The sequence below is a fragment of the Paralichthys olivaceus genome, chromosome 24 (genome assembly GCF_024713975.1).
Source record: "Paralichthys olivaceus isolate ysfri-2021 chromosome 24, ASM2471397v2, whole genome shotgun sequence".
NCBI classification, from domain to species: Eukaryota; Metazoa; Chordata; class Actinopteri; order Pleuronectiformes; family Paralichthyidae; genus Paralichthys; species Paralichthys olivaceus.
Genome location: NC_091116.1, coordinates 2,678,523 through 2,965,147, shown reverse-complemented (window position 1 = coordinate 2,965,147; position 286,625 = coordinate 2,678,523). Strand labels below are relative to the sequence as shown.

The 286,625-nt window shown below is 41.2% G+C and overlaps 3 protein-coding genes and 4 long non-coding RNA genes across 14 annotated transcripts in view; 6 read left to right on the top strand and 1 right to left on the bottom strand.

Annotated features, from left to right (window-relative positions):
• Window positions 1-1,912, bottom strand: part of LOC138407064 (uncharacterized) — a 2,543-nt gene extending 631 nt beyond the window's left edge. Inside the window, exons 1-3 of the long non-coding RNA XR_011240497.1 lie at window positions 1,625-1,912; window positions 792-1,000; window positions 302-490 (exon numbers count right to left, since the gene is read on the bottom strand). This is a non-coding gene — a long non-coding RNA (uncharacterized lncRNA). The remainder of the gene's footprint in view (window positions 1-301; window positions 491-791; window positions 1,001-1,624) is intronic.
• Window positions 1,913-5,148: 3,236 nt separating this feature from the next.
• LOC138407087 (uncharacterized) lies at window positions 5,149-9,211 on the top strand. Its single transcript, XR_011240517.1, has 3 exons — window positions 5,149-6,313; window positions 7,130-7,331; window positions 7,444-9,211. It is a non-coding gene; the product is annotated as an uncharacterized lncRNA (long non-coding RNA).
• A 36,537-nt stretch (window positions 9,212-45,748) lies between these two features.
• On the top strand, window positions 45,749-167,842 carry LOC138407077 (golgin subfamily A member 6-like protein 25). Of its 5 annotated transcripts, XM_069521417.1 has the most exons (6): window positions 45,749-46,966; window positions 47,052-47,327; window positions 129,887-130,012; window positions 135,627-135,752; window positions 166,249-166,374; window positions 166,501-167,842. In XM_069521417.1, the coding sequence occupies exons 1-6, from the start codon at window positions 46,955-46,957 to the stop codon at window positions 167,239-167,241; spliced, it is 1,407 nt and encodes a 468-aa protein (XP_069377518.1). In that variant the 5' UTR covers window positions 45,749-46,954; the 3' UTR covers window positions 167,242-167,842. The 5 variants fall into 5 exon arrangements, with proteins under 5 accessions (XP_069377518.1, XP_069377520.1, XP_069377521.1 ...); XM_069521419.1 differs by lacking the exons at window positions 166,249-166,374; window positions 166,501-167,842 and adding an exon at window positions 136,095-136,571 and having other exon boundaries at window positions 135,627-135,977; XM_069521420.1 differs by lacking the exons at window positions 135,627-135,752; window positions 166,249-166,374; window positions 166,501-167,842 and adding an exon at window positions 130,130-131,257 and having other exon boundaries at window positions 45,752-46,966.
• Window positions 91,408-92,607, top strand: LOC138407033 (golgin subfamily A member 6-like protein 25). The gene is made up of 2 exons (XM_069521360.1): window positions 91,408-91,553; window positions 91,639-92,607. The coding sequence occupies exons 1-2, from the start codon at window positions 91,542-91,544 to the stop codon at window positions 92,410-92,412; spliced, it is 786 nt and encodes a 261-aa protein (XP_069377461.1). The 5' UTR covers window positions 91,408-91,541; the 3' UTR covers window positions 92,413-92,607.
• On the top strand, window positions 138,350-140,439 carry LOC138407007 (uncharacterized). The gene is made up of 2 exons (XR_011240408.1): window positions 138,350-139,037; window positions 139,150-140,439. It is a non-coding gene; the product is annotated as an uncharacterized lncRNA (long non-coding RNA).
• Window positions 167,843-201,187: 33,345 nt separating the features above from the next.
• Window positions 201,188-209,285, top strand: LOC138407091 (golgin subfamily A member 6-like protein 22). 4 transcript variants are annotated; one of them, XM_069521456.1, is made up of 4 exons: window positions 201,278-201,326; window positions 201,412-201,687; window positions 201,805-202,029; window positions 202,147-202,974. In XM_069521456.1, exons 1-4 carry the CDS (start codon window positions 201,315-201,317, stop codon window positions 202,426-202,428), a joined length of 795 nt encoding a protein of 264 aa, XP_069377557.1. In that variant the 5' UTR covers window positions 201,278-201,314; the 3' UTR covers window positions 202,429-202,974. The 4 variants fall into 4 exon arrangements, with proteins under 4 accessions (XP_069377554.1, XP_069377557.1, XP_069377555.1 ...); XM_069521453.1 differs by lacking the exons at window positions 201,805-202,029; window positions 202,147-202,974 and adding an exon at window positions 207,951-209,285 and having other exon boundaries at window positions 201,188-201,326; XM_069521454.1 differs by having other exon boundaries at window positions 201,289-201,326; window positions 201,805-202,970.
• A 32,904-nt stretch (window positions 209,286-242,189) lies between these two features.
• Window positions 242,190-244,878, top strand: LOC138407001 (uncharacterized). Its single transcript, XR_011240400.1, has 3 exons — window positions 242,190-242,392; window positions 243,209-243,410; window positions 243,523-244,878. It is a non-coding gene; the product is annotated as an uncharacterized lncRNA (long non-coding RNA).
• The last annotated feature ends 41,747 nt before the right edge of the window (window positions 244,879-286,625 follow it).

Below are 286,625 nucleotides of genomic sequence, written 5' to 3'. Positions count from 1 at the left end.
AGTATATAAGATATTAGGTATGGTAAGTAAAGATAATTTTTGCATTAATATGGAACACTATCACATTAATTGAATAAAAAATGAAAATGTCTTTTTATGATAATGACCCCTGTGTCTCATAATTATGAGAGAATGATCTAAAACTATTTATGAGAAACAAAACATTCATGATCCAGGATTACAAGAATTCGTATCATCTGGCGTCGCTTGTCAGGAGCAGGTCTCTTGCTGTTGGCAATGGCTGACTGCACTTCCTCTGGCATTTTATCCCATGGGACGTCAAAGGTTTTATGCAACTTACTGGATATGTTGGCTGATTGTCTTAGGCTGTGCGAAGTACATGGTGTTGAAGGTTCTGAAGAGCTTGACAGAGATGAAATGCTGGACAGTGAAGATGAAGAGCAAGGCAATGGACTAGAGAGCGAAGTCAGACTTGTATGTGTTGAGTCATCGGGCAAGACTTGTAGATCAAGTGTGACTGTAGTAGATTCTACAACACATGGAAATAAAATATATTATTATTATCACTATTTCACAATATTTGCCACATATGCATGCAAACTCATATCATAAACACTGGAGATTGTGAATTTGTATGGCAATTCCATTTATTTTTTTGAATAGACGTTAAGCTAGAGTAAAATAATAAAAACTGTATAGTCTGTGGCCAGCCCAAATCACTACTTCATTCTGCGTTCATTCCATATGTCAGCTGAGTGTAAACTTTCTTGTTTTTGACCAAGTACTGCAGCTTTAACTGGACATGAAAACACTATATTGATAATACTTACCTATTTTGAATGCCTCCAGAAGTTTCCTTTGCTGGATAACAGGCAAGAGATCTTTGAGGTCATCCTGCTGCACGTATTTGAGGTCCTCTGTTGATTCCACACCCGAGATTTCAAGTGCTGTGATGATCTGTTTTTGAGTATCCTCAGACAAATTGGGCAAAGTCTTATGGATGATGACCTTTATTTCATCACCAATGGATGACATGAATCTAAAATGTTGGGACAGAATGATGAAGAGTTAGCAAAGACATACCCCAAACTGATACTCAGGCGGTGGGTAGTGATCAAGGAGCTCTGCTTGACTGACACAGTAGTGGGCATATATATATTAAGAAACAACTATGAGTTTGCATGTGCCTGACATGTGCAAATGTATTCCTGCAGGTTTTACCACATATGTTGCAAATAATCATGTTTTAACTACAGGCCTTCACAGCAAAAAAATCTTTAACTAGTCAACTAACCTTTAGCTGCTGTATATCACATTAGTGCATATTTGAAGCTACTTTTTAGCTTTTTGCATCAACCTGCATAACAAGCTTCTCCCTATAAACTTGAAAAAGTAAAACAACAAATTGTAAAATAGAACCTTGTAGCCCACCTTAATTAGATCTGACTACAAATCAAATGCCCAAGCCAACTAATGCTAAGTTAAGCAATGTGCTTCAACAGAAAGCTAAACTTTTGTCCACATAGTTGCTAAATGAGTTACGTATGCTAGGGTGTGGCACGTACTTTTGACCCAATCTTTTCGGTAAAAAACAGTCAATAAAATGTTAATCCAACACAAAATCACATCAGCATTATGCTGACATTTGCAAGATCATATTTACCTTCTTAAGAAAGCCACGGAGACAGGATGGATGAGGGTGCTCTGCGCAGTTGACGAGAGAACGGTGTGGAAAACAGCAGGTGATGCCTCTTGTGCTCCATCCAGTTTGGTGCTTTCAGTATAAGAGTCCGGATGAAAAGTAATTTTTCATCTTCTTGTTATTGTGTCCTCAATCTCAAATAAACAGACTGATGTGTAGGCCTATTTTTAATTTCATTTAATGTTTTATTTTGCTCAGATGAACTATTAAACGGACCGAAGATCAAGTCTGATTTAAAGTGAAACTGAAAAATAAATAAATACTGTACTATACTGTAGGATTACAGGTAGTTTTCTGTAAAAAATAAATAAATACTGCTTTTTACTGTAAGATTTTACAGTAGCTTGCTGTTAATATTTTGTTCCTCAAAAACATCAGAATTTACAGTATTCAACTGTATTAATGGAAAACAGTACACTACTGTGCAAAATATCCAGTATTTTTACAGTAATTTGTTACAGTGTACCTGTAGAGGGCTCCGATATGGATGATACTTCATCCTGTTGCCCCTCCATAGGTGTTTCTTTAGTTGTCTGGAGATATTAATGACAGATATCAGACTGATGAAATCAAGTAAAAATAAATGTTCTAATATAGTCAATATCTTTCATGTGTGCATGTGGCAGTGTAGATGTATTTCACTAAATCTAAATGAATTTGAATTACTGTATTTAATGCAGTATAAATTATGTTAACGACAAAGCAAGATGGACTATATGTTTATGTATGTGAATTTTTGTATGGTAAGAGCATGTCCTTTATGAGAACTATCAGTTATACAAAGAATCATTTTGACCACCTTGCATTTCCACGGCCAGTCTGATTCACCATAATTATAGGTGATCTCCTCTCCTGGACTTATGTCACGTTTTGCAAACAAACACAGATGGGGCTTCCCTTCCACTGTCAAGTACTTCATCTTGGCATTGGGATTCATATGGTTGTCATTTACGAGCCTTCCAAGTGACCCATCCTCTTTTGCTGCATCAACACTACAAAAGCAAAGATAACACATTATTACAAATTGTAATTTGGCAATATAAATTTGCCTGACTTAGAAGCCTTCCCTCAACAATATAGTCTGAAAACTGGCTTACTGCCATTCCAACTGGCACGTGCATGGTCAATTGCAATCACCGATGTCTCAGCGTGCAAGAGAGCAGCATTAGGCCATGTCACAATAACTTGAGCTGAGTCTTGCAGCATATAACGAAATTCTCCCCAAACAAGGAAGAGGGAAACACAGAAATAACTTAACCTATTACATGTAAGAATTAAAAGTAGTTTGTAAAGAATTGTTTTGCTGTATTGAGAGCCCTGTCTGACATTAACAGATAATTTATTCAAGCTGAGAAGTGCACCACCAGTGATGATGATTCCCAGACTGAGTGAGGTTGTGACGATGTGTAATTACTTGCCAAAAAGTCCTTTTTTATGAAGTTACAACTAATCAAACACATTCCTGCACATGCCTAAACATGTTTAAACACATTAGCAGCAGTGTTCAAACATTGTAAGTGAAAGAAGTTTGACTTCTGACCCAGCTCCGAAAGCTGCCTGAAATGGACCACACTAAATGTCTGATTACTAGCAGCCAGTTTGTGCTAGGGTGGAAAGCTTATATCTGTTGGGAAGAGGAGAGTCTAATCTTTATTTTGGTGTACAAAGGCAAAATTAAGCAAAATGTTTCTAGCTGTCAGCACTGGTGTACCAGGCGATGTACAAGTTCTTACCCCTTTTGCAAAATAACTTCCACAAAATTCCACCCCCCCAACCGAACTCCACTCCTCGCCCGCTCTCCGCTTCCCCAACGGGCGCTGACCTTCGGGGACGTGTGCATTTATCAGACCCGTGGTGCCCCGGCTGCTTTGGTGACACTAGATGACCTCGAACTGATCACTGGCCCTCGTGGTGGCGACGTCTCATTCGAATGTCTGCCCTATCAACTTTCAATGGTACTTTTTGTGCCTACAATGACCACAGGTAACGGGGATTCAGGGTTCGATTCCGGAGAGGGAGTCTGAGATAAATTATTATTAAATTATTGATGACCATATACAACAAAGAATGACATAATGTGCCACACTCACGGCTGATGAAGGGCTGGATGCTGAGGGTCAATGAATTGTGTGAGATGTGTCAAATCTATTGGTTATTATTTTTGTTCATTATCATATGTAAACAAATGGAGGCAAGATTTTTAAAATATATTTTGCATTGAAGAAATAATTGTCTGCATTCAGATTGAGCTCTATATCATCAAATCAGTAATGATTGGATGACTAATGTGAATAACAAAGACATAAATATTACATAAACAAATCCTTTTAGCCCAGTATTAAGTGGAACATAGTAAATTAAGTTAAATGGAAACAGTCAAACACATATGCAGAAGCATTGACAATTGTATTGATTTAATATACACACATACAAATATTAATAATATGCATTTTCATTAATATTTTATGCCAGTGACAGTATTCGACCAACACTCACAAAGCACTGCTCAATAGCCATGAATCTATGAATGAAATTAAAATATAAAACCTTTATTTGCAGTGTCAAATCACATTGAACACATGAACAACACACAACAATACAATGCTTAATCACAGAATGTCAGTGCCTGTGTTGTGCATCAATAGCTCTCACACACTAAAATCACATAGATCAACATGTAAATATACATCCTCTCAATTATTTTGCATCAGTTTTAGAAACCAGCCAGCATCAAGGTCCACACTTTCCTGACACACAAACACACACACACATTTTTTACAAACACGAATCCAATCATGCTACAGAAATGCACAATTCCCCATGCTGTCAGTGACACACAATGCAAAAATTAGTTTGCAAAAATGTACCCACTTTCCGGTGATGGTAAAGTAGTTGACTACAGCTGCTCTACAGTGTTTTCCATTTTCATTATTTTATTTTCATCCTACTACATTTATTTTATAATGCTTGTGCTGTTAAGATTTCACACTATGTACTTACTGACACATAGACTTATATTTTGTTGATGCTTATGTACATATCTACATACTTAATTTAACACTTCATAGCATATTTCATTTATTCCCTCAAGCATATCACACATTATCTAATGGATGTGAAATCCTTGATTGATTTTCTTCATTTGGTCTAGAGACTAACCTCAGTCTCAGACAGGGATCACTGTAGCTATCAGTGCAACATGTGTATAGTAGCCGCCTAGCTCAGGATTTGTGTATGCTCCGCAGTGATGTGCATCATATAGAAGTCAACCTGATAAACCCCCAGGGGCCGCCATGTTGTGCAGTTATAAAAATTGCCATGGAAACGGTTGCTTCTTAAAATCTTCTTTGATGATTGATGTGGGGGCAACAATCAAAGGGATTGCTGGCCTGCAAATCCTTATCAAATCCAATCAAAGAACCAAAAACTCTAGACATTAAAGGATATTTCTTTGGTCCTCTGAACTACCAAACATAAATAACAAGTTCCCTTGCTTCAAGTTATTAGCTTGTGAAAATAACAGACCGTCAACTGAGAAGACCACAGTCCTCATTAGTGAAGACAACAATCCTGCCTACGGAGACAACCGCTGATTTGTTCAGTAAAAATTCATCAAGAAGACACTGCTCTCATAACTACAAATCCCCCTTTACCAAAATGGACATCCTATTTATAATTTATGTTATAATCACTCCTCAGTTTGCAGTGCAGATTAAAGGTACATAGTGACATTCATATGTGACACAGTGTAATGAACAGAAATTTTACTACACGGACATGTCACATTATTGATGCCATCATGGAAGCACTTGCTGCCGGCTCTGCTGCTTACGTTCATGCTCCAGTAGCAGATGACGAGCATCTCGACTAAAGTGGCGAACTTGGTGAACTCCGTGGTGGTGATGAAGATAACGTTACACCGGCCGTATTTTCAAGAAATATTTTCGTACGTTGGAGTGAAAGATTCTTCCTACCAGATTAAGTGCCTGTTATGCCTACAGAGAGTGACTGAAATATTGGCATTCAAAAACTCCCCGTCCAACCTGAAGAAGCACATCGAGATAGGTTAAATACATTTTCATTCAATGAAGCCATAATGTCATGTTGGGACCTGGTATCTGTGAACCATAGTTGGGCCTACATGTGTAGTCAAAAGCCTGACCGCATGTCTCCTTTGCTCTGGAGACAAAGGAGAGCTTCCAGAACTCAGTCTCCCAGGGTTCTTCATCTTCACATATAGGTGGTAAAACTGCTCCTGAAGACAACTCTCAACCACTATTGGTCACTGTGTGCCCCATGACCCATGAGGTCACAAGGCCAATATAAGCCGAGTTTCCTAGCTCTCTTCTCTGTTCTGCCTCTTCCCCTGCTGACCGCTCCTGGTGGAGTAGGTTCTGGCCCTGCTCTCCCAGCCAGGGAGACTTCCTCCCTACACAAGCTCCTCAACTTCCAGCAGGCCTGCCTGGAGCAGACTGCTAAAACCTTCCAAAGGCAGTGACGTGAGAGCCTGCCTAAGAACTTCAGCACAATTGGCCACGACACAAGGTCTGACCAGCAGATGCACAACAGGAGCCACAAACCAACAAGACCACTTCACTCGACTTCAAACAGCACATCCAAAAAGGAACTTTCCCTCTTTTTCATGGACGGGTAACGCAACTGGGCTCTATTATTACGCTAGGCTAAGCAAAGGACTGTTTAGTCCTATTTCTATTTCATGTGATGTTTATAAGTTTGAATTGTGTTGTTGTGATATTTGGTACTATGTTATTCGAAAGTTAATGTTAGTTCTGTTATACTGATCAGTTTCTTTGCATGCATCTAACTACTTTCTTTAACCTGGCACCAACACCTCACAAACTCATTTCCACAAACTTAACACATACATGTGATCTCAGCCACATGGTCTCAAAACTCCATCTTCATTAATGTTGCATAAGTGTGAATTTTGCCAACCTCTACACTGTCAAGAATTCCATATCCTTCAACTTTGCTAGCTATTGATGTGGTAATTTTGGTTATAGTTATTTATTTAATTATTAATCAGAGTTCCAAATTTGTAGTGAGTAAGTCTTATTTCTTAAATTGGCTATCTTTTCCCTTCCTTTGAAGGGTGGTGCCCCGATTTATCCTTTATCAGTTTAATATTAATATTTTTAATATTAATATTTAATATTTCTCTGATAGCCACATTTATTGAATGCCCAAAAGCACACCATTTAATGGTGCCCCGCATGAAGGAAAGTACATAATCGTACCCCGCGCAAGGGAAAGTACATAATCACAACATTTTTGGTGCTCTGTGTGAGGCAAAGTCATGAATAATAACATTATTTTGACTCCTCGTGGAGCACAGCACAACAGTCAACGTTATTTAAGTGATCGCTACTGATGACGGGCTCTCCATCTCCTCTTTAGTCGCATCCATTTTTTTCGCCTAAATATTGATTTATCCTCACCCAAAAGGCAGAGCATATTCTCCAGTCCCTGCAAAGGCTTTGTTCTCACATGTGAACTGGTCCACGCACCTCTCCAGCCAGCCACGTCAGATGAAGCTTCAGAGAGACTGCATGGAGAGGACACTGTGATGGGAGAATCTCCAAGAGTAGTCACACCACTGGGGCTGTGAGGTGGCCACTTTTCCTCCTGTGGATGACTGCTCTTCAGGGTAGGACAATTTCTCTTCCAGGAGTCTTTGGAGCTATTATATATGGATTGTTGGACAGAGCTGGAATTAATGATACTGCGGCTTAATTGTTAATTTCTTCTTTGTTCCACAGGCACAGCAGCAGTGCAGCACGGCTAATCTCCAATTGGGACATGATGTTGCAACTTATCACCTAACTAATACTATTTCCAATAATGTGACTATGCCACGGAAATAATTCAGAGAAGAAAGGAGTACGCGGGAATTAAGAAAGTTTTAAAAGAGAGAGGAATCCGTTTCTAGACACCTATGGCCAGAATGAGGATACACTGGGACACCGGCCCATGGCCATGGCAACAGGTAGGAAACAAAGAGGACACCGAAACACGAGCAAAACATAAACTACAGAAATACCGAGGAATGGACAAATAAAGTATGTAAGTGCATCTAAATGAATAAGTAAGTGAAAGATAACACATGTTAGACACTGAAGACAAATAGTCTAAGAGATTGTATATAGGTCTTCAGTCTTCACTGTTAGGACTGATCGGACGCTGTATGTGTGAGCTATAATGATTACTTCGTTCCCAAAACACAGGCTCTCTAGTGGTTCCAAGAGTCTGTAAGAGTAGAGCAGGAGGTAGAACTTTTAGCTATCAGGCTCCTCTCCTATGGAACCAGCTCCCAATCTGGGTTCGGAAGGCAGACACTGTCCCAGCATTTAAAGTAAAACTAAAAACCTTCCTCTTTGACAAAGCCTATAGTTAGGGCTGGATCAGGTGAGTCCTGAACCATCCCTTAGTTGTGCTGCTATAGGTTTAGACTGCTGGGGGAACTCCCATTATGCACTGAGCACTTCATCACTTCCCTCTGTCTCTCTGTCTCTCTGCCCCCCCACACCTGTTTATTTATTTATTTATTTATTTTAACATGTCATCATGTCAAAGTGTCACTTTGTCCTCCCATAGTCCCTCTGGCTCTTCTCTCTATATCGTTTCAGATAACTCCGGCACCGGGACTGCAGGACAACAACGACTACCATCACCATTGTCATCATTTATTACAATAACTCAGTAATTGATTAATATATATAATCCTGTTGTAGATCACTACATTGTTATTTTTATAGTCAGCCTTGATACTGATGGTGCCAAATTGTTCCCGGTCTCTCTCTCTCCACCTCATCTCTCTCTTCTCTCCCCCGCTTTCCACCCATCTCTCCTTTCCTCCCCCCTTACTTTTCTTTCCTCACCCCAACTGGTCGAGGCAGATGACCGCCCACATTGAGCTTGGTTCTGCCAGAGGTTTCTCCCTGTTAATGAGGGAGTTTTTCCTCCCCACAGTGCTTGCTCATTGTGGGAACTGTTGGGTTTCTCTACGTTAATATTGTTTTAAGGTCTTGACTTTTAAATGTAAAGTGCCTTGAGATAATGTAAAATATGAATTGGCGCTATATAAAAAAAATTGAATTGAATTGAATTGAATTAATGAGACAGATGCTCAAGAGAATCTGGATAACAAGAATGGACCTCACTAAGGAGGGGCCCCCATATTTCATCTGAATTTCACCTCAACCCACGGGGGAAACGTGGGGGGCAAGTGCCTACTGTTGTTTTCTTAGTTCGATTTTTTTTTTATTGCTGAGTTGCTCAATGTTCTTTGGGCTATTGTTTGTTCTCATGGTATATAATATATATATATATATATATATATATCATGGAGTATAATGCCATTTTCCAAAGCTATAAATGAACAGCATATCGTGAGTGTCGTTAAATGTTAATGGGTTAAATAATCCAAAAAAGGACTAAGATAATTTTGAAAATGAGAAAACTTAAGGCTCAAGTTATCTTCATGCAGGAAACACACCTTTCCCAGGAAGAGCATGAAAAGCTGAAGAAATTTGGTTTTAAAAACACCTATTACAGTACTTGTAAACAAAGCAACAAAAGAGGTGTGGCAATACTTATACAAAACTCAACTAAATTTGAATGTCTAAAAGAAATCAAGGATACAGAAGGACAATATATTATAGTGAAGGGGAAACTAGAGGAAGAGATGGTTACGTTAATTAATGTATATGCCCCTCCAGAGAGTACTAAACAATTCTTTAAATCATTATTCCCAGTCATGGCCTTAAAATCTGAAGGTATATTGATATGTGCTGGTGATTTTAATATGATAATGAATCATAGGGTAGACACAACAAGTATAAAAAGAAATAAGACACATATATCTAAATTTGTAAACATGTCGTTGAAGGAACATGGACTGTTTGATGTATGGCGTGAACTGCATCCGAAGGAAAAAGACTATACACATTACTCTACTTTATATAACACCCCTCGCCCGGGGAGTAACTCAATGTAGAACCGCCACTGCCCTTAAGAAAGGTAGATTGCCACCCTCATGTAATGAAGCAATCATATCTATAATCCCCAAGGAGGGTAAAGACGCAGAATATTGTAACAATTACAGACCCATTTCTATGCTCAATGTAGATTACAACATATACACATCCATTATAGCAAGGAGATATCAGAATTTCATGACAGAATTAATTGACGAGGACCAAACTGGATTTACTACAGGACGACAAACATTAGATAACATAAGAAGGACCCTGCAAATAGTAAACTCGATACAAATGAAGGAAACTAAGGCTATATTGCTGAGTCTTGATGGCGAAAAGGCTTTTGATGGCGTAAATTGGATATTTGTATATTTAACATTAGAATGTTTTGGATTTAACAAAGAAGCCATTAAATGCATCAATACAATATACCAGAATGCTATAGCTAGAATAAAAATGAATGGTAGTCTAACAAAAAGCATAAAGCTACAGAGGGGAACACGCCAAGGATGTTGCCTGTCCCCTCTCCTCTTTGACTTATACATTGAACCTCTGGCGCAGGCTATAAGACAGTGTGAGGAAATAAAGGGAATACATATTAAAAAACCAAAACATGTAATAAGTCTGTTTGCAGACAATGTAATAATATATTTAGAAAGACCTGATACAAACCTAACACATTTAAGTATATAAGTATATACGGAGACCACTCATTATATAAAACAAATGTGAATAAAACACAGATTCTGGCTTTTAATTATACCCCTTCCCAAGAAATTACAAATGCTTATAAATGGAAATGGAACTCAGAAAGCATAAAATATCTTGGGGTAACCCTAACAAAACAGATAAGCCATCTTCAGAAGATAAATCCAGCCATGTTTTCATTGTGATCAGATTCATATACAAATTAAGAGGATATTGAGAGATGGTCAACCATATCACTGGAGGTCAGTTCAAAGATTGACATTATTAAAATGAACATTTTCCTGATGCTGTTGTATTTCTTCCAATCCCTTACTGTCAAGATACAGTTAGAAAGATTTAAAACCTGGGACAAAATGATATCGAGGTTCATTTGGAGTGGTAAAAAACCAAGAATAAAATATAGCACGCTACAACTGGCTAAGAATCGGGGGGGATTCCCATGGCACTCCCAAATTTAAAGGATTATTATGAGGCAGCACAACTTGGTCAAGTGGTGTGACAAGCATTATAACTCCAAATGGAAAGAGATTGAGATGAGGGTGGCTAGCAAACCAGTGCAATCCCTTTTGGGCAACATTACATTGCTAAAAACTACTAAAAGGTTCAATAGATCCAATAACCTCCCACACACTGACTATCTGGGCTGATTTCAATAAAAGGCATAGATTGGAAAAGAAAGTGAGATTGTTGAGCTGGATTGCATATGATGAAAGATTCAAGCCAAACTTGAGTGACCTGAAATACAGAAACTGGGAGAGGAAGGGAATCACTGCCATGTGTACAATACTAAAGAATGGAAACATAATGTCTTTTCAGGACCTTAGAGAAATGTATGGATTAAAAAATTAGGATTTTTTTTAGATAACTACAGCTAAGGGATTATATTATAAGGGAAATAGGGAGCGCAAAAATATTAAACGGAGTGATAGATGTACTAATGCGAGTATATAATGGGTCAAAAATCAAGGTGGTATCTGTGTTATATCAAAACCTCAAAGACTGTACGAGTGCTTCAACTGATTACATTAGGGCTAGATGGGAGACAGAGCTGGTCCTGCAGTCAGGCCCCGTGTTCAGCCAGGCAGGGCCTCACAACCAGACACAGGTTAGGTACTAACTATAGGTTAGAGAGCGATTCAGAGGAACTTTATCAATACCTGTATCAAGAAAGATACTTATTAATGGAGGAGGTCGTAATTCATGATTACTCAGAGTAGTGAACCTGACTGAGTATAGAGACTTATTATAATGGCCCAGTAAAGTATATGAGTTGCTTATGGACGAGGCAGTTATGTGATCCTGTAAGATAACTATAGAATAGATTTTTTTATTTGTATCTGAAAGAACATAGTTCCAAAGAAATCAGGTGTAATCATGACAGTGGATGTATAGTATATAGTATATAGAAGCATAGGAAGTGTCCATATCTCCATTTAGCTCAAAATCACAGTGAAAAAATATCACAACAAAACAGCTTCTAAATAAAAGTATTAGATTCTTGTGTAACCCAGGTTAAAAACCTGTATTAAAAACAATAAATTAGTTGATTGAATGAAGAAAAGTGAAATTCATGGTGGAAAAATCAATTCATTAATACTACGTTTTGGTTAATAATAAAAAACAGATGTTTATCTAAAAGGAGAGATAGAACCATAATAAAATGTATTTAGAGAGTTTATAGAGATTTATTTATAGAGAGTTTTAGTTTGAAGGAGACGGGTTGGAGACGGTCTGTCACCCAATCAGAAAAGAAGCCCCGCCCATTGAGCTGATCGGAGCAGGTTCACTTCCTCTGAAGTTGCCGGGAAGAGAGAGAGCAAGGCGCATTAAACAGACACTCACCATAGGAAGATAAAACAAGAAAAGTGGATCAGACTCGGAAAAGCTGCCGAAGAAATCTCCCGGGACGACCAGGACCTGTGTGAGCACAGTCGGAGGAACCTCTCGGGAAGAGAAACGCATCGGTGAGCGGCCGTCTTGATGTGCTTAAGGCTAATAGCTAATGCAACGAGTTAAACCGTTAGCATAGGAGCTAACATCAGAGCACTAGCTCCGGTGCTGATTGGCGCGAGAGAGACACACTACGACACACCACACATTAATGCTGAAGCCCTGATCCGACATTTTAAAGGTGCATTGTGAGACATTTGTTTGCTCCTTTGTTGCACATAGAGCTGTATTATGTGTGTGTTTAGCACCTTATTTATGCATTCTAAGCTCATCCAGCCATATTTTATTAGCTGTGCACATTACATATTTTTCTTTCTAGATGATTGATATTGTTTTATGTGCTAATTACGATGTAAAGAGCACAGGATATTTTGATACTGTTGATTTGGAGTGAGGAAGATTATTTCAATAACATAATGTGATATTTCGAGTGTTGCTTATTTTATTACTGAACATTGTGATAGCATGTTGCAACAGTAATTGAGTAAAATTGTTATTCTCTATTAGGCCTGGGACGATAACAAATTTTGCTGGACGATATATTGTCCCACGAATTATTGCCGATAAACGATATTATTGCCAACATGATAATATATCATAATAATGCACACCCTTTCAAATACAATAAACTTTTATTTTTCAGTAATTTTTTACCATCGTAATTTCAGGAACGTTGAAATATCCTAAATAAATAAAACAAACAAAGAATAAAATGGACTCTCAGTCTCTGTTAGCAAAAACAGCACTCAAATATAAAACCACACACAACCAAGACAATAAATAAAATGGCTTATCAAGTCTCGATTAACAAAATTGCACTTCAATAAATATTGAACATTTAGGCCGTTTGTGACATGTATTTTCTTGCAGGCAATTCGTTTTGTCTGTCTGTCAAACGTTTGCAGCATCTCTCTCAATGCTGGCTTTTCAACTGTACTAAAGGGCAGCATTTTTTTTGCGATGCAGCGAACTACAGTTTCTTTGAGCGCACACCATTTTTGCTCCATTTATATTTACTTTGTCGACCAAACGCCTCAGTGAGTGTTGACTTTCGGGACGAAGGCTCTGCATCTTGAGGTGCACTTTTTTTTCCCCAGCTGGGAACACTGGGTTGGGTGGTTGTGCTTTAGGTGGGCATGCAACTTTGTTGTGATGCTTTTTTTTGTTGCCACCACTGGCTCGTCCGTGTTGATGGGCTCACCTTGCTCATTTGGTTATTACAGATGTGGTAGAAAGACATTTTTTTGTACAATGTTTATTTTTTTTAGTACATCAGTTTGGCTGAAATCTGTGGTGCTTCCACCTGCTGAACACAGAATAAACTATAAGTACCAGTCTTGGCTGCTTAACACAGCTCATATTACATGTGTAAAAATTATTGTAGGCTATTGTATTGTACAGTATCTGTAAATAATCGTGTTTCTCCTCTGTTCCTTAATATCTACAGATATGACAATGATTTCAGCATAAAACATCCTTTAACGTGACTTTTTTCATTTCATTACATGAAGCACTGCAACACCTGATGTCCTCTGAATCCACTGTGGCAGCAGCAACAAGGTGGAGATCGGCAGCTTCAGGCTGGTCAACATGATAATATTGAGTCAATTTCTGTATCCATTATGGTTGGTAAAATGAACACTGTTATCACAACAATGTTCATCTTTTACTTTCTAATTTGATAAACTTTAGATAAAAAGTCTTTTCTTTTTTGTCATAAGAGACAGAACACGGTCAGCACAGCTGTGTCCCTCAGGTTCGTCCGTCCCTAATAAAATGACAGGAAACATAAAAGTATGGCATTATTGCCGAGATAAGTGTTACTTTCAAACAAAGTCTATGTCCTTATATTCTGTGGATATTCAACTATGTATTTGAATATGGTTTGGGATTAAACAGTGTACTACAATGAATGTGCAGTATGGAGTTCTTTCACATTAAAAGTATTGCATTTATAATGTAATGCATCATGTGCAATCATTTGCTTTAATTGTTAGTAAGTTATGAAAACAGGTCTATACCTGGTAGGTAAACTGTTCATTCATAAATAAAGTCCAGCTCAACAAGTTTCACACTGCAGCAGCTGCACTAACGTTATTTCTGAACCAATAATCTAATAAAACATTATTACTGAAGTTACCCACAGTAACATAGTCAAGCCAATAGGTTGGGGAGCTGAACAACTTTACATAACGTTAAATATCTAACTTGGTGGAGCTCATTCACTAAACACACAGTCGCCTTCAGTTTAAAAGATTTATCACCATAAACTCTAACGCTCCTCTCTCCGCTGTGTGAACCGCTTCATGTCATGCCGCTCCCGTTAGCATTGCCATTACTGCTGGTATGTTGCCTGGAGGTTAGCGGAGCTAAGCTAACCAGCCAGGTACAGAGACAATGATACCTGCTCATCACTACTGACATGTAAATAAAAGGCAGTACTTTACACACCACAGACACTTCTCCGTCAGGACAATCAGCCGAACAACAAACGATAATATTCACATGTGAGTGAAAACTCCTCCCCAGACCCGGTCGCGTTCGGTGACGGTGATTAGCCTGTTAGCTCAGGTGAAGCCGAGCAGACCACAGGCTAACAGCCAGAGTGACGAGCTAACGGTGACGTCACGTGTCAATCAAGTGATAATTATTCACAATTTCAAACCTCTGTATTATCTAAACAGATAACACATAGTTGTCATGAAGGAAGAACTTACTGATTGAGTCTAAAACCGTATTTTGAACCAGGCTGTAAACAGGTTTAATTCTGCTCTAAAGTCTGGTGTTTTAACATGGGAGTCAATTCCCATTGACTCCCTCTTGGAGCCAGCCTCAAGTGGCCACCCAGTGAACTGCAGTTTTTTGCCTCAGCGCTCAGCCCGGGATGTTGCTGCTTGGTGTGGAGCCAATGCTAGCGGCCCTGCCTCCCCCCACAGACACAAAGAGACTGGATGACTGACAAGAGGGTTCACTCTGTTCATTCCGCTATGGAACAAACGCCCCCAGGTGCTGAGACCGAGCTCAGAGTGAACCCTCTTGTCATCCAGCCTGCTTGGAGGCGAGAGAAGAGGAAAACAAACGCGCATGCACATGGCAATAAATCGAGGCCGGAAAAATTATCGAGTTCATTTTAATTTATCGTGCGATTAATTGATTTATTGATTATCGGCCCAGGCCTATTCTCTATTGATAAAGAGTTTATGTAGATTTAACATGATTAATGTTCTATAATTCATTTTTTGAGATTTGAGAAAATTAAGATGAATGCTCTGATCCAACTTATCGTAGGTCAGGTTTTTTGATGGACCCATTGAGAGTTTGACCTACCTGGATGTTGGAGCCAGTCAAAGTTTGATGGCGAGCCAGACCCCGGAGGATACTTAGAGATACTACGCCGTGGAACCTGAATCCTTTTACACTTCACATACACACACACACACACACCATCCACGCAACAGTGCGGTGGGACTGATTTTCCACCTTCACGGTGTTGACTGAACAGTGACTGAAAACAGGTGAACTGAACTTTAGAAAAAACGCAGCTGCAAAACTTTATTTTATTTTTTATTTTCTATACTTACCCGGGTAAGAGTTGTGATAATTTGTGTGATTGATGTTTTTATTCATCCTTCCCATCCTGTAATAAATAGGGAAGCGTATACTCCTGCGTCATCGTTTGATCAATCCTGGGCTCCATAGTCGATCTTAGAACTTCTGATTTCACTGGTTATTGAACCTAGTTACTATTTTTCAGTACTATTCTCTTTTCCTCTCAGAAGGGTTACACTTGTTTAGTTTTATTTCATAATACATGATAATATTGGATCATTCATTTGTATTTATCAGCATGTAAGCTTGTTGCAGTGTCTCAAACCCAGTTTCTCATCAATGTCACAGAAGAACAACAATGAAATGGACGGCTACACACCAGAATTGTATGGACCTGAGGGCAGAAAGTGACCTTACTTTGGAGGAGATGGACGACAAAGAGTTGTTGGACATGGTCTGGGCAGTGGTCAACAAATTGTCAGAGGGCACAAATAACCATCCACTTCCTCAAGATGTCCCTGCTCAGGAATGGCATGACTTGTTCAACTGGACTGGTTCTGATGAGGACCCCCCCCCCCCCCCCCCAATAGCATCACCTCTCAGCTTGGAGCAGCATCCTCCTGAAACCCAATGGTGAACTGGCTGCTGCCATAAACCACCAGCAAGTGTCCTGCAGTCAGGCCCCGTGTTCAGCCAGGCAGGGCCTCACATCCAGACACAGGTAAGGTACTAACTATAGGTTAGAGAGCGATTCAGAGGAACTTTATCAATACCTGTATCAAGAAAGATACTTATTAATGGAGGAGGGGGTAATTCATGAGTACTCAGAGTAGTGAACCTGACCGAGTATAGAAACGTTTACATTGGTAGAAACCTCCCGTTTGGCACAAAGAAATTCTTCTTTCATTAAATTGTAAAAACTGTGCATGATTGATTTCTTCTGTGGTTGATTAAAGAATCAGTGGTGTCAGTGATAGTGCTGTGCTTTAGAGTTCTGGGAAACACCACAGAGCAGGTTAACAGGTTACAGATATTATTCATCTTTGGTTCATCATGTTCAGGAGGACAATATTAAGATCAGGACAGAGATTATACAAGGCTGGGTTAGGTATAAATGTGTGTGGTGGTGGTTTTAACTATCTGACACCAAGGGGACAGATGACACAGAGGATGCAGGTTGTCTTATCTCTTATTTTGTGTCTGTTCTTGTCTCCAGTTCAACAATGTGCCATCAGGGAAGCTGACCAAACACCTGGAGGTGAGGCTGGCTCCTGTTGGATTATTGCAAGTATCGCACACATTAATGCAAACACACACAAACACACCTCTGAGCTACTGTTTCTATTTGTCTTCTTATGTGTCTGATTGTGTTTATGTAGCAAAGGAAAGGGGGTTTACGGGTCTCCAGGAGACAGACTTCCTTTTCCCGTGAACAACCGCCACTCACAGTAAGTCTGCCTGACTAGTTCACAGTCACCTTTTCTGTCATGAATTTATATTTCTTTGATTGAGATGCTTTCATGTTCTTTTCTTTCCTCACAGTTTTAAACATTGGTAATTCATGCTTTCTGTGTTTTTTCTGTTTTTCCACAGAAAGAGAAAATGTGAGAGCTAGCAGGATGATGACATGCCGTATGTCAAGCTTTCGAAGACGGAACAGACACTAAACGCTGTTGCTGAGCTCGAAACTCCTGACTGTGCAGTCGTTGAGCCCAACGTTGAAAAGAGAGTATGTGTCTTTGCTTTGTAGGTTTGAGACTCTGTGTCACACAAACCTCATCCAGCTGTGTCTATGACCACACTTCTAAAACTGTTCTCTAACTATAATTCTTGACATCATGACACATCTATATATCCAGATTTAACTTGTGCAAAACAAGAAAGACACCAGTTCATTGTTGATATGCATTATGATACATACCAAATAGATATTAGAAATATAATAAAACAAATGATTTACCAAAATAAAATTAAAATCGCATTTATAAAAATACTATATATATATATATATATATATATATATACATACATACATACATATACATACATACATATACATACATACAAATATACATGCAGATATACATGCATTTATACTTCTGACCAAATGTATTTATGCAAATATTTTAATGACCTATTTTTCTTATAGTAGAGTAGGTTTTAATAATGTGACTTTACTTTTACTTTTGTTAATATAAAGTATTCTGTTACATTTCATTACTGGATGTATAAGAAGTATTTCAGTGGGCAGAGAAGAGACGGGTACTTTGATACTAATTATAAAGGCTCAGTATAGTGTATGACTTGCTTATGGATGAGGCACTGATACAATCCTGAAAACTATTATAACTAACAGGTTGTGGTTTTAACTCTCTGACACCAAGGGGACAGATGACACAGAGGATGCAGGTTGTCTTATCTCTTATTTTGTGTCTGTTCTTGTCTCCAGTTCAACAATGTGCCAGCAGTGAAGCTGACCAAACACCTGGAGGTGAGGCTGGCTCCTGTTGGATTATTGTAAGTATCACACACATTAATGCAAACACACACACACACACCTACCTCTGAGCCTCCGTTTGTATCTGTCTTCTAATGTGTCTGATTGTGTTCATGTAGCAAAGGAAAGGTGATTTACGGGGCTTCAGGAGACAGAGTTCCTTCTCCCTGTCCAGACACAGGAGGCTCTGGAAGAGATGGCAGCTGACATTGTCGCTGCTGTCCAGACACAGGAGGCTCTGGAAGAGATGGCAGCTGACACTGTCGCTGCTGTCCAGACACAGGAGGCTCTGGAAGAGATGGCAGCTGCCGTTGCTGTCGAGGCACAGGGGGCTCAGGAGAAGATGGCAATGGAATTGAATGCTGCAAGAAAAAGCTCTCTGTCAGCTCTCCTGTTTTCTACTATGGATTATCCAATGCATCTAGTTGAGGACAATCTTCTTCTCCAAAATTCAGTTAAAATTTTAAAAAAAAGATTACAATGGTACTTCAAGCTCCTGAAGTTTGTTACATTCTCCTATTTGTTTTAACCTGTAATGGAAATTACATTTAATTGCATGAGCGGACAATGGTTGACCAAATTGTTAATCTAAAAAGGGTAACCTTAAGGTTTATGATGGTGGCTTAAGAGACACAGAAATTGCCACCACAATATCCAACCAGATGTTTTTTCATTTATCCGACCACCTCTGGTTTATTCGACCGGACGTCGTTGCTCCGGTCAGGTTTCTCATTTGTGGTTTCTCCTCAGAAACAGATCTCTGTCTGCTCGACAAGCTTTAAAATGATGGAGTACATGACAGTGGTTGTCCGATGGTGCCGTGTGCCACAGCCTCACATCAATTAACCCACATCAGGTCTTGGTGGTACATGAGCAGGTGGAACTGTACAGAAAATGAGACCCAGCATTTGAGAGTTATTTGCGCTCACCTATCCAGCACTGGTGTTTGGAGCTATATAGCCAAACTGTTCTCTACAATGAAGAAGCTATGGTCAGACCCGACGTTTAATCTATTGGGCTCTGGAGCTTTTGAGTTATTGTTGACAGATAAACAACCATTGACTGAAATTGTCAACCAATATAGTGTCACATACACTGAGATTCAGCCAGGAGTTAGCTTCTACGAAAATGTCATGAAGACAGTAGCATTGGTGAAAGCGTGCAGTCGGACCCTAAGAAAAGAGCTGACCGTTGCAGACCATAGGATGATGTTTAAGCTGTCCTGCAGACATGTAAGTACTGAGCACATCCTCTCTTAAACTTTTTGACTTCTCAAAAAAAAAAAAGAAATGTTTATATACTCCTTTTCCACAAATTGTTTGTTTGTTTCATGTCACCCTGACAGGAACCCCACAGCCTGGTAGTGTTGCCACCTGGGTCTGCCACCAACATGATCACAGTGCGATGCACTGAGCCCCAGACGATATATGACCTTATGCTGAAGCATGGCTTACATTGCTCCTGTAATGGAAATTTTTACATTTGTGTATGTTTAATTGCATGAGCAGACATGTATGTGAATGACTGACCAAAGAGTTGACCAAATTGTTAATCTAAAAGGGTAACCTTAAGGTTTATGATGGTGGCTTAAGAGACTTGAGTTTTATGGCCTCGAGAAACCACAACTTTATGGTATCTCTTGGTATCTCTTGGTATCTCTGATTGGGATCTCACACCTGGGGTCTCACAGGGGGGTCATCCACAGAACATGTAAACAAATGGACAGGATATCTCCTCCACTGAGAGAAACTACAGGAGGGTAATAAATACCTTTGCATGCTTAGTGGGAGGGGGCTGCGAGTTATAGGAACACTGATTCTCCTATGTTCTTTTCTCATTTGTGCATGCCATTCAGGTGATGTGTACTGATGAGTCCATCTGCAGATGCTGAATTAAACTTTCAGAAAGAAGTGTTTGACTTTGTGCTTGTTTCACAGAAATTGCCACCACAATTTTGGTGTTGTCGGCAGGATCACTCTTGTGAGAAGACACTCTGGATCTCAGGGCTGAAAGGTAAAACTGCGCAGGGAGTCTGGGACTCTGACCTCAACCTCCCTGACAAAAGAAGGTAGAGACGTGAGGGCCTGATGCCTGAGAACCAAAGAGTGCTCTCACTGCTGTGATCCAGCGGACCAATTAGCACAAAGACACTGTCTTTCTGGGAAGACAAATTCAGAAGGGAAACGGTTCTCTCACAGGGTGAGTGACAGACGTGTCTGCATGGCAAGGTTTGGAACCAATGTAGAATCAAGGAAGCTTCGGGTGTTCTTGGAGATCACGGGTGGTCTTGTAGACCACAGAGTTAATATAGAATAAGCCTGTTGGTGATCTTAGAGAAGGTCACATAGTTAATTGGGAACTAATGAGTATGGTATTAGAATAAGCAGGTTGGTGATCTGAGAGGAGGTCACAGAGTTAAGGAGTATGGATATATACAAGATGTAATAATAGGGATTGAAGGTAGGGATTGAACTAATCTCCAAGTCTCAGTGTGTCCGACTAGACCCTGATCTGGACTCAGCTCCACCGAGAGGACAACTACAGCCAGCAGCGGTGCAGTGTGATGACCAGCAGGACACTCAGCTGCTACCGGTGCAGAGGGTGCAGGCGGCAGCTCCAGCTGTCCCTAACCTCCATCCAGACCTCGACCTTGTTGCAGCAGAGGAGGTGGATAGGCCTCCATCATGCACCACTCACATACTCCACGGCGAACTGGGAAGGAGGCAATTTATGATTTGAATGCAACCCTGCAAGCACCGATGGTGGAGGTGGCTGCAGGAGATGGAAACACTCAGCTGATCTCCAGACCATGGACATTCACCAATATGAAAGAACCTACCATTTCATCTCTCCCACAAGTGTTAAGTGGGGGAGCGGTATGCAGTGCAACTGGAACCAGCACTGAACAGCAGAGACTGCTGATGACTGAGATGGGGACTCAGTATTCGAAAGTGGCAAGATCTGTCTCTGCACAGGAGCGGTGAATGGTGAATCCAGCATGGGGTCATGCTGATTATGCAGGAAAACTCTTGAACAGCAAGACAAAGAAAAAGGACAGCTGGCAGCATATCAAAACCAAGTCTGCGGGCACAAGAAAGGTCATGGACGGAGAGGAAGGGGACGTGGAAGAACTGACGCTTGTTTCAAATGTGGCAAAATTGGACATTAGATCAGGGATTGTCCTGAGAACCAATACACATAGTGTGATTGAGTAGCGTTGGAGCTGGGGACAGTATATAGAGAGATACACTGTACCATTGTTTTGTTAAAATGAGGTTAAGGAAATTTTAAACGTTAATTTTTGTTGTCACCACGCTGGCTGATAGATTTTATTGGTAGAGATTTGATGTGTTCATTGAGTAATATGCTAATTTTAACATCACAAGGCGTAGATGTAACTAGAGGATTTGATACATGCATATCAATGGAAGATTCTGAACTCTTCCCTCACCTCTGTAAGTAACACTTTTCTTGTGTGTTCAATCACTGTGTTGTCTCAGTAGCTTAGATTGATTCACTGGAAAGGTATCAAATTCTGATCTCCATGTTCTATTAGGCAAAGGAGAACAAAAACAATTAGTATTGAAAGTTTTGGAACTTTGGACCAAAAGGGGTTATGGGAAGGGAAAAAACATCTGATCCCAATAATAATAATAATTTGATCAGAGGTTTAGAGGTAAATCACAAAAGATTTCTGCAGTGATAAATGCAATTATCTTAAAACAGTTCTTAAAACAGATCAGATCATTATAGCAGGTGATTTCAATATTCATGTAGATGTTGCCAATGACAGCCTTAGTTCAGCATTTAAATCAATAATAGACTCGATTGGTTTCACTCAACATGTGAATCAACCGACCCACTGCCTGAATCACACTCTTGATCTTGCCCTGACATATGGCATTGACATAGAAAATATAACTATTCCAACAGAACCCTCTTCTGTATGACCATTTTTTACTTACATTTGAATTCAGAATTGTTAATTACGTCAATTCTGGACGGAAATTCTACTATAGTCGGTGTCTATCCGACAAAACTGTTCACAAATTTAAAGAACTGCTCCCCTCTTCCCTTCCCTCTCAGCCATGTGTCAGTACTATACAAGAAGATTATCAAGACCTTACTCCCACACTAGTTGATAACTTTGTAAATAGTACTGCAGCCTCACTAAAAACAGCACTTGAAGCTGTCGCCCCATTAAAAAAGAAGAAAGTAAGTCAGAGGAGATTAGCTCCATGGTATAATTCCCAAACGCGTGTTCTAAAACAGACATCGCGGAAGCTAGAAAGGAAGTGGCGTTCCACCAATCACCAAGACTTCCACCTAGCCTGGAAGAATAGCCTTATAAATTACAAAAAAGCACTTAGAAATGCCCGAACCTCTTATTATTCATTATTAATAGATGAAAATAGGAACAACCCCAGGTTCCTCTTCAGCACTGTAGCCAGGCTGACAGAAAGTCACACCTCTACTGACCCATCTATTCCTCTAGATCTGAGAAGCAATGACTTCATGAGCTTCTTCACTAATAAAATTACAACCATCAGGGATAAGATCCACCACCTCCTCCCAGTGAATAACACTGATACATTGTCTGGTCCTGAAACCATAGCACCAGATTTATGTCTAAACAAATTTTACTCTATTGATCTTCCTGAACTGACCTTGTTAGTTTCATCATCTAAACCAACTACTTGTCAGCTGTTCCAACTAGACTTTTTAAAGAAGTCCTCCCCCTAATTGACCGTTCCATTTTAAATCAGATTAATATGTCTTTGCTAACCGGCTACGTACCACAGGCTTTTAAGGTAGCCGTTATTAAACCTCTGCTTAAAAAGCCCACGCTTGATCCAGAGGTTTTAGATAACTATAGACCCATATCCAACCTGCTCTTCATTTCCACAATCCGAGAAAAAGCCATTGCTAACCAGCTTTGTGGTTACTTAGATAGTAACGGTTTATTTAAAATTTCAGTCAGGATTTAGAACCCATCACAGCACAGAAACAGCACTATTGAAAGTCACCAATGACCTTCTTATGGCATCAGATGATGGACTTGTCTCTGTCCTCGTCTTGTTGGACCTTAGTGCAGCCTTTGACACAATAGATCATAAGATTCTGCTACAGAGATTAGAACAACATATAGGAATTAAAGGAACAGCACTACACCGGTTTAAATCATATTTATCAGATAGATTCCAATTTGTTAACGTTAACAATGACTCCTCCATGCACATGCAAGTTAATCATGGAGTTCCACAAGGTTCTGTCCTTGGACCAATACTCTTCACCTTATATATGCTCCCTTTAGGCAACATTATTAGACAGCACCACAGCAGACAGCTGGGGGAACTCCCATCATGCACTGAGCACTTCATCACTTCCCTCTGTCTCTCTGCCCCCCCACACCTGTTTATTTATTTATTTATTTATTTTAACATGTCATCATGTCAAAGTGTCACTTTGTCCTCCCATAGTCCCTCTGGCTCTTCTCTCTCTCTCGTTTCAGATAACTCTGGCACCGGGACTGCAGGACAACAACGACTACCATCACCATTGTTATCATTAATTACAATAACTCAGTAATTCATTAATATATGTAATCCTGTTGTAGATCACTACATTGTTATTGTTATAGTCAGCCCTGATACTGATGGTGCCCAATTGTTCCAGGTCTCTCTCTCTCCACCTCATCTCTCTCTTCTCTCCCCAGCTTTCCACCCATCTCTCCTTTCCTCCCCCTTCCTTTTCTTTCCTCACCCCAACCGGTCGAGGCAGATGACCGCCCACATTGAGCCTGGTTCTGCCAGAGGTTTCTCCCTGTTAATGAGGGAGTTTTTCCTCTCCACAGTCGCCTGTGCTTGCTCATTGTGGGAACTGTTGGGTTTCTCTACGTTAATATTGTTTTAAGGCCTTGACCTTTAAATGTAAAGTGCCTTGAGATAATGTAAATTATGAATTGGCGCTATATAAATAAAATTGAATTGAATTGAATTCATGTCCCACGGAAATAACATTAACTGTATAACCTTACAGTAAAGTTTTTTCGCGGTGTTGCTAAGTTAAGCTTACGCTACTTTATACTGTATATGCAGTAGGAACAGAAAAACAAAGATATCCATGTTATTCTATATAAAATGCAAAGACTTTCCCTAACACAACGTGACATACATACAGTATCTGTCAATTATGTTACTATGCTTCCCTGCAGACTCTTCACTTCGTGGCCCTTAGCGAGACCTGGATCACTCCAGAAAACACTGCCACTCCAGCTGCCCTCTCATCTGCCTACTCCTTTTCACACTCCCCGAGACAAACAGGTCGAGAAGGAGGAACTGGTCTCCTCCTCTCCCCCATGTGGTCCTACCAGGTCCTTCCCCTGGACAACCGTTCCCAGATCTGCTTTTGAATTCCAGGCTGTCTCTGTCACACTTCCTTTCAAACTCAACATTGGTCACCATCACACGGTTACCACCCGCTGCAATCTGAAATCCCTCTCTCCCTCTGCTCTCTCCTCTACTGTTCTTTCCTCACTACCATCTACAGACCAATTTTCACTAATGTCTACTGAGGAAGCCTCCTCCACTCTGCTATCCTCCCTCTTGTCCTCTTTAGATGCTCTATATCCTCTCACCTACCTACTCCGATCAACTCCTCCCTCACTTCAGGCATTATTCCAGCTCCTTTCAAGACAGCCATGGTAAAGCCACTCCTAAAGAAACCCACCCTAGACTCAGCTGACATCTGAAACTACAGACCTGTATCTCTTCTTTCATTCCTCTCTATAACACTGGAACATGCAGTCTAAGACCAACTGTCCTCCTATCTTTCAGAAAATGACTTCCTTTACCCTAATCAGTCAGGCTTCAGGACTGGTCACTCCACTGAGACGGCCCTCCTCATAGTGACTGAGTTTCTCGGTGCCACCAGAGCCTCGTCCGACTCGTCAGTCCTCATTCTCCTTGACTTATCCTCTGCGTTTGACTCAGTCAACTACCAAATCCTCCTCTCCACTCTGGCTGAACTTGGCATTGCTGACTCTGCTCTGACCTGGTTCACATCATACCTGACAAATCGCACCTTTCAAGTCACATGGAATGGCTCCTTGTCCAATCCCTGCCTTCTGGAAACTGGTGTCCCTCAAAGCTCAGTATTAGGACCACTTCTGTTTTCACTATACACTAGATCGCTAGGCTCTGCAATCACATCGCATGGATTCTCTTACCACTGTTATGCTGACGACAACCCAACTGTTCCTCTCTCTTCCCACATCCTCCTCCAGCACCCACGTTGTGACGTGCATCTCGGAATGTCTGGCAGACATCTCCGCTTGGACAGCTACGCATCACCTCAACCTTAGAAAACTGAACTGTTCTTCATCGCGGGGAAATACTGCCCTCATATGGACCTGTAAGTCACTGTCGAGGATGTCACGGTACCATCTTCGTCGACGGCAAGGAACCTGGGCGTAATCCTAGACGACGGACTGTCCTGCGCCCCCCAACATCACTGCTGTGGCCCGATCCTGCAGGTCTTCCCTCTACAATATCCGCAGAATCCGGTCTTTCTTCACAAAAGACGCAACGCAACTCCTGGTCCAAGCGCTGGTCATCTCCTGCCTGGACTACTGCAACTCCCTCTTGGCTGGACTCCCAGCCTCTGCAGCTAAACCGTTGCAGCGTATCCAGAACGCTGCAGCGCGCCTTGTTTACAATCTTCCCAAATTCTCCCATGTGACCCCCCTCCTCCGTGACCTCCACTGGCTTCCTGTTGGGGCCAGCATCCGATTCAAGATGATGGTGCTGGCCTTTAAGGCCGTCAATGCAACTGCACCTGTCTACCTCCAAACACTAGTCAGACCACATGCCCCAGCGAGAGCACTTTGCTCATCTACCTCAGCTGGCCGACTGGTACCCCCATCACTGAGAGCAAACAAAGCCCGCTCAGCGAAGTTGCGACTCTTCTCTGTTTTAGCACATCAGTGGTGGAACAAACTCCCGACCAATGTCAGGACAGCGGAATCACATTCCATCTTCCGCAAAAGACTCAAGACTCATTTGTTCAGACTTCACCTCGACCCTGCATAGCATGACTCCCGAGAACCGGAGATGAAGCTGAAAATTTTCAGTGGCCGGGAGGGGCATTACGTCTATAGTAGTTCAGAATTCAGAATCAGAATCAGAATCAGAGCCAAGTATGTTTGCACATATAGGAAATTGCCTTGGTGTCATTGGTGCACTACTTATGTACATAAAACAACAATATGTAAGAAATTGAATAAAATAAAATAGAATAAAATAAAATAAAGAATATACATATATACATTAACAGATTAACAGGGTTATGGGCACGTGCTGTGCGAAGGTGCAGAGATTGGTGATAGTGCCAGTAGTATATAAGTAATAAATTATAAATTATGTGCAGGGGGTGGGGTGTGGTGGGGTAGAGTCAGTGCGGTGCAGAGTCAGTGTGATGCAGGGGGCTTGTTTGTGAGCCCCACTGCCACGGGGAAAAAACTGTTCAGATGGCGAGAGGTTTTAGTCCTGATGGCCCGAAACCTTTTTCCGGAGGGAAGTCTCTGGAACAGGTGGTGACCGGGATGTGAAGGATCAGCAATGATCTTGCCTGCTCTCCTACTGGTCCTGGAGTGGAACAGGTCTAGGAGGGCCGGCAGGTCACAGCCGATGACCTTCTCAGCTGACCTTATGATCCGCTGCAGTCTGCCCTTGTCCTTGGCAGTGGAGGCAGTGAACCAGACGGTGATTGATGAGGTGAGGATGGACTCAATGATGGCTGTGTAGAATTCAACCATCACTTTCTGCGGCATGTTGAATTTCCTCAGTTGCCGCAGGAAGAACATCCTCTGCTGGGCCTTCTTGGTGATGGAGGTGATGTTCTCCGCCCACCTCAAGTCCTGTGCAATGATGGTCCCCAGGAATCTGAAGGACTCCACTGTTTTAACTGGGGAGTTGCACAGGCTGAGGGGGGCAGTTTGGGCTGGGCTCCTCCTGAAGTCTGCCACCATCTCTACAGTTTTCAAAGCGTTCAGCTCCAGGTGGTTCTGGCTGCACCAGGAAGCCAGGCTGTTAACTTCCTCTCTGTAGGCGGCTTCGTCCCCATTGGTGATTAATCCGATGAGGGTCGTGTCGTCTGCAAACTTCAGGAGTTTGACAGAGGGATGGCTGGAGGTGCAGTTGTTGGTTTAGCACTACCATAGACAATGAATGGGAATGTGTTTAGGGCCGTTTAGCTAAACAATCCACGGCTGCTGCGTGGGAGACCGAGGTCGATTCCCAGATGGAGAGGAACATATTTTTTACATAAAATGTCGAGAATTTCCTGTGAAAGTGAAAAAAATAAAAAAAACTGAATCCACACCTGCATCCACATTAAATGGGTTCCTCCCCTTCCATTCATCAAGTTTGGTAGAAAAAGGTTAATTAATTTTTTTAGTAATCTGGCAAACAAATAAACCAATAAACAAACAGAGGTAATAAATGGATCTTTCCAGTTATCTTCATCTGGTGAAACACCTTCTGTCACCACCAGTTCAACCAGCGAAACACAGTTTAAGACTGGTCGATGTTTTCAGCAGAGGATCTAGAAAAGAGGGATTGTAGAGGAGGAAAAGATGTTCTCCATCTCATACATTATTATCTATTTGCTCAGGGTACTTTGTAAAAGACGAATAGAAGAAATATCATCTGAAAGAGGACAACAGTTTTGCTCTACTTCCACTGAATGTTGCTTGGTCAGAACCACTTCTTCCAACTGTCTGATTAAAGTTTTCATGACTTGTTCAGCATAATTTATATAAATCATATATAGATATAGATATATAAATTGTATAGATAATATCAATATACCTCTAGTAGCTGGGTTGAAGAAGACTGTGACTGTGTTGCTCCTCTTCATTGGAGGGATGAACACAAGAACAGCGAGATACTGTAGGACGAGGACGCTGAGCCAGTGAGGCACGGCACTGTACTGACTGGCCCTGAACTGGATGTTAGTGATGTGCACCGTCTCCAACAGACTGGCCACCATCAGGATGAGACTGATGCAGAAGAAAACGTCTGCAGGACACAACATACGACAGTTCAGTCAACTTTTCAATAACATCATGTATCTTAGCTATGATCTTGTGTTGGAAATGATGTTTACAATAAAACTCGAGGAACCTGTTGTTCATAATAAATTAAACAAATTAATAATTTCTTTTAAAGTCACACTGTCCCGTTGACCAAATAATTGACACACTTTTCAGTGGAACTACTTTCTACCAAGAAATGTTCCCTTTCCAGCATCACAGGGGTCGGACACTCACTGATGAGAGGCGTCCCCCTGGTGATGGGCAGCAGGTTGTTCATGATGAGCAGGATGAGGGTCATCTTGAAGGAGGAGCGGTTTGGGGCCCAATAATACTCAAGATTAGCCGTATGAAACATCTTACTGTGTTGTTGTTCACGTATATGAGGGGCAGAGGAGATCTCAGCATGTAGATTCCTGAAAAGATCAATGGTTCAGTTACAACCAGTATACTACTGTTTACTTCCTCTATTTACTTTGTATTCTATTTACATGCTGAAAAACCCATATGGGTCACAGTGTAGAAATTGTTAAATAAAACTTGACTGTCCTTTCACTTTGCTGGGGACAGTGGAGGGGGCTGAGGCCTTAAGACAACAAGACAACAATAGACTTTATTTGTACACATTCACATTAATAGATATAATCTTTTTTTCTTTTTTAGAGTTTATTAGTCTAAGCCAAGAAATATATCCTATATATCATCAAAAATCATGTACAAATACAGTAACAGAAAATCACAGAGATGGATGTAATTTAATATAAAAAACAAAGAGACACTGTGACACATACATCTGCCCGTCATTTATCTGGTGTTTAGTCAAACAGTCTCTTACCTTTGCTGAATAAAACACCTCACATGTGTAAAGTAGTTGTAGAGCAACATCTGCTGTAGTTTGTTGTTCTTCAGTCACGGAAGTTGAAGGAAAAGTCGAGGAAGAGAGACAGAGATGAAGCTGAAACAGCGCCATAATGTTCAGTCGCCGGGAGGGGCATTACGTGCATAGTGATTTAACACTACCATAGAGAATGAATGGGAACGTGTTAGGGACGTTTAGCGCAGAAGGCCTGTGTTTGATTCCCAGCAATAGACTATATTTAGCCAATTTTTTGTATTTCGAAAATTGAGCAGATGTAATGTCAACATGTACTTCTGGAATTGGTTTATTTGTGTAACAGACAATGCAAACCATTTGAAACTTTTTTCTTTTTTAATAATAAGATAGTTAAGTGGGCCTTTTCAAGTTTTAAAAAATTTTGTGGCAATGACATTGACTTGAAATTGAGAGCAGGCATTGCAAGTCAGAACTGTTCATCAATAGGAAACACAAGCAAAGCATTCTATTTACACGGTATATTTTAGAAGCTCATAGAATCAAGACTGTTCCCTTCAAGTCTAAATCACTTTTGTATTGGGTCTGTTGTTTGCATTAGGGGGCAGCTGGGCTTTTAGCACCACTCTGCCCGAAGTGTGAGTTGTTGGGCCATGAAGAGGTATATTGGTATCGTGGTAAAATGCTCAAAGTTAACTAGAAAGTGATTCTGAGATTTACACACTTCCAGCACTACCAGTAAATCTTTCAAAATGACTTTACAAGCGTGGATACGTCATGAGCCATAGTCATCCATAGTTATGCTGCTATAGGCCTAGACGGTGGGGGGATCACCCATCAGGCACCAGAAACCAGCACCTTCTCTCTTCTCTCTCTGCCTTGTTTATTTTATTGTATCTTATTACATGTCTCTAATTCCTTGGGTCTTCTCCTCCCCTCCTTGGTCCATGCTGTGCGGCTCGCCGGAACCCATCCTGGCCCGGGTCCTGATGAGGGATGGACCTAGTGAGGTCACCGGTTTGTCGCAGGGCTAACGTGGAGGGTCATGCAACCACCAGCACTCTCACCTGAGGACCTCTTACCTTGGAGCCATGTTCACTACTACTACTGCACATGTTGGACCATGAGGGAGGTAGGAGTGCCCGGAGGGACCAACGCGCCCTTGGAAGACCATGCCAACATCCAGGTGGTGATTCCCGGGCTGGATTCAAGCCCATGACCAGAGACTGTGACTCCACCCCCCCTTTATTTCCTTTTTTCCCCTATATATATTTTTTTTCTCCACTCACCCCAACCAGTCCTGGCAGAGGCCGTTGATAGATACATGTAGGGAAAGTAGATTTAGTTCTCATGGCCAATGTGTTTGATGTGCAAGTGCTGCCAAATATATACAGAATATATCCTTGCTGGCCCATCCACTGCAGACAGAGAGGGGAAAGCTGACAGGAGCTCCGGGATCCCCTCCGTCTCCTGTTTATAATGCATGAAAATCCAACTTAACTGATTAAAGCTTTTGACAAGACCAGTTGATGCAGTCGTATTTTTTATTATATATAAAAATATATTTTTATTTCTCGCCGGAGTAGTCCTGGTTTGGGGAGATTATTACAGCTGGAGGTGCAGCGTGCAGGGAGAAGAGGCATGATAACCTGTGTTATGTTATTGCTCATAGTTGTTTTAGCTTTATGGTGTATTTAGTGTTAGTCGTTCAGTTTTGATTGCTTTTTTGTCATAGGGTTAAATATTAAAAACCTATGTTGGAGCTAGTGAAATAGGAAGTATATTCTGGGGATGTATAGTACGAGACCTGAGGAGGTCTTTCTGAGCTTGCTCCACAGAGCGCTGTGTGAGCTTGGGGTTCAGGGGTTTTTTTGTTTTTCCCCTGCGGAACTACTCACTCTATTCTTGTGTTCTAAATGAAAGGTAATTGTAACTTCATTAGCTGGAATGTTAAGGGGTTAAATCACCCAGTCTTCTCACACCTAAAGAAGCTCAGGGCTGGGGTAGCCTTTCTTCAGGAAACCCACTTGCATGATTCTGACCAATGGCGATTAGGTAAATGCTGGGCAGGACAGTTTTTCCATTCTAACTTTAAAGGAAAGCCAGGGGTGTGGCCATCCTTGTTGATAGAAACATTCCTTTTGAGCCCTGCAACATTACAGCAGATAAATTTGGACATATTACCCATGTTTCAGGCAAGCTTTACAATAAGCCAGTGGTCTTGGCCAATGTGCATGCGCCTAATGTTGATGACGTACAGTTTTTCAATAGATTTTTCTCTGAACTCCCTGATCTAAATTCTAAATTTTTAATTCTCGGGGGAGATTTCAATTGTTATTTGGATGCAGTATTAGACCGCTCCTCACCTAAACCTACCACTCTCAGCAAATCCGCCAGTTACATTAAAGCATTTCTTGATGATTTTAGCCTTTCTGATCCCTGGCGGTTCTTGTATCCTACAGGAAGAGAATATTCCTTCTTTTCCCATGTCCACCACACTTACACTCGAATTGATTATTTTTTTATAGATAATAAATTCATCTCAAACCTTAAGTCATGTAAATACGAAAGTATTGTTATTTCTGATCACGCTCCCCTGGTTCTGGTACTAGCTTTTCCAGATGCTGACTATACAAGGAGACACTGGAGACTAAATCCATTGTTACTCTCCGACGAGAGCTTTCTCTCACACATCTCTACACATATTAAAACTTTTTTAAGCATCAATAGAACACCTGATGTGTCTAATAAACCAATTTGGGAAGCTATGAAAGCGTACTTAAGAGGAGAAATTATATTATTCTCAGCATATAAAAACAAGCAGACTGACATTGCTAATCAGATTTTAAACATAGATAAACAACATGTAAATTCACCTTCACCTGATCTGTACAAGAAGCGCTTGAAACTTCAGGCCGAATTTAACGTTCTTTCCTCTCATGAAGTCGAAAGTCTCTTACTTCGGAGTAAAAGTAACTATTATGAGCACGGTGGAAAAACTGGCAAACTCCTGGCTACTCAGCTGCGTGGGTTGAGAATGAACCAATTTATTGCTGGAGTACAGACTGATACTGGATGTATAACATCTGACCAGAAAGAGATTAATGACAAGTTTAGAACTTTCTACTCAAATTTATACTCTTCAGATTGTACAGCAGACTTTAATATTATGGAAAACTTCTTTAATAACCTTGACTCACCGTCCCTTTCTCAAGACCTGAGAAATAACCTGGATGCGCCCATCACCCAGGAGGAAATTTCAGCAGCTATATCTTCTATGCAATCAGGTAAATCCCCTGGCCCAGATGGGCTTCCATCAAATTTCTTTAAAAAAAATTCTGCTGATCTAGTCCCCATCCTGTGCTCAGTGTTCTCTGATTCCTTAAACTCAGGTGCACTCCCTCCCTCGTTCAATCAGGCCTGTATCTCCTTGTTGCTGAAAAAAGGCAAAGACCCACTAGATTGTGCTTCATACAGACCGATTTCATTGCTAAACACGGATGTAAAGTTTTGGCCCACAGACTGGAGGATATCCTTCCTTCTGTAATATCACCAGATCAAACTGGTTTTATTAAAAGACGCCATTCGTTTTACAATATTCGTCGGCTATTTAATATTCTGTACTCCCCCAAACATGTGGATTCAGAGTGCCTTGCCTCTATGGATGCTGAGAAGGCATTTGATATAGTAGAGTGGAACTATCTTTTTTTTACACTTGGAAAATTTGGTTTCGGTTCTGTCTTTTTGTCCTGGATCAAAACATTGTATAAATGTCCTTCAGCCTCTGTTTTGACCAATAGTCATTACTCTGAATACTTTGATTTACACCGTGGGACCCGGCAGGGTTGCCCACTAAGCCCACTCCTTTTCGGAATTGCCATTGAGCCTCTTGCAATTGCCTTACGTAGCAATGGGCGGGTACAGGGAATATGGAGGGGAGGAGTCGAACATAAAGTCTCGCTGTATGCAGGCGACCTACTTCTGTTTGTTTCAAAACCAACCACTTCTCTACCAGAAGCCCTCACGATCTTAGATAATTTCAGTCAATTTAAATAAAAGCGAACCATTCCCAATTAATAAGGAAGCTCTTAAACTTAACTATACCCATCTCCCATTGAAGGTGGTCAAAGATCAATTTAATTACCTCGGAATTTGTGTCACCAGAGAATTCAAAAACTTGTTTCAATCAAATTTTCTCACTTTATTTGATCAGGCAAAACAGATTTTGTCTCTGTCCCTTATTGGAAGAATAAACTCGATTAAAATGACATTGCTTCCAAAGTTCCTCTACTTGTTTCAATGTCTTCCTGTTCTCATCCCCAAATAATTTTTTAGAGCCCTTGACTCATTATTGATATTTTACATTTGGAATGGTAAACACCCTCGGCTGCGGAAAGCATTTCTCCAAAGATCCAAGCAGGCAGGGGGAATGGCTCTGCCTAATTTCCAGTACTACTACTGGGCAGTGAATATTGGGTGTTTGTTATTTTGGAGACATTTCCATCTCGAACCCACTTCCCCGGCCTGGGTTACAATGGAGGTCTGTGCCAGTAACCCTGTTTCCTTACCTGCCCTCTTAGGTGCCGCACTTCCACTTGCTTCGGATATTCCCAAGAGCAACCCAGTAGTTAAACACTCCCTGTTAATCTGGGGCCAATTTAGGAAAAGTTTTGGACTACAGCTTTTTTCACTTAAAAGCCCAATTGCTGCTAACCATCTATTTGCTCCTTCAATGGCTGATGGCGCATTCAATATTTGGCACAGAAAAGGTTTGAAATGCTTTGAAGATCTATACATTTGTGACTCCCTCCCAAGCACAGTCAGACAGCAAATGTTTCCTCTACGGGTCTTTATTGAAGTCTTTTTCTCCATTTGACCGTGAAAACTGGGTTACACAAAGACATACACCATTGGTTGACAAACACAGTATTAATAGAAACAAAGTAAATAACAAACAGACAAACATACCTCGTTGGCTGCATGCTATGAAAAGGAATCTTATCTTCAGGTGCGTAACTACTTCTCTTCGACTCTCTGTGCGCAACTACCTGTGCTTGCTCCGTGTCTCTCACACACACAAGCAGCTCCGCCTCCAACAACACAGCTCAGCGGGGTCGTCAAAATAAAAGTCTTATTTATAATAACAAAATAAAGCTATATACAAAATACAAAATATACATTTGAAACCTTTACAAATATTAAGGTGATGCAGTGGCAACAGTTACACTCCCACCAAATCACAAACCTTACTCTGAGATTTCCTCATACTGACTGTTGCAGTTAAAGTCTTTGACCTTAAAACATTACACATCTGTCATTAACCATTATGCATGAAATGCAAAGATAAACATTAAACTTCTTCCATAGAATGAACATAAACATTAGACATGTTATACTGGGTCTGCTTCAAGCAGAGTAACCAACTTATGCACAGGTCTCTCCAAGAGAACTGTCTTAGTAATGGATTTACCCTTTTCATTAAATGTGGTGTCACTAACCAACAATCTGACCTTTCTCACCCTATCATCTGACCCTGGATAAACTGCTGTTATTCTGGCCAGCTTCCATTCATTACGTGGGGCTTGATCATCCTTTAAAAGCACAATGTCGTTTACTTTTAGGTTTCTTCTGTTCTTTTGCCACTTTTGTCTTGGTTGTAAACTCAAAAGATATTCCTTTTTCCATCGAATCCAAAATTCATTGGCTAGATATTGAACTCGACGCCACCTTTTCTGAAGATAAAGATCTTCCTTGATAAACTGTCCAGGTGGGGGAAGAATGATGGTGGACTTCATTGTAAGAATATGATTTGGAGTCAAAGGTTCAGGTGAGGATGGGTCATTCAAGTGTTCAACGGTAAGTGGTCTGCTGTTAATGATCGCCATCACTTCATATAGAAAAGTTCTGAGAGATGAGCTATCAAGTCTTTGTGCTGACTGGTCAAGAATGGCAGTGAGAACACTTCTTATAGTTCTAATTTGCCTCTCCCAGACACCACCCATATGACTTGCCGCTGGAGGATTCATCAGAAATTCACATCCTAGAGCCTTTACTCTGTCTTCGTCCATTCCTTTCATGAGTTCTGCAAACTCTCTTCTTGCACCAATGAAATTGGTTCCTTGGTCACTTCGAAGTTGACGAACATTTCCTCTTATAGCAATGAATGCTCTTAAGGCATTTATGAACGCATCAGTCGTCATGTCATCAAGCGTCTCTATATGTATAGCTCTTGAACATAGACAGGTAAGTAAAAGTCCATACCTTTTAATGTTCTTTCTTCCTTCTTTAACATGGATTGGACCAAAGCAGTCGATGCCAGTGTAGGTGAACGGAGGACTTCTTTCCATTCTATCTTCAGGTAAGTTACCCATTTTCTGTTCTTCAGTACATCTTCTGTACTTTCGACACTTGACACATTTGAAGATGTGTGACGACACTGCACTGCTGCATCCCAGGATCCACAATCCATTAGCTCGCAGTTCGTTAACAGTCATTCCACGTCCCTGATGATGAACTCTTTCATGGAAGTGCTTGATAATTAAGTCTGATATGTGACTGTTTCTTGGAAGTATTGCTGGATGCTTCACATATGGGTGTAACATAGCTTGACTTAAACGTCCTCCCACTCTTAGGATCCCTTCTTCATCCAAAAATGGACATAACTTATACAGCTTGCTGTGCTTTGTCTTACAGATCACTTTCTTCACTTTCAAGCTCTTTATCTCATCTGGGAACTCTTCTTCTTGAACTAACTTAATGATAGCAATTTCTGCTTCTTTCCTTTCTTCCAGGCTTGTACTTTCATTGGTTCTTTGCTTGTTAGCTTTGTGTTCTTTAACTCGTCGTTTCAATCTGGCAACTGCTTGCACTACCCTTGACCAGTCAGAAAACTTCTCAAGGCGGTCTAACAATGATCTGGTTTCCCTTGCTTTAGTACTCAACACAAGAGCCTTGCGGAGCTCAGGATCATCTTCCTTAACTTCTTCCACCTTGCGCACTCTGTCAGGTAGGTCCTTTTGCCAAAGAAACTTTGGTCCGCTAAACCAATTGGAGGTCTTGAGTTGCTCTGCAGTCAATCCTCGGGATGCATGGTCAGCCGGATTATCCTCAGATGCAACGTGGAACCATTGTTCAGGCTTCGTACTTGACTTGATTCTTTGAATGCGGTTAGCTACAAACACTTGAAATCTTCTTGCATCGTTGTTTATGTAGCCGAGGACGACTGTAGAGTCCGTCCAAAAGTATTCTTGGAGGTCTTGAATTTCCAATTCATTGCGGAGCATTTCACTGGTGCGGACTGCAACTACTGCTGCACTGAGCTCCAGTCTTGGTATTGTTGTCACTTTGGTTGGTGAGACTCTTGATTTTCCCATTAATAGAGAACAATGGACATCGTTGGACTCATTGATGACTCGCAGGTAGGTACACTCACCATATCCAGAGGTGCTTGCATCGGAAAAATTATGAAGTTCATAACTCTTAATGTTGCCAAAACTTGAAGGTAAGTAGCATCTTTTGATTTCCATTTCAGCTAGATTGGGTAGGTCTCTGATCCAGGACTCCCACTGGGACTTTAGGTTTACTGGAATTTCATCATCCCAGCCGATCTTTTCTCTGCACATTTGCTGAAGAATTTGTTTCCCAATAAGGACAAAAGGTGCCATGAATCCCAATGGATCATACACCGAGGCTACTGTAGAGAGTACACCTCTTCTGGTCAGTGGATTGGACTTTACTTGAACTCTGAATCTGAATGAATCAGAAGTGATGCACCATTCAACTCCAAGCACTCTCTCCATTTGAGGTAAGCTCAAGGCCATGTCTTGCTCTTTAATTGTGGCACGTTCTTCTTCTGGGATGGATGCCATCACATTCTCGTTATTGGAGACAAACTTGTGGAGTCTTAGCTTGCCAGCGGAGCAAAGTTCTCTTGATTCCTTGACGAGCTGGATGGCTTCCCTCTCTGTATGAACACTTGCCAGCCCATCGTCTACATAGAAATTTCTTTGTATGAAGTGGATCGTGTCTTCACTGTACAGACCCTGCCCTTGTGCCGCCAGATGTTTCAGGCCAAAGTTGGCACAGCCGGGAGACGAAGCCGCTCCAAACAGATGGACTTTCATTCTGTAGGTTGAGGGTGTGGTTTCCAGATTGCCAGACTCCCACCATAGGAATCGTAAGTAATCCTGGTCTTCCTTTTTCACATGAAACTGATGGAACATCCTTTCAACGTCACACATCACTGCGATGGGGCCTTTACGGAATCTACACAGGACACCTACTAACATGTTTGTCAGGTCAGGTCCGGTGAGTAGATGATCATTAAGAGATGTTTCTTGAAATTTGGCAGAACAGTCAAATACCACACGAATTTTCCCTGGTTTTTGCTGATGATAAACTCCATGGTGTGGAATATACCAAGCCGGGCTGTAGTCAATTTCCTCTTCAGGGACTTTCTCTGCATCGCCACATGAAATTATGTCGTTCATGAAGTTCACGTAATCTTTGTAGTATGCTTCATTCTTCTTTAGCCTCTTTTGAAGACAATTAAGACGATGTGTTGCACATATCTTGTTGTTCGGTAGTTTTGGTCTTTCCTGTTTGAACGGTAATGGCATTTCATAGTGCCCATCATCCTTTTGTGTGATGTTTTCTCTTATCTTTGACAGGAACTTGAGATCATCTTGAGACACAGGATCCTCTTCTCCAGCTCTTTCTGAGAAGTCTGATTCAAGGACCTTAAGGATGTCTGAGGGGGTGATTTCTTTGACTTTGGTTCTATTCACATAGTGTACTTCAGTTTTCAAACTGACTGAGGGGTTAACTCCTGGTGTCACTTGCCTCACTACTATGCGATGGCTGATTCCGATGGCATCTCCATAATCTATACAGGCATTCCCATGGCCGACAATGCTCCACCCAAGGTCTGTGCGCTGTGCATAGGGTTCATTTTCTTCGCCAGACACAACTTCTCGTGGGAGTAAGGCTTGCGAGCAGTTGTATCCAATGAGTAGACCTACTTCACAATCTTGTAAAGGTGCCACATTATCTTGGAGGTGTTCTAGATGAGACCAAGCTTTGGCAATTTTATCTGTTGGAATGTGAGTTCTGTTGGCAGGAATAAAGTCACGTGTGTAGGTTGGTGGTAAATAGACTTTCTTGTTGGAGTAAAAGCCACGGACTTGAAGGTTGTTTACTCTCTGAGAACTTACTAGTGTTGTTCTTGAAGTCATAGTGGAGAGTTTTAACTTGACTTGCTCTTTGTCGACCTCCAAAGCATTAGTTACTTCACTGAGAACAAAGGTTGTGTCGCTTTGTGAATCTAAAAGAGCATATGTAAGTACTTCTTTTGATGGTTGAGCGGCAGATGACAGCCAGACAGGAACTATTGCAGATGTTTGTTTATAAGTATTCTCAAGGATTACTCTATTTGAAGTAGCTACTGCAATTGTTTCACGCTGTGTTCCTTGGGGCCTTTCCCTACTCCATTCCTGCCTTGTAGTTGACCTGCCTTGACTTGGACTTTGTATGACTTGTGGTGCTCTTTGTTGGCCTTTGTCTCTCTCTTCATGCAGACAAGTAGGATGGCGCCTGTTGCATGTGTCGCAAATGCTCCTTTTGTTGCAACTCTTTGAGAAGTGACCGGGCCTAAGGCAACCGAAGCACAGCCTTTCAGCTTGGACAAACTTGACTCTATCTGAGACGGCCTTTTCCTCAAACTTCCTGCATTTGAGCAAAGTGTGCCCAGTTTTCTTACAGAACCTGCAGGTTTTCACACTGTCTTCATTGGAGCTTGTAGTCAGTGTCTTTGCGTTAACACTTTGATATCTTTGTTGTTTTGGCTTTTCATTTTCACGTTGTTTCAGTGACTGCAATGATGTAACTGGATTACAAGCAATTTTCACTTCTCTTATCAGAAATTTGACGAACTGACTAAAGGAGGGGAACTCGCTGGTTTTCTCCTCAGCTTCTATGACCATCCGATTCCATCTTGCAGTCAGCCAGTCAGGTAACTTTAACAGTATTTTTCTGTTTTCATTGCAGTCGTTTAAAATCTCCAATGCTTTGATGTGGACCATTGCTGCCTCGCAACTTCTGAGAAAATCAACAAACTCTCTGAGCTCAAAGCTCTCCTTAGTGCCGATCCTGGGCCATGCTTGGAGTTTGTCTCTGTATGCCTTTGCAACTGTAAATGGGTTTCCATATCTTTCCTCCAAAATCTCCCATGCAGACACATAGGCAGATTCAGTCCCAAGTAGGAAATAGCCACCCAGTGCACTCTTGGCTGGTCCACTTACATATCTACGGAGGTAATATATCTTCTCCTTTTCTTGAATATTCTTCTGATCTATCAGAATTTGGAAAGAAAGCTTCCAGTCACTGTATTTCAATGCCAGAGGGAGAAGAACAAGATTGGCCAGATGCAAGCTCTCTTTGGAACTCAAGCACGACGGAATCAAGAAGCTGCTCCTCTATCTCAAAGGGCGCCTCAGAGCATTCAACCAGGTCTTCTGTGAAACTTCAGGAAGCTGCCGCCGACGCTGCTGCAAGCCAAGCTGTTCTGGAAGTGTTGCAAGAACAAGAAAGAGAACAATTGGAAATACAGCGCCTGGAAACAGAGGTTAAAAAGAAGAGTGCTGCTCAAGAGGCTGCCGCTTTAAAGCGTCGATTAGAGCAAGAAGCAGAAGAGGTGCAGAGAAGAATAAAGAGAGAAGACGAGGACGCTAAAATGAAAGCTGAACTGGAAGAAGAGCACACAGCTATGCAAAGAACTCTTGAGGAAAGACGGAGAAGAATACAGCATTTGGAGGCCATGAAGGAGATCAGTGCAACACAGGCAGGGGCAGGTGTCTTGTGGGGCCCCACAGCTGGTTATCTGCAACCAACCCATGGCCTAGGATGTCTTTTGGTTCTTCTTTGTACACCTGCATTCTTGCTCGTGCTGCACTGATCTCCTTCATGGCCTCCAAATGCTGTATTCTTCTCCGTCTTTCCTCAAGAGTTCTTTGCATAGCTGTGTGCTCTTCTTCCAGTTCAGCTTTCATTTTAGCGTCCTCGTCTTCTCTCTTTATTCTTCTCTGCACCTCTTCTGCTTCTTGCTCTAATCGACGCTTTAAAGCGGCAGCCTCTTGAGCAGCACTCTTCTTTTTAACCTCTGTTTCCAGGCGCTGTATTTCCAATTGTTCTCTTTCTTGTTCTTGCAACACTTCCAGAACAGCTTGGCTTGCAGCAGCGTCGGCGGCAGCTTCCTGAAGTTTCACAGAAGACCTGGTTGAATGCTCTGAGGCGCCCTTTGAGATAGAGGAGCAGCTTCTTGATTCCGTCGTGCTTGAGTTCCAAAGAGAGCTTGCATCTGGCCAATCTTGTTCTTCTCCCTCTGGCATCTTCCCACTCAGACGACTCGAGGCTTTGGACACGATGAAGTTGGAAATCTCTACACACCGATCCACTCTTCGACGCATGTCATGGTCTGGTGTTGTGATTCCGCGCCGCTCTTCATAAACACGCTGGACGTCTGCACAAAGGCCTCTGGTGTCGCCAATGATATCATGAAGCAGACTGTCTGCTAATGGCTCTGATGATTGTGATAATGGCTGATAAGCGGATTTAACTTGTATTCTCCATTTTTGGTAAATGTAGTTAAATCTTTGTTGCAGTGGTTTAATTTGCTTGTCTTGCATTTCTTTGCCTTTCTTTGTTAGATAACGGATCCGTTCCCTGCGTCTTGGCTGAGGCACTTCCTCTGGTTGGGTTTCAGTGTCTCTAACTTGATCTTCAGCCAGCTCATTTTCACTATCCCTTACATCATCCCTTACCTGGGTAGAAGACTGACTACGCTCTGCCATTATCAAAGGGTCTTGAATAGCTTACGTGTAAATTGTAAATAAACGAACTCTGGAGTATAATAAATGTCTGGATGAATTACTAAAGCTTACTCAAATCTGTATTAAATGTGTGTATCTGCAGTGTTTTAATATTTAAACTGAAAATATGATCATAAGCTATGATTATCAACAGCAGTAAATGCACTTAGAATATTTAAACTGAAAATATGATCATAAGCTATGATTATCAATAGCAGTAAATGCACATAGAAGATGTATAAATTAAATATCGGTTCCCTTGGAACACTTATTGAGAAATTAAACATCAAATGGCAAATAGCCTTCACTTAGTATAACAACAAAACACACTTTAAATTAATATATAAGAAATTCAAAACGAAAAGGTAAGTAGCCTACAACTTTAAGCCTTTAGCTTCTTAACTGGCTGTACAGTAAATGGCAAGATTCAGTTATACTTGCATAACCAGCAAATAAGTTACATACATCACACACAACAGTACTTCACTTTTAGCATACACATAAACCTTTAAGCAAACTTTAGCAAAGCCCTCTTCTTAGCCCACTCTTATTAGTGCCCAAGTCCTTATGAATTTGCTTTCAAACAATTGCTCCATCGGCGTGTGTGTGTGCATCTTCAACTGTGTGAGAGTGCGTGATCTCGACTCATCTGCATGAACGTTCCAAGCACCGTAGCCACCACATGTAGATTAGCTCGCCTGGCTTGAGACTTGTTGCTGGTCCGTCCACTTGCGTCGACGAACAGTCCGAGTTTTCACTGTGACTCCCTCCCAAGCACAGTCAGACAGCAAATGTTTCCTCTACGGGTCTTTATTGAAGTCTTTTTCTCCATTTGACCGTGAAAACTGGGTTACACAAAGACATACACCATTGGTTGACAAACACAGTATTAATAGAAACAAAGTAAATAACAAACAGACAAACATACCTCGTTGGCTGCATGCTATGAAAAGGAATCTTATCTTCAGGTGCGTAACTACTTCTCTTCGACTCTCTGTGCGCAACTACCTGTGCTTGCTCCGTGTCTCTCACACACACAAGCAGCTCCGCCTCCAACAACACAGCTCAGCGGGGTCGTCAAAATAAAAGTCTTATTTATAATAACAAAATAAAGCTATATACAAAATACAAAATATACATTTGAAACCTTTACAAATATTAAGGTGATGCAGTGGCAACAGTTACAACATTGATAATTGTTTTGCGAGCTTTTCTCAACTAACAGAAACTTTTTGGCATTGCCAAAACCCACTTTTTTAGATTTTTACAAATTAGGACTTTTATACAGCGCTTAACGACCCAATTTCCTTATAAACCCCCAGTTACCCCTGTTGATATATTTCTTTCTGTTAACCCCACCTCTAAAGGTATCATGTCCAATCTATATAACCTTATTTCCAAACTGCACTGCTCTTCAGTGGCAACTATAAGAACTGCTTGGGAGCAAGACCTAAATTACACCTTTACAGAGGACACATGGGACTCGGTGCTTGATCGGATACACTCCTCTTCTATGTGTTCTTGACATGCACTTTTACAATTTAAAGTAGTGCATCGAATCCACATATCAAAAACCAAATTAGCGCGAATGTATCCTGATGTCGACCCTACATGTGATAAATGTAAAGGCGCACCTGCCTCACTCTACCACATGTATTGGACATGTCCCTCTTTAGGTAACTTTTGGACATTGGTTATCCATGCGTTATCAGATATCCTCCATCATCGAATTGAGCCAAATCCCTTGACTGGTATTTTTGGCATTGCTCCAGATTTGAACTTACATAAAGCTATGCTCAACTTTCTTGCTTTTGCCTCTTTACTAGCCCGACGAGCTATTTCACTTAAGTGGAAGGACCCAGCTCCTCCTTGCTGTTCACATTGGCTCAGAGACATGATATCCTGCATGAATCTAGAGAAGATTAGATACACTATTCGGGGGATCAGAAAACAAATTCTACAGAATATGGCGCCCCTTCTTGGTATTTTATGAAAAACCTTCAACAATAATTTTTGAGTAGCCCCCTCCCCCCCCTTTTATTTTTTTAATTTTTTAATTTTTTAAATTTTTATTATCTATTTTATTTATGTATCTATTTTTTATGTATTTCACCTGTTTTTGGTGGTGTCTGTGCTGTGCTTTTTTCAGTTATTAAATCTTATTAATCTTTTATCTTTCCAAGCGTGGTTGTAATTTTTTTATTTTTTATTATTATTATTATTATTCTGTCTATTTACATTTTTTTGTCAGTAGATGTTTAAGTATGTCCATGTCCGGATGTTTTGATAAGGGATTGTTTTGTGTTATGGATGTTGTACGAAAAATCAAAAAAACTTTTTTCCTGTGCATTGATTGTCTTATATGTATTTTATCATTAATAAAAAGACCATTGAAAGAAAAGTAGTTTGTAAAGAATTGTTTTGCTGTATTGAGAGACCTGCCTGAGATTAACTGATAATTTACTCAAGCTGAAAAGTGCACCACCAGTGATGATGATTCTCAGACTGAGTGAGGTTGTGACGATATGTAATTACTTGCCAAAAAGTCCTTTTTTATGAAGTTACAACTAATTAAACACATTCCTGCACATGCCTAAACATGTTTAAACACATTAGCAGCAGTGTTCAAACATTGTAAGTGAAAGAAGTTTGACTTCTGACCCAGCTCCGAAAGCTGCCTGAAATGGACCACACTAAATGTCTGATTACTAGCAGCCAGTTTGTGCTAGGGTGGAAAGCTGATATTGTTGGGAAGAGGAGAGTCTAATCTTTAATTTGGTGTATAAAGGCAAAATTAAGCAAAATGTTTCTACTTGTCAGCGCCAGTGTACCAGGCGATGTATGAGTTCTTACCCCTTTTGCAAAATAACTTCCGCAAAATCCCACCCCCCCAACTGAACTCCACTCCCCGCCCGCTCTCCGCTACCCCAACGGGCGCTGACCTTCGGGGACGTGTGCATTTATCAGACCCGTGGTGCCCCGGCTGCTTTGGTGACACTAGATGACCTCGAACTGATCGCTGGCCCTCGTGGTGGCGACGTCTCATTCGAATGTCTGCCCTATCAACTTTCAATGGTACTTTTTGTGCCTACAATGACCACAGGTAACGGGGATTCAGGGTTCGATTCCAGAGAGGGAGCCTGAGATCAATTATTATTAAATTATTGATGACCATATACGACAAAGAATGACATAATGTGCCACACTCACGGCTGATGAAGGGCTGGATGCTGAGGGTCAATGAATTGTGTGAGATGTGTCAAATCTGTTGGTTATTATTTTTGTTCATTATCATATGTAAACAAATGTAGGCAAGATTTTTAAAATATATTTTGCATTGAAGATATAATTGTCTGCATTCAGATTGAGCTCTATATCATCAAATCAGTAATGATTGGATGACTAATGTGAATAACAAAGACATAAATATTACATAAACCAATCCTTTTAGCCCAGTATTAAGTGGAACATAGTAAATTAAATTAAATGGAAACAGTCAAACACATCTGCAGAAGCATTGACAATTGTATTGATTTAATATACACACATACAAATATTAATAATATGCATTTTCATTAATATCTTATGCCACTGACAGTATTCGACCAACACTCACAAAGCACTGCTCAATAGCCATGAATCTATGAATGAAATTAAAATATGAAACCTTTATCTGCAGTGTAAAATCACATTGAACACATGAACAACACACAACAATACAATACTTAATCACAGAATGTCAGTGCCTGTGTTGTGCATCAATAGCTCTCACACACTAAAATCACATAGATAAACATGTAAATAAACATCCTCTCAATTATTTCGCATTAGTTTTAGAAACCAGCCAGCATCAAGGTCCACACTTTCCTGACACACACATACACACACATTTTTTACAAACACGAATCCAAACATGCTGCAGAAATGCACAATTCCCCATGCTCTCAGTGACACACAATGCAACAATTAGTTTGCAAAAATGTACCCACTTCCCGGTGATGGTAAAGTAGTTGACTACAGCTGCTCTACAGTGTTTTCAATCTTCATTATTTTATTTTCATCCTACTACATTTATTTTATAATGCTTGTGCTGTTAAGATTTCACACTATGTACCTACTGACACATAGACTTATATTTTGTTGATGCTTATGTACATATCTACATACTTAATTTAACACTTCATAGCATATTTCATTAATTCCCTCAAGCATATCACACATTATCTAATGGATCTGAAATCCTTGATTGATTTTCTTCATTTGGTCAAGAGACTAACCTCCGTCTCAGACAGGGATCACTTAGCTATCAGTGCAACATGTGTATAGTAGCCGCCTAGCTCAGGATTTGTGTATGCTCCGCAATGATGTGCATCATATAGAAGTCAACCTGATAAACCCCCAGGGGCCGCCATGTTGTGCAGTTATAAAAATTGCCATGGAAACGGTTGCTTCTTAAAAATCTTCTTTGATGATTGATGTGGGGGCAACCATCAAAGGGATTGCTGGCCTGCAAATCCTTATCAAATCCAATCAAAGAACCAAAAACTCTAGACATTAAAGGATATTTATTTGGTCCTCTGACCTACATCAAAATCAAGGCTAACCATAACAATAACAATGTATAGATCTACAACATGACTAGATATATTAATGAATTGCTGAGTTCTTGTAATAAATGCAGACAATGGTGATGGTGGTCGTTGTGGTCCTGTAGTCCCGGTGCCGGAGTTATCTGAAACGAGATAGAGAGAAGAGCCAGAGGGACTATGGGAGGACAAAGTGACACTTTGACATGATGACATGTTAAAACTAATAAATAAATAAATAAAGAGGTGTGGGGGGGCAGAGAGACAGAGAGACAGAGGGAAGTGAAGAAGTGCTCAGTGCATGATGGGCGTTCCCCCAGCAGTCTAAACCTATAGCAGCACAACTAAGGGATGGTTCAGGACTCACCTGATCCAGCCCTAACTATAGGCTTTGTCAAAGAGGAAGGTTTTTAGTTTTACTTTAAATGCTGAGACAGTGTCTACCTCCCGAACCCAGAGTGGGAGCTGGTTCCACAGGAGAGGAGCCTGATAGCTAAATGTTCTACCTCCTGCTCTACTCTTACAGACTCTTGGAACCACTAGAGAGCCTGTGTTTTGGGAACGAAGTGATCTACTTGGATAATAAGGTGTTATCAGCTCTTTGATATATGAGGGGATGTGATTGTTGAGGGCTTTAAAAGTGAGGAGCAGGATCTTAAATTCTATTCTAACTTTTACCAGGAGCCAATGTAAGGAAGCTAAGACAGGAGTGATATGATCTCTCCTTCTAGTTCCTGTCAGCACTCGTGCTGCAGCATTTTGGACCAACTGGAGACTTTTAACAGTCTTCATGGAGCATCCTACTAATAGAGAGTTGCAGTAATCTAATCTAGAGGTTACAAACGCGTGGACTAGTTTTTCAGCATCCTGCTTAGACAGGATGTTTCTAATTTTGTTAATATTGCGCAGATGGAAGAAAGCCGTCCTAGACACTAGTTTAATATGGGCTTCAAATGACATGTCTTGGTCGAACAACACTCCAAGGTTCCTCACAGTGGAGCTGGAAGCCAGACTGACACCATCCAAAGTGACTATCTGGTCAGACAGTGTTTCAAGTTATTAGCTTGTGAAAATAACAGACCGTCAACTGAGAAGACCACAGTCCTCATTAGTGAAGACAACAATGCTGCCTACGGAGACAACCGCTGATTTGTTCAGTAAAAATTCATTAAGAAGACACTGCTCTCATAACTACAAATCCCCTTTACCAAAATGGACATCCTGGTAAGAATTTTTTTTTTTTAGAAATGTATGTTCAGGTTGTGTTGAGTGGACTTTTAATAATGAATTCCATGTTTCTATTTTTCAGACATGTGGAACAATGCAGTCTGAGATTAAGGCTCTGAAAGAGAAGCTCAAACTGAATGATGAGCTTCTGATAAGGGAGCAGGAGAAAATGACAGCTCGCTCTAAAGCCCACATTGGTGTCCTGGCTGAACTAGCTGTACAGAGCAACAAGGTGAAGGCTCTGGAAGAGAAGCTCAAACAGAACGATGAGCTTCTGATGAGGGAGAAGGAGAAAATGACAGCTCACTCTAAAGCCCACAATGGCAAACTGGCTGAACTGGCTGTACAGAGCAACAAGGTGAAGGCTCTGGAAGAGAAGCTCAAACATAACGATGAGCTTCTGATGAGGGAGAAGGAGAAAATGACAGCTCACTCTAAAGCCCACAATGGTAAACTGGCAGTACAAAGCAACAAGGTGAAGGCTCTGGAAGAGGACAATGTTGGCCCTTTTGAAAAGGGATTTGAGCAGGCTTGAGCTTGTGGTGACAGAGATGGAGGAAAGGCAAGCTCAGAGCCAAAAGATTGACTCCATGGACAAGGAGACTCAAACCAGCGATCTGCTTCAGGCTGAGAATAATGCTCTTCAAGAAGAGCTGATGAAGCTCAGAGCTTCTTATCATGAGGTCTGTCTGAATCAGACTACCAACCAGGAAAAGTTCAACACTGAGCTCCAGGAGAAGAAGGTTCTCCAAGAAGAGCTGATGAAGCTCAAAGCTTCTTACAATGTGGTCTGCCACTGTCATGAAGCTGATGTTTCCAGTCGGGAGCTCAATGGAGAGAGTAAGGATGATGTCACTGAGGAGAAGTCTCTCTCCAGTGTTCTCCCTGAGAAACCAAAGAAGACTTCACTCTGGAAGAGAATCCGCCACGCTCTGGGGTTGAGAAAACCACAGTGTTGGAAGTAGTCAGCAGCGCCCATCCAACAGCACCTGAGCTGACCTTACCCAGAGTTGTAATGTAACGAAGTACAAATACTTCTTTACATTTCTACTTAAGTAGAAATTTCACATATCTGTGCTTTACTTTGTTATTTTTATTTCTGACAACTTTCACTTTTACTCCACTATATTTCCTAAGTAAAATGTGTACTTTTACTCCAATACATTTCTCCTAACCATCTTCTTTACTCATTACTACAAATTAAAATCAGAAGAAATTTGAGTTGGTGACGTAATGCCGTAAACTTTTTGTGGTATATACGTGTGCCTGCAATATATATTATGCCAGTGGGTGGCAGTGTCACTCGATGTACCCCATGAAGAAAAGAGTGACTGTGACTGGCACCTGAATAAGAAAGAGTGAAGTTTGTTCCGCTGAATTAGCTTGCCTGTTAACGTCTTTTTTCATTTACACTACACAACACATTCGTTGTCATGTCAACCGCCAAGCACGAAGAAGAAGAAGTCCCGCTTGTCTGGGTGTTGTGGTGAAAAACTAAGTTCCACTCGTGGTCCAAAAGTCCAAAAATTCAGTTAAAAAAAAAATTAGTAGAACTCAACTTAAAAGCAGCAGAGTTTTATTGTCGACAACAAAACCTGAGAGCATTCAGCAGCGAGCCGGAGCTGCACCAGAAGAACTCTGACTAACAGTGGTGTTGCTCCGCTTTATCTATCCTTAAGGGCCACACCTGTTACGACCTTCCCCCTGGAAAATCTCCAAGCACCGGGGTTACTTTGATACGTTGGACTTGAGTTTACCCCTGGAAAGCCTCCAAACACCTGGGTTGCTTTGGCCTTGGAGCTGGGACTTTCCCTCTGGAGAGCCCCTACCGTACCATGATGAGTCTCTTTTTCTTTTACACAGTTTTTCTTACTCTTGACACCATTATATCTGTCCAAACCATTTACTATTTTTTAAAAGATATTTCTCTCTGATTTTACACCATTATATTTCATTCTTGTCAGACTGCCTTTAAAAAAACAAAAAGATTATGATTTCTTCACACAAGTTATACATACACTACATACTGATTGTTACACATAGAGTATATTGTTTGATTCGTTTGATGATTCGTAATATCTGTCTTAAAATTATTGTAATCATTAGCAATTTATGTTATAATCACTCCTCAGTTTGCAGTGCAGATTAAAGGTACATAGTGACATTCATATGTGACACAGTGTAATGAACAGAAATTTTACTACACGGGCATGTCACATTATTGATGCCATCATGGAAGCACTTGCTGCCGGCTCTGCTGCCAACGTTAATGCTCCGGTAGCAGATGACGAGCATCTCAACTAAAGTGGCGAAATTGGTGAACTCCGTGGTGGTGATGAAGATAACGTTACACCGGCCGTATTGTCAAGAAATCAAGTCAAGTGTACTTTATTGTCAAAAATCAATGTAACAGGGTTAGCACAGAAGTTTGAAATTGCGTTTGACCAGTCTCCAATGTGCAAGTTTAAAACATTTAAGTAAGACATTGACAAAATCTCTCTCTCACACACACACACACAAACATTTAAATAGACATTGGCAATAATCACTCTCTCAACCACACTGTCACTCTCTCAAACAATCTCTCACTCTCTCACACACTCTCTCACACACACACACACACACACACACACACACACACACACATAGCAGCAGAAGTACAATCAGTGGTCACAAGGTGCAACAGTAAAGTAAAGTGCCAGTGGCATGGTGAAGTGACTATGGAATGTTCATGTGGTTTTCTTCAGTGTGTTGATGAGTCTGATGGCTTGTGGAAAAAAGCTGTTACTCAGTCTGCTTGTGCGGGCCCGCAGGTTGCGGTACCGCTTCCCTGATGGTAGAAGGGAGAACAGACTGTGTGCTGGATGAGTTGTGTCTTTGATGATGTTCATTGCCCGCTTGGAACAGTGTGAAGTGTACAGTTCCTGAATGGCTGGTAGGGATGACCTGATGATCTTTTCTGCTGTCCTCACCACCCTCTGCAGTGCCTTCTTGTCTGCAGCTAGACAGCTGCCGTACCAGACAGAGACGTTGCTGGTCAGGATGCTCTCAATAGCACCTCTGAAGAAGATGGTGAGGGCAGAAGTGGGGAGATCAGCTCTTCTCATCCTTCTCAGGAAGTGGAGTCGTGTCTGCGCTTTCTTGACCAGTGCGGTGGTGTTGGTAGTCCATGAGAGGTCATTCGTGATGTGCACTCCCAGGAACTTTGTGCTTTTCACAGACTCTACTGCACTGCCGTTGATGATGAGTGGGATGTGTATTGGTTGTTTCTTTCTGAAGTCCACAGTAATTTCTTTAGTTTTGTCGATGTTGAGAAGCAGATTGTTCCTCTCACACCAGTTGATGAGTAGCTGTACCTCCTCTCTGTATGCTGAGTCATCGTTGTCTTTGATGAGGCCCACCACTGTAGTGTCATCTGCAAATTTGATGAAGTGATTTGTTTCAAATTTGGCACAGCAGTCGTGGGTCATCAGCGTGAACAGCAGGGGGGATAGCACACATCCTTGCGGCACCCCCGTGTTTATGATGGTGGTCGCTGAGGAGTTGTTTCCAACTCTGACTGTCTGCGGTCTGTTTGTAAGAAAGTCCAGCAGCCAGTTGCACAGTGAAGTGCTGATCCCTATTTTACTCAGCTTGTCCACCAGATGTTGGGGGATGACGGTGTTGAACGCAGAGCTGAAGTCAATGAACAGCATCGGCGCGTGACTGTTTTTGTTCTCCAGATGAGCCAGGCAGAGGTGGGGGGGGATGGTTTGTAGTCTGTGACTGACTGGATGCCTTGCCACAGGCGTCTTGGGTCCTTTGTGTCAGTGAAGTGTGAGTTTATTTTTTGTCCATATGCACGCTTGGCTGCTCTCACGCCCCGGTGCAAGTTGGCCCTGGCAGACTTGAGGGCCTCCTTGTCCCCAGACTTGAAAGCAACATTTCGTGCCCTCAGGAGCTCACGTACCTCCCTGGTGAACCAGGGTTTTTCGTTTGCTCTCACTGTAATGTCCTTGATGACGGTTACATCCTCCATGCATTTTGTTATGTATCCAGTTACAGAGTCTGTGTATTCGGTGAGGTTGACGTCCTGGTTGGTGGTGGCTGCCTCCCTGAAAACCGACCAGTCTGTGCATTCAAAACAGTCCTGTAGAGCTGATGTGGAGCCCTCTGGCCAGGTCCTGATCTGTTTCACAGCTGGCTTGCTTCTCGTCAACAGAGGTCTGTAGGCTGGGATTAGCATAACAGAGAGATGGTCTGATGAACCCAGGTGGGGGTGGGGAACAGCTTTGAAGGCCTGTCTGATGTTGGTGTAGACCTGGTCAAGTGTGTTCTCTCCCCTTGTTGCAAAGTTCACACACTTGTGATAGTGTGGCATTACTGTTTTCAATTTGGCCTGATTAAAATCGCCAGCGATTATGCAGACTGAGTCCGGGTGTGTGTTTTGTAGTGTACTCACAGAATTGTACAGAGTGGAGAGTGCCTCCTTTGTGTTGGCGCTGGGGGGAAGGTAAACAGCTGTGATGTTGACGGTATTGAATTCACGTGGCAGGTAGAATGGACGGCAGTTGAGGGTTAAAAACTCAATGTTCTCTGAGCAGTGACTTGTAATGACTGCAGCGTTTGTACACCAGTTGTTATTTATATAAATGCACACACCACCTCCTCGAGATTTACCCGTGCTGGCGTGGTTTCTGTCAGCGCGGAATGTTGTAAACCCATCCAGTTTAATTGCGCTGTCCGGAACGTTGTTGTGAAGCCACGTCTCGGTTAGGATGATAGCGTTGCATTCTCTCACGTTTCTTTGTGTGGTTAAATCCAGCTTGAGATAGTCCATTTTATTTTCTAACGAGCGGACGTTCGATAGGAGAATAGATGGTAGTGCTGTTTTGTGAGGGTTTCTTTTCAAGCGGTGTGTGATGCCGGCTCGGCAACCTCGCCTTATCCTCCACTGCCGCTTCTCGGAGGGTCCGTTGTCTCGGGACATTATTCCTAGACCGAGAAGAGTTTCTCGATCCGTGGCGAAGTTAACTCCGGACATATCCTTAATGCTGTTGTTGTTTCTAAGTCCCAGTAGTGTACTCCTGTTGTACGCGATTCTTGAAGACGATTTTGACGGTACATTTAACATAAAACACACATTGTTATCGGGAGCCGGCTTGGCCGCAGCCTCACTGGGCGCCGCCATCTTGATGAAAATCAAGATGTATTTTCGTAGGGGGTCACGTGATGCAGGGGGTCACGTGATGCAGCGAAGCTAGGTAGACGCAGACCCACAGGCTCTTCAAACAAATCCATTTTAAATTATTTTAAAACACCCAAACTCAGTCCGAACCTGGTCGGTTAGCTTTATTATGGACCGGAGAACCAGAAACAAGCAACTGAACTCAGCTGGTGAGCAAAACTCGACATCTATTGATAAAACAACTCCCGGCTACGGCGAGGAAGAAGTTCATGTAATGGCGGCGGCCGCGGCACAAGGCCACCTGGAAGGTGTGAAAGACTCCCTCATTCTTCAAGAGATACGAAACGGAAATCAAGCTCTCTCCGGTAAAATCGACGCTAAAACGGCAGAAATTAACCAATCTATCTCTGGCCTAAAAGCAATGCTGGATATATTGAACACCCGCACAACCGAGGCGGAATGCCGCATCAGCACAGCGGAGGACCAGCTGGTGAGCCTGGATTCTTGCGTCCAAAAGCTGAGTAAAGAAAATGAGTTTTTATTGGAGAAAGTCGACCAGCTGGAAAACTACAGTCGACGCAACAATATACGGGTCGTTAACCTGAAGGAAAACTGCGAGGGTGGGGACCTTGTGAACTTTCTTGCTAATTGGATCCCAGCCACTCTCGGACGAGAGCATTTCACTGAGCCGCTGATCATAGAGCGAGCGCACCGAGCTTTTACGCACCGTCCACCTGCAGACCAGAGACCGAGACATGTGTTGATACGCCTGCTTAAATGCCAAGACCGGGACAAAATCCAAGAACAACGGTCCCATCATGTACGAGGAAAAGCCTGTACTGTTCTTTCCTGACCTGAGTGCCAGCTTGATGAAACGCAGAAAGGAGTTCGACCAAGTGAAGAGGGAGCTTCGATCCAAGGACATCCCGTTTGCCCTGCTTCATCCTGCAACATTGAGGATCACGCTTCCCGATGGAGGAAGGAAATTCTTCAAAACACCAAAAGAAGCGGCGGCATTCCTGCGCGACTCCCCGGAACGAGCATGACGGACCAGGCGGACAGAACCAACAGGTGGATGAAACCCAGCGGCAGCTCCGGAGCTGTCTCTCATTAACACTGCCGTCAATGTTGTTATGCTAAAGGTGCTGAGATATAAAGTAAGTGATGGCAGCAATTCAAGTTTAAGTTTACTTCAGATGGATTGGTTTCATGTTATCCCACCCTGTTTGCATTCTAACAATTTCAGAAAAGGGTGTTTTCAGCGTTTTTTTTCATATAAATTCTTGTTACACCGAAATGGATACTATGCATATTGTAAAAATCTTTCTTAGATAGAGCCTTGGGCTGGTTTATTTGTTTCTGAACCATGCCAGACATGTCATACTTGACAAGTGCGAAGTGCACAACCCAGTTCGAGAGGGAAGATAGTGTCAAACGTTCAGGATTAGGCACTTGGGGGGAAGAGGGGTGGGTTAAGGGGTTTGTTTTCTTGTTGAATGTTGGTGCTTTGGTTTATCTTTTTTTCTTTCATCACGGGGGATACACTGGCTCTTGCACAGTGCATTTACAAGGAGGCTATGGTACTCTGATGTACACAGTTAGTATTAAGGAATAGGGTAGTTAAGTTTGTTAGCTTTAATGTGAATGGGCTAAATGGACCAGTTAAGAGGAAGAGAGTTTTGACACAACTTAAAAAACTGCACATTGATATCGCTTTTTTACAAGAGACCCATCTTACCACACAGGAGCATAAAAAGCTGAGAAGAGAATGGGTGGGACATGTGTTATCATCCTCATTTAACTCTAAAGCCAGGGGGGTTGCTATTTTAATAAATAAAAATATTCCAGTTACAATTGGAGAAACTATGATTGATCCAGCAGGCCGCTATGTCCTAGTTAATTGCCAAATCTACTCAGAACCCTGGACACTGTTAAACTTATACGCACCCAACTATGATGATGAATCCTTTGTTCGGGATATTTTTATGAAAGTATCGGGGGGACAACAAAACATACTTGTAGGAGGCGACTTTAATTTTTGCTAAGATCCTATATTAGATAAGTCAGCTACGACAATATCCAAAACAAAAGCAGCCAAGACTACCTTATCATTTATGAAAGATCTAAACCTGACTGATGTGTGGCGACAGATGCACCCTCAGACTAGAGACTATTCCTTTTACTCTTGCCCACACAAATCTCACACCAGGATCGACCTTTTCTTATTGTCAACACAGTTGATTCATAGAACACTGGAATCTGACTATTTATCTAGGACGCTGTCTGATCATTCACCTTTGACCCTATCTATTTTGATGCCAGAAAAACCAGCAAACCAATATAGATGGCGTCTGAACCCTACTCTCCTTCATAGACCAGACTTTTGCCAGTTTATTAGGGACCAGATAAAATTGTTCTGTGAGATAAACTGCCCCTCCTCCCCCGGTAGTTTCATATTATGGGACACGCTGAAAGCTTATCTAAGAGGGCAAATAATATCTTATACAAAGGGTATCAAAAAGAAATATATGGCAGAGATAAATGAACTAGACGCAGATATTCTGAAATTGGAAAAGGAGTTTCAACAATCTGGGTCTAAAGAACTTTACCAACGGTTGGTTAACAAAAAACTAAAATACAATACTTTACATACCTATAAGGTTGAAAAAATAATTTTAAGAACCAAACAAAAATATTATGAGCTGGGAGAGAAAGCTCACAAAATCCTGTCCTGGCAATTGAGAACAGAGGAAAGCTCAAGGACAATTAATGCAATTCAAACTGAAACTGGTGCAATCTCACACAACCCAACAGAAATTAATGATGCATTTAAACAGTTTTATACAAATCTATATACATCAGAATCGCCAGAGGATCTATCTAAGATTGATGAATTCCTGTCCACTATTGAATTGCCGAAACTCAGCCATGAAGACCAAAAGAATCTTGATTTGCCCTTCACTAAGAAAGAAATCGAAAAGGCCTTATGCTCACTACAACCCAATAAATCACCAGGAGAGGATGGCTTCCCCCCTGAATTCTACAGAGAATTTAAGGACTTATTAACCCCCCTTATAATGGATGTGATTAATTTGGCATCTCAAACTCAAACCCTTCCTGAATCATTCTCCACTGCCATAATCACAGTGATTCACAAAAAAAATAGAGATCCATTAAAGTGTTCCTCTTTTCGACCCATTTCATTATTGAATTCAGATTATAAATTGATTTCCAAAGCCCTGGCAAACAGGCTTGGCCAACATTTGCCAAAATTAATAAACCCAGACCAGAGTGGCTTTATTCTAAAACGCTCATCAGCCAATAATCTGTGCAGACTCTTTAATATTATCCATCTAACGAAATCTAAACCTGAACCTAGTGTAGCTGTAGCATTAGATGCTGAAAAGGCCTTTGATAGGCTTGAGTGGCCGTATTTATTCAAAGTTTTGGACAAGTTTGGATTTGGCCATTTGTTTATCAATTGGGTGAAAACACTTTACCATAAACCCAGAGCCAAAATGACCACAAACGGACAGACTTCGACAGCATTTCCCTTGAGTAGATCGAGTCGACAGGGCTGCCCTCTGTCTCCAGGACTCTTTGTCCTGGCTATTGAACCACTTGCTGAAGCAATTAGACGAGATCCAGAAATAAAGGGGTTCAGAGTGGACCAAATAAATCATAAAATCAATCTCCTGGCAGATGATGTAATTCTGTATCTAACAGACCCGGTTAACTCTCTCACGAAATTACAGACGCTGCTAAACACATATGGTGCTATTTCAGGATACAAGGTCAATTTGGAAAAGAGTGAAATTATTCCGCTCACGAACTTTGATCTCACCGAATACCAACAAACAACCCCATTTAAGTGACTCCAGAATATTAAATATTTAGGAATAATTATAGACAATGATCTTAAAAATTTGTACAAACTTAATTACCTCCCATTGCTGAGTAAAATCGAGGAGGACCTCAACAGATGGAGGAACCTACCCATAACTCTTATTGGTCGAATAAACTGTGTGAAAATGAATATTCTCCCGAGGTTGCAGTATCTTTTCCAGTCCTTACCCGTTCCATTACCTGAAACCTTTTTTAAAACACTCAACAATCACGTTAGACAGTTTTTGTGGAACGGTAAAATCTCAAGGGTGTCAATGGAAAAACTAACATGGGATTATAGCCTGGGAGGTTTCCGATTGCCCAATTTTAAAAAATATTATTTAGCGGCCCAAATGCGATATATTTCGTCACTTTTCGACGGCGATGTTGCCCCCTCTTGGATACAAATTGGACTTCATCCTCTGAAAGAAGGAGCTTCCAGTGATTTCATTTATAAATGGAACTCCAAAACCATATCCAAAAGGACAGATAACCCTATTCTGAAACATTTTATTAAAATATGGTATGAAGTTCAAAAAAATCTTGGGCTGGATTTGAGACTGTCCCCAAAAACACCTCTAAGACAAAATGAACTTGTACCCATGACTCTAAATAATAAAATTCTGGAGACTTGGCATGATAGGGGAATCCAGCATCTGGAAGATTGCTTTGATAAAGGACGTCTCATGTCTTTTGAAGAACTGAAGAGGAAGTATGACTTGTCCAGTAGAACTTTCTTTTGTTACCTCCAGTTAAGAGCTTTTTTGAGAACTAACCTGGGCCCTGAAATGATTCTACCTGTGTTAACTAATCTGGAAAGAATGCTTCATGAGGGACATGTATGCAAATTTATTTCTAAAATGTACTCCATGTTTGTGAATGAGTGCCCAAAACCAGGATTACACAGATCCAGCATGAGATGGGAATCAGACTTGAATATAGCAATTGATGAACAACTCTGGTCAGATTTGTGCCAGAACAGTCTGTCAGCAACGGTTAATGCCCGGTACAGACTTGTGCATTATAATTTTCTTCATCAACTGTACCTCACCCCACAGAAGCTACATAAATCCAAACCTGAATTGTCAGAAATGTGTTTCAGATGTGGTATAGAGGTTGGCTCCTTCCTACACTGTACCTGGCTTTGCACAAAGGTGAGGTCCTTTTGGTATGACTTTTGTAATGTCTTAACTGAGATCACGGGAGTTACCTTTCCATTGGATCCTGAGCTATGTTTACTGGGAAACTTCACAACTTTCAACGGGTCTTTGACGAAGCTCCAAATTAAATTTGCAGAAATTGCATTATGTGTGGCCAGGAAATGTATAGCAATGACTTGGAAGTCTGATTCCCCGACTCTCATAGACAGATGGTCTGTGGAAATGAACAGTTGTATTACTCTTGAAAAAATTACATATAGTCTCAGAAAGAAATATAAGTTATTTTTGAAAATCTGGCAGCCTTATTTGGAGTACATGGATACACCACCAACGGTACCGTAGGACTAAATATTTGGAGCTCTGAACTACTGAATTACATTATGTACTGTGTCATTGCTGTATTTCTCTGTGATGTGTCATCCTATGCACCAACTCTTTTTTACTTTTAATTTCTCTTTGGGTGGGGGGGATTATTTATTTATTTACCTTACTTGTTTAATTTGTTTTATTTCATCTGTGTGAATTTTTTTTATTTTGTTATGTAATTTTCTGTAATGTTTAATGTAGTATGTTCTGCAAGTTTTCATGCATCGTGAAAATATTTGAAAAATAAGATATTCCAAAAAAAAAGAAATATTTTCGTACGTTGGAGTGAAAGATTCTTCCTACTGGATTAAGTGCCTGTTATGCCTACAGAGAGTGACTGAAATATTGGCATTCAAAAACTCCCCGTCCAACCTAAAGAAGCACATCGAGATAGGTTAAATACATTTTCATTCAATGAAGCCATAATGTCATGTTGGGACCTGGTATCTGTGAACCATAGTTGGGCCTACATGTGTAGTCAAAAGCCTGACCGCATGTCTCCTTTGCTCTGGAGACAAAGGAGAGCTTCCAGAACTCAGTCTCCCAGGGTGCTTCCTCTTCACATATAGGTGGTAAAACTGCTCCAGAAGACAACTCTCAACCACTATTGGTCACTGTGTCCCCCATGACCCATGAGGTCACAAGGCCAATATAAGCCGAGTTTCCTAGCTCTCTTCTCTCTTCTGCCTCTTCCCCTGCTGACCGCTCCTGGTGGAGTAGGTTCTGGCCCTGCTCTCCCAGCCAGGGAGACTTCCTCCCTACACAAGCTCCTCAACTTCCAGCAGGCCTGCCTGGAGCAGACTGCTAAAACCTTCCAAAGGCAGCGACGCGAGAGCCTGCCTAAGAACTTCAGCACAATTGGCCACGACACAAGGTCTGACCAGCAGATGCACAACAGGAGCCACAAACCAACAAGACCACTTCACTCGACTTCAAACAGCACATCCAAAAAGGAACTTTCCCTCTTTTTCATGGACTACCTGTCAACTGGGCTCTATTATTACGCTAGGCTAAGCAAAGGACTGTCCTATTTCTATTTCATGTGATGTTTATAAGATTGAATTGTGTTGTTGTGAAAGTTAATGTTAGTTCTGTTATACTGATCAGTTTCTTTGCATGCATCTAACTACTTTCTTTAACCTGGCACCAACACCTCACACACTCATTTCCACAAACTTAACACATACATGTGATCTCAGCCACATGGTCTCAAAACTCCATCTTCATTAATGTTGCATAAGTGTGAATTTTGCCAACCTCTACACTGTCAAGAACTCCATATCCTTCAACTTTGCTAGCTATTGATGTGGTAATTTTGGTTATAGTTATTTATTTAATTATTAATCAGAGTTCCAAATTTGTAGTCAGTAAGACTTATTTCTTAAATTGGCTATCTTTTCCCTTCCTTTGAAGGGTGGTGCCCCAATTTATCCTTTATCAGTTTAATATTAATATTTTTAATATTAATATTTAATATTTCTCTGATAGCCACATTTATTGAATGCCCAAAAGCACACCATTTAATGGTGCCCTGCATGAAGGAAAGTACATAATCATACCCAGGGCCGCTGACAGGTTTGGCTGGGCCCGGGACAAAATTCTCTCAATGGGCCCCCCCCCCCCAAAAAAAACCCACACACACCTCTACTTTCTCAGTCCCTACCCTACCCTTAAATGACGGAAATTCGAAAAAATACTCATTACTCAACAAACAATTTATTTGAACATTTTAACATTAACTTTGTGTGCAACTATTTAGGTGCGAAATGCCATGCGCCGGATTTTTGTGGTGGCAAAGTCATCAATGAGGTCATTGAAGTCCAGCTTCTTTGCAAGCTTGTGTTCTATGGAAAGCATTGCCAGCCCATTGAGCCTCTCCTGTGACATCTTTGAGCGCAAGTAGTTTTTTATAAGCTTCAATTTGCTGAAAGCTCGCTCACCTCCAGCCACAGTCACAGGCATGGACAGGAAGATCCTGAGCAAAATGCAGAGGTCCCCATAAATGCTCCTGAATCACTGTTTCTTTCTCTCTCTCTCCCTTCACTCTCCTCCCCTTCTCTCTCACTGGTAGCCTGTTCTTCCTCTATCTCACTGGTAGCCTGTTCTTCCTCTCTCTCATCCTCTTTGGTAGCCTGTTCTTCCTCTCTCTCATACTGTTTGGTAGCCTGTTCTTCTTCTCTCTCATCCTCTCTAGCCTCTCCTATAAAGGTGAAAATATTTCGATAAAAAGGGCTATATCTAAATTAACAGGGGTCAAAATGAACCATTTAAAAAATAACAAATTGAAAACCCCTTAATTTGACGATTTAACACAGAAAAGAATAGACTGATCAACTTGGCTAACTCTATCCCAAAGACTAGAAAAGTTTAAAAATCTAAGGGTTTTTTTTTTGTTCCCAAAATTGTCAAACGCCGAAACACAACCACAGAATTCGCTTGTGCAGCTCCCAAACACATGACGTCGGGATGACAAGCCCATTTATTACGGATAAACCAAAAGGATTATTTACAACTTTAATTGGATAGGCTATGGATATGGACTGAGTGAAGTTATGGCTTTCAGAATCATACCACAATAAATCTCACGCTATTGTATTCACTTAGAGTTCATTAACTGCACATTTCATCAACCATTTTTCACTTGACCAAGGGGAATCATGTCAAGGGTACTTTTATTTATCACCAGACCCGCGTGTATGTCCGCTGAACTTCCAGAGAATGTTTGGGGAACAAGGCGGAGCCCATTCATCTGGCGAGTTTCAAGTTAACGGCAATCAGAAACTAAGTTACAGGCTACCCCAAAACGTCACGTTTATAACCCATTCGTTACATCCAACTCTATCTAAATGGCAATTCCACATGTTGCCATGCCACTGGCTTATTTTAAACCATGAGCCGCGTTACACTGGCTGTAATTCAGCTGACTGGGAATTATTCTCAAATCAATTCAGCCTGATTGGAGTGCGCAGCGCGTGCCTGCCTGAAACATTTGATTTGGACATGGGCGTATTTGTGGGGTAATGTGCATATTCTAAGATTCAATTATATATAGGCGTATGAAACACAGTGTAATAAAGCCGTTGTGGTTATCAAATTATTCAATGCCCCCTGTCTGTCTGATATTGATCTCCGTGTGACTTTCTCATGTGGTGCTGCGCTAATATGTTTGACACGCCGCCTGTGCCTGTGTTACTTGACGACGGGGCTGGAAAAAGTTGGCCGTGTCTTACTGGCTGTGCTGCACAGCTGCCTTTACTGGTACCTGCAGCATCACCTGAGTCTTTTCTGAAATATTTATACAGAGATCCCCTCAGGCTTTCGGCTTCTTCCTCTCTTTTTCGGCTTTCTTTTTTTTTTTTGGGCATCTGACTTGTGCATGTTGAATCGACTTGCGCAGCGCGCACTAACCACTAATGGAGTGATGTCGTCTTTTTTCTTCTCCAAAGACCAAACCATTTGGGCATAGGGGTGATAGGGGGTTATTGGCCATTTTTTCAAGGGCAATGAAGGCAAACAATCTAGGAGTCATTAATTGAATGCAAATAAAGCACTTTTCTTCTCTAAATCAACACATTTTGAAGTATACATACAATAATTAATCCCAACTTCATGGGGAAGTCCAGGGCCCGGGACAACGTACCCGTTTGTCCCCCCCTGTCGGCGGGCCTGATCATACCCCGCGCAAGGGAAAGTACATAATTACAACATTTTTGGTGCTCTGTATGAGGCAAAGTCATTAATACTAACATTATTTTGACTCCACGTGGAGCAGAGCACAACAGTCAACGTTATTTAAGTGATCGCTGCTGATGAGGGGCTCTCCATCTCCTCTTTAGTCGCATCCATTTTTTTCGCCTAAATATGGATTTATCCTCACCCAAAAGGCAGAGCATATTCTCCAGTCCCTGCAAAGGCTTTGTTCTCACATGTGAACTGGTCCACGCACCCCTCCAGCCAGCCACGTCAAATGAAGATTCAGAGAGACTGCATGGAGAAGGCACTGTGATGGGAGAATCTCCAAGAGTAGTCACACCACTGGGGCTGTGAGATGGCCACCTTTTGTGTTTGCCTCCTGTGGATGACTGCTCTTCAGGGTAGGACAGTGTCTCTTCCAGGAGTCTTTGGAGCTATTATATATGGATTGTTGGACAGAGCTGGAATTAGTGATACTGTGGCTTAATTGTTCATTTCTTCTTTGTTCCACAGGCACAGCAGCAGTGCAGCATGGCTAATCTCCAATTGGGACATGATGTTGCAACTTATCACCTAACTAATACTATTTCCAATAATGTGACTATGCCACGGAAATAATTCAGAAAAGAAAGGAGTACGCAGGAATTAAAAAAGTTTTAAAAGAGAGAGGAATCCATTTCCAGACACCCATGGCCAGAATGAGGATACACTGGGACACCGGCCCGTGGCCATGGCAACAGGTAGGAAACAAAGAGGACACCGCAACACAAGCAAAACATAAACTACAGAAATACCGAGGAATGGACAAATAAAGTATGTAAGTGCATCTAAATGAATAAGTAAGTGAAAGATAACACATGTTAGACACTGAAGACAAATAATCTAAGAGATTGTATATAGGTCTTCAGTCTTCACTGTTAGGACTGATCGGACACTGTATGTGTGAGCTATAATGATCACTTCGTTCCCAAAACACAGGCTCTCTAGTGGTTCCAAGAGTCTGTAAGAGTAGAGCAGGAGGTAGAACATTTAGCTATCAGACTCCTCTCCTATGGAACCAGCTCCCACTCTGGGTTCGGGAGGCAGACACTGTCCCAGCATTTAAAGTCAAACTAAAAACCTCCCTCTTTGACAAAGCTTATAGTTAGGGCTGGATCAGGTGAGTCCTGAACCATCCCTTAGTTGTGCTGCTATAGGTTTAGACTGCTGGGGGAACTCCCATTATGCAGTGAGCACTTCATCACTTCCCTCTGTCTCTCTGTCTCTCTGCCCCCCCACACTTGTTTATTTATTTATTTAGTTATTTTAACATGTCATCATGTCAAAGTGTCACTTTGTCCTCCCATAGTCCCTCTGGCTCTTCTCTCTCTCTCGTTTCAGATAACTCTGGAACCGGGACTGCAGGATAACAACGACTACCATCACCATTGTTATCATTAATTACAATGACTCAGTAATTCATTAATATATATAATCCTGTTGTAGATCACTACATTGTTATTGTTATGGTCAGCCCAATTATTCCTGGTCTCTCTCTCTCCACCTCATCTCTCTCTTCTCTCCCCCCGCTTTCCACCCATCTCTCCTTTCCTCCCCCCTTTCTTTTCTTTCCTCACCCCAACCGGCCGAGGCAGATGACCGCCCACATTGAGCTTGGTTCTGCCAGAGGTTTCTCCCTGTTAATGAGGGAGTTTTTCCTCTTTACAGTCGCCTGTGCTTGCTCATTGTGGGAACTGTTGGGTTTCTTTATGTTAATATTGTTTTAAGGTCTTGACCTTTAAATGTAAAGTGCCTTGAGATAATGTAAATTATGAATTGGCGCTATATAAATAAAATTGAATTGAATTGAATTAATGAGACAGATGCTCAAGAGAATCTGGATAACAAGAATGGACCTCACTAAGGAGGGGCCCCCATATTTCATCTGAATTTCCCCTCAACCCACGGGGGAAACGTGGGGGGCAAGTGCCTACTGTTGTATTCTTAGTTAGATTTTTTTTTTTATTGCTGAGTTGCTGAATGTTCTTTGGGCTATTGTTTGTTCTCATGGTATATAATATATATATATATATATATATATATATATATCATGGAGTATAATGCCATTTTCCAAAGCTATAAATGAACAGCATATCATTAGTGTCGTTAAATGTTAATGGGTTAAATAATCCAATTAAAAGGACTAAGATCATTTTGAAAATGAGAAAACTTCAGGCTCAAGTTATCTTCATGCAGGAAACACACCTTTCCCAGGAAGAGCATGAAAAGCTGAAGAAATTTGGTTTTAGAAACACCTATTACAGTACTTGTAAACAAAGGAACAAAAGAGGTGTGGCAATACTTATACAAAACTCAACTAAATTTGAATGTCTAAAAGAAATCAAGGATACAGAATGACGATATATTATAGTGAAGGGGAAACTACAGGAAGAGATGGTTACGTTAATTAATGTATATGCCCCTCCAGAGAGTACTAAACAATTCTTTAAATCATTATTCCCAGTCATGGCCTTAGAATCTGAAGGTATAGTGATATGTGCTGGTGATTTTAATATGATGATGGATCATAGGGTAGACACAACAAGTATAAAAAGAAATAAGACACATATATCTAAATTTGTAAACATGTCGTTGAAGGAACATGGACTGGTTGATGTATGGCGTGAACTGCATCCGAAGGAAAAAGACTATACACATAACTCTACTTTATATAACACCCCTCGCCCGGGGAGTAACTCAATGTAGAACCGCCACTGCCCTTAAGGAAGGTAGATTGCCACCCTCATGTAATGAAGCAATCATATCTGTAATCCCCAAGAGGGTAAAGACGCAGAATATTGTAACAATTACAGACCCATTTCTATGCTCAATGTAGATTACAACATATACACATCCATTATAGCAAGGAGAGATCAGAATTTCATGAAAGAATTAATTGACGAGGACCAAACTGGATTTACTACGGGACGACAAACATTAGCGAACATAAGAAGGACCCTGCAAATAGTAAACTCGATACAAATGAAGGAAACTAAGGCTATATTGCTGAGTCTTGATGGCGAAAAGGCTTTCGCCATTAAATGCAGCAATACAATAAACCAGAATGCTATAGCTAGAATAAAAATGAATGGTAGTCTAACAAAAAGCATAAAGCTACAGAGGGGAACACGCCAAGGATGTTGCCTGTCCCCTCTCCTCTTTGACTTATACATTGAACCTCTGGCGCAGGCTATAAGACAGTGTGAGGCAATAAAGGGAATACATATTAAAAAACAAAAACATGTAATAAGTCTGTTTGCAGATGATGTAATAATATATTTAGAAAGACCTGATACAAGCCTAACACATTTAAGTATATAAGGATATACAGAGACCACTCATTATATAAAACAAATGTGAATAAAACACAGATTCTGGCTTTTAATTATACCCCTTCCCAAGAAATTACAAATGCTTATAAATGGAAATGGAAGTCAGAAAGCATAAAATATCTTGGGGTAACCCTAACAAAACAGATAAGCCATCTTCAGAAGATAATTCCAGCCATGTTTTCATTGTGATCAGATTCATATACAAATTAAGAGGATATTGAGAAATGGTCAACCATATCACTGGAGTTCAGTTCAAAGATTGACATTATTAAAATGAACATTTTCCTGAGGCTATTGTATTTCTTCCAATCCCTTACTGTCAAGATACAGTTAGAAAGATTTAAAACCTGGGACAAATTGATATCGAGGTTCATTTGGAGTGGTAAAAAACCAAGAATAAAATATAGCACGCTACAACTGGCTAAGAATCGGGGGGGTATGGCACTCCCAAATTTAAAGGATTATTATGAGGCAGCACAACTTGGTCAAGTGGTGTGACAAGCATTATAACTCCAAATGGAAAGAGATTGAGATGAGGGTGGCTAGCAAACCAGTGCAATCCCTTTTGGGCAACATTACATTGATAAAAACTACTCAAAGGTTCAATAGATCCAATAACCTCCCACACACTGACTATCTGGGCTGATTTCAATAAAAGGCATAGATTGGAAAAGAAAGTGAGATTGTTGAGCTGGATTGCATATGATGAAAGATTCAAGCCAGACTTGAGTGACCTGACATACAGGAACTGGGAGAGGAAGGGAATCACTGCCATGTGTACAATACTAAAGAATGGAAACAACATGTCTTTTCAGGACCTTAGAGAAATGTATGGATTAAAAAATTAGGATATTTTTTTAGATAACTACAGCTAAGGGATTATATCATAAGGGAAATAGGGAGTGCAAAAATATTAAACGGAGTGATAGATGTACTAATGCGAGTATATAATGGGTCAAAAATCAAGGTGGTATCTGTGTTATATCAAAACCTCAGAGACTGTACGAGTGCTTCAACTGATTACATTAGGGCTAGATGGGAGACGGAGCTGGTCCTGCAGTCAGGCCCCGTGTTCAGCCAGGCAGGGCCTCACAACCAGACACAGGTAAGGTACTAACTATAGGTTAGAGAGCGATTCAGAGGAACTTTATCAATACCTGTATCAAGAAAGATACTTATTAATGGAGGAGGTCGTAATTCATGATTACTCAGAGTAGTGAACCTGACTGAGTATAGAGACGTTTACATTGGTAGAAACCTCCCGTTTGGCACGAAGAAATTCTTCTTTCATTAAATTGTAAAAACTGTGCATGATTGATTTCTTCTGTGGTTGTTTAAAGAATCAGTGGTGTCAGTGATAGTGCTGTGCTTTAGAGTTCTGGGAAACACCACAGAGCAACTACAGGTTACAGATATTATTCATCTTTGGTTCATCATGTTCAGGAGGACAATATTAAGATCAGGACAGAGATTATACAAGGCTGGGTTAGGTATAAATGTGTGTGGTAAAGTATATGAGTTGCTTATGGACGAGGCAGTTATGTGATCCTGTAAGATAACTATAGAATAGATTTTTTTATTTGTATCTGAAAGAACATAGTTCCAAAGAAATCAGGTGTAATCATGACAGTGGATGTATAGTATATAGTATATAGAAGCATAGGAAGTGTCCATATCTCCATTTAGCTCAAAATCACAGTGAAAAAATATCACAACAAAACAGCTTCTAAATAAAAGTATTAGATTCTTGTGTAACCCAGGTTAAAAATCTGTATTAAAAACAATAAATTAGTGGTGAAATTCATGGTGGATAAATCAATTCATTAAATACTACGTTTTGGTTAATAATAAAAAACAGATGTTTATCTAAAAGGAGAGATAGAACCATAATAAAATAATTTATAGAGAGTTTTAGTTTGAAGGAGACGGGTTGGAGACGGTCTGTCACCCAATCAGAAAAGAAGCCCCGCCCATTGAGCTGATCGGAGCAGGTTCACTTCCTCTGAAGTTGCCGGGAAGAGAGAGAGCAAGGCGCATTAAACAGACACTCACCATAGGAAGATAAAACAAGAAAAGTGGATCAGACTCGGAAAAGCTGCCGAAGAAATCTCCCGGGACGACCAGGACCTGTGTGAGCACAGTCGGAGGAACCTCTCGGGAAGAGAAACGCATCGGTGAGCGGCCGTCTTGATGTGCTAAAGGCTAATAGCTAATGCAACGAGTTAAACCGTTAGCATAGGAGCTAACATCAGAGCACTAGCTCCGGTGCTGATTGGCGCGAGAGAGACACACTACGACACACCACACATTAATGCTGAAGCCCTGATCCGACATTTTAAAGGTGCATTGTGAGACATTTGTTTGCTCCTTTGTTGCACATAGAGCTGTATTATGTGTGTGTTTAGCACCTTATTTGTGCATTCTAAGCTCATCCAGCCATATTTTATTAGCTGTGCACATTACATGTTTTTCTTTCTAGATGATTGATATTGTTTTATGTGCTAATTACGATGTAAAGAGCACAGGATATTTTGATACTGTTGATTTGGAGTGAGGAAGATTATTTCAATAACATCATGTGATATTTCGAGTGTTGCTTATTTTATTACTGAACATTGTGATAGCATGTTGCAACAGTAATTGAGTAAAATTGTTATTCTCTATTAGGCCTGGGACGATAACAAATTTTGCTGGACGATATATTGTCCCACGAATTATTGCCGATAAATGATATTATTGTCAACATGATAATATATCATAATAATGCACACCCTTTCAAATACAATAAACTTTTATTTTCAGTGATTTTTACCATTGTAATTGTAATTTCAGGAACATTGAAATATCCTAAATAAATAATAAATAAAATGGCTTATCAAGTCTCGATTAACAAAATTGCACTTCAATAAATATTGAACATTTAGGCCGTTTGTGACATGTATTTTCTCGCAGGCAATTCGTTCTGTCTGTCAAACGTTTGCAGCATCTCTCTCAATGCTGGCTTTTCAACTGTACTAAAGGGCAGCATTTCTTTTGCGATGCAGCGAACTACCATTTTTGCTCCATTTATATTAACTTTGTCGACCAAACGCCTCAGTGAGTGTTGACTTTCGGGACGAAGGCTCTGCATCTTGAGGTGCACTTTTTTTTCCCCAGCTGGGAACACTGGGTCGGGTGGTTGTGCTTTAGGTGGGCATGCGAGTTTGTTGTGTTGCTTTTTTTTGTTGCCACCACTTTTGAACTGGCTCGTCCGTGTTGATGGGCTCACCTTGCTCATTCGGTGAGCAGATGTGGTAGAAAGAAATTTTTTTGTACAATGTTTATTTTTTTTAGTACATCAGTTTGGCTGAAATCTGTGGTGCTTCCACCTGCTGAACACAGAATAAACTATAAGTACCAGTCTTGGCTGCTTAACACAGCTCATATTACATGTGTAAAAATTATTGTAGGCTATTGTATTGTACAGTATCTGTAAATAATCGTGTTTCTCCTCTGTTCCTTAATATCTACAGATATGACAATGATTTCAGCATAAAACATCCTTTAACGTGACTTTTTTCATTTCATTACATGGAGCACTGCAACACCTGATGTCCTCTGAATCCACTGTGGCAGCAGCAACAAGGTGGAGATCGGCAGCTTCAGGCTGGTCAACATGATAATATTGAGTCAATTTCTGTGTCCATTATGGTTGGTAAAATGAACACTGTTATCACAACAATGTTCATCTTTTACTTTCTAATTTGATAAACTTTAGATAAAAAGTCTTTTCTTTTTTGCCATAAGAGACAGAACACGGTCAGCACAGCTGTGTCCCTCAGGTTCGTCCGTCCCTAATAAAATGACAGGAAACATAAAAGTATGGCATTATTGCCGAGATAAGTGTTACTTTCAAACAAAGTCTATGTCCTTATATTCTGTGGATATTCAACTATGTATTTGAATATGGTTTGGGATTAAACAGTGTACTACAATGAATGTGCAGTATGGAGTTCTTTCACATTAAAAGTATTGCATTTATAATGTAATGCATCATGTGCAATCATTTGCTTTAATTGTTAGTAAGTTATGAAAACAGGTCTATACCTGGTAGGTAAACTGTTCATTCATAAATAAAGTCCAGCTCAACAAGTTTCACACTGCAGCAGCTGCACTAACGTTATTTCTGAACCGATAATCTAATAAAACATTATTACTGAAGTTACCCACAGTAACATAGTCAAGCCAAATAGGTTGGGGAGCTGAACAACTTTACATAACGTTAAATATCTAACTTGGTGGAGCTCATTCACTAAACACACAGTCGCCTTCAGTTTAAAAGATTTATCACCATAAACTCTAACGCTCCTCTCTCCGCTGTGTGAACCGCTTCATGTCATGCCGCTCCCGTTAGCATTGCCATTACTGCTGGTATGTTGCCTGGAGGTTAGCGGAGCTAAGCTAACCAGCCAGGTACAGAGACAATGATACCTGCTCATCACTACTGACATGTAAATAAAAGGCAGTACTTTACACACCACAGACACTTCTCCGTCAGGACAATCAGCCGAACAACAAACGATAATATTCACATGTGAGTGAAAACTCCTCCCCAGACCCGGTCGCGTTCGGTGACGGTGATTAGCCTGTTAGCTCAGGTGAAGCCGAGCAGACCACAGGCTAACAGCCAGAGTGACGAGCTAACGGTGACGTCACGTGTCAATCAAGTGATAATTATTCACAATTTCAAACCTCTGTATTATCTAAACAGATAACACATAGTTGTCATGAAGGAAGAACTTACTGATTGAGTCTAAAACCGTATTTTGAACCAGGCTGTAAACAGGTTTAATTCTGCTCTAAAGTCTGGTGTTTTAACATGGGAGTCAATTCCCATTGACTCCCTCTTGGAGCCAGCCTCAAGTGGCCACCCAGTGAACTGCAGTTTTTTGCCTCAGCGCTCAGCCCGGGATGTTGCTGCTTGGTGTGGAGCCAATGCTAGCGGCCCTGCCTCCCCCACAGACACAAAGAGACTGGATGACTGACAAGAGGGTTCACTCTGTTCATTCCGCTATGGAACAAACGCCCCCAGGTGCTGAGACCGAGCTCAGAGTGAACCCTCTTGTCATCCAGCCTGCTTGGAGGCGAGAGAAGAGGAAAACAAACGCGCATGCACATGGCAATAAATCGAGGCCGGAAAAATTATCGAGTTCATTTTAATTTATCGTGCGATTAATTGATTTATTAATTATCGGCCCAGGCCTATTCTCTATTGATAAAGAGTTTATGTAGATTTAACATGATTAATGTTCTATAATTCATTTTTTGAGATTTGAGAAAATTAAGATGAATGCTCTGATCCAACTTATCGTAGGTCAGGTTTTTTGATGGACCCATTGAGAGTTTGACCTACCTGGATGTTGGAGCCAGTCAAAGTTTGATGGCGAGCCAGACCCCGGAGGATACTTAGAGATACTACGCCGTGGAACCTGAATCCTTTTACACTTCACATACACACACACACCATCCACGCAACAGTGCGGTGGGACTGATTTTCCACCTTCACGGTGTTGACTGAACAGTGACTGAAAACAGGTGAGCTGAACTTTAGAAAAAACGCAGCTGCAAAACTTTATTTTATTTTTTATTTTCTATATATAAGAGTTGTGATAATTTGTGTGATTGATGTTTTTATTCATCCTTCCCATCCTGTAATAAATAGGGAAGCGTATACTCCTGCGTCATCGTTTGATCAATCCTGGGCTCCATAGTCGATCTTAGAACTTCTGATTTCACTGGTTATTGAACCTAGTTACTATTTTTCAGTACTATTCTCTTTTCCTCTCAGAAGGGTTACACTTGTTTAGTTTTATTTCATAATACATGATAATATTGGATCATTCATTTGTATTTATCAGCATGTAAGCTTGTTGCAGTGTCTCAAACCCAGTTTCTCATCAATGTCACAGAAGAACATCAATGAAATGGACGGCTACACACCAGAATTGTATGGACCTGAGGGCAGAAAGTGACCTTACTTTGGAGGAGATGGACAACAAAGAGTTGTTGGACATGGTCTGGGCAGTGGTCAACAAATTGTCAGAGGGCACAAATAACCATCCACTTCCTCAAGATGTCCCTGCTCAGGAATGGCATGACTTGTTCAACTGGAATGGTTCTGATGAGGACCCCCCCCCCAATAGCATCACCTCTCAGCTTGGAGCAGCATCCTCCTGAAACCCAATGGTGAACTGGCTGCTGCCATAAACCACCAGCAAGTGTCCTGCAGTCAGGCCCCGTGTTCAGCCAGGCAGGGCCTCACATCCAGACACAGGTAAGGTACTAACTATAGGTTAGAGAGCGATTCAGAGGAACTTTATCAATACCTGTATCAAGAAAGATACTTATTAATGGAGGAGGGGGTAATTCATGAGTACTCAGAGTAGTGAACCTGACCGAGTATAGAAACGTTTACATTGGTAGAAACCTCCCGTTTGGCACAAAGAAATTCTTCTTTCATTAAATTGTAAAAACTGTGCATGATTGATTTCTTCTGTGGTTGATTAAAGAATCAGTGGTGTCAGTGATAGTGCTGTGCTTTAGAGTTCTGGGAAACACCACAGAGCAACTACAAGTTACAGATATTATTCATCTTTGGTTCATCATGTTCAGGAGGACAATATTAAGATCAGGACAGAGATTATACAAGGCTGGGTTAGGTATAAATGTGTGTGGTGGTGGTTTTAACTATCTGACACCAAGGGGACAGATGACACAGAGGATGCAGGTTGTCTTATCTCTTATTTTGTGTCTGTTCTTGTCTCCAGTTCAACAATGTGCCATCAGGGAAGCTGACCAAACACCTGGAGGTGAGGCTGGCTCCTGTTGGATTATTGTAAGTATCGCACACATTAATGCAAACACACACAAACACACCTCTGAGCTACTGTTTCTATTTGTCTTCTTATGTGTCTGATTGTGTTTATGTAGCAAAGGAAAGGGGGTTTACGGGGCTCCAGGAGACAGACTTCCTTTTCCCGTGAACAACCGCCACTCACAGTAAGTCTGCCTGACTAGTTCACAGTCACCTTTTCTGTCATGAATTTATATTTCTTTGATTGAGATGCTTTCATGTTCTTTTCTTTCCTCACAGTTTTAAACATTGGTAATTCATGCTTTCTGTGTTTTTTCTGTTTTTCCACAGAAAGAGAAAATGTGAGAGCTAGCAGGATGATGACATGCCGTATGTCAAGCTTTCGAAGACGGAACAGACACTAAACGCTGTTGCTGAGCTCGAAACTCCTGACTGTGCAGTCGTTGAGCCCAACGTTGAAAAGAGAGTATGTGTCTTTGCTTTGTAGGTTTGAGACTCTGTGTCACACAAACCTCATCCAGCTGTGTCTATGACCACACTTCTAAAACTGTTCTCTAACTATAATTCTTGACATCATGACACATCTATATATCCAGATTTAACTTGTGCAAAACAAGAAAGACACCAGTTCATTGTTGATATGCATTATGATACATACCAAATAGATATTTGAAATATAATAAAACAAATGATTTACCAAAATAAAATTAAAATCGCATTTATAAAAATACTATATATATATATATATATATATATATATATATATATATATATATATATACATACATACATATACATACATACAAATATACATGCAGATATACATGCATTTATATTTCTGACCAAATGTATTTATGCAAATATTTTAATGACCTATTTTTCTTATAGTAGAGTAGGTTTTAATAATGTGACTTTACTTTTACTTTTGTTAATATAAAGTATTCTGTTACATTTCATGACTGGATGTATAAGAAGTATTTCAGTGGGCAGAGAAGAGACGGGTACTTTGATACTAATTATAAAGGCTCAGTATAGTGTATGACTTGCTTATGGATGAGGCACTGATACAATCCTGAAAACTATTATAACTAACAGGTTGTGGTTTTAACTCTCTGACACCAAGGGGACAGATGACACAGAGGATGCAGGTTGTCTTATCTCTTATTTTGTGTCTGTTCTTGTCTCCAGTTCAACAATGTGCCAGCAGTGAAGCTGACCAAACACCTGGAGGTGAGGCTGGCTCCTGTTGGATTATTGTAAGTATCACACACATTAATGCAAACACACACACACACCTACCTCTGAGCCTCCGTTTGTATCTGTCTTCTAATGTGTCTGATTGTGTTCATGTAGCAAAGGAAAGGTGATTTACGGGGCTTCAGGAGACAGAGTTCCTTCTCCCTGTCCAGACACAGGAGGCTCTGGAAGAGATGGCAGCTGACATTGTCGCTGCTGTCCAGACACAGGAGGCTCTGGAAGAGATGGCAGCTGACACTGTCGCTGCTGTCCAGACACAGGAGGCTCTGGAAGAGATGGCAGCTGCCGTTGCTGTCGAGGCACAGGGGGCTCAGGAGAAGATGGCAATGGAATTGAATGCTGCAAGAAAAAGCTCTCTGTCAGCTCTCCTGTTTTCTACTATGGATTATCCAATGCATCTAGTTGAGGACAATCTTCTTCTCCAAAATTCAGTTAAAATTTAAAAAAAAAGATTACAATGGTACTTCAAGCTCCTGAAGTTTGTTACATTCTCCTATTTGTTTTAACCTGTAATGGAAATTACATTTAATTGCATGAGCGGACAATGGTTGACCAAATTGTTAATCTAAAAAGGGTAACCTTAAGGTTTATGATGGTGGCTTAAGAGACACAGAAATTGCCACCACAATATCCAACCAGATGTTTTTTCATTTATCCGACCACCTCTGGTTTATTCGACCGGACGTCGTTGCTCCGGTCAGGTTTCTCATTTGTGGTTTCTCCTCAGAAACAGATCTCTGTCTGCTCGACAAGCTTTAAAATGATGGAGTACATGACAGTGGTTGTCCGATGGTGCCGTGTGCCACAGCCTCACATCAATTAACCCACATCAGGTCTTGGTGGTACATGAGCAGGTGGAACTGTACAGAAAATGAGACCCAGCATTTGAGAGTTATTTGCGCTCACCTATCCAGCACTGGTGTTTGGAGCTATATAGCCAAACTGTTCTCTACAATGAAGAAGCTATGGTCAGACCCGACGTTTAATCTATTGGGCTCTGGAGCTTTTGAGTTATTGTTGACAGATAAACAACCATTGACTGAAATTGTCAACCAATATAGTGTCACATACACTGAGATTCAGCCAGGAGTTAGCTTCTACGAAAATGTCATGAAGACAGTAGCATTGGTGAAAGCGTGCAGTCGGACCCTAAGAAAAGAGCTGACCGTTGCAGACCATAGGATGATGTTTAAGCTGTCCTGCAGACATGTAAGTACTGAGCACATCCTCTCTTAAACTTTTTGACTTCTCAAAAAAAAAAAAGAAATGTTTATATACTCCTTTTCCACAAATTGTTTGTTTGTTTCATGTCACCCTGACAGGAACCCCACAGCCTGGTAGTGTTGCCACCTGGGTCTGCCACCAACATGATCACAGTGCGATGCACTGAGCCCCAGACGATATATGACCTTATGCTGAAGCATGGCTTACATTGCTCCTGTAATGGAAATTTTTACATTTGTGTATGTTTAATTGCATGAGCAGACATGTATGTGAATGACTGACCAAAGAGTTGACCAAATTGTTAATCTAAAAGGGTAACCTTAAGGTTTATGATGGTGGCTTAAGAGACTTGAGTTTTATGGCCTCGAGAAACCACAACTTTATGGTATCTCTTGGTATCTCTTGGTATCTCTGATTGGGATCTCACACCTGGGGTCTCACAGGGGGGTCATCCACAGAACATGTAAACAAATGGACAGGATATCTCCTCCACTGAGAGAAACTACAGGAGGGTAATAAATACCTTTGCATGCTTAGTGGGAGGGGGCTGCGAGTTATAGGAACACTGATTCTCCTATGTTCTTTTCTCATTTGTGCATGCCATTCAGGTGATGTGTACTGATGAGTCCATCTGCAGATGCTGAATTAAACTTTCAGAAAGAAGTGTTTGACTTTGTGCTTGTTTCACAGAAATTGCCACCACAATTTTGGTGTTGTCGGCAGGATCACTCTTGTGAGAAGACACTCTGGATCTCAGGGCTGAAAGGTAAAACTGCGCAGGGAGTCTGGGACTCTGACCTCAACCTCCCTGACAAAAGAAGGTAGAGACGTGAGGGCCTGATGCCTGAGAACCAAAGAGTGCTCTCACTGCTGTGATCCAGCGGACCAATTAGCACAAAGACACTGTCTTTCTGGGAAGACAAATTCAGAAGGGAAACGGTTCTCTCACAGGGTGAGTGACAGACGTGTCTGCATGGCAAGGTTTGGAACCAATGTAGAATCAAGGAAGCTTCGGGTGTTCTTGGAGATCACGGGTGGTCTTGTAGACCACAGAGTTAATATAGAATAAGCCTGTTGGTGATCTTAGAGAAGGTCACATAGTTAATTGGGAACTAATGAGTATGGTATTAGAATAAGCAGGTTGGTGATCTGAGAGGAGGTCACAGAGTTAAGGAGTAAGGATATATACAAGATGTAATAATAGGGATTGAAGGTAGGGATTGAACTAATCTCCAAGTCTCAGTGTGTCCGACTAGACCCTGATCTGGACTCAGCTCCACCGAGAGGACAACTACAGCCAGCAGCGGTGCAGTGTGATGACCAGCAGGACACTCAGCTGCTACCGGTGCAGAGGGTGCAGGCGGCAGCTCCAGCTGTCCCTAACCTCCATCCAGACCTCGACCTTGTTGCAGCAGAGGAGGTGGATAGGCCTCCATCATGCACCACTCACATACTCCACGGCGAACTGGGAAGGAGGCAATTTATGATTTGAATGCAACCCTGCAAGCACCGATGGTGGAGGTGGCTGCAGGAGATGGAAACACTCAGCTGATCTCCAGACCATGGACATTCACCAATATGAAAGAACCTACCATTTCATCTCTCCCACAAGTGTTAAGTGGGGGAGCGGTATGCAGTGCAACTGGAACCAGCACTGAACAGCAGAGACTGCTGATGACTGAGATGGGGACTCAGTATTCGAAAGTGGCAAGATCTGTCTCTGCACAGGAGCGGTGAATGGTGAATCCAGCATGGGGTCATGCTGATTATGCAGGAAAACTCTTGAACAGCAAGACAAAGAAAAAGGACAGCTGGCAGCATATCAAAACCAAGTCTGCGGGCACAAGAAAGGTCATGGACGGAGAGGAAGGGGACGTGGAAGAACTGACGCTTGTTTCAAATGTGGCAAAATTGGACATTAGATCAGGGATTGTCCTGAGAACCAATACACATAGTGTGATTGAGTAGCGTTGGAGCTGGGGACAGTATATAGAGAGATACACTGTACCATTGTTTTGTTAAAATGAGGTTAAGGAAATTTTAAACGTTAATTTTTGTTGTCACCACGCTGGCTGATAGATTTTATTGGTAGAGATTTGATGTGTTCATTGAGTAATATGCTAATTTTAACATCACAAGGCGTAGATGTAACTAGAGGATTTGATACATGCATATCAATGGAAGATTCTGAACTCTTCCCTCACCTCTGTAAGTAACACTTTTCTTGTGTGTTCAATCACTGTGTTGTCTCAGTAGCTTAGATTGATTCACTGGAAAGGTATCAAATTCTGATCTCCATGTTCTATTAGGCAAAGGAGAACAAAAACAATTAGTATTGAAAGTTTTGGAACTTTGGACCAAAAGGGGTTATGGGAAGGGAAAAAACATCTGATCCCAATAATAATAATAATTTGATCAGAGGTTTAGAGGTAAATCACAAAAGATTTCTGCAGTGATAAATGCAATTATCTTAAAACAGTTCTTAAAACAGATCAGATCATTATAGCAGGTGATTTCAATATTCATGTAGATGTTGCCAATGACAGCCTTAGTTCAGCATTTAAATCAATAATAGACTCGATTGGTTTCACTCAACATGTGAATCAACCGACCCACTGCCTGAATCACACTCTTGATCTTGCCCTGACATATGGCATTGACATAGAAAATATAACTATTCCAACAGAACCCTCTTCTGTCTGACCATTTTTTACTTACATTTGAATTCAGAATTGTTAATTACGTCAATTCTGGACGGAAATTCTATTATAGTCGATGTCTATCCGACAAAACTGTTCACAAATTTAAAGAACTGCTCCCCTCTTCCCTTCCCTCTCAGCCATGTGTCAGTACTATACAAGAAGATTATCAAGACCTTACTCCCACACTAGTTGATAACTTTGTAAATAGTACTGCAGCCTCACTAAAAACAGCACTTGAAGCTGTCGCCCCATTAAAAAAGAAGAAAGTAAGTCAGAGGAGATTAGCTCCATGGTATAATTCCCAAACGCGTGTTCTAAAACAGACATCGCGGAAGCTAGAAAGGAAGTGGCGTTCCACCAATCACCAAGACTTCCACCTAGCCTGGAAGAATAGCCTTATAAATTACAAAAAAGCACTTAGAAATGCCCGAACCTCTTATTATTCATTATTAATAGATGAAAATAGGAACAACCCCAGGTTCCTCTTCAGCACTGTAGCCAGGCTGACAGAAAGTCACACCTCTACTGACCCATCTATTCCTCTAGATCTGAGAAGCAATGACTTCATGAGCTTCTTCACTAATAAAATTACAACCATCAGGGATAAGATCCACCACCTCCTCCCAGTGAATAACACTGATACATTGTCTGGTCCTGAAACCATAGCACCAGATTTATGTCTAAACAAATTTTACTCTATTGATCTTCCTGAACTGACCTTGTTAGTTTCATCATCTAAACCAACTACTTGTCAGCTGTTCCAACTAGACTTTTTAAAGAAGTCCTCCCCCTAATTGACCGTTCCATTTTAAATCAGATTAATATGTCTTTGCTAACCGGCTACGTACCACAGGCTTTTAAGGTAGCCGTTATTAAACCTCTGCTTAAAAAGCCCACGCTTGATCCAGAGGTTTTAGCTAACTATAGACCCATATCCAACCTGCTCTTCATTTCCACAATCCGAGAAAAAGCCATTGCTAACCAGCTTTGTGGTTACTTAGATAGTAACGGTTTATTGGAAAAATTTCAGTCAGGATTTAGAACCCATCACAGCACAGAAACAGCACTATTGAAAGTCACCAATGACCTTCTTATGGCATCAGATGATGGACTTGTCTCTGTCCTTGTCTTGTTGGACCTTAGTGCAGCCTTTGACACAATAGATCATAAGATTCTGCTACAGAGATTAGAACAACATATAGGAATTAAAGGAACAGCACTACACTGGTTTAAATCATATTTATCAGATAGATTCCAATTTGTTAACGTTAACAATGACTCCTCCATGCACATGCAAGTTAATCATGGAGTTCCACAAGGTTCTGTCCTTGGACCAATACTCTTCACCTTATATATGCTCCCTTTAGGCAACATTATTAGACAGCACCACAGCAGACAGCTGGGGGAACTCCCATCATGCACTGAGCACTTCATCACTTCCCTCTGTCTCTCTGCCCCCCCACACCTGTTTATTTATTTATTTATTTATTTTAACATGTCATCATGTCAAAGTGTCACTTTGTCCCCCCATAGTCCCTCTGGCTCTTCTCTCTCTCTCGTTTCAGATAACTCTGGCACCGGGACTGCAGGACAACAACGACTACCATCACCATTGTTATCATTAATTACAATAACTCAGTAATTCATTAATATATGTAATCCTGTTGTAGATCACTACATTGTTATTGTTATAGTCAGCCCTGATACTGATGGTGCCCAGTTGTTCCAGGTCTCTCTCTCTCCACCTCATCTCTCTCTTCTCTCCCCAGCTTTCCACCCATCTCTCCTTTCCTCCCCCTTCCTTTTCTTTCCTCACCCCAACCGGTCGAGGCAGATGACCGCCCACATTGAGCCTGGTTCTGCCAGAGGTTTCTCCCTGTTAATGAGGGAGTTTTTCCTCTCCACAGTCGCCTGTGCTTGCTCATTGTGGGAACTGTTGGGTTTCTCTACGTTAATATTGTTTTAAGGCCTTGACCTTTAAATGTAAAGTGCCTTGAGATAATGTAAATTATGAATTGGCGCAATATAAATAAAATTGAATTGAATTGAATTGAATTCATGTCCCACGGAAATAACATTAACTGTATAACCTTACAGTAAAGTTTTTTCGCGGTGTTGCTAAGTTAAGCTCACGCTACTTTATACTGTATATGCAGTAGGAACAGAAAAACAAAGATATCCATGTTATTCTATATAAAATGCAAAGACTTTCCCTAACACAACGTGACATACATACAGTATCTGTCAATTATGTTACTATGCTTCCCTGCAGACTCTTCACTTCGTGGCCCTTAGCGAGACCTGGATCACTCCAGAAAACACTGCCACTCCAGCTGCCCTCTCATCTGCCTACTCCTTTTCACACTCCCCGAGACAAACAGGTCGAGAAGGAGGAACTGGTCTCCTCCTCTCCCCCATGTGGTCCTACCAGGTCCTTCCCCTGGACAACCGTTCCCAGATCTGCTTTTGAATTCCAGGCTGTCTCTGTCACACTTCCTTTCAAACTCAACATTGGTCACCATCACACGGTTACCACCCGCTGCAATCTGAAATCCCTCTCTCCCTCTGCTCTCTCCTCTACTGTTCTTTCCTCACTACCATCTACAGACCAATTTTCACTAATGTCTACTGAGGAAGCCTCCTCCACTCTGCTATCCTCCCTCTTGTCCTCTTTAGATGCTCTATATCCTCTCACCTACCTACTCCGATCAACTCCTCCCTCACTTCAGGCATTATTCCAGCTCCTTTCAAGACAGCCATGGTAAAGCCACTCCTAAAGAAACCCACCCTAGACTCAGCTGACATCTGAAACTACAGACCTGTATCTCTTCTTTCATTCCTCTCTATAACACTGGAACATGCAGTCTAAGACCAACTGTCCTCCTATCTTTCAGAAAATGACTTCCTTTACCCTAATCAGTCAGGCTTCAGGACTGGTCACTCCACTGAGACGGCCCTCCTCACAGTGACTGAGTTTCTCGGTGCCACCAGAGCCTCGTCCAACTCGTCAGTCCTCATTCTCCTTGACTTATCCTCTGCGTTTGACTCAGTCAACTACCAAATCCTCCTCTCCACTCTGGCTGATCTTGGCATTGCTGACTCTGCTCTGACCTGGTTCACATCATACCTGACAAATCGCACCTTTCAGGTCACATGGAATGGCTCCTTGTCCAATCCCTGCCTTCTGGAAACTGGTGTCCCTCAAAGCTCAGTATTAGGACCACTTCTGTTTTCACTATACACTAGATCGCTAGGCTCTGCAATCACATCGCATGGATTCTCTTACCACTGTTATGCTGACGACAACCCAACTGTTCCTCTCTCTTCCCACATCCTCCTCCAGCACCCACGTTGTGACGTGCATCTCGGAATGTCTGGCAGACATCTCCGCTTGGACAGCTACGCATCACCTCAACCTTAGAAAACTGAACTGTTCTTCATCGCGGGGAAATACTGCCCTCATATGGACCTGTAAGTCACTGTCGAGGATGTCACGGTACCATCTTCGTCGACGGCAAGGAACCTGGGCGTAATCCTAGACGACGGACTGTCCTGCGCCCCCCAACATCACTGCTGTGGCCCGATCCTGCAGGTCTTCCCTCTACAATATCCGCAGAATCCGGTCTTTCTTCACAAAAGACGCAACGCAACTCCTGGTCCAAGCGCTGGTCATCTCCTGCCTGGACTACTGCAACTCCCTCTTGGCTGGACTCCCAGCCTCTGCAGCTAAACCGTTGCAGCGTATCCAGAACGCTGCAGCGCGCCTTGTTTACAATCTTCCCAAATTCTCCCATGTGACCCCCCTCCTCCGTGACCTCCACTGGCTTCCTGTTGGGGCCAGCATCCGATTCAAGATGATGGTGCTGGCCTTTAAGGCCGTCAATGCAACTGCACCTGTCTACCTCCAAACACTAGTCAGACCACATGCCCCAGCGAGAACACTTTGCTCATCTACATCAGCTGGCCGACTGGTACCCCCATCACTGAGAGCAAACAAAGCCCGCTCAGCGAAGTTGCGACTCTTCTCTGTTTTAGCACATCAGTGGTGGAACAAACTCCCGACCAATGTCAGGACAGCGGAATCACATTCCATCTTCCGCAAAAGACTCAAGACTCATTTGTTCAGACTTCACCTCGACCCTGCATAGCATGACTCCCGAGAACCGGAGATGAAGCTGAAAATTTTCAGTGGCCGGGAGGGGCATTACGTCTATAGTAGTTCAGAATTCAGAATCAGAATCAGAATTCTTTTATTTGCCAAGTATGTTTGCACATATAGGAAATTGCCTTGGTGTCATTGGTGCACTACTTATGTACATAAAACAACAATATGTAAGAAATTGAATAAAATAAAATAGAATAAAATAAAATAAAATAAAATAAAGAATATACATATATACATTAACAGATTAACAGGGTTATGGGCACGTGCTGTGCGAAGGTGCAGAGATTGGTGATAGTGCCAGTAGTATATAAGTAATAAATTATAAATTATGTGCAGGGGGTGGGGTGTGGTGGGGTAGAGTCAGTGCGGTGCAGAGTCAGTGTGATGCAGGGGGCTTGTTTGTGAGCCCCACTGCCACGGGGAAAAAACTGTTCAGATGGCGAGAGGTTTTAGTCCTGATGGCCCGAAACCTTTTTCCGGAGGGAAGTCTCTGGAACAGGTGGTGACCGGGATGTGAAGGATCAGCAATGATCTTGCCTGCTCTCCTACTGGTCCTGGAGTGGAACAGGTCTAGGAGGGCCGGCAGGTCACAGCCGATGACCTTCTCAGCTGACCTTATGATCCGCTGCAGTCTGCCCTTGTCCTTGGCAGTGGAGGCAGCGAACCAGACGGTGATTGATGAGGTGAGGATGGACTCAATGATGGCTGTGTAGAATTCAACCATCACTTTCTGGGGCATGTTGAATTTCCTCAGTTGCCGCAGGAAGAACATCCTCTGCTGGGCCTTCTTGGTGATGGAGGTGATGTTCTCCGCCCACCTCAAGTCCTGTGCAATGATGGTCCCCAGGAATCTGAAGGACTCCACTGTTTTAACTGGGGAGTTGCACAGGCTGAGGGGGGCAGTTTGGGCTGGGCTCCTCCTGAAGTCTGCCACCATCTCTACAGTTTTCAAAGCGTTCAGCTCCAGGTGGTTCTGGCTGCACCAGGAAGCCAGGCTGTTAACTTCCTCTCTGTAGGCGGCTTCGTCCCCATTGGTGATTAATCCGATGAGGGTCGTGTCGTCTGCAAACTTCAGGAGTTTGACAGAGGGATGGCTGGAGGTGCAGTTGTTGGTTTAGCACTACCATAGACAATGAATGGGAATGTGTTTAGGGCCGTTTAGCTAAACAATCCACGGCTGCTGCGTGGGAGACCGAGGTCGATTCCCAGATGGAGAGGAACATACTTTTTACATAAAATGTCGAGAATTTCCTGTGAAAGTGAAAAAAATAAAAAAAACTGAATCCACACCTGCATCCACATTAAATGGGTTCCTCCCCTTCCATTCATCAAGTTTGGTAGAAAAAGGTTAATTAATTTTTTTAGTAATCTGGCAAACAAATAAACCAATAAACAAACAAGAGGTAATAAATGGATCTTTCCAGTTATCTTCATCTGGTGAAACACCTTCTGTCACCACCAGTTCAACCAGCGAAACACAGTTTAAGACTGGTCGATGTTTTCAGCAGAGGATCTAGAAAAGAGGGATTGTAGAGGAGGAAAAGATGTTCTCCATCTCATATATTATTATCTATTTGCTCAGGGTACTTTGTAAAAGACGAATAGAAGAAATATCATCTGAAAGAGGACAACAGTTTTGCTCTACTTCCACTGAATGTTGCTTGGTCAGAACCACTTCTTCCAACTGTCTGATTAAAGTTTTCATGACTTGTTCAGCATAATTTATATAAATCATATATAGATATAGATATATAAATTGTATAGATAATATCAATATACCTCTAGTAGCTGGGTTGAAGAAGACTGTGACTGTGTTGCTCCTCTTCATTGGAGGGATGAACACAAGAACAGCGAGATACTGTAGGACGAGGACGCTGAGCCAGTGAGGCACGGCACTGTACTGACTGGCCCTGAACTGGATGTTAGTGATGTGCACCGTCTCCAACAGACTGGCCACCATCAGGATGAGACTGATGCAGAAGAAAACGTCTGCAGGACACAACATACGACAGTTCAGTCAACTTTTCAATAACATCATGTATCTTAGCTATGATCTTGTGTTGGAAATGATGTTTACAATAAAACTCGAGGAACCTGTTGTTCATAATAAATTAAACAAATTAATAATTTCTTTTAAAGTCACACTGTCCCGTTGACCAAATAATTGACACACTTTTCAGTGGAACTACTTTCTACCAAGAAATGTTCCCTTTCCAGCATCACAGGGGTCGGACACTCACTGATGAGAGGCGTCCCCCTGGTGATGGGCAGCAGGTTGTTCATGATGAGCAGGATGAGGGTCATCTTGAAGGAGGAGCGGTTTGGGGCCCAATAATACTCAAGATTAGCCGTATGAAACATCTTACTGTGTGGTTGTTCACGTATATGAGGGGCAGAGGAGATCTCAGCATGTAGATTCCTGAAAAGATCAATGGTTCAGTTACAACCAGTATACTACTGTTTACTTCCTCTATTTACTTTGTATTCTATTTACATGCTGAAAAACACATATGGGTCACAGTGTAGAAATTGTTAAATAAAACTTGACTGTCCTTTCACTTTGCTGGGGACAGTGGAGGGGGCTGAGGCCTTAAGACAACAAGACAACAATAGACTTTATTTGTACACATTCACATTAATAGATATAATCTTTTTTTCTTTTTTAGAGTTTATTAGTCTAAGCCAAGAAATATATCCTATATATCATCAAAAATCATGTACAAATACAGTAACAGAAAATCACAGAGATGGATGTAATTTAATATAAAAAACAAAGAGACACTGTGACACATACATCTGCCCGTCATTTATCTGGTCTTTAGTCAAACAGTCTCTTACCTTTGCTGAATAAAACACCTCACATGTGTAAAGTAGTTGTAGAGCAACATCTGCTGTAGTTTGTTGTTCTTCAGTCACGGAAGTTGAAGGAAAAGTCGAGGAAGAGAGACAGAGATGAAGCTGAAACAGCGCCATAATGTTCAGTCGCCGGGAGGGGCATTACGTGCATAGTGATTTAACACTACCATAGAGAATGAATGGGAACGTGTAAGGGACGTTTAGCGCAGAAGGCCTGTGTTCGATACCCGGCAATAGACTATTATTAGCCAATTTTTTGTATTTCGAAAGTTGAGCAGATGTAATGTCAACATGTACTTCTGGAATTGGTTTATTTGTGTAACAGACAATGCAAACCATTTGAAACTTTTTTCTTGAAATATCACTTTTGTAATAATAAGATAGTTAAGTGGGCCTTTTCATGTTTTGAAAAATTTGTGGCAATGACATTGACTTGAAATTGAGAGCAGGCATTGCAAGTCAGAACTGTTCATCAATAGGAAACACAAGCAAAGCATTCTATTTACACGGTATATTTTAGAAGCTCATAGAATCAAGACTGTTCCCTTCAAGTCTAAATCACTTTTGTATTGGGTCTGTTGTTTGCATTAGGGGGCAGCTGGGCAGCTGGGCTTTTAGCACCACTCTGCCCGAAGTGTGAGTTGTTGGGCCATGAAGAGGTATATTGGTATCGTGGTAAAATGCTCAAAGTTAACTAGAAAGTGATTCTGAGATTTACACACTTCCAGCACTACCAGTAAATCTTTCAAAATGACTTTACAAGCGTGGATATGTCATGAGCCATAGTCATCCATAGTTATGCTGCTATAGGCCTAGACGGCGGGGGGATCACCCATCAGGCACCAGAAACCAGCACCTTCTCTCTTCTCTCTCTGCCTTGTTTATTTTATTGTATCTTATTACATGTCTCTAATTCCTTGGGTCTTCTCCTCCCCTCCTTGGTCCATGCTGTGCGGCTCTCCGGAACCCATCCTGGCCCGGGTCCTGATGAGGGATGGACCTAGTGAGGTCACCGGTTTGTCGCAGGGCTAACGTGGAGGGTCATGCAACCACCAGCACTCTCACCTGAGGACCTCTCACCTTTGGAGCCATGTTCACTACTACTACTGCACATGTTGGACCATGAGGGAGGTAGGAGTGCCCGGAGGGACCAACGCGCCCTTGGAAGACCATGCCAACATCCAGATGGTGATTCCCGGGCTGGATTCAAGCCCATGACCAGAGACTGTGACTCCACCCCCCCTTTATTTCCTTTTTTCTCCTATATATATTTTTTTTCTCCACTCACCCCAACCAGTCCTGGCAGAGGCCGTTGATAGATACATGTAGGGAAAGTAGATTTAGTTCTCATGGCCAATGTGTTTGATGTGCAAGTGCTGCCAAATATATACAGAATATATCCTTGCTGGTCCATCCACTGCAGACAGAGAGGGGAAAGCTGACAGGAGCTCCGGGATCCCCTCCGTCTCCTGTTTATAATGCATGAAAATCCAACTTAACTGATTAAAGCTTTTGACAAGACCAGTTGATGCAGTCGTATTTTTTATTATATATAAAAATATATTTTTATTTCTCGCCGGAGTAGTCCTGGTTTGGGGAGATTATTACAGCTGGAGGTGCAGCGTGCAGGGAGAAGAGGCATGATAACCTGTGTTATGTTATTGCTCATAGTTGTTTTAGCTTTATTGTGTATTGAGTGTTAGTCGTTCAGTTTTGATTGCTTTTTTGTCATAGGGTTAAATATTAAAAACCTATGTTGGAGCTAGTGAAATAGGAAGTATATTCTGGGGATGTATAGTACGAGACCTGAAGAGGTCTTTCTGAGCTTGCTCCACAGAGCGCTTTGTGAACTTGGGGTTCAGGGGTTTTTTTTTTTTTTTTTTTTGTCATCAAGAAATTAAAGCATTTCTTGATGATTTTAGCCTTTCTGATCCCTGGCGGTTCTTGTATCCTACAGGAAGAGAATATTCCTTCTTTTCCCATTTCCACCACACTTACACTCGAATTGATTATTTTTTTATAGATAATAAATTCATCTCAAACCTTAAGTCATGTAAATACGAAAGTATTGTTATTTCTGATCATGCTCCCCTGGTTCTGGTACTAGCTTTTCCAGATGCTGACTATACAAGGAGACACTGGAGACTAAATCCATTGTTACTCTCCGACGAGAGCTTTCTCTCACACATCTCTACACATATTAAAACTTTTTTAAGCATCAATAGAACACCTGATGTGTCTAATAAACCAATTTGGGAAGCTATGAAAGCGTACTTAAGAGGAGAAATTATATCATTCTCAGCATATAAAAACAAGTGCTCAAAGCAGAAACAGACTGACATTGCTAATCAGATTTTAAACATAGATAAACAACATGTAAATTCACCTTCACCTGATCTGTACAAGGAGCGCTTGAAACTTCAGGCCGAATTTAACGTTCTTTCCTCTCATGAAGTCGAAAGTCTCTTACTTCGGAGTAAAAGTAACTATTATGAGCACGGTGGAAAAACTGGCAAACTCCTGGCTACTCAGCTGCGTGGGTGGAGAATGAACCAACTTATTGCTGGAGTACAGACTGATAATGGATGTATAACATCTGACCAGAAAGAGATTAATGACAAGTTTAGAACTTTCTACTCAAATTTATACTCTTCAGATTGTACAGCAGACTTTAATATTATGGAAAACTTCTTTAATAACCTTGACTCACCGTCCCTTTCTCAAGACCTGAGAAATAACCTGGATGCGCCCATCACCCAGGAGGACATTTCAGCAGCTATATCTTCTATGCAATCAGGTTAATCCCCTGGCCCAGATGGGCTTCCATCAAATTTCTTTTAAAAAAATTCTGCTGATCTAGCCCCCGTCCTGTGCTCAGTGTTCTCTGATTCCTTAAACTCAGGTGCACTCCCTCCCTCGTTCAATCAGGCCTGTATCTCCTTGTTGCTGAAAAAAGGCAAAGACCCACTAGATTGTGCTTCATACAGACCAATTTCATTGCTAAACACGGATGTAAAGATCCTCGCCAAAGTTTTGGCCCACAGACTGGAGGATATCCTTCCTTCTGTAATATCGCCAGATCAAACTGGTTTTATTAAAGGACGCCATTCGTTTTACAATATTCGTCGGCTATTTAATATTCTGTACTCCCCCAAACGTGGATTCAGAGTGCCTTGCCTCTATGGATGCTGAGAAGGCATTTGATATAGTAGAGTGGAACTATCTTTTTTTTTACACTTGGAAAATTTGGTTTCGGTTCTGTCTTTTTGTCCTGGATCAAAACATTGTATAAATGTCCTTCAGCCACTGTTTTGACCAATAGTCATTACTCTGAATACTTTGATTTACACCGTGGGACCCGGCAGGGTCGCCCACTAAGCCCACTTCTTTTCGCAATTGCCATTGAGCCTCTTGCAATTGCCTTACGTAGCAATGGGCGGGTACAGGGAATATGGAGGGGAGGAGTCGAACATAAAGTCTTGCTGTATGCAGGCGACCTACTTCTGTTTGTTTCAAAACCAACCACTTCTCTACCAGAAGCCCTCACGATCTTAGATAATTTCAGTCAATTTAAATAAAAGCGAACCATTCCCAATTAATAAAGAAGCTCTTAAACTTAACTATACCCATCTCCCATTAAGGTGGTGAAAGATCAATTTAATTACCTCGGAATTTGTGTCACCAGAGAATTCAAAAACTTGTTTAAATCAAATTTTCTCACTTTATTTGATCAGGCAAAACAGATTTTGTCTCTGTCCCTTATTGGAAGAATAAACTCGATTAAAATGACATTGCTTCCAAAGTTCCTCTACTTGTTTCAATGTCTTCCCGTTCTCATCCCCAAATAATTTTTTAGAGCCCTTGACTCATTATTGATATTTTACATTTGGAATGGTAAACACCCTCGGCTGCGGAAAGCATTTCTCCAAAGATCCAAGCAGGCAGGGGGAATGGCTCTGCCTAATTTCCAGTACTACTACTGGGCAGTGAATATTGGGTGTTTGTTATTTTGGAGACATTTCCATCTCGAACCCACTTCCCCGGCCTGGGTTACAATGGAGGTCTGTGCCAGTAACCCTGTTTCCTTACCTGCCCTCTTAGGTGCCGCACTTCCACTTGCTTCAGATATTCCCAAGAGCAACCCAGTAGTTAAACACTCCCTGTTAATCTGGGGCCAATTTAGGAAAAGTTTTGGACTACAGCTTTTTTCACTTAAAAGCCCAATTGCTGCTAACCATCTATTTGCTCCTTCAATGGCTGATGGCGCATTCAATATTTGGCACAGAAAAGGTTTGAAATGCTTTGAAGATCTATACATTGAGAATTGTTTTGCGAGCTTTTCTCAACTAACAGAAACTTTTTGGCATTGCCAAAACCCACTTTTTTAGATTTTTACAAATTAGGACTTTTATACAGCGCTTAACGACCCAATTTCCTTATAAACCCCCAGTTACCCCTGTTGATATATTTCTTTCTGTTAACCCCACCTCTAAAGGTATCTTGTCCAATCTATATAACCTTATTTCCAAACTGCACTGCTCTTCAGTGGCAACTATAAGAACTGCTTGGGAGCAAGACCTAAATTACACCTTTACAGAGGACACATGGGACTCGGTGCTTGATCGGATACACTCCTCTTCTATGTGTTCTTGACATGCACTTTTACAATTTAAAGTAGTGCATCGAATCCACATATCAAAAACCAAATTAGCGCGAATGTATCCTGATGTCGACCCTACATGTGATAAATGTAAAGGCGCACCTGCCTCACTCTACCACATGTATTAGACATGTCCCTCTTTAGGTAACTTTTGGACATTGGTTTTCCATGCGTTATCAGATATCCTCCATCATCGAATTGAGCCCAATCCCTTGACTGGTATTTTTGGCATTGCTCCAGATTTGAACTTACATAAAGCTATGCTCAACTTTCTTGCTTTTGCCTCTTTACTAGCCCGACGAGCTATTTCACTTAAGTGGAAGGACCCAGCTCCTCCTTGCTGTTCACATTGGCTCAGAGACCTGATATCCTGCATGAATCTAGAGAAGATTAGATACACTATTCGGGGATCAGAAAACAAATTCTACAGAATATGGCGCCCCTTCTTGGTATTTTATGAAAAACCTTCAACAATAATTTTTGAGTAGCCCCCCACCCCCCTTTTATTTTTTTTATTTTTTAAATTTTTATTATCTATTTTATTTATGTATCTATTTTTCATGTATTTCACCTTTTTTTGGTGGTGTCTGTGCTGTGCTTTTTTCAGTTATTAAATCTTATTAATCTTTTATCTTTCCAAGCGTGGTTGTAATTTTTTTATTTTTTATTATTATTATTATTATTCTGTCTATTTACATTTGTTTGTCAGTAGATGTTTAAGTATGTCCATGTCCGGATGTTTTGACAAGGGATTGTTTTGTGTTATGGAAACTTTTTTCCTGTGCATTGATTGTCTTATATGTATTTTATCATTAATAAAAAGACCATTGAAAGAAAAGTAGTTTGTAAAGAATTGTTTTGCTGTATTGAGAGACCTGCCTGAGATTAACAGATAATTTCCTCAAGCTGAAAAGTGCACCACCAGTGATGATGATTCTCAGACTGAGTGAGGTTGTGACGATATGTAATTACTTGCCAAAAAGCCCTTTTTTATGAAGTTACAACTAATTAAACACATTCCTGCACATGCCTAAACATGTTTAAACACATTAGCAGCAGTGTTCAAACATTGTAAGTGAAAGAAGTTTGACTTCTGACCCAGCTCTGAAAGCTGCCTGAAATGGACCACACTAAATGTCTGATTACTAGCAGCCAGTTTGTGCTAGGGTGGAAAGCTGATATTGTTGGGAAGAGGAGAGTCTAATCTTTAATTTGGTGTATGAAGGCAAAATTAAGCACATTTTTTCTACTTGTCAGCGCCAGTGTACCAGGCGATGTATGAGTTCTTACCCCTTTTGCAAAATAACTTCCGCAAAATCCCACCCCCCCAACCGAACTCCACTCCCCGCCCGCTCTCCGCTTCCCCAACGGACGCTGACCTTCGGGGACGTGTGCATTTATCAGACCCGTGGTGCCCCGGCTGCTTTGGTGACACTAGATGACCTCGAACTGATCGCTGGCCCTCGTGGTGGCGACGTCTCATTTGAATGTCTGCCCTATCAACTTTCAATGGTACTTTTTGTGCCTACAATGACCACAGGTAACGGGGATTCAGGGTTCGATTCCAGAGAGGGAGCCTGAGATCAATTATTATTAAATTATTGATGACCATATACGACAAAGAATGACATAATGTGCCACACTCACGGCTGATGAAGGGCTGGATGCTGAGGGTCAATGAATTGTGTGAGATGTGTCAAATCTGTTGGTTATTATTTTTGTTCATTATCATATGTAAACAAATGGAGGCAAGATTTTTAAAATATATTTTGCATTGAAGAAATAATTGTCTGCATTCAGATTGAGCTCTATATCATCAAATCAGTAATGATTGGATGACTAATGTGCATAACAAAGACATAAATATTACATAAACCAATCCTTTTAGCCCATTATTAAGTGGAACATAGTAAATTAAATTAAATGGAAACAGTCAAACACATCTGCAGAAGCATTGACAATTGTATTGATTTAATATACACACATACAAATATTAATAATATGCATTTTCATTAATATCTTATGCCACTGACAGTATTCGACCAACACTCACAAAGCACTGCTCAATAGCCATGAATCTATGAATGAAATTAAAATATGAAACCTTTATTTGCAGTGTAAAATCACATTGAACACATGAACAACACACAACAATACAATACTTGATCACAGAATGTCAGTGCCTGTGTTGTGCATCAATAGCTCTCACACACTAAAATCACATAGATCAACATGTAAATATACATCCTCTCAATTATTTCGCATCAGTTTTAGAAACCAGCCAGCATCAAGGTCCACACTTTCCTGACACACACACACACACACATTTTTTTACAAACACGAATCCAAACATGCTGCAGAAATGCACAATTCCCCATGCTCTCAGTGACACACAATGCAAAAATTAGTTTGCAAAAATGTACCCACTTCCCGGTGATGGTAAAGTAGTTGACTACAGCTGCTCTACAGTGTTTTCCATTTTCATTATTTTATTTTCATCCTACTACATTTATTTTATAATGCTTGTGCTGTTAAGATTTCACACTATGTACTTACTGACACATAGACTTATATTTTGTTGATGCTTATGTACATATCTACATACTTAATTTAACACTTCATAGCATATTTCATTAATTCCCTCAAGCATATCACACATTATCTAATGGATCTGAAATCCTTGATTGATTTTCTTCATTTGGTCAAGAGACTAACCTCAGTCTCAGACAGGGATCACTTAGCTATCAGTGCAACATGTGTATAGTAGCCGCCTAGCTCAGGATTTGTGTATGCTCCGCAGTGATGTGCATCATATAGAAGTCAACCTGATAAACCCCCAGGGGCCGCCATGTTGTGCAGTTATCAAAATTGCCATGGAAACGGTTGCTTCTTAAAAATCTTCTTTGATGATTGATGTGGCGGCAACCATCAAAGGGATTGCTGGCCTGCAAATCCTTATCAAATCCAATCAAAGAACCAAAAACTCTAGACATTAAAGGATATTTCTTTGGTCCTCTGAACTACCAAACATAAATAACAAGTTCCCTTGCTTCAAGTTATTAGCTTGTGAAAATAATAGACCGTCAACTGAGAAGACCACAGTCCTCATTAGTGAAGACAACAATCCTGCCTACGGAGACAACCGCTGATTTGTTCATTAAATATTCATCAAGAAGACACTGCTCTCATAACTACAAATCCCCCTTTACCAAAATGGACATCCTGGTAAGGATTATTTTTTTTTAGAAATGTATGTTCAGGTTGTGTTGAGAGGACTTTTAATAATGAATTCCATGTTTCTATTTTTCAGGCATGTGAAACAATGCAGTCTGAGATTAAGGCTCTGAAAGAGAAGCTCAAACTGAATGATGAGCTTCTGATAAGGGAGCAGGAGAAAATGACAGCTCGCTCTAAAGCCCACATTGGTGTCCTGGCTGAACTAGCTGTACAGAGCAACAAGGTGAAGGCTCTGGAAGAGAAGCTCAAACAGAACGATGAGCTTCTGATTAGGGAGAAGGAGAAAATGACAGCTCACTCTAAAGCCCACAATGGCAAACTGGCAGTACAAAGCAACAAGGTGAAGGCTCTGGAAGAGGACAATGTGGCTCTGAAGGAGAAGGTGGCCCTTTTGAAAAGGGATTTGAGCAGGCTTGAGCTTGTGGTGACAGAGATGGAGGAAAGGCAAGCTCACAGCCAAAAGATTGACTCCATGGACAAGGAGACTCAAACCAGCGATCTGCTTCAGGATGAGAATAATGCTCTTCAAGAAGAGCTGATGAAGCTCAGAGCTTCTTATCATGAGGTCTGTCTGAATCAGACTACCAACCAGGAGAAGTTCAACACTGAGCTCCAGGAGAAGAAGGTTCTCCAAGAAGAGCTGATGAAGCTCAAAGCTTCTTACAATGTGGTCTGCCACTATCATGAAGCTGAAGTTTCCAGTCGGGAGCTCAATGGAGAGAATAAGGATGATGTCACTGAGGAGAAGTCTCTCTACAGTGTTCTCCCTGAGAAACCAAAGAAGACTTCACTCTGGAAGAGAATCCGCCACGCTCTGGGGTTGAGAAAACCACAGTGTTGGAAGTAGTCAGCAGCGCCCATCCAACAGCACCTGAGCTGACCTTACCCAGTGTTGTAATGTAACGAAGTACAAATACTTCTTTACATTTCTACTTAAGTAGAAATTTCACATATCTGTCCTTTACTTTGTTATTTTTATTTCTGACAACTTTCACTTTTACTCCACTATATTTCCTAAGTAAAATGTGTACTTTTACTCCAATACATTTCTCCTAACCATCTTCGTTACTCATTACTACAAATTAAAATCAGAAGAAATTTGAGTTGGTGACGTAATGCCGTAAACTTTTTGTGGTATATACGTGTGCCTGCAATATATATTATGCCAGTGGGTGGCAGTGTCACTCGATGTACCCCATGAAGAAGAGAGTGACTGTGACTGGTACCTGAATAAGAAAGAGTAAAGTTTGTTCCTCTGAATTAGCTTGCCTGTTAGCTTCTTTTTTCATATACACTAAACAACACATTCGTTGTCATGTCAACCGCCAAGCACGAAGAAGAAGAAGTCCCGCTTGTCTGGGTGTTGTGGTGAAAAACTAAGTTCCACTCGTGGTCCAAAAATTCCAAAAATTCAGTCAAATAAAAAAGCAGTAGAAGTCAACTTAAAAGCCGCAGAGTTGTATTGTCGACAACAAAACCTGAGAGCATTCAGTAGCGAGCCGGAGCTGCACCAGAAGAACTCTGACTAACAGTGGTGTTGCTCCGCTTTATCTATCCTTAAGGGCCACACCTGTTACGACCTTCCCCCTGGAAAGTCTCCAAGCACCGGGGTTACTTTGATACGTTGGACTTGAGTTTACCCCTGGAAAGCCTCCAAACACCTGGGTTGCTTTGGCCTTGGAGCTGGGACTTTCCCTCTGGAGAGCCCCTACCGTACCATGATGAGTCTCTTTTTCTTTTACACAGTTTTTCTTACTCTTGACACCATTATATCTGTCCAAACCATTTACTATTTTTTAAAAGATATTTGTCTCTGATTTTAAACCATTATATTTCATTCTTGTCAGACTGCCTTTAAAAAAAAAAAAGATTATCATTTCTTCACACAAGTTATACATACACTACATACTGATTGTTACACATAGAGTATATTGTTTGATTTGTTTGATGATTCGTAATATATGTCTTAAACTTATTGTAATCATTAGCAATTTATGTTATAATCACTCCTCAGTTTGCAGTGCAGATTAAAGGTACATAGTGACATTCATATGTGACACAGTGTAATGAACAGAAATTTTACTACACGGGCATGTCACATTATTGATGCCATCATGGAAGCACTTGCTGCCGGCTCTGCTGCTAACGTTAATGCTCCGGTAGCAGATGACAAGCATCTCGACTAAAGTGGTGAAACTTGGTGAACTCCGTGGTGGTGATGAAGATAACGTTACACCGGCCGTATTTTCAAGAAATATTTTCGTAAATTGGAGTGAAAGATTCTTCCTACCGGATTAAGTGCCTGTTATGCCTACAGAGAGTGACTGAAATATTGGCATTCAAAAACTCCCCGTCCAACCTAAAGAAGCACATCGAGATAGGTTAAATACATTTTCATTCAATGAAGCCATAATGTCATGTTGGGACCTGGTATCTGTGAACCATAGTTGGGCCTACATGTGTAGTCAAAAGCCTGACCGCATGTCTCCTTTGCTCTGGAGACAAAGGAGAGCTTCCAGAACTCAGTCTCCCAGGGTGCTTCCTCTTCACATATAGGTGGTAAAACTGCTCCAGAAGACAACTCTCAACCACTATTGGTCACTGTGTCCCCCATGACCCATGAGGTCACAAGGCCAATATAAGCCGAGTTTCCTAGCTCTCTTCTCTCTTCTGCCTCTTCCCCTGCTGACCGCTCCTGGTGGAGTAGGTTCTGGCCCTGCTCTCCCAGCCAGGGAGACTTCCTCCTTACACAAGCTCCTCAACTTCCAGCAGGACTGCCTGGAGCAGACTGCTAAAACCTTCCAAAGGCAGCGACACGAGAGCCTGCCTAAGAACTTCATCTCCAATTGGGACATGATGTTGCAACTTATCACCTAACTAATACTATTTCCAATAATGTGACTATGCCACGGAAATAATTCAGAAAAGAAAGGAGTACGCGGGAATTAAGAAAGTTTTAAAAGAGAGAGGAATCCGTTTCTAGACACCTATGGCCAGAATGAGGATACACTGGGACACTGGCCCATGGCAATGGCAACAGGTAGGAAACAAAGAGGACACCGCAACACGAGCAAAACATAAACTACAGAAATACCGAGGAATGGACAAATAAAGTATGTAAGTGCATCTAAATGAATAAGTAAGTGAAAGATAACACATGTTAGACACTGAAGACAAATAGTCTAAGAGATTGTATATAGGTCTTCAGTCTTCACTGTTAGGACTGATCGGACGCTGTATGTGTGAGCTATAATGATCACTTCATTCCCAAAACACAGGCTCTCTAGTGGTTCCAAGAGTCTGTAAGAGTAGAGCAGGAGGTAGAACATTTAGCTATCAGGCTCCTCTCCTATGGAACCAGCTCCCACTCTGGGTTCGGGAGGCAGACACTGTCCCAGCATTTAAAGTAAAACTAAAAACCTTCCTCTTTGACAAAGCCTATAGTTAGGGCTGGATCAGGTGAGTCCTGAACCATCCCTTAGTTGTGCTGCTATAGGTTTAGACTGCTGGGGGAACTCCCATTATGCACTGAGCACTTCATCACTTCCCTCTGTCTCTCTGTCTCTCTGCCCCCCCACACCTGTTTATTTATTTATTTATTTATTTTAACATGTCATCATGTCAAAGTGTCACTTTGTCCTCCCATAGTCCCTCTGGCTCTTCTCTCTCTCTCTCGTTTCAGATAACTCTGGCACCGGGACTGCAGGATAACAACGACTACCATCACCATTGTTATCATTAATCCACCCATCTCTCCTTTCCTCCCCCCTTACTTTTCTTTTCTCACCCCAACCAGTCGAGGCAGATGACCGCCCACATTGAGCTTGGTTCTGCCAGAGGTTTCTCCCTGTTAATGAGGGAGTTTTTCCTCCCCACAGTGCTTGCTCATTGTGGGAACTGTTGGGTTTCTCTACGTTAATATTGTTTTAAGGTCTTGACTTTTAAATGTAAAGTGCCTTGAGATAATGTAAAATATGAATTGGCGCTATATAAAAAAAATTGAATTGAATTGAATTGAATTAATGAGACAGATGCTCAAGAGAATCTGGATAACAAGAATGGACCTCACTAAGGAGGGGCCCCCATATTTCATCTGAATTTCACCTCAACCCACGGGGGAAACGTGGGGGGCAAGTGCCTACTGTTGTTTTCTTAGTTTGATTTTTTTTTTATTGCTGAGTTGCTCAATGTTCTTTGGGCTATTGTTTGTTCTCATGGTATATAATATATATATATATATATATATCATGGAGTATAATGCCATTTTCCAAAGCTATAAATGAACAGCATATCGTGAGTGTCGTTAAATGTTAATGGGTTAAATAATCCAAAAAAGGACTAAGATAATTTTGAAAATGAGAAAACTTAAGGCTCAAGTTATCTTCATGCAGGAAACACACCTTTCCCAGGAAGAGCATGAAAAGCTGAAGAAATTTGGTTTTAGAAACACCTATTACAGTACTTGTAAACAAAGGAACAAAAGAGGTGTGGCAATACTTATACAAAACTCAACTAAATTTGAATGTCTAAAAGAAATCAAGGATACAGAAGGACAATATATTATAGTGAAGGGGAAACTAGAGGAAGAGATGGTTACGTTAATTAATGTATATGCCCCTCCAGAGAGTACTAAACAATTCTTTAAATCATTATTCCCAGTCATGGCCTTAAAATCTGAAGGTATAGTGATATGTGCTGGTGATTTTAATATGATAATGGATCATAGGGCAGACACAACAAGTATAAAAAGAAATAAGACACATATATCTAAATTTGTAAACATGTCGTTGAAGGAACATGGACTGGTTGATGTATGGCGTGAACTGCATCCGAAGGAAAAAGACTATACACATTACTCTACTTTATATAACACCCCTCGCCCGGGGAGTAACTCCATGTAGAACCGCCACTGCCCTTAAGGAAGGTAGATTGCCACCCTCATGTAATGAAGCAATCATATCTGTAATCCCCAAGGAGGGTAAAGACGCAGAATATTGTAACAATTACAGACCCATTTCTATGCTCAATGTAGATTACAACATATACACATCCATTATAGCAAGGAGAGATCAGAATTTCATGAAAGAATTAATTGACGAGGACCAAACTGGATTTACTACAGGACGACAAACATTAGATAACATAAGAAGGACCCTGCAAATAGTAAACTCGATACAAATGAAGGAAACTAAGGCTATATTGCTGAGTCTTGATGGCGAAAAGGCTTTCGCCATTAAATGCAGCAATACAATAAACCAGAATCCTATAGCTAGAATAAAAATGAATGGTAGTCTAACAAAAAGCATAAAGCTACAGAGGGGAACACGCCAAGGATGTTGCCTGTCCCCTCTCCTCTTTGACTTATACATTGAACCTCTGGCGCAGGCTATAAGACAGTGTGAGGAAATAAAGGGAATACATATTAAAAAACAAAAACATGTAATAAGTCTGTTTGCAGACGATGTAATAATATATTTAGAAAGACCTGATACAAGCCTAACACATTTAAGTATATAAGTATATACGGAGACCACTCATTATATAAAACAAATGTGAATAAAACACAGATTCTGGCTTTTAATTATACCCCTTCCCAAGAAATGACAAATGCTTATAAATGGAAATGGAACTCAGAAAGCATAAAATATCTTGGGGTAACCCTAACAAAACAGATAAGCCATCTTCAGAAGATAATTCCAGCCATGTTTTCATTGTGATCAGATTCATATACAAATTAAGAGGATATTGAGAGATGGTCGACCATATCACTGGAGTTCAGTTCAAAGATCGACATTATTAAAATGAACATTTTCCTGAGGCTATTGTATTTCTTCCAATCCCTTACTGTCAAGATACAGTTAGAAAGATTTAAAACCTGGGACAAAATGATATCGCGGTTCATTTGGAGTGGTAAAAAACCAAGAATAAAATATAGCACGCTACAACTGGCTAAGAATCGGGGGGGTATGGCACTCCCAAATTTAAAGGATTATTATGAGGCAGCACAACTTGGTCAAGTGGTGTGACAAGCATTATAACTCCAAATGGAAAGAGATTGAGATGAGGGTGGCTAGCAAACCAGTGCAATCCCTTTTGGGCAACATTACATTGCTAAAAACTACTAAAAGGTTCAATAGATCCAATAACCTCCCACACACTGACTATCTGGGCTGATTTCAATAAAAGGCATAGATTGGAAAAGAAAGTGAGATTGTTGAGCTGGATTGCATATGATGAAAGATTCAAGCCAAACTTGAGTGACCTGACATACAGGAACTGGGAGAGGAAGGGAATCACTGCCATGTGTACAATACTAAAGAATGGAAACAACATGTCTTTTCAGGACCTTAGAGAAATGTATGGATTAAAAAATTAGGATTTTTTTTTAGATAACTACAGCTAAGGGATTATATTATAAGGGAAATAGGGAGCGCAAAAATATTAAACGGAGTGATAGATGTACTAATGCGAGTATATAATGGGTCAAAAATCAAGGTGGTATCTGTGTTATATCAAAACCTCAGAGACTGTACGAGTGCTTCAACTGATTACATTAGGGCTAGATGGGAGACGGAGCTGGTCCTGCAGTCAGACCCCAAGTTTAGCCAGGCAGGGCCTCACAACCAGACACAGGTAAGGTACTAACTATAGGTTAGAGAGCGATTCAGAGGAACTTTATCAATACCTGTATCAAGAAAGATACTTATTAATGGAGGAGGTCGTAATTCATGATTACTCAGAGTAGTGAACCTGACTGAGTATAGAGACTTATTATAATGGCCCAGTAAAGTATATGAGTTGCTTATGGACGAGGCAGTTATGTGATCCTGTAAGATAACTATAGAATAGATTTTTTTATTTGTATCTGAAAGAACATAGTTCCAAAGAAATCAGGTGTAATCATGACAGTGGATGTATAGTATATAGTATATAGAAGCATAGGAAGTGTCCATATCTCCATTTAGCTCAAAATCACAGTGAAAAAATATCACAACAAAACAGCTTCTAAATAAAAGTATTAGATTCTTGTGTAACCCAGGTTAAAAATCTGTATTAAAAACAATAAATTAGTTGATTGAATGAAGAAAAGTGAAATTCATGGTGGAAAAATCAATTCATTTAATACTACCTTTTGGTTAATAATAAAAAACAGATGTTTATCTAAAAGGAGAGATAGAACCATAATAAAATAATTTATAGAGAGTTTTAGTTTGAAGGAGACGGGTTGGAGACGGTCTGTCACCCAATCAGAAAAGAAGCCCCGCCCATTGAGCTGATCGGAGCAGGTTCACTTCCTCTGAAGTTGCCGGGAAGAGAGAGAGCAAGGCGCATTAAACAGACACTCACCATAGGAAGATAAAACAAGAAAAGTGGACCAGACTCGGAAAAGCTGCCGAAGAAATCTCCCGGGACGACCAGGACCTGTGTGAGCACAGTCGGAGGAACCTCTCGGGAAGAGAAACGCATCGGTGAGCGGCCGTCTTGATGTGCTAAAGGCTAATAGCTAATGCAACGAGTTAAACCGTTAGCATAGGAGCTAACATCAGAGCACTAGCTCCGGTGCTGATTGGCGCGAGAGAGACACACTACGACACACCACACATTAATGCTGAAGCCCTGATCCGACATTTTAAAGGTGCATTGTGAGACATTTGTTTGCTCCTTTGTTGCACATAGAGCTGTATTATGTGTGTGTTTAGCACCTTATTTGTGAATTCTAAGCTCATCCAGCCATATTTTATTAGCTGTGCACATTACATGTTTTTCTTTCTAGATGATTGATATTGTTTTATGTGCTAATTACGATGTAAAGAGCACAGGATATTTTGATACTGTTGATTTGGAGTGAGGAAGATTATTTCAATAACATAATGTGATATTTTGAGTGTTGCTTATTTTATTACTGAACATGGTGATAGCATGTTGCAACAGTAATTGAGTAAAATTGTTATTCTCTATTAGGCCTGGGACGATAACAAATTTTGCTGGACGATATATTGTCCCACGAATTATTGCCGATAAATGATATGATTGTCAACATGATAATATATCATAATAATGCACACCCTTTCAAATACAATAAACTTTTATTTTTCAGTGATTTTTTTACCATCGTAATTGTAATTTCAGGAATGTTGAAATATCCTAAATAAATAAAACAAACAAAGAATAAAATGGACTCTCAGTCTCTGTTAGCAAAAACAGCACTCAAATATAAAACCACACACAACCAAGACAATAAATAAAATGGCTTATCAAGTCTCGATTTACAAAATTGCACTTCAATAAATACTGAACATTTAGGCCGTTTGTGACATGTATTTTCTCGCAGGCAATTCGTTTTGTCTGTCTGTCAAACGTTTGCAGCATCTCTCTCAATGCTGGCTTTTCAACTGTACTAAAGGGCAGCATTTCTTTTGCGATGCAGCGAACTACCATTTTTGCTCCATTTATATTAACTTTGTCGACCAAACGCCTCAGTGAGTCTTGACTTTCGGGACGAAGGCTCTGCATCTTGAGGTGCACTTTTTTTTCCCCAGCTGGGAACACTGGGTCGGGTGGTTGTGCTTTAGGTGGGCATGCGAGTTTGTTGTGTTGCTTTTTTTTGTTGCCACCACTTTTGAACTGGCTCGTCCGTGTTGATGGGCTCACCTTGCTCATTCGGTTATTACAGATGTGGTAGAAAGTAGGGCTGGGGCGACGCGTCGACGTCATCGATTACGTCGACGCAAAAAATAAGTCGACGCAAAAACTGTACGTCGATGCGTCGTCCGACCAAAACAAAAAATGGCGGCAGCGAGTAGCGGCAGCAGCAACGCCAGTGAGTCAGCTGAAGCTGAACTCAGCAAAAAAAAGAACACGTATTTCGAAGGTATGGGACTATTTTACAGTGAAAGGGAGCGACTCTGTTGTTTGTCGTCTTTGTAAAATGGAAATGGCCTATCATAAAAGCACGACGGCTATGCACCAGCACCTCAAAAGGCGGCATCCAGGAGCAGCTTGTGCAGATGAAAAAACACAGTAAGTTTTAAGTAACTTTTTTTTCTTTTCTTGTTTGTTTTGTTGTACATATTATATTACGCAATGAGTCGTCACATTTTAATACCGTATTATAACATTAAACATCATAACGTACCCTGTCATTCATCCAAACACCCCCACGTACACATGCACGCACACCCACTCACTCACATACACACCCTCCTCAAACTCAAAACTGATATAAGCTGCTCTTTGTTTTGTTGGTTTTTATTTCTGAATTTTGTTTGTTTAGTTTTTTTTTTTTTTGTCTGCCTGCTTTGTTTTGCACTTAAGTCCTGTACTACATACATTGTTGTTTTGTAATTTCTTTTTTGTAATATTAATTTTGTAATTGGTCACTGTCATGCCGTGACAGCTCAACTACACACATAGGATTTGATTACTTGCTGATTTAAACGATGGTAATAGACAGTATGATTAGGATATATTAAAATCCTACTATTATTATTATTATTTGTATTATTTATATATAATTAATATTTTTTTAAATTATTTTTATTAATCTGTGCGCTGTGTGTGTGATTTACAGTGGTATGAAAAGGTTTGGGCACCCCTGATCATTTTCAAGATTTTCCTTTATGTATCGTTGGTTGTTCGGAACAGCAATTTCAATTAAATATATCATATAGCAGACAAACATAGTGATATTTTAGAAGTGAAATGAAGTTTATAGGATTTACAGAAAGTGTGCAATAATTACTTAAACAAAAGTAGGCAGGTGCATAAATTTGGGCACCCCAACAGAAAAATTACATCAATATTTAGTAGATCCTCCTTGTGCAGAAATAACAGCCTCTAAACGCTTCCTATAGCTTCCAATGAGGGTCTGGATTCTGGTTGAAGGTATTTTTGACCATTCTTCTTTACAAAACATCTCCAGTTCAGTCAGGTTTGATGGTTTCCGAGCATGGACAGCCTGCTTTAAAACAGACCACAGATTTTCAATGATATTCAGGTCTGGGGACTGAGATGACCATTCCAGAACGTTGTACTTGTTCCTCTGCATGAATGCTTTGGTAGAATTTGAGCAGTATTTAGGGTCGTTGTCTTGTTGAAGTATCCAGCCCCGGCGCAACTTCAACTTTGTCACTGATTCTTGAACATTGTTCGCAAGAATTTGCTGATACTGACTGGAATCCATGCGACCTTCAACTTTAACAAGATTGCCAGTACCTGCACTGGCCACACAGCCCCACAGCATGATGGAACCACCACCAAATTTAACTGTGGGTAGCAAGTGTTTGTCTTGGAATGCTGTGTTCTTCTTCCGCCATGCATACCGCCCCTTGTTATGTCCAAATAACTCAATTTTAGTTTCATCAGTCCACAGCACCTTATTCCAAAATGAAGCTGGCTTGTCCAAATGTGCTTTAGCATACCTCAAGCGACTCTTTTTGTGGCATGGGCGCAGAAAAGGCTTCTGCCGCATTACTCTCCCATACAGCATCTCCTTGTGCAAAGTGCTCTGAATAGTTGAACGATGCACAGTGACACCATCTGCAGCAAGATCATGTTGTAGGTCTTTGGAGCTGGTCTGTGGGTTGAGTTTGACTGTTCTCACCATCCTTCGCCTCTGCTTATCTGAGATTTTTCTTGGCCTGCCACTACGGGCCTTAACTAGAACTGTGCCTGTGGTCTTCCATTTCCTCACTATGTTCCTCACAGTGGAAACTGACAGCTGAAATCTCTGAGCTAGCTTTTTGTATCCTTCCCCTAAACCATGATGTTGAACAATCTTTGTTTTCAGGTCATTTGACAGTTGTTTTGAGGCTCCCATGTTGCCAGTCTTCAGAGAAGATGCAAAGGGGAGAACAACTTGCAACTGGCCACCTTAAATTCCCTTTCTCATGATTGGCTTCACCTGTGTATGTAGGTCAAGGGTCAATGAGCTTACCAAACACATTTAGTGTTCCAATAATTAGTGCTAAAGGTATTCAAATCAATAAAACAACAAGGGTGCCCAAATTTATGCACCTGCCTACTTTTGTTTAAGTAATTATTGCACACTTTCTGTAAATCCTATAAACTTCATTTCACTTCTTAAATATCACTGTGTTTGTCTGCTATATGATATATTTAATTGAAATTGCTGTCCAACGATACATAAAGGAAAATCTTGAAAATGATCAGGGGTGCCCAAACTTTTTCATACCACTGTATGTTTTCAGGTATAAGCAGAAAATTGTGGAGGACTACTTTCAGAAGAAAAAAACAACACCCTGCACCCCCCAGGAGGCTGCTGTACTGACTGAGAGTGTCCTAATCTATGATTGTGAAAGACATGAGGCCACTTGCTATGGTGGTATCAGATTGCACTACTGTATTCATTACTTGAATTTTATTTTGGAATTTGTAATTAAGAGCAATAAAAATGTATTGGAATGAAGAAATTTGTGTTTTTTCATTGAGATACATAAATTAGCATATGTAAATTGCTATATAGGTCAAATTATGGGAAAATAATCGCTAATCGAATGGAATCGAAATTGAATCGAATTTAAAAATTAATCGTTAGATTAATCGATGCATCGAAAAAATATTTGCTAGATTAATCGATTAGAAAAATAATCGTTTTGCCCAGCCCTAGTAGAAAGACATTTTTTTGTACAATGTTTACTTTTTTTAGTACATCAGTTTGGCTGAAATCTGTTGTGCTTCCACCTGCTGAACACAGAATAAACTATAAGTACCAGTCTTGGCTGCTTAACACAGCTCATATTACATGTGTAAAAATTATTGTAGGCTATTGTATTGTACAGTATCTGTAAATAATCGTGTTTCTCCTCTGTTCCTTAATATCTACAGATATGACAATGATTTCAGCATAAAACATCCTTTAACGTGACTTTTTTCATTTCATTACATGAAGCACTGCAACACCTGATGTCCTCTGAATCCACTGTGGCAGCAGCAACAAGGTGGAGATCGGCAGCTTCAGGCTGGTCAACATGATAATATTGAGTCAATTTCTATATCCATTATGGTTGGTAAAATGAACACTGTTATCACAACAATGTTCATCTTTTACTTTCTGATTTGATAAACTTTAGATAAAAAGTCTTTTCTTTTTTGTCATAAGAGACAGAACACGGTCAGCACAGCTGTGTCCCTCAGGTTCGTCCGTCCCTAATAAAATGACAGGAAACATAAAGTATGGCATTATTGCCGAGATAAGTGTTACTTTCAAACAAAGTCTATGTCCTTATATTCTGTGGATATTCAACTATGTATTTGAATATGGTTTGGGATTAAACAGTGTACTACAATGAATGTGCAGTATGGAGTTCTTTCACATTAAAAGTATTGCATTTATAATGTAATGCATCATGTGCAATCATTTGCTTTAATTGTTAGTAAGTTATGAAAACAGGTCTATACCTGGTAGGTAAACTGTTCATTCATAAATAAAGTCCAGCTCAACAAGTTTCACACTGCAGCAGCTGCACTAACGTTATTTCTGAACCAATAATCTAATAAAACATTATTACTGAAGTTACCCACAGTAACATAGTCAAGCCAAATAGGTTGGGGAGCTGAACAACTTTACATAACGTTAAATATCTAACTTGGTGGAGCTCATTCACTAAACACACAGTCGCCTTCAGTTTAAAAGATTTATCACCATAAACTCTAACGCTCCTCTCTCCGCTGTGTGAACCGCTTCATGTCATGCCGCTCCCGTTAGCATTGCCATTACTGCTGGTATGTTGCCTGGAGGTTAGCGGAGCTAAGCTAACCAGCCAGGTACAGAGACAATGATACCTGCTCATCACTACTGACACGTAAATAAAAGGCAGTACTTTACACACCACAGACACTTCTCCGTCAGGACAATCAGCCGAACAACAAACGATAATATTCACATGTGAGTGAAAACTCCTCCCCAGACCCGGTCGCGTTCGGTGACGGTGATTAGCCTGTTAGCTCAGGTGAAGCCGAGCAGACCACAGGCTAACAGCCAGAGTGACGAGCTAACGGTGACGTCACGTGTCAATCAAGTGATAATTATTCACAATTTCAAACCTCTGTATTATCTAAACAGATAACACATAGTTGTCATGAAGGAAGAACTTACTGATTGAGTCTAAAACCGTATTTTGAACCAGGCTGTAAACAGGTTTAATTCTGCTCTAAAGTCTGGCGTTTTAACATGGGAGTCAATTCCCATTGACTCCCTCTTGGAGCCAGCCTCAAGTGGCCACCCAGTGAACTGCAGTTTTTTGCCTCAGCGCTCAGCCCGGGATGTTGCTGCTTGGTGTGGAGCCAATGCTAGCGGCCCTGCCTCCCCCCACAGACACAAAGAGACTGGATGACTGACAAGAGGGTTCACTCTGTTCATTCCGCTATGGAACAAACGCCCCCAGGTGCTGAGACCGAGCTCAGAGTGAACCCTCTTGTCATCCAGCCTGCTTGGAGGCGAGAGAAGAGGAAAACAAACGCGCATGCACATGGCAATAAATCGAGGCCGGAAAAATTATCGAGTTCATTTTAATTTATCGTGCGATTAATTGATTTATTGATTATCGGCCCAGGCCTATTCTCTATTGATAAAGAGTTTATGTAGATTTAACATGATTAATGTTCTATAATTCATTTTTTGAGATTTGAGAAAATTAAGATGAATGCTCTGATCCAACTTATCGTAGGTCAGGTTTTTTGATGGACCCATTGAGAGTTTGACCTACCTGGATGTTGGAGCCAGTCAAAGTTTGATGGCGAGCCAGACCCCGGAGGATACTTAGAGATACTACGCCGTGGAACCTGAATCCTTTTACACTTCACATACACACACACACACACACCATCCACGCAACAGTGCGGTGGGACTGATTTTCCACCTTCACGGTGTTGACTGAACAGTGACTGAAAACAGGTGAACTGAACTTTAGAAAAAACGCAGCTGCAAAACTTTATTTTATTTTTTATTTTCTATACTTACCCGGGTAAGAGTTGTGATAATTTGTGTGATTGATGTTTTTATTCATCCTTCCCATCCTGTAATAAATAGGGAAGCGTATACTCCTGCGTCATCGTTTGATCAATCCTGGGCTCCATAGTCGATCTTAGAACTTCTGATTTCACTGGTTATTGAACCTAGTTACTATTCTCTTTTCCTCTCAGAAGGGTTACACTTGTTTAGTTTTATTTCATAATACATGATAATATTGGATCATTCATTTGTATTTATCAGCATGTAAGCTTGTTGCAGTGTCTCAAACCCAGTTTCTCATCAATGTCACAGAAGAACAACAATGAAATGGACGGCTACACACCAGAATTGTATGGACCTGAGGGCAGAAAGTGACCTTACTTTGGAGGAGATGGACGACAAAGAGTTGTTGGACATGGTCTGGGCAGTGGTCAACAAATTGTCAGAGGGCACAAATAACCATCCACTTCCTCAAGATGTCCCTGCTCAGGAATGGCATGACTTGTTCAACTGGACTGGTTCTGATGAGGACACCCCCCCCCCCCCCCCCCCCCCCAATAGCATCACCTCTCAGCTTGGAGCAGCATCCTCCTGAAACCCAATGGTGAACTGTCTGCTGCCATAAACCACCAGCAGCTAAGTGTCCTGCAGTCAGGCCCCGTGTTCAGCCAGGCAGGGCCTCACATCCAGACACAGGTAAGGTACTAACTATAGGTTAGAGAGCGATTCAGAGGAACTTTATCAATACCTGTATCAAGAAAGATACTTATTAATGGAGGAGGGGGTAATTCATGAGTACTCAGAGTAGTGAACCTGACCGAGTATAGAAACGTTTACATTGGTAGAAACCTCCCGTTTGGCACAAAGAAATTCTTCTTTCATTAAATTGTAAAAACTGTGCATGATTGATTTCTTCTGTGGTTGATTAAAGAATCAGTGGTGTCAGTGATAGTGCTGTGCTTTAGAGTTCTGGGAAACACCACAGAGCAACTACAGGTTACAGATATTATTCATCTTTGGTTCATCATGTTCAGGAGGACAATATTAAGATCAGGACAGAGATTATACAAGGCTGGGTTAGGTATAAATGTGTGTGGTGGTGGTTTTAACTATCTGACACCAAGGGGACAGATGACACAGAGGATGCAGGTTGTCTTATCTCTTATTTTGTGTCTGTTCTTGTCTCCAGTTCAACAATGTGCCATCAGGGAAGCTGACCAAACACCTGGAGGTGAGGCTGGCTCCTGTTGGATTATTGTAAGTATCGCACACATTAATGCACACAAACACACCTCTGAGCTACTGTTTCTATTTGTCTTCTTATGTGTCTGATTGTGTTTATGTAGCAAAGGAAAGGGGGTTTACGGGTCTCCAGGAGACAGACTTCCTTTTCCCGTGAACAACCGCCACTCACAGTAAGTCTGCCTGACTAGTTCACAGTCACCTTTTCTGTCATGAATTTATATTTCTTTGATTGAGATGCTTTCATGTTCTTTTCTTTCCTCACAGTTTTAAACATTGGTAATTCATGCTTTCTGTGTTTTTTCTGTTTTTCCACAGAAAGAGAAAATGTGAGAGCTAGCAGGATGATGACATGCCGTATGTCAAGCTTTCGAAGACGGAACAGACACTAAACGCTGTTGCTGAGCTCGAAACTCCTGACTGTGCAGTCGTTGACCCCAACGTTGAAAAGAGAGTATGTGTCTTTGCTTTGTAGGTTTGAGACTCTGTGTCACACAAACCTCATCCAGCTGTGTCTATGACCACACTTCTAAAACTGTTCTCTAACTATAATTCTTGACATCATGACACATCTATATATCCAGATTTAACTTGTGCAAAACAAGAAAGACACCAGTTCATTGTTGATATGCATTATGATACATACCAAATAGATATTAGAAATATAATAAAACAAATGATTTACCAAAATAAAATTAAAATCGCATTTATAAAAATACTATATATATATATATATATATATATATATATATATATATACATACATACAAATATACATGCAGATATACATGCATTTATACTTCTGACCAAATGTATTTATGCAAATATTTTAATGACCTATTTTTCTTATAGTAGAGTAGGTTTTAATAATGTGACTTTACTTTTACTTTTGTTAATATAAAGTATTCTGTTACATTTCATTACTGGATGTATAAGAAGTATTTCAGTGGGCAGAGAAGAGACGGGTACTTTGATACTAATTATAAAGGCTCAGTATAGTGTATGACTTGCTTATGGATGAGGCACTGATACAATCCTGAAAACTATTATAACTAACAGGTTGTGGTTTTAACTCTCTGACACCAAGGGGACAGATGACACAGATGATGCAGGTTGTCTTATCTCTTATTTTGTGTCTGTTCTTGTCTCCAGTTCAACAATGTGCCAGCAGTGAAGCTGACCAAACACCTGGAGGTGAGGCTGGCTCCTGTTGGATTATTGTAAGTATCGCACACATTAATGCAAACACACACACACACACACACCTACCTCTGAGCCTCCGTTTGTATCTGTCTTCTAATGTGTCTGATTGTGTTCATGTAGCAAAGGAAAGGTGATTTACGGGGCTTCAGGAGACAGAGTTCCTTCTCCCTGTCCAGACACAGGAGGCTCTGGAAGAGATGGCAGCTGCCGTTGCTGTCGAGGCACAGGGGGCTCAGGAGAAGATGGCAATGGAATTGAATGCTGCAAGAAAAAGCTCTCTGTCAGCTCTCCTGTTTTCTACTATGGATTATCCAATGCATCTAGTTGAGGACAATCTTCTTCTCCAAAATTCAGTTAAAATAAAAATAAAAAGATAACAATGGTACTTCAAGCTCCTGAAGTTTGTTACATTCTCCTATTTGTTTTAACCTGTAATGGAAATTACATTTAATTGCATGAGCGGACAATGGTTGACCAAATTGTTAATCTAAAAAGGGTAACCTTAAGGTTTATGATGGTGGCTTAAGAGACACAGAAATTGCCACCACAATATCCAACCAGATGTTTTTTCATTTATCCGACCACCTCTCGTTTATTCGACCGGACGTCGTTGCTCCGGTCAGGTTTCTCATTTATCCAATCACATGTTGTATATCCAGCCAGATATTTTGTCATTTATCTGACCACCTCTCCTTTATCCAACCGGACATTGTTGCTCCGACCAGGTTTCTCATTTATCCAATCACATGTTGTATATCCAACCAGATATTTTGTTATTTATCCAACCACCTTTCGTTTAAAAAAATGAGAAACCTTGGTGAGACAAACAAGGGGTGTTTGGATAAATTTATGAAGTGGGATGATTCAGATCCGTACGGACATTTTAAGGTCCTCATCAGTGCATAAAAGCAGAAGAGATCATTCTGTGCTTGGTTTCTCCTCAGAAACAGATCTCTGTCTGCTCGACAAGCTTTAAAATGATGGAGTACATGACAGTGGTTGTCCGATGGTGCCGTGTGCCACAGCCTCACATCAATTAACCCACATCAGGTCTTGGTGGTACATGAGCAGGTGGAACTGTACAGAAAATGAGACCCAGCATTTGAGAGTTATTTGCGCTCACCTATCCAGCGCTGGTGTTTGGAGCTATATAGCCAAACTGTTCTCTACAATGAAGAAGCTATGGTCAGACCCGACGTTTAATCTATTGGGCTCTGGAGCTTTTGAGTTATTGTTGACAGATAAACAACCATTGACTGAAATTGTCAACCAATATAGTGTCACATACACTGAGATTCAGCCAGGAGTTAGCTTCTACGAAAATGTCATGAAGACAGTAGCATTGGTGAAAGCGTGCAGTCGGACCCTAAGAAAAGAGCTGACCGTTGCAGACCATAGGATGATGTTTAAGCTGTCCTGCAGACATGTAAGTACTGAGCACATCCTCTCTTAAACTTTTTGTTTTCTCAAAAAAAAAAAAGAAATGTTTATATACTCCTTTTCCACAAATCGTTTGTTTGTTTCATGTCACCCTGACAGGAACCCCACAGCCTGGTAGTGTTGCCACCTGGGTCTGCCACCAACATGATCACAGTGCGATGCACTGAGCCCCAGACGATATATGACCTTATGCTGAAGCATGGCTTACATTGCTCCTGTAATGGAAATTTTTACATTTGTGTATGTTTAATTGCATGAGCAGACATGTATGTGAATGACTGACCAAAGAGTTGACCAAATTGTTAATCTAAAAGGGTAACCTTAAGGTTTATGATGGTGGCTTAAGAGACTTGAGTTTTATGGCCTCGAGAAACCACAACTTTATGGTATCTCTTGGTATCTCTTGGTATCTCTTGGTATCTCTGATTGGGATCTCACACCTGGGGTCTCACAGGGGGGTCATCCACAGAACATGTAAACAAATGGACAGGATATCTCCTCCACTGAGAGAAACTACAGGAGGGTAATAAATACCTTTGCATGCTTAGTGGGAGGGGGCTGCGAGTTATAGGAACACTGATTCTCCTATGTTCTTTTCTCATTTGTGCATGCCATTCAGGTGATGTGTACTGATGAGTCCATCTGCAGATGCTGAATTAAACTTTCAGAAAGAAGTGTTTGACTTTGTGCTTGTTTCACAGAAATTGCCACCACAATTTTGGTGTTGTCGGCAGGATCACTCTTGTGAGAAGACACTCTGGATCTCAGGGCTGAAAGGTAAAACTGCGCAGGGAGTCTGGGACTCTGACCTCAACCTCCTTGACAAAAGAAGGTAGAGACGTGAGGGCCTGATGCCTGAGAACCAAAGAGTGCTCTCACTGCTGTGATCCAGCGGACCAATTAGCACAAAGACACTGTCTTTCTGGGAAGACAAATTCAGAAGGGAAACGGTTCTCTCACAGGGTGAGTGACAGACGTGTCTGCATGGCAAGGTTTGGAACCAATGTAGAATCAAGGAAGCTTCGGGTGTTCTTGGAGATCACGGGTGGTCTTGTAGACCACAGAGTTAATATAGAATAAGCCTGTTGGTGATCTTAGAGAAGGTCACATAGTTAATTGGGAACTAATGAGTATGGTATTAGAATAAGCAGGTTGGTGATCTGAGAGGAGGTCACAGAGAATCAGAATCAGAATTAAGGAGTTAAGGAGTATGGATATATACAAGATATAATAATAGGGATTGAAGGTAGGGATTGAACTAATCTCTAAGTCTCAGTGTGTCCGACTAGACCCTGATCTGGACTCAGCTCCACCGAGAGGACAACTACAGCCAGCAGCGGTGCAGTGTGATGACCAGCAGGACACTCAGCTGCTACCGGTGCAGAGGGCGCAGGCGGCAGCTCCAGCTGTCCCTAACCTCCATCCAGACCTCGACCTTGTTGCAGCAGAGGAGGTGGATAGGCCTCCATCATGCACCACTCACATACTCCACGGCGAACTGGGAAGGAGGCAATTTAGGATTTGAATGCAACCCTGCAAGCACCGATGGTGGAGGTGGCTGCAGGAGATGGAAACACTCAGCTGATCTCCAGACCATGGACATTCACCAATATGAAAGAACCTACCATTTCATCTCTCCCACAAGTGTTAAGTGGGGGAGCGGTATGCAGTGCAACTGGAACCAGCACTGAACAGCAGAGACTGCTGATGACTGAGATGGGGACTCAGTATTCGAAAGTGGCAAGATCTGTCTCTGCACAGGAGCGGTGAATGGTGAATCCAGCATGGGGTCATGCTGATCATGCAGGAAAACTCTTGAACAGCAAGACAAAGAAAAAGGACAGCTGGCAGCATATCAAAACCAAGTCTGCGGGCACAAGAAAGGTCATGGACGGAGAGGAAGGGGACGTGGAAGAACTGACGCTTGTTTCAAATGTGGCAAAATTGGACATTAGATCAGGGATTGTCCTGAGAACCAATACACATAGTGTGATTGAGTAGCGTTGGAGCTGGGGACAGTATATAGAGAGATACACTGTACCATTGTTTTGTTAAAATGAGGTTAAGGAAATTTTAAAAATAAATTTTGTTGTCACCACGCTGGCTGATAGATTTTATTGGTAGAGATTTGATGTGTTCATTGAGTAATATGCTAATTTTAACATCACAAGGCGTAGATGTAACTAGAGGATTTGATACATGCATATCAATGGAAGATTCTGAACTCTTCCCTCACCTCTGTAAGTAACACTTTTCTTGTGTGTTCAATCATTGTGTTGTCTCAGTAGCTTAGATTGATTCACTGGAAAGGTATCAAATTCTGATCTCCATGTTCTATTAGGCAAAGGAGAACAAAAACAATTAGTATTGAAAGTTTTGGAACTTTGGACCAAAAGGGGTTATGGGAAGGGAAAAAACATCTGATCCCAATAATAATAATAATTTGATCAGAGGTTTAGAGGTAAATCACAAAAGATTTCTGCAGTGATAAATGCAATTATCTTAAAACAGTTCTTAAAACAGATCAGATCATTATAGCAGGTGATTTCAATATTCATGTAGATGTTGCCAATGACAGCCTTAGTTCAGCATTTAAATCAATAATAGACTCGATTGGTTTCACTCAACATGTGAATCAACCGACCCACTGCCTGAATCACACTCTTGATCTTGCCCTGACATATGGCATTGACATAGAAAATATAACTATTCCAACAGAACCCTCTTCTGTCTGACCATTTTTTACTTACATTTGAATTCAGAATTGTTAATTACGTCAATTCTGGAGGGAAATTCTATTATAGTCGATGTCTATCCGACAAAACTGTTCACAAATTTAAAGAACTGCTCCCCTCTTCCCTTCCCTCTCAGCCATGTGTCAGTACTATACAAGAAGATTATCAAGACCTTACTCCCACACTAGTTGATAACTTTGTAAATAGTACTGCAGCCTCACTAAAAACAGCACTTGAAGCTGTCGCCCCATTAAAAAAGAAGAAAGTAAGTCAGAGGAGATTAGCTCCATGGTATAATTCCCAAACGCGTGTTCTAAAACAGACATCGCGGAAGCTAGAAAGGAAGTGGCGTTCCACCAATCACCAAGACTTCCACCTAGCCTGGAAGAATAGCCTTATAAATTACAAAAAAGCACTTAGAAATGCCCGAATCTCTTATTATTCATTATTAATAGATGAAAATAGGAACAACCCCAGGTTCCTCTTCAGCACTGTAGCCAGGCTGACAGAAAGTCACACCTCTACTGACCCATCTATTCCTCTAGATCTGAGAAGCAATGACTTCATGAGCTTCTTCACTAATAAAATTACAACCATCAGGGATAAAATCCACCACCTCCTCCCAGTGAATAACACTGATACATTGTCTGGTCCTGAAACCATAGCACCAGATTTAAGTCTAAACAAATTTTACTCTATTGATCTTCCTGAACTGACCTTGTTAGTTTCATCATCTAAACCAACTACTTGTCAGCTGTTCCAACTAGACTTTTTAAAGAAGTCCTCCCCCTAATTGACCGTTCCATTTTAAATCAGATTAATATGTCTTTGCTAACCGGCTACGTACCACAGGCTTTTAAGGTAGCCGTTATTAAACCTCTGCTTAAAAAGCCTACGCTTGATTCAGAGGTTTTAGCTAACTCTAGACCCATATCCAACCTGCCCTTCATTTCCAAAATCCTAGAAAAAGCCGTTGCTAACCAGCTGTGTGGTTACTTAGATAGTAATGGTTTATTGGAAAAATTTCAGTCAGGATTTAGAACCCATCACAGCACAGAAACAGCACTATTGAAAGTCACCAATGACCTTCTTATGGCATCAGATGATGGACTTGTCTCTGTCCTCGTCTTGTTGGACCTTAGTGCAGCATTTGACACAATAGATCATAAGATTCTGCTACAGAGATTAGAACAACATATAGGAATTAAAGGAACAGCACTACACTGGTTTAAATCATATTTATCAGATAGATTCCAATTTGTTAACGTTAACAATGACTCCTCCATGCACATGCAAGTTAATCATGGAGTTCCACAAGGTTCTGTCCTTGGACCAATACTCTTCACCTTATATATGCTCCCCTTAGGCACGTTATTAGACAGCACCAAAGCAGACTGCTGGGGGAACTCCCATCATGCACTGAGCACTTCATCACTTCCCTCTGTCTCTCTGCCCCCCCACACCTGTTTATTTATTTATTTATTTATTTTAACATGTCATCATGTCAAAGTGTCACTTTGTCCTCCCATAGTCCCTCTGGCTCTTCTCTCTCTCTCGTTTCAGATAACTCTGGCTGCAGGACAAAAACGACTACCATCACCATTGTTATCATTAATTACAATAACTCAGTAATTCATTAATATATATAATCCTGTTGTAGATCACTACATTGTTATTGTTATAATCAGCCCTGATACTGATGGTGCCCAATTGTTCCCGGTCTCTCTCTCTCCACCTCATCTCTCTATTCTCTCCCCCGCTTTCCACCCATCTCTCCTTTCCTCCCCCTTCCTTTTCTTTCCTCACCCCAACCGGTCGAGGCAGATGACCGCCCACGTTGAGCCTGGTTCTGCCAGAGGTTTCTCCCTGTTAATGAGGGAGTGTTTCCTCTCCACAGTCGCCTGTGCTTGCTCATTGTGGGAACTGTTAGGTTTCTCTATGTTAATATTGTTTTAAGGCCTTGACCTTTAAATGTAAAGTGCCTTGAGATAATGTAAATTATGAATTGGCGCTATATAAATAAAATTGAATTGAATTGAATTCATGTCCCACGGAAATAACATTAACTTTATAACCTTACAGTAAAGTTTTGTTGTGGTGTTGCTAAGTTAAGCTCACGCTACTTTATACTGTATATGCAGTAGGAACAGAAAAGCACACATATCGATGTTATTCTATATAAAATGCAAAGACTTTCCCTAAGACAACGTGACATACATATCTGTCAATTATGTTACTGTGCTTCCCTGCAGACTCTTCACTTCCTGGCCCTTACCGAGACCTGGATCACTCCAGAAAACACTGCCTGAGCTGCTCCCTGACGATGGCACACCGCTCGTTGTCCTGGGTGATTTCAATATCCCCCAGAGAAGCTGCGCTCCTCTGAATTCATTGACTTCTTCTCCACATTTGACCTCACCCTCTACCCCTCTCCACCGACCCACCGGGCTGGGAACCAACTCGATCTTGTCTTCACAAGATCCTGTAGTACCTCTGCACCCTCTGTTACCCCACTCACTGTGTCTGACCAATACGCTGTCACTTTCTCTCTCCCCTTAAAATTCACCACCTCCCTCGCCCCCAGGCCTCACACGGTCACCACCCGCTGCAATCTGAAATCCCTCTCTCCCTCTGCTCTCTCCTCTACTGTTCTTTCCTCACTACCATCTACAGACCAATTTTCACTAATGTCCACTGAGGAAGCCTCCTCCACTCTGCTATCCTCCCTCTTGTCCTCTTTAGATGCTCTATATCCTCTCACCTACCTACCGGCACAATCACCCCCCCCCTTCCCTGGCTGTCTGAATCTCTGCAACCCAATAGATCGGTGGTACGAGCAGCAGAGAGAAAATGGAGAAAATCACATCATCCTGATGACCTTGCCCATTAGCACCACATCCTCTCTGACTTCACCTCAACAGTATCAGCAGCTAAATCTGCCTTCTACCTGTCAAAGATCAACTCCTCTGCCTCCAACCCCAGGAAACTATTCTGCTTATTCTCTTCTGTCCTCACCCCTCCTTCTCCTCACCCTCCTTCCTCCCTCACTGCTGATGACTTTCCAACTTACTTTACCAAGAAAGTAAAAGACATCAGCTCCTCATTTACTCCTATGCCCATCCAGAAAGCACCTCCCCCAAACCTCACCTCTGATGGCCTTACCTGCTTCAGCCCTCTCTCCTCTGAAGATGTTCTCACGCTAGTGACGTCTAACCGTGCCACCACCTGTTCCCTTGACCCGATTCCCTCCTCCCTTCTCCAAGACATCTCTCATGACATCCTGCCATTCCTCACCACTCCAATCAACTCCTCCCTCACTTCAGGCATTATTCCAGCTCCTTTCAAGACAGCCATGGTAAAGCCACCCCTAAAGAAACCCACCCTAGACTCAGCTGACATCTGAAACTACAGACCTGTATCTCTTCTTTCATTCCTCTCTATAACACTGGAACATGCAGTCTAAGACCAACTGTCCTCCTATCTTTCAGAAAATGACTTCCTTTACCCTAATCAGTCAGGCTACAGGACTGGTCACTCCACTGAGACGGCCCTCCTCACAGTGACTGAGTTTCTCGGTGCCGCCAGAGCCTTGTCCGACTCGTCAGTCCTCATTCTCCTTGACTTATCCTCTGCGTTTGACTCAGTCAACTACCAAATCCTCCTCTCCACTCTGGCTGAACTTGGCATTGCTGACTCTGCTCTGACCTGGTTCACATCATACCTGACAAATCGCACCTTTCAGGTCACATGGAATGGCTCCTTGTCCAATCCCTGCCTTCTGGAAACTGGTGTCCCTCAAAGCTCAGTCTTAGGACCACTTCTGTTTTCACTATACACTAGATCGCTAGGCTCTGCAATCACATCGCAGGGATTCTCTTACCACTGTTATGCTGACGACACCCAACTGTTCCTCTCTTTTCCCACATCCTCCTCCAGCACCCACGTTGTGACGTGCATCTCGGAATGTCTGGCAGACATCTCCGCTTGGACAGCTACGCATCACCTCAAACTCAACCTTAGAAAACTGAACTGCTCTTCATCGCGGGGAAATACTGCCCTCATATGGACCTGTAAGTCACTGTCGAGGATGTCACGGTACCATCTTCGTCGACGGCAAGGAACCTGGGCGTAATCCTAGACGATGGACTGTCCTGCGCCCCCCAACATCACTGCTGTGGCCCGATCCTGCAGGTCTGCCCTCTACAATATCCGCAGGATCCGGTCTTTCTTCACAAAAGACGCAACGCAACTCCTGGTCCAAGCGCTGGTCATCTCCCGCCTGGACTACTGCAACTCCCTCTTAGCTGGACTCCCAGCCTCTGCAGCTAAACCGTTGCAGCGTATCCAGAACGCTGCAGCGCGCCTCGCTTACAATCTTCCCAAATTGTCCCATGTGACCCCCCTCCTCCGTGACCTCCACTGGCTTCCTGTTGGGGCCAGCATCCGATTCAAGATGATGGTGCTGGCCTTCAAGGCCGTCAATGGAACTGCACCTGTCTACCTCCAAACACTAGTCAGACCACATGCCCCAGCGAGAGCACTTTGCTCATCTACATCAGCTGGCCGACTGGTACCCCCATCACTGAGAGCAAGCAAAGCCCGCTCAGCGAAGTCAGAATCAGAATCAGAATTCTTTTATTTGCCAAGTATGTTTGCACATACAGGAAATTGCCTTGGTGTCGTTGGTGCACTACTTATGTACATAAAACAACAATATAAAAAACAACAATATGTAAGAAATTGAATAAAATAAAATAGAATAAAATAAAATAAAATAAAGAATATACATATATACATTAACAGATTAACAGGGTTATGGGCACGTGCTGTGCGAAGGTGCAGAGATTGGTGATAGTGCCAGTAGTATATAAGTAATAAATTATAAATTATGTGCAGGGGGTGGGGTGTGGTGGGGTAGAGTCAGTGCGGTGCAGAGTCAGTGTGATGCAGGGGGCTTGTTTGTGAGCCCCACTGCCACGGGGAAAAAACTGTTCAGATGGCGAGAGGTTTTAGTCCTGATGGCCCGGAACCTTTTTCCGGAGGGAAGTCTCTGGAACAGGTGGTGACCGGGATGTGAAGGATCAGCAATGATCTTGCCTGCTCTCCTACTGGTCCTGGAGTGGAACAGGTCTAGGAGGGCCGGCAGGTCACAGCCGATGACCTTCTCAGCTGACCTTATGATCCGCTGCAGTCTGCCCTTGTCCTTGGCAGTGAAGGCAGCGAACCAGATGGTGATTGATGAGGTGAGGATGGACTCAATGATGGCTGTGTAGAATTCAACCATCACTTTCTGGGGCATGTTGAATTTCCTCAGTTGCCGCAGGAAGAACATCCTCTGCTGGGCCTTCTTGGTGATGGAGGTGATGTTCTCCGCCCACCTCAAGTCCTGTGCAATGATGGTCCCCAGGAATCTGAAGGACTCCACTGTTTTAACTGGGGAGTTGCACAGGCTGAGGGGGGCAGTTTGGGCTGGGCTCCTCCTGAAGTCTGCCACCATCTCTACAGTTTTCAAAGCGTTCAGCTCCAGGTGGTTCTGGCTGCACCAGGAAGCCAGGCTGTTAACTTCCTCTCTGTAGGCGGCTTCGTCCCCATTGGTGATTAATCCGATGAGGGTCGTGTCGTCTGCAAACTTCAGGAGTTTGACAGAGGGATGGCTGGAGGTGCAGTTGTTGGTGTAGAGGGAGAACAGTAGAGGGGAGAGCACACAACCTTGTGGGGCTCCAGTGCTGATGGTCCGGGACTCAGAGACAAGCTTACCCAGCCTCACGCGCTGCTTCCTGTCAGTCAGGAAGTTAGAGATCCACCTACAGGTGGGCTCAGGCACGCTCAGCTGTGTCAGCTTGTCACGGAGAAGAGCTGGGGCGATGGTGTTGAATGCGGAGCTGAAGTCCACAAACAGGATCCTGGCGTAGGTGCTGGGGGAGTCGAGGTGCTGGAGGATGAAGTGGAGTCCCATGTTGACTGCGTCGTCTACGGACCTGTTGGCTCTGTAGGCAAACTGCAGTGGGTCGAGGAGGTGGTTGGTTATTGTCTTGAGGTGGGTCAGCACGAGGCGCTCAAAGGTCTTCATTACTACAGAGGTCAGGGCGACAGGTCTGTAGTCATTAAGGCCTGTGATCCTCTGCTTCTTGGGAACGGGGATGATGGTGGATGTTTTGAGACAGGCGGGTACAACACATTCAGCCAGTGAGGTGTTAAAAATGTTCGTGAACACTGGAGAAAGCTGGTCTGCACAGTGCCTCAGTGTGGAGGGGGAGACAGCGTCGGGTCCAGGTGCCTTGCGGGGGTTCAACTTCTTCAGAAGCTTGTTTACATCCCTCTCCTGAATAGAGAGAGGTGTGATGGGGGGGAGGGGGGTTGAGTCTTTGTCCAGGCTGGGGTGAAGAGGTGTAATAGCTATGTGGGGGGGCTGGGAGTCTGGGTTAGAACTGGTCCATTGTCTTTCAAATCTACAGTAAAAGTCATTCAGTTCGTTTGCAAGTTTCAGGTCTTCCACAGAGTGGGGGGATTTGGTTTTGCAGCCGGTGATCACTCGCAGCCCCTTCCAGACTGACGAGGAGTCGTTGGCTGCAAACTGTTGTTCCAGCTTCTTTGAGTACTGTCGTTTGGCCTCCTTAATCTCCTTGCCAAACGAGTATTTTGCCAGTCTGAAACTATCCATGTCCCCAATTTTGAAGGCCGCCTCCTTCTCCAAACGAAGCTGTTTGAGTTTTGCAGTGAACCAGGGCTTGTCGTTGTTATAGCTCACCCTGGTGCGTGTTGGGATACATCTGTCTTCACAGAAGCTGATGTATGACGTCACTGCATCTGTGTATTCATCGAGGCTGTTGGAAGCAGTTCTAAAAATGTCCCAGTCAGTGTTATCCAGACAGTCACGCAGCTCCTCCACAGTTTATCTGTTGCTCCAGTTCTTGGATCTCAGCACAGCAGGTTTAGAAAGTTTGAGTTTCTGCCTGTAAGCTGGGATCAGGTGAATAAGAGCGTGGTCGGACAGGTCCAGAGCAGCGCGGGTAACTGCATGATACGCCTTGGTGATGGTGCTGTAGCAGTGATCAAGAGTGTTCTCCCCCCTGGTCGGGCATTTGATCAACTGTTTATATTTCGGGAGTTCCTGAGATAAGTTCCCCTTATTAAAGTCCCCGAGGACAATAACAGGGGAATAAGTGTTCTCTCTCCTCCTCTCCACCCCCAGTACCTGCTCGGCGAGTTGTCGTTGTGCTTCGCGCACGTCAGCTTGCGGGGGGATGTACACGCCGGCCAGGGTGAAAGAGGTGAACTCACGGGGAGAGTAGAACGGTCGGCAGGTAATGAAAAAAGTGTCCAGGTCCGGAGAACAGGACTGTAAAATGACTTTCACGTCGCTGCACCAGCCCTGGTTTATATAAAAACAAACCCTCCGCCTTTTGCCTTGTGTGAGAGGATCGGGTCGCGGTCCGCGCGTAACAGCTGGAAGCCGGTCATCTGTGCGGCGGAGTCTGGTGTGGCTTCAGTCAGCCACGATTCCGTGAAACACAAGACAGAAGTAAGGGAAAAGTCTCTATTTGTCCGGATGAGGAGGCGCAGTTCGTCCATCTTATTGCACAGCGAGCGGACATTGGAGAGGAGGATGCTCGGGAGAGGTGAGCGTAATCCCCGCTCCCTGAAGCGCACCAGGGCCCCAGCGCGCTTCCCTCGTCGTCTCCGCCAGAGTCTCACTGCGTGTCCGAGGACCACCGCACCTTTGATGAGTAAGTCCACTAAATCCACGGAAGAGGCGATAAAGTTGGGACATAAATCGGATGGTGTTGTGTCCCTGATGGAAAGAAGCTCGTCCATCGTGAAAGTAATCCGAGTAGGGTCGCAGTAAACAGAATTAAATACTAAAAACAAACACAAAAGTGCGCACCAACACACCGAGGCGACCGTTCGTGGCGCCATCTTGGTGTGTTTAGTCTTAAGTTGTGACTCTTCTCTGTTTTAGCACATCAGTGGTGGAACATCAGTGGTGGAACAAACTCCCGACCAATGTCAGGACAGCGGAATCGCACTCCATCTTCCGCAAAAGACTCAAGACTCATTTGTTCAGACTTCACCTCGACCCTGCATAGCATGACTCCCGAGAACCGGAGATGAAGCTGAAACAGCGCCAAAATCTTCAGTGGCCGGGAGGGGCATTACGTCTATAGTAGTTTAGCACTACCATAGACAATGAATGGGAATGTGTTTAGGGCCGTTTAGCTAAACAATCCACGGCTGCTGCGTGGGAGACCGGGGTCGATTCCCAGATGGAGAGGAACATATTTTTTACATAAAATGTCGAGAATTTCCTGTGAAAGTGAAAAAAATAAAAAAAACTGAATCCACACCTGCATCCACATTAAATGGGTTCCTCCCCTTCCATTCATCAAGTTTGCACAGGATCTAGAAAAGAGGGATTGTAGAGGAGGAAAAGATGTTCTCCATCTCATACATTATTATCTATTTGCTCAGGGTACTTTGTAAAAGACAAATAGAAGAAATATCATCTGAAAGAGGACAACAGTTTTGCTCTACTTCCACTGAATGTTGCTTGGTCAGAACCACTTCTTCCAACTGTCTGATTAAAGTTTTCATGACTTGTTCAGCATAATTTATATAAATAATATATAGATATAGATATATACATTGTATAGATAATATCAATATACCTCTAGTAGCTGGGTTAAAGAAGACTGTGACTGTGTTGCTCCTCTTCATTGGAGGGATGAACACAAGAACAGCGAGAAAATGTAGGACGAGGACGCTGAGCCAGTGAGGGACGGCACTGTACTGACTGGCCCTGAACTGGATGTTAGTGATGTGCACCGTCTCCAACAGACTGGCCACCATCAGGATGAGACTGATGCAGAAGAAAACGTCTGCAGGACACAACATACGACAGTTCAGTCAACTTTTCAATAACATCATGTATCTTAGCTGTGATCTTGTGTTGGAAATGATGTTTACAATAAAACTCGAGGAACCTGTTGTTCACAATAAATTAAACAAATTAATAATTTCTTTTAAAGTCACACTGTCCCGTTGACCAAATAATTGACACACTTTTCAGTGGAACTACTTTCTACCAAGAAATGTTCCCTTTCCAGCATCACAGGGGTCGGACACTCACTGATGAGAGGCGTCCCCCTGGTGATGGGCAGCAGGTTGTTCATGATGAGCAGGATGAGGGTCATCTTGAAGGAGGAGCGGATTGGGGCCCAATAATACTCAAGATTAGCCGTATGAAACATCTTACTGTGTGGTTGTTCAGGTATATGAGGGGCAGAGGAGATCTCAGCATGTAGATTCCTGAAAAGATCAATGGTTCAGTTACAACCAGTATACTACTGTTTACTTCCTCTATTTACTTTGTATTCTATTTACATGCTGAAAAACACATATGGGTCACAGTGTAGAAATTGTTAAATAAAACTTTTGACTGTCCTTTCACTTTGCTGGGGACAGTGGAGGGGGCTGAGGCCTTAAGACAACAAGACAACAATAGACTTTATTTGTACACATTCACATTGATAGATATAATCTTTTTTTTTTTTTTTAGTTTATTAGTCTAAGCCAAGAAATATATCCTATATATCATCAAAAATCATGTACAAATACAGTAACAGAAAATCACAGAGATGGATGTAATTTAATATAAAAAACAAAGAGACACTGTGACACATACATTTGCCCATCATTTATCTGGTCTTTAGTCAAACAGTCTCTTACCTTTGCTGAATAAAACACATCACATGCGTAAAGTAGTTGTAGAGCAACATCTGCTGTAGTTTGTTGTTCTTCAGTCACGGAAGTTGAAGGAAAAGTCGAGGAAGAGAGACAGAGATGAAGCTGAAACAGCGCCATAATGTTCAGTCGCCGGGAGGGGCATTACGTGCATAGTGATTTAACACTACCATAGAGAATGAATGGGAACGTGTAAGGGACGTTTAGCGCAGAAGGCCTGTGTTCGATACCCGGCAATAGACTATTTTTAGCCAATTTTTTGTATTTCGAAAGTTGAGCAGATGTAATGTCAACATGTACTTCTGGAATTGGTTTATTTGTGTAACAGACAATGAAAACCCTAACTTTTTTCTTGAAATATCACTTTTGTAATAATAAGATAGTTAAGTGGGCCTTTTCATGTTTTAAAACATTTTGTGGCAATGACATTGACTTGAAATTGAGAGCAGGCACTGCAAGTCAGAACTGTTCATCAATAGGAAACACAAGCACAGCATTCTGTTTACACGGTATATTTTAGAAGCTCATAGAATCAAGACTGTTCCCTTCAAGTCTAAATCACTTTTGTATTGGGTCTGTTGTTTGCATTAGGGGCCAGCTGGGCTTTTATCCCCACCCTGCCCGAGGTGTGAGTTGTTGGGCCATGAAGAGGTATATTGTTATCGTGGTAAAAGGCTCAAAGTTAACTAGAAAGTGATTCTGAGATTTACACACTTCCAGCACTACCAGTAATTCTTTCAAAATGACTTGTTTATTTTATTGTATCTTATTACATGTCTCTAATTCCTTGGGTCTTCTCCTCCCCTCCTTGGTCCATGCTGTGCGGCTCTCCGGAACCCATCCTGGCTCGGGTCCTGATGAGGGATGGACCTAGTGAGGTCACCGGTTTGTCGCAGGGCTAACGTGGAGGGTCATGCAACCACCAGCACTCTCACCTGAGGACCTCTTACCTTGGAGCCATGTTCACTACTACTACTGCACATGTTGGACCATGAGGGAGGTAGGAGTGCCCGGAGGGACCAACGCGCCCTTGGAAGACCATGCCAACATCCAGGTGGTGATTCCCGGGCTGGATTCAAGCCCATGACCAGAGACTGTGACTCCACCCCCCCTTTATTTCCTTTTGTTCCCCTATATATATTTTTTCTCCACTCACCCCAACCAGTCCTGGCAGAGGCCGTTGATAGATACATGTAGGGAAAGTAGATTTAGTTCTCATGGCCAATGTGTTTGATGTGCAAGTGCTGCCAAATATATACAGAATACATCCTTGCTGGCCCATCCACTGCGGACAGAGAGGGGGATCCCCTCCGTCTCCTGTTTATAATGCATGAAAATCCAACTTAACTGATTAAAGCTTTTGACAAGACCAGTTGATGCAGTCGTATTTTTTATTATATATAAAAATATATTTTTATTTCTCGCCGGAGTAGTCCTGGTTTGGGGAGATTATTACAGCTGGAGGTGCAGCGTGCAGGGAGAAGAGGCATGATAACCTGTGTTATGTTATTGCTCATAGTTGTTTTAGCTTTATGGTGTATTTAGTGTTAGTCGTTCAGTTTTGATTGCTTTTTTGTCATAGGGTTAAATATTAAAAACCTATGTTGGAGCTAGTGAAATAGGAAGTATATTCTGGGGATGTATAGTACGAGACCTGAAGAGGTCTTTCTGAGCTTGCTCCACAGAGCGCTGTGTGAGCTTGGGGTTCAGGGTTTTTTTTGTTTTTTTTTTGTCATCAAGAAATTAAAGCATTTCTTGATGATTTTAGCCTTTCTGATCCCTGGCGGTTCTTGTATCCTACAGGAAGAGAATATTCCTTCTTTTCCCATGTCCACCACACTTACACTCGAATTGATTATTTTTTTATAGATAATAAATTCATCTCAAACCTTAAGTCATGTAAATACGAAAGTATTGTTATTTCTGATCAAGCTCCCCTGGTTCTGGTACTAGCTTTTCCAGATGCTGACTATACAAGGAGACACTGGAGACTAAATCCATTGTTACTCTCCGACGAGAGCTTTCTCTCACACATCTCTACACATATTAAAACTTTTTTAAGCATCAATAGAACACCTGATGTGTCTAATAAAACAATTTGGGAAGCTATGAAAGCGTACTTAAGAGGAGAAATTATATCATTCTCAGCATATAAAAACAAGCAGACTGACATTGCTAATCAGATTTTAAACATAGATAAACAACATGTAAATTCACCTTCACCTGATCTGTACAAGGAGCGCTTGAAACTTCAGGCCGAATTTAACGTTCTTTCCTCTCATGAAGTCGAAAGTCTCTTACTTCGGAGTAAAAGTAACTATTATGAGCACGGTGGAAAAACTGGCAAACTCCTGGCTACTCAGCTGCATGGGTTGAGAATGAACCAACTTATTGCTGGAGTACAGACTGATAATGGATGTATAACATCTGACCAGAAAGAGATTAATGACAAGTTTAGAACTTTCTACTCAAATTTCTACTCTTCAGATTGTACAGCAGACTTTAATATTATGGAAAACTTCTTTAATAACCTTGACTCACCGTCCCTTTCTCAAGACCTGAGAAATAACCTGGATGCGCCCATCACCCAGGAGGAAATTTCAGCAGCTATATCTTCTATGCAATCAGGTTAATCCCCTGGCCCAGATGGGCTTCCATCAAATTTCTTTTTAAAAAATTCTGCTGATCTAGCCCCCGTCCTGTACTCAGTGTTCTCTGATTCCTTAAACTCAGTTGCACTCCCTCCCTCGTTCAATCAGGCCTGTATCTCCTTGTTGCTGAAAAAAGGCAAAGACCCACTAGATTGTGCTTCATACAGACCGATTTCATTGCTAAACACGGATGTAAAGATCCTCGCCAAAGTTTTGGCCCACAGACTGGAGGATATCCTTCCTTCTGTAATATCGCCAGATCAAACTGGTTTTATTAAAAGACGCCATTCGTTTTACAATATTTGTGGGCTATTTAATATTCTGTACTCCCCCAAACATGTGGTTTCAGAGTGCCTTGCCTCTATGGATGCTGAGAAGGCATTTGATATAGTAGAGTGGAATTATCTTTTTTTTTACACTTGGAAAATTTGGTTTCGGTTCTGTCTTTTTGTCCTGAATCAAAACATTGTATAAATGTCCTTCAGCCTCTGTTTTGACCAATAGTCATTACTCTGAATACTTTGATTTACACCGTGGGACCCGGCAGGGTCGCCCACTAAGCCCACTCCTTTTCGCAATTGCCATTGAGCCTCTTGCAATTGCCTTACGTAGCAATGGGCGGGTACAGGGAATATGGAGGGGAGGAGTCGAACATAAAGTCTTGCTGTATGCAGGCGACCTACTTCTGTTTGTTTCAAAACCAACCACTTCTCTACCAGAAGCCCTCACGATCTTAGATAATTTCAGTCAATTTAAATAAAAGCAAACTATTCCCAATTAATAAAGAAGCTCTTAAACTTAACTATACCCATCTCCCATTAAGGTGGTGAAAGATCAATTTAATTACCTCGGAATTTGTGTCACCAGAGAATTCAAAAACTTGTTTCAATCAAATTTTCTCACTTTATTTGATCAGGCAAAACAGATTTTGTCTCTGTCCCTTATTGGAAGAATAAACTCGATTAAAATGACATTGCTTCCAAAGTTCCTCTACTTGTTTCAATGTCTTCCCGTTCTCATCCCCAAATAGTTTTTTAGGGCCCTTGACTCATTATTGATATTTTACATTTGGAATGGTAAACACCCTCGGCTGCGGAAAGCATTTCTCCAAAGATCCAAGCAGGCAGGGGGAATGGCTCTGCCTAATTTCCAGTACTACTACTGGGCAGTGAATATTGGGTGTTTGTTATTTTGGAGACATTTCCATCTTGAACCCACTTCCCCGGCCTGGGTTACAATGGAGGTCTGTGCCAGTAACCCTGTTTCCTTACCTGCCCTCTTAGGTGCCGCACTTCCACTTGCTTCGGATATTCCCAAGAGCAACCCAGTAGTTAAACACTCCCTGTTAATCTGGGGCCAATTTAGGAAAAGTTTTGGACTACAGCTTTTTTCACTTAAAAGCCCAATTGCTGCTAACCATCCATTTGCTCCTTCAATGGCTGATGGCGCATTCAATATTTGGCACAGAAAAGGTTTGAGATGCTTTGAAGATCTATACATTGATAATTGTTTTGCGAGCTTTTCTCAACTAACAGAAACTTTTTGGCATTGCCAAAACCCACTTTTTTAGATTTTTACAAATTAGGACTTTTATACAGCGCTTAACGACCCAATTTCCTTATAAACCCCCAGTTACCCCTGTTGATATATTTCTTTCTGTTAACCCCACCTCTAAAGGTATCTTGTCCAATCTATATAACCTTATTTCCAAACTGCACTGCTCTTCAGTGGCAACTATAAGAACTGCTTGGGAGCAAGACCTAAATTACACCTTTACAGAGGACACATGGGACTCGGTGCTTGATCGGATACACTCCTCTTCTATGTGTTCTTGACATGCACTTTTACAATTTAAAGTAGTGCATCGAATCCACATATCAAAAACCAAATTAGCGCGAATGTATCCTGATGTCGACCCTACATGTGATAAATGTAAAGGCGCACTTGCCTCACTCTACCACATGTATTGGACATGTCCCTCTTTAGGTAACTTTTGGACATTGGTTTTCCATGCGTTATCAGATATCCTCCATCATCGAATTGAGCCCAATCCCTTGACTGGTATTTTTGGCATTGCTCCAGATTTGAACTTACATAAAGCTATGCTCAACTTTCTTGCTTTTGCCTCTTTACTAGCCCGACGAGCTATTTCACTTAAGTGGAAGGACCCAGCTCCTCCTTGCTGTTCACATTGGCTCAGAGAAAATGATATCCTGCATGAATCTAGAGAAGATTAGATACACTATTCGGGGATCAGAAAACAAATTCTACAGAATATGGCGCCCCTTCTTGGTATTTTATGAAAAACCTTCAACAATAATTTTTGAGTAGCCGCCCCCCCCCCCCCCCCCCCCTTTTATTTTTTTTATTTTTAAATTTTTTAAATTTTTATTATCTATTTCATTTATGTATCTATTTTTCATGTATTTCACCTTTTTTTGGTGGTGTCTGTGCTGTGCTTTTTTCAGTTATTAAATCTTATTAATCTTTTATCTTTCCAAGCGTGGTTGTAATTTTTTTATTTTTTATTATTATTATTATTATTCTGTCTATTTACATTTTTTTGTCAGTAGATGTTTAAGTATGTCCATGTCCGGATGTTTTGACAAGGGATTGTTTTGTTTTATGGATGTTGTACGAAAAATCTAAAAAACTTTTTTCCTGTGCATTGATTGTCTTATATGTATTTTATCATTAATAAAAAGACCATTGAAAGAAAAGTAGTTTGTAAAGAATTGTTTTGCTGTATTGAGAGACCTGCCTGAGATTAACAGATAATTTACTCAAGCTGAAAAGTGCACCACCAGTGATGATGATTCTCAGACTGAGTGAGGTTGTGACGATATGTAATTACTTGCCAAAAAGCCCTTTTTTATGAAGTTACAACTAATTAAACACATTCCTGCACATGCCTAAACATGTTTAAACACATTAGCAGCAGTGTTCAAACATTGTAAGTGAAAGAAGTTTGACTTCTGACCCAGCTCTGAAAGCTGCCTGAAATGGACCACACTAAATGTCTGATTACTAGCAGCCAGTTTGTGCTAGGGTGGAAAGCTGATATTGTTGGGAAGAGGAGAGTCTAATCTTTAATTTGGTGTATAAAGGCAAAATTAAGCAAATTTTTTCTACTTGTCAGCGCCAGTGTACCAGGCGATGTACGAGTTCTTACCCCTTTTGCAAAATAACTTCCGCAAAATCCCACCCCCCCAACCGAGCTCCACTCCCCGCCCGCTCTCCGCTTCCCCAACGGGCGCTGACCTTCGGGGACGTGTGCATTTATCAGACCCGTGGTGCCCCGGCTGCTTTGGTGACACTAGATGACCTCGAACTGATCGCTGGCCCTCGTGGTGGCGACGTCTCATTTGAATGTCTGCCCTATCAACTTTCAATGGTACTTTTTGTGCCTACAATGACCACAGGTAACAGGGATTCAGTGTTCGATTCCAGAGAGGGAACCTGAGATCAATTATTATTAAATTATTGATGACCATATACGACAAAGAATGACATAATGTGCCACACTCACGGCTGATGAAGGGCTGGATGCTGAGGGTCAATGAATTGTGTGAGATGTGTCAAATCTGTTGGTTATTATTTTTGTTCATTATCATATGTAAACAAATGTAGGCAAGATTTTTAAAATATATTTTGCATTGAAGAAATAATTGTCTGCATTCAGATTGAGCTCTATATCATCAAATCAGTAATGATTGGATGACTAATGTGCATAACAAAGACATAAATATTACATAAACCAATCCTTTTAGCCCATTATTAAGTGGAACATAGTAAATTAAATTAAATGGAAACAGTCAAACACATCTGCAGAAGCATTGACAATTGTATTGATTTAATATACACACATACAAATATTAATAATATGCATTTTCATTAATATCTTATGCCACTGACAGTATTCGACCAACACTCACAAAGCACTGCTCAATAGCCATGAATCTATGAATGAAATTAAAATATGAAACCTTTATTTGCAGTGTAAAATCACATTGAACACATGAACAACACACAACAATACAATACTTGATCACAGAATGTCAGTGCCTGTGTTGTGCATCAATAGCTCTCACACACTAAAATCACATAGATCAACATGTAAATATACATCCTCTCAATTATTTCGCATCAGTTTTAGAAACCAGCCAGCATCAAGGTCCACACTTTCCTGACACACACACACATTTTTTTACAAACACGAATCCAAACATGCTGCAGAAATGCACAATTCCCCATGCTCTCAGTGACACACAATGCAACAATTAGTTTGCAAAAATGTACCCACTTCCCGGTGATGGTAAAGTAGTTGACTACAGCTGCTCTACAGTGTTTTCCATTTTCATTATTTTATTTTCATCCTACTACATTTATTTTATAATGCTTGTGCTGTTAAGATTTCACACTATGTACTTACTGACACATAGACTTATATTTTGTTGATGCTTATGTACATATCTACATACTTAATTTAACACTTCATAGCATATTTAATTAATTCCCTCAAGCATATCACACATTATCTAATGGATATGAAATCCTTGATTGATTTTCTTCATTTGGTCAAGAGACTAACCTCAGTCTCAGACAGGGATCACTGTAGCTATCAGTGCAACATGTGTATAGTAGCCGCCTAGCTCAGGATTTGTGTATGCTCCGCAGTGATGTGCATCATATAGAAGTCAACCTGATAAACCCCCAGGGGCCGCCATGTTGTGCAGTTATAAAAATTGCCATGGAAACGGTTGCTTCTTAAAAATCTTCTTTGATGATTGATGTGGCGGCAACCATCAAAGGGATTGCTGGCCTGCAAATCCTTATCAAATCCAATCAAAGAACCAAAAACTCTAGACATTAAAGGATATTTCTTTGGTCCTCTGAACTACCAAACATAAATAACAAGTTCCCTTGCTTCAAGTTATTAGCTTGTGAAAATAATAGACCGTCAACTGAGAAGACCACAGTCCTCATTAGTGAAGACAACAATCCTGCCTACGGAGACAACCGCTGATTTGTTCATTAAATATTCATCAAGAAGACACTGCTCTCATAACTACAAATCCCCCTTTACCAAAATGGACATCCTGGTAAGAATTATTTTTTTTTAGAAATGTATGTTCAGGTTGTGTTGAGTGGACTTTTAATAATGAATTCCATGTTTCTGTTTTTCAGGCATGTGGAACAATGCAGTCTGAGATTAAGGCTCTGAAAGAGAAGCTCAAACTGAATGATGAGCTTCTGATAAGGGAGCAGGAGAAAATGACAGCTCGCTCTAAAGCCCACATTGGTGTCCTGGCTGAACTAGCTGTACAGAGCAACAAGGTGAAGGCTCTGGAAGAGAAGCTCAAACAGAACGATGAGCTTCTGATGAGGGAGAAGGAGAAAATGACAGCTCACTCTAAAGCCCACAATGGCAAACTGGCTGAACTGGCTGTACAGAGCAACAAGGTGAAGGCTCTGGAATTGAAGCTCAAACAGAACGATGAGCTTCTGATGAGGGAGAAGGAGAAAATGACAGCTCACTCTAAAGCCCACAATGGCAAACTGGCAGTACAAAGCAACAAGGTGAAGGCTCTGGAAGAGGACAATGTGGCTCTGAAGGAGAAGGTGGCCCTTTTGAAAAGGGATTTGAGCAGGCTTGAGCTTGTGGTGACAGAGATGGAGGAAAGGCAAGCTCACAGCCAAAAGATTGACTCCATGGACAAGGAGACTCAAACCAGCGATCTGCTTCAGGATGAGAATAATGCTCTTCAAGAAGAGCTGATGAAGCTCAGAGCTTCTTATCATGAGGTCTGTCTGAATCAGACTACCAACCAGGAGAAGTTCGACACTGAGCTCCAGGAGGAGAAGCAGGAAAAGAACGTTCTCCAAGAAGAGCTGATGAAGCTCAGAGATTCTTATCATGAGGTCTGTCAAAATCCGACTACCAACCAGGAGAAGTTCAACACTGAGCTCCAGGAGAAGAAGGTTCTCCAAGAAGAGCTGATGAAGCTCAAAGCTTCTTACAATGTGGTCTGCCACTGTCATGAAGCTGATGTTTCCAGTCGGGAGCTCAATGGAGAGAGTAAGGATGATGTCACTGAGGAGAAGTCTCTCTCCAGTGTTCTCCCTGAGAAACCAAAGAAGACTTCACTCTGGAAGAGAATCCGCCACGCTCTGGGGTTGAGAAAACCACAGTGTTGGAAGTAGTCAGCAGCGCCCATCCAACAGCACCTGAGCTGACCTTACCCAGTGTTGTAATGTAACGAACTTCTTTAATAACCTTGACTCACCGTCCCTTTCTCAAGACCTGAGAAATAACCTGGATGCGCCCATCACCCAGGAGGAAATTTCAGCAGCTATATCTTCTATGCAATCAGGTTAATCCCCTGGCCCAGATGGGCTTCCATCAAATTTCTTTTTAAAAAATTCTGCTGATCTAGCCCCCGTCCTGTGCTCAGTGTTCTCTGATTCCTTAAACTCAGGTGTACTCCCTCCCTCGTTCAATCAGGCCTGTATCTCCTTGTTGCTGAAAAAAGGCAAAGACCCACTAGATTGTGCTTCATACAGACCGATTTCATTGCTAAACATGGATGTAAAGATCCTCGCCAAAGTTTTGGCCCACAGACTGGAGGATATCCTTCCTTCTGTAATATCGCCAGATCAAACTGGTTTTATTAAAGGACGCCATTCGTTTTACAATATTCGTCGGCTATTTAATATTCTGTACTCCCCCAAACATGTGGATTCAGAGTGCCTTGCCTCTATGGATGCTGAGAAGGCATTTGATATAGTAGAGTGGAACTATCTTTTTTTTTACACTTGGAAAATTTGGTTTCGGTTCTGTCTTTTTGTCCTGGATCAAAACATTGTATAAATGTCCTTCAGCCACTGTTTTGACCAATAGTCATTACTCTGAATACTTTAATTTACACCGTGGGACCCGGCAGGGTCGCCCACTAAGCCCACTCCTTTTCGCAATTGCCATTGAGCCTCTTGCAATTGCCTTACGTAGCAACGGGCGGGTACAGGGAATATGGAGGGGAGGAGTCGAACATAAAGTCTTGCTTTATGCAGGCGACCTACTTCTGTTTGTTTCAAAACCAACCACTTCTCTACCAGAAGCCCTCACGATCTTAGATAATTTCAGTCAATTTAAATAAAAGCGAACTATTCCCAATTAATAAAGAAGCTCTTAAACTTAACTATACCCATCTCCCATTAAGGTGGTGAAAGATCAATTTAATTACCTCGGAATTTGTGTCACCAGAGAATTCAAAAACTTGTTTAAATCAAATTTTCTCACTTTATTTGATCAGGCAAAACAGATTTTGTCTCTGTCCCTTATTGGTAGAATAAACTCGATTAAAATGACATTGCTTCCAAAGTTCCTCTACTTGTTTCAATGTCTTCCCGTTCTCATCCCCAAATAATTTTTTAGAGCCCTTGACTCATTATTGATATTTTACATTTGGAATGGTAAACACCCTCGGCTGCGGAAAGCATTTCTCCAAAGATCCAAGCAGGCAGGGGGAATGGCTCTGCCTAATTTCCAGTACTACTACTGGGCAGTGAATATTGGGTGTTTGTTATTTTGGAGACATTTCCATCTCGAACCCACTTCCCCGGCCTGGGTTACAATGGAGGTCTGTGCCAGTAACCCTGTTTCCTTACCTGCCCTCTTAGGTGCCGCACTTCCACTTGCTTCGGATATTCCCAAGAGCAACCCAGTAGTTAAACACTCCCTGTTAATCTGGGGCCAATTTAGGAAAAGTTTTGGACTACAGCTTTTTTCACTTAAAAGCCCAATTGCTGCTAACCATCTATTTGCTCCTTCAATGGCTGATGGCGCATTCAATATTTGGCACAGAAAAGGTTTGAGATGCTTTGAAGATCTATACATTGATAATTGTTTTGCGAGCTTTTCTCAACTAACAGAAACTTTTTGGCATTGCCAAAACCCACTTTTTTAGATTTTTACAAATTAGGACTTTTATACAGCGCTTAACGACCCAATTTCCTTATAAACCCCCAGTTACCCCTGTTGATATATTTCTTTCTGTTAACCCCACCTCTAAAGGTATCTTGTCCAATCTATATAACCTTATTTCCAAACTGCACTGCTCTTCAGTGGCAACTATAAGAACTGCTTGGGAGCAAGACCTAAATTACACCTTTACAGAGGACACATGGGACTCGGTGCTTGATCGGATACACTCCTCTTCTATGTGTTCTTGACATGCACTTTTACAATTTAAAGTAGTGCATCGAATCCACATATCAAAAACCAAATTAGCGCGAATGTATCCTGATGTCGACCCTACATGTGATAAATGTAAAGGCGCACCTGCCTCACTCTACCACATGTATTGGACATGTCCCTCTTTAGGTAACTTTTGGACATTGGTTTTCCATGCGTTATCAGATATCCTCCATCATCGAATTGAGCCCAATCCCTTGACTGGTATTTTTGGCATTGCTCCAGATTTGAACTTACATAAAGCTATGCTCAACTTTCTTGCTTTTGCCTCTTTACTAGCCCGACGAGCTATTTCACTTAAGTGGAAGGACCCAGCTCCTCCTTGCTGTTCACATTGGCTCAGAGACATGATATCCTGCATGAATCTAGAGAAGATTAGATACACTATTCGGGGATCAGAAAACAAATTCTACAGAATATGGCGCCCCTTCTTGGTATTTTATGAAAAACCTTCAACAATAATTTTTGACCCAGCTCCGAAAGCTGCCTGAAATGGACCACACTAAATGTCTGATTACTAGCAGCCAGTTTGTGCTAGGGTGAAAAGCTGATATTGTTGGGAAGAGGAGAGTCTAATCTTTAATTTGGTGTATAAAGGCAAAATTAAGCGAAATTTTTCTGCTTGTCAGCGCCACTGTACCAGGCGATGTACGAGTTCTTACCCCTTTTGCAAAATAACTTCCGCAAAATCCCTTCCCCCCAACCGAACTCCACTCCCCGCCCGCTCTCCGCTTCCCCAACGGGCGCTGACCTTCGGAGACGTCTGCATTTATCAGACCCGTGGTGCCCCGGCTGCTTTGGTGACACTAGATGACCTCGAACTGATCGCTGGCCCTCGTGGTGGCGACGTCTCATTCGAATGTCTGGCCTATCAACTTTCAATGGTACTTTTTGTGCCTATAATGACCACAGGTAACGGGGATTCAGGGTTCGATTCCGGAGAGGGAGCCTGAGATCAATTATTATTAAATTATTGATGACCATATACGACAAAGAATGACATAATGTGCCACACTCACGGCTGATGAAGGGCTGGATGCTGAGGGTCAATGAATTGTGTGAGATGTGTCAAATCTGTTGGTTATTATTTTTGTTCATTATCATATGTAAACAAATGTAGGCAAGATTTTTAAAATATATTTTGCATTGAAGAAATAATTGTCTGCATTCAGATTGAGCTCTATATCATCAAATCAGTAATGATTGGATGACTAATGTGAATAACAAAGACATACATATTACATAAACCAATCCTTTTAGCCCATTATTAAGTGGAACATAGTAAATTAAATTAAATGGAAACAGTCAAACACATTTGCAGAAGCATTGACAATTGTATTGATTTAATATACACACATACAAATATTAATAATATGCATTTTCATTAATATTTTATGCCAGTGACAGTATTCGACCAACACTCACAAAGCACTGCTCAATAGCCATGAATCTATGAATGAAATTAAAATATGAAACCTTTATGTGCAGTGTAAAATCACATTGAACACATGAACAACACACAACAATACAATGCTTAATCACAGAATGTCAGTGCCTGTGTTGTGCATCAATAGCTCTCACACACTAAAATCACATAGATCAACATGTAAATATAGATCCTCTCAATTATTTCGCATCAGTTTTAGAAACCAGCCAGCATCAAGGTCCACACTTTCCTGACACACAAACACACACACACATTTTTTACAAACACGAATCCAAACATGCTGCAGAAATGCACAATTCCCCATGCTCTCAGTGACACACAATGCAACAATTAGTTTGCAAAAATGTACCCACTTCCTGGTGATGGTAAAGTAGTTGACTACAGCTGCTCTAGAGTGTTTTCCATTTTCATTATTTTATTTTCATCCTACTACATTTATTTTATAATGCTTGTGCTGTTAAGATTTCACACTATGTACTTACTGACACATAGACTTATATTTTGTTGATGCTTATGTACATATCTACATACTTAATTTAACACTTCATAGCATATTTCATTAATTCCCTCAAGCATATCACACATTATCTAATGGCTCTGAAATCTTTGATTGATTTTCTTCATTTGGTCAAGAGACTAACCTCAGTCTCAGACAGGGATCACTGTAGCTATCAGTGCAACATGTGTATAGTAGCCGCCTAGCTCAGGATTTGTGTATGCTCCGCAGTGATGTGCATCATATAGAAGTCAACCTGATAAACCCCCAGGGGCCGCCATGTTGTGGAGTTATAAAAATTGCCATGGAAATGGTTGCTTCTTAAAAATCTTCTTTGATGATTGATGTGGGGGCAACCATCAAAGGGATTGCTGGCCTGCAAATCCTTATCAAATCCAATCAAAGAACCAAAAACTCTAGACATTAAAGGATATTTCTTTGGTCCTCTGAACTACCAAACATAAATAACAAGTTCCCTTGCTTCAAGTTATTAGCTTGTGAAAATAACAGACCGTCAACTGAGAAGACCACAGTCCTCATTAGTGAAGACAACAATCCTGCCTACGGAGACAACCGCTGATTTGTTCAGTAAAAATTCATCAAGAAGACACTGCTCTCATAACTACAAATCCCCCTTTACCAAAATGGACATCCTGGTAAGAATTTTTTTTTTTTAGAAATGTATGTTCAGGTTCAAGTTAATAATGAATTCCATGTTTCCATTTTTCAGACATGTGGAACAATGCAGTCTGAGATTAAGGCTTTGAAAGAGAAGCTCAAACTGAATGATGAGCTTCTGATAAGGGAGCAGGAGAAAATGACAGCTCGCTCTAAAGCCCACATTGGTGTCCTGGCTGAACTAGCTATACAGAGCAACAAGGTGAAGGCTCTGGAAGAGAAGCTCAAACAGAACGATGAGCTTCTGATGAGGGAGAAGGAGAAAATGACAGCTCACTCTAAAGCCCACAATGGCAAACTGGCTGAACTGGCTGTACAGAGCAACAAGGTGAAGGCTCTGGAAGAGGACAATGTGGCTCTGAAGGAGAAGGTGGCCCTTTTGAAAAGGGATTTGAGCAGGCTTGAGCTTGTGGTGACAGAGATGGAGGAAAGGCAAGCTCACAGCCAAAAGATTGACTCCATGGACAAGGAGACTCAAACCAGCGATCTGCTTCAGGATGAGAATAATGCTCTTCAAGAAGAGCTGATGAAGCTCAGAGCTTCTTATCATGAGGTCTGTCTGAATCAGACTACCAACCAGGAGAAGTTCGACACTGAGCTCCAGGAGGAGAAGCAGGAAAAGAACGTTCTCCAAGAAGAGCTGATGAAGCTCAGAGCTTCTTATCATGAGGTCTGTCAAAATCCGACTACCAACCAGGAGAAGTTCAACACTGAGCTCCAGGAGAAGAAGGTTCTCCAAGAAGAGCTGATGAAGCTCAAAGCTTCTTACAATGTGGTCTGCCACTGTCATGAAGCTGATGTTTCCAGTCGGGAGCTCAATGGAGAGAGTAAGGATGATGTCACTGAGGAGAAGTCTCTCTCCAGTGTTCTCCCTGAGAAACCAAAGAAGACTTCACTCTGGAAGAGAATCCGCCACGCTCTGGGGTTGAGAAAACCACAGTGTTGGAAGTAGTCAGCAGCGCCCATCCAACAGCACCTGAGCTGACCTTACCCAGTGTTGTAATGTAACGAAGTACAAATACTTCTTTACATTTCTACTTAAGTAGAAATTTCACATATCTGTCCTTTACTTTGTTATTTTTATTTCTGACAACTTTCACTTTTACTCCACTATATTTCCTAAGTAAAATGTGTACTTTTACTCCAATACATTTCTCCCAACCATCTTCGTTACTCATTACTACAAATTCAAATCAGAAGAAATTTGAGTTGGTGACATAATGCCGTAAACATTTTGTAGTATATACGTGTGCCTGCAATATATATTATGCCAGTGGGTGGCAGTGTCACTCGATGTACCCCATGAAGAAGAGAGTGACTGTGACTGGTACCTGAATAAGAAAGAGTAAAGTTTGTTCCTCTGAATTAGCTTGCCTGTTAGCTTCTTTTTTCATATACACTAAACAACAAATTCGTTGTCATGTCAACCGCCAAGCACGAAGAAGAAGAAGTCCCGCTTGTCTGGGTGTTGTGGTGAAAAACTAAGTTCCACTCGTGGTCCAAAAATTTCAAAAATTCAGTCAAATAAAAAAGCAGTAGAAGTCAACTTAAAAGCAGCAGAGTTTTATTGTCGACAACAAAACCTGAGAGCATTCAGTAGCGAGCCGGAGCTGCACCAGAAGAACTCTGACTAACAGTGGTGTTGCTCCGCTTTATCTATCCTTAAGGGCCACACCTGTTACGACCTTCCCCCTGGAAAGTCTCCAAGCACCGGGGTTACTTTGGCCTTGGAGCTGGGACTTTCCCTCTGGAGAGCCCCTACCGTACCATGATGAGTCTCTTTTTCTTTTACACAGTTTTTCTTACTCTTGACACCATTATATCTGTCCAAACCATTTACTATTTTTTAAAAGATATTTGTCTCTGATTTTACACCATTATATTTCATTCTTGTCAGACTGCCTTTAAAAAAAAAAAAAGATTATCATTTCTTCACACAAGTTATACATACACTACATACTGATTGTTACACATAGAGTATATTGTTTGATTCGTTTGATGATTCGTAATATCTGTCTTAAACTTATTGTAATCATTAGCAATTTATGTTATAATCACTCCTCAGTTTGCAGTGCAGATTAAAGGTACATAGTGACATTCATATGTGACACAGTGTAATGAACAGAAATTTTACTACACGGACATGTCACATTATTGATGCCATCATGGAAGCACTTGCTGCCGGCTCTGCTGCTACCGTTAATGCTCCAGTAGCAGATGACTATTGGTCACTGTGTGCCCCATGACCCATGAGGTCACAAGGCCAATATAAGCCGAATTTCCTAGCTCTCTTCTCTGTTCTGCCTCTTCTCCTGCTGACCGCTCCTGGTGGAGTAGGTTCTGGCCCTGCTGTCCCAGCCAGGGAAACTTCCTCCCTACACAAGCTCCTCAACTTCCAGCAGGCCTGCCTGGAGCAGACTGCTAAAACCTTCCAAAGGCAGTGACGCGAGAGCCTGCCTAAGAACTTCAGCACAATTGGCCACGACACAAGGTCTGACCAGCAGATGCACAACAGGAGCCACAAACCAACAAGACCACTTCACTCGACTTCAAACAGCACATCCAAAAAGGAACTTTTCCTCTTTTTCATGGACTACCCGTCAACTGGGCTCTATTATTACGCTAGGCTAAGCAAAGGACTGTTTAGTCCTATTTCTATTTCATGTGATGTTTATAAGTTTGAATTGTGTTGTTGTGATATTTGGTAATATGTTATTTGAAAGTTAATGTTAGTTCTGTTATACTGATCAGTTTCTTTGCATGCATCTAACTACTTTCTTTAACCTGGCACCAACACCTCACACACTCATTTCCACAAACTTAACACATACATGTGATCTCAGCCACATGGTCTCAAAACTCCATCTTCATTAATGTTGCATAAGTGTGAATTTTGCCAACCTCTACACTGTCAAGAATTCCATATCCTTCAACTTTGCTAGCTATTGATGTGGTAATTTTGGTTATAGTTATTTATTTAATTATTAATCAGAGTTCCAAATTTGTAGTGAGTAAGTCTTATTTCTTAAATTGGCTATCTTTTCCCTTCCTTTGAAGGGTGGTGCCCCGATTTATCCTTTATCAGTTTAATATTAATATTTTTAATATTAATATTTAATATTTCTCTGATAGCCACATTTATTGAATGCCCAAAAGCACACCATTTAATGGTGCCCCACATGAAGGAAAGTACATAATCGTACCCCGCGCAAGGGAAAGTACATAATCACAACATTTTTGGTGCTCTGTGTGAGGCAAAGTCATGAATAATAACATTATTTTGACTCCTCGTGGAGCACAGCACAACAGCCAACGTTATTTAAGTGATCGCTACTGATGACGGGCTCTCCATCTCCTCTTTAGTCGCATCCATTTTTTTCGCCTAAATATTGATTTATCCTCACCCAAAAGGCAGAGCATATTCTCCAGTCCCTGCAAAGGCTTTGTTCTCACATGTGAACTGGTCCACGCACCTCTCCAGCCAGCCACGTCAGATGAAGCTTCAGAGAGACTGCATGGAGAGGACACTGTGATGGGAGAATCTCCAAGAGTAGTCACACCACTGGGGCTGTGAGGTGGCCACTTTTCCTCCTGTGGATGACTGCTCTTCAGGGTAGGACAATTTCTCTTCCAGGAGTCTTTGGAGCTATTATATATGGATTGTTGGACAGAGCTGGAATTAATGATACTGCGGCTTAATTGTTAATTTCTTCTTTGTTCCACAGGCACAGCAGCAGTGCAGCACGGCTAATCTCCAATTGGGACATGATGTTGCAACTTATCACCTAACTAATACTATTTCCAATAATGTGACTATGCCACGGAAATAATTCAGAGAAGAAAGGAGTACGCGGGAATTAAGAAAGTTTTAAAAGAGAGAGGAATCCGTTTCTAGACACCTATGGCCAGAATGAGGATACACTGGGACACCGGCCCATGGCCATGGCAACAGGTAGGAAACAAAGAGGACACCGAAACACGAGCAAAACATAAACTACAGAAATACCGAGGAATGGACAAATAAAGTATGTAAGTGCATCTAAATGAATAAGTAAGTGAAAGATAACACATGTTAGACACTGAAGACAAATAGTCTAAGAGATTGTATATAGGTCTTCAGTCTTCACTGTTAGGACTGATCGGACGCTGTATGTGTGAGCTATAATGATTACTTCGTTCCCAAAACACAGGCTCTCTAGTGGTTCCAAGAGTCTGTAAGAGTAGAGCAGGAGGTAGAACTTTTAGCTATCAGGCTCCTCTCCTATGGAACCAGCTCCCAATCTGGGTTCGGGAGGCAGACACTGTCCCAGCATTTAAAGTAAAACTAAAAACCTTCCTCTTTGACAAAGCCTATAGTTAGGGCTGGATCAGGTGAGTCCTGAACCATCCCTTAGTTGTGCTGCTATAGGTTTAGACTGCTGGGGGAACTCCCATTATGCACTGAGCACTTCATCACTTCCCTCTGTCTCTCTGTCTCTCTGCCCCCCCACACCTGTTTATTTATTTATTTATTTATTTTAACATGTCATCATGTCAAAGTGTCACTTTGTCCTCCCATAGTCCCTCTGGCTCTTCTCTCTATATCGTTTCAGATAACTCCGGCACCGGGACTGCAGGACAACAACGACTACCATCACCATTGTCATCATTTATTACAATAACTCAGTAATTGATTAATATATATAATCCTGTTGTAGATCACTACATTGTTATTTTTATAGTCAGCCTTGATACTGATGGTGCCAAATTGTTCCCGGTCTCTCTCTCTCCACCTCATCTCTCTCTTCTCTCCCCCTCTTTCCACCCATCTCTCCTTTCCTCCCCCCTTACTTTTCTTTCCTCACCCCAACTGGTCGAGGCAGATGACCGCCCACATTGAGCTTGGTTCTGCCAGAGGTTTCTCCCTGTTAATGAGGGAGTTTTTCCTCCCCACAGTGCTTGCTCATTGTGGGAACTGTTGGGTTTCTCTACGTTAATATTGTTTTAAGGTCTTGACTTTTAAATGTAAAGTGCCTTGAGATAATGTAAAATATGAATTGGCGCTATATAAAAAAAATTGAATTGAATTGAATTGAATTGAATTAATGAGACAGATGCTCAAGAGAATCTGGATAACAAGAATGGACCTCACTAAGGAGGGGCCCCCATATTTCATCTGAATTTCACCTCAACCCACGGGGGAAACGTGGGGGGCAAGTGCCTACTGTTGTTTTCTTAGTTCGATTTTTTTTTTATTGCTGAGTTGCTCAATGTTCTTTGGGCTATTGTTTGTTCTCATGGTATATAATATATATATATATATATATATATATATATCATGGAGTATAATGCCATTTTCCAAAGCTATAAATGAACAGCATATCGTGAGTGTCGTTAAATGTTAATGGGTTAAATAATCCAAAAAAGGACTAAGATAATTTTGAAAATGAGAAAACTTAAGGCTCAAGTTATCTTCATGCAGGAAACACACCTTTCCCAGGAAGAGCATGAAAAGCTGAAGAAATTTGGTTTTAGAAACACCTATTACAGTACTTGTAAACAAAGCAACAAAAGAGGTGTGGCAATACTTATACAAAACTCAACTAAATTTGAATGTCTAAAAGAAATCAAGGATACAGAAGGACAATATATTATAGTGAAGGGGAAACTAGAGGAAGAGATGGTTACGTTAATTAATGTATATGCCCCTCCAGAGAGTACTAAACAATTCTTTAAATCATTATTCCCAGTCATGGCCTTAAAATCTGAAGGTATAGTGATATGTGCTGGTGATTTTAATATGATAATGGATCATAGGGTAGACACAACAAGTATAAAAAGAAATAAGACACATATATCTAAATTTGTAAACATGTCGTTGAAGGAACATGGACTGTTTGATGTATGGCGTGAACTGCATCCGAAGGAAAAAGACTATACACATTACTCTACTTTATATAACACCCCTCGCCCGGGGAGTAACTCAATGTAGAACCGCCACTGCCCTTAAGAAAGGTAGATTGCCACCCTCATGTAATGAAGCAATCATATCTGTAATCCCCAAGGAGGGTAAAGACGCAGAATATTGTAACAATTACAGACCCATTTCTATGCTCAATGTAGATTACAACATATACACATCCATTATAGCAAGGAGATATCAGAATTTCATGACAGAATTAATTGACGAGGACCAAACTGGATTTACTACAGGACGACAAACATTAGATAACATAAGAAGGACCCTGCAAATAGTAAACTCGATACAAATGAAGGAAACTAAGGCTATATTGCTGAGTCTTGATGGCGAAAAGGCTTTTGATGGCGTAAATTGGATATTTGTATATTTAACATTAGAATGTTTTGGATTTAACAAAGAAGCCATTAAATGCATCAATACAATATACCAGAATGCTATAGCTAGAATAAAAATGAATGGTAGTCTAACAAAAAGCATAAAGCTACAGAGGGGAACAGGCCAAGGATGTTGCCTGTCCCCTCTCCTCTTTGACTTATACATTGAACCTCTGGCGCAGGCTATAAGACAGTGTGAGGAAATAAAGGGAATACATATTAAAAAACCAAAACATGTAATAAGTCTGTTTGCAGACAATGTAATAATATATTTAGAAAGACCTGATACAAACCTAACACATTTAAGTATATAAGTATATACGGAGACCACTCATTATATAAAACAAATGTGAATAAAACACAGATTCTGGCTTTTAATTATACCCCTTCCCAAGAAATTACAAATGCTTATAAATGGAAATGGAACTCAGAAAGCATAAAATATCTTGGGGTAACCCTAACAAAACAGATAAGCCATCTTCAGAAGATAAATCCAGCCATTGTGATCAGATTCATATACAAATTAAGAGGATATTGAGAGATGGTCAACCATATCACTGGAGGTCAGTTCAAAGATTGACATTATTAAAATGAACATTTTCCTGATGCTGTTGTATTTCTTCCAATCCCTTACTGTCAAGATACAGTTAGAAAGATTTAAAACCTGGGACAAAATGATATCGAGGTTCATTTGGAGTGGTAAAAAACCAAGAATAAAATATAGCACGCTACAACTGGCTAAGAATCGGGGGGGATTCCCATGGCACTCCCAAATTTAAAGGATTATTATGAGGCAGCACAACTTGGTCAAGTGGTGTGACAAGCATTATAACTCCAAATGGAAAGAGATTGAGATGAGGGTGGCTAGCAAACCAGTGCAATCCCTTTTGGGCAACATTACATTGCTAAAAACTACTAAAAGGTTCAATAGATCCAATAACCTCCCACACACTGACTATCTGGGCTGATTTCAATAAAAGGCATAGATTGGAAAAGAAAGTGAGATTGTTGAGCTGGATTGCATATGATGAAAGATTCAAGCCAAACTTGAGTGACCTGACATACAGAAACTGGGAGAGGAAGGGAATCACTGCCATGTGTACAATACTAAAGAATGGAAACATAATGTCTTTTCAGGACCTTAGAGAAATGTATGGATTAAAAAATTAGGATTTTTTTTAGATAACTACAGCTAAGGGATTATATTATAAGGGAAATAGGGAGCGCAAAAATATTAAACGGAGTGATAGATGTACTAATGCGAGTATATAATGGGTCAAAAATCAAGGTGGTATCTGTGTTATATCAAAACCTCAGAGACTGTACGAGTGCTTCAACTGATTACATTAGGGCTAGATGGGAGACAGAGCTGGTCCTGCAGTCAGGCCCCGTGTTCAGCCAGGCAGGGCCTCACAACCAGACACAGGTTAGGTACTAACTATAGGTTAGAGAGCGATTCAGAGGAACTTTATCAATACCTGTATCAAGAAAGATACTTATTAATGGAGGAGGTCGTAATTCATGATTACTCAGAGTAGTGAACCTGACTGAGTATAGAGACTTATTATAATGGCCCAGTAAAGTATATGAGTTGCTTATGGACGAGGCAGTTATGTGATCCTGTAAGATAACTATAGAATAGATTTTTTTATTTGTATCTGAAAGAACATAGTTCCAAAGAAATCAGGTGTAATCATGACAGTGGATGTATAGTATATAGTATATAGAAGCATAGGAAGTGTCCATATCTCCATTTAGCTCAAAATCACAGTGAAAAAATATCACAACAAAACAGCTTCTAAATAAAAGTATTAGATTCTTGTGTAACCCAGGTTAAAAACCTGTATTAAAAACAATAAATTAGTTGATTGAATGAAGAAAAGTGAAATTCATGGTGGAAAAATCAATTCATTAATACTACGTTTTGGTTAATAATAAAAAACAGATGTTTATCTAAAAGGAGAGATAGAACCATAATAAAATTTATTTAGAGAGTTTATAGAGATTTATTTATAGAGAGTTTTAGTTTGAAGGAGACGGGTTGGAGACGGTCTGTCACCCAATCAGAAAAGAAGCCCCGCCCATTGAGCTGATCGGAGCAGGTTCACTTCCTCTGAAGTTGCCGGGAAGAGAGAGAGCAAGGCGCATTAAACAGACACTCACCATAGGAAGATAAAACAAGAAAAGTGGATCAGACTCGGAAAAGCTGCCGAAGAAATCTCCCGGGACGACCAGGACCTGTGTGAGCACAGTCGGAGGAACCTCTCGGGAAGAGAAACGCATCGGTGAGCGGCCGTCTTGATGTGCTAAAGGCTAATAGCTAATGCAACGAGTTAAACCGTTAGCATAGGAGCTAACATCAGAGCACTAGCTCCGGTGCTGATTGGCGCGAGAGAGACACACTACGACACACCACACATTAATGCTGAAGCCCTGATCCGACATTTTAAAGGTGCATTGTGAGACATTTGTTTGCTCCTTTGTTGCACATAGAGCTGTATTATGTGTGTGTTTAGCACCTTATTTATGCATTCTAAGCTCATCCAGCCATATTTTATTAGCTGTGCACATTACATGTTTTTCTTTCTAGATGATTGATATTGTTTTATGTGCTAATTACGATGTAAAGAGCACAGGATATTTTGATACTGTTGATTTGGAGTGAGGAAGATTATTTCAATAACATAATGTGATATTTTGAGTGTTGCTTATTTTATTACTGAACATTGTGATAGCATGTTGCAACAGTAATTGAGTAAAATTGTTATTCTCTATTAGGCCTAGGACGATAACAAATTTTGCTGGACGATATATTGTCCCACGAATTATTGCCGATAAATGATATGATTGTCAACATGATAATATATCATAATAATGCACACCCTTTCAAATACAATAAACTTTTATTTTTCAGTAATTTTTTACCATCGTAATTGTAATTTCAGGAACGTTGAAATATCCTAAATAAATAAAACAAACAAAAAATAAAATGGACTCTCAGTCTCTGTTAGCAAAAACAGCACTCAAATATAAAACCACACACAACCAAGACAATAAATAAAATGGCTTATCAAGTCTCGATTAACAAAATTGCACTTCAATAAATATTGAACATTTAGGCCGTTTGTGACATGTATTTTCTCGCAGGCAATTCGTTCTGTCTGTCAAACGTTTGCAGCATCTCTCTCAATGCTGGTTTTTCAACTGTACTAAAGGGCAGCATTTCTTTTGCGATGCAGCGAACTACACTTTCTGTGAGCGCACACCATTTTTGCTCCATTTATATTTACTTTGTCGACCAAACGCCTCACTGAGTGTTGACTTTCGGGACGAAGGCTCTGCATCTTGAGGTGCACTTTTTTTCCCCCAGCTGGGAACACTGGGTCGGGTGGTTGTGCTTTAGGTGGGCATGCAACTTTGTTGTGATGCTTTTTTTTGTTGCCACCACTTTTGAACTGGCTCGTCCGTGTTGATGGGCTCACCTTGCTCATTCGGTTATTACAGATGTGGTAGAAAGACATTTTTTTGTACAATGTTTATTTTTTTTAGTACATCAGTTTGGCTGAAATCTGTGGTGCTTCCACCTGCTGAACACAGAATAAACTATAAGTACCAGTCTTGGCTGCTTAACACAGCTAATATTACATGTGTAAAAATTATTGTAGGCTATTGTATTGTACAGTATCTGTAAATAATCGTGTTTCTCCTCTGTTCCTTAATATCTACAGATATGACAATGATTTCAGCATAAAACATCCTTTACTGTGACTTTTTTCATTTCATTACATGAAGCACTGCAACACCTGATGTCCTCTGAATCCACTGTGGCAGCAGCAACAAGGTGGAGATCGGCAGCTTCAGGCTGGTCAACATGTTAATATTGAGTCAATTTCTATATCCATTATGGTTGGTAAAATGAACACTGTTATCACAACAATGTTCATCTTTTACTTTCTGATTTGATAAACTTTAGATAAAAAGTCTTTTCTTTTTTGTCATAAGAGACAGAACGCGGTCAGCACAGCTGTGTCCCTCAGGTTCGTCCGTCCCTAATAAAATGACAGGAAACATAAAGTATGGCATTATTGCCGAGATAAGTGTTACTTTCAAACAAAGTCTATGTCCTTATATTCTGTGGATATTCAACTATGTATTTGAATATGGTTTGGGATTAAACAGTGTACTACAATGAATGTGCAGTATGGAGTTCTTTCACATTAAAAGTATTGCATTTATAATGTAATGCATCATGTGCAATCATTTGCTTTAATTGTTAGTAAGTTATGAAAACAGGTCTATACCTGGTAGGTAAACTGTTCATTCATAAATAAAGTCCAGCTCAACAAGTTTCATACTGCAGCAGCTGCACTAATGTTATTTCTGAACCAATAATCTAATAAAACATTATTACTGAAGTTACCCACAGTAACGTAGTCAAGCCAAATAGGTTGGGGAGCTGAACAACTTTACATAACGTTAAATATCTAACTTGGTGGAGCTCATTCACTAAACACACAGTCGCCTTCAGTTTAAAAGATTTATCACCATAAACTCTAACGCTCCTCTCTCCACTGTGTGAACCGCTTCATGTCATGCCGCTCCCGTTAGCATTGCCATTACTGCTGGTATGTTGCCTGGAGGTTAGCGGAGCTAAGCTAACCAGCCAGGTACAGAGACAATGATACCTGCTCATCACTACTGACACGTAAATAAAAGGCAGAACTTTACACACCACAGACACTTCTCCGTCAGGACAATCAGCCGAACAACAAACGATAATATTCACATGTAAGTGAAAACTCCTCCCCAGACCCGGTCGCGTTCGGTGACAGGGATTAGCCTGTTAGCTCAGGTGAAGCCGAGCAGACCACAGGCTAACAGCCAGAGTGACGAGCTAACAGTGAAGTCACGTGTCAATCAAGTGATAATTATTCACAATTTCAAACCTCTGTATTATCTAAACGCGGGAGTAAGAAAAAAATCGCGCATGCACATGGCAATAAATCGAGGCCGGAAAAATTATCGAGTTCATTTTAATTTATCGTGCGATTAATTGATTTATTGATTATCGGACCAGGCCTATTCTCTATTGATAAAGAGTTTATGTAGATTTAACATGATTAATGTACTATAATTAATTTTTTGAGATTTGAGAAAATTAAGATGAATGCTCTGATCCAACTTATCGTAGGTCAGGTTTTTTGATGGACCCATTTTTGACCTACCTGGATGTTGGAGCCAGTCAAAGTTTGATGGCGAGCCAGACCCTGGAGGATACTTAGAGATACTACGCCGTGGAACCTGAATCCTTTTACACTTTACATACACACACACACACACCATCCACGCAACAGTGCGGTGGGACTGATTTTCCACCTTCACGGTGTTGACTGAACAGTGACTGAAAACAGGTGAACTGAACTTTAGAAAAAATGCAGCTGCAAAACTTTATTTTATTTTTTATTTTCTATACTTACCCGGGTAAGAGTTGTGATAATTTGTGTGATTGATGTTTTTATTCATCCTTCCCATCCTGTAATAAATAGGGAAGCGTATACTCCTGCGTCATCGTTTGATCAATCCTGGGCTCCATAGTCGATCTTAGAACTTCTGATTTCACTGGTTATTGAACCTAGTTACTATTTTTCAGTACTATTCTCTTTTCCTCTCAGAAGGGTTACACTTGTTTAGTTTTATTTCATAATACATGATAATATTGGATCATTCATTTGTATTTATCAGCATGTAAGCTTGTTGCAGTGTCTCAAACCCAGTTTTTCATCAATGTCACAGAAGAACAACAATGAAATGGACGGCTACACACCAGAATTGTATGGACCTGAGGGCAGAAAGTGACCTTACTTTGGAGGAGATGGACGACAAAGAGTTGTTGGACATGGTCTGGGCAGTGGTCAACAAATTGTCAGAGGGCACAAATAACCATCCACTTCCTCAAGATGTCCCTGCTCAGGAATGGCATGACTTGTTCAACTGGATTGGTTCTGATGAGGACCCCCCCCCCCCCCAATAGCATCACCTCTCAGCTTGGAGCAGCATCCTCCTGAAACCCAATGGTGAACTGGCTGCTGCCATAAACTACCAGCAAGTGTCCTGCAGTCAGGCCCCGTGTTCAGCCAGGCAGGGCCTCACATCCAGACACAGGTAAGGTACTAACTATAGGTTAGAGAGCGATTCAGAGGAACTTTATCAATACCTGTATCAAGAAAGATACTTATTAATGGAGGATGGGGTAATTCATGAGTACTCAGAGTAGTGAACCTGACCGAGTATAGAAACGTTTACATTGGTAGAAACCTCCTGTTTGGCACAAAGAAATTCTTCTTTCATTAAATTGTAAAAACTGTGCATGATTGATTTCTTCTGTGGTTGATTAAAGAATCAGTGGTGTCAGTGATAGTGCTGTGCTTTAGAGTTCTGGGAAACACCACAGAGCAACTACAGGTTACAGATATTATTCATCTTTGGTTCATCATGTTCAGGAGGACAATATTAAGATCAGGACAGAGATTATACAAGGCTGGGTTAGGTATAAATGTGTGTGGTGGTGGTTTTAACTCTCTGACACCAAGGGGACAGATGACACAGAGGATGCAGGTTGTCTTATCTCTTATTTTGTGTCTGTTCTTGTCTCCAGTTCAACAATGTGCCATCAGGGAAGCTGACCAAACACCTGGAGGTGAGGCTGGCTCCTGTTGGATTATTGTAAGTATCGCACACATTAATGCAAACACACACAAACACACCTCTGAGCTACTGTTTCTATTTGTCTTCTTATGTGTCTGATTGTGTTTATGTAGCAAAGGAAAGGGGGTTTACGGGGCTCCAGGAGACAGACTTCCTTTTCCCGTGAACAACCGCCACTCACAGTAAGTCTGCCTGACTAGTTCAAAGTCACCTTGTCTGTCATGAATTTATATTTCTTTGATTGAGATGCTTTCATGTTCTTTTCTTTCCTCACAGTTTTAAACATTGGTAATTCATGCTTTCTGTGTTTTTTCTGTTTTTCCACAGAAAGAGAAAATGTGAGAGCTAGCAGGATGATGACATGCCGTATGTCAAGCTTTCGAAGACGGAACAGACACTAAACGCTGTTGCTGAGCTCGAAACTCCTGACTGTGCAGTCGTTGAGCCCAACGTTGAACAGAGAGTATGTGTCTTTGCTTTGTAGGTTTGAGACTCTGTGTCACACAAACCTCATCCAGCTGTGTCTATGACCACACTTCTAAAACTGTTCTCTAACTATAATTCTTGACATCATGACACATCTATATATCCAGATTTAACTTGTGCAAAACAAGAAAGACACCAGTTCATTGTTGATATGCATTATGATACATACCAAATAGATATTAGAAATATAATAAAACAAATGATTTACCAAAATAAAATTAAAATCGCATTTATAAAAATACTATATATATATATATATATATATACATACATACATATACATACATACAGATATACATGCAGATATACATGCATTTATACTTCTGACCAAATGTATTTATGCAAATATTTTAATGACCTATTTTTCTTATAGTAGAGTAGGTTTTAATAATGTGACTTTACTTTTACTTTTGTTAAGATAAAGTATTCTGTTACATTTCATTACTGGATGAATAAGAAGTATTTAAGTGGGCAGAGAAGAGACGGGGACTTTGATACTGATTATAAAGGCTCAGTATAGTGTATGACTTGCTTATGGATGAGGCACTGATACAATCCTGGATGAAAACTATTATAACTAACAGGTTGTGGTTTTAACTCTCTGACACCAAGGGGACAGATGACACAGAGGATGCAGGTTGTCTTATCTCTTATTTTGTGTCTGTTCTTGTCTCCAGTTCAACAATGTGCCAGCAGTGAAGCTGACCAAACACCTGGAGGTGAGGCTGGCTCCTGTTGGATTATTGTAAGTATCACACACATTAATGCAAACACACACACACACACACACACACACCTACCTCTGAGCCTCCGTTTGTATCTGTCTTCTAATGTGTCTGATTGTGTTCATGTAGCAAAGGAAAGGTGATTTCCGGGGCTTCAGGAGACAGAGTTCCTTCTCCCTGTCCAGACACAGGAGGCTCTGGAAGAGATGGCAGCTGACATTGTCGCTGCTGTCCAGACACAGGAGGCTCTGGAAGAGATGGCAGCTGACACTGTCGCTGCTGTCCAGACACAGGAGGCTCTGGAAGAGATGGCAGCTGCCGTTGCTGTCGAGGCACAGGGGGCTCAGGAGAAGATGGCAATGGAATTGAATGCTGCAAGAAAAAGCTCTCTGTCAGCTCTCCTGTTTTCTACTATGGATTATCCAATGCATCTAGTTGAGGACAATCTTCTTCTCCAAAATTCAGTTAAAATAAAAAAAAAAAGATTACAATGGTACTTCAAGCTCCTGAAGTTTGTTACATTCTCCTATTTGTTTTAACCTGTAATGGAAATTACATTTAATTGCATGAGCGGACAATGGTTGACCAAATTGTTAATCTAAAAAGGGTAACCTTAAGGTTTATGATGGTGGCTTAAGAGACACAGAAATTGCCACCACAATATCCAACCAGATGTTTTTTCATTTATCCGACCACCTCTCGTTTATTCGACCGGACATCGTTGCTCCGGTCAGGTTTCTCATTCATCCAATCACATGCTGTATATCCAACCAGATATTTTGTAATTTATCCAGCCATCTTTCGTTTAAAAAAAAAAAAGAGAAACCTTGGTGAGACAAACAAGGGGTGTTTGGATAAATTTATGAAGTGGGATGATTCAGATCTGTACGGACATTTTAAGGTCCTCATCAGTGCATAAAAGCATAAAAGCATCATTCTGTGCTTGGTTTCTCCTCAGAAACAGATCTCTGTCTGCTCAACAAGCTTTAAGATGATGGAGTACATGACAGTGGTTGTCCGATGGTGCCGTGTGCCACAGCCTCACATCAATTAAGCCACATCAGGTCTTGGTGGTACATGAGCAGGTGGAACTGTACAGAAAATGAGACCCAGCATTTGAGAGTTATTTGCGCTCACCTATCCAGCGCTGGTGTTTGGAGCTATATAGCCAAACTGTTCTCTATGTCGTATGTTGGGGTTGCGATGATGTGAAGATGATGAAGGAATCTCCGATGACACCGTCTTGATTGTATATAAAGGTTTAATACAAAAAGTTCAGCATCAATACAAGCAAAGCAATCTGCCTGGAGAGAGATTCGGGGCCAATGTGAATCTTCTGTCGAGGCAACTTCATCTCCTCGTTTATATAGGAGGATTGTTTGCGTAAACCTAAAGAAAACACATCTGGTTTCTTATCCAGCTCTTCACGGTTAAACAGTGACAGGAAGGGAGACGACACTAGCTCAAATTTAGTGTTCCCCTTCGAACTGTGACCTAACACCCTACCATTTGTTCAGGCTTTCTTTTCCTCAGGACCTTTGAACATCAAACCTACAGATACATTTCTTTTATGGGGAGGACTACACATGGCATTTCAGACACCACATATTTCCCCCCTTCGAGACTACGCAGAGTCTTGAAAAACAAAAATAATAACATATATGTTTGAATTTGTGATTTAGCAACATTAAGTAACTTTATGGAGTGCGAGAGTGAAAAACCTGTCAGGTAGCTATCTTTCCTGAAACATCCCTCAATCAATCTAGACAGGAAAATTCTCTCACAGCCCCTCTGCCCGTAGTACTCCAGACCAATCAAAAAAAATGAAGAATTTAATAATCTGTATATGAATATTACTTAAAAAATATATATGGAAACCTCAGAAAAATAAAGTCAAAAATGTCCAAATTCAGGCTGGTCGACCCATCGCACCTTCCAATGGACCTGTCCTTGCCTAGCCCCAATATCCCTAGACATCAAAACAATAAAAAAATCTGAGGTCCCAATATATTCACCCAGTAACAACATCATTCTTCAAAAATTATTGTAAAAGAAAATGTTATGAAAGTTGAATAAGCATTATCAAAGATTAAAACAATATAATCAAAAAAATATATAAGAAAAGACAAGAATATATCACACTGCAGCTCCTTCGCAGCGTCGACTCTCAGTGTAGTGTCGATGGTGTGGTGACTTCTAGACATGTTATCACAGTGTCCTTGCTCAGAGTCCTTCAGTCCATTCTTATTGTCCATGTTTGAGTGTCTTAATCCCTTCAGCATATCCCCCAATATTGTTCTAGGAGGAAAGAAAAGAAAACACCAAACAGTATCTTTTGCAGAAACAATCAAATGCATAGAAATGTATAATTCATGACATCATATTATTCCCAATTATGAGTCACACTTTCCATTTCCCCCCTTTTATAATAACATTCTATATATATAAAAAATACCAAAAACACAGGGCGGATGATAGACTGCACCGAGACATTGTTTAATTCCTAGTTTTTGCAGTATTAGTTTTATCGTTTTATCCACGAACCCTTTGCCATTATCTGAAGAAATTCGGTCTGAAAGTCCCCATCTACTTATGACTTCTCTATACAAAAATTTAGCTACAGACTGAGCATCCTTCCGCTTGGTTGGACAAGCTTCAGGCCATCGTGAAAATCTGTCCACAACAACCAGCATGTATCTTTTTCCTTCAACTGGTTTTATCATGTCAACATAATCCACTACTAACTCACGCATTGGTGCTCTCGGAGTTGGAATGTAACCAGGAGATACTGGTACACCCCTCCGAATATTATTTTTCAGACAGATGGTACATCTGCCTATAACAAAGTCAATTTGTTCAAGCAAGTATGGTGCCCAAAAACCATACTCCTTTGTGATTTTTTTCCTAACTTCCCCCCTTGCAACATGAGCTAACCCATGAGCTTCCTGAATCATCAGACCTAACAGGTCTGGAGGTGCTACTATCAGCCCCACATGATTTCTCCAAAGTCCAGTAGAATCTCGGGTTGCACCTCGATCTAGCCAAAGCTCTTTATTTCAGATTCTGTAGTAGTTTAATCAAATCCTTATGACATGTCTCTTTATCTGGTGAACAGATGATAATATCATCCACATATTGAACAACAGTGCTTTTTAGTTCCTGATTTATCCCTGCCAAATCATCTTTCAATACTTTATTGAAAATATGTGGACTATGTTTGAACCCTTGTGGCAATCTCTTATACTCATAAAATTGTCCTTTGTATGTGAACCCAAATAGACCCTGGCTTTCTAAACTAAGTGGAACACTGAAAAAGGCACCACATAGATCTAATACTGTGAAATGTGTTGAATCCGGAGGAATTTGAGTTAGCAAAGTATGCGGATCCGGAACTTCTGCTGGAGAATCAGCTACTACTTAATTTACTGCTCTCAAATCATGTACCAGGCGATAAGAATCATCTGGCTTCTTCACAGGTAACAAAGGCGTGTTACTTTGAGGATTCTGTGTTATCTTAAGAACATCTGCTTTCAGAAGTCCTTCAATTTGTGGTTCAATCCCTTGGATTGCCTCTTCTTTTAGTGGATACTGGTTCTTCCAAGGAGGTCTGACTCCTGGTCGGAGTTCAACTTTCGTCGGTTATATCAGTACTATGTCGTGACCATAAGCATTCTGGAACTTGTTGCAGCATCTCCTCTCTCATAGTGTCTAAGCTCTCATTAACACTGTAGATTGACTCATGTGTCATCCGCACTATTTGTGGCTGTCCCTGTCCTTGAGCAGAGATCATAATCTTAATGAATCGTTGATCTTCACTTTTCCAGATGGCAAGGTTCTCTTTCACCGGTCGAAAAACAACTTCCTCTGCTTCTGTCATCATTCCTCCTATATGCTTCTACTCATAGTTATCAGACACCAACAAGGTGACATGTGGTGCACTCTTCTTGATAGCAAACTCTTTGTCCAAATAGTCATCTTTATTTATCTTCATAGCTGCTCCTTGTGGTCCCAAGATTATACAGCTCGAGCTGAGTTGAACTTGCTTTGGTTGTCGACTAAACCATTCTTCTGAGTTTGATTTGGTATCATCCTTGAAATACTTAAGCGTACAGTGTAATGGATACTCTGGAGGCTTCGCATCAGGCATGTTTGATATGATAAACTTCTTCCACAATTTAGCTGGTTCCAAAAAATCTGGACCGAGATTTCCAATCCAAAAGACTGAAGAGCCATCAGTCTCCGTTGTCATCGGTAATTGGTGAATTGCATCATCTGGTACTTCCACCAAACAACCTTCCAGTGTACAGTTTATTACACAGTTCAGTCTACATAGAGCATCTCTTCCCAAAAGTGCAATTGGTGTATGTTCTGATACCAGTATGGGTATTGTAGTTTTCAAATTTTTGTAGCAGAGCTCAATTGGTTCTGTAAGAGGAATCAGCTGTTTCACTCCCTACCAGTTTGATTTGATTAAGTTTTCTGAGAGTCTCTTGGTCCTGTTCCTTCTGATCATGTTCCTTTTTCCTATATAGCTCCACTTGATGGGCTATGTGATCTGCATACACACCCTTTGCCATGCTTCCAAGTCCAACCACCTCTGCTAGTTTGCTCCTCACTGGTATCGGCAGCCCCTTCTGTAGCTTGGTTCGCAAAATTGACTGCTCCATCTGATTTAAGTCTGGATCGTTTCCTGTAACATTTCTCCACACTTGATGGGCTCTTGACACATAGGCCCTCGGGTTCTCTTCCTGTCCCAATGGCTCAATTAGAATATTGTCCGGATGTACATTTGTTGGAAATGTGTCTTTCAATGCTCTCCACACTTGACCTCTCCTTGCAGCAAACAATTCTGGATCATTCACAGCAGTTCCCACATGTCGAGTCAGTCCTGCTTTCTGTAGAATCTCTTCCATAGCTGGGACCCCAAGGAGATTAGCCAAGAGTCTCTTAATGTCTCCTACAGCGGGTTGCGTTCCCACCATAATCTCTTCCAGCTTCGAAATCCAAGGATGTGCTCCATCTTGAAGTATAGGCAACTTCTCAAGTATAGCAGACATATCTGTACTCTGCCAAGGCTTGTACTCTAAACTCTGTCCTCGAATTATCTTTTCAGGTACCTTCCCTTTCCTTGAGCGCAGTGAATATTTCTTTTGGGGTTCTTTTTTCTGCAAGTTTTTCTTCAGTATCTGCAGCTCCTCCAATTGGTTCTCCAATGTTTCTCTGCTTCCTGGTCTGGTGGATTTATCCAACTTTGAAAGGCATTGGTCTATGCTTCTTTCAACTTCATCCAGAACCCTTCTGTGGTCTTCTATTCTGGTGCTGGATGTCCCTGGAGAAAACCCTCTTGAAGATAAAGCACCTCTGGTGTTAGGCTTAGTTCTTGAGTTGGACCCCAAAGCAGACGCGGACAGGAGGTTTGCGGTTTAACAGAGTTTATTTATACGAACACAAACAGGAGCAGGCTGGGGTGGCAGGGTGCAGGCTGGCTCGAAGATCCAGGGTGAGACGAGGATGAATGGAGGAGCAGCGAGGCGCACGGAAAGACTGGGTAGAAGGAAGGAGATACGAGGGTTAGTGGATATCCATGAAAAACGAACACGGGAGTCGAGGACATCGATAGCACATGAAGATACCGGACGGGAGGGAATAATCTGGCACAGGAGTGGAGTCAGGACCAGGCTTTTATTGAGGGGATGATGAGGTGATAGAGATCAGGTGTGCCTCGTCGCTGCAGCCAGGAACCAGCCACGCCCCCTTGCCACACACACAGCCTGCGCTGAGAAAAACAGAAAAGGGGAGGGGGAGAGACACCACAACAAAACACAAACAGAATCATCACAGTACCCCCCCCTCAAGAACCGCCTCTTGGCGGTCTACCTGGCTTGTCCGGGAAACGAGTGTAAAAGTCAGTGAGGATAGTGGGGTCAAGAATAAAAGAACGGGAAACCCATTGACGTTCCTCTGGCCCATACCCCACCCAATCCACCAGATATTGGTAGCCCCGCCCTCGCCGACGTACATCCAAGATTTCCCTTACTGTGTAAGCCGGATGGTTATCTATGAACAGGGTGGGCGGAGGGGGCTCGGCCGGAGGGCTTAGAGGGCTAGAGGACACTGGCTTGAGGAGAGAGACGTGGAAAGCAGGGTGGATCCTTAATGAAGGGGGAAGCTTGAGTCTCACCACACATGGGTTAATGACCCGATCGACCTCATACGGTCCAATGTACCTGGGGGTCAACTTCCGGGACTCCGTCTGGAGGGGTAGATCCCGTGAAGACAACCAGACCCTTTGACCTGGCAGGTACACAGGAGCAGGGGTGCGACGTCGATCGGCCAATCGCTGATTGCGGGCGGTGGTGCGGATGAGTGCTGCCCGAGCCTCGCGCCAGACCCGACGAGCACGTCGGAGGTGCGCCTGGACGGATGGAACTGCCACGTCAGTCTCCTGGGCTGGGAAGAGTGGAGGCTGGAAGCCATTGGCGGCCATGAAAGGAGACATCCCTGTGGCAGAGCAGACCAGGGAGTTGTGGGCATACTCGACCCAGGGAAGGTGGGTGGCCCAGGAAGCCGGGTGTCGTGCTGCCACGCAGCGCAGGGCCGCCCCCAGATCCTGATTGGCCCGTTCTGTCTGGCCGTTGGTCTGTGGATGGTATCCAGACGATAGGCTGGCCGACGCCCCCAACGCCTGGCAAAACGCCTTCCAGGTCCTGGCTGAGAACTGTGGCCCCCTGTCCGACACGATGTCCACGGGGATGCCATGTATCCGGAACACATGGGTGACCAGTAGGTTGGCGGTCTCGAGGGCGGATGGAAGCTTCGAGAGCGGAATAAAATGAGCTGATTTGGAAAAGCGGTCCACCACGGTCAGGATAACAGTGTTCCCTCCAGAGGGGGGTAGACCTGTGATAAAGTCCACCGCTATATGCGACCAAGGGCGGTGAGGGATGGGCAGGGGGCGCAGCAATCCCGCAGGAGCCTGATGAGACGCCTTGCTCCGGGCGCAGACAGAACAGGCGGCGACAAACGCCTTGGTATCTGCCGCCATGGAGGGCCACCAGAAGCGTTGCTGCAGCAGGTTCAGGGTACGGCGACATCCAGGATGACAGGAGATCCGGGACGAATGTCCCCACTGAAGGACTGGAGATCTGACAGACGGGGGAACAAACAACCTGTTTGGTGGACATCCTTCTGGGACAGGCTGATCCCTCTGGGCCCCCTGGACCACACCTTCAATCTCCCATCCTGCTGCTCCCACCACACAGGAAGATGGCAGTATGGTGCTCCCAGACGTGTCCTCCACCGGAGGGGCAAACTGACGTGACAGTGCATCGGGCTTTATGTTCCTCGACCCCGGACGGTAGGTAAGGGTGAAGTCGAACCGCCCGAGGAACAACGCCCACCGAGCCTGGCGCGAGTTGAGCCTGCGGGCAGTGCGCAGGTATGACAGGTTCTTGTGGTCGGACCAAACAATAAACGGGTGAGTAGAACCCTCAAGCCAGTGCCTCCATTCCTGCAGGGCCAGGACGACCGCCAACAGCTCCCGGTTCCCCACATCATAGTTTTTTTCCGCTGGGGAAAGCTGGCGGGAGAAAAAGGCACAAGGGTGCTGCTTCAGGTCCGAGGTAGTGCGCTGAGAGAGCACGGCCCCCACCCCGGAGTCGGAAGCATCCACCTCAACAATAAACTGCAGGGCAGGATCCGGGTGAATTAATACAGGAGCAGAGGAAAATAATGTTTTGAGTCTGGAGAACGCCACCTCGGCTGCCTGTGACCACACAAAAGGAACCTTCACTGATGTGAGCTTGGTGAGGGGTGTAGCAACTCTGCTGTAGTCTCGGATAAACCTACGGTAAAAATTGGCAAACCCGAGAAATCTCTGTAGTTGCTTTCTTGATGTAGGAGTGGGCCATTCGGCCACTGCCTTAACCTTGGCAGGGTCGGTCTTGATTTGCCCTTTCTCCACAATAAAACCCAAAAAGCTCACAGAGGATACATGAAAAATACATTTCTCTGCTTTGACATATAGTCTGTTTTCCAGGAGTCTTTTCAGTACAATGTTCACATGTTGAATATGCTCCTGGGTAGTACGTGAGAAAATCAGAATGTCATCAAGGTAAACAAACACAAAACTGTTAAGCATATCTCTCAACACATCATTTATGAGAGTCTGAAAAACAGCAGGGGCATTAGTGAGGCCGAAAGGCATGACCATATACTCAAAGTGTCCCAGGGGAGTGTTAAACCCCGTCTTCCACTCGTCCCCCTCTCTAATTCTCACTAAGTGGTAAGCGTTGCGAAGGTCCAACTTGGAGAATATAGTAGCCTTGTGCAGGGGACCGAAGGCTGAGTCAATGAGTGGGAGAGGATACTTGTTCTTAACCGTGATATCATTGAGGCCCCTAAAATCAATGCACGGGCGAAGTGATTTGTCCTTCTTCTCCACAAAAAAAAACCCTGCCCCCAATGGTGAAGAAGAAGGACGAATAAGTCCTGTAGCCAATGAGTCTGTGATATAGGTCTCCATGGCCTCTCTCTCCGGTCTAGATAAATTATACATTTTACTGGAAGGAAAGGGGGCGCCAGGTAGCAGATCAATACTGCAGTCATAAGGTCTATGGGGAGGAAGAGCTACTGCTAACTCTTTACTGAATACTTCCTGGAGGTGATGATATTCTGCCGGAACAAAACTGAGATCCACCGGCGTGGGTGGAGAAGGTGCGGTAGTCAAAGTGGAAGGAACAGCGGAGTGTAGGCAGTGGGAATGACAAAACAAACTCCAATTAGTGATGGAGGAGGAGGACCAGTCAATGTGAGGATTGTGAAGTTTTAACCAAGGGAGACCTAAAACTACTGGGGAAACCGGAGATGGGATAACATAAAAAGATATAGCTTCATGATGATTTCCAGAGAGCCGAAGAGAAATGGGGATAGTGCGATGAGTAACCTTTGCTAGGAGTCTACCATCCAGGGCGAACACCCTCTTAGGCTGCGGCAGGAGCTGAGAGGGAATCTTTGACTGGGTAACCAGTTCGGAGTCAATGAAATTGTCATCTGCCCCAGAATCAACTAAAATAGACAACGGAAGGGAGGTCTGATCCAAAGACACAGTACCTTGCAGAGTCAGGCGAGGAGGAGACGAAACAACAGCAGAATGGCTCACCAGTGCTCCTCTTGTGGCTGGTGAGCCCCCCCTTTTGGCCGAGATGGGCAGAGCGTAATCCGATGACCGTCCAGGCCACAGTAAAGGCAGAGTCCACGGAGATGGCGACGTTGACGCTCCGTAGGTGTGAGTTTCATCCTCCCCAGGTGCATTGGTTCCTCGATGTCGAGGAGAGCAGGTGTAGATCCCGGAGGAATCCCGCCGGAGGAGGACGGCGGCGGCGGAGAGGGCGCAAGCCCCCGATGGTGAGGGCTCATTGTCCGCATCACGGGAGGGGTATGGCTCGCCCTACCGGATCTCTCCCTGCGCCGCTCGCGGAGACGATTATCTAGGCGTGTAGCTAATGAAATCAAATTATCTAGAGAGGTCGTCTCGTCACGAGCGGCCAACTCATCCCTCAGCTCGTCCCTTAATCCCCGGAGAAAAACCCCTTGAAGCGCTCGCTCATCCCAACCGCTATCGATCGCTAGAATGCGGAAGTCGATCGAGTGGTCCGCCACGGATTTCTCTCCCTGACAAAGAGAAAGGAGCCGGCTACTGGCCTCCTTACTACGCAGAGGGTGATCAAAAACTTTTAGGAATTCCTCGGTAAAAGAGGAAAAAGAAAAACAAATCGGCGAATTACTGTGGGAAATGGCAACAGCCCAAGCCGCGGCTCTCTCCGACAATAAACTCATGACGAAGGCAATCCGCGACTTGTCTGTGGAGTATGTTAACGGCTGCTGATCGAATACGAGGCTGCACTGATGGAGGAATTGTCTACCTGAGCCTAACTGCCCTGCAAACCTGGCGGGTGTGGGGATGAATGGTTCCCGGGGCTGTGTGGGAAGAGCGACCGGAGAAGCTGCTGGTGGAGATGCTGGAACTGGAGCGGGAGCGGGGGCGAGCGCCGGAGTCGTCAGCGTGGAGAGGTGAGTAGTGAGCTGTTCCATGCGGCCACCGATCAGTGCCACGTTGGAGGTAAGGTTCTGTAGTGTCTCCATTACCTCGTTCAGGGCTCTCTCGTGCTGCCCAACACGAGTTCCTTGGGACGAGAGAGCCTGTCTGAATTTTTCCGCATCCGCGGGGTCCATTTTTTTGGCCAGATTATTCTGTTAGGCTTAGTTCTTGAGTTGGACCCCAAAGCAGACGCGGACAGGAGGTTTGCGGTTTAACAGAGTTTATTTATATGAACACAAACAGGAGCAGGCTGGGGTGGCAGGGTGCAGGCTGGCTCGAAGATCCAGGGTGAGACGAGGATGAATGGAGGAGCAGCGAGGCGCACGGAAAGACTGGGTAGAAGGAAGGAGATACGAGGGTTAGTGGATATCCATGAAAAACGAACACGGGAGTCGAGGACATCGATAGCACATGAAGATACCGGACGGGACGGAATAATCTGGCACAGGAGTGGAGTCAGGACCAGGCTTTTATTGAGGGGATGATGAGGTGATAGAGATCAGGTGTGCCTCGTCGCTGCAGCCAGGAACCAGCCACGCCCCCTTGCCACACACACAGCCTGCGCTGAGAAAAACAGAAAAGGGGAGGGGGAGAGACACCACAACAAAACACAAACAGAATCATCACATCTGGTTTCCCAATCTCCATCGCTGTCTTCATTCTCAGTCTCATTGGAGCTAGCATCTCCCAAGTCCTTTGTCCTCCATGTTCTATCTCCTCTCTTTTCCGCTCTAGCCAGCATCCATCCGACTTCAGGGTCATATCCACCTATCAACTGCTCCGAGTCACTCTGATCATCATCACTTTCAGTTTCCATCTTTCTCATCCTCAAACCACCTTTAGCTTCCATACTTGTTGTTTTCCTCTTACTTTTTTTGAACCTTTGGTTTGCCTTATATGTAGACACAAGAACCTGTATTGTTTTAATTACATCAGGGTTAAAAGTCCCCTGAACTGGCCATGGTTGGTCAATATCAGGCCAACGCTTATGCCATTTCTCTGATAACTTTACGATGCCTATGCCTTTAATTAAAGGGTTGTTTTTCTGTACTATATCAACCGGAGTGATTGCTTTTGAAGTTTTAATGTCCTTTTTAAACATTTTAATGGTGCCTTTATATCCCCTTATTGTATTTTAAACTAATTATTGAGACTAGGACAATTTAAAGCTAATTGGATCACTTTTTTATTTTATTTGTTTCTTTTAATCTAATTTAATTCATTAATTGATTTTTAATAAGCCACTAAGTTATAACAATCAGTTAGAGAAAATGAAATTAATTTGCCAACTCTAAAGAAATCAAGCACTTATTAATATAATAGCAAGATCACCACAATAAGTCCACATAAAATGTTGACTCAGCACACAAACAATCTATCAAATTGTAAACACAATTTTCTCAATGTCTTGCAAACAAAGAAAAGCCAATCAGAATTAAAGCTCAAAAAATCTAGCTTTCCCACAAGGGACAAACTATCAGCAAATGTGCTCCCACTCACAGCCAGACAACCACCTAATTGTCATCAAACTCACACACACATTCACCTTAAATCATCAAACAATCACAAAATTGAATTACCAATGAAGCTCAAATCAGAATGAACCATACACAGACAACAAATTCACTTTTGCAACTTTCAGCATTGAGTTTAAATCAAATCATCATACTCCATGAATTAATTAAATGCATCAACTGGTCAGAGTTTTGCCAAGCATCTCTGTTAAAAAACTACAGCATGTGAGATGACATATATATATATATGCAGACAGATGGATGTACTAATGCACTAAAAGTAAAAATGTACAAGTACAAAAACCGATAGCTCAGATTAGTCCAAGTATAGACAATGGTAGTTTTCTGCTAAAAAGGAAACAACTCAGAGTCTCAAGTTGCTTAATGGATACCAGGCAATACTGAAATGTTTATCTAAGTCAATTTAGTGTAAGAGAAACACATGATGTAGGAGAAGTGGCAGGAGTTCATAAACAAACCATACAAAACCAGATGTTCTACCACTAAGTGTTTTAAAAGGTCAAGCAAACACCAGAAGTGTCACACAAACATCAATCACAACCAACTCAGAGCTATAAAAGTAACACTTTAACGATCTCCCAACTCGCTCAATTTATCTTCTCACTTTACTGAGGTATTTCTCCAACACCCCCCTAATTGAGAAATATCTTTATAAAAGCCTTTAAGTCAAAGAAAACTAATATCTATCAATAATAATGACTATAAATGAGTGGACATACATATGTTTAACTGCAGATATAGGTTAAAGAGTTTGTGGATAAAACTGCACTGGCCTTAATCAGATTGGAATCAGGAGGCGCACACAGCAAGTATCACTCCTTGGGACACACTGGTCAGCGTTTCCGCTTATCGTCTGTGTCTCTCTTCTCTCCTCTCCCTTACACACCATAGGTGGATAAGGGAAAAAACAGACAGAAACTTAATATCTTATCCCACTAAGTCCTTATAACAGCAAAATAACAATTCAATACAATTTACGCACATCTGCCAACACATTAGATCTGTTTTATCTATGACAGAAGTCATCCACTTTTCAAACATCAGCGCACAGTCACATACCAGACATCAATATAAAATTTTATTCACCCTAATAGCATCTCAAATTTTAATAGTATTTTATTATCCCCAAGCAGTGTTTCCCAATACTCTCTTGTTTTATCCATGCTTATGCACACAAAACATCCTCACTGATTTCTTTATTTCTCTTAATAGTTATAAACGTCCTTTTTGGGGCTCATGTTTAACCAATCATTATGTCCCCCTTTTCAGAGGCTCATTAGGTTTATTAAAATATTTGAAACGTCCCCAAAAAAGGCTCATGTATTTAATCAAATCATAAAGTCCCTTTATCATCAATAGGGCTCATGAATGTTCTTTAACAGATTAAAAACAAAATATCTTATATTATAAAATAGTAAGTCTCTTTATTACTCAACCACATGTATTTATTCAATTTAAACCAACACAGCAACACAAACCACTCAGATCAAGCGCTCTCAACTGATCTCACACACATACACACACAGAGCTCCAACAGCTGATCTTACGCACACACACAGAGAACTTCGGCAGCTGATTTTACACACACACACAGAGAACTTTGGCATCATTCCAAAGACACAGACAGCATCCAATCCTAAAGTTTCAAGTCGACTCATTCATACTTTTCCTATAGCATGCTTTTAGCCGCTCCTTCCTTATCCTTTTAAATCTAAATTTATGCTACCTTTTGAGGTGTAGTTATTCAATGAGAGGTTAATTCAAGCATCTGTTCGTCAACTATTGCTGAAAACTTACAATTGAATTTTATTTCTACATCTCCAGTTCCTTGAACTGACCTGAAATTCACTTAGTGACTTTCTAGGATTTAGGCCGATTTAGAATCGCCTCCCTGAGGGCTTGGTCAAATCCGCGGCTTTTTCTTTTAATTCTTACCTTTATTCCTATTTGCTTTACAAGCATTTACTCTTATTTCATCCTTTTACTTTATTCCTTTATCTTTATCCTTTCACTTTATTCCTTTATCTTTATCCTTTCATTTTATTCCTTATTTACTCTTTTACCTTATCCCTTTTCACATCTTTTTACACATTACCAATTACTCCTGGGCCCAGGATTATTACTTACTTTTTTTAAACCAAATCCGACTATTCCTTAAAGTCTATTTTCACGCAGCGTCTAATCTACACGTCTTACCGTTAAGAAGATGAGGGCCCTTTCTTCATTAATCTCGCATGATGTTATTTAGCTCACCTTATTGTTACTAATCAGACTATTCTACACCTTTACTTTAACTCTGTACTATCTTCAGTACTTTACATTTTCTTTTACTCATATTCCTTATATTCCTTATATTCTCTATTCTACTCCCCCCTGTTGCGTTGTGCACTACGCAACAAAGTCAAATTTAGAACGGAGCTCCACTCAACAGCAACACATCATGACATGCCCACACAGATGAATCATTTACGGTGTGACCAAACAGCAGCACACAACAGCAGCAACAAACGTACCAGCGCCCAATAATGTGAGAAATGCTCACCCTTTTCTTTTGCCGGCTTGGTGCGGGAGTAGGTCAGCTGAAGTTGTCGGCGACGCCGCAGGACACAGCACGTCCGAAGTTCGTGATGCCAAGTCTTGTCGTATATTGGGGTTGCGATGATGTGAAGATGATGAAGGAATCTCCGATGACACCGTCTTAATTGTATAAAATGTTTATTACAAAAAAGTTCAGCATCTATACAAGCAATGCAATCTGCATATGGAGAGATCCGGAGTCAATGTGCATCTCTCCTGCCTGGAGAGAGATTCGGGGCCAATGTGAATCTTCTCCTCTGCTGCCTGGAGAGAGATTCGGAGCCAATATGAATCTCTTCTCTGCTGCCTGGAGAGAGATTCGGAGCCAATATGAATCTCTTCTGAGGGGCAACTTCAACTCCTCGTTTATATAGGAGGGTTGTTTTCATAATTCTAAAGAAAATGCATCTGGCTTTCCTCCAGATTGTCCGGTGTCAGGAAGGGAATAGCCCCAGCTCTTCACGGTTATACAGTGACAGGAAGGGAGACGACACTAGCCCAAATTTAGTGTTGCACTTAGAGCTGTGACCTATCACCCTACCATTTGTTCAGGCTTTCTCCAAATTCCTCAAGACCTGTGGACCTCACACCTAAGGATAAATTTATTTTATGGGGACGACTACACATAGCATTTCAGACACCACATATGTAAACAAATGGAGGCAAGATTTTTAAAATATATTTTGCATTGAAGAAATAATTGTCTGCATTCAGATTAAGCTCTATATCATCAAATCAGTAATGATTGGATGACTAATGTGCATAACAAAGACATAAATATTACATAAACCAATCCTTTTAGCCCATTATTAAGTGGAACATAGTAAATTAAATTAAATGGAAACAGTCAAACACATCTGCAGAAGCATTGACAATTGTATTGATTTAATATACACACATACAAATATTAATAATATGCATTTTCATTAATATCTTATGCCACTGACAGTATTCGACCAACACTCACAAAGCACTGCTCAATAGCCATGAATCTATGAATGAAATTAAAATATGAAACCTTTATTTGCAGTGTAAAATCACATTGAACACATGAACAACACACAACAATACAATGCTTAATCACAGAATGTCAGTGCCTGTGTTGTGCATCAATAGCTCTCACACACTAAAATCACATAGATCAACATGTAAATATACATCCTCTCAATTATTTCGCATCAGTTTTAGAAACCAGCCAGCATCAAGGTCCACACTTCCCTGACACACACACACACACATTTTTTACAAACACGAATCCAAACATGCTGCAGAAATGCACAATTCCCCATGCTCTCAGTGACACACAATGCAACAATTAGTTTGCAAAAATGTACCCACTTCCCGGTGATGGTAAAGTAGTTGACTACAGCTGCTCTACAGTGTTTTCCATTTTCATTATTTTATTTTCATCCTACTACATTTATTTTATAATGCTTGTGCTGTTAAGATTTCACACTATGTACCTACTGACACATAGACTTATATTTTGTTGATGCTTATGTGCATATCTACATACTTAATTTAACACTTCATAGAATATTTCATTAATTCCCTCAAGCATATCACACATTATCTAATGGATCTGAAATCCTTGATTGATTTTCTTCATTTGGTCAAGAGACTAACCTCAGTCTCAGACAGGGATCACTTAGCTATCAGTGCAACATGTGTATAGTAGCCGCCTAGCTCAGGATTTGTGTATGCTCCGCAGTGATGTGCATCATATAGAAGTCAACCTGATAAACCCCCAGGGGCCGCCATGTTGTGCAGTTATGAAAATTGCCATGGAAACGGTTGCTTCTTAAAAATCTTCTTTGATGATTGATGTGGGGGCAACCATCAAAGGGATTGCTGGCCTGCAAATCCTTATCAAATCCAATCAAAGAACCAAAAACTCTAGACATTAAAGGATATTTCTTTGGTCCTCTGAACTACCAAACATAAATAACAAGTTCCCTTGCTTCAAGTTATTAGCTTGTGAAAATAACAGACCGTCAACTGAGAAGACCACAGTCCTCATTAGTGAAGACAACAATCCTGCCTACGGAGACAACCGCTGATTTGTTCAGTAAAAATTCATCAAGAAGACACTGCTCTCATAACTACAAATCCCCCTTTACCAAAATGGACATCCTGGTAAGAATTATTTTTTTTTAGAAATGTATGTTCAGGTTCAGGTCTTTTAATAATGAATTCCATGTTTCCATTTTTCAGACATGTGGAACAATGCAGTCTGAGATTAAGGCTCTGAAAGAGAAGCTCAAACTGAATGATGAGCTTCTGATAAGGGAGCAGAAGAAAATGACAGCTCGCTCTAAAGCCCACATTGGTGTCCTGGCTGAACTAGCTGTACAGAGCAACAAGGTGAAGGCTCTGGAAGAGAAGCTCAAACAGAACGATGAGCTTCTGATGAGGGAGAAGGAGAAAATGACAGCTCACTCTAAAGCCCACAATGGCAAACTGGCTGAACTGGCTGTACAGAGCAACAAGGTGAAGGCTCTGGAAGAGAAGCTCAAACAGAAGGATGAGCTTCTGATTAGATAGAAGGAGAAAATGACAGCTCACTCTAAAGCCCACAATGGCAAACTGGCTGAACTGGCTGTACAGAGCAACAAGGTGAAGGCTCTGGAAGAGAAGCTCAAACAGAACGATGAGCTTCTGATTAGGGAGAAGGAGAAAATGACAGCTCACTCTAAAGCCCACAATGGCAAACTGGCTGTACAAAGCAACAAGGTGAAGGCTCTGGAAGAGGACAATGTGGCTCTGAAGGAGAAGTTGGCCCTTTTGAAAAGGGATTTGAGCAGGGTTGAGCTTGTGGTGACAGAGATGGAGGAAAGGCAAGCTCACAGCCAAAAGATTGACTCCATGGACAAGGAGACTCAAACCAGCGATCTGCTTCATGATGAGAATAATGCTCTTCAAGAAGAGCTGATGAAGCTCAGAGCTTCTTATCATGAGGTCTGTCTGAATCAGACTACCAACCAGGAGAAGTTCGACACTGAGCTCCAGGAGGAGAAGCAGGAAAAGAACGTTCTCCAAGAAGAGCTGATGAAGCTCAGAGATTCTTATCATGAGGTCTGTCAAAATCAGACTACCAACCAGGAGAAGTTCAACACTGAGCTCCAGGAGAAGAAGGTTCTCCAAGAAGAGCTGATGAAGCTCAAAGCTTCTTACAATGTGGTCTGCCACTGTCATGAAGCTGATGTTTCCAGTCGGGAGCTCAATGGAGAGAGTAAGGATGATGTCACTGAGGAGAAGTCTCTCTCCAGTGTTCTCCCTGAGAAACCAAAGAAGACTTCACTCTGGAAGAGAATCCGCCACGCTCTGGGGTTGAGAAAACCACAGTGTTGGAAGTAGTCAGCAGCGCCCATCCAACAGCACCTGAGCTGACCTTACCCAGTGTTGTAATGTAACGAAGTACAAATACTTCTTCACATTTCTACTTAAGTAGAAATTTCACATATCTGTGCTTTACTTTGTTATTTTTTATTTCTGACAACTTTCACTTTTACTCCACTATATTTCCTAAGTAAAATGTGTACTTTTACTCCAATACATTTCTCCTAACCATCTTCGTTACTCATTACTACAAATTAAAATCAGAAGAAATTTGAGTTGGTGACGTAATGCCGTAAACTTTTTGTGGTATATACGTGTGCCTGCAATATATATTATGCCAATGGGTGGCAGTGTCACTCGATGTACCCCATGAAGAAGAGAGTGACTGTGACTGGTACCTGAATAAGAAAGAGTGAAGTTTGTTCCGCTGAATTAGCTTGCCTGTTAACGTCTTTTTTCATTTACACTACACAACACATTCATTGTCATGTCAACCACCAAGCACGAAGAAGAAGAAGTCCCGCTTGTCTGGGTGTTGTGGTGAAAAACTAAGTTCCACTCGTGATCCAAAAGTCAAAAAATTCAGTCAAATAAAAAAGCAGTAGAAGTCAACTTAAAAGCAGCAGAGTTTTATTGTCAACAACAAAACCTGAGAGCATTCAGTAGTGAGCCGGAGCTGCACCAGAAGAACTCTGACTAACAGTGGTGTTGCTCCGCTTTATCTATCCTTAAGAGCCACACCTGTTACGACCTTCCCCCTGGAAAGTCTCCAAGCACCGGGGTTACTTTGGCCTTGGAGCTGGGACTTTCCCTCTGGAGAGCCCCTACCGTACCATGATGAGTCTCTTTTTCTTTTACACAGTTTTTCTTACTCTTGACACCATTATATCTGTCCAAACCATTTACTATTTTTTAAAAGATATTTGTCTCTGATTTTAAACCATTATATTTCATTCTTGTCAGACTGCCTTTAAAAAAAAAAAAAGATTATCATTTCTTCACACAAGTTACACATACACTACATACTGATTGTTACACATAGAGTATATTGTTTGATTCGTTTGATGATTCGTAATATCTGTCTTAAACTTATTGTAATCATTAGCAATTTATGTTATAAATGTGATGAAGATAACGTTACACCGGCCGTATTTTCAAGAAATATTTTCGTACGTTGGAGTGAAAGATTCTTCCTACCAGATTAAGTGCCTGTTATGCCTACAGAGAGAGACTGAAATATTGGCATTCAAAAACTCCCCGTCCAACCTGAAGAAGCACATCGAGATAGGTTAAATACATTTTCATTCAATGAAGCCATAATGTCATGTTGGGACCTGGTATCTGTGAACCATAGTTGGGCCTACATGTGTAGTCAAAAGCCTGACCGCATGTCTCCTTTGCTCTGGAGACAAAGGAGAGCTTCCAGAACTCAGTCTCCCAGGGTGCCACAAACCAACAAGACCACTTCACTCGACTTCAAACAGCACATCCAAAAAGGACCTTTCCCTCTTTTTCATGGACAGGTAACACAACTGGGCTCTATTATTACGCTAGGCTAAGCAAAGGACTGTTTAGTCCTATTTCTATTTCATGTGATGTTTATAAGTTTGAATTGTGTTGTTGTGATATTTGGTAATATGTTATTCGAAAGTTAATGTTAGTTCTGTTATACTGATCAGTTTCTTTGCATGCATCTAACTACTTTCTTTAACCTGGCACCAACACCTCACACACTCATTTCCACAAACTTAACACATACATGTGATCTCAGCCACATGGTCTCACAACTCCATCTTCATTAATGTTGCATAAGTGTGAATTTTGCCAACCTCTACACTGCTAAGAACTCCATATCCTTCCACTTTGCTAGCTATTGATGTGGTAATTTTGGTTATAGTTATTTATTTAATTATTAATCAGAGTTCCAAATTTGTAGTCAGTAAGACTTATTCCTTAAATTGGCTATCTTTTCCCTTCCTTTGAAGGGTGGTGCCCCGATTTATCCTTTATCAGTTTAATATTAATATTTTTAATATTAATATTTAATAACTCTCTGATAGCCACATTTATTGAATGCCCAAAAGCAAACCATTTAATGGTGCCCCGCATGAAGGAAAGTACATAATCGTACCCCGCGCAAGGGAAAGTACATAATCACAACATTTTTGGTGCTCTGTGTGAGGCAAAGTCATGAATAATAACATTATTTTGACTCCTCGTGGAGCACAGCACAACAGTCAACGTTATTTAAGTGATCGCTGCTGATGACGGGCTCTCCATCTCCTCTTTACTCGCATCCATTTTTTTCGCCTAAATATGATTTTATCCTCACCCAAAAGGCAGAGCATATTCTCCAGTCCCTGCAAAGGCTTTGTTCTCACATGTGAACTGGTCCACGCACCCCTCCAGCCAGCCACGTCAGATGAAGATTCAGAGAGACTGCATGGAGAGGACACTGTGATGGGAGAATCTCCAAGAGTGGTCACACCACTGGGGCTGTGAGGTGGCCACCTTTTGTGTTTTCCTCCTGTGGATGACTGCTCTTCAGGGTAGGACAATTTCTCTTCCAGGAGTCTTTGGAGCTATTATATATGGATTGTTGGACAGAGCTGGAATTAGTGATACTGTGGCTTAATTGTTCATTTCTTCTTTGTTCCACAGGCACAGCAGCAGTGCAGCACGGCTCATCTCCAATTGGGACATGATGTTGCAACTTATCACCTAACTAATACTATTTCCAATAATGTGACTATGCCACGGAAATAATTCAGAAAAGAAAGGAGTACGCGGGAATTAAGAAAGTTTTAAAAGAGAGAGGAATCCGTTTCTAGACACCTATGGCCAGAATGAGGATACACTGGGACACTGGGACATGGCCATGGCAACAGGTAGGAAACAAAGAGGACACCGCAACACGAGCAAAACATAAACTACAGAAATACCGAGGAATGGACAAATAAAGTATGTAAGTGCATCTAAATGAATAAGTAAGTGAAAGATAACACATGTTAGACACTGAAGACAAATAGTCTAAGAGATTGTATATAGGTCTTCAGTCTTCACTGTTAGGACTCATCGGACGCTGTATGTGTGAGCTATAATGATCACTTCATTCCCAAAACACAGGCTCTCTAGTGGTTCCAAGAGTCTGTAAGAGTAGAGCAGGAGGTAGAACTTTTAGCTATCAGGCTCCTCTCCTATGGAACCAGCTCCCAATCTGGGTTCGGGAGGCAGACACTGTCCCAGCATTTAAAGTAAAACTAAAAACCTTCCTCTTTGACAAAGCCTATAGTTAGGGCTGGATCAGGTGAGTCCTGAACCATCCCTTAGTTGTGCTGCTATAGGTTTAGACTGCTGGGGGAACTCCCATTATGCACTGAGCACTTCATCACTTCCCTCTGTCTCTCTGCCCCCCCACACCTGTTTATTTATTTATTTATTTATTTTAACATGTCATCATGTCAAAGTGTCACTTTTTCCTCCCATAGTCCCTCTGGCTCTTCTCTCTCTCTCGTTTCAGATAACTCTGGCACCGGGACTGCAGGACAACAACAACTACCATCACCATTGTTATCATTAATTACAATAACTCAGTAATTCATTAATATATATAATCCTGTTGTAGATCACTACATTGTTATTGTTATCTCTCTCTTCTCTCCCCCGCTTTCCACCCATCTCTCCTTTCCTCCCCCCTTACTTTTCTTTCCTCACCCCAACCGGTCGAGGCAGATGACCGCCCACATTGAGCCTGGTTCTGCCAGAGGTTTCTCCCTGTTAATGAGGGAGTTTTTCCTCCCCACAGTGCTTGCTCATTGTGGGAACTGTTGGGTTTCTCTACGTTAATATTGTTTTAAGGTCTTGACTTTTAAATGTAAAGTGCCTTGAGATAATGTAAATTATGAATTGGCACTATATAAAAAAAATTGAATTGAATTGAATTAATGAGACAGATGCTCAAGAGAATCTGGATAACAAGAATGGACCTCACTAAGGATGGGCCCCCATATTTCATCTGAATTTCCCCTCAACCCACGGGGGAAACGTGGGGGGCAAGTGCCTACTGTTGTATTCTTAGTTCGATTTTTTTTTTATTGCTGAGTTGCTCAATGTTCTTTGGGCTATTGTTTGTTCTCATGGTATATAATATATATATATATATATATATATATATATATCATGGAGTATAATGCCATTTTCCAAAGCTATAAATGAACAGCATATCGTTAGTGTCGTTAAATGTTAATGGGTTAAATAATCCAATTAAAAGGACTAAGATAATTTTGAAAATGAGAAAACTTAAGGCTCAAGTTATCTTCATGCAGGAAACACACCTTTCCCAGGAAGAGCATGAAAAGCTGAAGAAATTTCGTTTTAGAAACACCTCTTACAGTACTTGTAAACAAAGCAACAAAAGAGGTGTGGCAATACTTATACAAAACTCAACTAAATTTGAATGTCTAAAAGAAATCAAGGATACAGAAGGACAATATATTATAGTGAAGGGGAAACTAGAGGAAGAGATGGTTACGTTAATTAATGTATATGCCCCTCCAGAGAGTACTAAACAATTCTTTAAATCATTATTCCCAGTCATGGCCTTAAAATCTGAAGGTATAGTGATATGTGCTGGTGATTTTAATATGATAATGGATCATAGGGTAGACACAACAAGTATAAAAAGAAATAAGACACATATATCTAAATTTGTAAACATGTCGTTGAAGGAACATGGACTGTTTGATGTATGGCGAGAACTGCATCCGAAGGAAAAAGACTATACACATTACTCTACTTTATATAACACCCCTCGCCCGGTGAGTAACTCAATGTAGAACCGCCACTGCCCTTAAGGAAGGTAGATTGCCACCCTCATGTAATGAAGCAATCATATCTGGAGGGTAAAGATGCAGAATATTGTCACAATTACAGACCCATTTCTATGCTCAATGTAGATTACAACATATACACATCCATTATAGCAAGGAGAGATCAGAATTTCATGACAGAATTAATTGACGAGGACCAAACTGGATTTACTACAGGACGACAAACATTAGATAACATAAGAAGGACCCTGCAAATAGTAAACTCGATACAAATGAAGGAAACTAAGGCTATATTGCTGAGTCTTGATGGCGAAAAGGCTTTTGATGGCGTAAATTGGATATTGGTATATTTAACATTAGAATGTTTTGGATTTAACAAAGAAGCCATTAAATGCATCAATAAAATATACCAGAATGCTATAGCTAGAATAAAAATGAATGGTAGTCTAACAAAAAGCATAAAGCTACAGAGGGGAACACGCCAAGGATGTTGCCTGTCCCCTCTCCTCTTTGACTTATACATTGAACCTCTGGCGCAGGCTATAAGACAGTGTGAGGAAATAAAGGGAATACATATTAAAAAACCAAAACATGTAATAAGTCTGTTTGCAGACAATGTAATAATATATTTAGAAAGACCTGATACAAACCTAACACATTTAAGTATATAAGTATATACGGAGACCACTCATTATATAAAACAAATGTGAATAAAACACAGATTCTGGCTTTTAATTATACCCCTTCCCAAGAAATTACAAATGCTTATAAATGGAAATGGAACTCAGAAAGCATAAAATATCTTGGGGTAACCCTAACAAAACAGATAAGCCATCTTCAGAAGATAATTCCAGCCATGTTTTCATTGTGATCAGATTCATATACAAATTAAGAGGATATTGAGATATTATTAAAATGAACATTTTCCTGATGCTGTTGTATTTCTTCCAATCCCTTACTGTCAAGATACAGTTAGAAAGATTTAAAACCTGGGACAAAATGATATTGCGGTTCATTTGGAGTGGTAAAAAACCAAGAATAAAATATAGCACACTACAACTGGCTAAGAATCGGGGGGGTATGGCACTCCCAAATTTAAAGGATTATTATGAGGCAGCACAACTTGGTCAAGTGGTGTGACAAGCATTATAACTCCAAATGGAAAGAGATTGAGATGAGGGTGGCTAGCAAACCAGTGCAATCCCTTTTGGGCAACATTAATTGATAAAAACTACTAAAAGGTTCAATAGATCCAATAACCTCCCACACACTGACTATCCGGGCTGATTTCAATAAAAGGCATAGATTGGAAAAGAAAGTGAGATTGTTGAGCTGGATTGCATATGATGAAAGATTCAAGCCAAACTTGAGTGACCTGACATACAGGAACTGGGAGAGGAAGGGAATCACTGCCATGTGTACAATACTAAAGAATGCAAACATAATGTCTTTTCAGGACCTTAGAGAAATGTATGGATTAAAAAGTTAGGATTTTTTTAAATATAACTACAGCTAAGGGATTATATTATAAGGGAAATAGGGAGCGCAAAAATATTAAACGGAGTGATAGATGTACTAATGCGAGTATATAATGGGTCAAAAATCAAGGTGGTATCTGTGTTATATAAAAACCTCAGAGACTGTACGAGTGCTTCAACTGATTAAATTGGGGCTAGATAGGAGACAGAGCTGGTCCTGCAGTCAGGCCCCGTGTTCAGCCAGGTAGGGCCTCACAACCAGACACAGGTTAGGTACTAACTATAGGTTAGAGAGTGATTCAGAGGAACTTTATCAATACCTGTATCAAGAAAGATACTTATTAATGGAGGAGGTCGTAATTCATGATTACTCAGAGTAGTGAACCTGACTGAGTATAGAGACTTATTATAATGGCCCAGTAAAGTATATGAGTTGCTTATGGACGAGGCAGTTATGTGATCCTGTAAGATAACTATAGAATAGATTTTTTTATTTGTATCTGAAAGAACATAGTTCCAAAGAAATCAGGTGTAATGATGACAGTGGATGTATATATATATATATATATATATATATATATATATAGTATATAGAAGTATAGGAAGTGTCCATATCTCCATTTAGCTCAAAATCACAGTGAAAAAATATCACAACAAAACAGCTTCTAAATAAAAGTATTAGATTCTTGTGTAACCCAGGTTAAAAATCTGTATTAAAAACAATAAATTAGTTGATTGAATGAAGAAAAGTGAAATTCATGGTGGATAAATCAATTCATTAAATACTACGTTTTGGTTAATAATAAAAAACAGATGTTTATCTAAAAGGAGAGATAGAACCATAATAAAATAATTTATAGAGAGTTTTAGTTTGAAGGAGACGGGTTGGAGACGGTCTGTCACCCAATCAGAAAAGAAGCCCCGCCCATTGAGCTGATCGGAGCAGGTTCACTTCCTCTGAAGTTGCCGGGAAGAGAGAGAGAGCAAGGCGCATTAAACAGACAATCACCATAGGAAGATAAAACAAGAAAAGTGGATCAGACTCGGAAAAGCTGCCGAAGAAATCTCCCGGGACGACCAGGACCTGTGTGAGCACAGTCGGAGGAACCTCTCGGGAAGAGAAACGCATCGGTGAGCGGCCGTCTTGATGTGCTAAAGGCTAATAGCTAATGCAACGAGTTAAACCGTTAGCATAGGAGCTAACATCAGAGCACTAGCTCCGGTGCTGATTGGCGCGAGAGAGACACACTACGACACACCACACATTAATGCTGAAGCCCTGATCCGACATTTTAAAGGTGCATTGTGAGACATTTGTTTGCTCCTTTGTTGCACATAGAGCTGTATTATGTGTGTGTTTAGCACCTTATTTGTGCATTCTAAGCTCATCCAGCCATATTTTATTAGCTGTGCACATTACATGTTTTTCTTTCTAGATGATTGATATTGTTTAATGTGCTAATTACGATGTAAAGAGCACAGGATATTTTGATACTGTTGATTTGGAGTGAGGAAGATTATTTCAATAACATAATCTGATATTTCGAGTGTTGCTTATTTTATTACTGAACATTGTGATAGCATGTTGCAACAGTAATTGAGTAAAATTGTTATTCTCTATTAGGCCTGGGACGATAACAAATTTTGCTGGACGATATATTGTCCCACGAATTATTGCCGATAAATGATATTATTGTCAACATGATAATATATCATAATAATGCACACCCTTTCAAATACAATAAACTTTTATTTTTCAGTGAATTTTACCATCGTAATTGTAATTTCAGGAACGTTGAAATATCCTAAATAAATAAAACAAACAAAAAATAAAATGGACTCTCAGTCTCTGTTAGCAAAAACAGCACTCAAATATAAAACCACACACAACCAAGACAATAAATAAAATGGCTTATCAAGTCTCGATTAACAAAATTGCACTTCAATAAATATTGAACATTTAGGCCGTTTGTGACATGTATTTTCTCGCAGGCAATTCGTTCTGTCTGTCAAACGTTTGCAGCATCTCTCTCAATGCTGGTTTTTCAACTGTACTAAAGGGCAGCATTTCTTTTGCGATGCAGCGAACTACACTTTCTGTGAGCGCACACCATTTATGCTCCATTTATATTTACTTTGTCGACCAAACGCCTCAGTGAGTGTTGACTTTCAGGACGAAGGCTCTGCATCTTGAGGTGCACTTTTTTTTCCCCAGCTGGGAACACTGGGTCAGGTGGTTGTGCTTTAGGTGGGCATGCGAGTTTGTTGTGTTGCTTTTTTTTGTTGCCACCACTTTTGAACTGGCTCGTCCGTGTTGATGGGCTCACCTTGCTCATTCGGTTATTACAGATGTGGTAGAAATAATTTTTTTTGTACAATGTTTATTTTTTTTATGTACATCAGTTTGGCTGAAATCTGTGGTGCTTCCACCTGCTGAACACAGAATAAACTATAAGTACCAGTCTTGGCTGCTTAACACAGCTGATATTACATGTGTAAAAATTATTGTAGGCAATTGTATTGTACAGTATCTGTAAATAATCGTGTTTCTCCTCTGTTCCTTAATATCTACAGATATGACAATGATTTCAGCATAAAACATCCTTTACCGTGACTTTTTTCATTTCATTACATGAAGCACTGCAACACCTGATGTCCTCTGAATCCACTGTGGCAGCAGCAACAAGGTGGAGATCGGCAGCTTCAGGCTGCTCAACATGTTAATAATATTGAGTCAATTTCTATATCCATTATGGTTGGTAAAATGAACACTGTTATCACAACAATGTTCATCTTTTACTTTCTGATTTGATAAACTTTAGATAAAAAGTCTTTTCTTTTTTGTCATAAGAGACAGAACACGGTCAGCACAGCTGTGTCCCTCAGGTTCGTCCGTCCCTAATAAAATGACAGGAAACATAAAGTATGGCATTATTGCCGAGATAAGTGTTACTTTCAAACAAAGTCTATGTCCTTATATTCTGTGGATATTCAACTATGTATTTGAATATGGTTTGGGATTAAACAGTGTACTACAATGAATGTGCAGTATGGAGTTCTTTCACATTAAAAGTATTGCATTTATAATGTAATGCATCACGTGCAATCATTTGCTTTAATTGTTAGTAAGTTATGAAAACAGGTCTATACCTGGTAGGTAAACTGTTCATTCATAAATAAAGTCCAGCTCAACAAGTTTCACACTGCAGCAGCTGCACTAACGTTATTTCTGAACCAATAATCTAATAAAACATTATTACTGAAGATACCCACAGTAACGTAGTCAAGCCAAATAGGTTGGGGAGCTGAACAACTTTACATAACGTTAAATATCTAACTTGGTGGAGCTCATTCACTAAACACACAGTCGCCTTCAGTTTAAAAGATTTATCACCATAAACTCTAACGCTCCTCTCTCCGCTGTGTGAACCGCTTCATGTCATGCCGCTCCAGTTAGCATTGCCATTACTCCTGGTATGTTGCCTGGAGGTTAGCGGAGCTAAGCTAACCAGCCAGGTACAGAGACAATGATACCTGCTCATCACTACTGACACGTAAATAAAAGGCAGTACTTTACACACCACAGACACTTCTCCGTCAGGACAATCAGCCGAACAACAAACGATAATATTCACATGTGAGTGAAAACTCCTCCCCAGACCCGGTCGCGTTCGTTGACGGGGATTAGCCTGTTAGCTCAGGTGAAGCTGAGCAGACCACAGGCTAACAGCCAGAGTGATGAGCTAACAGTGAAGTCACGTGTCAATCAAGTGATAATTATTCACAATTTCAAACCTCTGTATTATCTAAACGAGGGAGTAAGAAAAAAATCGCGCATGCACATGGCAATAAATCGAGGCCGGAAAAATTATCGAGTTCATTTTAATTTATCGTGCGATTAATTGATTTATTGATTATCGGCCCAGGCCTATTCTCTATTGATAAAGAGTTTATGTAGATTTAACATGATTAATGTTCTATAATTCATTTTTTGAGATTTGAGAAAATTAAGATGAATGTTCTGATCCAACTTATCGTAGGTCAGGTTTTTTGATGGACCCATTGAGAGTTTGACCTACCTGGATGTTGGAGCCAGTCAAAGTTTGATGGCGAGCCAGACACCGGAGGATACTTAGAGATACTACGCCGTGGAACCTGAATCCTTTTACACTTTACATACACACACACACCATCCACGCAACAGTGCGGTGGGACTGATTTTCCACCTTCACGGTGTTGACTGAACAGTGACTGAAAACAGGTGAACTGAACTTTAGAAAAAACGCAGCTGCAAAACTTTATTTTATTTTTTATTTTCTATACTTACCCGGGTAAGAGTTGTGATAATTTGTGTGATTGATGTTTTTATTCATCCTTCCCATCCTGTAATAAATAGGGAAGCGTATACTCCTGCGTCATCGTTTGATCAATCCTGGGCTCCATAGTCGATCTTAGAACTTCTGATTTCACTGGTTATTGAACCTAGTTACTATTTTTCAGTACTATTCTCTTTTCCTCTCAGAAGGGTTACACTTGTTTAGTTTTATTTCATAATACATGATAATATTGGATCATTCATTTGTATTTATCAGCATGTAAGCTTGTTGCAGTGTCTCAAACCCAGTTTTTCATCAATGTCACAGAAGAACAACAATGAAATGGATGGCTACACACCAGAATTGTATGGACCTGAGGGCAGAAAGTGACCTTACTTTGGAGGAGATGGACGACAAAGAGTTGTTGGACATGGTCTGGGCAGTGGTCAACAAATTGTCAGAGGGCACAAATAACCATCCACTTCCTCAAGATGTCCCTGCTCAGGAATGGCATGACTTGTTCAACTGGACTGGTTCTGATGAGGACCCCCCCCCAATAGCATCACCTCTCAGCTTGGAGCAGCATCCTCCTGAAACCCAATGGTGAACTGGCTGCTGCCATAAACCACCAGCAAGTGTCCTGCAGTCAGGCCCCGTGTTCAGCCAGGCAGGGCCTCACATCCAGACACAGGTAAGGTACTAACTATAGGTTAGAGAGCGATTCAGAGGAACTTTATCAATACCTGTATCAAGAAAGATACTTATTAATGGAGGAGGGGGTAATTCATGAGTACTCAGAGTAGTGAACCTGACCGAGTATAGAAACGTTTACATTGGTAGAAACCTCCCGTTTGGCACGAAGAAATTCTTCTTTCATTAAATTGTAAAAACTGTGCATGATTGATTTCTTCTGTGGTTGTTTAAAGAATCAGTGGTGTCAGTGATAGTGCTGTGCTTTAGAGTTCTGGGAAACACCACAGAGCAACTACAGGTTACAGATATTATTCATCTTTGGTTCATCATGTTCAGGAGGACAATATTAAGATCAGGACAGAGATTATACAAGGCTGGGTTAGGTATAAATGTGTGTGGTGGTGGTTTTAACTCTCTGACACCAAGGGGACAGATGACACAGAGGATGCAGGTTGTCTTATCTCTTATTTTGTGTCTGTTCTTGTCTCCAGTTCAACAATGTGCCATCAGGGAAGCTGACCAAACACCTGGAGGTGAGGCTGGCTCCTGTTGGATTATTGTAAGTATCGCACACATTAATGCAAACATACACAAACACACCTCTGAGCTACTGTTTCTATTTGTCTTCTTATGTGTCTGATTGTGTTTATGTAGCAAAGGAAAGGGGGTTTACGGGGCTCCAGGAGACAGACTTCCTTTTCCCGTGAACAACCGCCACTCACAGTAAGTCTGCCTGACTAGTTCACAGTCACCTTGTCTGTCATGAATTTATATTTCTTTGATTGAGATGCTTTCATGTTCTTTTCTTTCCTCACACTTTTAAACATTGGTAATTCATGCTTTCTGTGTTTTTTCTGTTTTTCCACAGAAAGAGAAAATGTGAGAGCTAGCAGGATGATGACATGCCGTATGTCAAGCTTTCGAAGACGGAACAGACACTAAACGCTGTTGCTGAGCTCGAAACTCCTGACTGTGCAGTCGTTGAGCCCAACGTTGAAAAGAGAGTATGTGTCTTTGCTTTGTAGGTTTGAGACTCTGTGTCACACAAACCTCATCCAGCTGTGTCTATGACCACACTTCTAAAACTGTTCTCTAACTATAATTCTTGACATCATGACACATCTATATATCCAGATTTAACTTGTGCAAAACAAGAAAGACACCAGTTCATTGTTGATATGCATTATGATACATACCAAATAGATATTAGAAATATAATAAAACAAATGATCTACAAAATAAAATTAAAATCGCATTTATAAAAATACTATATATATATGCAGATATACATGCATTTATACTTCTGACCAAATGTATTTATTGCAAATATTTTAATGACCTATTTTTCTTTTAGTAGAGTAGGTTTTAATAATGTGACTTTACTTTTACTTTTGTTAATATAAAGTATTCTGTTACATTTCATTACTGGATGAATAAGAAGTATTTAAGTGGGCAGAGAAGAGACGGGGACTTTGAGACTGATTATAAAGGCTCAGTATAGTGTATGACTTGCTTATGGATGAGGCACTGATACAATCCTGAAAACTATTATAACTAACAGGTTGTGGTTTTAACTCTCTGACACCAAGGGGACAGATGACACAGATGATGCAGGTTGTCTTATCTCTTATTTTGTGTCTGTTCTTGTCTCCAGTTCAACAATGTGCCAGCAGTGAAGCTGACCAAACACCTGGAGGTGAGGCTGGCTCCTGTTGGATTATTGTAAGTATCACACACATTAATGCAAACACACACACACACACACACCTCTGAGCCTCCGTTTGTATCTGTCTTCTAATGTGTCTGATTGTGTTCATGTAACAAAGGAAAGGTGATTTACGGGGCTTCAGGAGACAGAGTTCCTTCTCCCTTTCCAGACACAGGAGGCTCTGGAAGAGATGGCAGCTGACACTGTCGCTGCTGTCCAGACACAGGAGGCTCTGGAAGAGATGGCAGCTGCTGTTGCTGTCGAGGCACAGGGGGCTCAGGAGAAGATGGCAATGGAATTGAATGCTGCAAGAAAAAGCTCTCTGTCAGCTCTCCTGTTTTCTACTATGGATTATCCAATGCATCTAGTTGAGGACAATCTTCTTCTCCAAAATTCAGTTAAAATAAAAAAAATTTTTTTACAATGGTACTTTAAGCTCCTGAAGTTTGTTACATTCTCCTATTTGTTTTAACCTGTAATGGAAATTACATTTAATTGCATGAGCGGACAATGGTTGACCAAATTGTTAATCTAAAAAGGGTAACCTTAAGGTTTATGATGGTGGCTTAAGAGACACAGAAATTGCCACCACAATATCCAACCAGATGTTTTTTCATTTATCCGACCACCTCTCGTTTATTCGACCGGACGTCGTTGCTCCGGTCAGGTTTCTCATTTATCCAATCACATGTTGTATATCCAACCAGATATTTTGTCATTTATCTGACCACCTCTCCTTTATCCAACCGGACATTGTTGCTACGACCAGGTTTCTCATTTATCCAATCACATGTTGTATATCCAACCAGATATTTTGTAATTTATCCAACCACCTTTCGTTTAAAAAAATGAGAAACCTTGGTGAGACAAACAAGGGGTGTTTGGATAAATTTATGAAGTGGGATGATTCAGATCCGTACGGACATTTTAAGGTCCTCATCAGTGCATAAAAGCAGAAGAGATCATTCTGTGCTTGGTTTCTCCTCAGAAACAGATCTCTGTCTGCTCGACAAGCTTTAAAATGATGGAGTACATGACAGTGGTTGTCCGATGGTGCCGTGTGCCACAGCCTCACATCAATTAACCCACATCAGGTCTTGGTGGTACATGAGCAGGTGGAACTGTACAGAAAATGAGACCCAGCATTTGAGAGTTATTTGCGCTCACCTATCCAGCGCTGGTGTTTGGAGCTATATAGCCAAACTGTTCTCTACAATGAAGAAGCTATGGTCAGACCCGACGTTTAATCTATTGGGCTCTGGAGCTTTTGAGTTATTGTTGACAGATAAACAACCATTGACTGAAATTGTCAACCAATATAGTGTCACATACACTGAGATTCAGCCAGGAGTTAGCTTCTACAAAAATGTCATGAAGACAGTAGCATTGGTGAAAGCGTGCAGTCGGACCCTAAGAAAAGAGCTGACCGTTGCAGACCATAGGATGATGTTTAAGCTGTCCTGCAGACATGTAAGTACTGAGCACATCCTCTCTTAAACTTTTTGTTTTCTCAAAAAAAAAAAAGAAATGTTTATATACTCCTTTTCCACAAATCGTTTGTTTGTTTCATGTCACCCTGACAGGAACCCCACAGCCTGGTAGTGTTGCCACCTGGGTCTGCCACCAACATGATCACAGTGCGATGCACTGAGCCCCAGACGATATATGACCTTATGCTGAAGCATGGCTTACATTGCTCCTGTAATGGAAATTTTTACATTTGTGTATGTTTAATTGCATGAGCAGACATGTATGTGAATGACTGACTAAAGAGTTGACCAAATTGTTAATCTAAAAGGGTAACCTTAAGGTTTATGATGGTGGCTTAAGAGACTTGAGTTTTATGGCCTCGAGAAACCACAACTTTATGGTATCTCTTGGTATCTCTGATTGGGATCTCACACCTGGGGTCTCACAGGGGGGTCATCCACAGAACATGTAAACAAATGGACAGGATATCTCCTCCACTGAGAGAAACTACAGGAGGGTAATAAATACCTTTGCATGCTTAGTGGGAGGGGGCTGCGAGTTATAGGAACACTGATTCTCCTATGTTCTTTTCTCATTTGTGCATGCCATTCAGGTGATGTGTACTGATGAGTCCATCTGCAGATGCTGAATTAAACTTTCAGAAAGAAGTGTTTGACTTTGTGCTTGTTTCACAGAAATTGCCACCACAATTTTGGTGTTGTCGGCAGGATCACTCTTGTGAGAAGACACTCTGGATCTCAGGGCTGAAAGGTAAAACTGCGCAGGGAGTCTGGGACTCTGACCTCAACCTCCTTGACAAAAGAAGGTAGAGACGTGAGGGCCTGATGCCTGAGAACCAAAGAGTGCTCTCACTGCTGTGATCCAGCGGACCAATTAGCACAAAGACACTGTCTTTCTGGGAAGACAAATTCAGAAGGGAAACGGTTCTCTCACAGGGTGAGTGACAGACGTGTCTGCATGGCAAGGTTTGGAACCAATGTAGAATCAAGGAAGCTTCGGGTGTTCTTGGAGATCACGGGTGGTCTTGTAGACCACAGAGTTAATATAGAATAAGCCTGTTGGTGATCTTAGAGAAGGTCACATAGTTAATTGGGAACTAATGAGTATGGTATTAGAATAAGCAGGTTGGTGATCTGAGAGGAGGTCACAGAGTTAAGGAGTATGGATATATACAAGATATAATAATAGGGATTGAAGGTAGGGATTGAACTAATCTCCAAGTCTCAGTGTGTCCGACTAGACCCTGATCTGGACTCAGCTCCACCGAGAGGACAACTACAGCCAGCAGCGGTGCAGTGTGATGACCAGCAGGACACTCAGCTGCTACCGGTGCAGAGGGCGCAGGCGGCAGCTCCAGCTGTCCCTAACCTCCATCCAGACCTCGACCTTGTTGCAGCAGAGGAGGTGGATAGGCCTCCATCATGCACCACTCACATACTCCACGGCGAACCGGGAAGGAGGCAATTTATGATTCGAATGCAACCCTGCAAGCACCGATGGTGGAGGTGGCTGCAGGAGATGAAAACACTCAGCTGATCTCCAGACCATGGACATTCACCAATATGAAAGAACCTACCATTTCATCTCTCCCACAAGTGTTAAGTGGGGGAGCGGTATGCAGTGCAACTGGAACCAGCACTGAACAGCAGAGACTGCTGATGACTGAGATGGGGACTCAGTATTCGAAAGTGGCAAGATCCGTCTCTGCACAGGAGCGGTGAATGGTGAATCCAGCATGGGGTCATGCTGATCATGCAGAAAAACTCTTGAACAGCAAGAAAAAGAAAAAGGACAACTGGCAGCATATCAAAACCAAGTCTGCGGGCACAAGAAAGGTCATGGACGGAGAGGAAGGGGACGTGGAAGAACTGACGCTTGTTTCAAATGTGGCAAAATTGGACATTAGATCAGGGATTGTCCTGAGAACCAATACACATAGTGCGATTGAGTAGCGGTGGAGCTGGGGACAGTATATAGAGAGATAATCTGTACCATTGTTTTGTTAAAATGAGGTTAAGGAAATTTTAAACATTAATTTTTGTTGTCACCACGCTGGCTGATAGATTTTATTGGTAGAGATTTGATGTGTTCATTGAGTAATATGCTAATTTTAACATCACAAGGCGTAGATGTAACTAGAGGATTTGATATATGCATATCAATGGAAGATTCTTAACTCTTCCCTCACCTCTGTAAGTAACACTTTCTTGTGTGTTCAATCATTGTGTTGTCTCAGTAGCTTAGATTGACTGACTGGAAAGGTATCAAATTCTGATCTCCATGTTATATTAGGCAAAGGAGAACAAAAACAATTGGTATTGAAAGTTTTAGAACTTTGGACCAAAAGGGGTTATGGGAAGGGAAAAAACATCTGATCCCAATAATAATAATAATTTAATCAGAGGTTTAGAGGTTTCAAGATGGCGGCGTAGAGGACGGACGCAGTGAAACCAGCTCCTGTACATATTCCTACTTTTCGCTCCAGACCCGTGCTAATTTGCCATAGAAACGACCACCGTTTCGTTCTATAACTAAACTAACAACTAGAAATGCCGCCGAAAAAAGCTGATGTGGGGGTGAGGGAAGATAAAGCTGGAAAGTCCACTTTATCAGCAACACCTGTTGCTAACGCAGTTACTAGCGTTAGCTCCACCAACGTCAACGCCGAAGGACCGCCGACATGGTTTCATGAAGAAATGGCAAAAGGTTTCGACAAAATTCAAGTCCTGCTGGACCAAAAGCTAAACCCTTTAGCCGCCTCAGTGGAAACACTCATCAGCGAAAACCGTGCTCTAGGTCTACGTGTCAAAGAGATTGAAGGCAAGCAGGCCAACTACACTAAAAGTCTCGACTTCCTACACAACGACCTCGGAGATCATAAAAAGAAGACGGAGGAAGAAATTAGCGATCTCAAAGATAAACTCGACGACCTGGAAAATAGAGCCAGAAGGCAGAACCTGCGACTGGTTGGCTTCCCAGAGGGAGTAGAGGGGAGCAACGCCACCACTTTCTTACAAGAATGGCTCCCGAAAATACTGGGGCTGGAGCCCGGGGTCCCTATCGAGATCGAGCGGGCTCACCGTACACTCCAGCGCCGGCCTGATGAGGGCGGCCGCCCCCGGGCCATGGTTATTAGGCTGCTCCGCTTCACGGACGTGACGAGGATCCTTGACGCGGCACGGAAGAAAAGTTCGCTCCTGTATGGTAACTCCAACATAATGATATTCAGGGACATGTCCACAACTCTCTACAGAAAGAGGAAAGCCTTCGCACCGCTGAAGAAGAAGCTACACGACCGCAAAATATCCTTCAGGCTCCTCCATCCTACTAACTTGGTGATGGATCTCCCGGAAGGCAGACGCGCTTTCACCTCCCCGGTGTCAGCTGAGAACTACCTGGGAAAGCATCACCCCGACGTGCTGACTTGAGCCCCTGAACGCATCCAGCTGAGGTAACGAAAACAACCGAGGCTTCATGCACGAAATAAGACGGCATGGAAATCCAAGTAAGACGGACTCTCCTTTTTTCTTTTTTTTTTCTTTTTTTTTTTACTGTTGTTATTTGCTTTGCTCTCTCCTTACTCGCCCCTTTTATTCCTTAAATTTATTTTTTTATTCTGACTTTTTGTTGTATTATTATTACTATCAATATCATTTGTAATCCTAATCCTCTATTTTATTTTGTCCTGCAACCTCTGATCTCTCGATGTCCAGTGCGTTGGGATACTTAAGGTCCGTCCGTTGGTTGGATTTCACTACTAAATCTGTTACCTACACCCATTACCTCTAACATGGTCTATGATAATTAGCCTCCTCAGATGTTAACTATAGAACTTTTTGAACCCTTTACTGTTCTGAATTTTTTAGTAATATGTTCTTTAGTTCCTCGCCCGTTAGCCCACTATCTGGGCTGTTTTGGTGGCATCTCACAATGGGGTTGTTTCTATCTGTAACCTTGGCACTTTACTTTAGATTAGGTAGTCTGGTTTCACCTGGCAGGTGAGTATGTTACTACGCTTGTCGACAGGGAGAAATATATGCCAACTCTCTTTTTTGTGTGGGGGGGAGGGTTTTGAGGGTTTTTTTTTGTTTTTTTTTTTTTGTTTTTTTTTTTTTCTTCTCAATGGCACAGGATATTATATTGGTTCTTACATTACATATCTGTGCTTATCCCCTACCAGTTTAACTAACATGGCAAGATATGATGTATAGATTTCTAAGCTGGAATACCAATGGCATTAATCAACCTACCAAACGCCGAAAAGTCCTTAACTTCATCAGAAAGCACAATGTTGACATTGCATTCCTGCAGGAATCTCATTTAAATGATGCAGAACATTGTAAGCTAGGCAAACAATGGCAAGGCCAAATTTACTACTCCTCATTTACTTCTGAAGCACGGGGAATAGCTATTCTGTTTAGAAAAGGGGTACCCTTCCAACTGGAATACTTAGAGAGGGATAAGAGGGGTCGATATGTCTTAGTTAGAGGCTTTTTGGCCAATAAACCAGTCACCATGCTCAACGTTTATGGACCAAATCAAGATGAAGCTGATTTCTTTGTGAATCTTTTTTTCAAAATAAATTGCTCCCCCGCCGAACTTATCATTGGGGGCGACTTTAATTTGGTAATGGACCCGAACATGGATAGATCCTCACTACCTCCTAAGCCCTTATCCTCAGCAGCCAAGGCCCTTAAAAAAGAGTTGACAGATCTCAATCTGATCGATGTGTGGAGGGCGAAGCACACACACCTTCGCGAATACTCTTTTTACTCACACGTACACAACAGCTATTCCCGAATTGATATCTTTTTCATCCATGCAGGGACGGAGCACCTCGTCACATCCTGTGAATATTTAGCTAAGACGCACTCAGATCACGCCCCTCTCCTACTTGACCTGAACAAACAGGACCAAAACAACAGTCCTAAACGCTGGAGGTTCCCTACCCATTTGGTCAATGACGAGAATTTTGTCAAACTAATTAACGCGCAAATAGATTTTTTTCTCACTGTGAATAAAGGCTCGGCCTCTCCATCCATAATCTGGGAGTCCATAATGGCTTACATCAGGGGCTCCACAATTAGCTATTCCTCGTGGAAAAAGAAACAATATCGAGCCCAAATTATATCTCTGGAGACTGATATTAAAGCCCTTGAAAATGAACACTCTCACTCTCAGACACAGTCAATCCTAGACAAACTAATCGCCAAAAGAACGGAATATGATGCGCTTACAACACGTGAGGTAGAAAATGCAATGGCTAGGCTGAAACAGCGCTATTATGAACAAGGCGACAAATCAGGGAAGTTGCTGGCCTGGCAGATTAGAAGAGAGGAGGCCGCCAGATATATTTCGGCTATTAAATCACCAAATGGAGGTGATGTGGTCCGCAATCCCCAACACATTAATCAGGCTTTCACAGAATTCTACAAAACCTTGTACTCTTCTCAGGGTGAGAAGAATTGTGACATGCACAGCTTTTTGGACTGCTTAGTTATTCCAAAGGTACCAGAAGGAGCTCAGATTAACCTTGAAGATAAAATATCTAAACAAGAGGTGCTAGACGCTCTGACTAGATTGCCAGGGGGCAAGGCCCCTGGCCCTGACGGCTTTACAATTGACTTTTTTAAAACATTTGTAGAAAAACTACTTGACCCCCTCTTAGAGATGTTTAACCACGCAATTGAAAACAACCAATTACCTCAAACACTGGAACGAGCCCTCATCATTGTTCTAATAAAACCGGGTAAAGACCCTAAACTGTGCGGATCATACAGACCGATCTCCCTTTTGTCAACTGAATACAAATTGCTTACTAAAATTATAGCCACTCGACTTGAGAAGATAGTTCCCCATCTGGTTGATACGGACCAGACTGGATTCATTCAAAACCGGTCTTCAATAGACAATGTCAGGAGGTTCCTTAACATAGTGCATTGTGCTAAGTCCCTGAATGATCCAGTTCTGGCAGTCTCACTTGACGCGGAGAAGGCCTTCGACCGTGTTGAATGGCATTTTCTCTTTGCGGTCCTACATAAAATGAACTTTGGCCCAAATATGCTAAGTATGATTCAATTGCTATACCTTAACCCCACAGCCATGATACAAACAAATTCAGATACATCACCTCCATTCCCTCTCTCAAGAGGTACCCGACAGGGATGCCCACTATCACCCCTGCTTTTCGCGCTAGCAGTGGAGCCCTTAGCTATTGCAATAAGGAGCCACCCCTCGATCTCAGGGGTCAGGGTCGGGGATGCAAATCACGTTATTTCTTTATATGCGGATGATATAATCCTATTTCTGACAAATCTGCCCACCACCCTGCCGGCCCTTATAGAGTTGCTCAATACATATAGTGAAATATCCGGATATAAAGTGAATATGCAAAAAAGTGTTGCCTTACCCCTTAACCTGACAGCTGAACAATTCCCACAGGGAAATGTCCCTTTTCATTGGAATGCTCAGAGTGTCACGTATCTGGGCTTAGAGATTCCTACCCAGCTAGATAAGACTTTCTCACTTAACTATGACACACTGTTAAGGAAGGTGGAGAAGGACCTGGACAGATGGATGCAACTACCCATCTCTCTGATAGGGCGCGTGAATTGTATAAAAATGAACCTGCTGCCGCGATTTCTCTACCTGTTTCAAACTCTCCCCATATCAATCCCAACAAAATTTTTCAAGAAACTAGAAGGTGTCATATCCAGGTTTATATGGAGGGGGAAAGTACCCAGAATTAAAATTAAAACGCTGTATAACACCCCCCACCATGGTGGGCTGAAACTCCCCAATTTCGAACTTTTTTACTGGGCTGCTCAGCTAAGAACTATCTGGTTCTGGCAGACAGAGATGCCCAATCCTCCAGCCTGGAAGCAAATAGAGCAATTTCATGCATCTGAAGTGCCACTGGCTGGTATCCCCTTTATTAAATCCTATCATACTTTGAAGGATGGCACAGATAATCCATTTATCAATCATACGTCCAAATTATGGTCAGTGATACAACTACGTACCTGTAGTGTGAAACTATTACATAGTAGCACTCCCTTTCATAATAACCCTGCACTACCATCTGTACTAAGAGATGGTCTTACTAAGAGGTTGCACAGCATGGGGATCAAAACATTTGGCGACCTCTATGAAAATAACATACTCAAATCCTTTGAACAGTTAAAAGATACCTTCAATCTTCCTGCTGCACATTTCTTTAAATACCTGCAGGTCAGGCACTTTATTTGCTCTCAACAAGGTGGGCACCCAACCCCCCTAGAATCTCCTGTAACTGATACTATTCTGAAGGGCATTCAACGCCCTAAGGGCATGGTGTCCATAATATACAGCAGAATACTGGACCTCCTGGCAAATAAAACTCTGAAATCTAGGGCTAAATGGGAACAAGATCTCGGCTTCACTTTTAAAGACTGTGATTGGGAAGCGCTGTGTAGTGCAGCTCAAAATTTCTCGCATAATAGTCGTCATAGGCTTCTGCAGGTTAATCTCATTCATAGAGTCTATTTTACACCGGAGAGACTTCATAAAATGTACAGCACTATTTCTGAATTTTGCCCTAGGTGTAAGGTTGCAACAGGAAGTCTTATCCATATGTTTTGGGAATGTGCAAATTTGAAACAATTTTGGGGCCATATTCTGGATGCACTCAAGGGCATCACAGGGACCGAGATCCCTCACTCACCAAGATTGATTTTGTTAGGGGATTTATCTGTTTTACCCACTGACAGGATAAGGAAAACACGTTTTATTAGGTTATCTCTAATTGCTGGAAATAAATGCATTGCTATATTGTGGAAAAGTGAAAACCCACCTACTGTTTCAATGTGGTTTAAAGAAGTTGCATCATACATGGCCTCTGAAAAAATTATGTTCAATATGAAAAAGAAACCCCATCTTTTTGACAAATGCTGGAGTGACTTTAAAATGTATCTGGATAACCTCTCACACTTACCTAATTGAGTACTGCCAATGATGTGGCGGTGGTTGTTGGTTGTAGCACGCCTGTAGGAGTGGCTGTGCTTCTCCATTACCAATGTCATGACCTTTGCTGCATGTACTTTGCTGTGCTTTGTATTTTCGTTCTCTTTTTATGGTTTTAATTTATTTTTAGTTAATGTTATTATTATTATTATTTTTATTTTTTTTTATTTTTTTCCCTTTTAGGGATGAAGGCAAGAGTTGGCCTATGGGGTCTGTTCTGGGAGGGGGGTGGGTTTGGGTGAAACCTGAAGTTCTACTGCTGTTATTGACGCTGTGAACTGTATATGAAAAATGCAAATAAATAAACTGTTTAAAAAAAAAAAAATCAGAGGTTTAGAGGTAAATCACAAAAGATTTCTGCAGTGATAAATGCAATTATCTTAAAACAGTTCTTAAAACAGATCAGATCATTATAGCAGGTGATTTCAATATTCATGTAGATGTTGCCAATGACAGCCTTAGTTCAGCATTTAAATCAATAATAGACTCGATTGGTTTCACTCAACATGTGAATCAACCGACCCACTGCCTGAATCACACTCTTGATCTTGCCCTGACATATGGCATTGACATAGAAAATATAACTATTCCAACAGAACCCTCTTCTGTCTGACCATTTTTTACTTACATTTGAATTCAGAATTGTTAATTACGTCAATTCTGGACGGAAATTCTATTATAGTCGATGTCTATCCGACAAAACTGTTCACAAATTTAAAGAACTGCTCCCCTCTTCCCTTCCCTCTCAGCCATGTGTCAGTACAATACAAGAAGATTATCAAAACCTTACTCCCACACTAGTTGATAACTTTGTAAATAGTACTGCAGCCTCACTAAAAACAGCACTTGAAGCTGTCGCCCCATTAAAAAAGAAGAAAGTAAGTCAGAGGAGATTAGCTCCATGGTATAATTCCCAAACGCACGTTCTAAAACGGACATCGCGGAAGCCAGAAAGGAAGTGGCGTTCCACCACTCGCCAAGACTTCCACCTAGCCTGGAAGAATAGCCTTATAAATTACAAAAAAGCACTTAGAAATGCCCGAACCTCTTAATATTCATTACTAATAGATGAAAATAGGAACAACCCCAGGTTCCTCTTCAGCACTGAAGAAGTCCTCCCCCTAATTGACCGTTCCATTTTAAATCAGATTAATATGTCTTTGCTAACCTGCTACGTACCACAGGCTTTTAAGGTAGCCGTTATTAAACCTCTGCTTAAAAAGCCTACGCTTGATTCAGAGGTTTTAGCTAACTCTAGACCCATATCCAACCTGCCCTTCATTTCCAAAATCCTAGAAAAAGCCGTTGCTAACCAGCTGTGTGGTTACTTAGATAGTAACGGTTTATTGGAAAAATTTCAGTCAGGATTTAGAACCCATCACAGCACAGAAACAGCACTATTGAGAGTCACCAATGACCTTCTTATGGCATCAGATGATGGACTTGTCTCTGTCCTCGTCTTGTTGGACCTTAGTGCAGCATTTGACACAATAGATCATAAGATTCTGCTACAGAGATTAGAACAACATATAGGAATTAAAGGAACAGCACTACACTGGTTTAAATCATATTTATCAGATAGATTCCAATTTGTTAACGTTAACAATGACTCCTCCATGCACATGCAAGTTAATCATGGAGTTCCACAAGGTTCTGTCCTTGGACCAATACTCTTCACCTTATATATGCTCCCCTTAGGCAACATTATTAGACAGCACCAAAGCAGACTGCTGGGGGAACTCCCATCATGCACTGAGCACTTCATCACTTCCCTCTGTCTCTCTGCCCCCCCACACCTGTTTATTTATTTATGTATTTATTTTAACATGTCATCATGTCAAAGTGTCACTTTGTCCTCCCATAGTCCCTCTGGCTCTTCTCTCTCTCTCGTTTCAGATAACTCTGGCTGCAGGACAAAAACGACTACCATCACCATTGTTATCATTAATTACAATAACTCAGTAATTCATTAATATATATAATCCTGTTGTAGATCACTACATTGTTATTTTTATAGTCAGCCTTGATACTGATGGTGCCAAATTGTTCCCGGTCTCTCTCTCTCCACCTCATCTCTCTCTTCTCTCCCCCGCTTTCCACCCATCTCTCCTTTCCTCCCCCCTTACTTTTCTTTCCTCACACCAACCGGTCGAGGCAGATGACCGCCCACATTGAGCTTGGTTCTGCCAGAGGTTTCTCCCTGTTAATGAGGGAGTTTTTCCTCTCCACAGTCGCCTGTGCTTGCTCATTGTGGGAACTGTTGGGTTTCTCTATGTTAATATTGTTTTAAGGTCTTGACCTTTAAATGTAAAGTGCCTTGAGATAATGTAAATTATGAATTGGCGCTATATAAATAAAATTGAATTGAACTGAACTCCCTCTTGGCTGGACTCCCAGCCTCTGCAGCTAAACCGTTGCAGCGTATCCAGAACGCTGCAGCGCGCCTCGTTTACAATCTTCCCAAATTGTCCCATGTGACCCCCCTCCTCCGTGACCTCCACTGGCTTCCTGTTGGGGCCAGCATCCGATTCAAGATGATGGTGCTGGCCTTCAAGGCCGTCAATGCAACTGCACCTGTCTACCTTCAAACACTAGTCAGACCACATGCCCCAGCGAGAACACTTTGCTCATCTACATCAGCTGGCTGACTGGTACCCCCATCACTGAGAGCAAACAAAGCCCACTCAGCGAAGTTGCGACTCTTCTCTGTTTTAGCACATCAGTGGTGGAACAAACTCCCGACCAATGTCAGGACAGCGGAATCGCATTCCATCTTCCGCAAAAGACTCAAGATTCATTTGTTCAGACTTCCCCTCGACCCTGACTCCCGAGAACTGGAGATGACGCTGAAACAGCGCCAAAATTTTCAGTGACATTACGGGAGGGGCATTACGTCTATAGTGGTTTAGCACTACCATAGACAATGAATGGGAATGTGTTTAGGGCCGTTTAGCTAAACAATCCACGGCTGCTGCGCGGGAGACCGGGGTCGATTCCCTGATGGAGAGGAACATATTTTTTACATAAAATGTCGAGAATTTCCTGTGAAAGTGAAAAAAATTTAAAAAACTGAATCCACACCTGCATCCACATTAAATGGGTTCCTCCCCTTCCATTCATCAAGTTTGCACAGGATCTAGAAAAGAGGGATTGTAGAGGAGGAAAATATGTTCTCCATCTCATACATTATTATCTATTTGCTCAGGGTACTTTGTAAAAGACAAATAGAAGAAATATCATCTGAAAGAGGACAACAGTTTTGCTCTACTTCCACTGAATGTTGCTTGGTCAGAACCACTTATTCCAACTGTCTGATTAAAGTTTTCATGACTTGTTCAGCATAATTTATATAAATAATATATAGATATAGATATATAAATTGTATAGATAATATCAATATACCTCTAGTAGCTGGGTTAAAGAAGACTGTGACTGTGTTGCTCCTCTTCATTGGAGGGATGAACACAAGAACAGCGAGATACTGTAGGACGAGGACGCTGAGCCAGTGAGGCACGGCACTGTACTGACTGGCCCTGAACTGGATGTTAGTGATGTGCACCGTCTCCAACAGACTGGCCACCATCAGGATGAGACTGATGCAGAAGAAAACGTCTGCAGGACACAACATACGACAGTTCAGTCAACTTTTCAATAACATCATGTATCTTAGCTATGGTCTTGTGTTGGAAATGATGTTTACAATAAAACTCGAGGAACCTGTTGTTCACAATAAATTAAACAAATTAATAATTTCTTTTAAAGTCACACTGTCCCGTTGACCAAATAATTGACTCACTTTTCAGTGGAACTACTTTCTACCAAGAAATGTTCCCTTTCCAGCATCACAGGGGTCGGACACTCACTGATGAGAGGCGTCCCCCTGGTGATGGGCAGCAGGTTGTTCATGATGAGCAGGATGAGGGTCATCTTGAAGGAGGAGCGGATTGGGGCCCAATAATACTCAAGATTAGCCGTATGATACATCTTACTGTGTGGTTGTTCAGGTATATGAGGGGCAGAGGAGATCTCAGCATGTAGATTCCTGAAAAGATCAATGGTTCAGTTACAACCAGTATAGTACTGTTTACTTCCTCTATTTACTTTGTATTCTATTTACATGCTGAAAAACACATATGGGTCACGGTGTGGAAATTGTTAAATAAAACTTTTGAGTGTCCTTTCACTTTGCTGGGGGCTGAGGCCTTAAGACAACAAGACAACAATAGACTTTATTTGTACACATTCACATTGATAGATATAATCTTTTTTTTTTTTTTTAGTTTATTAGTCTAAGCCAAGAAATATATCCTATATATCATCAAAAATCATGTACAAATACAGTAACAGAAAATCACAGAGATGGATGTAATTTAATATAAAAAACAAAGAGATACTGTGACACATACATCTGCCCGTCATTTATCTGGTCTTTAGTCAAACAGTCTCTTACCTTTGCTGAATAAAACACATCACATGTGTAAAGTAGTTGTAGAGCAACATCTGCTGTAGTCTGTTGTTCTTCAGTCACGGAAGTTGAAGGAAAAGTCGAGGAAGAGAGACAGAGATGAAGCTGAAACAGCGCCATAATGTTCAGTTGCCGGGAGGGGCATTACGTGCATAGTGATTTAACACTACCATAGAGAATGAATGGGAACGTGTAAGGGACGTTTAGCGCAGAAGGCCTGTGTTCGATACCCGGCAATAGACTATTATTAGCCAATTTTTTGTATTTCGAAAGTTGAGCAGATGTAATGTCAACATGTACTTCTGGAATTGGTTTATTTGTGTAACAGACAATGAAAACCATTTGAAACTTTTTTCTTGAAATATCATTTTTGTAATAATAAGATAGTAAAGTGGGCCTTTTCATGTTTTGAAAAATTTGTGGCAATGACATTGACTTGAAATTGAGAGCAGGCACTGCAAGTCAGAACTGTTCATCAATAGGAAACACAAGCATAGCATTCTGTTTACACGGTATATTTTAGAAGCTCATAGAATCAAGACTGTTCCCTTCAAGTCTAAATCAATTTTGTATTGGGTCTGTTGTTTGCATTAGGGGCCAGCTAGGCTTTTAGCCCCACCCTGCCCGAGGTGTGAGTTGTTGGGCCATGAAGAGGTATATTGGTATCGTGGTAAAATGCTCAAAGTTAACTAGAAAGTGATTCTGAGATTTACACACTTCCAGCACTACCAGTAATTCTTTCAAAATGACTTTACAAGCGTGGATATGTCATGAGCCATAGTCATCCATAGTTATTCTGCTATAGACCTAGACGGCTGGGGGATCACCCATCAGGCACCAGAAACCAGCACCTTCTCTCTTCTCTCTCTGCCTTGTTTATTTTATTGTATCTTATTACATGTCTCTAATTCCTTGGGTCTTCTCCTCCCCTCCTTGGTCCATGCTGTGCGGCTCTCTGGAACCCATCCTGGCTCGGGTCCTGATGAGGGATGGACCTAGTGAGGTCACCGGTTTGTCGCAGGGCTAACGTGGAGGGTCATGCAACCACCAGCACTCTCACCTGAGGACCTCTCACCTTTGGAGCCATGTTCACTACTACTACTGCACATGTTGGACCATGAGGGAGGTAGGAGTGCCCGGAGGGACCAACGCGCCCTTGGAAGACCATGCCAACATCCAGGTGGTGATTCCCGGGCTGGATTCAAGCCCATGACCAGAGACTGTGACTCCACCCCCCCTTTATTTCCTTTTGTTCCCCTATATATATTTTTTTTCTCCACTCACCCCAACCAGTCCTGGCAGAGGCCGTTGATAGATACATGTAGGGAAAGTAGATTTAGTTCTCATGGCCAATGTGTTTGATGTGCAAGTGCTGCCAAATATATACAGAATATATCCTTGCTGGCCCATCCACTGCAGACAGAGAGGGGAAAGCTGACATGGAGCTCCGGGATCCCCTCCGTCTCCTGTTTATAATGCATGAAAATCCAACTTAACTGATTAAAGCTTTTGACAAGACCAGTTGATGTAGTCGTATTTTTTATTATATATAAAAATTTATTTTTATTTCTCGCCGGAGTAGTCCTGGTTTGGGGAGATTATTACAGCTGGAGGTGCAGCGTGCAGGGAGAAGAGGCATGATAACCTGTGTTATGTTATTGCTCATAGTTGTTTTAGCTTTATGGTGTATTTAGTGTTAGTCGTTCAGTTTTGATTGCTTTTTTGTCATAGGGTTAAATATTAAAACCCTATGTTGGAGCTAGTGAAATAGGAAGTATATTCTGGGGATGTATAGTACGAGACCTGAGGAGGTCTTTCTGAGCTTGCTCCACAGAGCGCTGTGTGAGCTTGGGGTTCAGGGGGTTTTTTGTGTTTTTTTTTGTTTTCCCCCTGCGGAGCTACTCACTCTATTCTTTCTGCAAGTGTTCTAAATGAAAGGTAATTGTAACTTCATTAGCTGGAATGTTAAGGGGTTAAATCACCCAGTCTTCTCACACCTAAAGAAGCTCAGGGCTGGGGTAGCCTTTCTTCAGGAAACCCACTTGCATGATTCTGACCAATGGCGATTAGGTAAATGCTGGGCAGGACAGTTTTTCCACTCTAACTTTAAAGGAAAGCCAGGGGTGTGGCCATCCTTGCTGATAGAAACATTCCTTTTGAGCCCTGCAACATTACAGCAGATAAATTTGGACATTTTACCCATGTTTCAGGCAAGCTTTACAATAAGCAAGTGGTCTTGGCCAATGTGCATGCGCCTAATGTTGATGACGTACAGTTTTTCAATAGATTTTTCTCTGAACTCCCTGATCTAAATTCTAATTTTTTAATTCTCGGGGGAGATTTCAATTGTTATTTGGATGCAGTATTAGACCGCTCCTCACCTAAACCTACCACTCTCAGCAAATCCGCCAGTTACATTAAAGCATTTCTTGATGATTTTAGCCTTTCTGATCCCTGGCGGTTCTTGTATCCTACAGGAAGAGAATATTCCTTCTTTTCCCATGTCCACCACACTTACACTCGAATTGATTATTTTTTTATAGATAATAAATTCATCTCAAACCTTAAGTCATGTAAAATACGAAAGTATTGTTATTTCTGATCACGCTCCCCTGGTTCTGGTACTAGCTTTTCCAGATGCTGACTATACAAGGAGACACTGGAGACTAAATCCATTGTTACTCTCCGATGAGAGCTTTCTCTCACACATCTCTGTTTGTTTCAAAACCAACCACTTCTCTACCAGAAGCCCTCACGATCTTAGATAATTTCAGTCAATTTAAATAAAAGCGAACCATTCCCAATTAATAAGGAAGCTCTTAAACTTAACTATACCCATCTCCCATTGAAGGTGGTCAAAGATCAATTTAATTACCTCGGAATTTGTGTCACCAGAGAATTCAAAAACTTGTTGAAATCAAATTTTCTCACTTTATTTGATCAGGCAAAACAGATTTTGTCTCTGTCCCTTATTGGAAGAATAAACTCGATTAAAATGACATTGCTTCCAAAGTTCCTCTACTTGTTTCAATGTCTTCCTGTTCTCATCCCCAAATAATTTTTTAGAGCCCTTGACTCATTATTGATATTTTACATTTGGAATGGTAAACACCCTCGGCTGCGGAAAGCATTTCTCCAAAGATCCAAGCAGGCAGGGGGAATGGCTCTGCCTAATTTCCAGTACTACTACTGGGCAGTGAATATTGGGTGTTTGTTATTTTGGAGACATTTCCATCTCGAACCCACTTCCCCGGCCTGGGTTACAATGGAGGTCTGTGCCAGTAACCCTGTTTCCTTACCTGCCCTCTTAGGTGCCGCACTTCCACTTGCTTCGGATATTCCCAAGAGCAACCCAGTAGTTAAACACTCCCTGTTAATCTGGGGCCAATTTAGGAAAAGTTTTGGACTACAGCTTTTTTCACTTAAAAGCCCAATTGCTGCTAACCATCTATTTGCTCCTTCAATGGCTGATGGCGCATTCAATATTTGGCACAGAAAAGGTTTGAGATGCTTTGAAGATCTATACATTGATAATTGTTTTGCGAGCTTTTCTCAACTAACAGAAACTTTTTGGCATTGCCAAAACCCACTTTTTTAGATTTTTACAAATTAGGACTTTTATACAGCGCTTAACGACCCAATTTCCTTATAAACCCCCAGTTACCCCTGTTGATATATTTCTTTCTGTTAACCCCACCTCTAAAGGTATCATGTCCAATCTATATAACCTTATTTCCAAACTGCACTGCTCTTCAGTGGCAACTATAAGAACTGCTTGGGAGCAAGACCTAAATTACACCTTTACAGAGGACACATGGGACTCGGTGCTTGATCGGATACACTCCTCTTCTATGTGTTCTTGACATGCACTTTTACAATTTAAAGTAGTGCATCGAATCCACATATCAAAAACCAAATTAGCGCGAATGTATCCTGATGTCGACCCTACATGTGATAAATGTAAAGGCGCACCTGCCTCACTCTACCACATGTATTGGACATGTCCCTCTTTAGGTAACTTTTGGACATTGGTTTTCCATGCGTTATCAGATATCCTCCATCATCGAATTGAGCCCAATCCCTTGACTGGTATTTTTGGCATTGCTCCAGATTTGAACTTACATAAAGCTATGCTCAACTTTCTTGCTTTTGCCTCTTTACTAGCCCGACGAGCTATTTCACTTAAGTGGAAGGACCCAGCTCCTCCTTGCTGTTCACATTGGCTCAGAGAAAATGATATCCTGCATGAATCTAGAGAAGATTAGATACACTATTCGGGGATCAGAAAACAAATTCTACAGAATATGGCGCCCCTTCTTGGTATTTTATGAAAAACCTTCAACAATAATTTTTGAGTAGCCCCCCCCCCCCCCCTTTTATTTTTTTTATTTTTAAATTTCTTAAATTTTTATTATCTATTTTATTTATGTATCTATTTTTCATGTATTTCACCTTTTTTTGGTGGTGTCTGTGCTGTGCTTTTTTCAGTTATTAAATCTTATTAATCTTTTATCTTTCCAAGCGTGGTTGTAATTTTTTTATTTTTTATTATTATTATTATTATTCTGTCTATTTACATTTTTTTGTCAGTAGATGTTTAAGTATGTCCATGTCCGGATGTTTTGACAAGGGATTGTTTTGTTTTATGGATGTTGTACGAAAAATCTAAAAAACTTTTTTCCTGTGCATTGATTGTCTTATATGTATTTTATCATTAATAAAAAGACCATTGAAAGAAAAGTAGTTTGTAAAGAATTGTTTTGCTGTATTGAGAGACCTGCCTGAGATTAACAGATAATTTACTCAAGCTGAAAAGTGCACCACCAGTGATGATGATTCTCAGACTGAGTGAGGTTGTGACGATATGTAATTACTTGCCAAAAAGCCCTTTTTTATGAAGTTACAACTAATTAAACACATTCCTGCACATGCCTAAACATGTTTAAACACATTAGCAGCAGTGTTCAAACATTGTAAGTGAAAGAAGTTTGACTTCTGACCCAGCTCTGAAAGCTGCCTGAAATGGACCACACTAAATGTCTGATTACTAGCAGCCAGTTTGTGCTAGGGTGGAAAGCTGATATTGTTGGGAAGAGGAGAGTCTAATCTTTAATTTGGTGTATAAAGGCAAAATTAAGCAAATTTTTTCTACTTGTCAGCGCCAGTGTACCAGGCGATGTACGAGTTCTTACCCCTTTTTCAAAATAACTTCCGCAAAATCCCACCCCCCCAACCGAGCTCCACTCCCCGCCCGCTCTCCGCTTCCCCAACGGGCGCTGACCTGCGGGGACGTGTGCATTTATCAGACCCGTGGTGCCCCGGCTGCTTTGGTGACACTAGATGACCTCGAACTGATCGCTGGCCCTCGTGGTGGCGACGTCTCATTTGAATGTCTGCCCTATCAACTTTCAATGGTACTTTTTGTGCCTACAATGACCACAGGTAACAGGGATTCAGGGTTCGATTCCAGAGAGGGAGCCTGAGATCAATTATTATTAAATTATTGATGACCATATACGACAAAGAATGACATAATGTGCCACACTCACGGCTGATGAAGGGCTGGATGCTGAGGGTCAATGAATTGTGTGAGATGTGTCAAATCTGTTGGTTATTATTTTTGTTCATTATCATATGTAAACAAATGTAGGCAAGATTTTTAAAATATATTTTGCATTGAAGAAATAATTGTCTGCATTCAGATTGAGCTCTATATCATCCAATCAGTAATGATTGGATGACTAATGTGCATAACAAAGACATAAATATTACATAAACCAATCCTTTTAGCCCATTATTAAGTGGAACATAGTAAATTAAATTAAATGGAAACAGTCAAACACATCTGCAGAAGCATTGACAATTGTATTGATTTAATATACACACATACAAATATTAATAATATGCATTTTCATTAATATCTTATGCCACTGACAGTATTCGACCAACACTCACAAAGCACTGCTCAATAGCCATGAATCTATGAATGAAATTAAAATATGAAACCTTTATTTGCAGTGTAAAATCACATTGAACACATGAACAACACACAACAATACAATACTTAATCACAGAATGTCAGTGCCTGTGTTGTGCATCAATAGCTCTCACACACTAAAATCACATAGATCAACATGTAAATATACATCCTCTCAATTATTTCGCATCAGTTTTAGAAACCAGCCAGCATCAAGGTCCACACTTTCCTGACACACACACACATTTTTTTACAAACACGAATCCAAACATGCTGCAGAAATGCACAATTCCCCATGCTCTCAGTGACACACAATGCAACAATTAGTTTGCAAAAATGTACCCACTTCCCGGTGATGGTAAAGTAGTTGACTACAGCTGCTCTACAGTGTTTTCCATTTTCATTATTTTATTTTCATCCTACTACATTTATTTTATAATGCTTGTGCTGTTAAGATTTCACACTATGTACTTACTGACACATAGACTTATATTTTGTTGATGCTTATGTACATATCTACATACTTAATTTAACACTTCATAGCATATTTAATTAATTCCCTCAAGCATATCACACATTATCTAATGGATCTGAAATCCTTGATTGATTTTCTTCATTTGGTCAAGAGACTAACCTCAGTCTCAGACAGGGATCACTGTAGCTATCAGTGCAACATGTGTATAGTAGCCGCCTAGCTCAGGATTTGTGTATGCTCCGCAGTGATGTGCATCATATAGAAGTCAACCTGATAAACCCCCAGGGGCCGCCATGTTGTGCAGTTATAAAAATTGCCATGGAAACGATTGCTTCTTAAAAATCTTCTTTGATGATTGATGTGGCGGCAACCATCAAAGGGATTGCTGGCCTGCAAATCCTTATCAAATCCAATCAAAGAACCAAAAACTCTAGACATTAAAGGATATTTCTTTGGTCCTCTGAACTACCAAACATAAATAACAAGTTCCCTTGCTTCAAGTTATTAGCTTGTGAAAATAATAGACCGTCAACTGAGAAGACCACAGTCCTCATTAGTGAAGACAACAATCCTGCCTACGGAGACAACCGCTGATTTGTTCATTAAATATTCATCAAGAAGACACTGCTCTCATAACTACAAATCCCCCTTTACCAAAATGGACATCCTGGTAAGAATTATTTTTTTTTAGAAATGTATGTTCAGGTTGTGTTGAGTGGACTTTTAATAATGAATTCCATGTTTCTATTTTTCAGGCATGTGGAACAATGCAGTCTGAGATTAAGGCTCTGAAAGAGAAGCTCAAACTGAATGATGAGCTTCTGATAAGGGAGCAGGAGAAAATGACAGCTCGCTCTAAAGCCCACATTGGTGTCCTGGCTGAACTAGCTGTACAGAGCAACAAGGTGAAGGCTCTGGAAGAGAAGCTCAAACAGAACGATGAGCTTCTGATGAGGGAGAAGGAGAAAATGACAGCTCACTCTAAAGCCCACAATGGCAAACTGGCTGAACTGGCTGTACAGAGCAACAAGGTGAAGGCTCTGGAATTGAAGCTCAAACAGAACGATGAGCTTCTGATGAGGGAGAAGGAGAAAATGACAGCTCACTCTAAAGCCCACAATGGCAAACTGGCAGTACAAAGCAACAAGGTGAAGGCTCTGGAAGAGGACAATGTGGCTCTGAAGGAGAAGGTGGCCCTTTTGAAAAGGGATTTGAGCAGGCTTGAGCTTGTGGTGACAGAGATGGAGGAAAGGCAAGCTCACAGCCAAAAGATTGACTCCATGGACAAGGAGACTCAAACCAGCGATCTGCTTCAGGATGAGAATAATGCTCTTCAAGAAGAGCTGATGAAGCTCAGAGCTTCTTATCATGAGGTCTGTCTGAATCAGACTACCAACCAGGAGAAGTTCGACACTGAGCTCCAGGAGGAGAAGCAGGAAAAGAACGTTCTCCAAGAAGAGCTGATGAAGCTCAGAGATTCTTATCATGAGGTCTGTCAAAATCCGACTACCAACCAGGAGAAGTTCAACACTGAGCTCCAGGAGAAGAAGGTTCTCCAAGAAGAGCTGATGAAGCTCAAAGCTTCTTACAATGTGGTCTGCCACTGTCATGAAGCTGATGTTTCCAGTCGGGAGCTCAATGGAGAGAGTAAGGATGATGTCACTGAGGAGAAGTCTCTCTCCAGTGTTCTCCCTGAGAAACCAAAGAAGACTTCACTCTGGAAGAGAATCCGCCACGCTCTGGGGTTGAGAAAACCACAGTGTTGGAAGTAGTCAGCAGCGCCCATCCAACAGCACCTGAGCTGACCTTACCCAGTGTTGTAATGTAACGAACTTCTTTAATAACCTTGACTCACCGTCCCTTTCTCAAGACCTGAGAAATAACCTGGATGCGCCCATCACCCAGGAGGAAATTTCAGCAGCTATATCTTCTATGCAATCAGGTTAATCCCCTGGCCCAGATGGGCTTCCATCAAATTTCTTTTTAAAAAATTCTGCTGATCTAGCCCCCGTCCTGTGCTCAGTGTTCTCTGATTCCTTAAACTCAGGTGTACTCCCTCCCTCGTTCAATCAGGCCTGTATCTCCTTGTTGCTGAAAAAAGGCAGGACCCACTAGATTGTGCTTCATACAGACCGATTTCATTGCTAAACATGGATGTAAAGATCCTCGCCAAAGTTTTGGCCCACAGACTGGAGGATATCCTTCCTTCTGTAATATCGCCAGATCAAACTGGTTTTATTAAAGGACGCCATTCGTTTTACAATATTCGTCGGCTATTTAATATTCTGTACTCCCCCAAACATGTGGATTCAGAGTGCCTTGCCTCTATGGATGCTGAGAAGGCATTTGATATAGTAGAGTGGAACTATCTTTTTTTTTACACTTGGAAAATTTGGTTTCGGTTCTGTCTTTTTGTCCTGGATCAAAACATTGTATAAATGTCCTTCAGCCACTGTTTTGACCAATAGTCATTACTCTGAATACTTTGATTTACACCGTGGGACCCGGCAGGGTCGCCCACTAAGCCCACTCCTTTTCGCAATTGCCATTGAGCCTCTTGCAATTGCCTTACGTAGCAATGGGCGGGTACAGGGAATATGGAGGGGAGGAGTCGAACATAAAGTCTTGCTTTATGCAGGCGACCTACTTCTGTTTGTTTCAAAACCAACCACTTCTCTACCAGAAGCCCTCACGATCTTAGATAATTTCAGTCAATTTAAATAAAAGCGAACTATTCCCAATTAATAAAGAAGCTCTTAAACTTAACTATACCCATCTCCCATTAAGGTGGTGAAAGATCAATTTAATTACCTCGGAATTTGTGTCACCAGAGAATTCAAAAACTTGTTTAAATCAAATTTTCTCACTTTATTTGATCAGGCAAAACAGATTTTGTCTCTGTCCCTTATTGGTAGAATAAACTCGATTAAAATGACATTGCTTCCAAAGTTCCTCTACTTGTTTCAATGTCTTCCCGTTCTCATCCCCAAATAATTTTTTAGAGCCCTTGACTCATTATTGATATTTTACATTTGGAATGGTAAACACCCTCGGCTGCGGAAAGCATTTCTCCAAAGATCCAAGCAGGCAGGGGGAATGGCTCTGCCTAATTTCCAGTACTACTACTGGGCAGTGAATATTGGGTGTTTGTTATTTTGGAGACATTTCCATCTCGAACCCACTTCCCCGGCCTGGGTTACAATGGAGGTCTGTGCCAGTAACCCTGTTTCCTTACCTGCCCTCTTAGGTGCCGCACTTCCACTTGCTTCGGATATTCCCAAGAGCAACCCAGTAGTTAAACACTCCCTGTTAATCTGGGGCCAATTTAGGAAAAGTTTTGGACTACAGCTTTTTTCATTTAAAAGCCCAATTGCTGCTAACCATCTATTTGCTCCTTCAATGGCTGATGGCGCATTCAATATTTGGCACAGAAAAGGTTTGAGATGCTTTGAAGATCTATACATTGATAATTGTTTTGCGAGCTTTTCTCAACTAACAGAAACTTTTTGGCATTGCCAAAACCCACTTTTTTAGATTTTTACAAATTAGGACTTTTATACAGCGCTTAACGACCCAATTTCCTTATAAACCCCCAGTTACCCCTGTTGATATATTTCTTTCTGTTAACCCCACCTCTAAAGGTATCATGTCCAATCTATATAACCTTATTTCCAAACTGCACTGCTCTTCAGTGGCAACTATAAGAACTGCTTGGGAGCAAGACCTAAATTACACCTTTACAGAGGACACATGGGACTCGGTGCTTGATCGGATACACTCCTCTTCTATGTGTTCTTGACATGCACTTTTACAATTTAAAGTAGTGCATCGAATCCACATATCAAAAACCAAATTAGCGCGAATGTATCCTGATGTCGACCCTACATGTGATAAATGTAAAGGCGCACCTGCCTCACTCTACCACATGTATTGGACATGTCCCTCTTTAGGTAACTTTTGGACATTGGTTTTCCATGCGTTATCAGATATCCTCCATCATCGAATTGAGCCCAATCCCTTGACTGGTATTTTTGGCATTGCTCCAGATTTGAACTTACATAAAGCTATGCTCAACTTTCTTGCTTTTGCCTCTTTACTAGCCCGACGAGCTATTTCACTTAAGTGGAAGGACCCAGCTCCTCCTTGCTGTTCACATTGGCTCAGAGAAAATGATATCCTGCATGAATCTAGAGAAGATTAGATACACTATTCGGGGATCAGAAAACAAATTCTACAGAATATGGCGCCCCTTCTTGGTATTTTATGAAAAACCTTCAACAATAATTTTTGAGTAGCCCCCCCCCCCCCCCCCCCCCCCTTTTATTTTTTTTATTTTTAAATTTTTTAAATTTTTATTATCTATTTTATTTATGTATCTATTTTTCATGTATTTCACCTTTTTTTGGTGGTGTCTGTGCTGTGCTTTTTTCAGTTATTAAATCTTATTAATCTTTTATCTTTCCAAGCGTGGTTGTAATTTTTTTATTTTTTATTATTATTATTATTATTCTGTCTATTTACATTTTTTTGTCAGTAGATGTTTAAGTATGTCCATGTCCGGATGTTTTGACAAGGGATTGTTTTGTTTTATGGATGTTGTACGAAAAATCTAAAAAACTTTTTTCCTGTGCATTGATTGTCTTATATGTATTTTATCATTAATAAAAAGACCATTGAAAGAAAAGTAGTTTGTAAAGAATTGTTTTGCTGTATTGAGAGACCTGCCTGAGATTAACAGATAATTTACTCAAGCTGAAAAGTGCACCACCAGTGATGATGATTCTCAGACTGAGTGAGGTTGTGACGATATGTAATTACTTGCCAAAAAGCCCTTTTTTATGAAGTTACAACTAATTAAACACATTCTTGCACATGCCTAAACATGTTTAAACACATTAGCAGCAGTGTTCAAACATTGTAAGTGAAAGAAGTTTGACTTCTGACCCAGCTCTGAAAGCTGCCTGAAATGGACCACACTAAATGTCTGATTACTAGCAGCCAGTTTGTGCTAGGGTGGAAAGCTGATATTGTTGGGAAGAGGAGAGTCTAATCTTTAATTTGGTGTATAAAGGCAAAATTAAGCAAATTTTTTCTACTTGTCAGCGCCAGTGTACCAGGCGATGTACGAGTTCTTACCCCTTTTGCAAAATAACTTCCGCAAAATCCCACCCCCCCAACCGAGCTCCACTCCCCGCCCGCTCTCCGCTTCCCCAACGGGCGCTGACCTGCGGGGACGTGTGCATTTATCAGACCCGTGGTGCCCCGGCTGCTTTGGTGACACTAGATGACCTCGAACTGATCGCTGGCCCTCGTGGTGGCGACGTCTCATTTGAATGTCTGCCCTATCAACTTTCAATGGTACTTTTTGTGCCTACAATGACCACAGGTAACAGGGATTCAGGGTTCGATTCCAGAGAGGGAGCCTGAGATCAATTATTATTAAATTATTGATGACCATATACGACAAAGAATGACATAATGTGCCACACTCACGGCTGATGAAGGGCTGGATGCTGAGGGTCAATGAATTGTGTGAGATGTGTCAAATCTGTTGGTTATTATTTTTGTTCATTATCATATGTAAACAAATGTAGGCAAGATTTTTAAAATATATTTTGCATTGAAGAAATAATTGTCTGCATTCAGATTGAGCTCTATATCATCAAATCAGTAATGATTGGATGACTAATGTGCATAACAAAGACATAAATATTACATAAACCAATCCTTTTAGCCCATTATTAAGTGGAACATAGTAAATTAAATTAAATGGAAACAGTCAAACACATCTGCAGAAGCATTGACAATTGTATTGATTTAATATACACACATACAAATATTAATAATATGCATTTTCATTAATATCTTATGCCACTGACAGTATTCGACCAACACTCACAAAGCACTGCTCAATAGCCATGAATCTATGAATGAAATTAAAATATGAAACCTTTATTTGCAGTGTAAAATCACATTGAACACATGAACAACACACAACAATACAATACTTGATCACAGAATGTCAGTGCCTGTGTTGTGCATCAATAGCTCTCACACACTAAAATCACATAGATCAACATGTAAATATACATCCTCTCAATTATTTCGCATCAGTTTTAGAAACCAGCCAGCATCAAGGTCCACACTTTCCTGACACACACACACATTTTTTTACAAACACGAATCCAAACATGCTGCAGAAATGCACAATTCCCCATGCTCTCAGTGACACACAATGCAACAATTAGTTTGCAAAAATGTACCCACTTCCCGGTGATGGTAAAGTAGTTGACTACAGCTGCTCTACAGTGTTTTCCATTTTCATTATTTTATTTTCATCCTACTACATTTATTTTATAATGCTTGTGCTGTTAAGATTTCACACTATGTACTTACTGACACATAGACTTATATTTTGTTGATGCTTATGTACATATCTACATACTTAATTTAACACTTCATAGCATATTTAATTAATTCCCTCAAGCATATCACACATTATCTAATGGATCTGAAATCCTTGATTGATTTTCTTCATTTGGTCAAGAGACTAACCTCAGTCTCAGACAGGGATCACTGTAGCTATCAGTGCAACATGTGTATAGTAGCCGCCTAGCTCAGGATTTGTGTATGCTCCGCAGTGATGTGCATCATATAGAAGTCAACCTGATAAACCCCCAGGGGCCGCCATGTTGTGGAGTTATAAAAATTGCCATGGAAACGGTTGCTTCTTAAAAATCTTCTTTGATGATTGATGTGTGGGCAACCATCAAAGGGATTGCTGGCCTGCAAATCCTTATCAAATCCAATCAAAGAACCAAAAACTCTAGACATTAAAGGATATTTCTTTGGTCCTCTGAACTACCAAACATAAATAACAAGTTCCCTTGCTTCAAGTTATTAGCTTGTGAAAATAACAGACCGTCAACTGAGAAGACCACAGTCCTCATTAGTGAAGACAACAATCCTGCCTACGGAGACAACCGCTGATTTGTTCAGTAAAAATTCATCAAGAAGACACTGCTCTCATAACTACAAATCCCCCTTTACCAAAATGGACATCCTGGTAAGAATTTTTTTTTTTTAGAAATGTATGTTCAGGTTCAAGTCTTTTAATAATGAATTCCATGTTTCCATTTTTCAGACATGTGGAACAATGCAGTCTGAGATTAAGGCTTTGAAAGAGAAGCTCAAACTGAATGATGAGCTTCTGATAAGGGAGCAGGAGAAAATGACAGCTCGCTCTAAAGCCCACATTGGTGTCCTGGCTGAACTAGCTATACAGAGCAACAAGGTGAAGGCTCTGGAAGAGAAGCTCAAACAGAACGATGAGCTTCTGATGAGGGAGAAGGAGAAAATGACAGCTCACTCTAAAGCCCACAATGGCAAACTGGCTGTACAAAGCAACAAGGTGAAGGCTCTGGAAGAGGACAATGTGGCTCTGAAGGAGAAGGTGGCCCTTTTGAAAAGGGATTTGAGCAGGGTTGAGCTTGTGGTGACAGAGATGGAGGAAAGGCAAGCTCACAGCCAAAAGATTGACTCCATGGACAAGGAGACTCAAACCAGCGATCTGCTTCAGGATGAGAATAATGCTCTTCAAGAAGAGCTGATGAAGCTCAGAGCTTCTTATCATGAGGTCTGTCTGAATCAGACTACCAACCAGGAGAAGTTCGACACTGAGCTCCAGGAGGAGAAGCAGGAAAAGAACGTTCTCCAAGAAGAGCTGATGAAGCTCAGAGCTTCTTATCATGAGGTCTGTCAAAATCAGACTACCAACCAGGAGAAGTTCAACACTGAGCTCCAGGAGAAGAAGGTTCTCCAAGAAGAGCTGATGAAGCTCAAAGCTTCTTACAATGTGGTCTGCCACTGTCATGAAGCTGATGTTTCCAGTAGGGAGCTCAATGGAGAGAGTAAGGATGATGTCACTGAGGAGAAGTCTCTCTCCAGTGTTCTCCCTGAGAAACCAAAGAAGACTTCACTCTGGAAGAGAATCCGCCACGCTCTGGGGTTGAGAAAACCACAGTGTTGGAAGTAGTCAGCAGCGCCCATCCAACAGCACCTGAGCTGACCTTACCCAGTGTTGTAATGTAACGAAGTACAAATACTTCTTTACATTTCTACTTAAGTAGAAATTTCACATATCTGTCCTTTACTTTGTTATTTTTATTTCTGACAACTTTCACTTTTACTCCACTATATTTCCTAAGTAAAATGTGTACTTTTACTCCAATACATTTCTCCCAACCATCTTCGTTACTCATTACTACAAATTAAAATCAGAAGAAATTTGAGTTGGTGACATAATGCCGTAAACATTTTGTAGTATATACGTGTGCCTGCAATACATATTATGCCAGTGGGTGGCAGTGTCACTCGATGTACCCCATGAAGAAGAGAGTGACTGTGACTGGTACCTGAATAAGAAAGAGTAAAGTTTGTTCCTCTGAATTAGCTTGCCTGTTAGCTTCTTTTTTCATATACACTAAACAACAAATTCGTTGTCATGTCAACCGCCAAGCACGAAGAAGAAGAAGTCCCGCTTGTCTGGGTGTTGTGGTGAAAAACTAAGTTCCACTCGTGGTCCAAAAATTCCAAAAATTCAGTCAAATAAAAAAGCAGTAGAAGTCAACTTAAAAGCAGCAGAGTTTTATTGTCGACAACAAAACCTGAGAGCATTCAGTAGCGAGCCGGAGCTGCACCAGAAGAACTCTGACTAACAGTGGTGTTGCTCCGCTTTATCTATCCTTAAGGGCCACACCTGTTACGACCTTCCCCCTGGAAAGTCTCCAAGCACCGGGGTTACTTTGGCCTTGGAGCTGGGACTTTCCCTCTGGAGAGCCCCTACCGTACCATGATGAGTCTCTTTTTCTTTTACACAGTTTTTCTTACTCTTGACACCATTATATCTGTCCAAACCATTTACTATTTTTTTAAAGATATTTGTCTCTGATTTTACACCATTATATTTCATTCTTGTCAGACTGCCTTTAAAAAAAAAAAAGATTATCATTTCTTCACACAAGTTATACATACACTACATACTGATTGTTACACATAGAGTATATTGTTTGATTCGTTTGATAATTCGTGATATCTGTCTTAAACTTATTGTAATCATTAGCAATTTATGTTATAATCACTCCTCAGTTTGCAGTGCAGATTAAAGGTACATAGTGACATTCATATGTGACACAGTGTAATGAACAGAAATTTTACTACACGGACATGTCACATTATTGATGCCATCATGGAAGCACTTGCTGCCGGTTCTGCTGCTACCGTTAATGCTCCAGTAGCAGTTGACTATTGGTCACTGTGTGCCCCATGACCCATGAGGTCACAAGGCCAATATAAGCCGAATTTCCTAGCTCTCTTCTCTGTTCTGCCTCTTCCCCTGCTGACCGCTCCTGGTGGAGTAGGTTCTGGCCCTGCTGTCCCAGCCAGGGAAACTTCCTCCCTACACAAGCTCCTCAACTTCCAGCAGGCCTGCCTGGAGCAGACTGCTAAAACCTTCCAAAGGCAGTGACGCGAGAGCCTGCCTAAGAACTTCAGCACAATTGGCCACGACACAAGGTCTGATCAGCAGATGCACAACAGGAGCCACAAACCAACAAGACCACTTCACTCGACTTCAAACAGCACATCCAAAAAGGAACTTTCCCTCTTTTTCATGGACAGGTAACACAACTGGGCTCTATTATTACGCTAGGCTAAGCAAAGGACTGTTTAGTCCTATTTCTATTTCATGTGATGTTTATAAGTTTGAATTGTGTTGTTGTGATATTTGGTAATATGTTATTTGAAAGTTAATGTTAGTTCTGTTATACTGATCAGTTTCTTTGCATGCATCTAACTACTTTCTTTAACCTGGCACCAACACCTCACACACTAATTTCCACAAACTTAACACATACATGATCTCAGCCACATGGTCTCAAAACTCCATCTTCATTAATGTTGCATAAGTGTGAATTTTGCCAACCTCTACACTGTCAAGAATTCCATATCCTTCAACTTTGCTAGCTATTGATGTGGTAATTTTGGTTATAGTTATTTATTTAATTATTAATCAGAGTTCCAAATTTGTAGTCAGTAAGTCTTATTTCTTAATTTGGCTATCTTTTCCCTTCCTTTGAAGGGTGGTGCCCCGATTTATCCTTTATCAGTTTAATATTAATATTTTTAATATTAATATTTAATATTTCTCTGATAGCCACATTTATTTAATGCCCAAAAGCACACCATTTAATGGTGCCCCGCATGAAGGAAAGTACATAATCGTACCCCGCGCAAGGGAAAGTACATAATCACAACATTTTTGGTGCTCTGTGTGAGGCAAAGTCATTAATAATAACATTATTTTGACTCCTCGTGGAGCACAGCACAACAGTCAACGTTATTTAAGTGATCGCTGCTGATGACGGGCTCTCCATCTCCTCTTTAAAATGGTAAATGGTTAAATGGTTGTATTTATATAGCGCTTTTCTAGTCTTGAAGACCACTCAAAGCGCTTTACACTACAGTTTTCCATTCACCCATTCACACACACATTCATACAGTGCTTCTATAGCTAGCACTTTTTTTGATGTTCTATTGGGCAGTTTTGGGGTTCAGTATCTTGCCCAAGGACACTTGGCATGCAGATGGGAAGACTGGGGATCGAACTTCCGACCTTCTGGTTGGAGGACAACCGCTCTACCCCCTCAGCATTTTTTTCGCCTAAATATTGATTTATCCTCACCCAAAAGGCAGAGCATATTCTCCAGTCCCTGCAAAGGCTTTGTTCTCACATGTGAACTGGTCCACGCACCTCTCCAGCCAGCCACGTCAGATGAAGATTCAGAGAGACTGCATGGAGAGGACACTGTGATGGGAGAATCTCCAAGAGTAGTCACACCACTGGGGCTGTGAGGTGGCCACCTTTTGTGTTTGCCTCCTGTGGATGACTGCTCTTCAGGGTAGGACAATGTCTCTTCCAGGAGTCTTTGGAGCTATTATATATGGATTGTTGGACAGAGCTGGAATAAGTGATACTGTGGCTTAATTGTTCATTTCTTCTTTGTTCCACAGGCACAGCAGCAGTGCAGCACGGCTGATCTCCAATTGGGACATGATGTTGCAACTTATCACCTAACTAATACTATTTCCAATAATGTGACTATGCCACGGAAATAATTCAGAAAAGAAAGGAGTACGCGGGAATTAAGAAAGTTTTAAAAGAGAGAGGAATCCGTTTCTAGACACCTATGGCCAGAATGAGGATACACTGGGACACCGGCCCATGGCCATGGCAACAGGTAGGAAACAAAGAGGACACCGCAACACGAGCAAAACATAAACTACAGAAATACAGAGGAATGGACAAATAAAGTATTGTCGTATATTGGGGTTGCGATGATGTGAAGATGATGAAGGAATCTCCGATGACACCGTCTTGATTGTATATAAAAGTTTAATACAAAAAGTTAAGCATCAATACAAGCAAAGCAATCTGCCTGGAGAGAGATTCGGGGCCAATGTGAATCTTCTCTGCTGCCTGGAGAGAGATTCGGGGCCAATGTGAATCTTCTCTGCTGCCTGGAGAGAGATTCGGGGCCAATGTGAATCTTCTCCCGAGGCAACTTCAACTCCTCGTTTATATAGGAGGGTTGTTTGCGTAAACCTAAAGAAAATGCATCTGGCTTTCCTCCAGATTGTCCGGTGTCAGGAAGGGAATAGCACCAGCTTAAATTTAGGGTGTCAGTTAGAGCCGTGGTCTAATGCTCTAATGTATACATTCAGTTATTCTCAAACAACCTAAAATTCCTCAGATTTTCTTAGGAGCTGGGGGCCTCAAACCCAAGGATAGACTTCCTTTAAAGGGAAGACAACACATAGCATTTCAGACACCACAGTATGTAAGTGCATTTAAATGAATAAGTAAGTGAAAGATAACACATGTTAGACACTGAAGACAAATAGTCTAAGAGATTGTATATAGGTCTTCAGTCTTCACTGTTAGGACTGATCGGACGCTGTATGTGTGAGCTATAATGATCACTTCATTCCCAAAACACAGGCTCTCTAGTGGTTCCAAGAGTCTGTAAGAGTAGAGCAGGAGGTAGAACTTTTAGCTATCAGGCTCCTCTCCTATGGAACCAGCTCCCAATCTGGGTTCGGGAGGCAGACACTGTCCCAGCATTTAAAGTAAAACTAAAAATCTTCCTCTTTGACAAAGCCTATAGTTAGGGCTGGATCAGGTGAGTCCTGAACCATCCCTTAGTTGTGCTGCTATAGGTTTAGACTGCTGGGGGAACTCCCATTATGCACTGAGCACTTCATCACTTCCCTCTGTCTCTCTGTCTCTCTGCCCCCCCACACCTGTTTATTTATTTATTTTAACATGTCATCATGTCAAAGGTTCACTTTGTCCTCCCATAGTCCCTCTGGCTCTTCTCTCTCTCTCGTTTCAGATAACTCTGGCACCGGGACTGCAGGACAACAACAACTACCATCACCATTGTTATCATTAATTACAATAACTCAGTAATTCATTAATATATATAATCCTGTTGTAGATCACTACATTGTTATTGTTATCTCTCTCTTCTCTCCCCCGCTTTCCACCCATCTCTCCTTTCCTCCCCCCTTACTTTTCTTTCCTCACCCCAACCGGTCGAGGCAGATGACCGCCCACATTGAGCCTGGTTCTGCCAGAGGTTTCTCCCTGTTAATGAGGGAGTTTTTCCTCCCCACAGTGCTTGCTCATTGTGGGAACTGTTGGGTTTCTCTACGTTAATATTGTTTTAAGGTCTTGACCTTTAAATGTAAAGTGCCTTGAGATAATGTCAATTATGAATTGGCGCTATATAAATAAAATTGAATTGAATTGAATTAATGAGACAGATGCTCAAGAGAATCTGGATAACAAGAATGGACCTCACTAAGGAGGGGCCCCCATATTTCATCTGAATTTCCCCTCAACCCACGGGGGAAACGTGGGGGGCAAGTGCCTACTGTTGTATTCTTAGTTCGATTTTTTTTTTATTGCTGAGTTGCTCAATGTTCTTTGGGCTATTGTTTGTTCTCATGGTATATTATATATATATATATATATATATATATATCATGGAGTATAATGCCATTTTCCAAAGCTATAAATGAACAGCATATCGTTAGTGTCGTTAAATGTTAATGGGTTAAATAATCCAATTAAAAGGACTAAGATCATTTTGAAAATGAGAAAACTTAAGGCTCAAGTTATCTTCATGCAGGAAACACACCTTTCCCAGGAAGAGCATGAAAAGCTGAAGAAATTTGGTTTTAGAAACACCTATTACAGTACTTGTAAACAAAGGAACAAAAGAGGTTTGGCTATACTTATACAAAACTCAACAAAATTTGAATGTCTAAAAGAAATCAAGGATACAGAAGGACAATATATTATAGTGAAGGGGAAACTACAGGAAGAGATGGTTACCTTAATTAATGTATATGCCCCTCCAGAGAGTACTAAACAATTCTTTAAATCATTATTCGCAGTCATGGCCTTAAAATCTGAAGGTATAGTGATATGTGCTGGTGATTTTAATATGATAATGGATCATAGGGTAGACACAACAAGTATAAAAAGAAATAAGACACATATATCTAAATTTGTAAACATGTCGTTGAAGGAACATGGACTGGTTGATGTATGGCTTGAACTGCATCCGAGGGAAAAAGACTATACACATTACTCTACTTTATATAACACCCCTCGCCCGGGGAGTAACTCAATGTAGAACCGCCACTGCCCTTAAGGAAGGTAGATTGCCACCCTCATGTAATGAAGCAATCATATCTGTAATCCCCAAGGAGGGTAAAGACGCAGAATATTGTAACAATTACAGACCCATTTCTATGCTCAATGTAGATTACAACATATACACATCCATTATAGCAAGGAGAGATCAGAATTTCATGACAGAATTAATTGACGAGGACCAAACTGGATTTACTACGGGACGACAAACATTAGCGAACATAAGAAGGACCCTGCAAATAGTAAACTCGATACAAATGAAGGAAACTAAGGCTATATTGCTGAGTCTTGATGGCGAAAAGGCTTTCGCCATTAAATGCAGCAATACAATAAACCAGAATCCTATAGCTAGAATAAAAATGAATGGTAGTCTAACAAAAAGCATAAAGCTACAGAGGGGAACACGCCAAGGATGTTGCCTGTCCCCTCTCCTCTTTGACTTATACATTGAACCTCTGGTGCAGGCTATAAGACAGTGTGAGGAAATAAAGGGAATACATATTAAAAAACAAAAACATGTAATAAGTCTGTTTGCAGACGATGCAATAATATATTTAGAAAGACCTGATACAAACCTAACACATTTAAGTATATAAGTATATACGGAGACCACTCATTATATAAAACAAATGTGAATAAAACACAGATTCTGGCTTTTAATTATACCCCTTCCCAAGAAATGACAAATGCTTATAAATGGAAATGGAACTCAGAAAGCATAAAATATCTTGGGGTAACCCTAACAAAACAGATAAGCCATCTTCAGAAGATAATTCCAGCCATGTTTTCATTGTGATCAGATTCATATACAAATTAAGAGGATATTGAGAGATGGTCGACCATATCACTGGAGTTCAGTTCAAAGATTGACATTATTAAAATGAACATTTTCCTGAGGCTATTGTATTTCTTCCAATCCCTTACTGTCAAGATACAGTTAGAAACCTGGGACAAAATGATATCGAGGTTCATTTGGAGTGGTAAAAAACCAAGAATAAAATATAGCACGCTACAACTGGCTAAGAATCGGGGGGGATTCCCATGGCACTCCCAAATTTAAAGGATTATTATGAGGCAGCACAACTTGGTCAAGTGGTGTGACAAGCATTATAACTCCAAATGGAAAGAGATTGAGATGAGGGTGGCTAGCAAACCAGTGCAATCCCTTTTGGGCAACATTACATTGATAAAAACTACTAAAAGGTTCAATAGATCCAATAACCTCCCACACACTGACTATCTGGGCTGATTTCAATAAAAGGCATAGATTGGAAAAGAAAGTGAGATTGTTGAGCTGGATTGCATATGATGAAAGATTCAAGCCAAACTTGAGTGACCTGACATACAGGAACTGGGAGAGGAAGGGAATCACTGCCATGTGTACAATACTAAAGAATGGAAACATAATGTCTTTTCAGGACCTTAGAGAAATGTATGGATTAAAAAATTAGGATTTTTTTTAGATAACTACAGCTAAGGGATTATATTATAAGGGAAATAGGGAGCGCAAAAATATTAAACGGAGTGATAGATGTACAAATGCGAGTATATAATGGGTCAAAAATCAAGGTGGTATCTGTGTTATATAAAAACCTCAGAGACTGTACGAGTGCTTCAACTGATTACATTAGGGCTAGATGGGAGACAAGGCTGGTCCTGCAGTCAGGCCCCCAGTTCAGCCAGGCAGGGCCTCACAACCAGACACAGGTAAGGTACAAACTATAGGTTAGAGAGCGATTCAGAGGAACTTTATCAATACCTGTATCAAGAAAGATACTTATTAATGGAGGAGGTCGTAATTCATGATTACTCAGAGTAGTGAACCTGACTGAGTATAGAGACTTATTATAATGGCCCAGTAAAGTATATGAGTTGCTTATGGGCGAGGCAGTTATGTGATCCTGTAAGATAACTATAGAATAGATTTTTTTATTTGTATCTGAAAGAACATAGTTCCAAAGAAATCAGGTGTAATCATGACAGTGGATGTATAGTATATAGTATATAGAAGCATAGGAAGTGTCCATATCTCCATTTAGCTCAAAATCACAGTGAAAAAATATCACAACAAAACAGCTTCTAAATAAAAGTATTAGATTCTTGTGTAACCCAGGTTAAAAATCTGTATTTAAAACAATAAATTAGTTGATTGAATGAAGACAAGTGAAATTCATGGTGGAAAAATCAATTCATTAATACTACGTTTTGGTTAATAATAAAAAACAGATGTTTATCTAAAAGGAGAGATAGAACCATAATAAAATAATTTATAGAGAGTTTTAGTTTGAAGGAGACGGGTTGGAGACGGTCTGTCACCCAATCAGAAAAGAAGCCCCGCCCATTGAGCTGATCGGAGCAGGTTCACTTCCTCTGAAGTTGCCGGGAAGAGAGAGAGCAAGGCGCATTAAACAGACACTCACCATAGGAAGATAAAACAAGAAAAGTGGATCAGACTCGGAAAAGCTGCCGAAGAAATCTCCCGGGACGACCAGGACCTGTGTGAGCACAGTCGGAGGAACCTGTCGGGAAGAGAAACGCATCGGTGAGCGGCCGTCTTGATGTGCTAAAGGCTAATAGCTAATGCAATGAGTTAAACCGTTAGCATAGGAGCTAACATCAGAGCACTAACTCCGGTGCTGATTGGCGCGAGAGAGACACACTACGACACACCACACATTAATGCTGAAGCCCTGATCCGACATTTTAAAGGTGCATTGTGAGACATTTGTTTGCTCCTTTGTTGCACATAGAGCTGTATTATGTGTGTGTTTAGCACCTTATTTGTGCATTCTAAGCTCATCCAGCCATATTTTATTAGCTGTGCACATTACATATTTTTCTTTCTAGATGATTGATATTGTTTTATGTGCTAATTACGATGTAAAGAGCACAGGATATTTTGATACTGTTGATTTGGAGTGAGGAAGATTATTTCAATAACATAATGTGATATTTCGAGTGTTGCTTATTTTATTACTGAACATTGTGATAGCATGTTGCAACAGTAATTGAGTAAAATTGTTATTCTCTATTAGGCCTGGGACGATAACAAATTTTGCTGGACGATATATTGTCCCATGAATTATTGCCGATAAACGATATTATTGCCAACATGATAGTATATCATAATAATGTACACCCTTTCAAATACAATAAACTTTTATTTTTCAGTAATTTTTTACCATCGTAATTGTAATTTCAGGAACGTTGAAATATCCTAAATAAATAAAACAAACAAAGAATAAAATGGACTCTCAGTCTCTGTTAGCAAAAACAGCACTCAAATATAAAACCACACACAACCAAGACAATAAATAAAATGGCTTATCAAGTCTCGATTAACAAAATTGCACTTCAATAAATATTGAACATTTAGGCCGTTTGTGACATGTATTTTCTTGCAGGCAATTCGTTTTGTCTGTCTGTCAAACGTTTGCAGCATCTCTCTCAATGCTGGCTTTTCAACTGTACTAAAGGGCAGCATTTCTTTTGCGATGCAGCGAACTACAGTTTCTTTGAGCGCACACCATTTTTGCTCCATTTATATTTACTTTGTCGACCAAACGCCTCAGTGAGTGTTGACTTTCGGGACGAAGGCTCTGCATCTTGAGGTGCTGGGAACACTGGGTTGGGTGGTTGTGCTTTAGGTGGGCATGCAACTTTGTTGTGATGCTTTTTTTTGTTGCCACCACTGGCTCGTCCGTGTTGATGGGCTCACCTTGCTCATTTGGTTATTACAGATGTGGTAGAAAGACATTTTTTTGTACAATGTTTATTTTTTTTAGTACATCAGTTTGGCTGAAATCTGTGGTGCTTCCACCTGCTGAACACAGAATAAACTGTAAGTACCAGTCTTGGCTGCTTAACACAGCTCATATTACATGTGTAAAAATTATTGTAGGCTATTGTATTGTACAGTATCTGTAAATAATCGTGTTTCTCCTCTGTTCCTTAATATCTACAGATATGACAATGATTTCAGCATAAAACATCCTTTACTGTGACTTTTTTCATTTCATTACATGAAGCACTGTAACACCTGATGTCCTCTGAATCCACTGTGGCAGCAGCAACAAGGTGGAGATCGGCAGCTTCAGGCTGGTCAACATGTTAATAATATTGAGTCAATTTCTATATCCATTATGGTTGGTAAAATTAACACTGTTATCACAACAATGTTCATCTTTTACTTTCTGATTTGATAAACTTTAGATAAAAAGTCTTTTCTTTTTTGCCAGAAGAGACAGAACACGGTCAGCACAGCTGTGTCCCTCAGGTTCGTCCGTCCCTAATAAAATGACAGGAAACATAAAAGTATGGCATTATTGCCGAGATAAGTGTTACTTTCAAACAAAGTCTATGTCCTTATATTCTGTGGATATTCAACTATGTATTTGAATATGGTTTGGGATTAAACAGTGTACTACAATGAATGTGCAGTATGGAGTTCTTTCACATTAAAAGTATTGCATTTATAATGTAATGCATCATGTGCAATCATTTGCTTTAATTGTTAGTAAGTTATGAAAACAGGTCTATACCTGGTAGGTAAACTGTTCATTCATAAATAAAGTCCAGCTCAACAAGTTTCACACTGCAGCAGCTGCACTAACGTTATTTCTGAACCAATAATCTAATAAAACATTATTACTGAAGTTACCCACAGTAACATAGTCAAGCCAAATAGGTTGGGGAGCTGAACAACTTTACATAACGTTAAATATCTAACTTGGTGGAGCTCATTCACTAAACACACAGTCGCCTTCAGTTTAAAAGATTTATCACCATAAACTCTAACGCTCCTCTCTCCGCTGTGTGAACCGCTTCATGTCATGCCGCTCCCGTTAGCATTGCCATTACTGCTGGTATGTTGCCTGGAGGTTAGCGGAGCTAAGCTAACCAGCCAGGTACAGAGACAATGATACCTGCTCATCACTACTGACATGTAAATAAAAGGCAGTACTTTACACACCACAGACACTTCTCCGTCAGGACAATCAGCCGAACAACAAACGATAATATTCACATGTGAGTGAAAACTCCTCCCCAGACCCGGTCGCGTTCGGTGACGGTGATTAGCCTGTTAGCTCAGGTGAAGCCGAGCAGACCACAGGCTAACAGCCAGAGTGACGAGCTAACGGTGACGTCACGTGTCAATCAAGTGATAATTATTCACAATTTCAAACCTCTGTATTATCTAAACAGATAACACATAGTTGTCATGAAGGAAGAACTTACTGATTGAGTCTAAAACCGTATTTTGAACCAGGCTGTAAACAGGTTTAATTCTGCTCTAAAGTCTGGTGTTTTAACATGGGAGTCAATTCCCATTGACTCCCTCTTGGAGCCAGCCTCAAGTGGCCACCCAGTGAACTGCAGTTTTTTGCCTCAGCGCTCAGCCCGGGATGTTGCTGCTTGGTGTGGAGCCAATGCTAGCGGCCCTGCCTCCCCCCACAGACACAAAGAGACTGGATGACTGACAAGAGGGTTCACTCTGTTCATTCCGCTATGGAACAAACGCCCCCAGGTGCTGAGACCGAGCTCAGAGTGAACCCTCTTGTCATCCAGCCTGCTTGGAGGCGAGAGAAGAGGAAAACAAACGCGCATGCACATGGCAATAAATCGAGGCCGGAAAAATTATCGAGTTCATTTTAATTTATCGTGCGATTAATTGATTTATTGATTATCGGCCCAGGCCTATTCTCTATTGATAAAGAGTTTATGTAGATTTAACATGATTAATGTTCTATAATTCATTTTTTGAGATTTGAGAAAATTAAGATGAATGCTCTGATCCAACTTATCGTAGGTCAGGTTTTTTGATGGACCCATTGAGAGTTTGACCTACCTGGATGTTGGAGCCAGTCAAAGTTTGATGGCGAGCCAGACCCCGGAGGATACTTAGAGATACTACGCCGTGGAACCTGAATCCTTTTACACTTCACATACACACACACACCATCCACGCAACAGTGCGGTGGGACTGATTTTCCACCTTCACGGTGTTGACTGAACAGTGACTGAAAACAGGTGAACTGAACTTTAGAAAAAACGCAGCTGCAAAACTTTATTTTATTTTTTATTTTCTATACTTACCCGGGTAAGAGTTGTGATAATTTGTGTGATTGATGTTTTTATTCATCCTTCCCATCCTGTAATAAATAGGGAAGCGTATACTCCTGCGTCATCGTTTGATCAATCCTGGGCTCCATAGTCGATCTTAGAACTTCTGATTTCACTGGTTATTGAACCTAGTTACTATTTTTCAGTACTATTCTCTTTTCCTCTCAGAAGGGTTACACTTGTTTAGTTTTATTTCATAATACATGATAATATTGGATCATTCATTTGTATTTATCAGCATGTAAGCTTGTTGCTTACTTTGGAGGAGATGGACGACAAAGAGTTGTTGGACATGGTCTGGGCAGTGGTCAACAAATTGTCAGAGGGCACAAATAACCATCCACTTCCTCAAGATGTCCCTGCTCAGGAATGGCATGACTTGTTCAACTGGACTGGTTCTGATGAGGACCCCCCCCCCCCCCCAATAGCATCACCTCTCAGCTTGGAGCAGCATCCTCCTGAAACCCAATGGTGAACTGGCTGCTGCCATAAACCACCAGCAAGTGTCCTGCAGTCAGGCCCCGTGTTCAGCCAGGCAGGGCCTCACATCCAGACACAGGTAAGGTACTAACTATAGGTTAGAGAGCGATTCAGAGGAACTTTATCAATACCTGTATCAAGAAAGATACTTATTAATGGAGGATGGGGTAATTCATGAGTACTCAGAGTAGTGAACCTGACCGAGTATAGAAACGTTTACATTGGTAGAAACCTCCCGTTTGGCACGAAGAAATTCTTCTTTCATTAAATTGTAAAAACTGTGCATGATTGATTTCTTCTGTGGTTGATTAAAGAATCAGTGGTGTCAGTGATAGTGCTGTGCTTTAGAGTTCTGGGAAACACCACAGAGCAACTACAGGTTACAGATATTATTCATCTTTGGTTCATCATGTTCAGGAGGACAATATTAAGATCAGGACAGAGATTATACAAGGCTGGGTTAGGTATAAATGTGTGTGGTGGTGGTTTTAACTCTCTGACACCAAGGGGACAGATGACACAGAGGATGCAGGTTGTCTTATCTCTTATTTTGTGTCTGTTCTTGTCTCCAGTTCAACAATGTGCCATCAGGGAAGCTGACCAAACACCTGGAGGTGAGGCTGGCTCCTGTTGGATTATTGTAAGTATCGCACACATTAATGCAAACACACACAAACACACCTCTGAGCTACTGTTTCTATTTGTCTTCTTATGTGTCTGATTGTGTTTATGTAGCAAAGGAAAGGGGGTTTACGGGGCTCCAGGAGACAGACTTCCTTTTCCCGTGAACAACCGCCACTCACAGTAAGTCTGCCTGACTAGTTCACAGTCACCTTTTCTGTCATGAATTTATATTTCTTTGATTGAGATGCTTTCATGTTCTTTTCTTTCCTCACAGTTTTAAACATTGGTAATTCATGCTTTCTGTGTTTTTTCTGTTTTTCCACAGAAAGAGAAAATGTGAGAGCTAGCAGGATGATGACATGCCGTATGTCAAGCTTTCGAAGACGGAACAGACACTAAACGCTGTTGCTGAGCTCGAAACTCCTGACTGTGCAGTCGTTGACCCCAACGTTGAAAAGAGAGTATGTGTCTTTGCTTTGTAGGTTTGAGACTCTGTGTCACACAAACCTCATCCAGCTGTGTCTATGACCACACTTCTAAAACTGTTCTCTAACTATAATTCTTGACATCATGACACATCTATATATCCAGATTTAACTTGTGCAAAACAAGAAAGACACCAGTTCATTGTTGATATGCATTATGATACATACCAAATAGATATTAGAAATATAATAAAACAAATGATTTACCAAAATAAAATTAAAATCGCATTTATAAAAATACTATATATATATATATATATATATACATACATACATATACATACATACATATACATACATACAAATATACATGCAGATATACATGCAGATATACATGCATTTATACTTCTGACCAAATGTATTTATGCAAATATTTTAATGACCTATTTTTCTTATAGTAGAGTAGGTTTTAATAATGTGACTTTACTTTTACTTTTGTTAATATAAAGTATTCTGTTACATTTCATTACTGGATGAATAAGAAGTATTTAAGTGGGCAGAGAAGAGACGGGGACTTTGATACTGATTATAAAGGCTCAGTATAGTGTATGACTTGCTTATGGATGAGGCACTGATACAATCCTGGATGAAAACTATTATAACTAACAGGTTGTGGTTTTAACTCTCTGACACCAAGGGGACAGATGACACAGAGGATGCAGGTTGTCTTATCTCTTATTTTGTGTCTGTTCTTGTCTCCAGTTCAACAATGTGCCAGCAGTGAAGCTGACCAAACACCTGGAGGTGAGGCTGGCTCCTGTTGGATTATTGTAAGTATCACACACAATAATGCAAACACACACACACACACACACCTCTGAGCCTCCATTTGTATCTGTCTTCTAATGTGTCTGATTGTGTTCATGTAGCAAAGGAAAGGTGATTTACGGGGCTCCAGGTGACAGAGTTCCTTCTCCCTGTCCAGACACAGGAGGCTCTGGAAGAGATGGCAGCTGACGCTGTCGCTGCTGTCCAGACACAGGAGGCTCTGGAAGAGATGGCAGCTGACACTGTCGCTGCTGTCCAGACACAGGAGGCTCTGGAAGAGATGGCAGCTGCCGTTGCTGTCGAGGCACAGGGGGCTCAGGAGAAGATGGCAATGGAATTGAATGCTGCAAGAAAAAGCTCTCTGTCAGCTCTCCTGTTTTCTACTATGGATTATCCAATGCATCTAGTTGAGGACAATCTTCTTCTCCAAAATTCAGTTAAAATAAAAAAAAAAAGATTACAATGGTACTTCAAGCTCCTGAAGTTTGTTACATTCTCCTATTTGTTTTAACCTGTAATGGAAATTACATTTAATTGCATGAGCGGACAATGGTTGACCAAATTGTTAATCTAAAAAGGGTAACCTTAAGGTTTATGATGGTGGCTTAAGAGACACAGAAATTGCCACCACAATATCCAACCAGATGTTTTTTCATTTATCCGACCACCTCTCGTTTATTCGACCGGACGTCGTTGCTCCGGTCAGGTTTCTCATTTATCCAATCACATGTTGTATATCCAACCAAATATTTTGTAATTTATCCAACCACCTTTCGTTTAAAAAAAATGAGAAACCTTGGTGAGACAAACAAGGGGTGTTTGGATAAATTTATGAAGTGGGATGATTCAGATCTGTACGGACATTTTAAGGTCCTCATCAGTGCATAAAAGCAGAAAAGATCGTTCTGTGCTTGGTTTCTCCTCAGAAACAGATCTCTGTCTGCTCAACAAGCTTTAAGATGATGGAGTACATGACAGTGGTTGTCCGATGGTGCCGTGTGCCACAGCCTCACATCAATTAACCCACATCAGGTCTTGGTGGTACATGAGCAGGTGGAACTGTACAGAAAATGAGACCCAGCATTTGAGAGTTATTTGCGCTCACCTATCCAGCGCTGGTGTTTGGAGTTATATAGCCAAACTGTTCTCTACAATGAAGAGGCTATGGGCAGACCCGACGTTTAATCTATTGGGCTCTGGAGCTTTTGAGTTATTGTTGACAGATAAACAACCATTGACTGAAATTGTCAACCAATATAGTGTCACATACACTGAGATTCAGCCAGGAGTTAGCTTCTACGAAAATGTCATGAAGACAGTAGCATTGGTGAAAGCGTGCAGTCGGACCCTAAGAAAAGAGCTGACCGTTGCAGACCATAGGATGATGTTTAAGCTATCCTGCAGACATGTAAGTACTGAGCACCTCCTCTCTTAAACTTTTTTTTTCTCAAAAAAAAAAAAGAAAAGTTTATATACTCCTTTTCCACAAATCGTTTGTTTGTTTCATGTCACCCTGACAGGAACCCCACAGCCTGGTAGTGTTGCCACCTGGGTCTGCCACCAACATGATCACAGTGCGATGCACTGAGCCCCAGATGATATATGACCTTATGCTGAAGCATGGCTTACATTGCTCCTGCAATGGAAATTTTTACATTTGTGTATGTTTAATTGCATGATGTATGTATGTGAATGACTGACCAAAGAGTTGACCAAATTGTAATCTAAAAGGGTAACCTTAAGGTTTATGATGGTGGCTTAAGAGACTTGAGTTTTATGGCCTCGAGAAACCACAACTTTATGGTATCTCTTGGTATCTCTGATTGGGATCTCACACCTGGGGTCTCACAGGGGGGTCATCCACAGAACATGTAAACAAATGGACAGGATATCTCCTCCACTGAGAGAAACTACAGGAGGGTAATAAATACCTTTGCATGCTTAGTGGGAGGGGGCTGCGAGTTATAGGAACACTGATTCTCCTATGTTCTTTGCTCATTTGTGCATGCCATTCAGGTGATGTGTACTGATGAGTCCATCTGCAGATGCTGAATTTAACTTTCAGAAAGAAGTGTTTGACTTTGTGCTTGTTTCACAGAAATTGCCACCACAATTTTGGTGTTGTCGGCAGGATCACTCTTGTGAGAAGACACTCTGGATCTCAGGGCTGAAAGGTAAAACTGCGCAGGGAGTCTGGGACCTCAACCTCCTTGACAAAAGAAGGTAGAGACGTGAGGGCCTGATGCCTGAGAACCAAAGAGTGCTCTCACTGCTGTGATCCAGCGGACCAATTAGCACAAAGACACTGTCTTTCTGGGAAGACAAATTCAGAAGGGAAACGGTTCTCTCACAGGGTGAGTGACAGACGTGTCGGCATGGCAAGGTTTGGAACCGATGTAGAATCAAGGAAGCTTTGGGTGATCTTGGAGATCACGGGTGGTCTTGGAGACCACAGAGTTAATATAGAATAAGCCTCTTAGTGATCTTAGAGAAGGTCACATAGTTAATTGGGAACTAATGAGTATGGTATTAGAATAAGCAGGTTGGTGATCTGAGAGGAGGTCACAGAGTTAAGGAGTATGGATATATACAAGATATAATAATAGGAATATACGGAGTGTTTGTTGATTTTAATACACTTGTTATATTGGGTTCTGACGTCGAGTTCATGATTTAACAAACTATGATATAATATAGTAAATAGAGTTTTGCACTGGAGATGTGACTGGGACTGAAGGACTGAGACCTGAGCCAGGATCATCTCGACACTGCCATGAATCTGCTTTAAGAGAAGTTCTCAACCCCCAAAGGTAAGTACATTTAAGTAAACTTAAGTATATTAGGGGTATAATTGGCTTTTTGAGGTTATTAAGAAAGACTTAAATCCTAAAATTAAAATCCTAACAACACATTTTTAACAAAAGTAAATTAAAAAGAACGGATTAAAATAAATTAGGGAATTTGTAAATGTCTTTTCCCATATCAGCATAACTTTGGTCCTCCAAATTTTGTATTTTGTTGAACAAATGGGGAGTTTAAATTGATAAATAAGAGTTATGTTAAAACTGCTGAGACAACCTATTAGAGAAATGGGTTTAAACATTGGCAAAGGAAAGAAAGATAAGGATAATGCTAATCCACTTTCTTTTCTTAATGTTCAGTATATGTTAAGTGATAGTAAGTGTAGAGTTAGAGAGGAACGAGTTAGTGAGGACAAATTAGAAGGAAAAAAGAAATGTAGGGATATTTGTACTGGAGCGTGTGAATTTTGGTTAACTGAAGTGAATATCAGGGACAGTTTACAGAAGGTAGGGATTTAACTAATCTCCAAGTCTCAGTGTGTCCGACTAGACCCTGATCTGGACTCAGCTCCACCGAGAGGACAACTACAGCCAGCAGCGGTGCAGTGTGATGACCAGCAGGACACTCAGCTGCTGCTGAATCCAGCATGGGGTCATGCTGATCATGCAGAAAAACTCTTGAACAGCAAGAAAAAGAAAAAGGACAACTGGCAGCATATCAAAACCAAGTCTGCGGGCACAAGAAAGGTCATGGACGGAGAGGAAGGGGACGTGGAAGAACTGACGCTTGTTTCAAATGTGGCAAAATTGGACATTAGATCAGGGATTGTCCTGAGAACCAATACACATAGTGCGATTGAGTAGCGGTGGAGCTGGGGACAGTATATAGAGAGATAATCTGTACCATTGTTTTGTTAAAATGAGGTTAAGGAAATTTTAAACATTAATTTTTGTTGTCACCACGCTGGCTGATAGATTTTATTGGTAGAGATTTGATGTGTTCATTGAGTAATATGCTAATTTTAACATCACAAGGCGTAGATGTAACTAGAGGATTTGATATATGCATATCAATGGAAGATTCTTAACTCTTCCCTCATCTCTGTAAGTAACACTTTCTTGTGTGTTCAATCATTGTGTTGTCTCAGTAGCTTAGATTGACTGACTGGAAAGGTATCAAATTCTGATCTCCATGTTATATTAGGCAAAGGAGAACAAAAACAATTGGTATTGAAAGTTTTAGAACTTTGGACCAAAAGGGGTTATGGGAAGGGAAAAAACATCTGATCCCAATAATAATAATAATTTAATCAGAGGTTTAGAGGTTTCAAGATGGCGGCGTAGAGGACGGACGCAGTGAAACCAGCTCCTGTACATATTCCTACTTTTCGCTCCAGACCCGTGCTAATTTGCCATAGAAACGACCACCGTTTCGTTCTATAACTAAACTAACAACTAGAAATGCCGCCGAAAAAAGCTGATGTGGGGGCGAGGGAAGATAAAGCTGGAAAGTCCACTTTATCAGCAACACCTGTTGCTAACGCAGTTACTAGCGTTAGCTCCACCAACGTCAACGCCGAAGGACCGCCGACATGGTTTCATGAAGAAATGGCAAAAGGTTTCGACAAAATTCAAGTCCTGCTGGACCAAAAGCTAAACCCTTTAGCCGCCTCAGTGGAGACACTCATCAGCGAAAACCGTGCTCTAGGTCTACGTGTCAAAGAGATTGAAGGCAAGCAGGCCGACTACACTAAAAGTCTCGACTTCCTACACAACGACCTCGGAGATCATAAAAAGAAGACGGAGGAAGAAATTAGCGATCTCAAAGATAAACTCGACGACCTGGAAAATAGAGCCAGAAGGCAGAACCTGCGACTGGTTGGCTTCCCAGAGGGAGTAGAGGGGAGCAACGCCACCACTTTCTTACAAGAATGGCTCCCGAAAATACTGGGGCTGGAGCCCGGGGCTCGAGATCGATAGGGACCCCGGGCTCACCGTACACTCCAGCGCCGGCCTGATGAGGGCGGCCGCCCCCGGGCCATGGTTATTAGGCTGCTCCGCTTCACGGACGTGACGAGGATCCTTGACGCGGCACGGAAGAAAAGTTCGCTCCTGTATGGTAACTCCAACATAATGATATTCAGGGACATGTCCACAACTCTCTACAGAAAGAGGAAAGCCTTCGCACCGCTGAAGAAGAAGCTACACGACCGCAAAATATCCTTCAGGCTCCTCCATCCTACTAACTTGGTGATGGATCTCCCGGAAGGCAGACGCGCTTTCACCTCCCCGGTGTCAGCTGAGAACTACCTGGGAAAGCATCACCCCGACGTGCTGACTTGAGCCCCTGAACGCATCCAGCTGAGGTAACGAAAACAACCGAGGCTTCATGCACGAAATAAGACGGCATGGAAATCCAAGTAAGACGGACTCTCCTTTTTTCTTTTTTTTTTTTTTTTTTTTTACTGTTGTTATTTGCTTTGCTCTCTCCTTACTCGCCCCTTTTAATTTTACTTACCTCATAAAGACTATCTACTGAACAGACAAACTGGCTGTGCCACAGTGCCGGATTGAACATGTGGGCAACAGGGGCGCTTGCCTGAGGGGCCCATGGCAATAAGAGTACAGGCTGAAAATCTGTATTCCTCTGATTTTACATGAACATACCCTCTGTAACGGCAGTAGAATACCGTCTCTTATTTTCATTAACCAAATTTTATTCAACATTCCTTTTTATTCCTTAAATTTATTTTTTTATTCTGACTTTTTGTTGTATTATTATTACTATCAATATCATTTGTAATCCTAATCCTCTATTTTATTTTGTCCTGCAACCTCTGATCTCTCGATGTCCAGTGCGTTGGGATACTTAAGGTCCGTCCGTTGGTTGGATTTCACTACTAAATCTGTTACCTACACCCATTACCTCTAACATGGTCTATGATAATTAGCCTCCTCAGATGTTAACTATAGAACTTTTTGAACCCTTTACTGTTCTGAATTTTTTAGTAATATGTTCTTTAGTTCCTCGCCCGTTAGCCCACTATCTGGGCTGTTTTGGTGGCATCTCACAATGGGGTTGTTTCTATCTGTAACCTTGGCACTTTACTTTAGATTAGGTAGTCTGGTTTCACCTGGCAGGTGAGTATGTTACTACGCTTGTCGACAGGGAGAAATATATGCCAACTCTCTTTTTTGTGTGGGGGGGAGGGTTTTGAGGGTTTTTTTTTGTTTGTTTGTTTGTTTGTTTGTTTTTTTTTCTTCTCAATGGCACAGGATATTATATTGGTTCTTACATTACATATCTGTGCTTATCCCCTACCAGTTTAACTAACATGGCAAGATATGATGTATAGATTTCTAAGCTGGAATACCAATGGCATTAATCAACCTACCAAATGCCGAAAAGTCCTTAACTTCATCAGAAAGCACAATGTTGACATTGCATTCCTGCAGGAATCTCATTTAAATGATGCAGAACATTGTAAGCTAGGCAAACAATGGCAAGGCCAAATTTACTACTCCTCATTTACTTCTCAAGCACGGGGAGTAGCTATTCTGTTTAGAAAAGGGGTACCCTTCCAACTGGAATACTTAGAGAGGGATAAGAGGGGTCGATATGTCTTAGTTAGAGGCTTTTTGGCCAATAAACCAGTCACCATGCTCAACGTTTATGGACCAAATCAAGATGAAGCTGATTTCTTTGTGAATCTTTTTTTCAAAATAAATTGCTCCCCCGCCGAACTTATCATTGGGGGCGACTTTAATTTGGTAATGGACCCGAACATGGATAGATCCTCACTACCTCCTAAGCCCTTATCCTCAGCAGCCAAGGCCCTTAAAAAAGAGTTGACAGATCTCAATCTGATCGATGTGTGGAGGGCGAAGCACACACACCTTCGCGAATACTCTTTTTACTCACACGTACACAACAGCTATTCCCGAATTGATATCTTTTTCATCCATGCAGGGACGGAGCACCTCGTCACATCCTGTGAATATTTAGCTAAGACGCACTCAGATCACGCCCCTCTCCTACTTGACCTGAACAAACAGGACCAAAACAACAGTCCTAAACGCTGGAGGTTCCCTACCCATTTGGTCAATGACGAGAATTTTGTCAAACTAATTAACGCGCAAATAGATTTTTTTCTCACTGTGAATAAAGGCTCGGCCTCTCCATCCATAATCTGGGGGTCCATGATGGCTTACATCAGGGGCTCCACAATTAGCTATTCCTCGTGGAAAAAGAAACAATATCGAGCCCAAATTATATCTCTGGAGACTGATATTAAAGCCCTTGAAAATGAACACTCTCACTCTCAGACACAGTCAATCCTAGACAAACTAATCGCCAAAAGAACGGAATATGATGCGCTTACAACACGTGAGGTAGAAAATGCAATGGCTAGGCTGAAACAGCGCTATTATGAACAAGGCGACAAATCAGGGAAGTTGCTGGCCTGGCAGATTAGAAAAGAGGAGGCCGCCAGATATATTTCGGCTATTAAATCACCAAATGGAGGTGATGTGGTCCGCAACCCCCAACACATTAATCAGGCTTTCACAGAATTCTACAAAACCTTGTACTCTTCTCAGGGTGAGAAGAATCGTGACATGCACAGCTTTTTGGACTGCTTAGTTATTCCAAAGGTACCAGAAGGAGCTCAGATTAACCTTGAAGATAAAATATCTAAACAAGAGGTGCTAGACGCTCTGACTAGATTGCCAGGGGGCAAGGCCCCTGGCCCTGACGGCTTTACAATTGACTTTTTTAAAACATTTGTAGAAAAACTACTTGAGAAAAAATCTCTTAGAGATGTTTAACCACGCAATTGAAAACAACCAATTACCTCAAACACTGGAACGAGCCCTCATCATTGTTCTAATAAAACCGGGTAAAGACCCTAAACTGTGCGGATCATACAGACCGATCTCCCTTTTGTCAACTGAATACAAATTGCTTACTAAAATTATAGCCACTCAACTTGAGAAGATAGTTCCCCATCTGGTTGATACGGACCAGACTGGATTCATTCAAAACCGGTCTTCAAAAGACAATGTCAGGAGGTTCCTTAACATAGTGCATTGTGCTAAGTCCCTGAATGATCCAGTTCTGGCAGTCTCACTTGACGCGGAGAAGGCCTTCGACCGTGTTGAATGGCATTTTCTCTTTGCGGTCCTACATAAAATGAACTTTGGCCCAAATATGCTAAGTATGATTCAATTGCTATACCTTAACCCCACAGCCATGATACAAACAAATTCAGATACATCACCTCCATTCCCTCTCTCAAGAGGTACCCGACAGGGATGCCCACTATCACCCCTGCTTTTCGCGCTAGCAGTGGAGCCCTTAGCTATTGCAATAAGGAGCCACCCCTCGATCTCAGGGGTCAGGGTCGGGGATGCAAATCACGTTATTTCTTTATATGCGGATGATATAATCCTATTTCTGACAAATCTGCCCACCACCCTGCCGGCCCTTATAGAGTTGCTCAATACATATAGTGAAATATCCGGATATAAAGTGAATATGCAAAAAAGTTGCCTTACCCCTTAACCTGACAGCTGAACAATTCCCACAGGGAAATGTCCCTTTTCATTGGAATGCTCAGAGTGTCACGTATCTGGGCTTAGAGATTCCTACCCAGCTAGATAAGACTTTCTCACTTAACTATGACACACTGTTAAGGAAGGTGGAGAAGGACCTGGACAGATGGATGCAACTACCCATCTCTCTGATAGGGCGCGTGAATTGTATAAAAATGAACCTGCTGCCGCGATTTCTCTACCTGTTTCAAACTCTCCCCATATCAATCCCAACTAAATTTTTCAAGAAACTAGAAGGTGTCATATCCAGGTTTATATGGAGGGGGAAAGTACCCAGAATTAAAATTAAAACGCTGTATAACACCCCCCACCATGGTGGGCTGAAACTCCCCAATTTCGAACTTTTTTACTGGGCTGCTCAGCTAAGAACTATCTGGTTCTGGCAGACAGAGAAGCCCAATCCTCCAGCCTGGAAGCAAATAGAGCAATTTCATGCATCTGAAGTGCCACTGGCTGGTATCCCCTTTATTAAATCCTATCATACTTTGACGGATGGCACAGATAATCCATTTATCAATCATACGTCCAAATTATGGTCAGTGATACAACTACGTACCTGTAGTGTGAAACTATTACATAGTAGCACTCCCCTAATAACCCTGCACTACCATCTCTACTAAGAGATGGTCTTACTAAGAGTTGGCACAGCATGGGGATCAAAACATTTGGCGACCTCTATGAAAATAACATACTCAAATCCTTTGAACAGTTAAAAGATACCTTCAATCTTCCTGCTGCACATTTCTTTAAATACCTGCAGGTCAGGCACTTTATTTGCTCTCAACAAGGTGGGCACCCAACCCCCCTAGAATCTCCTGTAACTGATACTATTCTGAAGGGCATTCAACGCCCTAAGGGCATGGTGTCCATAATATACAGCAGAATACTGGACCTCCTGGCAAATAAAACTCTGAAATCTAGGGCTAAATGGGAACAAGATCTCGGCTTCACTTTTAAAGACTGTGATTGGGAAGCGCTGTGTAGTGCAGCTCAAAATTTCTCGCATAATAGTCGTCATAGGCTTCTGCAGGTTAATCTCATTCATAGAGTCTATTTTACACCGGAGAGACTTCATAAAATGTACAGCACTATTTCTGAAACAATTTTGGGGCCATATTCTGGATGCACTCAAGGGCATCACAGGGACCGAGATCCCTCACTCACCAAGATTGATTTTGCTAGGGGATTTATCTGTTTTACCCACTGACAGGATAAGGAAAACACGTTTTATTAGGTTATCTCTAATTGCTGGAAATAAATGCATTGTTATATTGTGGAAAAGTGAAAAACCACCTACTGTTTCAATGTGGTTTAAAGAAGTTGCATCATACATGGCCTCTGAAAAAATTATGTTCAATATGAAAAAGAAACCCCATCTTTTTGACAAATGCTGGAGTGACTTTAAAATGTATCTGGATAACCTCTCACACTTACCTAATTGAGTACTGCCAATGATGTGGCGGTGGTTGTTGGTTGTAGCACGCCTGTAGGAGTAGCTGTGCTTCTCCATTACCAATGTCATGACCTTTGCTGCATGTACTTTGCTGTGCTTTGTATTTTCGTTCTCTTTTTATGGTTTTAATTTATTTTTAGTTAATGTTATTATTATTATTATTATTATTTATTTATTTTTTTTCCCTTTTAGGGATGAAGGCAAGAGTTGGCCTATGGGGTCTGTTCTGGGAGGGGGGTGGGTTTGGGTGACGCTGTGAACTGTATATGAAAAATGCAAATAAATAAACTGTTTAAAAAAAAAAAAATCAGAGGTTTAGAGGTAAATCACAAAAGATTTCTGCAGTGATAAATGCAATTATCTTAAAACAGTTCTTAAAACAGATCAGATCATTATAGCAGGTGATTTCAATATTCATGTAGATGTTGCCAATGACAGCCTTAGTTCAGCATTTAAATCAATAATAGACTCGATTGGTTTCACTCAACATGTGAATCAACCGACCCACTGCCTGAATCACACTCTTGATCTTGCCCTGACATATGGCATTGACATAGAAAATATAACTATTCCAACAGAACCCTCTTCTGTCTGACCATTTTTTACTTACATTTGAATTCAGAATTGTTAATTACGTCAATTCTGGACGGAAATTCTATTATAGTCGATGTCTATCCGACAAAACTGTTCACAAATTTAAAGAACTGCTCCCCTCTTCCCTTCCCTCTCAGCCATGTGTCAGTACAATACAAGAAGATTATCAAAACCTTACTCCCACACTAGTTGATAACTTTGTAAATAGTACTGCAGCCTCACTAAAAACAGCACTTGAAGCTGTCGCCCCATTAAAAAAGAAGAAAGTAAGTCAGAGGAGATTAGCTCCATGGTATAATTCCCAAACGCACGTTCTAAAACGGACATCGCGGAAGCCAGAAAGGAAGTGGCATTCCACCACTCGCCAAGACTTCCACCTAGCCTGGAAGAATAGCCTTATAAATTACAAAAAAGCACTTAGAAATGCCCGAACCTCTTAATATTCATTACTAATAGATGAAAATAGGAACAACCCCAGGTTCCTCTTCAGCACTGTAGCCAGGCTGACAGAAAGTCACACCTCTACTGACCCATCTATTCCTCTAGATCTGAGAAGCAATGACTTCATGAGCTTCTTCACTGATAAAATTACAACCATCAGGGATAAAATCCACCACCTCCTCTCAGTGAATAACACTGATACATTGTTTGGTCCTGAAACCATAGCACCAGATTTATGTCTAAACAAATTTTACTCTATTGATCTTCCTGAACTGACCTCGTTAGTTTCATCATCTAAACCAACTACTTGTCAGCTGTTCCAACTAGACTTTTTAAAGAAGTCCTCCCCCTAATTGACCGTTCCATTTTAAATCAGATTAATATGTCTTTGCTAACCTGCTACGTACCACAGGCTTTTAAGGTAGCCGTTATTAAACCTCTGCTTAAAAAGCCTACGCTTGATTCAGAGGTTTTAGCTAACTCTAGACCCATATCCAACCTGCCCTTCATTTCCAAAATCCTAGAAAAAGCCGTTGCTAACCAGCTGTGTGGTTACTTAGATAGTAACGGTTTATTGGAAAAATTTCAGTCAGGATTTAGAACCCATCACAGCACAGAAACAGCACTATTGAGAGTCACCAATGACTGTGGCCCGATCCTGCAGGTCTGCCCTCTACAATATCCGCAGGATCCGGTCTTTCTTCACAAAAGACGCAAAGCAACTCCTGGTCCAAGCGCTGGTCATCTCCCGCCTGGACTACTGCAACTCCCTCTTGGCTGGACTCCCAGCCTCTGCAGCTAAACCGTTGCAGCGTATCCAGAACGCTGCAGTGCGCCTCGTTTACAATCTTCCCAAATTGTCCCATGTGACCCCCCTCCTCCGTGACCTCCACTGGCTTCCTGTTGGGGCCAGCATCCGATTCAAGATGATGGTGCTGGCCTTCAAGGCCGTCAATGGAACTGCACCTGTCTACCTCCAAACACTAGTCAGACCACATGCCCCAGCGAGAGCACTTTGCTCATCTACATCAGCTGGCCGACTAGTACCCCCATCACTGAGAGCAAGCAAAGCCCGCTCAGCGAAGTTGTGACTCTTCTCTGTTTTAGCACATCAGTGGTGGAACAAACTCCCGACCAATGTCAGGACAGCGGAATCGCACTCCATCTTCCGCAAAAGACTCAAGACTCATTTGTTCAGACTTCACCTCGACCTTGCATAGCATGACTCCCGAGAACCGGAGATGAAGCTGAAACAGCGCCAAAATTTTCAGTGGCCGGGAGGGGCATTACGTCTATAGTAGTTTAGCACTACCATAGACAATGAATGGGAATGTGTTTAGGGCCGTTTAGCTAAACAATCCACGGCTGCTGCGTGGGAGACCGGGGTCAATTCCCAGATGGAGAGGAACATATTTTTTACATAAAATGTCGAGAATTTCCTGTGAAAGTGAAAAAAATAAAAAAAACTGAATCCACACCTGCATCCACATTAAATGGGTTCCTCCCCTTCCATTCATCAAGTTTGGTAGAAAAAGGTTAATTAATTTTTTTAGTAATCTGGCAAACAAATAAACCAATAAACAAACAGAGGTAATAAATGGATCTTTCCAGTTATCTTCATCTGGTGAAACACCTTTTGTCACCACCAGTTCAACCAGCGAAACACAGTTTAAGACTGGTCGATGTTTTCAGCAGAGGATCTAGAAAAGAGGGATTGTAGAGGAGGAAAAGATGTTCTCCATCTCATACATTATTATCTATTTTCTCAGGGTACTTTGTAAAAGACGAATAGAAGAAATATCATCTGAAAGAGGACAACAGTTTTGCTCTACTTCCACTGAATGTTGCTTGGACAGAACCACTTCTTCCAACTGTCTGATCAAAGTTTTCATGACTTGTTCAGAATATTTTATATAAATAATATATTGATATAGATATATAAATTGTATAGATAATATCAATATACCTCTAGTAGCTGGGTTGAAGAAGACTGTGACTGTGTTGCTCCTCTTCATTGGAGGGATGAACACAAGAACAGCGAGATACTGTAGTGTGTTGGAAATGATGTTTACAATAAAACTCGAGGAACCTGTTGTTCACAATAAATTAAACAAATTAATAATTTCTTTTAAAGTCACACTGTCCCGTTGACCAAATAATTGACACACTTTTCAGTGGAACTACTTTCTACCAAGAAATGTTCTCTTTCCAGCATCACAGGGGTCGGACACTCACTGATGAGAGGCGTCCCCCTGGTGATGGGCAGCAGGTTGTTCATGATGAGCAGGATGAGGGTCATCTTGAAGGAGGAGCGGTTTGGGGCCCAATAATACTCAAGATTAGCCGTATGAAACATCTTACTGTGTGGTTGTTCAGGTATATGAGGGGCAGAGGAGATCTCAGCATGTAGATTCCTGAAAAGATCAATGGTTCAGTTACAACCAGTATACTACTGTTTACTTCCTCTATTTACTTTGTATTCCATTTACATGCTGAAAAACACATATGGGTCACAGTGTAGAAATTGTTAAATAAAACTTTTGACTGTCCTTTCACTTTGCTGGGGACAGTGGAGGGGGCTGAGGCCTTAAGACAACAAGACAACAAAAGACTTTATTTGTACACATTCACATGGATAGATATAATCTTTTTTTTTTTTTTAGAGTTTATTAGTCTAAGCCAAGAAATATATCCTATATATCATCAAAAATCATGTACAAATACAGTAACAGAAAATCACAGAGATGGATGTAATTTAATATAAAAAACAAAGAGACACTGTGACACATACATCTGCCCGTTATTTATCTGGTCTTTAGTCAAACAGTCTCTTACCTTTGCTGTATAAAACACCTCACATGTGTAAAGTAGTTGTAGAGCAACATCTGCTGTAGTTTGTTGTTCTTCAGTCACTGAAGTTAAAGGAAAAGTCAAGTAAGAAAGACAGATGAAGCTGAAACAGCGCCATAATGTTCAGTCGCCGGGACGGGCATTACCTCCATAGTGATTTAACACTACCATAGAGAATGAATGGGAACGTGTTAGGGACGTTTAGCGCAGAAGGCCTGTGTTCGATTCCCAGCAATAGACTATTTTTAGCCAATTTTTTGTATTTCGAAAGTTGAGCAGATGTAATGTCAACATGTACTTCTGGAATTGGTTTATTTGTGTAACAGACAATGAAAACCATTTAAAACTTTTTTCTTGAAATATCACTTTTGTAATAACAAGATAGTAAAGTGGGCCTTTTCATGTTTTGAAAAATTTGTGGCAATGACATTGACTTGAAATTGAGAGCAGGCACTGCAAGTCAGAACTGTTCATCAATAGGCAACACAAGCACAGCATTCTGTTTACACGGTATATTTTAGAAGCTCATAGAATCAAGACTGTTCCCTTCAAGTCTAAATCACATGCTTTTAGCCCCACCCTGCCCGAGGTGTGAGTTGTTGGGCCATGAAGAGGTATATTGTTATCGTGGTAAAAGGCTCAAAGTTAACTAGGAAGTGATTCTGAGATTTACACACTTCCAGCATTACCAATAATTCTTTCAAAATGACTTTACAAGCGTGGATACGTCATGAGCCATAGTCATCCATAGTTATGCTGCTATAGGCTTAGACGGCTGGGGGATCACCCATCAGGCACCAGAAACCAGCACCTTCTCTCTTCTCTCTCTGCCTTGTTTATTTTATTGTATCTTATTACATGTCTCTAATTCCTTGGGTCTTCTCCTCCCCTCCTTCCATGCTGTGCGGCTCTCTGGAGCCCATCCTGGCTCGGGTCCTGATGAGGGATGGACCTAGTGAGGTCACCGGTTTGTCGCAGGGCTAACATGGAGGGTCATGCAACCACCAGCACTCTCACCTGAGGACCTCTCACCTTTGGAGCCATGTTCACTACTACTACTGGGCATGTTGGACCATGAGGGAGGTAGGGGTGCCCGGAGGGACCAACACGCCCTTGGAAGACCATGCCAACATCCACGTGGAGATTCCCGGGCTGGATTCAAGCCCATGACCAGAGACTGTGACTCCACCCCCCCTTTATTTCCTTTTGTTCCCCTATATATATTTTTTTTCTCCACTCACCCCAACCAGTACTGGCAGAGGCTGTTGATAGATACATGTAGGGAAAGTAGATTTAGTTCTCATGGCCAATGTGTTTGATGTGCAAGTGCTGTCAAATATATACAGAATATATCCTTGCTGGCCCATCCACTGCAGACAGAGAGGGGAAAGCTGACATGGAGCTCCGGGATCCCCTCCCTCACCTGTTTATAATGCATGAAAATCTAACTTAACTGATTAAAGCTTTTGACAAGACCAGTTGATGCAGTCCTAGATGCCGGTTTTTTGCCGCCGACTTGTTGATGCCTTTTGAGTACCTGTAGAGGGCTCCGATATGGATGATACTTCATCCTGTTGCCCCTCCATAGGTGTTTCTTTAGTTGTCTGGAGATATTAATGACAGATATCAGACTGATGAAATCAAGTAAAAATAAATGTTCTAATATAGTCAATATCTTTCATGTGTGCATGTGGCAGTGTAGATGTATTTCACTAAATCTAAATGAATTTGAATTACTGTATTTAATGCAGTATAAATTATGTTAACGACAAAGCAAGATGGACTATATGTTTATGTATGTGAATTTTTGTATGGTAAGAGCATGTCCTTTATGAGAACTATCAGTTATACAAAGAATCATTTTGACCACCTTGCATTTCCACGGCCAGTCTGATTCACCATAATTATAGGTGATCTCCTCTCCTGGACTTATGTCACGTTTTGCAAACAAACACAGATGGGGCTTCCCTTCCACTGTCAAGTACTTCATCTTGGCATTGGGATTCATATGGTTGTCATTTACGAGCCTTCCAAGTGACCCATCCTCTTTTGCTGCATCAACACTACAAAAGCAAAGATAACACATTATTACAAATTGTAATTTGGCAATATAAATTTGCCTGACTTAGAAGCCTTCCCTCAACAATATAGTCTGAAAACTGGCTTACTGCCATTCCAACTGGCACGTGCATGGTCAATTGCAATCACCGATGTCTCAGCGTGCAAGAGAGCAGCATTAGGCCATGTCACAATAACTTGAGCTGAGTCTTGCAGCATATAACGAAATTCTCCCCAAACAAGGAAGAGGGAAACACAGAAATAACTTAACCTATTACATGTAAGAATTAAAAGTAGTTTGTAAAGAATTGTTTTGCTGTATTGAGAGCCCTGTCTGACATTAACAGATAATTTATTCAAGCTGAGAAGTGCACCACCAGTGATGATGATTCCCAGACTGAGTGAGGTTGTGACGATGTGTAATTACTTGCCAAAAAGTCCTTTTTTATGAAGTTACAACTAATCAAACACATTCCTGCACATGCCTAAACATGTTTAAACACATTAGCAGCAGTGTTCAAACATTGTAAGTGAAAGAAGTTTGACTTCTGACCCAGCTCCGAAAGCTGCCTGAAATGGACCACACTAAATGTCTGATTACTAGCAGCCAGTTTGTGCTAGGGTGGAAAGCTTATATCTGTTGGGAAGAGGAGAGTCTAATCTTTATTTTGGTGTACAAAGGCAAAATTAAGCAAAATGTTTCTAGCTGTCAGCACTGGTGTACCAGGCGATGTACAAGTTCTTACCCCTTTTGCAAAATAACTTCCACAAAATTCCACCCCCCCAACCGAACTCCACTCCTCGCCCGCTCTCCGCTTCCCCAACGGGCGCTGACCTTCGGGGACGTGTGCATTTATCAGACCCGTGGTGCCCCGGCTGCTTTGGTGACACTAGATGACCTCGAACTGATCACTGGCCCTCGTGGTGGCGACGTCTCATTCGAATGTCTGCCCTATCAACTTTCAATGGTACTTTTTGTGCCTACAATGACCACAGGTAACGGGGATTCAGGGTTCGATTCCGGAGAGGGAGTCTGAGATAAATTATTATTAAATTATTGATGACCATATACGACAAAGAATGACATAATGTGCCACACTCACGGCTGATGAAGGGCTGGATGCTGAGGGTCAATGAATTGTGTGAGATGTGTCAAATCTATTGGTTATTATTTTTGTTCATTATCATATGTAAACAAATGGAGGCAAGATTTTTAAAATATATTTTGCATTGAAGAAATAATTGTCTGCATTCAGATTGAGCTCTATATCATCAAATCAGTAATGATTGGATGACTAATGTGAATAACAAAGACATAAATATTACATAAACAAATCCTTTTAGCCCAGTATTAAGTGGAACATAGTAAATTAAGTTAAATGGAAACAGTCAAACACATATGCAGAAGCATTGACAATTGTATTGATTTAATATACACACATACAAATATTAATAATATGCATTTTCATTAATATTTTATGCCAGTGACAGTATTCGACCAACACTCACAAAGCACTGCTCAATAGCCATGAATCTATGAATGAAATTAAAATATAAAACCTTTATTTGCAGTGTCAAATCACATTGAACACATGAACAACACACAACAATACAATGCTTAATCACAGAATGTCAGTGCCTGTGTTGTGCATCAATAGCTCTCACACACTAAAATCACATAGATCAACATGTAAATATACATCCTCTCAATTATTTTGCATCAGTTTTAGAAACCAGCCAGCATCAAGGTCCACACTTTCCTGACACACAAACACACACACACATTTTTTACAAACACGAATCCAATCATGCTGCAGAAATGCACAATTCCCCATGCTGTCAGTGACACACAATGCAAAAATTAGTTTGCAAAAATGTACCCACTTTCCGGTGATGGTAAAGTAGTTGACTACAGCTGCTCTACAGTGTTTTCCATTTTCATTATTTTATTTTCATCCTACTACATTTATTTTATAATGCTTGTGCTGTTAAGATTTCACACTATGTACTTACTGACACATAGACTTATATTTTGTTGATGCTTATGTACATATCTACATACTTAATTTAACACTTCATAGCATATTTCATTTATTCCCTCAAGCATATCACACATTATCTAATGGATGTGAAATCCTTGATTGATTTTCTTCATTTGGTCTAGAGACTAACCTCAGTCTCAGACAGGGATCACTGTAGCTATCAGTGCAACATGTGTATAGTAGCCGCCTAGCTCAGGATTTGTGTATGCTCCGCAGTGATGTGCATCATATAGAAGTCAACCTGATAAACCCCCAGGGGCCGCCATGTTGTGCAGTTATAAAAATTGCCATGGAAACGGTTGCTTCTTAAAATCTTCTTTGATGATTGATGTGGGGGCAACAATCAAAGGGATTGCTGGCCTGCAAATCCTTATCAAATCCAATCAAAGAACCAAAAACTCTAGACATTAAAGGATATTTCTTTGGTCCTCTGAACTACCAAACATAAATAACAAGTTCCCTTGCTTCAAGTTATTAGCTTGTGAAAATAACAGACCGTCAACTGAGAAGACCACAGTCCTCATTAGTGAAGACAACAATCCTGCCTACGGAGACAACCGCTGATTTGTTCAGTAAAAATTCATCAAGAAGACACTGCTCTCATAACTACAAATCCCCCTTTACCAAAATGGACATCCTATTTATAATTTATGTTATAATCACTCCTCAGTTTGCAGTGCAGATTAAAGGTACATAGTGACATTCATATGTGACACAGTGTAATGAACAGAAATTTTACTACACGGACATGTCACATTATTGATGCCATCATGGAAGCACTTGCTGCCGGCTCTGCTGCTTACGTTCATGCTCCAGTAGCAGATGACGAGCATCTCGACTAAAGTGGCGAACTTGGTGAACTCCGTGGTGGTGATGAAGATAACGTTACACCGGCCGTATTTTCAAGAAATATTTTCGTACGTTGGAGTGAAAGATTCTTCCTACCAGATTAAGTGCCTGTTATGCCTACAGAGAGTGACTGAAATATTGGCATTCAAAAACTCCCCGTCCAACCTGAAGAAGCACATCGAGATAGGTTAAATACATTTTCATTCAATGAAGCCATAATGTCATGTTGGGACCTGGTATCTGTGAACCATAGTTGGGCCTACATGTGTAGTCAAAAGCCTGACCGCATGTCTCCTTTGCTCTGGAGACAAAGGAGAGCTTCCAGAACTCAGTCTCCCAGGGTTCTTCATCTTCACATATAGGTGGTAAAACTGCTCCTGAAGACAACTCTCAACCACTATTGGTCACTGTGTGCCCCATGACCCATGAGGTCACAAGGCCAATATAAGCCGAGTTTCCTAGCTCTCTTCTCTGTTCTGCCTCTTCCCCTGCTGACCGCTCCTGGTGGAGTAGGTTCTGGCCCTGCTCTCCCAGCCAGGGAGACTTCCTCCCTACACAAGCTCCTCAACTTCCAGCAGGCCTGCCTGGAGCAGACTGCTAAAACCTTCCAAAGGCAGTGACGCGAGAGCCTGCCTAAGAACTTCAGCACAATTGGCCACGACACAAGGTCTGACCAGCAGATGCACAACAGGAGCCACAAACCAACAAGACCACTTCACTCGACTTCAAACAGCACATCCAAAAAGGAACTTTCCCTCTTTTTCATGGACGGGTAACACAACTGGGCTCTATTATTACGCTAGGCTAAGCAAAGGACTGTTTAGTCCTATTTCTATTTCATGTGATGTTTATAAGTTTGAATTGTGTTGTTGTGATATTTGGTACTATGTTATTCGAAAGTTAATGTTAGTTCTGTTATACTGATCAGTTTCTTTGCATGCATCTAACTACTTTCTTTAACCTGGCACCAACACCTCACAAACTCATTTCCACAAACTTAACACATACATGTGATCTCAGCCACATGGTCTCAAAACTCCATCTTCATTAATGTTGCATAAGTGTGAATTTTGCCAACCTCTACACTGTCAAGAATTCCATATCCTTCAACTTTGCTAGCTATTGATGTGGTAATTTTGGTTATAGTTATTTATTTAATTATTAATCAGAGTTCCAAATTTGTAGTGAGTAAGTCTTATTTCTTAAATTGGCTATCTTTTCCCTTCCTTTGAAGGGTGGTGCCCCGATTTATCCTTTATCAGTTTAATATTAATATTTTTAATATTAATATTTAATATTTCTCTGATAGCCACATTTATTGAATGCCCAAAAGCACACCATTTAATGGTGCCCCGCATGAAGGAAAGTACATAATCGTACCCCGCGCAAGGGAAAGTACATAATCACAACATTTTTGGTGCTCTGTGTGAGGCAAAGTCATGAATAATAACATTATTTTGACTCCTCGTGGAGCACAGCACAACAGTCAACGTTATTTAAGTGATCGCTACTGATGACGGGCTCTCCATCTCCTCTTTAGTCGCATCCATTTTTTTCGCCTAAATATTGATTTATCCTCACCCAAAAGGCAGAGCATATTCTCCAGTCCCTGCAAAGGCTTTGTTCTCACATGTGAACTGGTCCACGCACCTCTCCAGCCAGCCACGTCAGATGAAGCTTCAGAGAGACTGCATGGAGAGGACACTGTGATGGGAGAATCTCCAAGAGTAGTCACACCACTGGGGCTGTGAGGTGGCCACTTTTCCTCCTGTGGATGACTGCTCTTCAGGGTAGGACAATTTCTCTTCCAGGAGTCTTTGGAGCTATTATATATGGATTGTTGGACAGAGCTGGAATTAATGATACTGCGGCTTAATTGTTAATTTCTTCTTTGTTCCACAGGCACAGCAGCAGTGCAGCACGGCTAATCTCCAATTGGGACATGATGTTGCAACTTATCACCTAACTAATACTATTTCCAATAATGTGACTATGCCACGGAAATAATTCAGAGAAGAAAGGAGTACGCGGGAATTAAGAAAGTTTTAAAAGAGAGAGGAATCCGTTTCTAGACACCTATGGCCAGAATGAGGATACACTGGGACACCGGCCCATGGCCATGGCAACAGGTAGGAAACAAAGAGGACACCGAAACACGAGCAAAACATAAACTACAGAAATACCGAGGAATGGACAAATAAAGTATGTAAGTGCATCTAAATGAATAAGTAAGTGAAAGATAACACATGTTAGACACTGAAGACAAATAGTCTAAGAGATTGTATATAGGTCTTCAGTCTTCACTGTTAGGACTGATCGGACGCTGTATGTGTGAGCTATAATGATTACTTCGTTCCCAAAACACAGGCTCTCTAGTGGTTCCAAGAGTCTGTAAGAGTAGAGCAGGAGGTAGAACTTTTAGCTATCAGGCTCCTCTCCTATGGAACCAGCTCCCAATCTGGGTTCGGGAGGCAGACACTGTCCCAGCATTTAAAGTAAAACTAAAAACCTTCCTCTTTGACAAAGCCTATAGTTAGGGCTGGATCAGGTGAGTCCTGAACCATCCCTTAGTTGTGCTGCTATAGGTTTAGACTGCTGGGGGAACTCCCATTATGCACTGAGCACTTCATCACTTCCCTCTGTCTCTCTGTCTCTCTGCCCCCCCACACCTGTTTATTTATTTATTTATTTATTTTAACATGTCATCATGTCAAAGTGTCACTTTGTCCTCCCATAGTCCCTCTGGCTCTTCTCTCTATATCGTTTCAGATAACTCCGGCACCGGGACTGCAGGACAACAACGACTACCATCACCATTGTCATCATTTATTACAATAACTCAGTAATTGATTAATATATATAATCCTGTTGTAGATCACTACATTGTTATTTTTATAGTCAGCCTTGATACTGATGGTGCCAAATTGTTCCCGGTCTCTCTCTCTCCACCTCATCTCTCTCTTCTCTCCCCCGCTTTCCACCCATCTCTCCTTTCCTCCCCCCTTACTTTTCTTTCCTCACCCCAACTGGTCGAGGCAGATGACCGCCCACATTGAGCTTGGTTCTGCCAGAGGTTTCTCCCTGTTAATGAGGGAGTTTTTCCTCCCCACAGTGCTTGCTCATTGTGGGAACTGTTGGGTTTCTCTACGTTAATATTGTTTTAAGGTCTTGACTTTTAAATGTAAAGTGCCTTGAGATAATGTAAAATATGAATTGGCGCTATATAAAAAAAATTGAATTGAATTGAATTGAATTAATGAGACAGATGCTCAAGAGAATCTGGATAACAAGAATGGACCACACTAAGGAGGGGCCCCTATATTTCATCTGAATTTCACCTCAACCCACGGGGGAAACGTGGGGGGCAAGTGCCTACTGTTGTTTTCTTAGTTCGATTTTTTTTTTATTGCTGAGTTGCTCAATGTTCTTTGGGCTATTGTTTGTTCTCATGGTATATAATATATATATATATATATATATCATGGAGTATAATGCCATTTTCCAAAGCTATAAATGAACAGCATATCGTGAGTGTCGTTAAATGTTAATGGGTTAAATAATCCAAAAAAGGACTAAGATAATTTTGAAAATGAGAAAACTTAAGGCTCAAGTTATCTTCATGCAGGAAACACACCTTTCCCAGGAAGAGCATGAAAAGCTGAAGAAATTTGGTTTTAGAAACACCTATTACAGTACTTGTAAACAAAGCAACAAAAGAGGTGTGGCAATACTTATACAAAACTCAACTAAATTTGAATGTCTAAAAGAAATCAAGGATACAGAAGGACAATAAATTATAGTGAAGGGGAAACTAGAGGAAGAGATGGTTACGTTAATTAATGTATATGCCCCTCCAGAGAGTACTAAACAATTCTTTAAATCATTATTCCCAGTCATGGCCTTAAAATCTGAAGGTATAGTGATATGTGCTGGTGATTTTAATATGATAATGGATCATAGGGTAGACACAACAAGTATAAAAAGAAATAAGACACATATATCTAAATTTGTAAACATGTCGTTGAAGGAACATGGACTGTTTGATGTATGGCGTGAACTGCATCCGAAGGAAAAAGACTATACACATTACTCTACTTTATATAACACCCCTCGCCCGGGGAGTAACTCAATGTAGAACCGCCACTGCCCTTAAGAAAGGTAGATTGCCACCCTCATGTAATGAAGCAATCATATCTGTAATCCCCAAGGAGGGTAAAGACGCAGAATATTGTAACAATTACAGACCCATTTCTATGCTCAATGTAGATTACAACATATACACATCCATTATAGCAAGGAGATATCAGAATTTCATGACAGAATTAATTGACGAGGACCAAACTGGATTTACTACAGGACGAAAAACATTAGATAACATAAGAAGGACCCTGCAAATAGTAAACTCGATACAAATGAAGGAAACTAAGGCTATATTGCTGAGTCTTGATGGCGAAAAGGCTTTTGATGGCGTAAATTGGATATTTGTATATTTAACATTAGAATGTTTTGGATTTAACATAGAAGCCATTAAATGCATCAATACAATATACCAGAATGCTATAGCTAGAATAAAAATGAATGGTAGTCTAACAAAAAGCATAAAGCTACAGAGGGGAACACGCCAAGGATGTTGCCTGTCCCCTCTCCTCTTTGACTTATACATTGAACCTCTGGCGCAGGCTATAAGACAGTGTGAGGAAATAAAGGGAATACATATTAAAAAACCAAAACATGTAATAAGTCTGTTTGCAGACAATCTATTAATATATTTAGAAAGACCTGATACAAACCTAACACATTTAAGTATATAAGTATATACGGAGACCACTCATTATATAAAACAAATGTGAATAAAACACAGATTCTGGCTTTTAATTATACCCCTTCCCAAGAAATTACAAATGCTTATAAATGGAAATGGAACTCAGAAAGCATAAAATATCTTGGGGTAACCCTAACAAAACAGATAAGCCATCTTCAGAAGATAAATCCAGCCATTGTGATCAGATTCATATACAAATTAAGAGGATATTGAGAGATGGTCAACCATATCACTGGAGGTCAGTTCAAAGATTGACATTATTAAAATGAACATTTTCCTGATGCTGTTGTATTTCTTCCAATCCCTTACTGTCAAGATACAGTTAGAAAGATTTAAAACCTGGGACAAAATGATATCGAGGTTCATTTGGAGTGGTAAAAAACCAAGAATAAAATATAGCACGCTACAACTGGCTAAGAATCGGGGGGGATTCCCATGGCACTCCCAAATTTAAAGGATTATTATGAGGCAGCACAACTTGGTCAAGTGGTGTGACAAGCATTATAACTCCAAATGGAAAGAGATTGAGATGAGGGTGGCTAGCAAACCAGTGCAATCCCTTTTGGGCAACATTACATTGCTAAAAACTACTAAAAGGTTCAATAGATCCAATAACCTCCCACACACTGACTATCTGGGCTGATTTCAATAAAAGGCATAGATTGGAAAAGAAAGTGAGATTGTTGAGCTGGATTGCATATGATGAAAGATTCAAGCCAAACTTGAGTGACCTGACATACAGAAACTGGGAGAGGAAGGGAATCACTGCCATGTGTACAATACTAAAGAATGGAAACATAATGTCTTTTCAGGACCTTAGAGAAATGTATGGATTAAAAAATTAGGATTTTTTTTAGATAACTACAGCTAAGGGATTATATTATAAGGGAAATAGGGAGCGCAAAAATATTAAACGGAGTGATAGATGTACTAATGCGAGTATATAATGGGTCAAAAATCAAGGTGGTATCTGTGTTATATCAAAACCTCAGAGACTGTACGAGTGCTTCAACTGATTACATTAGGGCTAGATGGGAGACAGAGCTTCTAAAATAAAAGTATTAGATTCTTGTGTAACCCAGGTTAAAAACCTGTATTAAAAACAATAAATTAGTTGATTGAATGAAGAAAAGTGAAATTCATGGTGGAAAAATCAATTCATTAATACTACGTTTTGGTTAATAATAAAAAACAGATGTTTATCTAAAAGGAGAGATAGAACCATAATAAAATTTATTTAGAGAGTTTATAGAGATTTATTTATAGAGAGTTTTAGTTTGAAGGAGACGGGTTGGAGACGGTCTGTCACCCAATCAGAAAAGAAGCCCCGCCCATTGAGCTGATCGGAGCAGGTTCACTTCCTCTGAAGTTGCCGGGAAGAGAGAGAGCAAGGCGCATTAAACAGACACTCACCATAGGAAGATAAAACAAGAAAAGTGGATCAGACTCGGAAAAGCTGCCGAAGAAATCTCCCGGGACGACCAGGACCTGTGTGAGCACAGTCGGAGGAACCTCTCGGGAAGAGAAACGCATCGGTGAGCGGCCGTCTTGATGTGCTAAAGGCACACACATTAATGCTGAAGCCCTGATCCGACATTTTAAAGGTGCATTGTGAGACATTTGTTTGCTCCTTTGTTGCACATAGAGCTGTATTATGTGTGTGTTTAGCACCTTATTTATGCATTCTAAGCTCATCCAGCCATATTTTATTAGCTGTGCACATTACATGTTTTTCTTTCTAGATGATTGATATTGTTTTATGTGCTAATTACGATGTAAAGAGCACAGGATATTTTGATACTGTTGATTTGGAGTGAGGAAGATTATTTCAATAACATAATGTGATATTTCGAGTGTTGCTTATTTTATTACTGAACATTGTGATAGCATGTTGCAACAGTAATTGAGTAAAATTGTTATTCTCTATTAGGCCTGGGACGATAACAAATTTTGCTGGACGATATATTGTCCCACGAATTATTGCCGATAAACGATATTATTGCCAACATGATAATATATCATAATAATGCACACCCTTTCAAATACAATAAACTTTTATTTTTCAGTAATTTTTTACCATCGTAATTGTAATTTCAGGAACGTTGAAATATCCTAAATAAATAAAACAAACAAAGAATAAAATGGACTCTCAGTCTCTGTTAGCAAAAACAGCACTCAAATATAAAACCACACACAACCAAGACAATAAATAAAATGGCTTATCAAGTCTCGATTAACAAAATTGCACTTCAATAAATATTGAACATTTAGGCCGTTTGTGACATGTATTTTCTTGCAGGCAATTCGTTTTGTCTGTCTGTCAAACGTTTGCAGCATCTCTCTCAATGCTGGCTTTTCAACTGTACTAAAGGGCAGCATTTCTTTTGCGATGCAGCGAACTACAGTTTCTTTGAGCGCACACCATTTTTGCTCCATTTATATTTACTTTGTCGACCAAACGCCTCAGTGAGTGTTGACTTTCGGGACGAAGGCTCTGCATCTTGAGGTGCACTTTTTTTTCCCCAGCTGGGAACACTGGGTTGGGTGGTTGTGCTTTAGGTGGGCATGCAACTTTGTTGTGATGCTTTTTTTTGTTGCCACCACTGGCTCGTCCGTGTTGATGGGCTCACCTTGCTCATTTGGTTATTACAGATGTGGTAGAAAGACATTTTTTTGTACAATGTTTATTTTTTTTAGTACATCAGTTTGGCTGAAATCTGTGGTGCTTCCACCTGCTGAACACAGAATAAACTATAAGTACCAGTCTTGGCTGCTTAACACAGCTCATATTACATGTGTAAAAATTATTGTAGGCTATTGTATTGTACAGTATCTGTAAATAATCGTGTTTCTCCTCTGTTCCTTAATATCTACAGATATGACAATGATTTCAGCATAAAACATCCTTTAACGTGACTTTTTTCATTTCATTACATGAAGCACTGCAACACCTGATGTCCTCTGAATCCACTGTGGCAGCAGCAACAAGGTGGAGATCGGCAGCTTCAGGCTGGTCAACATGATAATATTGAGTCAATTTCTGTATCCATTATGGTTGGTAAAATGAACACTGTTATCACAACAATGTTCATCTTTTACTTTCTAATTTGATAAACTTTAGATAAAAAGTCTTTTCTTTTTTGTCATAAGAGACAGAACACGGTCAGCACAGCTGTGTCCCTCAGGTTCGTCCGTCCCTAATAAAATGACAGGAAACATAAAAGTATGGCATTATTGCCGAGATAAGTGTTACTTTCAAACAAAGTCTATGTCCTTATATTCTGTGGATATTCAACTATGTATTTGAATATGGTTTGGGATTAAACAGTGTACTACAATGAATGTGCAGTATGGAGTTCTTTCACATTAAAAGTATTGCATTTATAATGTAATGCATCATGTGCAATCATTTGCTTTAATTGTTAGTAAGTTATGAAAACAGGTCTATACCTGGTAGGTAAACTGTTCATTCATAAATAAAGTCCAGCTCAACAAGTTTCACACTGCAGCAGCTGCACTAACGTTATTTCTGAACCAATAATCTAATAAAACATTATTACTGAAGTTACCCACAGTAACATAGTCAAGCCAAATAGGTTGGGGAGCTGAACAACTTTACATAACGTTAAATATCTAACTTGGTGGAGCTCATTCACTAAACACACAGTCGCCTTCAGTTTAAAAGATTTATCACCATAAACTCTAACGCTCCTCTCTCCGCTGTGTGAACCGCTTCATGTCATGCCGCTCCCGTTAGCATTGCCATTACTGCTGGTATGTTGCCTGGAGGTTAGCGGAGCTAAGCTAACCAGCCAGGTACAGAGACAATGATACCTGCTCATCACTACTGACATGTAAATAAAAGGCAGTACTTTACACACCACAGACACTTCTCCGTCAGGACAATCAGCCGAACAACAAACGATAATATTCACATGTGAGTGAAAACTCCTCCCCAGACCCGGTCGCGTTCGGTGACGGTGATTAGCCTGTTAGCTCAGGTGAAGCCGAGCAGACCACAGGCTAACAGCCAGAGTGACGAGCTAACGGTGACGTCACGTGTCAATCAAGTGATAATTATTCACAATTTCAAACCTCTGTATTATCTAAACAGATAACACATAGTTGTCATGAAGGAAGAACTTACTGATTGAGTCTAAAACCGTATTTTGAACCAGGCTGTAAACAGGTTTAATTCTGCTCTAAAGTCTGGTGTTTTAACATGGGAGTCAATTCCCATTGACTCCCTCTTGGAGCCAGCCTCAAGTGGCCACCCAGTGAACTGCAGTTTTTTGCCTCAGCGCTCAGCCCGGGATGTTGCTGCTTGGTGTGGAGCCAATGCTAGCGGCCCTGCCTCCCCCCACAGACACAAAGAGACTGGATGACTGACAAGAGGGTTCACTCTGTTCATTCCGCTATGGAACAAACGCCCCCAGGTGCTGAGACCGAGCTCAGAGTGAACCCTCTTGTCATCCAGCCTGCTTGGAGGCGAGAGAAGAGGAAAACAAACGCGCATGCACATGGCAATAAATCGAGGCCGGAAAAATTATCGAGTTCATTTTAATTTATCGTGCGATTAATTGATTTATTGATTATCGGCCCAGGCCTATTCTCTATTGATAAAGAGTTTATGTAGATTTAACATGATTAATGTTCTATAATTCATTTTTTGAGATTTGAGAAAATTAAGATGAATGCTCTGATCCAACTTATCGTAGGTCAGGTTTTTTGATGGACCCATTGAGAGTTTGACCTACCTGGATGTTGGAGCCAGTCAAAGTTTGATGGCGAGCCAGACCCCGGAGGATACTTAGAGATACTACGCCGTGGAACCTGAATCCTTTTACACTTCACATACACACACACACACACACCATCCACGCAACAGTGCGGTGGGACTGATTTTCCACCTTCACGGTGTTGACTGAACAGTGACTGAAAACAGGTGAACTGAACTTTAGAAAAAACGCAGCTGCAAAACTTTATTTTATTTTTTATTTTCTATACTTACCCGGGTAAGAGTTGTGATAATTTGTGTGATTGATGTTTTTATTCATCCTTCCCATCCTGTAATAAATAGGGAAGCGTATACTCCTGCGTCATCGTTTGATCAATCCTGGGCTCCATAGTCGATCTTAGAACTTCTGATTTCACTGGTTATTGAACCTAGTTACTATTTTTCAGTACTATTCTCTTTTCCTCTCAGAAGGGTTACACTTGTTTAGTTTTATTTCATAATACATGATAATATTGGATCATTCATTTGTATTTATCAGCATGTAAGCTTTTTGCAGTGTCTCAAACCCAGTTTCTCATCAATGTCACAGAAGAACAACAATGAAATGGACGGCTACACACCAGAATTGTATGGACCTGAGGGCAGAAAGTGACCTTACTTTGGAGGAGATGGACGACAAAGAGTTGTTGGACATGGTCTGGGCAGTGGTCAACAAATTGTCAGAGGGCACAAATAACCATCCACTTCCTCAAGATGTCCCTGCTCAGGAATGGCATGACTTGTTCAACTGGACTGGTTCTGATGAGGACCCCCCCCCCCAATAGCATCACCTCTCAGCTTGGAGCAGCATCCTCCTGAAACCCAATGGTGAACTGGCTGCTGCCATAAACCACCAGCAAGTGTCCTGCAGTCAGGCCCCGTGTTCAGCCAGGCAGGGCCTCACATCCAGACACAGGTAAGGTACTAACTATAGGTTAGAGAGCGATTCAGAGGAACTTTATCAATACCTGTATCAAGAAAGATACTTATTAATGGAGGAGGGGGTAATTCATGAGTACTCAGAGTAGTGAACCTGACCGAGTATAGAAACGTTTACATTGGTAGAAACCTCCCGTTTGGCACAAAGAAATTCTTCTTTCATTAAATTGTAAAAACTGTGCATGATTGATTTCTTCTGTGGTTGATTAAAGAATCAGTGGTGTCAGTGATAGTGCTGTGCTTTAGAGTTCTGGGAAACACCACAGAGCAGGTTAACAGGTTACAGATATTATTCATCTTTGGTTCATCATGTTCAGGAGGACAATATTAAGATCAGGACAGAGATTATACAAGGCTGGGTTAGGTATAAATGTGTGTGGTGGTGGTTTTAACTATCTGACACCAAGGGGACAGATGACACAGAGGATGCAGGTTGTCTTATCTCTTATTTTGTGTCTGTTCTTGTCTCCAGTTCAACAATGTGCCATCAGGGAAGCTGACCAAACACCTGGAGGTGAGGCTGGCTCCTGTTGGATTATTGTAAGTATCGCACACATTAATGCAAACACACACAAACACACCTCTGAGCTACTGTTTCTATTTGTCTTCTTATGTGTCTGATTGTGTTTATGTAGCAAAGGAAAGGGGGTTTACGGGGCTCCAGGAGACAGACTTCCTTTTCCCGTGAACAACCGCCACTCACAGTAAGTCTGCCTGACTAGTTCACAGTCACCTTTTCTGTCATGAATTTATATTTCTTTGATTGAGATGCTTTCATGTTCTTTTCTTTCCTCACAGTTTTAAACATTGGTAATTCATGCTTTCTGTGTTTTTTCTGTTTTTCCACAGAAAGAGAAAATGTGAGAGCTAGCAGGATGATGACATGCCGTATGTCAAGCTTTCGAAGACGGAACAGACACTAAACGCTGTTGCTGAGCTCGAAACTCCTGACTGTGCAGTCGTTGAGCCCAACGTTGAAAAGAGAGTATGTGTCTTTGCTTTGTAGGTTTGAGACTCTGTGTCACACAAACCTCATCCAGCTGTGTCTATGACCACACTTCTAAAACTGTTCTCTAACTATAATTCTTGACATCATGACACATCTATATATCCAGATTTAACTTGTGCAAAACAAGAAAGACACCAGTTCATTGTTGATATGCATTATGATACATACCAAATAGATATTAGAAATATAATAAAACAAATGATTTACCAAAATAAAATTAAAATCGCATTTATAAAAATACTATATATATATATATATATATATATATACATACATACATATACATACATACATATACATACATACAAATATACATGCAGATATACATGCATTTATACTTCTGACCAAATGTATTTATGCAAATATTTTAATGACCTATTTTTCTTATAGTAGAGTAGGTTTTAATAATGTGACTTTACTTTTACTTTTGTTAATATAAAGTATTCTGTTACATTTCATTACTGGATGTATAAGAAGTATTTCAGTGGGCAGAGAAGAGACGGGTACTTTGATACTAATTATAAAGGCTCAGTATAGTGTATGACTTGCTTATGGATGAGGCACTGATACAATCCTGAAAACTATTATAACTAACAGGTTGTGGTTTTAACTCTCTGACACCAAGGGGACAGATGACACAGAGGATGCAGGTTGTCTTATCTCTTATTTTGTGTCTGTTCTTGTCTCCAGTTCAACAATGTGCCAGCAGTGAAGCTGACCAAACACCTGGAGGTGAGGCTGGCTCCTGTTGGATTATTGTAAGTATCACACACATTAATGCAAACACACACACACACACCTACCTCTGAGCCTCCGTTTGTATCTGTCTTCTAATGTGTCTGATTGTGTTCATGTAGCAAAGGAAAGGTGATTTACGGGGCTTCAGGAGACAGAGTTCCTTCTCCCTGTCCAGACACAGGAGGCTCTGGAAGAGATGGCAGCTGACATTGTCGCTGCTGTCCAGACACAGGAGGCTCTGGAAGAGATGGCAGCTGACACTGTCGCTGCTGTCCAGACACAGGAGGCTCTGGAAGAGATGGCAGCTGCCGTTGCTGTCGAGGCACAGGGGGCTCAGGAGAAGATGGCAATGGAATTGAATGCTGCAAGAAAAAGCTCTCTGTCAGCTCTCCTGTTTTCTACTATGGATTATCCAATGCATCTAGTTGAGGACAATCTTCTTCTCCAAAATTCAGTTAAAATTTAAAAAAAAAGATTACAATGGTACTTCAAGCTCCTGAAGTTTGTTACATTCTCCTATTTGTTTTAACCTGTAATGGAAATTACATTTAATTGCATGAGCGGACAATGGTTGACCAAATTGTTAATCTAAAAAGGGTAACCTTAAGGTTTATGATGGTGGCTTAAGAGACACAGAAATTGCCACCACAATATCCAACCAGATGTTTTTTCATTTATCCGACCACCTCTGGTTTATTCGACCGGACGTCGTTGCTCCGGTCAGGTTTCTCATTTGTGGTTTCTCCTCAGAAACAGATCTCTGTCTGCTCGACAAGCTTTAAAATGATGGAGTACATGACAGTGGTTGTCCGATGGTGCCGTGTGCCACAGCCTCACATCAATTAACCCACATCAGGTCTTGGTGGTACATGAGCAGGTGGAACTGTACAGAAAATGAGACCCAGCATTTGAGAGTTATTTGCGCTCACCTATCCAGCACTGGTGTTTGGAGCTATATAGCCAAACTGTTCTCTACAATGAAGAAGCTATGGTCAGACCCGACGTTTAATCTATTGGGCTCTGGAGCTTTTGAGTTATTGTTGACAGATAAACAACCATTGACTGAAATTGTCAACCAATATAGTGTCACATACACTGAGATTCAGCCAGGAGTTAGCTTCTACGAAAATGTCATGAAGACAGTAGCATTGGTGAAAGCGTGCAGTCGGACCCTAAGAAAAGAGCTGACCGTTGCAGACCATAGGATGATGTTTAAGCTGTCCTGCAGACATGTAAGTACTGAGCACATCCTCTCTTAAACTTTTTGACTTCTCAAAAAAAAAAAAGAAATGTTTATATACTCCTTTTCCACAAATTGTTTGTTTGTTTCATGTCAGCCTGACAGGAACCCCACAGCCTGGTAGTGTTGCCACCTGGGTCTGCCACCAACATGATCACAGTGCGATGCACTGAGCCCCAGACGATATATGACCTTATGCTGAAGCATGGCTTACATTGCTCCTGTAATGGAAATTTTTACATTTGTGTATGTTTAATTGCATGAGCAGACATGTATGTGAATGACTGACCAAAGAGTTGACCAAATTGTTAATCTAAAAGGGTAACCTTAAGGTTTATGATGGTGGCTTAAGAGACTTGAGTTTTATGGCCTCGAGAAACCACAACTTTATGGTATCTCTTGGTATCTCTTGGTATCTCTGATTGGGATCTCACACCTGGGGTCTCACAGGGGGGTCATCCACAGAACATGTAAACAAATGGACAGGATATCTCCTCCACTGAGAGAAACTACAGGAGGGTAATAAATACCTTTGCATGCTTAATGGGAGGGGGCTGCGAGTTATAGGAACACTGATTCTCCTATGTTCTTTTCTCATTTGTGCATGCCATTCAGGTGATGTGTACTGATGAGTCCATCTGCAGATGCTGAATTAAACTTTCAGAAAGAAGTGTTTGACTTTGTGCTTGTTTCACAGAAATTGCCACCACAATTTTGGTGTTGTCGGCAGGATCACTCTTGTGAGAAGACACTCTGGATCTCAGGGCTGAAAGGTAAAACTGCGCAGGGAGTCTGGGACTCTGACCTCAACCTCCCTGACAAAAGAAGGTAGAGACGTGAGGGCCTGATGCCTGAGAACCAAAGAGTGCTCTCACTGCTGTGATCCAGCGGACCAATTAGCACAAAGACACTGTCTTTCTGGGAAGACAAATTCAGAAGGGAAACGGTTCTCTCACAGGGTGAGTGACAGACGTGTCTGCATGGCAAGGTTTGGAACCAATGTAGAATCAAGGAAGCTTCGGGTGTTCTTGGAGATCACGGGTGGTCTTGTAGACCACAGAGTTAATATAGAATAAGCCTGTTGGTGATCTTAGAGAAGGTCACATAGTTAATTGGGAACTAATGAGTATGGTATTAGAATAAGCAGGTTGGTGATCTGAGAGGAGGTCACAGAGTTAAGGAGTATGGATATATACAAGATGTAATAATAGGGATTGAAGGTAGGGATTGAACTAATCTCCAAGTCTCAGTGTGTCCGACTAGACCCTGATCTGGACTCAGCTCCACCGAGAGGACAACTACAGCCAGCAGCGGTGCAGTGTGATGACCAGCAGGACACTCAGCTGCTACCGGTGCAGAGGGTGCAGGCGGCAGCTCCAGCTGTCCCTAACCTCCATCCAGACCTCGACCTTGTTGCAGCAGAGGAGGTGGATAGGCCTCCATCATGCACCACTCACATACTCCACGGCGAACTGGGAAGGAGGCAATTTATGATTTGAATGCAACCCTGCAAGCACCGATGGTGGAGGTGGCTGCAGGAGATGGAAACACTCAGCTGATCTCCAGACCATGGACATTCACCAATATGAAAGAACCTACCATTTCATCTCTCCCACAAGTGTTAAGTGGGGGAGCGGTATGCAGTGCAACTGGAACCAGCACTGAACAGCAGAGACTGCTGATGACTGAGATGGGGACTCAGTATTCGAAAGTGGCAAGATCTGTCTCTGCACAGGAGTGGTGAATGGTGAATCTAGCATGGGGTCATGCTGATTATGCAGGAAAACTCTTGAACAGCAAGACAAAGAAAAAGGACAGCTGGCAGCATATCAAAACCAAGTCTGCGGGCACAAGAAAGGTCATGGACGGAGAGGAAGGGGACGTGGAAGAACTGACGCTTGTTTCAAATGTGGCAAAATTGGACATTAGATCAGGGATTGTCCTGAGAACCAATACACATAGTGTGATTGAGTAGCGTTGGAGCTGGGGACAGTATATAGAGAGATACACTGTACCATTGTTTTGTTAAAATGAGGTTAAGGAAATTTTAAACGTTAATTTTTGTTGTCACCACGCTGGCTGATAGATTTTATTGGTAGAGATTTGATGTGTTCATTGAGTAATATGCTAATTTTAACATCACAAGGCGTAGATGTAACTAGAGGATTTGATACATGCATATCAATGGAAGATTCTGAACTCTTCCCTCACCTCTGTAAGTAACACTTTTCTTGTGTGTTCAATCACTGTGTTGTCTCAGTAGCTTAGATTGATTCACTGGAAAGGTATCAAATTCTGATCTCCATGTTCTATTAGGCAAAGGAGAACAAAAACAATTAGTATTGAAAGTTTTGGAACTTTGGACCAAAAGGGGTTATGGGAAGGGAAAAAACATCTGATCCCAATAATAATAATAATTTGATCAGAGGTTTAGAGGTAAATCACAAAAGATTTCTGCAGTGATAAATGCAATTATCTTAAAACAGTTCTTAAAACAGATCAGATCATTATAGCAGGTGATTTCAATATTCATGTAGATGTTGCCAATGACAGCCTTAGTTCAGCATTTAAATCAATAATAGACTCGATTGGTTTCACTCAACATGTGAATCAACCGACCCACTGCCTGAATCACACTCTTGATCTTGCCCTGACATATGGCATTGACATAGAAAATATAACTATTCCAACAGAACCCTCTTCTGTTTGACCATTTTTTACTTACATTTGAATTCAGAATTGTTAATTACGTCAATTCTGGACGGAAATTCTACTATAGTCGGTGTCTATCCGACAAAACTGTTCACAAATTTAAAGAACTGCTCCCCTCTTCCCTTCCCTCTCAGCCATGTGTCAGTACTATACAAGAAGATTATCAAGACCTTACTCCCACACTAGTTGATAACTTTGTAAATAGTACTGCAGCCTCACTAAAAACAGCACTTGAAGCTGTCGCCCCATTAAAAAAGAAGAAAGTAAGTCAGAGGAGATTAGCTCCATGGTATAATTCCCAAACGCGTGTTCTAAAACAGACATCGCGGAAGCTAGAAAGGAAGTGGCGTTCCACCAATCACCAAGACTTCCACCTAGCCTGGAAGAATAGCCTTATAAATTACAAAAAAGCACTTAGAAATGCCCGAACCTCTTATTATTCATTATTAATAGATGAAAATAGGAACAACCCCAGGTTCCTCTTCAGCACTGTAGCCAGGCTGACAGAAAGTCACACCTCTACTGACCCATCTATTCCTCTAGATCTGAGAAGCAATGACTTCATGAGCTTCTTCACTAATAAAATTACAACCATCAGGGATAAGATCCACCACCTCCTCCCAGTGAATAACACTGATACATTGTCTGGTCCTGAAACCATAGCACCAGATTTATGTCTAAACAAATTTTACTCTATTGATCTTCCTGAACTGACCTTGTTAGTTTCATCATCTAAACCAACTACTTGTCAGCTGTTCCAACTAGACTTTTTAAAGAAGTCCTCCCCCTAATTGACCGTTCCATTTTAAATCAGATTAATATGTCTTTGCTAACCGGCTACGTACCACAGGCTTTTAAGGTAGCCGTTATTAAACCTCTGCTTAAAAAGCCCACGCTTGATCCAGTGGTTTTAGCTAACTATAGACCCATATCCAACCTGCTCTTCATTTCCACAATCCGAGAAAAAGCCATTGCTAACCAGCTTTGTGGTTACTTAGATAGTAACGGTTTATTGGAAAAATTTCAGTCAGGATTTAGAACCCATCACAGCACAGAAACAGCACTATTGAAAGTCACCAATGACCTTCTTATGGCATCAGATGATGGACTTGTCTCTGTCCTCGTCTTGTTGGACCTTAGTGCAGCCTTTGACACAATAGATCATAAGATTCTGCTACAGAGATTAGAACAACATATAGGAATTAAAGGAACAGCACTACACCGGTTTAAATCATATTTATCAGATAGATTCCAATTTGTTAACGTTAACAATGACTCCTCCATGCACATGCAAGTTAATCATGGAGTTCCACAAGGTTCTGTCCTTGGACCAATACTCTTCACCTTATATATGCTCCCTTTAGGCAACATTATTAGACAGCACCACAGCAGACAGCTGGGGGAACTCCCATCATGCACTGAGCACTTCATCACTTCCCTCTGTCTCTCTGCCCCCCCACACCTGTTTATTTATTTATTTATTTATTTTAACATGTCATCATGTCAAAGTGTCACTTTGTCCTCCCATAGTCCCTCTGGCTCTTCTCTCTCTCTCGTTTCAGATAACTCTGGCACCGGGACTGCAGGACAACAACGACTACCATCACCATTGTTATCATTAATTACAATAACTCAGTAATTCATTAATATATGTAATCCTGTTGTAGATCACTACATTGTTATTGTTATAGTCAGCCCTGATACTGATGGTGCCCAATTGTTCCAGGTCTCTCTCTCTCCACCTCATCTCTCTCTTCTCTCCCCAGCTTTCCACCCATCTCTCCTTTCCTCCCCCTTCCTTTTCTTTCCTCACCCCAACCGGTCGAGGCAGATGACCGCCCACATTGAGCCTGGTTCTGCCAGAGGTTTCTCCCTGTTAATGAGGGAGTTTTTCCTCTCCACAGTCGCCTGTGCTTGCTCATTGTGGGAACTGTTGGGTTTCTCTATGTTAATATTGTTTTAAGGCCTTGACCTTTAAATGTAAAGTGCCTTGAGATAATGTAAATTATGAATTGGCGCTATATAAATAAAATTGAATTGAATTGAATTGAATTCATGTCCCACGGAAATAACATTAACTGTATAACCTTACAGTAAAGTTTTTTCGCGGTGTTGCTAAGTTAAGCTCACGCTACTTTATACTGTATATGCAGTAGGAACAGAAAAACAAAGATATCCATGTTATTCTATATAAAATGCAAAGACTTTCCCTAACACAACGTGACATACATACAGTATCTGTCAATTATGTTACTATGCTTCCCTGCAGACTCTTCACTTCGTGGCCCTTAGCGAGACCTGGATCACTCCAGAAAACACTGCCACTCCAGCTGCCCTCTCATCTGCCTACTCCTTTTCACACTCCCCGAGACAAACAGGTCGAGAAGGAGGAACTGGTCTCCTCCTCTCCCCCATGTGGTCCTACCAGGTCCTTCCCCTGGACAACCGTTCCCAGATCTGCTTTTGAATTCCAGGCTGTCTCTGTCACACTTCCTTTCAAACTCAACATTGGTCACCATCACACGGTTACCACCCGCTGCAATCTGAAATCCCTCTCTCCCTCTGCTCTCTCCTCTACTGTTCTTTCCTCACTACCATCTACAGACCAATTTTCACTAATGTCTACTGAGGAAGCCTCCTCCACTCTGCTATCCTCCCTCTTGTCCTCTTTAGATGCTCTATATCCTCTCACCTACCTACTCCGATCAACTCCTCCCTCACTTCAGGCATTATTCCAGCTCCTTTCAAGACAGCCATGGTAAAGCCACTCCTAAAGAAACCCACCCTAGACTCAGCTGACATCTGAAACTACAGACCTGTATCTCTTCTTTCATTCCTCTCTATAACACTGGAACATGCAGTCTAAGACCAACTGTCCTCCTATCTTTCAGAAAATGACTTCCTTTACCCTAATCAGTCAGGCTTCAGGACTGGTCACTCCACTGAGACGGCCCTCCTCACAGTGACTGAGTTTCTCGGTGCCACCAGAGCCTCGTCCGACTCGTCAGTCCTCATTCTCCTTGACTTATCCTCTGCGTTTGACTCAGTCAACTACCAAATCCTCCTCTCCACTCTGGCTGAACTTGGCATTGCTGACTCTGCTCTGACCTGGTTCACATCATACCTGACAAATCGCACCTTTCAAGTCACATGGAATGGCTCCTTGTCCAATCCCTGCCTTCTGGAAACTGGTGTCCCTCAAAGCTCAGTATTAGGACCACTTCTGTTTTCACTATACACTAGATCGCTAGGCTCTGCAATCACATCGCATGGATTCTCTTACCACTGTTATGCTGACGACAACCCAACTGTTCCTCTCTCTTCCCACATCCTCCTCCAGCACCCACGTTGTGACGTGCATCTCGGAATGTCTGACAGACATCTCCGCTTGGACAGCTACGCATCACCTCAACCTTAGAAAACTGAACTGTTCTTCATCGCGGGGAAATACTGCCCTCATATGGACCTGTAAGTCACTGTCGAGGATGTCACGGTACCATCTTCGTCGACGGCAAGGAACCTGGGCGTAATCCTAGACGACGGACTGTCCTGCGCCCCCCAACATCACTGCTGTGGCCCGATCCTGCAGGTCTTCCCTCTACAATATCCGCAGAATCCGGTCTTTCTTCACAAAAGACGCAACGCAACTCCTGGTCCAAGCGCTGGTCATCTCCTGCCTGGACTACTGCAACTCCCTCTTGGCTGGACTCCCAGCCTCTGCAGCTAAACCGTTGCAGCGTATCCAGAACGCTGCAGCGCGCCTTGTTTACAATCTTCCCAAATTCTCCCATGTGACCCCCCTCCTCCGTGACCTCCACTGGCTTCCTGTTGGGGCCAGCATCCGATTCAAGATGATGGTGCTGGCCTTTAAGGCCGTCAATGCAACTGCACCTGTCTACCTCCAAACACTAGTCAGACCACATGCCCCAGCGAGAACACTTTGCTCATCTACATCAGCTGGCCGACTGGTACCCCCATCACTGAGAGCAAACAAAGCCCGCTCAGCGAAGTTGCGACTCTTCTCTGTTTTAGCACATCAGTGGTGGAACAAACTCCCGACCAATGTCAGGACAGCGGAATCACATTCCATCTTCCGCAAAAGACTCAAGACTCATTTGTTCAGACTTCACCTCGACCCTGCATAGCATGACTCCCGAGAACCGGAGATGAAGCTGAAAATTTTCAGTGGCCGGGAGGGGCATTACGTCTATAGTAGTTCAGAATTCAGAATCAGAATCAGAATCAGAATTCTTTTATTTGCCAAGTATGTTTGCACATATAGGAAATTGCCTTGGTGTCATTGGTGCACTACTTATGTACATAAAACAACAATATGTAAGAAATTGAATAAAATAAAATAGAATAAAATAAAATAAAGAATATACATATATACATTAACAGATTAACAGGGTTATGGGCACGTGCTGTGCGAAGGTGCAGAGATTGGTGATAGTGCCAGTAGTATATAAGTAATAAATTATAAATTATGTGCAGGGGGTGGGGTGTGGTGGGGTAGAGTCAGTGCGGTGCAGAGTCAGTGTGATGCAGGGGGCTGGTTTGTGAGCCCCACTGCCACGGGGAAAAAACTGTTCAGATGGCGAGAGGTTTTAGTCCTGATGGCCCGAAACCTTTTTCCGGAGGGAAGTCTCTGGAACAGGTGGTGACCGGGATGTGAAGGATCAGCAATGATCTTGCCTGCTCTCCTACTGGTCCTGGAGTGGAACAGGTCTAGGAGGGCCGGCAGGTCACAGCCGATGACCTTCTCAGCTGACCTTATGATCCGCTGCAGTCTGCCCTTGTCCTTGGCAGTGGAGGCAGTGAACCAGACGGTGATTGATGAGGTGAGGATGGACTCAATGATGGCTGTGTAGAATTCAACCATCACTTTCTGCGGCATGTTGAATTTCCTCAGTTGCCGCAGGAAGAACATCCTCTGCTGGGCCTTCTTGGTGATGGAGGTGATGTTCTCCGCCCACCTCAAGTCCTGTGCAATGATGGTCCCCAGGAATCTGAAGGACTCCACTGTTTTAACTGGGGAGTTGCACAGGCTGAGGGGGGCAGTTTGGGCTGGGCTCCTCCTGAAGTCTGCCACCATCTCTACAGTTTTCAAAGCGTTCAGCTCCAGGTGGTTCTGGCTGCACCAGGAAGCCAGGCTGTTAACTTCCTCTCTGTAGGCGGCTTCGTCCCCATTGGTGATTAATCCGATGAGGGTCGTGTCGTCTGCAAACTTCAGGAGTTTGACAGAGGGATGGCTGGAGGTGCAGTTGTTGGTTTAGCACTACCATAGACAATGAATGGGAATGTGTTTAGGGCCGTTTAGCTAAACAATCCACGGCTGCTGCGTGGGAGACCGAGGTCGATTCCCAGATGGAGAGGAACATATTTTTTACATAAAATGTCGAGAATTTCCTGTGAAAGTGAAAAAAATAAAAAAAACTGAATCCACACCTGCATCCACATTAAATGGGTTCCTCCCCTTCCATTCATCAAGTTTGGTAGAAAAAGGTTAATTAATTTTTTTAGTAATCTGGCAAACAAATAAACCAATAAACAAACAGAGGTAATAAATGGATATTTCCAGTTATCTTCATCTGGTGAAACACCTTCTGTCACCACCAGTTCAACCAGCGAAACACAGTTTAAGACTGGTCGATGTTTTCAGCAGAGGATCTAGAAAAGAGGGATTGTAGAGGAGGAAAAGATGTTCTCCATCTCATACATTATTATCTATTTGCTCAGGGTACTTTGTAAAAGACGAATAGAAGAAATATCATCTGAAAGAGGACAACAGTTTTGCTCTACTTCCACTGAATGTTGCTTGGTCAGAACCACTTCTTCCAACTGTCTGATTAAAGTTTTCATGACTTGTTCAGCATAATTTATATAAATCATATATAGATATAGATATATAAATTGTATAGATAATATCAATATACCTCTAGTAGCTGGGTTGAAGAAGACTGTGACTGTGTTGCTCCTCTTCATTGGAGGGATGAACACAAGAACAGCGAGATACTGTAGGACGAGGACGCTGAGCCAGTGAGGCACGGCACTGTACTGACTGGCCCTGAACTGGATGTTAGTGATGTGCACCGTCTCCAACAGACTGGCCACCATCAGGATGAGACTGATGCAGAAGAAAACGTCTGCAGGACACAACATACGACAGTTCAGTCAACTTTTCAATAACATCATGTATCTTAGCTATGATCTTGTGTTGGAAATGATGTTTACAATAAAACTCGAGGAACCTGTTGTTCATAATAAATTAAACAAATTAATAATTTCTTTTAAAGTCACACTGTCCCGTTGACCAAATAATTGACACACTTTTCAGTGGAACTACTTTCTACCAAGAAATGTTCCCTTTCCAGCATCACAGGGGTCGGACACTCACTGATGAGAGGCGTCCCCCTGGTGATGGGCAGCAGGTTGTTCATGATGAGCAGGATGAGGGTCATCTTGAAGGAGGAGCGGTTTGGGGCCCAATAATACTCAAGATTAGCCGTATGAAACATCTTACTGTGTGGTTGTTCACGTATATGAGGGGCAGAGGAGATCTCAGCATGTAGATTCCTGAAAAGATCAATGGTTCAGTTACAACCAGTATACTACTGTTTACTTCCTCTATTTACTTTGTATTCTATTTACATGCTGAAAAACACATATGGGTCACAGTGTAGAAATTGTTAAATAAAACTTGACTGTCCTTTCACTTTGCTGGGGACAGTGGAGGGGGCTGAGGCCTTAAGACAACAAGACAACAATAGACTTTATTTGTACACATTCACATTAATAGATATAATCTTTTTTTCTTTTTTAGAGTTTATTAGTCTAAGCCAAGAAATATATCCTATATATCATCAAAAATCATGTACAAATACAGTAACAGAAAATCACAGAGATGGATGTAATTTAATATAAAAAACAAAGAGACACTGTGACACATACATCTGCCCGTCATTTATCTGGTCTTTAGTCAAACAGTCTCTTACCTTTGCTGAATAAAACACCTCACATGTGTAAAGTAGTTGTAGAGCAACATCTGCTGTAGTTTGTTGTTCTTCAGTCACGGAAGTTGAAGGAAAAGTCGAGGAAGAGAGACAGAGATGAAGCTGAAACAGCGCCATAATGTTCAGTCGCCAGGAGGGGCATTACGTGCATAGTGATTTAACACTACCATAGAGAATGAATGGGAACGTGTAAGGGACGTTTAGCGCAGAAGGCCTGTGTTCGATACCCGGCAATAGACTATTATTAGCCAATTTTTTGTATTTCGAAAGTTGAGCAGATTTAATGTCAACATGTACTTCTGGAATTGGTTTATTTGTGTAACAAAACCATTTGAAACTTTTTTCTTGAAATATCACTTTTGTAATAATAAGATAGTAAAGTGGGCCTTTTCATGTTTTGAAAAATTTGTGGCAATGACATTGACTTGAAATTGAGAGCAGGCACTGCAAGTCAGAACTGTTCATCAATAGGAAACACAAGCATAGCATTCTGTTTACACGGTATATTTTAGAAGCTCATAGAATCAAGACTGTTCCCTTCAAGTCTAAATCAATTTTGTATTGGGTCTGTTGTTTGCATTAGGGGCCAGCTAGGCTTTTAGCCCCACCCTGCCCGAGGTGTGAGTTGTTGGGCCATGAAGAGGTATATTGTTATCGTGGTAAAAGGCTCAAAGTTAACTAGAAAGTGATTCTGAGATTTACACACTTCCAGCACTACCAGTAATTCTTTCAAAATGACTTTACAAGCGTGGATATGTCATGAGCCATAGTCATCCATAGTTATTCTGCTATAGACCTAGACGGCTGGGGGATCACCCATCAGGCACCAGAAACCAGCACCTTCTCTCTTCTCTCTCTGCCTTGTTTATTTTATTGTATCTTATTACATGTCTCTAATTCCTTGGGTCTTCTCCTCCCCTCCTTGGTCCATGCTGTGTGGCTCTCTGGAACCCATCCTGGCTCGGGTCCTGATGAGGGATGGACCTAGTGAGGTCACCGGTTTGTCGCAGGGCTAACGTGGAGGGTCATGCAACCACCAGCACTCTCACCTGAGGACCTCTCACCTTTGGAGCCATGTTCACTACTACTACTGCACATGTTGGACCATGAGGGAGGTAGGAGTGCCCGGAGGGACCAACGCGCCCTTGGAAGACCATGCCAACATCCAGGTGGTGATTCCCGGGCTGGATTCAAGCCCATGACCAGAGACTGTGACTCCACCCCCCCTTTATTTCCTTTTTTCCCCTATATATATTTTTTTTCTCCACTCACCCCAACCAGTCCTGGCAGAGGCCGTTGATAGATACATGTAGGGAAAGTAGATTTAGTTCTCGTGGCCAATGTGTTTGATGTGCAAGTGCTGCCAAATATATACAGAATATATCCTTGCTGGCCCATCCACTGCAGACAGAGAGGGGAAAGCTGACATGGAGCTCCGGGATCCCCTCCGTCTCCTGTTTATAATGCATGAAAATCCAACTTAACTGATTAAAGCTTTTGACAAGACCAGTTGATGTAGTCTTATTTTTTATTATATATAAAAATATATTTAAATTTCTCGCCGGAGTAGTCCTGGTTTGGGGAGATTATTACAGCTGGAGGTGCAGCGTGCAGGGAGAAGAGGCATGATAACCTGTGTTATGTTATTGCTCATAGTTGTTTTAGCTTTATGGTGTATTTAGTGTTAGTCGTTCAGTTTTGATTGCTTTTTTGTCATAGGGTTAAATATTAAAACCCTATGTTGGAGCTAGTGAAATAGGAAGTATATTCTGGGGATGTATAGTACGAGACCTGAGGAGGTCTTTCTGAGCTTGCTCCACAGAGCGCTGTGTGAGCTTGGGGTTCAGGGGGTTTTTTGTGTTTTTTTTTGTTTTCCCCCTGCGGAGCTACTCACTCTATTCTTTCTGCAAGTGTTCTAAATGAAAGGTAATTGCAACTTCATTAGCTGGAATGTTAAGGGGTTAAATCACCCAGTCTTCTCACACCTAAAGAAGCTCAGGGCTGGGGTAGCCTTTCTTCAGGAAACCCACTTGCATGATTCTGACCAATGGCGATTAGGTAAATGCTGGGCAGGACAGTTTTTCCATTCTAACTTTAAAGGAAAGCCAGGGGTGTGGCCATCCTTGTTGATAGAAACATTCCTTTTGAGCCCTGCAACATTACAGCAGATAAATTTGGACATTTTACCCATGTTTCAGGCAAGCTTTACAATAAGCCAGTGGTCTTGGCCAATGTGCATGCGCCTAATGTTGATGACGTACAGTTTTTCAATAGATTTTTCTCTGAACTCCCTGATCTAAATTCTAATTTTTTAATTCTCGGGGGAGATTTCAATTGTTATTTGGATGCAGTATTAGACCGCTCCTCACCTAAACCTACCACTCTCAGCAAATCCGCCAGTTACATTAAAGCATTTCTTGATGATTTTAGCCTTTCTGATCCCTGGCGGTTCTTGTATCCTAGAGGAAGAGAATATTCCTTCTTTTCCCATGTCCACCACACTTACACTCGAATTGATTATTTTTTTATAGATAATAAATTCATCTCAAACCTTAAGTCATGTAAAATACGAAAGTATTGTTATTTCTGATCACGCTCCCCTGGTTCTGGTACTAGCTTTTCCAGATGCTGACTATACAAGGAGACACTGGAGACTAAATCCATTGTTACTCTCTGACGAGAGCTTTCTCTCACACATCTCTACACATATTAAAACTTTTTTAAGCATCAATAGAACACCTGATGTGTCTAATAAAACAATTTGGGAAGCTATGAAAGCGTACTTAAGAGGAGAAATTATATCATTCTCAGCATATAAAAACAAGCAGACTGACATTGCTAATCAGATTTTAAACATAGATAAACAACATGTAAATTCACCTTCACCTGATCTGTACAAGGAGCGCTTGAAACTTCAGGCCGAATTTAACGTTCTTTCCTCTCATGAAGTCGAAAGTCTCTTACTTCAGAGTAAAAGTAACTATTATGAGCACGGTGGAAAAACTGGCAAACTCCTGGCTACTCAGCTGCGTGGGTTGAGAATGAACAAACTTATTGCTGGAGTACAGACTGATAATGGATGTATAACATCTGACAAGAAAGAGATTAATGACAAGTTTAGAACTTTCTACTCAAATTTATACTCTTCAGATTGTACAGCAGACTTTAATATTATGGAAAACTTCTTTATGTCCTTGACTCACCGTCCCTTTCTCAAGACCTGAGAAATAACCTGGATGCGCCCATCACCCAGGAGGAAATTTCAGCAGCTATATCTTCTATGCAATCAGGTAAATCCCCTGGCCCAGATGGGCTTCTATCAGATTTCTTTAAACAAAATTCTGCTGATCTAGCCCCCGTCCTGTGCTCAGTGTTCTCTGATTCCTTAAACTCAGTTGCACTCCCTCCCTCGTTCAATCAGGCCTGTATCTCCTTGTTGCTGAAAAAAGGCAAAGACCCACTAGATTGTGCTTCATACAGACCAATTTCATTGCTAAACACGGATGTAAAGATCCTCGCCAAAGTTTTGGCCCACAGACTGGAGGATATCCTTCCTTCTGTAATATCGCCAGATCAAACTGGTTTTATTAAAAGACGCCATTCGTTTTACAATATTTGTCGGCTATTTAATATTCTGTACTCCCCCAAACATGTGGATTCAGAGTGCCTTGCCTCTATGGATGCTGAGAAGGCATTTGATATAGTAGAGTGGAATTATCTTTTTTTTTACACTTGGAAAATTTGGTTTCGGTTCTGTCTTTTTGTCCTGAATCAAAACATTGTATAAATGTCCTTCAGCCTCTGTTTTGACCAATAGTCATTACTCTGAATACTTTGATTTACACCGTGGGACCCAGCAGGGTTGCCCACTAAGCCCACTCCTTTTCGCAATTGCCATTGAGCATCGCAATTGCCTTACGTAGCAATGGGCGGGTACAGGGAATATGGAGGGGAGGAGTCGAACATAAAGTCTTGCTGTATGCAGGCGACCTACTTCTGTTTGTTTCAAAACCAACCACTTCTCTACCAGAAGCCCTCACGATCTTAGATAATTTTAGTCAATTTAAATAAAAGCGAACTATTCCCAATTAATAAAGAAGCTCTTAAACTTAACTATACCCATCTCCCATTGAAGGTGGTGAAAGATGAATTTATTTACCTCGGAATTTGTGTCACCAGAGAATTCAAAAACTTGTTTCAATCAAATTTTCTCACTTTATTTGATCAGGCAAAACAGATTTTGTCTCTGTCCCTTATTGGAAGAATAAACTCGATTAAAATGACATTGCTTCCAAAGTTCCTCTACTTGTTTCAATGTCTTCCCGTTCTCATCCCCAAATAATTTTTTAGGGCCCTTGACTCATTATTGATATTTTACATTTGGAATGGTAAACACCCTCGGCTGCGGAAAGCATTTCTCCAAAGATCCAAGCAGGCAGGGGGAATGGCTCTGCCTAATTTCCAGTACTACTACTGGGCAGTGAATATTGGGTGTTTGTTATTTTGGAGACATTTCCATCTCGAACCCACTTCCCCGGCCTGGGTTACAATGGAGGTCTGTGCCAGTAACCCTGTTTCCTTACCTGCCCTCTTAGGTGCCGCACTTCCACTTGCTTCGGATATTCCCAAGAGCAACCCAGTAGTTAAACACTCCCTGTTAATCTGGGGCCAATTTAGGAAAAGTTTTGGACTACAGCTTTTTTCACTTAAAAGCCCAATTGCTGCTAACCATCTATTTGCTCCTTCAATGGCTGATGGTGCATTCAATATTTGGCACAGAAAAGGTTTGAGATGCTTTGAAGATCTATACATTGATAATTGTTTTGCGAGCTTTTCTCAACTAACAGAAACTTTTTGGCATTGCCAAAACCCACTTTTTTAGATTTTTACAAATTAGGACTTTTATACAGCGCTTAACGACCCAATTTCCTTATAAACCCCCAGTTACCCCTGTTGATATATTTCTTTCTGTTAACCCCACCTCTAAAGGTATCATGTCCAATCTATATAACCTTATTTCCAAACTGCACTGCTCTTCAGTGGCAACTATAAGAACTGCTTGGGAGCAAGACCTAAATTACACCTTTACAGAGGACACATGGGACTTGGTGCTTGATCGGATACACTCCTCTTCTATGTGTTCTTGACATGCACTTTTACAATTTAAAGTAGTGCATCGAATCCACATATCAAAAACCAAATTAGCGCGAATGTATCCTGTCGACCCTACATGTGATAAATGTAAAGGCGCACCTGCCTCACTCTACCACATGTATTGGACATGTCCCTCTTTAGGTAACTTTTGGACATTGGTTTTCCATGCGTTATCAGATATCCTCCATCATCGAATTGAGCCCAATCCCTTGACTGGTATTTTTGGCATTGCTCCAGATTTGAACTTATATAAAGCTATGCTCAACTTTCTTGCTTTTGCCTCTTTACTAGCCCGACGAGCTATTTCACTTAAGTGGAAGGACCCAGCTCCTCCTTGCTGTTCACATTGGCTCAGAGACATGATATCCTGCATGAATCTAGAGAAGATTAGATACACTATTCGGGGATCAGAAAACAAATTCTACAGAATATGGCGCCCCTTCTTGGTATTTTATGAAAAACCTTCAACAATAATTTTTGAGGAAAGCTGATATTGTTGGGAAGAGGAGAGTCTAATCTTTAATTTGGTGTATAAAGGCAAAATTAAGCAAAATTTTTCTACTTGTCAGCGCCAGTGTACCAGGCGATGTATGAGTTCTTACCCCTTTTGCAAAATAACTTCCGCAAAATCCCACCCCCCCAACCGAACTCCACTCCCCGCCCGCTCTCCGCTTCCCCAACGGGCGCTGACCTTCGGGGACGTGTGCATTTATCAGACCCGTGGTGCCCCGGCTGCTTTGGTGACACTAGATGACCTCGAACTGATCGCTGGCCCTCGTGGTGGCGACGTCTCATTCGAATGTCTGCCCTATCAACTTTCAATGGTACTTTTTGTGCCTACAATGACCACAGGTAACGGGGATTCAGGGTTCGATTCCAGAGAGGGAGCCTGAGATCAATTATTATTAAATTATTGATGACCATATACGACAAAGAATGACATAATGTGCCACACTCACGGCTGATGAAGGGCTGGATGCTGAGGGTCAATGAATTGTGTGAGATGTGTCTAATCTGTTGGTTATTATTTTTGTTCATTATCATATGTAAACAAATGTAGGCAAGATTTTTAAAATATATTTTGCATTGAAGAAATAATTGTCTGCATTCAGATTGAGCTCTATATCATCAAATCAATAATGATTGGATGACTAATGTGCATAACAAAGACATAAATATTACATAAACCAATCCTTTTAGCCCAGTATTAAGTGGAACATAGTAAATTAAATTAAATGGAAACAGTCAAACACATCTGCAGAAGCATTGACAATTGTATTGATTTAATATACACACATACAAATATTAATAATATGCATTTTCATTAATATTTTATGCCAGTGACAGTATTCGACCAACACTCACAAAGCACTGCTCAATAGCCATGAATCTATGAATGAAATTAAAATATGAAACCTTTATTTGCAGTGTCAAATCACATTGAACACATGAACAACACACAACAATACAATACTTAATCACAGAATGTCAGTGCCTGTGTTGTGCATCAATAGCTCTCACACACTAAAATCACATAGATCAACATGTAAATATGCATCCTCTCAATTATTTCGCATCAGTTTTAGAAACCAGCCAGCATCAAGGTCCACACTTTCCTGACACACACACACACACACACATTTTTTTACAAACACGAATCCAAACATGCTGCAGAAATGCACAATTCCCCATGCTCTCAGTGACACACAATGCAACAATTAGTTTGCAAAAATGTACCCACTTCCCGGTGATGGTAAAGTAGTTGACTACAGCTGCTCTACAGTGTTTTCCATTTTCATTATTTTATTTTCATCCTACTACATTTATTTTATAATGCTTGTGCTGTTAAGATTTCACACTATGTACTTACTGACACATAGACTTATATTTTGTTGATGCTTATGTACATATCTACATACTTAATTTAACACTTCATAGCATATTTCATTAATTCCCTCAAGCATATCACACATTATCTAATGGATCTGAAATCCTTGATTGATTTTCTTCATTTGGTCAAGAGACTAACCTCCGTCTCAGACAGGGATCACTTAGCTATCAGTGCAACATGTGTATAGTAGCCGCCTAGCTCAGGATTTGTGTATGCTCCGCAATGATGTGCATCATATAGAAGTCAACCTGATAAACCCCCAGGGGCCGCCATGTTGTGCAGTTATAAAAATTGCCATGGAAACGGTTGCTTCTTAAAAATCTTCTTTGATGATTGATGTGGCGGCAACCATCAAAGGGATTGCTGGCCTGCAAATCCTTATCAAATCCAATCAAAGAACCAAAAACTCTAGACATTAAAGGATATTTCTTTGGTCCTCTGAACTACCAAACATAAATAACAAGTTCCCTTGCTTCAAGTTATTAGCTTGTGAAAATAATAGACCGTCAACTGAGAAGACCACAGTCCTCATTAGTGAAGACAACAATCCTGCCTATGGAGACAACCGCTGATTTGTTCATTAAATATTCATCAAGAAGACACTGCTCTCATAACTACAAATCCCCCTTTACCAAAATGGACATCCTGGTAAGAATAATTTTTTTTTAGAAATGTATGTTCAGGTTGTGTTGAGTGGACTTTTAATAATGAATTCCATGTTTCTATTTTTCAGGCATGTGGAACAATGCAGTCTGAGATTAAGGCTCTGAAAGAGAAGCTCAAACTGAATGATGAGCTTCTGATAAGGGAGCAGGAGAAAATGACAGCTCGCTCTAAAGCCCACATTGGTGTCCTGGCTGAACTGGCTGTACAGAGATACAAGGTGAAGGCTCTGGAAGAGAAGCTCAAACAGAACGATGAGCTTCTGATGAGGGAGAAGGAGAAAATGACAGCTCACTCTAAAGCCCACAATGGATAACTGGCTGAACTGGCTGTACAGAGCAACAAGGTGAAGGCTCTGGAAGAGAAGCTCAAACAGAACGATGAGCTTCTGATTAGGGAGAAGGAGAAAATGACAGCTCACTCTAAAGCCCACAATGGCAAACTGGCAGTACAAAGCAACAAGGTGAAGGCTCTGGAAGAGGACAATGTGGCTCTGAAGGAGAAGGTGGCCCTTTTGAAAAGGGATTTGAGCAGGCTTGAGCTTGTGGTGACAGAGATGGAGGAAAGGCAAGCTCACAGCCAAAAGATTGACTCCATGGACAAGGAGACTCAAACCAGGGATCTGCTTCAGGATGAGAATAATGCTCTTCAAGAAGAGCTGATGAAGCTCAGAGCTTCTTATCATGAGGTCTGTCTGAATCAGACTACCAACCAGGAGAAGTTCGACACTGAGCTCCAGGAGGAGAAGCAGGAAAAGAACGTTCTCCAAGAAGAGCTGATGAAGCTCAGAGATTCTTATCATGAGGTCTGTCAAAATCAGACTACCAACCAGGAGAAGTTCAACACTGAGCTCCAGGAGAAAAAGGTTCTCCAAGAAGAGCTGATGAAGCTCAAAGCTTCTTACAATGTGGTCTGCCACTGTCATGAAGCTGATGTTTCCAGTCGGGAGCTCAATGGAGAGAGTAAGGATGATGTCACTGAGGAGAAGTCTCTCTCCAGTGTTCTCCCTGAGAAACCAAAGAAGACTTCACTCTGGAAGAGAATCCGCCACGCTCTGGGGTTGAGAAAACCACAGTGTTGGAAGTAGTCAGCAGCGCCCATCCAACAGCACCTGAGCTGACCTTACCCAGTGTTGTAATGTAACGAAGTACAAATACTTCTTTACATTTCTACTTAAGTAGAAATTTCACATATCTGTGCTTTACTTTGTTATTTTTTATTTCTGACAACTTTCACTTTTACTCCACTATATTTCCTAAGTAAAATGTGTACTTTTACTCCAATACATTTCTCCTAACCATCTTCGTTACTCATTACTACAAATTAAAATCAGAAGAAATTTGAGTTGGTGACGTAATGCCGTAAACTTTTTGTGGTATATACGTGTGCCTGCAATATATATTATGCCAATGGGTGGCAGTGTCACTCGATGTACCCCATGAAGAAGAGAGTGACTGTGACTGGTACCTGAATAAGAAAGAGTGAAGTTTGTTCCGCTGAATTAGCTTGCCTGTTAACGTCTTTTTTCATTTACACTACACAACACATTCATTGTCATGTCAACCACCAAGCACGAAGAAGAAGAAGTCCCGCTTGTCTGGGTGTTGTGGTGAAAAACTAAGTTCCACTCGTGATCCAAAAGTCAAAAAATTCAGTCAAATAAAAAAGCAGTAGAAGTCAACTTAAAAGCAGCAGAGTTTTATTGTCAACAACAAAACCTGAGAGCATTCAGCAGCGAGCCGGAGCTGCACCAGAAGAACTCTGACTAACAGTGGTGTTGCTCCGCTTTATCTATCCTTAAGAGCCACACCTGTTACGACCTTTCCCCTGGAAAGCCTCCAAACACCTGGGTTGCTTTGGCCTTGGAGCTGGGACTTTCCCTCTGGAGAGCCCCTACCGTACCATGATGAGTCTCTTTTTCTTTTACACAGTTTTTCTTACTCTTGACACCATTATATCTGTCCAAACCATTTACTATTTTTTAAAAGATATTTGTCTCTGATTTTAAACCATTATATTTCATTCTTGTCAGACTGCCTTTAAAAAAAAAAAAAGATTATCATTTCTTCACACAAGTTATACATACACTACATACTGATTGTTACACATAGAGTATATTGTTTGATTCGTTTGATGATTCGTAATATCTGTCTTAAACTTATTGTAATCATTAGCAATTTATGTTATAAATGTGATGAAGATAACGTTACACCGGCCGTATTTTCAAGAAATATTTTCGTACGTTGGAGTGAAAGATTCTTCCTACCAGATTAAGTGCCTGTTATGCCTACAGAGAGAGACTGAAATATTGGCATTCAAAAACTCCCCGTCCAACCTGAAGAAGCACATCGAGATAGGTTAAATACATTTTCATTCAATGAAGCCATAATGTCATGTTGGGACCTGGTATCTGTGAACCATAGTTGGGCCTACATGTGTAGTCAAAAGCCTGACCGCATGTCTCCTTTGCTCTGGAGACAAAGGAGAGCTTCCAGAACTCAGTCTCCCAGGGTGCCACAAACCAACAAGACCACTTCACTCGACTTCAAACAGCACATCCAAAAAGGACCTTTCCCTCTTTTTCATGGACAGGTAACACAACTGGGCTCTATTATTACGCTAGGCTAAGCAAAGGACTGTTTAGTCCTATTTCTATTTCATGTGATGTTTATAAGTTTGAATTGTGTTGTTGTGATATTTGGTAATATGTTATTTGAAAGTTAATGTTAGTTCTGTTATACTGATCAGTTTCTTTGCATGCATCTAACTACTTTCTTTAACCTGGCACCAACACCTCACACACTCATTTCCACAAACTTAACACATACATGTGATCTCAGCCACATGGTCTCACAACTCCATCTTCATTAATGTTGCATAAGTGTGAATTTTGCCAACCTCTACACTGCCAAGAACTCCATATCCTTCCACTTTGCTAGCTATTGATGTGGTAATTTTGGTTATAGTTATTTATTTAATTATTAATCAGAGTTCCAAATTTGTAGTCAGTAAGACTTATTCCTTAAATTGGCTATCTTTTCCCTTCCTTTGAAGGGTGGTGCCCCGATTTATCCTTTATCAGTTTAATATTAATATTTTTAATATTAATATTTAATATCTCTCTGATAGCCACATTTATTGAATGCCCAAAAGCAAACCATTTAATGGTGCCCCGCATGAAGGAGAGTACATAATCGTACCCCGCGCAAGGGAAAGTACATAATCACAACATTTTTGGTGCTCTGTGTGAGGAAAGTCATGAATAATAACATTATTTTGACTCCTCGTGGAGCACAGCACAACAGTCAACGTTATTTAAGTGATCGCTGCTGATGACGGGCTCTCCATCTCCTCTTTACTCGCATCCATTTTTTCGCCTAAATATGGATTTATCCTCACCCAAAAGGCAGAGCATATTCTCCAGTCCCTGCAAAGGCTTTGTTCTCACATGTGAACTGGTCCACGCACCCCTCCAGCCAGCCACGTCAGATGAAGATTCAGAGAGACTGCATGGAGAGGACACTGTGATGGGAGAATCTCCAAGAGTGGTCACACCACTGGGGCTGTGAGGTGGCCACCTTTTGTGTTTTCCTCCTGTGGATGACTGCTCTTCAGGGTAGGACAATTTCTCTTCCAGGAGTCTTTGGAGCTATTATATATGGATTGTTGGACAGAGCTGGAATTAGTGATACTGTGGCTTAATTGTTCATTTCTTCTTTGTTCCACAGGCACAGCAGCAGTGCAGCACGGCTAATCTCCAATTGGGATATGATGTTGCAACTTATCACCTAACTAATACTATTTCCAATAATGTGACTATTCCACGGAAATAATTCAGAAAACAAAGGAGTACGCGGGAATTAAGAAAGTTTTAAAAGAGAGAGGAATCCGTTTCTAGACACCTATGGCCAGAATGAGGATACACTGGGACATGGCCATGGCAACAGGTAGGAAACAAAGAGGACACCGCAACACGAGCAAAACATAAACTACAGAAATACCGAGGAATGGACAAATAAAGCATGTAAGTACATCTAAATGAATAAGTAAGTGAAAGATAACACATGTTAGACACTGAAGACAAATAGTCTAAGAGATTGTATATAGAACTTCAGTCTTCACTGTTAGGACTGATCGGACGCTGTATGTGTGAGCTGTAATGATCACTTCATTCCCAAAACACAGGCTCTCTAGTGGTTCCAAGAGTCTGTAAGAGTAGAGCAGGAGGTAGAACATTTAGCTATCAGGCTCCTCTCCGATGGAACCAGCTCCCAATCTGGGTTCGGGAGGCAGACACTGTCCCAGCATTTAAAGTAAAACTAAAAACCTTCCTCTTTGACAAAGCCTATAGTTAGGGCTGGATCAGGTGAGTCCTGAACCATCCCTTAGTTGTGCTGCTATAGGTTTAGACTGCTGGGGGAACTCCCATTATGCACTGAGCACTTCATCACTTCCCTCTGTCTCTCTGTCTCTCTGCCCCCCCACACCTGTTTATTTATTTATTTATTTATTTTAACATGTCATCATGTCAAAGTGTCACTTTTTCCTCCCATAGTCCCTCTGGCTCTTCTCTCTCTCTCGTTTCAGATAACTCTGGCACCGGGACTGCAGGACAACAACAACTACCATCACCATTGTTATCATTAATTACAATAACTCAGTAATTCATTAATATATATAATCCTGTTGTAGATCACTACATTGTTATTGTTATCTCTCTCTTCTCTCCCCCGCTTTCCACCCACCTCTCCTTTCCTCCCCCCTTACTTTTCTTTCCTCACCCCAACCGGTCGAGGCAGATGACCGCCCACATTGAGCCTGGTTCTGCCAGAGGTTTCTCCCTGTTTATGAGGGAGTTTTTCCTCCCCACAGTGCTTGCTCATTGTGGGAACTGTTGGGTTTCTCTACGTTAATATTGTTTTAAGGTCTTGACTTTTAAATGTAAAGTGCCTTGAGATAATGTAAATTATGAATTGGCACTATATAAAAAAAATTGAATTGAATTGAATTAATGAGACAGATGCTCAAGAGAATCTGGATAACAAGAATGGACCTCACTAAGGAGGGGCCCCCATATTTCATCTGAATTTCCCCTCAACCCACGGGGGAAACGTGGGGGGCAAGTGCCTACTGTTGTATTCTTAGTTCAATTTTTTTTTTATTGCTGAGTTGCTCAATGTTCTTTGGGCTATTGTTTGTTCTCATGGTATATAATATATATGTATATCTATATATCAAGGAGTATAATGCCATTTTCCAAAGCTATAAATGAACAGCATATCGTTAGTGTCGTTAAATGTTAATGGGTTAAATAATCCAATTAAAAGGACTAAGATAATTTTGAAAATGAGAAAACTTAAGGCTCAAGTTATCTTCATGCAGGAAACACACCTTTCCCAGGAAGAGCATGAAAAGCTGAAGAAATTTGGTTTTAGAAACACCTATTACAGTACTTGTAAACAAAGGAACAAAAGAGGTGTGGCAATACTTATACAAAACTCAACAAAATTTGAATGTCTAAAAGAAATCAAGGATACAGAAGGACAATATATTATAGTGAAGGGGAAACTACAGGAAGAGATGGTTACGTTAATTAATGTATATGCCCCTCCAGAGAGTACTAAACAATTCTTTAAATCATTATTCCCAGTCATGGCCTTAAAATCTGAAGGTATAGTGATATGTGCTGGTGATTTTAATATGATAATGGATCATAGGGTAGACACAACAAGTATAAAAAGAAATAAGACACATATATCTAAATTTGTAAACATGTCGTTGAAGGAACATAAACTGTTTGATGTATGGCGTGAACTGCATCCGAAGGAAAAAGACTATACACATTACTCTACTTTATATAACACCCCTCGCCCGGGGAGTAACTCAATGTAGAACCGCCACTGCCCTTAAGGAAGGTAGATTGCCACCCTCATGTAATGAAGCAATCATATCTGTAATCCCCAAGGAGGGTAAAGACGCAGAATATTGTAACAATTACAGACCCATTTCTATGCTCAATGTAGATTACAACATATACACATCAATTATAGCAAGGAGATATCAGAATTTCATGACAGAATTAATTGACGAGGACCAAACTGGATTTACTACAGGACGACAAACATTAGATAACATAAGAAGGACCCTGCAAATAGTAAACTCGATACAAATGAAGGAAACTAAGGCTATATTGCTGAGTCTTGATGGCGAAAAGGCTTTTGATGGCGTAAATTGGATATTGGTATATTTAACATTAGAATGTTTTGGATTTAACAAAGAAGCCATTAAATTGCATCAATACAATATACCAGAATGCTATAGCTAGAATAAAAATGAATGGTAGTCTAACAAAAAGCATAAAGCTACAGAGGGGAACACGCCAAGGATGTTGCCTGTCCCCTCTCCTCTTTGACTTATACATTGAACCTCTGGCGCAGGCTATAAGACAGTGTGAGGAAATAAAGGGAATACATATTAAAAAACAAAAACATGTAATAAGTCTGTTTGCAGACGATGTAATAATATATTTAGAAAGACCTGATACAAGCCTAACACATTTAAGTATATAAGGATATACAGAGACCACTCATTATATAAAACAAATGTGAATAAAACACAGATTCTGGCTTTTAATTATACCCCTTCCCAAGAAATTACAAATGCTTATAAATGGAAATGGAAGTCAGAAAGCATAAAATATCTTGGGGTAACCCTAACAAAACAGATAAGCCATCTTCAGAAGATAATTCCAGCCATGTTTTCATTGTGATCAGATTCATATACAAATTAAGAGGATATTGAGAAATGGTCGACCATATCACTGGAGTTCAGTTCAAAGATTGACATTATTAAAATGAACATTTTCCTGAGGCTGTTGTATTTCTTCCAATCCCTTACTGTCAAGATACAGTTAGAAAGATTTAAAACCTGGGACAAATTGATATCGAGGTTCATTTGGAGTGGTAAAAAACCAAGAATAAAATATAGCATGCTCCAACTGGCTAAGAATCGGGGGGGTATGGCACTCCCAAATTTAAAGGATTATTATGAGGCAGCACAACTTGGTCAAGTGGTGTGACAAGCATTATAACTCCAAATGGAAAGAGATTGAGATGAGGGTGGCTAGCAAACCAGTGCAATCCCTTTTGGGCAACATTACATTGATAAAAACTACTAAAAGGTTCAATAGATCCAATAACCTCCCACACACTGAGTATCTGGGCTGATTTCAATAAAAGGCATAGATTGGAAAAGAAAGTGAGATTGTTGAGCTGGATTGCATATGATGAAAGATTCAAGCCAAACTTGAGTGACCTGACATACAGGAACTGGGAGAGGAAGGGAATCACTGCCATGTGTACAATACTAAAGAATGGAAACAACATGTCTTTTCAGGACCTTAGAGAAATGTATGGATTAAAAAATTAGGATATTTTTTTAGATAACTACAGCTAAGGGATTATATCATAAGGGAAATAGGGAGCGCAAAAATATTAAACGGAGTGATAGATGTACTAATGCGAGTATATAATGGGTCAAAAATCAAGGTGGTATCTGTGTTATATGAAAACCTCAGAGACTGTACGAGTGCTTCAACTGATTACATTAGGGCTAGATGGGAGACGGAGCTGGTCCTGCAGTCAGGCCCCGTGTTCAGCCAGGCAGGGCCTCACAACCAGACACAGGTTAGGTACTAACTATAGGTTAGAGAGCGATTCAGAGGAACTTTATCAATACCTGTATCAAGAAAGATACTTATTAATGGAGGAGGTCGTAATTCATGATTACTCAGAGTAGTGAACCTGACTGAGTATAGAGACTTATTATAATGGCCCAGTAAAGTATATGAGTTGCTTATGGACGAGGCAGTTATGTGATCCTGTAAGATAACTATAGAATAGATTTTTTTATTTGTATCTGAAAGAACATAGTTCCAAAGAAATCAGGTGTAATCATGACAGTGGATGTATAGTATATAGTATATAGTATATAGAAGCATAGGAAGTGTCCATATCTCCATTTAGCTCAAAATCACAGTGAAAAAATATCACAACAAAACAGCTTCTAAATAAAAGTATTAGATTCTTGTGTAACCCAGGTTAAAAATCTGTATTAAAAACAATAAATTAGTTGATTGAATGAAGAAAAGTGAAATTCATGGTGGAAAAATCAATTCATTTAATACTACGTTTTGGTTAATAATAAAAAACAGATGTTTATCTAAAAGGAGAGATAGAACCATAATAAAATAATTTATAGAGAGTTTTAGTTTGAAGGAGACGGGTTGGAGACGGTCTGTCAACCAATCAGAAAAGAAGCCCCGCCCATTGAGCTGATCGGAGCAGGTTCACTTCCTCTGAAGTTGCCGGGAAGAGAGAGAGCAAGGCGCATTAAACAGACACTCACCATAGGAAGATAAAACAAGAAAAGTGGATCAGACTCGGAAAAGCTGCCGAAGAAATCTCCCGGGACGACCAGGACCTGTGTGAGCACAGTCGGAGGAACCTCTCGGGAAGAGAAACGCATCGGTGAGCGGCCGTCTTGATGTGCTAGGCTAATCGCTAATGCAATGAGTTAACCGTTAGCATAGGAGCTAACATCAGAGCACTAACTCCGGTGCTGATTGGCGCGAGAGAGACACACTACGACACACCACACATTAATGCTGAAGCCCTGATCCGACATTTTAAAGGTGCATTGTGAGACATTTGTTTGCTCCTTTGTTGCACATAGAGCTGTATTATGTGTGTGTTTAGCACCTTATTTGTGCATTCTAAGCTCATCCAGCCATATTTTATTAGCTGTGCACATTACATGTTTTTCTTTCTAGATGATTGATATTGTTTTATGCGCTAATTACGATGTAAAGAGCACAGGATATTTTGATACTGTTGATTTGGAGTGAGGAAGATTATTTCAATAACATAATCTGATATTTTGAGTGTTGCTTATTTTATTACTGAACATTGTGATAGCATGTTGCAACAGTAATTGAGTAAAATTGTTATTCTCTATTAGGCCTGGGACGATAACAAATTTTGCTGGACGATATATTGTCCCACGAATTATTGCCGATAAACGATATTATTGTCAACATGATAATATATCATAATAATGCACACCCTTTCAAATAGAATAAACTTTTATTTTTCAGTGATTTTTACCATCGTAATTGTAATTTCAGGAACGTTGAAATATCCTAAATAAATAAAACAAACAAAGAATAAAATGGACTCTCAATCTCTGTTAGCAAAAACAGCACTCAAATATAAAACCACACACAACCAAGACAATAAATAAAATGGCTTATCAAGTCTCGATTAACAAAATTGCACTTCAATAAATATTGAACATTTAGGCCGTTTGTGACATGTATTTTCTCGCAGGCAATTCGTTCTGTCTGTCAAACGTTTGCAGCATCTCTCTCAATGCTGGCTTTTCAACTGTACTAAAGGGCAGCATTTCTTTTGCGATGCAGCGAACTACCATTTTTGCTCCATTTATATTTACTTTGTCGACCAAACGCCTCAGTGAGTGTTGACTTTCGGGACGAAGGCTCTGCATCTTGAGGTGCACTTTTTTTTCCCCAGCTGGAAACACTGGGTCGGGTGGTTGTGCTTTAGGTGGGCATGCGAGTTTGTTGTGTTGCTTTTTTTTGTTGACACCACTTTTGAACTGGCTCGTCCGTGTTGATGGGCTCACCTTGCTCATTCGGTGAGCAGATGTGGTAGAAATAATTTTTTTTGTACAATGTTTATTTTTTTTAGTACATCAGTTTGGCTGAAATCTGTGGAGCTTCCACCTGCTGAACACAGAATAAACTATAAGTACCAGTCTTGGCTGCTTAACACAGCTCATATTACATGTGTAAAAATTATTGTAGGCTATTGTATTGTACAGTATCTGTAAATAATCGTGTTTCTCCTCTGTTCCTTAATATCTACAGATATGACAATGATTTCAGCATAAAACATCCTTTAACGTGACTTTTTTCATTTCATTACATGAAGCACTGCAACACCTCAAGTGTCCTCTGAATCCACTGTGGCAGCAGCAACAAGGTGGAGATCGGCAGCTTCAGGCTGGTCAACATGTTAATAATATTGAGTCAATTTCTATATCCATTATGGTTGGTAAAATGAACACTGTTATCACAACAATGTTCATCTTTTAATTTCTGATTTGCTAAACTTTAGATAAAAAGTCTTTTCTTTTTTGTCATAAGAGACAGAACACGGTCAGCACAGCTGTGTCCCTCAGGTTCGTCCGTCCCTAATAAAATGACAGGAAACTTAAAGTATGGCATTATTGCCGAGATAAGTGTTACTTTCAAACAAAGTCTATGTCCTTATATTCTGTGGATATTCAACTATGTATTTGAATATGGTTTGGGATTAAACAGTGTTCTACAATGAATGTGCAGTATGGAGTTCTTTCACATTAAAAGTATTGCATTTATAATGTAATGCATCATGTGCAATCATTTGCTTTAATTGTTAGTAAGTTATGAAAACAGGTCTATACCTGGTAGGTAAACTGTTCATTCATAAATAAAGTCCAGCTCAACAAGTTTCACACTGCAGCAGCTGCACTTACGTTATTTCTGAACCAATAATCTAATAAAACATTATTACTGAAGTTACCCACAGTAACGTAGTCAAGCCAAATAGGTTGGGGAGCTGAACAACTTTACATAACGTTAAATATCTAACTTGGTGGAGCTCATTCACTAAACACACAGTCGCCTTCAGTTTAAAAGATTTATCACCATAAACTCTAACGCTCCTCTCTTCGCTGTGTGAACCGCTTCATGTCATGCCGCTCCCGTTAGCATTGCCATTACTGCTGGTATGTTGCCTGGAGGTTAGCGGAGCTAAGCTAACCAGCCAGGTACAGAGACAATGATACCTGCTCATCACTACTGACATGTAAATAAAAGGCAGTACTTTACACACCACAGACACTTCTCCGTCAGGACAATCAGCCAAACAACAAACGATAATATTCACATGTGAGTGAAAACTCCTCCCCAGACCCGGTCGCGTTCGGTGACGGTGATTAGCCTGTTAGCTCAGGTGAAGCCCAGCAGACCACAGGCTAACAGCCAGAGTGACGAGCTAACGGTGACGTCACGTGTCAATCAAGTGATAATTATTCACAATTTCAAACCTCTGTATTATCTAAACAGATAACACATAGTTGTCATGAAGGAAGAACTTACTGATTGAGTCTAAAACCGTATTTTGAACCAGGCTGTAAACAGGTTTAATTCTGCTCTAAAGTCTGGCGTTTTAACATGGGAGTCAATTCCCATTGACTCCCTCTTGGAGCCAGCCTCAAGTGGCCACCCAGTGAACTGCAGTTTTTTGCCTCAGCGCTCAGCCCGGGATGTTGCTGCTTGGTGTGGAGCCAATGCTAGCGGCCCTGCCTCCCCCCACAGACACAAAGAGACTGGATGACTGACAAGAGGGTTCACTCTGTTCATTCCGCTATGGAACAAACGCCCCCAGGTGCTGAGACCGAGCTCAGAGTGAACCCTCTTGTCATCCAGCCTGCTTGGAGGCGAGAGAAGAGGAAAACAAACGCGCATGCACATGGCAATAAATCGAGGCCGGAAAAATTATCGAGTTCATTTTAATTTATCGTGCGATTAATTGATTTATTGATTATCGGCCCAGGCCTATTCTCTATTGATAAAGAGTTTATGTAGATTTAACATGATTAATGTTCTATAATTCATTTTTTGAGATTTGAGAAAATTAAGATGAATGCTCTGATCCAACTTATGGTAGGTCAGGTTTTTTGATGGACCCATTGAGAGTTTGACCTACCTGGATGTTGGAGCCAGTCAAAGTTTGATGGCGAGCCAGACCCCAGAGGATACTTAGAGATACTACGCCGTGGAACCTGAATCCTTTTACACTTCACATACACACACACACCATCCACGCAACAGTGCGGTGGGACTGATTTTCCACCTTCACGGTGTTGACTGAACAGTGACTGAAAACAGGTGAACTGAACTTTAGAAAAAACGCAGCTGCAAAACTTTATTTTATTTTTTATTTTCTATACTTACCCGGGTAAGAGTTGTGATAATTTGTGTGATTGATGTTTTTATTCATCCTTCCCATCCTGTAATAAGTAGGGAAGCGTATACTCCTGCGTCATCGTTTGATCAATCCTGGGCTCCATAGTCGATCTTAGAACTTCTGATTTCACTGGTTATTGAACCTAGTTACTATTTTTCAGTACTATTCTCTTTTCCTCTCAGAAGGGTTACACTTGTTTAGTTTTATTTCATAATACATGATAATATTGGATCATTCATTTGTATTTATCAGCATGTAAGCTTGTTGCAGTGTCTCAAACCCAGTTTCTCATCAATGTCACAGAAGAACAACAATGAAATGGACGGCTACACACCAGAATTGTATGGACCTGAGGGCAGAAAGTGACCTTATTTTGGAGGAGATGGACGACAAAGAGTTGTTGGACATGGTCTGGGCAGTGGTCAACAAATTGTCAGAGGGCACAAATAACCATCCACTTCCTCAAGATGTCCCTGCTCAGGAATGGCATGACTTGTTCAACTGGACTGGTTCTGATGAGGACCCCCCCCCCCCCCCCCCCATAGCATCACCTCTCAGCTTGGAGCAGCATCCTCCTGAAACCCAATGGTGAACTGGCTGCTGCCATAAACTACCAGCAAGTGTCCTGCAGTCAGGCCCCGTGTTCAGCCAGGCAGGGCCTCACATCCAGACACAGGTAAGGTACTAACTATAGGTTAGAGAGCGATTCAGAGGAACTTTATCAATACCTGTATCACGAAAGATACTTATTAATGGAGGAGGGGGTAATTCATGATTACTCAGAGTAGTGAACCTGACTGAGTATAGAGACGTTTACATTGGTAGAAACCTCCCGTTTGGCACGAAGAAATTCTTCTTTCATTAAATTGTAAAAACTGTGCATGATTGATTTCTTCTGTGGTTGATTAAAGAATCAGTGGTGTCAGTGATAGTGCTGTGCTTTAGAGTTCTGGGAAACACCACAGAGCAACTACAGGTTACAGATATTATTCATCTTTGGTTCATCATGTTCAGGAGGACAATATTAAGATCAGGACAGAGATTATACACGGCTGGGTTAGGTATAAATGTGTGTGGTGGTGGTTTTAACTATCTGACACCAAGGGGACAGATGACACAGAGGATGCAGGTTGTCTTATCTCTTATTTTGTGTCTGTTCTTGTCTCCAGTTCAACAATGTGCCATCAGGGAAGCTGACCAAACACCTGGAGGTGAGGCTGGCTCCTGTTGGATTATTGTAAGTATCGCACACATTAATGCAAACACACACACACACACACCTACCTCTGAGCCTCCGTTTGTATCTGTCTTCTAATGTGTCTGATTGTGTTCATGTAGCAAAGGAAAGGTGATTTACGGGGCTTCAGGAGACAGAGTTCCTTCTCCCTGTCCAGACACAGGAGGCTCTGGAAGAGATGGCAGCTGACACTGTCGCTGCTGTCCAGACACAGGAGGCTCTGGAAGAGATGGCAGCTGACACTGTCGCTGCTGTCCAGACACAGGAGGCTCTGGAAGAGATGGCAGCTGCCTTTGCTGTCGAGGCACAGGGGGCTCAGGAGAAGATGGCAATGGAATTGAATGCTGCAAGAAAAAGCTCTCTGTCAGCTCTCCTGTTTTCTACTATGGATTTTCCAATGCATCTAGTTGAGGACAATCTTCTTCTCCAAAATTCAGTTAAAATAAAAAAAAAAAAAAGATTACAATGGTACTTCAAGCTCCTGAAGTTTGTTACATTCTCCTATTTGTTTTAACCTGTAATGGAAATTACATTTAATTGCATGAGCGGACAATGGTTGACCAAATTGTTAATCTAAAAAGGGTAACCTTAAGGTTTATGATGGTGGCTTAAGAGACACAGAAATTGCCACCACAATATCCAACCAGATGTTTTTTCATTTATCCGACCACCTCTCGTTTATTCGACCGGACGTCGTTGCTCCGGTCAGGTTTCTCAT

Coding starts and splice junctions, on each gene's coding strand:
- LOC138407077 (XM_069521417.1), top strand. Junction 130,013..135,626: donor TGGCTGTACAGAGCAACAAG/GTGAAGGCTCTG, acceptor CAGAGCAACAAG/GTGAAGGCTCTGGAAGAGAA. Junction 135,753..166,248: donor TGGCTGTACAGAGCAACAAG/GTGAAGGCTCTG, acceptor CAGAGCAACAAG/GTGAAGGCTCTGGAAGAGAA.
- LOC138407091 (XM_069521453.1), top strand. Junction 201,688..207,950: donor TGGCTGTACAGAGCAACAAG/GTGAAGGCTCTG, acceptor CAGAGCAACAAG/GTGAAGGCTCTGGAAGAGAA.